The sequence below is a fragment of the Rana temporaria genome, chromosome 6, assembly GCF_905171775.1.
Source record: "Rana temporaria chromosome 6, aRanTem1.1, whole genome shotgun sequence".
Lineage (NCBI taxonomy): Eukaryota > Metazoa > Chordata > Amphibia > Anura > Ranidae > Rana > Rana temporaria.
In genome coordinates, this window is record NC_053494.1 from 139655696 (window position 1) to 139914860 (window position 259165).

The 259165-nt window shown below is 41.3% G+C and overlaps 1 protein-coding gene across 1 annotated transcript; it reads left to right on the forward strand.

The window, feature by feature from the left end:
- Positions 1-28872: 28872 nt before the first annotated feature.
- CPS1 (carbamoyl-phosphate synthase 1) lies at positions 28873-176354 on the forward strand. The gene is made up of 38 exons (XM_040357458.1): positions 28873-29088; positions 39520-39629; positions 42104-42248; positions 44928-45017; positions 47240-47299; positions 57342-57434; positions 67416-67505; positions 69715-69843; positions 69943-70049; positions 74951-75092; positions 75168-75245; positions 75404-75502; positions 77276-77371; positions 78248-78437; positions 80028-80185; positions 82692-82820; positions 84618-84762; positions 88767-88977; positions 89069-89267; positions 89384-89560; positions 89786-89904; positions 116148-116289; positions 127462-127527; positions 129163-129226; positions 133919-134100; positions 139027-139221; positions 139324-139391; positions 140797-140872; positions 145039-145116; positions 150231-150338; positions 152551-152640; positions 168278-168448; positions 168534-168608; positions 171060-171158; positions 171910-171969; positions 173745-173845; positions 174705-174834; positions 175649-176354. Exons 1-38 carry the CDS (start codon positions 28978-28980, stop codon positions 175745-175747), a joined length of 4482 nt encoding a protein of 1493 aa, XP_040213392.1. The 5' UTR covers positions 28873-28977; the 3' UTR covers positions 175748-176354.
- The last annotated feature ends 82811 nt before the right edge of the window (positions 176355-259165 follow it).

The window sequence follows — 259165 nt, forward strand, 5'->3', positions numbered from 1 at the left end:
CGTCACATGACAGTGACCCCAATCTCTGTAAAGAGCTGCGCCTGCACCCTAACCAAGTGCAATGCATGTGGTTGTGGGCGCTTGCGACGCTCCCCATTCTCTTTAATGGGTCACGTATGTCAGGCTTATTGCTTGTTGAATGTGATCGATAGCTTTTGGCAACACTATTGTCTGCAGCGTACACGTTAAAAAAAGACAACACTGCAGAGCCATGGACCGGCGTCCTGGGAGCGCCAGATGTGACCGTACACTTGATGGCTCGCTCCTGATACATTAGGAGTCTGGTTTGTTCTTCCTGTGCAATGTAAGTTCGGCCTGCTCCTCCTCCCTATATGCTGGTCCATCTCTCCCTCTGAACTCCCCTTCTCTTCCTCTCTTGTGGGTACCCACGTGACGTCTGTAGACACGTCATCATCGACGTCACCTTCCCCATCACTAACAATAGAGATCTCGGAGTAGGCAGCAACAGCAGGCACCAAACTCCTTGGGCCGATCTGAGTACTGTCGTCAGACTGCTGAGTGCCGGCTGCTGCTACCTCCTCTTCCTGATCCAATGCCAAGAATCGCTGCGCATCAGAAATGTCTTCTGATGGATCGAAAAATAATTCCTGTGACTCAAGCGGAGGGTATATGATGGTGGTGGTGTTGGTGGTGAGCCACTCAACCAAGTCTGGTGCGTCCTTTGACGTAATCGAACGAACATTGTGCCACTTGCCACTTTGGCTCCGGCCTGGTGCTCCTGCCCTACCCCTACCACCCCTGCGGAAGGGCCTGCCTCTTCCTCTGCCTGTAATTTTTTAAATGACCCTGTGACAAAAGTCTCTAGAGAAGCGCAGTATATGTGGAAGAAGGTATATAACAAAATCTGTCGTTTTGGGGGGCCACTGGTTTATCGCACCAGTTATGAAACATTTTTTTTCAGGAAATTTTGTCGATGTGTGTAGCAGAGGTAACGCAGCGAAAGAGGCAAAAATTCAGCAGTAACCAAATACACCGCCAGTCACAATGCTGCACAATACAAATCCACTATAATATGTTTTCTATATTCTAATATATTCAATATATTATAAGTGTATATTACACCTATATACTGCAGAGCAAGTAGCACATCTATACCAGTGCTTGAAAGGACTTTTGTGGACCTGTTAGGTAGCGATTTGTGTCACTACAGTCTGTCCCTGCCGGAAACATCAACCTGTCCCTACACTGACAAAAAGTATATGAATGAATGTATTACACACCTATGTACTGCAGAGCAAGTAGCACACCTATTCCAGTGCTTGAAAGGACTTTTGTGGACCTGTCAGGTAGCGATATGTGTCACTACAGTCTGTCCCTGCTGGAAACAGCAACCTGTCCCTACATTGACAAAAAGTATATGAATGTATGACACACCTATGTACTGCAGAGCAAGTAGCTATACCAGTGCTTGAAAGGACTTTTGTGGACCTTTTAGATAGCTATTTGATTGAATACAGCCTGTCCCTGCTGGAAACACCAACCTGTCCCTACACTGACAAAAAGTATATGAATTCATTAGACACCTATATACTGCACAGCAAGTAGCACACCTATACCAGTCCTTAAAATAACTTTTGTGGACCTTTTAGATAGCTATTTGATTGAATACAGCCTGTCCCTGCTCCAAACAGCACCCTCTCCCTACACTGACAAATAGCAGAATGTAAGATGGCCGCCAGATAAGGTCTATTTATAAGGTAGGGGGTATGTCCATGTGCTGAAATGTCTCAATTGGCTGTCCTGCACTCCCTGATGGATGTGTCATAGGTCAAAGTTCTTACCCATGTAACATTGCGGACCGCCGCGAACATTGTCAGATGTCCGCCGGTTTCCCCCAGTCCATTACCAGGCCCTTTGGTATGAATATTAAGGGGAACACCACACACCAAAACTTTAGAAAAAAATGGTGTGGGGGGCCCCTCAGGCCTGGCATGGATATTAAGAGGAACCCCATGCCAAAATAAAAAAAATTACATGGGCGTCCCTCCAAAATCCATTCCAGGTCTTTCAGGTCTGGTATGGATTTTTAGGGGAACCGCGTGCCAATTTTAAAAATCCATACCAGACCCTTATCTGAGCATGCAACCTGGTAGGCCGCAGGAAAAGGGGGGGGGGGGGGAGAGCACCCCCCTTCTGAACTGTACCAGTCCACATGCCCTCAACATAGGGATGGTCTTTGGTGTCCCCTCCAAAACACCTTGTTCCCAAGGGCCTCTTCCCCACAACCCTTGCTCGGTGAAAAAAAACCCGGAAAAACTCCACCACCATGGGAGGCGACCCTGCGACTGCCCTGTTTTTGCTTTGACAGCTGTTATATAGGCAAGGACGGGGCCACCCGGTGACATAACTGGGTGCCATCTGATGTCATGTAACGTGAGAGGGGGCGGAGTCACCCGTTTACATCACCTGGTGGTCCTGCCCTCAGCTATATAACAACTGTCATCGCTAAAAGGCTGCAGTCAACGGGACAGCAGTTTTTTCTTTCTTTTTTTTCTCGGGACCGTCGACGCTCTGATTGAAGATGAATGGGCATCGCGGGACACTTTTTTTTTTTAATAAAGAAATTGTTTAAAGCTGTTTCCTGTCCCTTTTCCTGCAGCCTGCCAGGATGCGTGCTTGGATAATGGTCTGGTATGGATTTTGGGGGGCCCTCACACCATTTTTTTTATTTTGATTTGTATGTATGTTGCCAGGATCCGACAATACATTACAGCCACGAGCAGTTTTAAATTATATTTTTTACTTTAGAAAAGTAATTTTGCTGCCCTCATTCATTACACCATGTACGGCTGCTACATAAGCAGCCTTACATAGTGTTGGGGTGAACTTAGCCCACGAGCCATGATTGGCCAAAGACAACGCCCCATAATGTTCCAAATTCTCTGAACGGGCGAACACCCGATGTTCGATTCGAACTTACTGGGACCAGCAGCAGTTAAAGCTTAAAACCCAACTCTGGGCAAATTTTTTTCCCTACTCATTTTATCTAGGGGTGAACACAGAGCCTATACTCACCCGATCCTTTGATCCTCAAGATCCATAGCTCCCAAATGTCCCTGATTTCGATTGACTATCCCTGATTTGGAGCAATGTCCCTCTGTCCCTCTTTCCCCTTCATTTGTCCCTCATTTTGGTCTGATCCATATAAAATGCACTTTTTATCTTTCAAAATGTATTTCCCAGTGCTAAGCCTTTCATCCAATTTCTAAAATGCTGCATTTGTACATTTTAAAAGCCAAAATAAAGGAATAGTAGTGGTAAAAAAAAGTCCTTGTGGATTTATTTAACCTTTTTTTGGTTAATTCTTTCTGGTGTTTCCACAATAATGTAAAATATCTGAAAATAGAGATATAAACAGGTGGGGAGAGATGAGGAATCATGTTTAAGGTGTCCCAGAGAAAAACTGTGGTGAGCCATTAATCTCCCTAATGTCCTACCAAGCCTACAATATATGTTTTGGGTGGATTGATGCTATAATATCAAGTAAGCAGATTACCATTGAAAAAGTGTATTAATAAATAATGATTTTACAAAATTATTTAAATAAAAGTATTGAGTTAAATTCATTTTATATACACAGTGTTGCAATACATTGAATGCAAGCCTATCAGATAAAAAATCTCTGAGACCTCAGAAAATGGACTATGACTTGGAAAACAGCAAGCGTCCAATAGGAACAAAGCAAGTCAGCATCCAAAAGCACATCATAGGTATCAGTGCCAAGTACTGGTAATGTTCCAGACAGTAGATAACCAATTGCAGAACAGAATTTTTGTCATTTGGGTTCCACCTTCTTTTTGCTAACTTCAGCAAGTTATGTTACAAGGTTAGAACCAGACTTTTTAACTTTGGAAGTAGATCAGAGGATTTAGTGCCACTACATTATGCAGCAGTACAGGCTGCCAGACAATTTGACACGTACAGTATACGAGATTTATTATACATTTAATTAGCAGTAGTAATGACGGAAGCAGAAGAATCGCCAACTAATTTTTGACTTGCCAAATTAATATAATGCAGATCTGACTTGCAGAGAATCAAGAAATTCAGGAACCTAGGAAATTGTAATTCATGAATATTATAAACCTCAACATGACCTCCGATTACAGATGCATTGTTAGGGGGCTTACACAAAAAACATGGGCCCCTCATTCCCCACTGTCCTGCCATTTGCAGGACCAGCTAAATATTATAATATTATGGACTTTCCTGGTATTGCACCTTGGTTACAATATTATCATGCACTTCATCACTGAATTGGTATATGTAGAAGTGATGGTAATGGGATTATTATAGCGGTGCCAAGGTTAGGAAACAGAATCCATCAGAATATAACATTTACAAAATGTATTTAATACATAATTAAAACATGCTTATTTAAGAAATAGTAGATTACACATACCCGTGATATAGGTAATCCTACTAGTATATTAGGTAAATGCTCACACTGTGGTGTCTGATCACTACATGTTTGACCAATGACGGTTTCATCAGGGGATTTGAAGACCACTATTATTTAATAAACTACAACAAAGCAAAAAACATAATAGTCTATTGAATTAGCGTATGTAACGGGAGGGCCCGTGGAACCCAGAATCTCTTGGAAAGTATGATATACCCTTGCTTCAGCTCCCCATGCACCTCTTATGTCTAAATCACCCCATGTCCATTAGGGGCATAGGGTGACTGAGAAAATATATCTTGGACTACTTAAAATGGGACAGTTATATTTAGCCACAATATCTCCCAGGATATATGTAAAAGACTATTCTTGATTTGTTTTATTCTGAACTCAACAGGTTAATTTAAAGAGGCTGATGTGTTCAACTCCAGCCACATGTCTATCTGTTATGATGTAAATGAGTTCAGGCTATTTTCTAAGCATCATTTTATTGTGGCTTGTGCTAATTGACCCTGTATTGTATGAAGGAGTCCTGTGATAATGTATATTGTAGTTTAGGAGACAGCCAGGCTGTTTAAAGATATTAGTTAATTAGCTCATGTTAATTAGGTCTGGTCACAGGTGTATTTTCAGAGTAATACAGTATGAGTAGAATATGGATGCACCTCCTCAAGTATAAAACTTGTAGTCTTTTCAATAAAGATTGTGATTCCTGCTTGAACCTCATACAGAGCGTTGTCTCATATTTGGGGGAGAATTCGTTGTATGGGGTCTTATTAGCGTGGTTGGAATGTCTGGTAGCTGCCATGTGTTCAGGATTGGAATATCCTAAACAACGTTAAACCCTTTCATACACGGGGTGTCGTTACAGCGTATAATGTACAACTATTAACATATTTACATTTTAAAGGTATTCACTCTGTCAACACCATCTCTCACTTACCTGAGCAATCACCATATTTTGTAAATTTTATATTTTGATTTTATATTCACCCCAACCCCTACACATATTATATTCTAATGGATTCTGTTTCCTAACCTATAATTCCATTACCTACACTTCTACTTATTACAAGAGTATGCCCCCTATCTAGAATTTTCGATAGTGCCCACTCTCCTTCTTTAGCTGAGCCCAACTAGAGTAGGGGTGTGTAATGCGCATGGAGAGAGGAGAGAAGAAGGTGAGTACTGTGCATGGTTACAGTTTGAACAGACCAGAGCAGCTTCTATGGATTTTAGCTGAAGAAAGAAGAACACACTCTGCAGGCATGCACAATGAATGGCTTGGAGCAGCTGCTAGGGGGCACTTTATTGTAATGTTCAGCCCATCATGCAAATTGTAGGATGGAAGTGGGATGAGGGGTCAGCATTTTTTGTGGATAGACCCCCCCCCCCCAAAAGCTGCATCTGTAATGGGATGACGTGCCCCATCTAAAACAGGAGGAGCACTGGTGTACTATTCAGTGGAATTGCACTGGGGGATTTTTGGAAAATCTTGGTAATAGTGAAATTTAACATTGCTGAGAGCCTCCAGGACTACACGACTAAGTGTGCCCAAGCTCAGGGCACACATGTAGCACTCAGGGGCTCAAACTTCAACCCCCCCTGGGAGACACATTACAACAGCACAATGAACTGAGAATTGCACTTCAGCTTCCAGGCTCAGTCTGGGTGGTGGAAACAGGTGTATGGGCAAATCAACATAATAACAGTGTGCTTTTGGCTTACATTTTGTAGTGACTGAATCACTTTAATTCAATCATCAGCATGTTGCTTATATATAAACTGTGGGGTAGATCCACATACATCGGCGCAAATATAGACCGGCGTAGCACATCTCATTTACGTTACGCCGGCTCAACTTAGAGAGGCAAGTGCCGTATCCTCAGAGTATTTGCGCCCGACGATGCGCTGGCGCAACGTAAATTACGAGGCGTAAGCCGGCGTAATTGAAAGTAGGAAGGAAGTGGGCGTGTTCCATTGAAATGAGCCGTGACCCCATGCAAATGAAGGGCCGACCGGACGGCGCATGTGCAGTGACGCTGACTATGTTCAGCGCCTCTCTGCGCATGCTCAGAACTCGGCCCGGCGTAATCAGTGAGATAGGAACTAGGCCCGGCGTAATTAGTGAGATACGCCCAGGGCATAAATGTGACCAGACATGCGCCCGTCCAGTGCAAAAGTACATCCTCTTGTTTCCCCCCCTGAAGCAAGGTGCTTTTGTTCTGTTGTTTGTCAGTGTTTGTCGGTGTGTGTTTTGGAGCCATGTCAGCAGCTCGGAAGAAGAGGAAGCTGAATTACTCCCCACAGGAGAAGGCCATCATTGTCAGGGCCATGGCCCTGAATGATCGTTATCTCCATGGGCCAGAGAGTGTCAACACCACCCAGGCCAGGAGGAAGGAGATCCTGCAACAGATTGCAGATGATGTGAATGCATTGGGGAGTGAGACCAGGATCCCCAATGACATATTAAAGAAGATTAATGACCTGCGGCGCGTGGTTCGAGGTAAGCTGGCTAAGATGACCACTCATGCCAGGGGCACTGGAGGGGGACCAGCAACTACCCTAACGCTCAGTGCTGAGGAGCGTGTGGTTACCCAGTGCCTCCACAGGCATCAAGTGGAGGGAGTTCCAGGCTTTGACTCCATTGTGAAGGTCTTGAGGACATGTAAGTGTGTTTTTTTTCTATCTGGTGTGTAGCATGTGTGGGGGTGGAAGGGAACATGTTACAAGTGTGTGGATCCTCCAACCTGTGAATGTTTTGTGTCATCCACAGATGTGCAGGAGGGTGCTGGGCCATCTGGCCAGTCCACAGCCTCCCCCGGACATCAGGCTGAGTCAGACCACCTGAGCCACGAGTCATCTGTGGAAGGGAGTGGCCACAGCTCTCCTCAGGAGGAGGTTGAGGAGGTGATGAGTGGCAATGAGGTCCTTCTCCATTTGGAGGAGTCTTCCCCTATGACTGGCACCAGTCAGACCTCCATAAGGGGTAGCCCCTCCCACTCCTCCCCCAACAGGGCTTCCCCCCAAGGGGCTCCCCTTCTCCTAGGCCCCAAGCCACATCAGGACCCAGGAAGGCGACCAAGAAGACAAGGGGGGTGGCAGACGTTCTGCCTGAAAACCTACGAAGGGACCAGGCCCGCCAGACCCGCCATCTGGGTCAGGTTGTGAGGAGCATGGAGCACATGGCAGACAGCATGGCCTCCATAAAGGAGTCTGTGCAGGATGTGTCATGCTACTCCTTAGCTGTGATCACCTGCATGTATGATATGCAGACCACCACAGCAGGCATGGGTCAGGAGGTGCGCGCCCTGACAGAGGCTGTCAGAGCCAACACGGCAGCCATCCAGGCTGGGGTGAGGCTGCAGGAGGACACCAATAAGGTCCTCACCCGCATCGCCCTGGCGTTGGAGGGCAGGCCGCCAGGTGTGCATAGACCAGGGGATGCTCCTCCTTCTCCTGGTTCCCCCCCCCCATGAGTCTCCCCTGAGGAGCCGAGGGCCGCCGCAGGCGTGGGGCACGGCAGCGCCGGTAGTTTTTTTTTGTTGTTTTCTTTTTCTTTTTTCTTTTCCTCAGGTTATGAGTTTTTATATTATTTTGTAGACCAAGCACACGGTTAGTAGTGCAGGCTACAGTGTGAATGATGTTTGAATGTGGGGGTGACATTCCTGCCGGAAAAGGGGTGTCACCCTTGGTTGTGGTGGGGAAGTGATCCCCAGGACCAGGGAGAAGTGATCCCCAGGTCCGTGTGAATGGTGTATGAATGTCCAGCAGCATAATTGGAGCCTTGTCGTGGCGTTGCTGCTCACAAGTCCTGAATGGTGGACTTGGGCTAATCCAATTTGATGAGGATGTGGGGTGTGTGTGCTAGGGACCACAGTGGTGTGCATGCGTGCATTGTGCTTGTGCCATGATTAATGTGTGTGTTTAACGTACAAAGATGCCTACTGTGAGGCATCTCCTGACTGCAGTTCCCTCAGAAGACAGGGTAGCCTCGGTTATGGGGGGATTGTCTGGTTCGGGGGTCAGGTCATCACGTATGTCAATCTCCAGGCCCTTTCTCACAGCAAAGTTGTGCAGCATGCAACATGCACCGATGATCTGGCACACGAAGTTTGGGGAATACAACAGGGTACCCCCAGACTTATCCAGGCATCGGAAACGGGACTTCAGGAGGCCAAAGGTGCGTTCCACCACTCCACGGGTACGTGCGTGTGCATCATTGTATCTTTGCTCTCCTGTGGTTTGGGGATTCCGGTATGGAGTCATGAGATGGGGTCCAAGTGCATATGCAGAGTCACCTGGAAGGGAAAAGACAGGAGGATGTTAGTCGTGCATGTGCCCCTCGTGATGTCTGCATCATGGAGGCGGACAGTCATGCCTGACACCCATGTCACTCACCAACCAGCCAGCTGTCCCCATACACGTTCTGTTTGAATTCTGTTGGGATGGGGCTTTGACGGTATATGTAGCTGTCGTGGCTGGACCCTGGGTGTTTGGCACGGACGTGCCATATGAGGCATTGGGCATCGGCTATCACCTGTACGTTGATGGAATGCCAGTGCTTCCGATTGCGGTATATGTGCTCTGTGTCATGGGGGGGCCATAGTGCCACATGTGTGCAATCAATGGCTCCCACGGTGCGTGGGAATCCTGCAATTCTGTAGAAATCACGCATTGCCTTCACCCGCAGGTGCTCCTGGGTGGGTCTGATGATTTGGTTGGCCATGCATCTGAGGATTGCGGGGACAACCTGGTGCACACATCTGCTAATGGAGGATTGTGCCATCCCAGACACAACTCCACTTGTACGCTGGAACGAGCCACTGGCAAGGAAATGGAGTGTTGCCAGTACCTTGACCAGTGGCTCCACTGCATGTGAGTGGCGTGTCTGGCTGGTGATGTCATCTTTCAGGGTTGTGGTTAATTCCAGGATGGCAGTAGGGCTGAATCTGAAGATGCGATGTAAAAGCTGTAAAGAATCCTTTCACTATGACAGCATTTCATTTCTGTCATTTGATATTAGGGTCACGGCTGAGAATTTCTGATCCAAATGAGTGGCGTCTATGTCATTTCCAATAGCACTATCATGATGTGAATGAAGTAGGATCTCCCTAAAAATCAATACTGTTTAGTCACATTGGTTAGTGATAAAGTCACAAAAGTCACATTCAGGCTTTTTTTTTTACAGGTAAGCATAAAATGATTGCTACATGGGTTGGCTCTACAGGACCTAAATTGCTCCACAATCCTGTTTTTCTGATGGCTTTATATCTTATGGATTCTTATCCTCTCTCTATTTTACTCTCATTCCACACTTCTTTTCATTTTATTCTATATGTTCAGTAGTCCATGTTGTATTTATGGTGCTAGCTGAAACCCAGTTCAGAAGACAGCTTTAACTAAATGCTTCTTAGCTTGCATAGTTATACTGTATACACTGTATTACCAAAAATATTGGGGCGCCTGTCTTTACAAGCACACTTAATCCCAGTCTTAGTCTTAGTACTAGTCCGTAGGTTTCAATATTGAGTTGGCCCACCCTTTGCAGCTATAACAGCTGTAACTCTTCTGGGAAGGCTGCCCACAAGGTTTAGGAGTGTGTCTATAAGAATGTTTGGCCATTCTTCCAAAAGCGCATTTGTGAGGTCAGGCACTGATGTGGATAAGAAGTCCTGGCTCGCAGTCTCTGCTCTAATTTATCCCAAAGGTGTTCTATCGGGTTGAGGTCAGGACTCCGTGCAAGCCAGTCAAGTTCCTCCACCCCAAACTCGCTCATACATGTCTTTAAGGACCTTGCCTCAGCCTAATAGAACACCTTTGGAATGAATTAGAGCAGGGACTGCGAGCCAGGACTTCTCATCCAAAATCAGTACCTGACCTCACAACTGCGCTTCTGCAAGAGTGGCCAAACATTCCCATAGACACACTCCTAAACCTTGTGGGCAGCCTTCCCAGAATAGTTGAAGCTGTTATAACTGCAAAGGGTGGGTCAACCCAATATTGAACCCTACGCACTAAGACTGGGATGCCATTAAAGTTCATGTGTGTGTAAAGGCCGAAATCCCAATACTTTTTTTTAATATAGTGTATTTCAGGGGTAGGCAAGCTCAAAAAGGAGGAGCTCTATCTGAACAATGTTAGGGAAGTTAAAGATCACGGGGCACAGTGTCGCCTCCTCGCACCTGATTTAAATCTTTACTTGCCGTACTACTGTGTCGCAATCGTGTGCATTGCGCAGCAATCATGGGTTTAAATCAGGTGGTGAGGAGGCAATATATCGCCTCCTCACCACCTGTCAAACACACCCGGATCGCTTTTCAGAGGAGCAGATGTGCCTGCTGCACTTGTGTATGAGCCCTTAGATGCATTCGGCATCGGCACCCTTAGTGCTCATTCACATGTAAAGTGGGGGGTAGGGGTGATAAAACCCTGCAGTTAAATCATGGTTTTACTTCCCCAATGCCTAACACCTTTAGCTGCAAAGGTATACACATGTCACAGCAGGAATCAAGCCCCCTGTTGCTTTTGGTTGGTGCTACCACCTGCCAATTGCGACACATTCAAGTAAACGGGGTTACTCTGCAAACTCCCTGTAACTGCATGCTTCTGCGGAGTCCAAGAAGTTAACGCAGGCGGTGAGAAATTAACACAATAGTGTCTGCTTTAACCCCTTGCTTGCTGTACTGCACAAGGTTGCAGGGCACTTGCAGAGTGGCCTCTAAACTAGAATGGGTTGTGCTTGGCATGTGCTACATGCAGCTAAAGGAGGTGCGATTGCGGCATGGGTGATAAAATTCCGTCTTAACTATGAGGCTTTACCACCCTTCAAACTGCAAATGTAAATGAACCCTTACTGTTCCGAGACCCTTATAAGGCTGCTTTTACACTGATATGCTGCATTATACACTGTTTGATGCTCTGGAATGGCGGGTCAGTGAGCCCAGACCGCGGTCTACCAGTCACTTGTCGGCGATCTACTGGTTGCTGACCCACGGTGTATTCAATAACACAAGATAATAATCAAATCTCATTGACATTGGTAACCTATTAACTAAATTGGTACTACTAGCTTAAAACATGTGTACTATACAAGGTGAAGTTTAACAGGGCACTAAAGTTAAAATAAAAAGTGACATATGCGGTATGATGTAGTCTATTATCGGCATTAAAATTTTTTTTAACCTGTTGATCCTGTTGTAATTTTTCAACTTCCCCTAACAGACCAAGCTGTCCAGTAAAAGTGGAAGTTATGGGGTTGAGACAAACCATTTAAAACTGACAGGGGTGCTTACAATGGTCAGCTGTTATTCATTTGGTAAAATCTTCATCCCAAAAGGAAAAAAAAACGTTTCCGTGACTGCTTAAAAAAGTGTTATCTTTTTGTAGCGCCTGGTTACTTTCAAGGTAAGCGGTGCTATCGAATATTACAGTATAATCAGAGTGTAGTTGACTCTGATTTAAATTTAAATTTTAAGTAGGGTCTCTGTTTCAGCTTGGCTGTGCTGTGGGCTCATTCTGTCGTGCTGGGGTGTCTTCCCACCCCGGTGCGGTAGGTGGCAGCAGTGGAGTTGAGGTTTGGGTGTTCCCTCCCAGCGGCCAATAAGGAGGTTTGGGCCTCGCTGGGCATGCTGGGAGAGGGTACTTATGAGACAGACGCCATTTTGTGTGGTTGTTTTTTTTTCCGGTGTGGCACCCACCTTCAGGGTGGCCACATCACGGCACACCAGCCTTATGTCCTACCTGGCCGGAGTGTGCGTGATACGCAGTGTTCCTGGTTTCGGGCCTAAGTTGGTCCGGAGCATTTGAGCAGGACGGGGACCCAGTGGTTGACTGGGTTCCCACTTTGAAAATCCCAAGCGAGTTTAGCTATTCGGTGGAGAGTCCACCTGAGGAGCGCCAATGAGAGGCTGGCGGTCCAATAGGATTCTGATGAACCACCGGGGATCGAGGTGACCAGACACTGAAGGATTAACTCCTCTTTCAGTCGGTACCTGGGCGACGTTAAAGAAAGGAGGATCCAGGCGTAACTTTACCTAGGAGGGTTATCTCCGTATCTGCAATCAGAGAGGGCCTGTGGCAGAGGTTCCTCTCTGAACATTCATTTAAGAGGGTCTGTGGCAGAGACTTTGTTCTAAAGAGATTTGAGCGGTGTTCCGGCTGCTAGGTCAGTAAGAGAGGCCTATCCGGGCACGCTAAGCCCACTCAAGCAGGAGTGGTGTAAGAGTGCTGCGCATGGGAACAGGACTGTTCCAGATACTACGCCTGAATCTTCTGTTCTCCTTTCCATCTCAATCCCTGTTATTACCTGTTCACTGTTTTTACCCGGCTGGGTAATAAAGAGCACATAAAAAGACATTCCTTCGTGGAAATTCCTTTGCTGCTGCTGTGTGCACCATTCATCCCTAGACATTCGGAGAGAGCCATGAGGTAAATCTGCCATCCCATTCATTATCAGCGACTCCTGTTATTTGGAGTTGGGCTTTAATTTGTTAGTCACCTATTTAACCACTTAAGACCCGGACCAAAATGCAGCTAAAGGACCTTGCCCCTTTTTGCGATTCGGCACTGCTTCGCTTTAACTGACAATTGCGCGGTCGTGCGACGTGGCTCCCAAAAAAAATTGACGTCCTTTTTCCCCACAAATAGAGCTTTCTTTTGGTGGTATTTAATCAGCCCTGCAATTTTGAAAAAAATTCAATATTTTTTACTTTTTTTCTATAATAAATATCCCCCAAAAATATTTCAAAAACATTGTTTTCCTCAGTTTAGGCCGATACGTATTACTGAGGCATCGGGGAAAAGGAGCGACACGCCCACTCCCGCGGGGAACAAGACCCGGAAGTGAGGCTAAATCCATCTGATTCAAGGTAATCGTAGACACCTTGAAAAAAAAAAAAACAGTGGCTTATACATTTATTAAGGCTGCAGGTCTGATTAATACAATGTTCAGTTTGAGGGTGAACCTCCGCTTTAAGGACGCCACGGCCAGCTTCTAGGCCTGCTCCTTAGCAACCAGCTATTGGGGGGGGGACCCCACGCTGTTTCTGACTAATACTGCATGTGATACCACCAGCAAAACCCTGATGATAAATATCTTTGCATGTTTTTTTTACTCTCTGTTTCATTTGTGAATAGGACTTATCACATGCATAATTTTCATGTGATATTTACTGGCATATTTTTAATTTTAAGGTAAATACCTCATAGTCGTTTTTGTGTGAATTTGACTTTACTGCATGCGATAATTTATGCAAATGACTCACATGTCTAAGTTATCGCATGCGGTAAACTTTAGAGAAATGACCCCGATGTTTGTTACTGGCCACATCACTGAGTAAAAATAAAATTCAAACATGAAAAACAGTTTCTTCATGCTGATACTGACTAGAAAAACAAGCAGGTTTCATATTCATCCAGTTCACTTGGCAGTTGTTAGGGAACCATGTCAATCGCATTCCAGTCGCTGTCATGTGATATGAGGGTCATGGCTGAGCATTACTATCCAAATAGGTGGCTTCTATGTACAGTACCTCCATTATTTTCCAATGCTTGTATGATGTATCAATAGTATTTAGTCAGATTTATTTGTGAAACTTTCAGAATAGTCAGATTTAGGCTTTAAAAAAAAAGTTATTGCTACATGACTTGGCCCTGCAGCTCCTAAAATGCTCCACAAACATCTGATTTAAATGAATTTCTTAGGCATCCCTATTTTTTTCTTTATTTGCTTTTATTCAACAGGGGTAAATTGTGTTCCATAGTTTTAGTAGCAGACTTCAGTTCATAGCTGACACTCAATTCACAGAGCACCTCAAACATAATGAATTCTGCTTGTATACTTACCATATATTCTCGAGTATATGCCAACCCGAATATAAGCCGAGGTACCTAATTTTACCACACAAATCTGGGAAAAGTATTGACTCGAGTATAAGCCTAGGGTGGGAAATGCAGTAGCTACTGTGAGTGGAAAAGTGGGTCAACAATGCAGCCTCGCTGTGCACTTTTGTAGCCTCACTGTGCCCATTTGCAGCTTCACTGTGCCCATTTTCAGCCTCACTGTGCCTCACTTGGATTTGATCCTATATGCCATTTACCCCAGTAGGAGTGATGCGAGCTGGTGAGTGGGGACCCATGTGGAGAGCACAAAAGTCGCCTCAACATTTCTACCGTAACTGAGCACCAAATCACCTTAACTTTTTTGCTGGAATAGAGCACTAAACATCTGAGGAACTGTATAAAGTCACTGTTTTATTTTCTGGAAATTGGTCAGATTTGGATAGTGATTGGAAGCTATCACTTTGGACATTATTGAATATTATTATTTACGTATACGCGTATTTAGTAATAATAATTTTTGGTGCTGTATTTTTTTATTTTTAAATATACATTTTTTTGCACTGTTTTTCTTCTTTTTTTGCACAGACTTTTTTGATTGGTTATTTAATACACTTTTATGTGCACGGAGCACATAATACTCATGTTATATATAGTAGTAGGATTTTTATCACTTACCATTTAGTATTATTTTAATCATATTGATATATTGTTCACTTATCTGGGGACCCATAGTGGCCTATTACAGTTTTAACTTTATCGGCCTGTTACAGCCTTATTTATAGCTCACATAGGATCCTGTAGGTCACTTTTCAGGCACAGGCATCGCCATCACCCCCACATCACCTTTTATATATTTCAGAGCTACCCTTGGGGAGCTTCTTTAGGGGGGGCTGCAGCCTTTTTTCCTTTTCCTAATTTCTATATTTCACTGAACACTGATCCCAGCATTGTATCAGTGATCAGTGTTCCGTCTATCACGGACAAAGAGGAGGCGGGGCTTTGTTACAATGGACAGCCGCCGACTGCAGCATGACACAGCGGGATACTCGATCACAGATGAGGAGGAGGCGGGGCTTTGTTAAAATGGACGGCTGCCAACTGCGGCATGACACAGCGGGATACTCAAATATAAGCCAAGGGGGGCTTTTTCAGCATCAAAAAATGTGCTGAAAAAGTTGGCTTATACTCGAGTATATACGGTATACTGGTAATAACAATACCCCAAGGACTTGTATAATATATCAACCAAATCCTTACTATAAACTTTTCAAATATATGCAAGTTGTATAGTTTACATAGCACCTGTTAGCTCATGCTTATACAGTTTAGTTCAGAAATCAAGCTGTATAGTCCATTATCTGCTAAATAAAACAATAAAAAACTTTTTAAGGAATAAAAATCCATCTATTTCTCCAATTAGCGTCACTGCGTAACTCCTCCGTACGCGTTTCGTCATTGACCGTTTCAGAAGACGTTCTATGATGAAATGCGTAAGGCGGAGTTACGCAGTGACGGTAATTCTGGGGTCTAAGCTAGGTGGACCGCAAGCCGCGATTCCACACACTAGCGTATACAGCACCCGGGCGCGTGTGTGTGTTTTTATTAGTTGCTTCAGCAGCTTTCATTTTTATTATACATTTTTATTCTTGTGGCCAATGCTGTATGTTTAAGCTGGTATATCCAGCATTGTTGGGCCAATAAAGAACCAATTTTCTACTACACTATGGAAGGTGTTTTTTCTTTCCTCTGAGGATTACCACACCACCTTGAAGACACCTTATCTGGAAGGCAGAGGGAACTAATCGGGAGATAGTAGCCTCTGGAAGCCTGTATTAAATGCGATACACCCCTGCAGGGGTAACAGTAGCTGGTGAGTGGGGACACTTGAGGGGGAGCACCGGGATCACTTGCGCTTTCACCACCTGTGGAATAGAAGCACCTTCCCCACTTTGTGAGCCTGCACTCCCAAATCCCTGCTTGGATTCATGCAACATGAATATTGCTTAACAAGTTATCATCTTGTGATATACTTCCTGCATATGTTTAATGATATATAGAGTTCCTCCTATATTTTTCCATTAATCTGGTGCACACCTTTTTCTTGCACATTTTTGCACAATTTTTTTGCATATTTATATTGGATCCCACCGCACATCTCCACACTTATGAGATGCGTATGTGGGTGGTTGTTTAATCTTTATCACTGGTCATTCATGACCTCGTGTGTGAATATATCTATATATTTTGTGTATTTATTTACTATATTAACAGGGGTAAATTGTGTTCCATAGTTTTAGTAGCAGACTTCAGTTATATACTCTATGCAAGGGTTGTGATCTTAGCACTGTGTTTGCTAGATAGGACAACACACACGTTTTAGGGATTGTATTTAATCTTTTTCTATATCACATTTTCTAGTTACGCACTGGGAAGTTATCCTCCCATACACACTTGGTACACTGGTAGTGACCTTTACAATAAGGTTGACCTTTTCACTTATCGTGACTTACAAGGGCAGGTAGCGCCATCACCCCTTCTTTATTTATATATTTTTTCACTTTACATACCTCTTGTGAGGGATTGTATCTTAGGGGGGCAGCAACCTCACAGTATCATTTAGTCCTAAGCGCAGGTTATACTTTTATATCTACACCTAAAAACTGATTGATTACTATGCACAGCTGCACCAGATCCTGAGTGCACCACCAGATTTAATTTCCCGATGGGAAAACTGGTCTTGTGTACGAGGCATAAGACTTGGTTCCCACTACTGCGATGCGATGTACTGCAAATTCGATCCGTTTTGTTGTCCTGTGTGAGGTGTGAATTTGCCTAGCATTTTGAGGTGGACAGGTGCGAATTCACCTCGATTTTATATATAGAAATAGGATTTCACCATGTCAGAAGAGTGTGTTGTTGCCACATCCCTAATATATAGGAAAAAAGAGGACCCCCTTGTTTGGGACTTTATAGGCAACAACCACACAAAGGTAGAGTAGAAAATATATTTATTATTATGCAGAAAATGTGATCATTCAAACGTAATGATTGTATAAAAACATGTCATATCAAAAGACAAAAAAGAGAGACAAAAAACATGACAGATTACATAGCAAGCATGGATTAGTATTGTGAATATTCTCCGGTTATTGAATAATATCTCCGGCACCTGACTTGTTTCTGGGTCAAGCCCTTCGTCAGGGGTATTGGATAGGAGAATGTATAGTCATAAATTTGTCATGCGGTATGTTCTACTATGCAACTAGAAAGAAATTTATGGAGCACTGGAGAAAGTGGCGTCAATGAGAGCCAACACTGCCCCACGTGATAAATAGACTCTCAAAGTAGGAAAACCTTTGTAGAACACAGTGAATTTGTAGAACACAGTTTTTCAGGGGTGTGGAGTAATGCTAGCCAAAGCCTCTTATCATCCATATGTAGCGCACTGAAGTTAAAAGCTAATTGGTTACTATGCACAGCTGCACTGGTTTGAACTAGTAAATCACCCCCACTGTATCGCAATCAACAAAATGTTTAACAGCATTATAAGCCATATGCGACCTAAGGAAGAACTTCACTTCTCTGGTAATTTTTTAATTACTTATTTTCAAACTGAAAGCAAAGATAAAGAATAACTTGACCCACGCATAGTTCTTAAAGATAATTCCAAAGAAGTATTGGTTTCAAGTTTCATAATTTGTTGGTTTTGGTGTATATATATACAGTAGATATATGATTGTTATTCCATTAAGCGGTTTCCCCGTGAATTAAGGTGAAAAAACATTTGACGATTACCGGCCCCCCAGCCCCCCTTTTTACTTACCTGAGCCCTGGAAAGTCCTGCGTTGTGAACGCGCTCTTCCTTTGCCCAGACTTCTCGGCTCTTCATTGGATAGATTGATAGCAGCGCAGTCATTGGCTTGTGCTGCTGTCAATTGAATCCAATGATACGGGCACCGGGGACAGGGCCGAGCCCTGCACTCTGCGGCTATGGACGCTGAATGCAGGACACAGGAGCGCGCCTGCAAGGTAACCCGCTTGGGGGAGCGCTTCCCAGAGGGGGTTATCTGAGGCGGGGAGGAGCCGAGAGAGCCACCGGGGGACCCCAGAAAATGCAGTTCGGGGCCACTCTGTGCAAAACGAGAAAAATGCGAGTTTACAATCACTTTAACGTGTTAAAGCTTATATGAGATATTAGAAATTAGGTTTACAAGTATTTATTTTAACATTTATACTGTATGTGAATAACTTCTTCCTCAATTTACTGTATGTATCAATAGTTATATAATGGTAATTGTTTCATTTTTCATTTAAATAAAAAGTTAACAAAAATGTTTGTTTCAATACTTGCTTTAAACAAGAATCTTCTTACTCTACAGGGGAAATCACTTAATGTATTAACAGCCATATATCTATATCTATATCTATATCTATATCTATATCTATATCTATATATATATATATATATATATATATATATATATATATATATATATAATATATATATACACTGAAACCAACAAATTATGAAACTTGAAACCAATACTTCTTTGGAATTATCTTTAAGAACTATGTGTGGGTCACGTTATTTTTTATCTTTGCTTTCAGTTTGAGATAAGGAAAATTCTAATAAAGTAAAATAAACATTTATTTTATTCATTAAAATTATGGCACTTGAAACCAATACTTCTTTGGAATTATTTTTAAGAACTATGGGCCAGATCCACGTACAGCGGGCGCAACTTAAATATTCGAATTTAAGTTACACCGCCGCAAAATCTCTACCTAAGTGCCCGATCCACAAAGCACTTACCTAGAAATTTGCAGCGGTGTAACTTAAATCCGTCCGGCGCAAGGCGTGCCCAATCTAATGGGCGAGTCCCATTTAAATTAGGTGCGGTCCCGCGCCGGACGTACTGCGCATGCTCCCGACGCGATTTTCCCGACGTGCTTTGCGCGAAGTTACGTTGCGCCGAGTTTTGAGAATCGCGACAGGCGTAAAAGAAAAAAAAAGAGTTGCGGCGGGAAAAAAAAATTTTAACAAAAAATTTGACAGCGACGCGGGAAAGAAGGGTCTACTTTTACATGGTGTACTAAGTTTACACTTTGTAAAAGTAGCCCTAATTTTGCGACGGCAAACTAACACTTACGGAAAAAAAACGAAGGGAAAAAGCTTTGTGGATCTCCGTAAGTGCTAATTTGCATACCCGCCGCGGAATTTCGACGAGAAATGCCCCCAGCGGCGGCCCAGGTACTGCATCCTAAGATCCGACAGTGTAAAAGTATTACACCTGCCGGATCTTAGGAATATCTATGCGTAACTGATTCTGTGAATCAGCCGCATAGATAGAAACAGGGATACGACGGCGTATCAGTAGATATGCCTGCGTATCCCTTTTGTGGATCTGGCCCTATATGTGGGTCACGTTATTCTTTATCTTTGCTTTCAGTTTGAGATAAGGAAAATTCTAATAAAGTAAAATAAACATTTATTTTATTCATTAAAATTAGTTTTAGTGTAAATATGGCTGTTATTCAATTCCAAGTCCCTCACATACTACAGAACGTTCAAGCAAATTCTCCTACTTTTGCATTTCGTGGAGGTGAGGACTTCAACTTTGAAGGATCTTGCTGGTTCTACCTGAACCTGTTGAGCAATATCTAACTGATAGTAAAAAGGGGAACTTCAAGAAATGCTTTGTCAACATTTAACCACTTGGGACCTGGGCCATTGTCGAATGAGGGCCACAAGGTGTCTCTCAGGGCCGGGAGGCCGTCATATGATGTCCTCGGGCCTACAGCAGCTGGGGGGCACGTGCGTCACTCAGGTGCCGATGCGCGTGCCTGGCGGCCGGGACGTCCACCAGATACCCGCGATCGACAGTCACAGAGCCAGGGAAGTGGATCTCTGTGTGTAAACATAGAGATCCACGTCCTGTCAGGGAGAGGAGACCGATGGTGTGTCCCTTGTACATAGGGATACCCATCAGTCACCTCCCCAGTCGTACCCTTCCCCCCACACTAAGAATCACCTAGCAGGGCACACATTTAACCCCTTGATCGCCCCCTAGTGTTAACCCCTTCCCTGCCAGTTACATTTATACAGTAAGCAGTGCAGTTTTTTAGCACTGTTCACTGTATAAATGTAAATGGTCCCAAAAATGGGTCAAAAGCGTCCCATGTGTCCGCCGTAATATCGCAGTAATAATCGCCATTACTAGTAAAAAAAAAAAATCTAAAAAAAAATGTCATAATTCTATCCCCTATTTTCTAGGCGCTATAACTTTTGCGCAAACCAATCGCTATACACTTATAGCAATTTTTTTTTACCAAAAATATGTAGAAGAATATGTAATATGCCTAAACTGAGGGAAAAAATTGGGATATTTATTATAGCAAAAAGTAAAAAATATTGTGTTTTTTTCAAAATTGTCACTCTTTTTATGTTTATAGCGCAAAAAAAATGATGATCAAATACCACCAAAAGAAAGCTCTATTTGTCGGAAAAAAGGATGTAAATTTTGTTTGGGAGCCACATCGCACGACCGCGCAATAGTCATTTAAATCGTGACAGTGCTGAAAGCTGAAATTTCGCCTGGGCAGGAAGGGGGTATATGTGCCCAGTAAGCAAGTGGTTAAAATAGGCTTTGACTCAAGACAACAGATTCTGAAGTAGCTATTGGTAGCAGAAAATATTTAGTTTTGTTCTTAAGCAGGACCAAAGACGGGTTCTTATGTGCTCCTCAAGGTAGTCACCTTCATCATAATGCACATGACGAAGCCTGTAAAAAAAATCTACCAGTATGTCACATTATTCAAATGGTATCCTAATGATGTATCTGCAAGAGAACTCTATTTCTGCAATTTGTTTTTCAGGTTAAAATTTTCCATAGCTGTCATGTGAGGTGATAAGCCTTGTGACCAGCAACCCTTAAACTAGATTGCAAAATGTGCTTGTTTCCAAATTCCTCCCCCCTCTTTTAATCCCTTTTATGAAGCTTTACTATGGATGGCTTCCAAATCAACACCCTTCCCACCTACCCCATTCTCTACACACCCACCATCCCTGCCAGTAGAAAGCCAGAATTATAGAAGTTACAACATGTACTTGTCAGGGTTCTTTATGCATATTATAGGGGGAGAAAAACAGACATGTATACAAAGCATGCTGTTCAAATATATTTATTTTATGTTGATCAGTTAGACATCTCTGTCTCAATGTACACACCAAATAAAGGTTTATCCCTAGGTCACCCTTAACATTGCATAAAACATTGATTTGAAAGTGACTACAAAACAGTCTGTACTTTTGAAATCATCTGTATATTTTGTGTTTTGAATCAGAGCAGGGCATTCCTTGTTAGCAACAGAAAATCCTTAACACTAATAATAAATTACTGTAGAGTTTCAGTAATTATTTTATGGCAGAGATCATTGTCAGCAGGGCCGGCCTTAGGTGTTCAGGCGCCCTGTGCGAGCTAATCCTGTGGCGCCCCCCATCTTCACCCTTGCCCCCTGATCACCTAAACTGACTTACCTTTTGGTGGATGGTGTGGCTTTGCATTTAAAAATGGCGCCGCCCGGCGCTTAGACGCCACTGCGCATGCGCCGTCTGCCCGAGGAATAGCCAAGCGTTTTCTGGCTTTCCCGTGCAGCAGTGCATGCGCAGTGTGCCTGTCGGGGCCGGCAGCAGTAATTTTTTTCAGGTGCCGCAACCGATGCGTTGCTCTTCACCCAGTCCCAGGGCAGGGGGACCTGGCAACGCACTGGGAGACCTGGCAGCGCCTGCTGCTGTGACTCATAGGAGTCGGACTCCTGTGATGATCATGTGAGTAACTGACTGCGACTCACATTCTGCAAGCTGTGATGGCCGCACGGCGCCCCTGTTGCCCAATGCGCCCTGTGCAGCCACACAGCTCGCACACCCCAAAGGCCGGCCCTGATTGTCAGATTAAGAAGTGCAATTTAATTTGTGCTATCCACTGCACCAGGACTATATTTTGGAATAGCTAAACAATATCTGGCAATTTCACTCTTTACTCAGCCCTGGACATTCTGTAATGTTAACTATTTAAAAACACCAGCCAGGGAAGCTTTGTGGGGGGCCCGATGCCAGCCACCCCTGCACTGCTCATCTCCAGGGTGAGGTCTGAATTGGTCATCTGGAAAATTAGACAGATGCCAAAAAGACTTGCCTGCCCAAGTGGATCTCTGAGACTTTGAGATCTGTACTGGACATCTTTTGCCTTGTACACACAACCATTTTTCCCGACGGGAAAACTGCCATGTTTTTGTCGGGAAAACCGGCCGTGTGTATGCTCCATAGCAGTTTTCCAGACGAGAAAACTGCTTGCAAAAAAAATTAGAACCAGTTCTCTTTTTTCCCGTCGCATGCTCAGAATCAAGTATGAGACGGGAGCGCTCGTTCTGGTAAAAGTAGCGTTTGTAATGGAGATAGCACATTCATCACGCTGTAACGGACTGAAAAGCACAAAGACTGAAAAGCGCAAATCGTCTCTCCAAACTTTTACTAACACGAGGATCAGCAAAAGCAGCCCAAAGGGTGGCACCATTTAAATGGAACTTCCCCTTTATAGTCCCGTCTTACGTGTTGTATGTCACCGCGCTTTGATCGGGCGGAATTTGGCATGATCGTCTGTATGCAAGGTAGGCTGGAGAGGAATCAAGTTTGGAAAAACATTGTTTTTTTTCCTGACAGAAAAACCGGTCGTGTGTACGAGGCATTAGCTATAATAAGTCCTCTTTAAAAAAATAAAAAAAATTCTTGGCATTGTACAGGTATTTTAGCAATATATTTCAGACTCAGATATGGCATCAGATTTTTTAATACTGGCCCTAAATTGTTTGTGCACAAATGTAGGCTGGAGGCTTCTATATTTCAGCGCTTAGTTTTCTGTCTAGTTTTCACCAACAAAAACCTGTAGTAGAACAAAGACCAATTCAGGCTGTAATTAAAATGATGTAGTATGGCATAACAACAGCTGGCAATGTCACAAGTTGTGGAGGTAACTAGTGCCAGTGGCGTCCAAGTTGTGATGAAGCCAGCACCAGAAACATCAGACCACGTGTACCTGAAATGAATGGGTTAGACAGTGCTAGGACATGACAGGAACTGGATGCAAGGTGGCAAAGAGCACAGCTTTTAAGTGCATTCAAGGTCCCCAGGTGTTTGGGTGCCCTATAAAGTGTATCTTTCTCTAAGAACAAAAGTGTAATATATTACAGTTTTATCTTTTACCTGTAAATTCTGCCAGTAACACACTTCCCATCCTAGAGTGATATTGCACTGTGTAGGGAGTAGCAGTGCTGTCACCAGCTGTGTTAGGACTACAAAACATCCTGCTCTCCTCATCTCTATGACACGGTGGGATGTATTGGGCAATGCTAATAAAAATGCTCAAAATGACACAACCGAGTGCACACAGAAAGTAAGGAGCTCACTAGATTTCATGGAGGATCATTTATCAAGCAGATACAGTATAACAAAATGCATTTAATGGTATATTTAACAGACCCAAAGGGGATAATAAGAAAAATTAATTGTTAGTGTTTACATATTGAACCAAGCTGACAGCATCCTGCTAGTATAGCAAGTGACAGATATTAAGGTATAACCAAGGGCAAAAGTCATAGATTAGAACCACTTTATTAATGATGTCTGTGTCCCTATTAGAGAGATCTACTGTCACTAATTATCCTGATCACCAACATCATTAGAAATTTAAAGTAAGTAAATCCAAATTATAGTAATTCAAGTATTTAGGTTTCTACTACAGTAGAATAGGAATACAGGGGGCATTTTACAACAGGGTCAATTCTTCCCATGATAACTGTCTAAATGTTTCCCTGTCTAAACTGTCTAGATGTTTCCCTAACATTTGAAAGAAAGGCTTAAATCTTCTTCAAAGATGAAAGTCGACCATCAACACAAAAACAAAAAAAAAATTAAATCACAAAAGAAAGATGTATTGAACATTAACATTGTGCAGTATCCCCTGCTTCAAGGTTCTGCTCAATATAAGGGAGCAAATTGCCCCCAGGGAAGTGCAAGGGTAGGACACCAGGAAAAGTGTAGAGTGAACAAAACATAGAGATAGCTAAAGAAGGTAAAAGGAAATAGGGAGAGTAGTCATAAGTAAAAAAGAAGGAGAGGGAAAAAGGGGGAGGAGGGGAAGAAACGGGGGGGGGGGGGGGCAGCATATGGATGGGAAGGCCAAAGGAAGTATGAGTAGATGGGCAGTGGAAGTGATATGCAGCACATTAAGTGGGTACCTGGGTTCCCCACCAATATAGGGGGTAATCCAATTGTGTTCAGCTCTTTAGAAGAGGGAAATATTCTGAGGAAAAGGAGAAGTCTAGCCAGTAGAACTACACTTTGCTATATTGTTTCTCTTTGTATTTCAAACCAAAGTCCTAAAGACAGAAGTGTGGTTTGTTTCCAACAGAGGGAAACACAGACCCTGCATGCATTGGAAAGGGATCGCTTTATGGAGAATGGTGTCAGGTGACAAAATAAATCCTCTAGGTTGTCTCCCAGGTCAGTGTTGGAAAACAGAAAATAACCAGTTTGTCCGATTTCCAGAAATCGTGGATATGTGGACGTGTTGCCCATGCCTTTAGGAGAGAGGAGAGCATCATGAGAATATCTAGTTAGGTTTGCAGGCACCAGATACCACCTAGAGCAGTGGTTCTCAACATGAGGGTCAGGACCCCCTCGGGGGTCAAATGATGATTTGACAGGGGTCACAGAATCCTGGGCTGTTCCTGAAGCCCGCAGCACTTACAGCCTTTTCGCGGCCGCCCTGCAGGGCAGTCCCTGGAGCCTGTGGCATGGCTGTGGGGCAGGCAGAGACTAGAGGTCTGCTGACTAATGAGAAATGTGAAGTGTGAAGGGCTGGAGGAGACCCTATCTCCTGATTTCGGCATAGGTGTCACTGCTGCGAGACACCACAGAGCTGGAGACACATTGAGTAACACTTCCTGTGATTAGATTTGCCATTTAATATCCCCACTACCCAGCACTGCCACTCACCCCCCCTCTCCTCCCAAGGAGTAAGAGAAGGAAAAAATATAAAAAATAGAGAATATATGGAAGGGAGAGGTAAAGAGGGAGAGAAAGAATAAGAGAAAGAACAGGAAAGATGGCTAGAGAGAGGGATATGGGAAAAAAAGAAAAGGAAATTAAGATAGAAAGATAAAAAGGAAAGAAAGGAGAACATAGAGAGAGTGGTACATCCTAAAAGGTACAAGAAGGGGTTTTAATACTATACGAGTGGAAGGGACTCAGGGAGCACTAAATGTCCGTGGGTTAAGGACGCAAATTACTTGTCTTGCCTTGGGTGCTGACAACCCACAGTATGACAATTCTACTGTTAGGGGCCCCCATAACTTGGGAAATTTTATCAAGGGGTCACGGCACTAGAAAGGTTGAGAACCACTGACCTAAAGAGAAATTTAAACCCTGATTTGTGCTGCACATTGAAGGCTTTGTTGGCAAAAAATGCAATGCTGTCTCTATGTGCAGGGGTAAACTCTCTGCCTATTTCTCTAATTCCTTTCCTGCCCTACCAAAAATATCAAATACAGTGCCTTGAAAAAGTATTCACACCCCTTGAAATTTTACACATTTTGTCATGTTACAACCAAAAACAACCAAAAACGTAAATGTATTTTATTGGGATTTTATGTGATAGACCAACACAAAGTGGCACATAATTGTAAAGTGGAAGCAAAATGATAAATGGTTTTCAATATTTTTTACAAATAAATATGTGAAAAGTGTGGCGTGCATTTGTATTCAGCCCCCTTTACTCTGATACCCCTAACTAAAATCTAGTGGAACCAATTGCCTTCAGAAGTCACCTATTAGTAAATAGAGTCCACCTGTGTGTAATTTATTCTCAGTATAAATACAGCTGTACTGTGAAGCCCTCCTAGGATTTTTTAGGAGAACCTTAGTGAACAAACCGCATCATGATGGCCAAGGAACATGCCAGACTGGTCAGGGATAACGTTGTGGAGAAGTTTGATGCAGAGATAGGTTATAAAAAAATATCCCAAGCTTTGAACATCTCACAAAGCACTGTTCAATCCATCATCCGAAAATGGAAAGAGTATGGCACAACTGCAAACCTACAAAGATATGGCCGTCTACTTAAACTGACAGGCCGGGCAAGAAGAGCATTAATCAGAGAAGCCGCCAATAGGTACCGTATTTATCGCGGTATAACGCGCTCCCGCGTATACCGCGCACCCCTAAAGTTGCCCGAATCCTGTGGAAAAAAAGTTTTTTTTGTACTTACAGTTTTGGTGTCTTGCGCTGCGTCCATCGGCGGCCTCGTCGGGTCCGGCATCCGTCTGCGGCTTCGGGTGTCCTCTTCGTCGGGCCCAGCGTCCTTCTGCGGCTTCGGGTGTCCTCTTCGTCGGGTCCGGCGTCCTTCGAGCGCGGAAGGAGCCGAGACTGGCCGACTATACCCGAGTGTACTGCGCTCGGTATATGTCGGCGCAGTATTCAAACTCGGTGCGGGAAAGCGGGTATCGGCGTATACCGCGCACCCACAATTTTGCCCTGATTTTCAGGGTAAAAAAGTGCGCTTATACGCCGATAAATACAGTAACTCTGGAGGATCTACAGAGATCAATAGCTCATTTGGAAGAATCTGTCCACAGGAAAACTATTAGTCATGCACTTCACAAATCTGTCCTTTATGGAAGAGCGGCAAGAAGAAAGCCATTGTTGAAAAAAAGCCATAAGAAGTCCTGTTTGGAGTTTGTGAGAAGCCATGTGGGGGACACAGCAAACATGTGGAAGAAGGTGCTCTGGTCAGATGAGACCAAAATTTTACTTTTTTACCTTAAAGAAAATGCTGTGGGGCAGAAAACTGACACTGGTTCGCTAATTAGTAAATGTGATACATACTTGATAATATAAATAAACAAATATATATAAAACACCTATAATTACTGAAGTAAAAAGAGTCCTGTAATTACTGAGCTAAGTTACAGTGATGGGTAGCTCAGGTTACTGTGCAAAAACAGATTCAAAACTGTGATAGTAAAACCAAGTCTTATTAGTGTTTTACATGCATAAATCGGGCATTTAATGATCATCGCAAGCATTACTGCCAGGACGATACTAACTTTACAGGTGACCCTGTTACAAGCCGTAATGTTCCCTTTTTTGATATCAAAGTAAGGGACATTACCATCTGGTAAGAAGCCATCTAATTTATTCACTTTTGGTGACAGTTTAAAGGTGAAGGTGGAAACATCACTCCATTTGAACATACAGCACGCAGCACTTTATTTGATTTAACATCATGCAAAATTTTTCTATCACTTGAGGATTCGTTTGGCAATAGACTTTTTTCTTGAGTGTTCTTTTACACTAATAAGACTTGGTTTTACTATCACAGTTTTGAATCTGTTTTTGCACAGTAACCTGAGCTACCCATCACTGTAACTTAGCTCAGTAATTACAGGACTCTTTTTACTTCAGTAATTATAGGTGTTTTATATATATTTGTTTATTTATATTATCAAGTATGTATCACATTTACTAATTAGCGCACCCATTTCAACATATTTTCTCACTGCATAATCTTCTGATTATTACTGGGTAGCAGCTTAACACTATATATAAATTAAATTAATTTAATTTATTGGCGCGAGATACCATACATACAATTACCAGAAAACTGACACTGCACATTACCCTGAACACACCATCCCCACCGTGAAACATGGTGGTGGCAGCACCATGTTGTGGGAATGCTTTTCTTCAGAAGGGACAGGGAAGCTGGTCAGAGTGGATGGATGGAGCCAAACACAGGGTAATCTTAGAAGAAAACCTGTTAGAGTCTGCAAAAGACTTGAGGCGGGGCGGAGGTTCACCATCCTGCAGGACAATGACCCTAAACATACAGCTAGATCTACAATGGAATGGTTTCGATCAAAGCATATTCATGTGTTAGAATGGCCCAATCAAAGTCCAGACCTAAATCACATATAACTCTATAGAAAGGTTTACTAAACCTGGTACACGCAGAATGTGTTGCAGCTGTGCATAGTAGCCAATCAGTTTCTAGTTTTGAACAAGCTGAAATTAAAAACTGATTGGTTACTATGCACAGTTGCACCTGATTCTGTGTGCACCAGTTTTAGTAAATACCCCTTTATGTTACTTGGTTTATTTAATTATGTTCATTGCAAAATTTATTTATCATAACTTTTTTCTGTGTTCCATGTGTGCATAGTGTCAAAACTAAAGAACTCTTTAGTTTGTTGTACTTTTATGTTAAAAGGGCTGTTTCAGGACAGTGCAATCGTTTATTTTGGCCTATTCTATTGATTGACTACCATAGGCTAGTATGGATTGGCTTTACTGATAAAAAAGCAGAGGTCTTATTGAGTTGTCTGTTTGAACATCACTTCAAAAGATAATGTTTAATCTATGTTGCAACCAAGTTACACAGACACGTATAATATCAAGGATTGACTTCAGTGTAAAAGAGGGTGGGGATACAGGCAAGGCGGAGTTTGGCTTCAATTTATTAAATGCCCACATAGGTGCAAATATTAGCAAATGCGACTTGGGCACAAGTCTCTTTCTCGCCAGCGGCTCTGGGGAAGAAGCATCTCATACCACCTCTTGATCAGAAAGAGCTGAACAGCACCTCAGGGCCCCAAACATGACTCGGATTTTGTCTGTGTTTAAGACAGCAAAGGCAGGGGTTCTCAATGCAGCAGCCCATCGTTACCGGGGCTTTTCCAAAGCCGGCGTTCGGCTTATGAGCGTCAAGGTATTAATCTATGTTCTACTTGATCCAACAATTTTTAAATACTTTTAGCTTATATTATACAGTATGTGTGTTTTTTTTTCTATTTGCTTTGATTAAATGTATTGATTGTCCATGCCAAGCAAAAAAGGTGGAAAATATACTATATACTATATCATATATGGGTATCTTAACCTGAAACCAAGGCAGAGTAAACCTTATGCACTTTCCTACCACCAACCCATGTTTAATCCATTTAACATTTCATACATTTTTTTTGCAATAATCGAGAATGGATAACACCTCATTTTATTATCAAAAATATTCTGCAGTATAGGATTTTTTTTTGATATTGCTGTGCCTATAGGAGTATGAGGTCTTTAGTTCTGAAAAGTATTAGACTAGTAAGTACCTTACCAAGAGTGAGTTGGCTCTGGGACCAATTTTGATTTTCTTCTTTGTGATTTGGCCTATGGCTGAATGTGAAGAGAAAAAGCTGCCGCATGCCGGATAAATCACTTTTTTTTATTGTAAAAAACATTAACAAGCGTGGCAATGATGGAATTTGCCCTAGGGTCACCCCAACTAATGCATTTCACCCAACTTGGCTTAGTTGAAGAGTCAGGCTTAGTCGTTTGGTTGATGGTAATTCACAAGCAGCATAGGTGTGCGCAGCCTATTGCATTAGGGTGTGCACCTCAAAGCTCCAACACATATGGGTGTGTGTCATATTTATTTCCTCTTCCCCGCTCTCCATCCTAAAGTAATGGGGGACCCGGGCAGCAGAAAGAGGCACAGGAGGGGTGGCGGGGTGGCATATATTTTCTTCCTCTTGCAGCTGAATGTCACCGAGATGGAGAGGAGGAGAAGCCTACTTTCAGCTGCTGCAGGAGGAAAATGCAGATGGGTTCCACTAAATTCCACCCCGTCACGTCTCCTGTCCAGGCTATGGGGGTTGCGAAGGAATGATAGTGGTTTACCTATCACCTGCCCTCGATCGTCAGGTAGCTCACAATTGCCAGGTTGCCTACCCCAGGATAAGGGTGTGCCCAGGCACACCTGGCACACCCCTTGCACACACCTATGACAAGCAGTGAACTTTTTTTAATTGTATATTAATGGGTTGAGCTGTCACAAACAGATTTTATATAATCCCTCTTACAATGATTTAAATCTCTCGCTAATGACCCAATTGAACATGTCCATTTTCTTGCAATAAAATACATATGTTTTGCTTCATGGAAATGCAATTTGAACAGAATTTCCTTTTTCTTTTGTAGCTAGTTTACAGAAAAGTACGGCAGGTTTGTGCAGTTTAGAAAAAAGGGTTATTTAGCATTTTTTTTGTGTAGTCATAAACAATAACTAAACCGATTTCAATAGGTTATAAATGCACAAAAACATATATATCGTGCAGTTTTGTGCATTTTAACGACAGGTGCACAAAGGAAAATGATTATTCTGAATGTTTCTCCAATACGCTTGCTTAAAACATGAGTGTATGCATATTTTACGCATTATGCAAAGTAAGAGAAATATTCAAAATAGGGATTTTCCATGGTTCCATGCATTTAAAATCCACATAAAACATGTTTCTGCTTTACATATAGGTGGAAGAGCAGTAAAATACCTCTACATGACCCAAATTAAACTGACAGCATTACTTTATTGGGTTAAGTGTGGCCAGGCGTAAATTGTACACAAAATGTAAACTTGCTTGTTCAGTGAAACAGTACAAAGAATAATGTTGCTGTACCAGGTGCATCCATTCAGATTTAGGTTGTAGGTGACAGGCTACTATGGGTTAAATGCACCGTAATGTTCTTTGCATTAACATTCAGAAAATCCATAAATTAAGCACAAAGCTAGGATGACACTTGTAAGGTATGATTTTTTTTTCCAATAAATCAACTAAAATGTTGTAAACTTATCAGGAAAGAGGGTATAACATAGACAAACAAGAGCAAGGTTGTTTTGTAGCATTCAGTATGTGTCAGTGTTAAATCCCCTTTTTAGCTCCAATGTTTTAAAGAAAGATAGCTCATGCATTTTTGTGCATACATTTAGGTGACAGGTGAGCCATTGTATATGTCCTGTCTAGGTAGAAAGTGCAGACATGGCAAAAGATGGCTTCATGATAAGTTATCTTTCACGCTTAACCACTTGCCACCCAGGCCAATTCTGACATTTTTCTCCTACATGTAAAAATCATAATTGTTTTTGATAGAAAATTACAAAGAACCCCCAAACATTATATATACAAGGGTGTCAAACTCAATTTCATCGTGGGCCGTATCAGCATTATGATTGCCCTCAAAAGGGCCGGTTGTATTGGTAAGATTAGATGTCCAGCGCATTCCCCTCCCCTTACATTAGATGTCAGGAGCCACCCCACCATCAGAAGTTGAGTCTCCCACTCTCGCTTACATCACAGTGCACCCCCTTACCTTATGCTGCTGCTGGGAAGAAGCTGGATGCATTGCTTGAAAGCAGAAAATAGGGGTCTTGAAAAGGACTAGAGGAGGGCTGGAGCTCTCCAGCAGCTGCTGAAGAGGTGCAAGGGCCACATGAAATGGCCTGGAGGGCCGGATTCAGCCCGCGGGCCTTGTGTTTGACACCTGTGCTCTAGAAAATACAATGGCGGTCATTGCAACTTTTTATTTTGCACGCTATTTGCTCAGCAATTTTTCAAACGTGTTTTTTTATGCTTTTAAAAAAAAACTGTTACGTTAGCCCATTTTTTTTACATAATGTGAAATATGAATTTACGCTGAGTAAATAGATACCTAACATGTCACGCTTTAAAATTGCACACACTTGTGGAATGGTGCCAAACTTCGGTACTTAGAAATCCCCATAGGTGACGCTTGATTTTTTTTTTACTGGTTACATGTTTTGAGTTACAGAGGAGGGCTAGGGCTATAATTGTTGGTCTTGCTCTTCTTTTTTTAGTTTGACACTTAAAATCAAAATGATCACCTTTATTCCTTTTATTCCTTAACATCCCTTGTAATAGGAATATGGCATGACCGGTCCTCTTTACAGTGAGATATGGGGTCAATAAGACCCCACATCTCACCTCTAGGCTGGAAAGCCTGAAATAAAAACAATAAAAAAACGTTCTCGGCTTCCCAGCCGAGGCGGCACCATTTGTTTGAATGCAGAGGCCGGGTGTGACATAACATCACGCCCAGCCTCCGAATGATCATCTGGTCCGCCGAAAATCTCTATGGTAAACATCCAGGGCTGGCGGATCCTGTCTTTGGCTCACCGATGGCAGCACCGGATGGTGGGGGAGTGTCCCCTCTCGCTGCCCGTAAGAAAGATCAAGCAGCGGAATAGCTGCTATGATCGTTCTTACGGTGTAGGGAATCGCCCACTGAAAAAGCCTGTAACTGCAGGCATTATTCAGATATATCTGCACAAATTCGAAGACGTCATAGGACGGACGGCGGGCAAGTGTGGTTAGTGCCCATGCACACTGCTTATGTCTTTCACACATGGCATTGTAGTTATTACAAAAAAATTGGTGAAAAGTAACCATCAAATATTTAACCATTGTATTTAACATCAACAGACTACCAGCATTCCATTCTGCCATGGAATCTCTTAAAAAAAAATTGTATGGTCGATTTTACTCGCTCATATGTCATATTAATTTTTAAACAAATTCTTTGAATTATATTAAACAAAATATTTATTTGAATCATTGAAAATAATCTTGCAAATCATTTAGGCATTAAGAGGTTTGAAAAAGATATGTTCTACTGTGAGGCATCTGGTCAGAGTTCACTGTCATTCATCACCCAATGACTCCTGTTGAGGTCACAGTGAGATTTTATCTCAGATTTACTTGACACAGCACTCTGGGAAGAGGTCAAGGACAGAACATAGCAAATATGCAAAAATGCAGAATCAGGCAGACAAAATGTAGATGATATAGGTGAAACATCTCTTGATTTATACACAAAGAAGCAACATCGATGCAAATGACTTTAAACACTTTTTTTTTAAAGATCTGAATTGTCCTCCCAGTTTGTCTGTTGGATTAAAGTGGTACTAAGCCCCAAAGCAAAACTTTTATATATTGCAGATTGCCAATTATTAGATGTGGTGGCTGCCTTAATTTTCTTTTTTTTTAGGCTTTTTCCCTTTATTTTTAGTTGTTGATCCAGCCACTAACTATGTTATTTTTTTAAGTTTATGTAAAACCTTGACCCCAAAAGCAAAAAAAACTGTTGTTGTTTCTGCTTAAAAAGTATAAACTGGAGTTTGGATTTAATTTATTAGTCAAGTCCATCTAAATCTGCTAGTGCATCTAAAGCCTTGTACACCCGGTCGGACTTCAAACAAACTTTTCCGTGGATTTTTGTCCAAAGGGAGTTGGCCGGGCACACCCATAGCATACACACGGCAAGACTTTTCTGCAAACTTTCCCAAAACTTTCCCAACATCACATGTTTTTTCTGCTATTTTCTGCTCTTTACTGCCACCCTTTGGTCAACTTTCTGCTATTCAACTTCTGCTATGCACCGTAGGACTTTTGTTGCCGAAAAGTTTGTGTATGGGGCTTAAAGCCTCATACACACGGTCGGACTTTTTGACAACAAACTTCAAATGAGTAGGTTTTCAAAAAAATCTGACCGTGTGTACGCTCCATCGGACAAACTTTTTCGGTTTTCATCAGACAAAAGTTCGCTCTGCAAACGGACAAACTTTTCGGCAACAAAATTCCTACGGTGCAAAGTTCTATCGTGTGTACAGAAGTCCATCGGACTTTAGTCCAAAGTACAAACACGTATGCTCAGAACCAATGTTAAAATCAACCAACAATAGTAGAAGTTGACCAAAGGTTGGCGGTAAAGAGCAGAAAAGAGCTGAAAAACCATGTGATGTTGGGAAAGTTTGCTGAAAAAGTCCTGCATACCAAGTTCACGGCCAACGCCCTTCAAACAAAAATCCACTGAAAAGTTTGTTTGAAGTCCGACCGTGTATATGAGGCTTAACACTACACTCTCTGCAGATTGACAATGCTGCTGTCCATAGGAGTCTTTGTCCCTGACCATTTTCGAATAATGCAGCGACTGAAAAAAGCATAGATGTAAAGTGTCCCATTGGAAACCAAATGGACTGTAGTGTGTTTCTGAAAAAAGGAAAAAGCAATAAAAAATGCATTGGTGTGAACTAAGCCTAATGCCGCGTACACACGGTCGTTTTTTGTCTTGTAAAAAAAACGTCGTTTTTTTCTCATGAAAAAAAACAACGTTTTTCAAACTTCATTTTAAAAAACGACGTTGCCTACACACCATCGTTTTTTCAAAATGCTCTATGAAAGCGTAGTTACGTTCAGCACGTACAACGGCACTCTGTTCACTTCAAGCTTGCGTCATAACTTGCTTCTGAGCATGCGCGGGTTAAAAAAAAGTCGTTTTAAACGTTGTTTTACCCACACACTATCATTTAAAATGACACAAAAAACGACGTTTTGAAAAACGACATAAAAAATTGAAGCATGTTCGAATTTTTTTTTTTGTCTTTTTTCAGAAGACATAAAACGACGTTTTCCCCACACACGGTCATTTTAAATGACGTTTTTAAAAATGTCGTTTTATTTCATCACAAAAAACGACCGTGTGTACGCGGCATTAGACAGGAAGTGTGTTACTGGCAGAATCACCAGGTGAAAAAAGCCTAAAAATAAATAAAATAATAATAATTATACAAAATTGAGTGGTGGATGGGTCTTTCATTTAAGATAAAGTAGAAAAAGTGGGTGGAACTCCGCTTTAAAATTCTGGTTTTGAGTTTAATAACGCTTTAAGGGGACTCAGAATTGGAGTGAACTTGAATTTTCCAATGCTATTTAATCTATCTATGTGATCTATAGTCTTTTGGGATTTATGTTGGGTTTAAAATAAATATCTCATTGGCAACTAAACATTATTGATTCAGAGGAAACATTCCTGGCAATAAGAATGAGGAGAATTATTCCCCAAGTTAGTACTCTTTTTGTCATGCAAGTCACATGTAATCAGAATGATAAATAAAACGATTCTCTCAATTTTCATATTTTTTTCCTGAATGACCTTTAGTTTTCCAGTGTTATGTGTCAAAGGAGAATCATATTCCCGTAAAAAAATAAAAAAATGCACATATGAAAAATGCAACATTGCATCTCTCCCAAAAGCATAAAAATGTTCCAGTACAGATACTGATATCAATTATAGCACTTTTCTGGCTCCACATATTGGGCTGTTTACTTTGCAAGAGAAGTTGCAGTTTACAAGGGAATTTTCCCCAGTGTTTAGTGAATGTGATGAAAATTCACTTTGCAAAGAATACCCAATCACATGCAAGGAAAATAAAGTATTTTTGCTTGCACAAAGATTGATGATAGAAGTCAGCAGAGCTTCAACCCGTTTACAAAGCTCTGGGGAAAATTCCCTTGCAATGTGCAACTTCTCTTGCAAAGTGAACATTCTATTTGTCTTTTGTAAATCAACCACGTTATCTCAAGCATTTTCTCCATATCTGTATGTAATCCACCACCACTTTAGGGCCAACACTCACTCTCAGGCCTCGTACACACGGCCGAGTTTCTCGGCAAAAACCAGCAAGATACTTGTGTATTGCCCTAAAGAAGTGATGGAGGAAATGTTTAGACACAGCTTTAATCATATGGACTGTTTTGATACACAGAGTTGTGCTATTGACATCAGAATTTGTAGTGGGATATTTTTTTTTAAGAGATGTGGTGTTTGTGAGGCCCTAGAACCATTATATATACAGTGCCTTGAAAAAGTATTCACACCCCTTGAAATTTTCCACATTTTGTTTTTGTTACAACCAAAAATGTAAATGTATTTTATTGGGATTTTATGTGATAGACCAACACAAAGTGGCACATAGTTGTAAAGTGGAAGGAAAATGATAAATGTTTTTCAGAATCTTTTACAAATAAATATGTGAAAAGTGTGGCGTGCATTTGTATTCAGCCCCCCTGAGTCAATACTTTGTAGAACCTCCTTTCGCTGCAATTACAGATGCAAGTTTTTTTGAGTATGTCTCTACCAGCTTTGCACGTCTAGAGAGTTGCCGCATTTATTGCGTATAACACGTACCGTAACTTTAAGAGGGAAGTTTCAGGAAAAAAACTTTCCACAAACCCCTGCGTATAACACACAGGCACAGTTTACCCTCTATTTTCAGGGTAAAAAAGTGAGTGTTATACGCCAATAAATACAGTATTTTTTTTTGCAAAATAGCTCTGTTAGATTGGATGGCGAGCGTCTGGGAACAACAGTTTTCAAGTCTTGCCACAGATTCTCAATTGGATTTAGGACTGGACTTTGACTTTGGCCTTTCTAACACATTATTATGCTTTGATCTAAATGATTCCATTATAGCTCTGGCTGTATGTTCGTTGTCCTGCTGGAAGGTGAACCTCCGCCCCAGTCTCAAGTTTTTTGCAGACTCTCTAACAGGTTTTCTTCTAAGATTGCACTATATTTGGCTCCATCTATCTTTCCATTAACTCTGACCAGCTTCCCTGTGCCTGCTGAAGAAAAACATCCCCACAAGATGATGCTGCAACCATCATGTTTCACGGTGGGCGTGGTGTGTTTAGGGTGATGTGCAGTGTTCGTTTTCCGCCACACATAGTATTTTGCTTTTAGGCCAAACAGTTGAACTTTGGTCTCATCTGACCAGAGCACCTTCTTCCACATGTTTGCTGTGTCCCCCACATGGCTTCTCACAACCTGCAAATGGGACTTATTATGGCTTTCTTTTAACAATGGCTTTCTTCTTGCCACTCTTCCATAAAGGCCAGATTTGTGGAATCTACGATTAATAGTTATCCTGTGGACAGATTCTGCCACCTGAGCTGTTGATATCTGCAGGTCCTCCAGAGTTACCATGGGCCTCTTGGCTGTCTTGGTAGGTTTGCAGTTGTGCCATACTCTTTCCATTTTTGGATGATGGATTGAACAGTGCTTTAAACTTTTCCACAACTTTATCCCTGACCTGTCTGGTGTATTTCTTGGCCTTCACGATGCTGTTTGTTCACTAAGGTTCTCTAACAAACCTCTGAGATCTTTACAAAACAGCTGTGTTTATACTGAGATAAAATTACATGCAGGTGGACTCTATTTACTAATTAGGTGACTTCTGAAGGCAATTGGTTCCACTAGATTTTAGTTAGGGGTATCAGAGTAAAGGGGGCTGAATAGAAATGCACGCCACACTTTTCAGATATTTATTTGTAAAAAAAATTGTGATGTTCTATTTGTCAGCTATCAGGGCTAAAAGGAGATGTACAGCCAAAGTTAATTTGGCTGTACTTCTCCTGTGGATAACAGGAGTGCAATAGAAACTGCACTCCTGTGACCCGTTTTAAACAGACAGCACGCTGAAGTCTGCTGTCTGCTGACATCACAGAACCAGTCCAGGCTCAGGGCAAGATCGTGACACTGGGATCGGGATCCGCCCACATGCTTGTACCGGCACCCGGCTCAGCCTCTCAGCAAACTGCTGAGAGGCTGAGTCGGATGCTCCCACCCCTCCACACCCCAGAGAGGTGACTAAAGGTCACCAGCTCTCTACTCAGGGAGTTGTGAGAACCAAGCGATCAGCAGTGTTAGATCGCTCGGGTCTCAGTGTTAGGACCAGCAGGGGACAGATGCAGCATTAGACTGATGCCGAATCCACGTAGGTAAGTCTAAATCTGCAAAAAACCCCATACTCTTTTAAAGCTGGACAATTGTATGTTGTGCACTTGTGAAAATCTATTTGCACCCTATTAGTTGTATGTTGATTGTTCTGCTTTTTATTTGCTACTTTTGGTGTGTTGGCTATGAACAAGAGGTATGCTGGTGCCCTGTGAGAATGTTTTAACCTCCCTGGCAGTATTCCCGAGGTGTGTGCGAGCTGTCATCTTGCTCGATTCACACAGAGCCCGAGTGCCGCCGAGCTCCGTTCCCTGTGACGTTGCGAGGGGCGGAGATCGGCACCAATTTCAAAAAAGTAAAAACACAGTACACATACAGTACACTGTAATCTTACAGATTACAGTTCTGTATAAAATAATTACACATCCCCTTTGTTCCTAGTGGTCTGTCCAGTGCCCTGCGTGCATTTTTATATTATAAATACAGTTTTTTCTGCCTGGAAACTGAAGATTGTCCATAGCAACTAAAAAGTGTCCCTTTATGTAAAAAATGGTTTTAGACAAGCTAAAAAACAGTGATAATAAATTAGAATCACTTGCAAAATTGAGCGATGGCAATTTGGCAACTGAGCAAATTTCTGTGTTTTTGATTTGATTACATTATCGAATAATTTTTATTATTATATTAGTATTTGTTATAAATATTTATAGTTATTTATTATATTATAATTTATGATTTTGTGTTTCAAACTTTATAATACCCGGATGTCTACTAGACTCTTGTTTGGACAGATTTAAGTGAGTTATTCCTAAGAATTGCAGGCCTACAATATAAAACGCCAAATTTCCATGCAAAATAATGGCACCGCTTTCAGCACCAAAAATCTAACATAATCCTACCACCAGGGAGTTTAATTACGATGTCGGAAAAAATTGTTCAAATAAGATCACTTTTGTGGCTAGTAGTACTTGCTAGGGAGATTTGTATTGTATATGTCTATGTAAAGTTGAAGCATTTTTTAAACATAGCGAAGAGGAAATAAATTTGAGTATAAAACATTCGTGATTTTTGCTAGCAGAAATTTAAAGTTAACCTAAAAATAATGGACAATAATATACCACTGAATAAAGTGGTCTCCATTTATGAATGGTATCATAGACAGCAGTATTTTTGACACATATATCTAAAGCATATATTATGCTTTAGATATATGAAGATGTCATAGCTGAGTCATAAATATTTATCACGGAAAAAAAATTACACACAATTACCAGTTTTTGCCCACACACGATCATTTTTTACGACACAAAAAATGTCATTTTAAAAAATGACATAAAAAATTGAAGCATGTTCGAATTTTTTTTTGGTCGTTTTTCAGAAGACAAAAAATGATGTTTAGGCCACACACGATCATTTTAAATGACGTTTTTAAAAATGACATTTTTTTTCATCACAAAAAGTGATCATGTGTACGGGGCATGAGAGGATTCGCCATAGGACTATATGGAAGAATCACTTAATCTGGTAACCAAGTTATCGTAATAAAGACCTAAATATGAATTAAATTCCTGTGCACACTAATGAAAAGTCTGACACCAATGCTATTTATATAGTAATGTTTTCATATATTGTTTTCATCCTAAATGTTTTACTCTAACTAAACTTTAAAAAATGTAATGAATGTATTTTTCTTATTATTTACTAAGGGCCTATTAAATCAAATACACTATAAACTTCATACTATTGATTGTGTGTTCCATTTAATGATTACACTTGTTCTCTTTAGGCACAAACTGCTAATTTAGTGTTGGAAGATGGCACAAAAATCAAAGGATATTCGTTTGGGCACCCTGCATCGGTTGCCGGTGAGGTTATATTTAACACTGGATTGGGCGGGTGAGTAAAACCTAAAATTCTTAATTTTATTTAAAAAAAATGTTTTAAATACTGTATATTGGAACTGACCATACAGAAGCCTACATTTCCACTTAATTTAAGAGATTACTTTTTTTTCCCAGCAACACTGTAAATCGTTTTCTTTATCATTGTAAAACAAGTAAATATATTTTAAAGGGACATAACAAGTATAAAACAGTCTATCATAGGAAAGATCTGACCAGCCTTCCCTTATGATGTTATTTCCTCCTTCAAGTGGAGGCACTGATCATTATTAAGTGGATGTGGATAGATGTTCTTGTTGGACCTATGGAGATAAGAAGTGCATGAGCAGTGCTGCAGTGGGTAGTTAGCATGGTAACAGTAAGGCGAGATTAACACTGACCTGTGTTTTTTTTTTGTGCTTTTGCAGTCACTGAATGCAGACAATTTACGTTTAAAAGTTTATATTATAGTTTTACACGATTAGAGAATTAAAGAATATAACACATGGACAGTCTTAAGCAATGGCAATTACAATACCAATTGCAAACAGAGGCCAAAGAACAATTCCTCACTATAATCGGAAGCCTCATTTTAATATATAAAACAATTCCAAGGAAGGCTGACAATAGCAGACTTGCAACCATAGATCCATATAGAAGAGGCAGAAACCCCCATAAGGTTGAGATAATTGAGAGAGAAGGATAAGAACGCGCCACAGAAGGAGGTTAAAGGAGAGGGAAAAGAAGCAGAGAAAGTAAAGGGTAAACCAAGAGACCCAGAGATCACAGTCCGAACTATCGACTAGTAATTACAATTGGACCCATTCATGAACCATAATCCAGGAAACCTTATGTTTCAAACGGCAGATGGAAACAGAGGATGAGTGAGTGAGTGAGTGAAAAACTTGTATAGCGCTACACATGGGAACTGAATCGCCTCAAGGCGCTTGGTATCCATTTCCTTCTATTTTTTTTGCCTTCAGAATAGGTGGGTTTTGTCCTTGGACTGCAAGGATGACTTTCAAGATCCCATAATAGTGGATGTAAACCCTAACTGAACCCCATTTACTTTGCCAAAGCAACCTTTATTATAAGCATCAGGAAAGGGGGTTTTAAGACTATTCTGTGATGATGGCCAACATCCCTAAATCACAATTCTAAGCAAAGATTGAATTCCCGCATTGAGTGAGACTGAAAACAATAATATCATAAAATGTATACATTTTATTACAATTCATTAAAAAAGAAGGTCATACATTTGACATAAAAAGTAGAAGAGTAAGCACAAAGTCATACAATACAGTGGTCTGTTATACAGTTGTTGGAATCAATATATGCAGAAGAAATATCCAACATGTTTCAGAGTCAAAATAACTCCTTCTTCAGGGAAAAAAATCTTCAAATATTGTAGTATGATCTGTGATAAACAAATCACATATTTTTTTTGTAAATTGTAATAAAATGTATACATTTTATGATATTATAATTTTGAGCCTTTAAAGTCACACCTAATGGGGGAATTTAATCTTTACTTAGAATTATAAGCATTAGAAGCCATTTTTTTTATATAAAATGCTGTTTTCACAATAATTCATTCTTTGTTGCATGTCAGGGCTGCTAATCTCAAGCAGTCTCATGGCAAGTATTTCTTGTCTACATACCGTGGGTCGGTGTCTTAATCTGTGGTGAGGGGCATGCTGGGATCTTCCGTCGCTGCTCCTGCCTCACTGGCAGGAGTGACTGTGTATTCACTGCATATCTACCGTTTCCCTGACTCCGTTTATCAAACTCTGCCTTATCTCTGCTATTTACTGCAGCTAATAATCACTTTCTCCTCTAGGAAGCTATACTCCCGCCCCTAATTGCTCTCCTTCCCGGGACACTTTACCTTCTTCCCTGTTACTATTGTCTGGCTCATCTCTGCTCCACCCAGTCTACACCTCTCTCTATGTTTCCTGCACGATCATCACAGTAAGGGCTAATTTACACTTGCTTAAACATGGCTTTGGACATGCTTTGTTAAAGCTCTCGGTGACTTTCTGTGATACTGCACGCTTTCTACACTCGTAGAACTTCACCTAGGGGCTGAAGTTCTTAAAGAGGTTAAGGCAAAGAGCAGAGGGCCCATCCCAACCAGCAACTCCTGTGGGGGTAGTGTTACATAAACACACACTTTAAGCATGGTCTATGCAGCTAAATTTAAAACTGGAGACAAAATCCTCATTATAATGCATTATATTATTTAGGAGATATGAAAGCTGCAGATTAAAAAAATATTGAAAATTACATTTGAAATTGCTTTAATGTGCTTAAGTTCATTGGGGAATTAGTACTTGGGTTTATATATACTCCTTGCACTAAGATGCAAACAGATCCCTCCAGAACAAGGTATAACAAAATTGTAATGCAGTTCCCATGTTCAGATGAATGTGCTTTATTTTCTAGACAGAGATGTCAGGTCTATTCACTCTTCCAACCTTGTGTTTCTAGATATGTAGAAGCTGTGACAGATCCAAACTATCATGGTCAGATTCTCACTCTTACCAACCCAATAATTGGAAATGGCGGTGCACCCGACACCAAGGCCCGAGATGCCTATGGCCTCATGAAATACATAGAGTCTGAGAATATCCAGGTAAAAGGCCTTGCCATGCTTTCATTTTTTCCCCCATTTCTATGTACTGTATGAACTTTCTCTTTAAATATTTGTATTGGCCTGTTGCCAAGATAAAAATCAATAATTGACACACTGTAAAAACGTACAGTCTGGCTGATTTTCCACTGTGATCATGCAAACTCTGTATGTCTACTGTGTACAGGAATTAACATGAGAACTTTGTACTAGATATGGTCAGTTGCAAGGTCAGTTATATGGGTAAACCAAAGAAACAAATGGCTCATCAGTATTCACTAGAATGTCCATCTACAATGCAAGGGCTTTATTTAGACATCATGTATACCTAATGCCCTTTTGCACAAGCTTCACTCCCTGTATTTTAGGTGAAAATATACTGGCTGTCTTAGTGCCAGTTCACACAGGGGCGACTTGTCAGGCGACTTAGCCGACTGACAAGTCACACTCCATTCTGTATAATGGAAACATTCTAATAGGAGCGACTCAATCACTCCGATTTAGAAAAAGGTTCCTGTACGACTTTGGGTCAACTTCTGGGCGACTTGCATTGACTTCAATACAAAAGTAATTTTGCAAGTCGCCTCTGAAGTTGTGTGCAGATGGCCTTGCCGAGTCGTGCTGCCCCAGTGTGAACCGGCACTTACATTCACATCTAATTTCTAATTGTACAGACCAACAAACAAAAGAAGATATTTTATGTTTCTTGAATTATAGTGAGTATTCTGACTTTTCTTAAGTTATCCTGCACACATGTCCCCCTCTAGTTTGCTTAATTTGGTCAAAAAGAAAAGAAAAGAAATTATTACAGTTTGTAAATTTTAAAGCTTGTTACCTACCTATAGGCTTGCTGCCTATGTTTCAACAAACCTGAGTATGGCCTCTGAGTAGGGATGGGCCGAACACCCCCCCCTTCCCGGTTTCGGTTCGCTCCAGAACATGCGAACAGGCAAAAAAAGTGTGCGAACATGCAAACCCTATTGAAGTCTATGGCCTCGTACACACGACCGAGGAACTCGTTGTAAATGAAACATCGTTTTCTTCGACGAGTTCCTTGTTGGGCTTGACAAGCTTTCTTTGCGTACACACTGTCAAGACAAAATCTCGTCGTTCTCAAACGAGGTGACGTACAACACGTACGACGGCACTATAAAGGGGAAGTTTGATTCCACTGGCGCCACCCTTGGGGCTGCTTTTGCTAATCTCATGTTACTGCGTGTTAAGTAAAAGTTTGGTGAGAGACGATTCGCACTTTTCAGTCTGTTACAGCGTGACAAATGTGCTATCTCCATTACAAACCCTACTTTTACCGAAGGCGCGCTCCCATATCATATTTTATTCTGAGCATGCGTGGGTTTCTAAGCATACACACAAACGTGTTTCTCGTCGTAAACCAGCCCGACGAGAAACACGACGAGGAAATTGAGACTCCCGACGAGGAAAAAAAGAACTTGTTCGTTCTCAACGAAAAATATACACACGACCGTTTATCTCGGCAAAAAAGCTCTGCCACCAAGTTTCTTGATGGATTCTGACGAGGAAAACGGTCGTGTACGAGGCCTCAGGGACACGAATATGAAAAAGCGCTCATTTTAAAGGCTTATATGCAAGTTAATGTCTTAAAAAGTGTATGGGGACTCAGGGGACATGTATCAATGCAAAAAAAGTTTTTAAAACTACAGTTTTTTTAGGAGCAGTGTTTCTAAGAATGATTAAAGTGAAACAATAAAAATGAAATATTCCCTTAGATATCGTGCCTGGGGGTCCCCTTAGTCTGCCTGTAAAGTGGCACATCTGTCTGTGTTTTATAGTCCTGCAGCAAAATGAGATTTCTAAAAGAAAAAATGTAATTCAAACTTGCTTGTGGCTGTAATATATTGCCGGCTCCCAGCAATATAGATACAAATAAAGGAAAAAATGGCATAGATTCCTCCCCCAGGCCATTTGGGTCTGGTATGGATATTAAGGGGAACCCCATGCCAATTTGTTTTTTTAAAACAGTGGGGGGAGGGGGGTGCCCCAAAAATCCATAACAACCCCTTTGGGTCTGGTAGAGATTTTAAGGGGAACTCCACTCCAAAATGTAAAAAAGAAATTGGTGTAGGCCCCCCGCAAAATCCATATCAGACCCTGAGTTGTGCCTGTGTGGTATCCTTGGTTGTGGACTGCTGCTTGTCTTAATCTTCTTACCCCGACCCAACAATGCAAAATGCTTTCTGAATTTAGTCCATTGGAGAGCTTGTACCCTGAACACAGTCCGGAGTACAAACTATCTATAGGATTGACTGAAGTTATGCCATGACTTCTCATCCAAAGTAATACATTTACAGATCTTGCGGTGAGTGGCACTGCAAAGGCAGAGCAATTATTTCCTAAGTTCCTCCCCTATACCTGTACTACCACTCTGCAATCCCATAAATACACATGTTGTTTATTGCATTCTAGACACCTTCATAAGATTTAATGTGGCGTGCAGGCCCAAGTTGCTAAAGAGCATTGTGGCAACCACACTGCAATAAATCTGTAAACACACAACACTGCAAAATGCTGCAAAATACCCATTATGAGTTAATCTATGCATCGCTATCACTTTAAATATCCTAATAATGCCAGATTAAAAGTAACAATACCTTATATATGTGTTACTGGTAATTACTGATAAGTTTTCTTTTTTTTTCTTAGGCATCTGGTCTGCTGGTGCTCGATTACAGTCATGAGTACAATCACTGGGGGGCAGTCAAGTCACTATCTGAATGGCTGCATGAAGAAAAGGTTTGTATCAGATCCTCGCTGGTTCTCAGGGGGAGAAATAAATTACATATAGTTAGTATATGTACTGCACCACTTATACATACGTGATCTGCAAAGTCCTTAAAAAACATTCATGTTGATCCTGCCAGCAAAATCTACATAATGCAGCTTTCTTTGATAGTGGGGCAATGATGCAACACTAACCCTGAAATTAACGCAGAGTTGCCTCTCTAATATAGGCTTTGACTGCCTGCATTACAGTGGAAGGAAAAAATGTTGCAGGGGTGAGAATATAAGTAGTGTCACTACTGATTCACAAGCTTGTAGCTTGTCAGTCGGCACCTGACCACACCTAGTCCGGCACACTACTTTCTGGATTTAGAGCGATGTCTCTGTAACTGAAACCCTCCCACTGTGAGCTGCAGGGCCTGGGAGGGGGAATGCGTGAGATGAAAATAAAAGAGGATTTTTGTTTACTTTATTAGCCTTGTGCTTCATATAGTCACTGGATTTGGTCCTTATACAGGAGCCTTTATTTGTACTGCATATATAAATATTTCTATTCTATTTTATGTACAGCACATTAAAGCGGAGGCCCGGGAAAAATAAAAATAAATTAAAAGCCAGCAGCTACACATACTGCAGCTGCTGGCTTTTAATAATAGAACACTTACCTGTCCTGCAGTCCCTCGATGTCAGCACCTGCAGCTGATGTTTCCATCAGCTGTCGAGTGCTGCCGCCGCCATTGTGGGTGAGGAAACCCGGCAATGTAGCCTTTCGGCTTCATGCTGGGAACCCTACTGCGCATGTGCAAGGCCCTGCTCCTCTCTCCTATTAGCCCGGCGGCCAAGGGAGGAGGAGGGAGCCCCGCGGTGACATCACTGCCACGTCACAGCCGCGGCCGGACTCCCGGGAGTGGGAAAGAATACCTGTCAAAGACAGGTATCCTGTCCTCCCTCCCCACGAAAGGTGCCAATTGTGGCACCGGAGGGGGGGAGGAATCAGATGTGCAGAAGTTCCACTTTAGGGTGGAGCTCCGCTTTAAAGACATGACACATCAGAAAAAAAATTGTATTTGCATTTAAGCCCTGGTTCACACCAGTGCAGCTCTGAAGCCAACTATCAGTGCAATTTCACATGTGGCTTGCTGACATCTGTGCGACTTTATTTAACAGATGTCAATGCAAGTCACACTGAAATCGCACAGAAACTGTGCAGGATCCTTTTTCAAATATTTAAATGGGGTGCGACTTTTCATGCAACTTTGAACTGCAAAGTCGCACGACAAGTTGCACTGCTGGGGACCAGGACTTATTGTAAAGGATAGTGGGTGGAGACAAGGCAGTCAATCTTTTTTCTGTCCCAGTAACCAACTATATACCCTTAACAATTGTTTTTTAGCATGAAAAGAAATGACAGCCTTATATTACAAAGACATTTTTTTCAAAATTGTATTGTGCAGTTTTTACACTTGTTAGCCAATGTCAGTGCAATATCTATCTTTGTATGAAGTGAAGTTTGAGAAGCAAAAAGAAGGCATAACTAGTCAAGATCAATAGAAATAAAAGGTTGGCCACTGAGTCACTGGGCATCACAGCCTTCTTAAAACAGAAGGTATTTTAATGCAAAGTACATATCTACAATATATAAATAAATAATTCTGTGGCTACTCTTTGTAGGTGTGTTACGGTTAAATATCCATATCCAACAATATAGCAATTGATTTTATATTTGCAACAGGCAACTTGTACAACATTGCCATCTTGTGGATATTCAGTTTTAATGCAACATGTCAGAACTGCACTAGGAATAGAGCATACATTTTTTAAGGGCTTAATTGTAACACAAATATTAATAAGGTATTTTAATTATTCTCAGTGTTGTTGCACCAATCTTTCTCCCATTATCAGTATAAACAAAGTCCAATAAGCCTTTCAGTTTGCACATTGTTGCAATATACTAAACAACGGTAGGACAAGTAACAGCAGAAAGTCTGACAGACTTTTTCCATCGGACATTCCGACCGTGTGTATGCCCCATCAGAGTAATTCCATTGGAAATTGCGATGAATTTCATCAGAGTTTAGATAGAGAACATGTTCTCTTTTACTCCAATGGAATTCCGTCGGAATTCCGATGTGATTTGGTGCGGGCAAAAGCCTGATCGTGTGTACGCAGCATATGTTTTCATAAAACCTAATACTAAGTCTCCATTCATTTTAACACATTTTTCTCCCTATTAGGTTCCTGCACTTTGTGGGATTGATACCAGAATGCTTGCAAAAAAGATCAGAGACAACAAGGTACTTTTACTTTTGCTTATTGTGTCTAGCACTAACGAATGCCAATAGCACATATTTAGAAATTTGCAGTTCTCAGACACAGATTGATATTTTGAAACATTTCAGCTCCTTATAAACCCACTAATTCTGCCAAGAGGAAGTGCAAAATGTACAATGTGTCAACCTAAAAATGCAAAATAACATTTTCTAACTGTAATAAGAAAAACAATAAAACATGTACAATGCTCTGTGTTATTGGTATTCAAAAAAATAGTTTCAACGTAAGGCCGCTGGAACGTTTTTTTCAATGGAATCTGGAGATATAGTGAAGTGGGGATGCAGGCATATTTATTTTAATGCATATAGCAGGAACAATCTGTTCTACTGCCTAGGACCAGACAGGGCTGGACTGGGACAAAAATTTGGCCCTGGACTTCATCCAGACCGGCCCACTTTAATTCAATAAAATGCTGCCCCCCACCCCCCCCGAAAAATCACGCCCACCAAAAGGTCCCTACATCCATTATTGTGCATCATGAGAGGGTGAGAGAGAAGGGAATGAGAGAGAGAGGGAGGGTTGAGGGAAAGGGGGTGAGAGGGGGTGGATGAGAGAGGGGGGGTGAGTGTAAGAAAAAGAGAGCGAGTGTAAAAGAGAGGAGGTGAGTGTAGGACTGAGGCGTTTTTCAGGCACTTTTGGGCTGAAAATAGCACCTGTAAAGTGCCTGAAAAACGCCTCTGCTGCAGTCCCAGTGTGAAAGCCTGAGTGCTTTCACACTGAGGTGCTGCCAGGGCGTTAAAAAAAGTCCTCCAAGCAGCATCTTTGGGGCTCCTGCCCATTGAAATGAATGGCCACTGCTGCTGAAGCGCCTGCAAAGCACTTCAGCAGCAGTGATACACGGGCGCATTTAACCTTGAAATTGGCTGCTAGCGGGGGTTAAAAGCGCCTGCTAGATGCCGAATAGTGCAGCTAAAACGACAGTAAAGTGCTGCTAAAACTAGCAGTGTTTTACCGTCTATGCCCACCCAAGTGTGAAAGCAGCCTAAGAGTTAGGGAGTGAATGAGACAGAGGGGGGAGCTTAGAGACAGAGAGGGGGTCAAAGAGACAGAGGGGGGGTCAGAGAGACAGAGGGGGTGTCAGAGAGACAGAGGGGGGGGGGTCTGAGAGACAGAGGGGGGTCTGAGAGACAGAGGGGGGTCTGAGAGATAGAGGAGGGGTCTGAGAGATAGAGGGGGGGTCTGAGAGATAGAGGGGGGCTAAAAGAGGGGGGGACTGAGAGACAGAGGGAGGGACTGAGAGATAGAGGGAGGGACTGAGAGACAGAGGGGGGGACAGAGACAGAGGGGGCCTGAGAGAGTCTCCGTTTAAAAAAAAAATATGTATTTTTTTTAAAACGGCCCACTGAGCCATCGGCCCACCGGGAAACTCCCTGTAGTCCCTATGGCCAGTCCATCCCTGGGACCAGAACATGTCAAGAGAGCTTATCAGGGCTTTCAGATGGGGTCTTGTCTTACAGCACTGATTGCAGGCCACTGTTAACAGCCCAGGCTCTAGTCAGGTTAGTAAAAAAAAAAAAAACCTGTAAGACACTGTAAGCATTTTATTCTAAAAGTTTTCACTAACATTAGCCACTTGCTTCTATCATTTAGTTTAACTTTGTTACTAGGAGTCCTGACTTCTTGCTGACTCTACTACTGTCCTAGCTAAAACCTAGAATATGGGTGCTTTTCCCTAGATAATATATATATATATATATATATATATATATATATATATATATACATATATATATATATATATATATATATATATATATATATATATATATATACAGGGCTTTTTTTCAGCAGGAACGCGGGGGGGGGGGGGGGGCGCAGTTCCTGCACCTCCAGCGCTAGTGGTCTATTGTTGCTGAAGAGGTCTACTGTTTCTGGTGCGGAATCTATTGTTGCTTGGGGTGGGTCTTATATTGCCGGGGGTCAGTTGTTGCTGGGAGAGATCTACTGTTGAGGGAGGGGTCTATTGATGCTGGCTGTGAGAGATCTGTTGTTGATGACAGGAGTCTCCTGGGGTTCTATTGTTACTGGCTGCAGGGGATCTATTTTAGTGCTTTTCTTGTTATCATTACCGAATTCCATAATAATACTTGGTTCTGTATTATCTAAAAAAGGCAGTACTGGGAGGTGGGTAGGGGGTGAAACCAGGGCCGATCCGCCCTATAGGCTCACTATGCAAGCCGCTTAGGGCCCCGCTTCTCAAATTTAATGTGACATGTCATTTTGCTTAGGGCCCCAGGGATGTCAGGATCGGCACTCAGTGAAACCAAGGAATTGTGCTCGTAGGTGGGTAGAGGCGGAGAAAAAAGGTGACTCAGAAAGGGGGAGTTCCTGCAGCTATTCTCTAAGAAAAAAAGCCCTGTATATATACTGTATATATATATATTACATTAATAGTATTAGGGTTGCCCCGATACCGATACTAGTATCGGTATCGGGCCTCATACAGAGTATTTGCGCGAGTACTTGTACTCGCGCAAATGCTCCCGATGCCTAATCCAGATATTTTTTTTTTTTTGGAGTGGGGGCGGAGAGCGGGCGGAGAGGGGGCGGAGAGCGGGCGGGAACCGATCAGAGAGGAGACTGAGGGGGCAGCGAGGAAGGCGGAGTGGAGGCGGAGAAGAAGTCGGAGAGAGGGCGGAGAGCCCCAGGTATGTATAACATCACACTGGAGGAGAGCTGCTGCCGCTGCCGCCATCTAGCTGTTCGGCGCTCAGGCCAGGGAACATAACAGCTTTCATTTGAATAGCTGCTGTTCCCTGCCGCGCGTCGTCATGGCCCCTCCCCCTTGTCGGGCACTTTTCCCAGGATTGGACAGGTGATCTGTCTATCAAAGTGCCCGGACAAGGGGGAGGGGCCATGACGACGCACGGCGGGGAACAGCAGCTATTCAAATGAAAGCTGTTATGTTCCCTGGCTTGAGCGCCGATCAGCTAGACGGCGGGGGAGACATGGCTGCATATGGGGGGGAGACGTGGCTGCATATGGGGGGGAGACGTGGCTGCATATGGGGGGGGGAGACGTGGCTGCATATGGGGGGGGAGACATGGCTGCATATGGGGGGAGACATGGCTGCATATGGGGGGGAGTCATGGCTGCATATGGGGGGGAGACATGGCTGCATATGGGGGGAGTCATGGCTGCATATGGGGGGGAGACATGGCTGCATATGGGGGGAGTCATGGCTGCATATGGGGGGGAGTCATGGCTGCATATGGGGGGGAGTCAGGGCTGCATATGGGGGGGAGTCATGGCTGCATATGGGGGGGAGTCATGGCTGCATATGGGGGGGAGTCATGGCTGCATATGGGGGGGGGAGACATGGCTGCATATGGGGGGGGAGAGACATGGCTGCATATGGGGGGGGAGACATGGCTGCATATGGGGGGGGAGTCGTGGCTGCATATGGGGGGAGACGTGGCTGCATATGGGGGGGGAGACGTGGCTTCTTTTGGGGGGGGAGACATGGCTGCATATGGGGGGGGAGACATGGCTGCATATGGGGGGGACACAAGGCTGCATTTGGGGACACATGGCTGCATTTTAAAAAAAGTATCGGTATTCGGTATCGGCGAGTACATGAAAAAAAGTAACTTGTACTCGGTCCTAAAAAAGTGGTATCGGGACAACCCTAAATAGTATGAATAAATTAATAATAATAATACCTATAATAACATACACAAGCTCAAAGAAGCAAAGATCTTATTAATTTACAATGAGAGTACATAAGAATAAAAACAGAGATGATATGTAAGTAAATTATGTATGTCAGTCTGACCACACTTTCTGTATTGTGTCTGGGCTCCCAAAAAGAAACAGTCAAATCTTCCATTGGAAATTCTGCTGATAACTGTCTAATAGAGGATCATTTACTGTTGTGTGACAAGGAAACACACAGACAGAAAACAATGTTTTTTTTTTTCTTCAATAACCTGCTCTAAGCAAGTAAAAAGAACTCAGGAGTTATGTAGGGGCTAAAAGAGGAAGTAAACTTCCATCTTTAAATTTTACCTATAGGTAAGCCTATAATAAGGCTTACCTATAAGTAGTGTAAATATCTTCTAAACGTGCACCGCTTAGGGGATATTTACTGTACATGCAGCCAGTGACATAACTGGCGCATGAGCTCTGAAGGAACGGCCACCCATGCCGTTCCCTCAGAGCCATGTGCCATGGCGGGTGGCTCTCACGCACAGAGCTGGAGTCTGCAAACCCAGAAGCAATATGGGTGAAGATGGAAGCTGTCTCCAGCCATGACATTGCATCACTGGAAGGCTTCGTTTTTAGGTAAGTGTAACATAATGTGCTAGTACATGATGTATACTAGCACAATATGCCTTTGCCTTGAAGATAATAAAAAAAAAAAAACATGCAGCAGTGTACAACCGCTTTAAGACTAAGTGAAGTAGAGAACACAAGCATTCAACTAGAATGCTAAAGGGTCCGTTGAAGGCTGCAGTGCTTGACCAGAGAGAAGGTAGAAGTCATGGGCTGCTGAAGAGGTATGTATGCTATCTCTTCTTTCTTGCAGAAAACTGCTTTGAGCAGTTTTTGGAGTGACAAATTTGCTTTCAGTCAAATACAAAGCCACCATCTATTTAATGCATTCAAACTGAACACTGCTCCTGGATTGCTTTCCCTAGAGAAGGGCACTTCCATTAAGCAGCACCACTAGATCTAAATCTCAAACAGAACACACTTTTTTTTTAAAGTGAAGTAAGTGAAACTATCAAAAAGTATTTTCCCCATAGCAAAATGCCAAACTTTCAACCTTTTATACTTTACAAATTGAGCTCTTGATATATATCTAAACATTTCTTTAAAAAAAGTTTATTACAATGTTTTATAATTCATGTCCCAAGGTGATAATAAGATGATTTGCAAACATTGCTTTTCATTTTTATGCTAAGAAAATAATTAAACTCGTCAGCTTATCTGCAGTTCCACGTGTTAACTGTTTTCCAGAGAGCTGCAATATTAAATAAAAAAAAAATAACACTAACCTTGGACTCCTGCTGTTCTATTGTATGCTAATACCTTTCCAAGCAGAATTGCGAACTGACAGCTGCTATAACCTATTTCTCAAATTAAAGAATCAATTGTTTCTAAAATATTCGAATAAATGACCCCTTTACAACATGTAAAGAAACCACATTTTCTGTAAAAGAAGCTTGCATTTATTATGATCTGGCAGTCTTGCTTTCATGTGAGAATACCAGGGGGCACACACATCTCTAACAATAGGATGCCATTAAAGAAAACATGAAGTGGGTTTTTACATATTTCTTTCCTAAACTAAAAACTGTTCTATATATTTTTTTTTTTTTTAGTCAGGTAAATACACAATGTTTTATATTAATATTTTTAGATTCTCATTTTGGATGAGCAGGTAGAGCTTTAGGCCCCCTTTGACTTGTTTTCTTGGGCCTTCTTTTCTTTTTTTGTTGCAAAAACATGTTTACTGAGCTCACTGGTGAAACAGATCCACATAGAGAACCTGAAGGCATTAACGCTTTTTTGGTTGTTCTAAAGAAATCATATTACCTACTTAAATTTTTTAGGTAAAAAAATTATAAGATAAAGCATTTTAAATGCTCACTTTTCCTTATCATAAATGATATTGCTTTCACTTTCAATTTAATATGACATTGAGTCCCCGGGACCCTTAGATCAGCTTCTGTTGTGAATTATCACAGCAGAAGCGGCACGCAGGCGGTGTGCTCATGCCCCCTAAAGGTGGAAGTGCAGAATCACATATATATATATATATATATATATATATATATATATATATATATATATATATATATATATATATATATATATATACGTGATCCTATAGCAGTAAATTTGCTATGGGGCAGTCAGGAAGTGGTTAACTAAATTTAACTTCTTCAGGGAGAGTTAATTCCACAGCACAATCCTCTCTCTTTCTTTGCAGGTCATAGCTCTCTCCTTTTCTGGGAGTGTTTAACTACTGTCTGTGCTGGCCAAGCTCCTCTGCTCCTCACATCTCTACATAACCTTTTATGTAGCTGCCAAGAGAATACAGTAAAACCTTGGATCGAGAGCATAATTTGTTCCAGAAACATGCTTGAAATCCAAAGCACTTGTATATCAAAGCATTTTTTTTACAGAGTATAAAAGAGAAGAGAGACGCCTCTAAGTGTAGCAATAAGTTGCTAAATGTTGTACCTTTATTAAATGTAACCATATTGCTACACTTAGAGGCTCCTCTCTTCTCTTTTATACTCAGTTGTGACATGACGCTACTCTTATATCAAGACATTGCTTGTATATCAAGTTAAAATTTATTAAAAAAAATAGCTTGTCTTGCAAAACGCTCTCAAACCAAGTTACTCTCAAACCAAGGCTTTACCGTACTAGAAAGTGTCACTTGAGTGACAGTTCCGAGTCTCCTGGGGCTGTTGACATCACATCCAGTCTTAGGGCTTATGGATATCTAAACAAGGAAGGCTTTTATAGGTAAATAACCTAAATACATTAAATACTCTTATGAGAAGGTGGTTGTTAAAACTGGTCAGGCAACAGGGTCTCTTTAAGTAAGGTGAGATTGCGTGTGCAGCTGGAATTCACTTTGCTAATGTAGCAGTGTTATGGTGTACTATGAGGATAGCAGTCTCCCAGTATAGGAACTGCAGCAAGTTTTTTGTTTATAATGTACTAGTTGAAAGAATAATGAACAGCAATTAAAATGTTTAAATCAGAGAAGTCGCCCCATGCACACGAGAAGCAAATGCAAACTCATCTAAACACAAGTTTTCAAACGCAAAAAACGGCGTTTAAAACGCCCTTTTTGCCGCGAATTTTGCGGCGTTTTACCGCGTTTTACCGCGTTTGCGTTTATAAGCATTTGGTTAAGAAACATCATAAGACCCTCCATAAGCTCAAAAAACAGTATTATTTAACCATTTCAGCTATTTTGTGAGACCAGAGCAGCTGAGAGAGCAGCAGTGTACGTGTATTTAGCGTGTCACTTGCCACGTCACCTGCCAAGTTGTGAATTGTCCACTTGCCACGTCATCTGCCACGTCACCTGGCCACGCCACCTGCCACAAGTTGTGGATTGTCCACTGGCCACGTCACCTGGCCACGTCACCTGCTATGTCACCTGGCCACGTCACCTGCCACAAGTTGTGGATTGTCCACTTGCCATGTCACCTGGCTATGTCACCTGCCACGTCACCTGGCCACGTCACCTGCCACAAGTTGTGGATTTTCCACTGGCCACGCCACCTGCCACGTCACCTGCCATGTCACCTGGCCACGTCACCTGCCACAAGTTGTGGATTGTCCACTTGCCATGTCACCTGGCTATGTCACCTGCCACGTCACCTGGCCACGTCACCTGCCACAAGTTGTGGATTGTCCACTGGCCACGCCACCTGCCATGTCAACTGGCCACGTTACCTGCCACAAGTTGTGGATTGTCCACTTGCCATGTCACCTGGCTATGTCACCTGTCACGTCACCTGCCACATCACCTGGCCACGTCACCTGCCTCAAGTTGTGTATTGTCCACTTGCCACGTCATCTGCCATGTCACCTGGCCACCCCACCTGCCACAAGTGGTGGATTGTCCACTGGCCACGTCACCTGGCCACGTCACCTGCCGCAAGTTGTGGATTGTCCACTTGCCATGTCACCTGGCCATGTCACCTGCCACATCACCTGGCCACATCACCTGCCACAAGTTGTGGATTGTCCACTGGCCACGTCACCTGCCACGTCAACTGGCCACGTCACCTGCCACAAGTTGTGGATTGTCCACTGGCCACGTCACCAAGCCACGTCACCTGCCATGTCACCTGGCCACGTTACCTGCCACAAGTTGTGGATTGTACACTTGCCACGTCACCTGGCCATGTTACCTGCCACAAGTTGTGGATTGTCCACTGGCCACGTGACCTGGCCACGTCACCTGCCACATCACCTGGCCACGTCACCTACCACAAGTTGTGGGTTGTCCACTTGCCACGTCACCTGGCCATGTCACCTGCCACAAGTTGTGGATTGTCCACTGACCACGTCACCTGCCACAAGTTGTGGATTGTCCACAATGCAATGCAAGCAATTACATTTTTTATGTTTTTTTTATGGTCTTTCATCATTTGCCATCATTTTTGAGATTTCTAATGTAAAAAAATAGGTCACCTTTAAAAACGCCTATAAACGAAATCGCGGCAAAACGCCGGTACCGCGTTTTACCGCGATTTGCCGCGATTTGCGTCTAAAACGCGAAAGCTGAAAGCGTCTGAACCCAAAATTTTGGGTTTGGAAAAACGGCCCTAAACCCAACTGCTTTGAAATGCCAAAAAACTTGATTGTGTGCATGGACACATAGGATAACTTTAAATGTGTTCAGGGGCAGTTGAAAAAAATGCCCAAATGCCTCTGAACTCGAGTTTAGCAGCGTCTCGTGTGCATGGGGCCTAAAAACTTCCATTGTCCACCATGAGCCCCTCTGTCTTTAGTCAGTAAGATGTGCTCATCATACCATATGCACTTACAGACAGACCAGTATTTCTGTTTCTACTTGGTGTTATAACCTTAAAGAAGCAATGTACCATTTGCTATCCAAAGAGAAAAGGTTAAATAGAAAATTATTAAAATCACTATTGTTAAGGAAGGCCTGAACTGACCTAAACTGTGGAAGAATGACTAGTCATTGGTATGCCCAGTAAACTCCTTAGTTCTTTTTTTGCCATTACTGCCTCACCATTTACTACAGACAAATAGCCTGTTCACTTTCCAAGGAAAGTTGTCCCAGAACTTAGTGAATGTGGAAAGTTTCATTTTGCAAAGAATACCCAAGCACATGCAATGAAATGTTTCCTTGCACTTGATTGGATGATGGAATCAGCAGAGCTTCAACTCATTCACTAAGCTTTAGAGGAAATCTGCTTGCAAAGTGCAACTTCCCTTGCAAAATGAACAGCCCACTTGCCTTAAGTAAATAAACCCCTGTGTCTCCGTGTGAAGGCAGCCACCTTGGTAGAGACAGGGCTTTGCTTCCTCATGTTTGAGCTGCCACCTTATGACTGCTGTTTTAATCACTTGTTGAAGAGTAATAAAGAAGCAGCAGGAGAGATTCAGAAAGCACAGATCCACTGACTGAATAAAGCAGAAGTATGAGGATTATTGTAGTGCAGGTTCCAGCAAGGAAAACAATGAGAAGCACAGTAGCAACATCACCAAATTTCACCAAAGAACCCTGGAAGACAAAGTTCATTTTTTAGTTCAGTCCAGCGAGTTGAATGAATAAAAACTGATAGCTCTGGCCAGAGCCACTACTACAATACTTCGGACGCCGAAGTATTGCATCTGCGATCCTAAAGCATACGAAGCCGTACGCCTGTCGGATCGAACCCAGATGCCGTCGTATCTTGGTTTGAGGATTCAAACTAAAGATATGACGCAGGAAATTTGAAAGTACGCCGGCGTATCAGTAGATACGCCGGCGTACTTGCTCTGTGAATCTGCCCCAAGGTGCGCAGTTTTTATGAGTCAGAAAGACTCTTCTAGAGAGAAGCACGCTCTTCCTCATTACAAGACTCTAATTATATATAATTGTTATAATTTGAAGATGTTATTAAACTGAACTTGGGTAAACAAGGAACACATAAGGAAATATGTTATAGGTAGAAATGTTTATAATCATCAGACATCACAAAGCTAGTCAATTTATCCTTAGCAAACAATGAAAAATGCATAGTGAGGTTTCCTCTATTGAAAACTATATTTCAGACAATTAATAGATCCAGAAGTACAGCTGCAGTTATATGTAGTTCTCTACTTTTTCTAATATTATTCAGGTTTGCCCTTGCTTATCTTACCTCCTGAGTTCCCTAACGTTAACTGATGTCACCCATCAAATTAAAGAAACACATGGGATGTCAGGAGGAGGTGGAAGTAAACTTAAATTTTACAATATCATCTTAACATTTATTTTCATTAAACATATATTTCAACTCTTTCTTTATGTAGGGAGCTGTACTTGGTAAAATTGAATTTGAAGGCCAACCTGTGGAATTTATTGACCCAAACAAAAGAAACCTTATTGCAGAAGTGTCCACAAAGGTAAGAAACATTTGCAGTTTCATACATCATTATCTTTCTGATGCTTGATATTATTGAAATGATCTTGGTTTCTATTTTAACCTATCACAATTATGGAGGTATGCTACCATGTATTTGGAAAATGTAATATTGTAAAGAAAGTTGGTTAAATAATTACCTGAATCAAATAATAGTTATTAATGATACAAATGTCTTCAGTGTGAGGTATCATTTATAGTAAAATAGTGAAAGGAGGACCACAGAAGCAATTGTGTTCATGAACACAGTCTGCTGTCTGGTAAGTCTGGGGAGAGACTACAGTGGCAGGGTTTGTACTGTACAGTAGAAAAGCACAGTATACAAGGTGGAGCAATATGGGATATATATCTACAGCATAGTTTACTGAGTGACACTGTAAAGTTCAGTGGACCCCATATTGTCCCCGTGTCTCCATTCCAGTCCTAATCCATACCTTTTGCGTGCTTTGCCCCCAGCTGTCCTGATATGTAGTGCTACTGTGCCAAGTGTAGACCTCGACTACTCTAAAGCTGTAGAAGCAAGAACCTATATTCTCTTCTGCCTTTGGGTTTTGTACATCAATGCAGGGACAAGGTCATCCATTGTCTTAAAGCAGTGTGCACCCGATAATCTTCTGCAGCTGGGATCCCATTCCCAGTTGTCAGGGTACTTGTTACTGTCTCAATGGGCAGCTAAGGGTCCACAAATTGGGATTTATCGTGGACCCGGATTTGCGGAGGGTCATCTCCTCCCCCATTCTATGACCATTGCATGTGAGACAAAAACATTCAACCCACACCTTCAGCTGATACACCTGATAAAGATTGCACAGCCAATGGAGACAATGTAAACCCAAAGCCAAAAATGTCCAGCACGCCAAGAAAAGTAGATCTCAGATTTTTTCAGAACTTAGTAGCAAAACATAGCACATGCAATAAAAAACACTGATGTTTCTGAGACTCACAGGTTCCCTTTCCCAAGGCAGCCTCTGTCCTGATGGCTTATGCTGTGTACACACGATCGGTTTTACCGATGAAAAAGTCTGATGGACTTTTTTCATTGGACAAACCGATCGTGTGTGGGCCCCATCTGTCTTTTTTTCATCGATGTTAAAAAATAGAACGTTTAAAATTTTTCCGATGGAAAAAAAAACCATAGTAAAAAACAATCGTCTGTGTGGAAATCGGAGAAAGATCCACACATGCTCAGAATCAAGTCGACGCATGCTCGGAAGCATTGAACTTAATTTTTCTCAGCTCGTTGTAGTGTTTTACGTTGCCGTGTTTTGGACGGTCGGAATTTAGTCTGACAGTGTGTATGCAAGACTGATGGAAGTCAACTTCATCCGAATTCCAACGGAAAATTCCATCGGATTTTATTCCACCGGAAATTCAGATCGTGTCTATGTGGCATTAGTCTGCAGGGTTCAGGAAGTAGAAACATTACTGAAATAAGAGGGGTGAGGAGGGCGATAAGAGAGGAATATACGCCAGTCACACAATGTTTGTGTTGCCCTGCCTTCCAACCACTACAGTAATGCTATCATTAAAGTCAAAACATACAGTTGTTGTTTAGGTGAATTGCAAGGTTTTCAGAACATTTCTGCCTCACACACATTCCTATTGGCTTACTGAGCCAAGAGCAATGTTGAGGGGGGCCAGGAGAGAGGTCACATTCCAGCATTACCCAGAAGTAGTGTACTACTGTTCTGGACTGACTAACATAGCATTGAAGGACATTTTAAAAGCAGTGTTGGCCTTTAAAGCAAAACTCCAGGGTTAGGGCAGTAAAGCAAAATATGCAGACAGCGTCTGAAGACAACTTGAGTTATATACAAGATTCAACCGGAATTCATTTATTTATTATTATTCCCAGCAGGGGAACTTCATGTCTTCTGTCCCACTGCAATGTTCCTTAATTTCATGACCTCAATTGACATCATGCTTTAGCTGAGATTGTGTTTCTTGATTTACCTTGAACTCAGTTCCAAATGTGGAAGACTATCTACCCAATAAGAAGGGGTATTGATTGTGCAATCTGTTATGCCTCTGACCATTTTTCTCAGCAGGAAAAAAAACAAAGTTTTTCCCGACATGATTCCTCTCCAGCCTGACCTTCATACACACGTTCATGCAAAAAAACATCCGACCAAAGTGCGGTGACGTACAGCACGTACGACGGGACTATAAAGGGGAAGTTTCTTTCAAATGGCACCACCCTTTGGGCCACCCTTTGGGCTGCATGCTTGATTCTGAGCATGCATGTTTTTTCCCCCTCTGAAAAGCATACACACAACCATTTTTTCGTGACGAGAAAAAGACTGACGGGAAACACGACCAGGAAAAAGAGAGCTTGTCTAAATTTTTTTGCAGGCAGTTTTTTTGTCGAGAAAACTGCTAAGGAGCATACACACGACCGGTTTTCATGACCAATACAAAAAATGGCAGTTTTCTCGTCGTGAAAACCGGTCGTGTGTACAAGGCACCACAGTTTACTGCTAGAAGCTGCAAACTGTACAGCTTTTTAGGTATCATACAAACAGAATAATATCCTTTCAGAAGTAAACAGTAATAATAGTAACGAGAGGGTGAGGATGAAACAGCTACACATATACAGGATAAATTATAACTGCCCTGGGGAAGATGACTATTGCAAACATACTAAAGCCCAACCCCAGGCCGAAAAAAATACCTTCACCTAGCTTATATGTGTTAACAAAACCTTTTCTGGTAGCAGTAAATAATCTTAAGCTGCTCTCCGTCCTTTTCACTTGTCCGGCTGACCGGTCCTGTGTCTGTCTCTCACATGTCCTCATTTCTAAATACTGAAGGATCCTATAATAAGCCCTTCTGACAGCCGATGGGCAGTGCCCATGTCACCAGGAAGCAATATGGGTACTGCAGACCAGACCCTCCACCCTCCGAAACAGAAAAAGGAGACTTAGGACTTGACTTGTCACTGAACCAGATTTTTAGACATGTAATTGGGTTTTTCTTTTAGATCTAGACTTGGAATGTTTTTATTTTTTTTTCCTTCCTGGAAATGATCTCTGATGCCCTGTACACACGATCGGTCGATCCGATGAAAACGGTCTGATGGACCGTTTTCATTGGTTAACCGATGAAGCTGACTGATGGTCAGTCGTGCCTACACACCATCAGTTAAAAAAACGATTGTGTCAGAACGCGGTGTTGTAAAACACAACGACGTGCTGAAAAAAATGAAGTTCAATGCTTCCAAGCATGCGTCGACTTGATTCTGAGCAATGGTGGATTTTTAACAAGATTATTTTTTTTTTAACCTATGGATAAATAACCGATGGGGCCTACACACGATCGGTTTGGTCCGATGAAAACGGTCCATCAGACCGTTCTCATCGGTTTGACCGATCGTGTGTACGCGGCATAAGTGTTTTGTACTTTAGAGCCTTAAAAGGTATAAGGCTTTCAAAAAGGAATTTATTAAATTATTATGTTTGAATATATTCCACTTTTACTGGCAATTTTCACTGCCAAATCAAATATCATGCAATTTCAGAACATCATGTAATTACCCTAAAATCTTCTTGAGCTTAGCATCTTGAAAAATAACACAATCATATTGTTAGTATGCATTGTCCTGCCTTGGGCTATATTGAAGACAACCCATTCAATCATCCCCGTTTTACAGTCACCTTAATAAAGGACCTGGTTTTGTAATTTCATGGTTTATTAGGGAGGTTGGCTGTCTGAATGCATTAGGAGGCTGACACATTTTCACTTGATACCAGGCGCAACAGGAAGTATGTTCATAACTTAAGCTTGAAGGCTCCTAAAGCCATCTAGTAAAATAAACTTGACAATAATGAAATTTACCAGTGGCAATAATTAGTGAACGGAATAATCTGTCTGCATCAGTGATAAACAGCCGCTTAATATAAATCAGCATGAGGTACATTTGTTTTCAGCAAGAGCCAAAAATTGATTTCTTAACATCTGCTTCTGCCTCTTTCATTAAAGTGCTGTTCACACCAATAAAGTGGACTCGAAATATTTTAGCAGATGAAGTTTGGATATAGAGATTATAAAATGTTTCCAGTTGATGTTCAAGGTGTCACACTTAATCAGAGGTTTCCTACAAGGCCTAAAGGCTTGTTTAAAAAGGAATCGCAGTAAAATGTAAATGGGCTCATTTAATAAGACAAGGAATGATTCATAAAGCACTGTAACCCCTAGCAACAGATTGGAATCTACATTTTGCTGGTCAAATTGGCCATAATAGTACTTGCATATTCTGGCAGACTTTACCCCTAGTTTGTCCACATTCTGTGATGCAAGGATTGCATCCCCCCTCTGTTGTCAATGTGGCCATCTTCTCCTGGACTTCTCCCAACCCAGCGTACTAGGTTTTGTTCATAAAGAATCAATAAATGGTTTAACTATAGTTTTTGCCCAAGAAACACAGTTATTCAATAAGCAAAAAAATAGTGGTCAATGTTTAACCATAAACCATAGCAGTTGTTTGGATTTATTCTTTCAACGATCTAACTTAACCAAAATCAGATTGGTTACCAAGGATTGATGCATTTGCATTTTAACTTATTTATTCGATATGCATGACTTATGAATATCAGGCAGTGGCCACCATGATTGGCTACCTCTAGATCAGCGGTCCCCAACCTTTTTGGCACCGGGGACCGGCTGTGTGGACAAAAATTGTGTCAAGGCCCGGGTTGGGTTGGGTAAGCGATTTTTCACGGGCAATTTATCGGAGCAACAGCTGGTGTTGACACTTCTAGGTTTTGTGAGGCCTTAGGCAAAAAATATAGACATGAGGCCCTACTCACATGTCACATCCTTTGCAGGGGTTAAGGAAGAACCTGGGGGTGTAGCATCTTATTGCTACTGCTGCTGCTTGTGTGGGTGGGATGTGTATTGCGCCAATCACATGGGATGAATAGGAAAGGAGGGTCAGCAAGGATTGGCACAGTACACATCACACCCACACAAGCAGCAGCAGTAGTAAGATGCTCTGCCTCAGGGTCCTTCCTTAGCCCCTGAACAAATGGGGGTGGGGATGGGACTGGGAACAATGGGTTAGGAGAGAAGAAGAAGGGGGTAAAAAGGGGGAGTGAATAGGAGATGAGTGATGGGTAGAGGAGAACTGGAGTGAAACTGGGGGATCCTGGTCTGTATAGGGATAAAAAAGGAGGAGGATTTGTGCTGGCATGGGGGGGGGGGGAATAGATGGATGTCAATGGGACTGGTGCGGGATGGGGAATACTATTGGTTGGTGAGAACTAGCCATAGTATAATCCAAGCAAATAGGCTGGCAGGGAGGGGAAAAGAAAGAAAGAGTATGGCGGTGGGTGGTATGTGCAGGTGGGGGCACAGAGTGTATGGCGGTGAGTGGTATGTGCAGGAGAGGGGCACAGATTGTATGGCAGTGGGCGGTACGTGCAAGAGGGGGGCACGGAGTGAATGGGGGTGGGTGGTATGTGCAGAAGGGGGGTACGGAGTGAATGGGGGTGGGTGGTACGTGCAGGAGGGGGGCACAGAGTGAATGGGGGTGGGTGGTATGTGTAGAAAGGGGGCACAGAGTGAATGGGGGTGGGTGGTACATGCAGGAGAGGGGCACGGAGTGAATGGGGGTGGGTGGTATGTGCAGAAGGGGGGCACAGAGTGAATGGGGGTGGGTGGTATGTGTAGAAAGGGGGCACAGAGTGAATGGGGGTGGGTGGTACGTGCAGGAGAGGGGCACGGAGTGAATGGGGTCGGTGGTATGTGCAGAAGGGGGGCACGAAGTGAATGGGGGTGGGTGGTATGTGCAGGAAAGGGGTGCAAATGGGTTGAAAGTATATAGTGTGAACAAGCCCTAATGCATTGCTCCAGCACTGCAGAGACCACTACTATGCACTGAGAAAGTGAAGCTAGCTTCACACACACACAGCACCAGAACTGGCCTTGCACCTCCCTGTAGACATTTCTCTCACCCCCGGGATCTCAACACTCTTCCTCAAGTTGCTGCACACTAATAGCTCCCGGAAACTTGCAAAACCCTGCCAACTTACCACAATGCACATACCCTGCAGAATGGACTTGCACTGCTTGTATCCCTCCCCGTGGGATATCCGATCTCAGCCAATGAGCTCTCAGCGTCTCATTCATTCCCAGTGCTTTGAGGGCGGAAGAGCTGTTATGCGGTGTGGAGGCAGAGAGATGATGTCATCTCTTTGCCTCCGATACCAGCGCTGTAATGGCGGAAGAGCTGTGATGTGGGGCAGGCGCAGAGAAGCGGGTGGCTTCTCTCATCCACATGCCTCTGATCCCCCGGGCTCTCTCACCTGCCCACTCTTGTGAAGCACGGAGCTCCCTCACACGCGGCCCGGCTGCAGAGACGCAAGGGCCCGGTAGTGGGCCACGGCCCGGGGGTTGGAGACCTCTGCTCTAGATTACCTACATAACTATCATCACTGAAAATTACATTAAAGAAGAACATAATTTTAATAAAAACATCTTTGCCATTCTGAAGCTTCCCTCCAACCACTTTGCATTTAATTTTATAAATACTGTGCTTCTGTACTTGCCAAATATGCTGCAGAAATCTCCCTCTACTGAGTCTGGCTGCAGCCATTTTAACTATGGGTAGCTGAAGCTGCTCCTGTTCACTTACACAGAGGCACACCTCCAGCCCTGCAGCTGTCATTGGCCCTCTTATGACTCACCCCCTTCCCTCCTAGCAAACTCCAATGAGAGTGAGAGAGGGAGTTGTGCATGATGTCATAAGCCTAGGCTTTATACCAGACAAGAAACAGGAAGTAGGCTGTATAAGGCATTTACTGTCAGAAAAAAACTTTTACTATCCAAAGTTTAAACAACAAGGGCAGAAGATTTAATAGACGGAATGACGAAAAAATTACTGAAGGCCCGCTTTAAGAAAATCTGCCTCGGAACTAAAATGCCTTTGGCAGCTCATTAGCCCTGTTCACACCAATGCGGCTTTGATATCTCGCTACTTCGGCGCAATTTCATGTGCAACTTGCTGCCATCTGTGCAACTTCATTTTATCAGATGTCATTGCAAGTCGCACATTAAACCGCACAGAAATAAAGCTAGTGCCTTTTCCAAAGTCGCTGCGACATGAGTTGAGGCGATTTAAATGATTCCATTACTGGCAATGGGGTTCAACTTGTCATGCGATTTTGTACTGTCAAATCACATAACATATCGCTCTGGTGTGAACCAGGGCTTAGTTGCAAAAAGTGTTCTGCAACACTGCTGGCTTCTCATATGCAGCTGATGGCTATTTGGCATCCCTTCTGTGCCATCTTAATAAATGTTCTGCCTCTATGTTCTATGTATATTTTATCCTTTCTGTCCACCCCTTCTGTTTAGTGTTAGTTAGTTCAGTCCTAGCTAGATCATCACTGTTTCTTCCATGTTCCCTCAGTCAGAGTCAGGGTTTAGGGAAGTTATTGTCTTCAAATGACTGGAAAAAAAGCATCCTCTGTACCACAATTACTTGAAGTAAAATAGTTTTGGATTCATATTCTGTGTCTTATTAATGAATTAAGATGCCTGGGGATGGTACCAAGTTAGTAGGTGACCATACTGTTTGGACTGACTGGGTCTATGGAGGTATGTCAATGCATAAGGTGGCATTTTAAACAGATCAATAATCACACAGGGTGTACCCACATGATTAGAAGGGGTCCTTTTTTTTCTGTGCTACAGTTTTGTAAGTTGATTCCACTGGCGCTACACTTGGGGCTGCTTTTGCTAATCTGTTTTTGTTACTGCGTGTTAAGTAAAAGTTTGGTGAGAGATGATTTGCGCTTTTCAGTCTGTTACAGCGTGACGAATGTGCTATCTCCATTACAAACCCTACTTTTACCGAAGGCACGCTCCCATCTCATACTTTATTCTGAGTATGCACGGGTTTCTTAGCATACACACGATCGTGTTTCTCATCGAAAACCAGCCCGACGAGGAACACGACAAGGAAATTGAGACTCCCTTCGAGGAAAAAGAGAACTTGTTCTCTTTTTTTCTCGTCAAGTTCCTCGACAGTTTCCTCGATGAAAAACATACACACGACCGTTTTCCTCGGCAAAAAAGCTCTGCCACCAAGTTTCTTGATTAATTCTGTCGAGGAAAACGGTCGTGTGTACGAGGCCTCAGAGTAACAAAAAGGAAGGTGGTGTTTGGCTAATCATTTCAGACAGATGTCATATGTGTCTCCTGCTGCCCTCTGTGGCCTGAAAGTCTAAAGGGTCTGTAGCTAATAATGCAGGGACCTGCTTGTAACTGGAACTGTGAGGCCTCGTACACACGACCGAGAAACTCGACGGGCGAAACACATAGTTTTGCTCGTCGAGTTCCTTGGGAAGCCGTCAAGAAACTCGACAAGCCAATTTTCTCCATTCCCGTCAAGGAAATAGAGAACATGTTCTCTTTTTGGCTCGTCGAGTTTCTCGACAGTTTCCTCGACGGAAATGTACACACGACCAGTTTCCTCGGCAAAAAAATATCTCCCAGCAAGTTTCTTGCTGGTTTTTGCCGAGAAACTCGGTCGTGTGTACGAGGCCTAAGCTTTCCTGAGGCAGGATAGCAAAATATCCTACTTCCAAGAAGTATTTTTGCTTAAAAAAACTTTGCTATGAAGGACCATCGCTTTTTTTTAGATGTAAGAACCATGGATATCTCAAAGGTGCCCCATAGAGCCCTTTTGGTCTATTTTGTAATCCTTAGGTTTAAAACAAGAATTGGGAGTCAGGAACTATATTTGAAAAATAATGGTGTAGATAAAACCCATACAAGTAGCGCACCACCCTCACATGACAGTTTATTTTCTGAAATAATAAGCGGTAATCCTTCATAACGAAGGTCCTTCTATCAAAAATCCAAATGTGAGAGAAGAAGGAGGTGTTTGGATGGATATTCTCCAATAAAAGAATGCTACTGATGACAGATGGTGTGCACATGGATCCAGTGGCTCTAAAATGGGATGAACACAAACACAGCGCAACCACACTAGTACATTGTTAAGAGGCCACGCTTTTTTTTTAACCAGAAAATTCCAAGTTTATTGAGATGTAAAAAAGGATATACATACAGACATAGCAATGGACCAACATCGTCCAAGTTTATAAAGGTAACATCTAAACATAGTAATCTAGTCTGCCTGTACGGCACTTACAAGTCCATGCATGCGTGGGCACATCAAAACCTGAATGTCTATAGAGACCTGCTTGTTGCTAGGACTGTCATCCACAGGGACCTGCTTGTAGCTGGGACTGTTGTCCACAGAGACCTGCTTGTAGCTGGGACTGTCGTCCACATCCTGCTTGTAGCTGGGAGTGTTGTCCACAGAGACCTGCTTGTAGCTGGGACTGTCATCCACAGGGACCTGCTTGTAGCTGGGACTGTCGTCCACAGAGACCTGCTTGTAGCTGGGACTGTTGTCCACAGAGACCTGCTTGTAGCTGGAACTGTCGTCCACAGAGACCTGCTTGTAGCTGGGACTGTTGTCCACAGAGACCTGCTTGTAGCTGGGACTGTCATCCACATAGACCTGCTTGTAGCTGGGACTGTCAGCTTCCCTGAAGAAGGATAGCAAGATATCAAGTTCTAGGAAGTATTATTGATAAAAAAAAAAATTGTTATGAAAGACCATTGCTTAATTTAATAGAATAGAGACTGTCATTTGAGGGTTCTATATTCTTTAGCTTTGTGGTGTTCTTCGCTTTCACTATTTCAGTAGCAGCAAGATCTTAGTTTGTAAGGTATCTTTTTATTCAATTTTATTTTGTCTAATTTTTGTAGTTTTATAGTGCATCTATATTGATGTTTCATATTGTGTGCTATTAGTTTTTTTTTTTTGTTCTTTGAATATAACAATGTATTTGGGCTTATGTTGAATTAATTAAATTGACTTCAACCAAGAACAAGAGCATTGAAGGAGAGCGGAGATTTTTCAGACTGTGACTTTTTCATGTTATTTTAGGAAGTCAAAGTATTTGGCAAAGGGAATCCTGTCAGAATCGTGGCAGTAGACTGTGGAGTAAAGCATAACATCATCCGTCAGTTGGTAAAGGTGAGCGTACTATATCCTATGTTGAGTTAGATGTTCCATTGGCTTAACTTTCCATTTTCCCCAATGGAACTGGATTTTGTTGTCAATGGTCATAAATGTACATATTCCACAACAACACATTAGTAATCAAATACTATGGAGAGCTCTGAAACAAGAGCTCATATTCTGGTGCAAGCTGAGCCTGAAGGATTTTGACCATATGCCGGGCTATCTAGGCTGTCATATCTTGCTGGATTATGGACAGTTGAGTATAAAACTTGATGGGTGGGGGTGGGGGTAGAGCGGTAGACAATACAGTAAGTTAAATTATATCACTTTTTGCATCACTATTCATTATACTGTTTTCAAAATGCATAAAATAACATGTGTGGTATAATAACAATGTCTACAATGCCGGTATTCAAATTAGTTTTCGGCATTATCAAGTTTTACTGAAAATCTGATCAAAGTTAAGGGTTAGAATTTTTTTTAATGACACGTTTTTTACTGTAACAAAGTTTGGAGAGATGTATACTATAGAGCAGGCCACAGGAATGTTAATAACGTGTTTGTAACACTACAGAAGCTCTGAATCACTGGTCTGACACTTGTGATGTGATTGCATAGTCTGAAGTAGTGTGATTTCCACTAATACCTATTCTTTTACTACCATCTGTTGACAAGTAAACCTAGTTATCATTTAGAAAAAAGGTTTATAACAGGGTTTGTGTATTGCAAGTAACAGGACTTATTTTCAAAAGCTAAGAAAATAGACTTGTAAACAGGATCTTGTCACATATGAGTTTATTTACTAAAGCTGGAGAGTGCAAAATCAGTCTCACTTCTGCAGAGAAAACAATCAGCTTTTAACCTCAGCTTGTTTAATTAAGCTTTGGCATTAAAACCTGGAAGATGATTGGTTTCTATTTAGAAATGAGACTGATTTTGCACGCTCCAGCTTTAGTAAATAAACCCCATATTATGTAACATGCAGATTAAAACATAAAAAACAACTCTTAACTTACAGGGTTAGGCAATAGTACTATTTTTGTCACACTTTTTTAAAATAAATCGTTGTATAGCTAGTAAAGGATTAATTAAATTTAACTGAATTTTTTCTCTGATGTTAAATATGTTTCGTAGCTTATCCACTTTTTCAGTTCTAGTGAGTGTCAGGAATTTACATCAACATTTAAATCTACACACATAGCATCGACACCATGATCCAATCACCAGGGAATGTGTTAAGACTAATTTTGATTGTCCAAGAACAGGATTGGAAGTGTGAAAGTTACGTTCTAGTTAAATAATCCCATTTTTGGTATCAGGAAGTCTACTTAGATGGTAATTATTCAAATCACATGGTTGAATCTGTGATTTGTAAAAAATTGCATTCTATGTGGCAGATAAATGGTGTAAAAGGCTGCTACCCTCTTCTGGTTGTTCTAGTTTGACGTAGATGGCCTGTTTTACATTTCTTGCAAATTAGTTCTGCGCGCCCCACTGTCCTTGAAAGAATGGCTATTTTCTCTATGGCATAGAAAAATTGACCTCCTAGGTTGAGTCATTCACTTGTTGGTAGGTTTTTTGTCTCCCCAATGTATAGCTGTTTGTATTCCTCACTACACTGCATACCAAGTCACTTCACTTGTGTTTGAATGTTTGGTCATTTGGATGTACAAGCGTGTGTCTCTCTGTGTTGCTGGACTTAAAAAGAAATAGGGATGGGATGTTTGTTAAAGACTCTTCAGAGTTTTTTAGGCACTCCGGTTACATACAGGATGAAAATATTTTACCATATGTCAGGTTTCTGTCTGATTTCTATTGTTGTTTATGTCTCAGTTTTGAGACTCTACCATTTTCTGTCCTGATGACCATTGAACAGAGGAAATATATAATTTTACAGCTGTCACTGGAACACGAGGTGAGGGTAAATCCCCCACCAAGGACTTCTCTTCCAGATAGCATTTTTCTTTATTTTGCAGAGATTTTTACTTGCCTATGTTTGTGTTTCTGGGACAGAGAGCAAAGGGAATTTTGCATATTGGAAATACAGATAGCAATAAGAGCAGGACAAAAATTCCCTTTTTTCTTCCTGCAGAGAGGAGCAGAGATAAAGCTAGTCCTTTGGAATCATGACAATCATTTGACCTTGATCGGTTCAAAGTACTTGATAAAGAAAAACATCCACTTCAGCTCCCTATTAATATGTTTCCTTTTCTACCTGTAGAGAGGTGCAGAGGTACATCTTGTCCCTTGGAATCATGACTTCTCTCAGATGGAATATGATGGTCTCCTAATTACAAGTGGCCCTGGAAACCCAGAGTTAGCAAAGCCTCTAATACAAAACCTCAAGAAGGTGAGTGAGCACCGTACACAATTTACATTATGTATTTCAACCAATTTATCATATTTTGTATGTGTGGAAAGCTGACTTTTATTTCTAATTAATTTCTAGGTCTTCCAGAGCGACCGTCCTGAGCCTATTTTTGGCATCTCTAAAGGGAATGAAATTGCAGCTTTGGCAGCTGGTGGCAAGACGTATAGGTTGCCCATGGCTAACAGGTAGGATGTTGCAATGATGCAAGTAAAATAAATATATCTTCAAGAAATAAATATTACAAAAATAAAACATTAAAGCGGAGGTCCGCCTAAAAAAAAATATTAAAATCCAGCAGCTACAAATACTGCAGCTGCTGACTTTTAATAAGAGGACACTTACCTGTCCAGGGTGCCCGCAATGTCGGTAGCTATCCTCAGTGAGGGAATCAGGAAGTGAAGCGTTGCGGCTTCACTTCCCACTTCCCTACTGCACAAGCGTGAGTCACACTGGGTGTCCTCACTGGTCCCTGCTGTCTTCTGGGACCTGTGTGTTTCCCAGAAGACTGCAGGGGAGGACAGTGTATGTGCCGGTCATGATGTAGGTCACCGCGGTGATCTATGCGAGGAAGTGGGAGCAAATACATGTATTACACAGGTATATGCTCCCCCCTGAAAGGTGCAAAATGTGACACCGAAGGGGGGGGGGAAGAATCCACGAAGTGGAAGTTCCATTTTTTGGTGGAACTCCACTTTAACACAAACAAATGTTATAAAATAATGCTAAGGAACAGACATGCAAAAAGGGAAAAAAATTGCTGCAGCCAATACACAGAGTTAGGAAAATATAACATTTGTGTTAACTTTGTATTGCTGTCATTGACCCTGCTATGGAAATGTGACCTCACTTTATGCCCTTGTGACATCCTGTAACAGCAGGACAAAAAATGAGAGGAGTGGTTGTCACTGGGACAGGAAGACACAGAGAACCAACAGATTTTCCATTTTACTAAGAAAAAGGGAAAATCTCTCCAATGGGATCAAAGGCCACAGGAAAAAAACATAACAGGGGTTCATTCCCTATCCCACTCTCTCCAAAACTAAGAGAAAATTTGTCTGGAAATTCAATGGCTATTATGCACAGGTCACAATATAGCTATATACATTAAAAAAAAGAATGCCTGTATAAAAGAAAATTGACTGCAACTGATATCAGTCAGTGCTAAGCTTAAAATTCCATAAGTTTATTGACATATTGCCCAAGAAAATGTGTCTGTTATGATGCATTTTAAAACTGGCTTGTCTCTAATCTCCTTCTGATCCCCTTATATTGGTTTGGACTTAGCTTGTCTTCCAACTACTGCTACTGAAATGTTGCCCCTTGTTAATTATTGGCCAGAATTTGGGTCTCGTTTCTTTGTCTGCCACCTGACCTGATCCTCCTACCCAATTGTCCAACTATGATTGTCTATGGCCTTCTAGTTTGAAGATGATTACTACACTGTCTACATATAAATTATTTTAGCTGATGCTGTCTAATCACTCTCCAGCCAGGTAATTTAGAGCAGTGGCTCTCAACCCTATCCTCAAGTACCCCAACAGGCCATATTTTAGGAATTTTTCTTAGCTATAATAGCTGTCCAAAATACCAAGCCATTGATTCTAATTTAAAGCATCTGTGCAAGATAAAGGAAAACCTGCAAACATGTCCTGTTAGGGGGGACTTGAGGACAGGGTTGAAAACCACTGATTTAGAGGATCATAGTCTGCACCACACAATTACTACACTGTCTACATATATATTATTTTACCTGATCTTGTCTGATCAGTCTCCTGCCGGGTAATTTAGAGGATCATAGCCTGAAATTTGGCCTTTAGCCACTTTTAAAACCTCAGTGTGAGCATTCTGCTACCCTGCTGGTTATAGAGAAGATCCATCTAAGTCTATGGCATTAATAGTTTACGAGCTCCATGCAAATATTTTTTCTCATTTGATTTATCGTTGGTTTTCTGTGAAAGTACTCACATACTGGAAGTTGTGATTTCAAGTTGCAAAAAATTGATATTTTTTTAAGGTTTGCATAAGAATCTGGAGTGCAATTACCGTATTTATCGGCATATAACACACACAGGCGTATAACACGCACCCTAACTTTAAGAGGGAAGTTTCAGGAAAAATACTTTCCACAGCCCCCTGCGTATAACACGCAGGCACAGTTTACCCTTTATTTTCAGGGTAAAAAAGTGAGTGTTATACGCCAGTATACGCCAGTACTTTTAAACAAATACAATAGCTGGATGATCTTTGTATATGACCGCCATTACCTCACCAAGCTGCTATGACGCACTTTGTGATATGCCTAGGTGGATGGGGATTCAATATGGGCTAGCCTAATGCCGCGTACATACAGCTGGAATTTCCGACAACAAATGTTCGATGTGAGCTTGTTGTCCAAAAATCCGACCGTGTGTATGCTCCATCGTACATTTGCTGTGGAAATTTCCGACAACTAAAATTTGAGAGCTGGTTCTCAAATTTTCCGACAACAAAAGTGTTGTCGGAAATTTTGATCGTCTGTATGCAATTCCGACGCACAAAAATCCTACGCATGCTTGGAATCATTGAACTTAATTTTTCTCGGCTCGTCGTAGTGTTTTGCGTCACCGCATTCTTGACGTTCTGAACTTTCGACAACATTTGTGTGACCGTGTGTATGCAAGACAAGTTTGAGCCAACAATCGTCAGAAAAAAATCCACAGTTTTGTTGTCGGAATATACGATTGTGTGTACGCGGCATTATACATGAATTGGCCATATTTGAGCAACTACAGTTAAAGTGCAACACCCATTTTGAACCAAAGATCTATTTTAAGGGCGGATAGTGGATATTCCAGACAAGATTGGTCCATTTATTCTAGGAGGTGCAGTTGTTGGTCATATGGTCTACCTTAAAGCGAAAGTAAACCCGCTGTCTTTTTTTTTTTACACCTGTAAGGGAAAAAGCATATTGAGTTAGTATGCACCGAATACTAGCTCATTATGAAAGCTCATTATGAAATACTTACCTTAGAACGAGGCGTTGGTGTCCCACCCAGTCCACACCAAGGCAGCTGACATTTCGCCTTGGCGTGTCTTCCGGATATCGCTGGCTCCAGCGTTGTGAGTTGCTGGAGCTGCAATGTCATCACTCTCACACAAGCGTGCGGGAGACTTCTTTCCAGCAAGGTCCGGTGGTCTGAGCAATCTATATATTCATCACAGAGCTTGACATTTATTATTTTCCTGATGAAGCGGGCTAATGACCCGCCACAGCAAGCAACCCATCACCTAAACATGCCTCGGATGATGAGGAAATATATGATATATAATATGTACATGTGATCATGTTTTGTATAACTCCAGATTTTTAATATTACCACATTGTTTTTATATTTGTATAAATACAATTTTGAGATTTTATTCTACTTGTTTGGGTACGGTTAAAGTCCTGATTTTACTAGTTAGGTTTTTTGTATGCTTTTCTTTATAGGATGTGGTTCCTAACACGAACAGTGTCTAAAATACCGAAGGTCCCCATTTGGGATTCCTTCCTCCCACCCATTTAATATTGAAACTTTTAAAAAAACACTTTGACTAAAAACTTCAGAATGCAAAAACAATTATTTGTCAGCCTAGTCTAGGAACCAGAAAGAACAATATTGAAAGCAACAGAAAAACCTGCAGACACTGCAGAAAGCCTTAATGTAACATCAGTGCTTAGTAAAGCTTTAAAAGGTGTGCTTACTGGTTCCTGGCTGGGCTGTCATGGATTGTTTTTTGCATTCTGAGGTCACTTTCACAGTCTGACTGAGATTCTAAAAAAGAGATTCATTGGGTCCTTTATCAGTTAGCAGGGGTCATATCTGAACTACTTTGGCTAAGGGATTTGTAAAAATAAATAAATTAGAGATTGCCAATAATTTGCTTCCGTACTCACTATGCGAAGCAATGTGAATAAACTGCATACCTGCACAGGTGTCAAAGGTGGAACCATATTAACCACTTGCCTACTGTGCACATACACCCCCTTCCTGCCCAGACTAAATTTTAGCTTCCGGCACTGCGTCACTTTAACTGACAATTGCGCGGTCGTGCGATGTGGCTTCCAAACAAAATTGACGTCCTTTTTTTCCCACAAATAGAGCTTTATTTTGGTGGTATTTGATCGCCTGTGCGGTTTTTAGTTTTTGCGCTATAAACAAAAAAAGAGCGACAATTTTGAAAAAAAAACACTATTTTTTACTTTTTGCTATAATAAATATCCCATTTAAAAAAAAAAAAAATAATTTTTATCTCCGTTTAGGCCAATACGTATTCTTCTACATATTTTTGTTAAAAAAAAAAAAAAAAAATCGCATTAACCGTATAATGACTGGTTTGTTATATTGCCTACAAAATAGGGGGACATAATTATGATTTTTTTTAAATTTATTTTGTACTAGGAATGGCGGCGATCTGCGATTTTTTTTCCAGGATTGCGACATTATAGCGGACACATCGGACATTTTTTGACACATTTTTGGGACCATTCACATTTATACAGTGAACAGTGCTATAAATATGCATTGATTACTGTATAAATGTGACTGGCAGGGAAGGGGTTAACCACTAGGGGGCGGGGAAGGGGTTAAATGTGTAGCCTGATTAGTGTTCTAACTGTGGGGGGAGGGGGGTGACTGGGGGAGGTGACCGATCTGTGTCCCTATGTACAAGAGACACAGATCGGTCTCCTTTCTCCCTGACAGGACCTGGAGCTCTGTGTTTACACACAGTGCTCCACGTCCCCGCTCAGTTACCGGGCAATTGCGGGTGCCCGGCGGCCATCGCGGCCGCCGGGCACGCGCACAGTGTTCCCAGTAACGCGCGCGCGCCCCCTAGCAGCTTCTAATGACAGGACGTCATATGACGTCCTGTCAGAACAACAGGGGATACCGCCCGCCGTCATTTGACGGCACGCGGTACTAAGGAGGTTAAAAACGTACACTTGTACACCATGAAGGTGTAAATTAGTAATATGAAAAGCATGAAATATATTTACTCTCTATATAATCTGCCTAGTACCAGCATGACTAGTCCCTGTAACATATTACCCTTTTTTTCTTTATAGAGGGCAGAACCAACCTGTTATGAACACCTTGAATGGCCAAGCTTTCATTACTGCTCAGAACCATGCCTATGCAGTGGATAACAATTCTCTACCTGCAGGCTGGAAACCACTTTTTGTGAACATCAATGACCAGAGCAATGAGGTGATTTCAGTTCCTAGGGATGTACTGTTTCAATAAGAACAACATATATTTCTTCATCTATCTTTCTTTCAACAGGGGATTATGCATGAGACCAAACCAATCTTCACTTCGCAATTTCACCCTGAGGCCAACCCTGGGCCTGTTGACACAGAGGTACAGTATACCAATGTATACGGAAGCATTAGAAATAGCCATAATAAGATTACTATGACCTTGTTGGGAAAGGTCACCTTGCTGGGAAAGGTCTGCAAGCTTACTAAATCAATGCTGTTGCTAGATCATATACTGAACTTCTTTGATTTTCATTTTAGTTCCTATTTGATGTCTACATGTCACTGATACAGAAGGGTAAAGGTACCACCCTGACATCTGTAATGCCCAAACCAGCTCTGCAGTCTAAACGAATTGATGTAAGTAACCCTATTTAACGGGGGTGCATTTGCTGGATGGGTAATATATTAGACTAAACAAAAATTAATGAATGCCTAGCTGGAAATTATACTTACCAACCAGAAACAGTCAGTAATTAAATCTGTCTTTGGGCTAAGGAATGATTGTGTTCTCTCTTGAAGACACTGTGGCTTTATAAAACAAGCTCTAAGATTCTCTCAATTCTCTCTTCAGCTGGCAAAATAGAAACATCATTTTTGCATGAGAGGTAGAAAAACAGTACTGCAACAATAGTGTTCTTTCTTAATAAATGTATTGTATTCACAAACATGTAAAGATCAAAGAACATATATTTGTTAGGACAAATTATGACTGATCTTCACACTGTCATTTAAAGTGAAGCTTTATTGCTTTTTGATTACTTTTATTTTACAAAGTTTTAAAGTTTATATGAATTTAAACTATTTTATATCATTTTTTTTCTACATATCTACAATCCTTGTTTTAAAATAAACCTTTTATAAAAAGGGAAACTCATGAAAACTGGCATTATAGCTTTTCTAAAGAGAGAGTACACAAACGCTGTTTTCTTTAAGACACTATCTGGGGAATTCAATAAAGCACCACTTCTCTGGCTGTAATGCCTATTTCAGTAGCTTGGCCAAAATGTGAGGCAGAATCAGGTCATTCTTAATAGTGCAACAAATTCTAAAATAATTACCTCCAGTTCATAGATAATGAAACTAGAGATAATTAAGACCAACAGTAATTTGATGTAAAGGAACAGAAAGAGTGCCTGCCTCTGTATGCTGTGTAGCTGGCAGCAAGTTTTCCCCCACCTCACCTGTTTCCTGTTGAAGCCCTCTGTCGGCTGATGTCACAGAGCCGATCCAGACTATGGCAAAATTACAACCATATGGTTGGGATCTGCCCACATGCCTGGACTGGCACCTGGTGGGGTAGATGCTCAGTTCAAGAAGGAAGGTTAGCCTGTATGGACACAGTGGCCTCATTACGCCTCATTACGCCTCCTCTCATGGTGCTTGCCACAAGTTTATGTACCTGTTTCCAACAGATACATGAATCTGTCACCTGCACTCATGTGTGGAGACACGGTGGATTCTAAAGAGTGTCAAAGACACTATTTATAAATTCCCTTTTCTGCCTCTGTAATGTTAGTATAGGGTAGAGAAGTATAGGGCAGAAAATGGAAAGTAAAATAATAATAAATTGCAGCTTGTGCAGTATATAAGGAAAGCCTAAAAACATGTAAAAAAGGAACTCAAGCTCCACATGCTGCTTACATATGGAAATCTGAATACGTATTTGAAAATACGTTTGTTTATAGTAGTGTAACGAATGGCTGTGCTTTTCAGTATTGACTATAATCCGTGCTGTTTGTTCCAACAAGTTTTGAAATCTCCTGCTATTAATGATTTTGTTGTTATTTTTCTAAAAGGTTTGGGGTCATCCAGTATGATACTATATAAAATGAAGTAAAATTAGGTTTTTGTTTAATCTGCATTTGAAGTATTACTATAAGCTACATATTACTAGGAGCTACAATCATAAACTTAGCCTTGTTAAGCCTTGTATCTGTATCAACAGAAGGATGGCAGGGCACACCAGGGAGGTGCTGGGAAAGCAGTATAGAGGCAAGGCCATCGTAATGTAGGAGGATCTTCCCTGTTAAGAACTGTGTTTCTTGTTATGTTAGCCTCAATTCTTTAAGTATTTCCAATGTATTTGTCTATTTTTTCTGTTTCAAAATATTTGTTTTTAATACTTTGTAGGTAGCTAAAGTCCTTATCCTGGGCTCTGGAGGTCTCTCTATTGGGCAAGCAGGAGAGTTTGATTATTCTGGGTCACAAGCAGTTAAAGCTATGAAAGTAAGTGCATTTTTATTTTATATGATTAGACACAGTGATTATAGTAAATTCAGACTTTGTATATGCATAGTAAATGTGTACAGGTCATGGTCACACGAGGGAGCAGGAGGGTGGATGGTTGCTTACCTACACACGTTTATTTCGAGCTTGAGTAGGAATAGAGTTACTTGAGATTAGCCTTAACAAAGGAAATCTAAGTCTTTGTATTTCTACCAATAAAGGTTTCCATTAGGATTATGATACAGTCATACCTACAGAAATGTTTTACAGACCCATGTCAGAAGCAAAACACAAATTTCTGTGTACACTAATTCTTATGTATCATTCAAACTGCCCTGGGCCCATAGTATAACAAAATCACAATTACCCCATGGGCCTGCACGTTACATTTTTCCGTTTCTCCTTTACCATGAAAGTACTAAATTAAGTAGGATGTGTTGTCACATGATTTGAAGGATGCAGAAAAAAAACATTCAGTAAAGATCATTGTGTTAAATTATTTTTTTATTATTTTAGAAACCAAAGACAACATTTTATTTGACAATGAGCAAACTGGGCAGCCATATGAGGGCAAAGTAGGGAAGTCAATACAAAAGAGAAATACAGTAGCAAAAAAAAAAAAGTAAACAACTTTACTGAAAGATTTATATTGCATTAAAGTAAACTTGGAACTATCTGTAACTACAGCTCTAACAGTGCATTATAAGATATGGATCTGATCTAATAGGATCTGTTGGGTGCCAGAGAATATAAATATGATTAAACATGACATGATTAATAACAAACTATTCTACATGTGTATGTTACTAAAAGACAAAATTTGATTGTACAGTATTGTTTTGTTGTTGCATAACTCATAAAATATTTGTCTCATAGGAAGAAAATGTGAAAACAGTTCTTATGAACCCCAACATTGCCTCTGTCCAGACTAATGAGGTGGGCCTCAAGCAAGCTGACACCGTCTACTTCCTACCCATCACACCACAGTTTGTCACCGAAGTCATTAAGGCAGAAAGACCTGACGGAATTATCTTGGGAATGGGTGGACAGACAGCTCTGAACTGCGGTGAGTACAGCCCAAATCTGGTCATACAAGGTTAGAATTGTTTTACAAAATGTTCATTTTTAAAACGTCTTATTTTCTAATGGTTAAAGGGGATACGTTAACAATCATTTTCAACTGTAGGGATGAGAAAAATTTAAGGCAATGAATAAACATTTTTTCTTGTTTCTTATCTGAAGAATTATCTAACTTTTAAAGCCCATGTGCTATGAAAAGTTTAAAGTTGAAGTGTAGTCAAATACTGTCTAAGCTTTAACCTGTTTCCACCCCCATTCTAAGCCCTATTCTAACTACCCTGTAAAGGAAAGATACCTATACTTACCTATTTTCGAGGCGCTCTGGTCCGGCCACATGATCGGCTCCCAATACTCTCAATGCAGTCTGAGAAAGCATGGATAAACAAAGAACACACCAGTTCCAGAAAGGCTACACAAGGAAGACATCCCCTGTCTGAGTTTAGCTATGCCCAGCTCATTCCCTGTACCATGTGATTCCAGTTACCCAGCTGTGAGTTGCCCTCATTGATATAACTACCCTCTCCATACTAAATACAGGAGAGAGGTGGAAGATGCTGAAATTAAACAGAGGGATATTTGGACGACTAGCTGGGAGAAGTACCTGTAGCGCCTCCTTACTTTCAGTATGGGCACTACGCTAAAGTTAGTGGGGAATGGGAGAGTTACTTTGCTGCCATTCAAAATTTGCTAAAATTGGGACTTCTGTCACTCCAGAAACATCCACTGGGTCAGTCTGTGCTCCAGGGATGCAATACCATCCCTGGCCAGCAGTTGGCACCAGAGGGGTTCTGGCAGAGCAACTTTCCCCAGCAGCCAATCAGAGAAGTTTCTCCCTCGCAAGGCATGCTGGGGAGGGGTATATCTGTGACAGGTGTCATGTGCTAACTGAGTTTTCGCTGAGTCCCAGTTCCAGGTGCGGCATCCACCTTCAGGGTGCGCGCATCCATGGACCCCGCCAGCGAGGCCCACCAGGCCAGAATTGCAGTCTACATTAACCCTCACCCTGAGGTAAAAAGGGACTCCAGTGACTTACTGGGTTCCCGGTTCTATTGAAAGGATCCCAGGCTGGGTGCCGTTAAGTTGGGGAGTCGGCTTGAGGGGAACCCGGAGGCAGGTTGTCCAACAGGGCTTGAACGAACCAATCGGGGATCTGGTGACCGGAATGTTGACAGGTACGTGTTGCTGTCATCCGGTGACCTATGCTACAAACCTACTGGGAGGATTCGCTCAATTTATCCATCTAGCTCACCTAAATTAATTGGCCTGTGAAAAACCCTTTATTCACTGTCTGGACTTTCGCTTTGTTCTCCAACTGCACCCATACGCCAAATTAAGGTAACTCAATATGCCGATCCCAAAAACAAATCAGCGGCTCCTTCGGTGGTAGCGCTACATACCGTATGTAAAAAACCATAAAAAGATTACTTAAATTTGGTTAAATTCTGCTATATATGATGCCTTAGGACCGGTTACAAAAAAGAACACATGAAAAACAACAAAAATGTTATTCTACAATCTGTGGATTTAAAATAGACAAACTCTTCTTTGTAGTTCATTCTCCTTTTATCTATGGCAGGTGTGGAACTTTTCAAACGAGGGGTACTCAAGGAATACGGAGTGCGGGTTTTGGGCACCTCAGTGGAGTCCATCATGTTTACAGAAGACAGACAGCTCTTCTCTGACAAACTAAATGAAATTAAGGAACCTATTGCCCCCAGTTTTGCTGTGGAATCGGTAAGGCTGATTTTCACATGTGGCATTGAAAAGAATGATGTGAATTTTATAATGCCTCACAATAATGTTGCTTTTTAATTGAGCCATAAAATGGAACTAAAGTCAAAAATACCTATGGTCAATAGTCTGGAGTCTGCGAGGTTCCTTGCCGGCATCTTCTCCTTGTCTTCTTCCGGATACTGGTCTTTGGCTGTTTTGATTGACTGGTGCCTATAAATATTAAAGACTTAGGGGTCGATTTACTAAAGGCAAATAGACAAGTGCATTTGCACCAGAGCTTAGTAAATGAGGGAACCATCCAATCATGTGCAAGCATAAATTCAGTTTTTTTTCCTTGAATGTCATTGGGTATTTCTTGTTAACTGAAGCTTTTCTATGTAAACTGAAGCTTTACTTAATTTACTAAGCTCTGAAGCAACTGCACTTGCAACATGCACATGCTATTTGCTTTTAGTAAATCTACCCCTTAGTTTATTTTGAAAGCCTAATATTAGGAATGTTTATTTTTAATTTATTCATTACATTAATTCGAAAATGCAGTTTAGAAGGGGTTGCTTTTTTTTCGTGTGTCAATGACTTTTTTTGAAAAACTTGAATTTTAGGTTTGCCTCAGGTTATATTAAAAAACAATGGCCCAGATCCACGAAGCAGTTACGTTGGCGTATCTATTGATACGCCGCGTAACTTCTAGGATGCTCCGGCGTATCTTTGTTTTGTATCCATAAAACAAGATACGCCTGAAGCTGGGCTAGATCGGACTGACGTACGTCTTAGTACGCCGTTGGATCTAAGGTGCATATTTACGCTGGCCGCTAGGTGGCGCTTCTGTTGATTTCCGCGTCGAGTATGCAAATGAGTTAGGTACGCCAATCCACAAACGTACGTCCGCCCGGCACATTTTTTTACGTAAGGCTTTTTTCGGCGTAACGTTACCCCTGCTCTATGAGGCGTAGGCAATGTTAAGTATGGACGTCGGGCCAGCGTAGAATTTTCCGTCGTGTACGTCATTTGCGTAAAACGTTCGTGAATAGGGCTTTGCGTAAATTACGTTCACGTCGTCTAGGCATTGAGCGGGCGTAATTTAATTTGAAAATTCGACATGATACTGAGCATGCGCACGCATGCGCAGTATGAAAAAAGCGTCATTTACGTAGGGTCAAGCTTATTTTACATAAAACACGTCCCCCTGTTCATCATTTGAATTCCGCGCCCTTACGCCGGGAGATTTACGCTACGCCGCCGTAATTTTAGAGGCAAGTGCTTTGTGAATACAGCACTTGCCTCTCAAAGTAGCGGCGGCGTAGCGTAACTACGATACGCTACGCCTGCCTAAAATTACTCTACGCTACGTGGATCTGGCCCAATGTATTTACTTGTGGTCAGGCAAGTGTTAAAGTGTAAACAAAACGACTAGCCCTTCCTAAAATCAAAGCGCTTGTGGAAGAAAGGAGAGAAACTCAATGAAAATACACAGAGGGACTATAATCACCTCCCTCCCAATATAAAAAAACAGTGATGGTAAAAAGCTGCCACTTTATCCCATCTACTGATAAGCAAATTTTTAGCAATACAACATACAATGCATTAACAACACATTACATATCAAGGCGGCGCTACCTAAAAACATATATATATGGGGTGTATTTAGACCCCGAATTATCTTCATGAGTGGTGGTTCTGGTGGAAGAAGATGAGCATTTCAAGCCGTTGAGATCTCTTTTGCTTTTTTTTTTAACACAGACTCTTGTCTCTACTGTTTCTTACAGTTCACTTTTTCAGATATAGTGTTTATTTATTAGAAAAAAAAAAAAAATATATATATATATATATATATATGTGTGTGTTTTTAGGTAGCGCCGCCTTGATATGTAATGTGTTGTGAATGCATTGTATGTTGTATTGCTATAAGTGTTAAAGTGTATCTGTAGCCAAAATGTATTTTAAGTTGTGTATAAAGTTGGGCAGGATTATAATCCCTGTCCTAGGGACAACCTTTTCAACTCACCAATGGCAACACTGTTTCATTTTTTATTGCTGTCTGTTTCCCTGTTTCAAATTTTCTCCTGTTCCCTGTCTGGTAAAGGTTGTCCCCAGAACTGAAAGTATGGGAAAAAGTCTGTAACAGAGCCCCAGATAGCAGTAAAACTGGACAGTAATTCTGTTACTTCCCTACTCTATCCAAAGCTACAAAAAAAGGTTTTGGCTATAGGTACTGGTATGGCTCGTCTGCATTAAAAATCCTGCTTGCTCAGCCATTTTTATTTTTTACATGAAGTTCACTTTAAGGTAAGACACCTTAAGCCTTAAGAACCACTTTAACAACAGTCAGTGAAAAAAGTCAGAAAGTGACATTTATTCTAAACTTTGCTGCAAATAAGTTAAATAAAAAAAATGTATTTTGGATATATGGCTGTTAGGTAACAGTTATTTGAACATTTTCCTCATTATTTTTACTGCCTTATCTGTCTGACCTTACATGTTAGGTAATAAAACTCTTTTCTCGTAGGTGAAAGATGCTTTGGAAGCAGCTGATAAAATTGCCTATCCTGTCATGATTCGATCTGCTTATGCCTTAGGTGGTCTGGGGTCAGGACTTTGTCCCGATAAGGAAACACTCATAGACCTGGCAACAAAGGTAAACATGACTAGGCTTTTCAAAGCACGGGAAATTAATCAGCAAGTTGTCCATTCACGTATACTAGGTTACATTATATCTGCAGCACTTGTACTGACTTAATGGACCAATGTAATGGTTCTGAATGCAAAAGCCCAAGCTAAAAATAAAACATTTAATAAAAAATGCATTAGGATGAAGTATGTTGAATGGATAATCACTACTAAAATCTACTACTAAAATCTTCAAATGAAGTTAAAGCCAAGACTTTTTTTTTCCTAGTTTTAAATAAAGTTGTAAAGGGTTAAAACTCCATTGCAGTTTATTTTTTTTACCATCTGTATCCCACTGAGGAGGTTTCCCTTCACTTTCTGTCCTAAAAACACAACAGAAAATAAATTAAATCTTACCAAAGTGAGGGAAATACCAATTGTCACCAAATTGTCCTGCTAGCATTCCATCAGTCCATGCAGCCAATGGCTGCTGCTCTGATCTGTGTATTCTGACAGGAGGGGAGTTCCTCCTGTCAGGATACAATAGTGCAGTAGTGCAGCATCCACTCTGCTTGTGTTGACGCAGGGACCTGTCAGTTTTTTTTTGTTCAACCCACCGGTTGAAGAAAAATAAACTGCCCGTGTATACCTTGCTTAAGAACTGGTTTTGTTTTTGGGTTCAGATAAGCTTTCCATTACCTGCTGATCGCCAACAGTACATTTACTGCTGGAGGGTGGCTCCCACTGACTCAGCGATGTACCCATAGCGAGGTTGTGCTAAACGTCTAGGTTTACAGGTGCCCCCTGCCTCTCGTGCTGTGATTGGACACAGCATGAGTTCGTCAGCAGGCTCACAACTAAAGATTTTGTCTGTGAACCTGATGATTGATGTGGGCAATCACAGGTTAGTAAACACACAAGCCAGATCTGGCTGGTTCTTCTCGCTGGTTTCACTTACCATTCAGAGTGAACATCAGGGAGGAAAGCCAGCCAGATCTGTGAGTAAAAGCAGCACACATAAACTTGTTAGGCACAGAGTTAACCCCTTGATTGCCCTCCTGATCACCCCTGTCACTCAGCCACTGTCATCACTACAGTGACAGTGCATAGCATTATCACTAATTACTGTATTATTGTCACTAGAGACGTCAGATAGTGCCAGTTAGTCAGTTAAGCTGGCCACACATGGTTTGAATCTCAGCTGGCTCAACAGGAAACGGCTGAGATTCAAACCGTTAATGGGCAGGCTGAATGTGCCAAGTTGATCAATTGATCAACTTGGGTACAACCAGCCTGCCAGATTCTCTTGTGATTATCACAAGTGGCTGCATTAGCTGCTAGCGATAATCACTGTCTTCTCCCGATGGGAAAGGCTTCCCCTCCCCACTCCCGTCGCTCCTGCCAGGAGAATACAATGGCCCGGCAGAAGGTATCCCCCTGTCAACACTGTCTGTGTTGATGGGTAAATCGTGTGAATTTCAGCCTGACTTGGTGCCCATCCCAGCCAGTGCATGTATTTATTGTGTTTGTGTAAGAATAACTATAAAGGTTGCCAACTATAGTCAACTATAGTAGTCTAGGTATTAGCAAAAAAATGTATAAAAAATGTAATACAGATCACAGTTGGTAGCATACACTATCCTTGCATTGACATTTATTTTAGGATTATAATAAAATTTGATGTAGAACCAATCAAAAAAACTTTAATGTTACATTTCATTTTAATCTCCTTCCTGCAATTCATGTTTTATAATAATTTTAGCGCATACAAAATTTACATGGTATAATGGCTTTCAATTCTGACAATCTCTATTTTATTTTAAAGGCTCTGGCAATGACCAACCAGATCTTGGTGGAACGTTCAGTTGTAGGCTGGAAAGAGATTGAATATGAGGTAGTTAGAGATGCAGCAGATAACTGTGTTACCGTCTGCAACATGGAAAATGTTGATGCTATGGGGGTCCATACAGGTAAACATTTGGATTTCCGTATGTGAAATTGTATATGTGTGGTACTGACAAATATACTTTATTTCAAACACCATCAGTAAGATTTATTGAAAGATGAAGATGAGAATCTTATAAACCATGTAAAATCTAAAAAAATGTATATAAATGGAACCTCACAAAATAAGTGTAGCGCAAAAATTTGTGATAAACAGAAATAAATATATGTCCAAAAAACAGGTAACATCAGTCTTCAGTTGCTGTGATATAACAAACACACCGCTGTGTGAAAAGTGATTCAAAATCTTCACTCTTCCTTATGTGCCATATGTGCCTCCACCATGTAAGTGAAAAATCTGCTCACCTCCTTATAACACCTCATACATAGGTCAGCAATAAAGCTTTCAACGGGGTAGCATCTGCAGAAGCTGAGGAGCATCAATTGGGGGCATCTAATAGATGATCCTAGAGTTTATGCTTGGGTTCCTCTCCCTTAGTCCCCCTACAGTCCATTGGATATATTTCCATATTTTGGAATGTATTTAAGTCTTTAGAAAGATCCCTGGCTCCATTTTGCTCCTCCTAATACCTGCAGGGTCAGTTTCCTCGGTGCATGAACACAAGTGGTTTCCAGTAAATGCAGTTTACTTATTTCTTGGATATCAATGTTGTGACATTAGATAATGTTTTGTGGCTCCTGAAGAAGCTGATTGGCAAAACATGTTGAGCAAAAAGCATTTGTCAACAACATATGAATTTGTATTTGGATATTCTCTGTTGGTTTTAAGAATTCAACAGTATGTATTGTATACTTTTTTTAATGTGTAAAGTACAATAAATAAATATTTTTTCATGACATATGTGTTATGGCACCTTTAAAGTCCCTCCTGATTCCAATATATGTACCTTTGGGATGTTGATGCCCTTGATTTCCAGGTTCAGTGGAATATTTAAATGCAGTTAGATTTATTTCTGTTTATCACAGATTTTGCGCTACACTCATTTTGTGTGGTATTTTTATCTGAAGAGGGTGTTGTGGAATCACCTGTTTGAGCAGCAACAAAAATAATACTATTTATTATATATTATATTTTAGTTTTATTATTATAGTTCACTAATTGAGATGTTGCACTAATTGCAGAGTCAGAGGTCACATGATATCTGATAGTGGCTGGCTAATTATGTGCCTGACTTCACACACATTGCTTGATTTACAGAGGGAGTAGAACATTTCCATTTACAAAGTGAACATAGCTTCACTTTATTCACTAAGCTAAATGAACATTCTTTTTGTAGTGAATACAATCCACTTGTTTAGTAAATTATTCTCCATGTTGCCCTTCTATTGAGTGTACAGTGTGTGAGGTCAGAGATTTAATAGGCGGCAGTGGCGTAGTGTGGGTTGCCAGCGCCCGGGGCAAGGTAAGTAATTTGTGCCCCCTAACCCATGGATTTTCAGTACTACCTAAGGGCCCTTTCACATGGGGCAGATCAGTAATGATCCGCCCCGTGAACCTCCGCTTGCTCAGCGGGGATCGCTCCGTTGATCCCCGCTGAGCCGGTCTTTTCTCCGCTCTCCTCTATGGGGGGATCGCATGAACACGGACGTCTGTCCGTGTTCACCCGATCCGCAGACGGATGGAAAAATAGGGTTTTGCAGAATCGGAGGAATGCGGAACCAGGCAAGATCGGGTGTCAGCAGATGTTCATGCGCTGACACCCGCAATCTCATAGGGTCCAATGTATGTCCCTTTTTCATCTGTACACAGATGGATGAAAAAGCGGACATACGGTCCACCCGTGTGAAAGGGTCCTTTGTCTTTTCCACTAGAACAGTATTAAACTCCTTACCAAATACTGATGTGCATTAGTTTTCGTCCGAATGCATATTCATCCAAATTTCTGGGATTTTCGCGTTCGTTTTAACAAACCATACCGAACGCGCAGAATCAAAAATCAGAAAGATCCGACATAAAAAATGCTTTATTTTCGTTTTATTGCGACAACAGTTCGATATAGATAGAAGATTTGACATGACGGTGACAATAGCGATCTGTGTCTATCCTAACTCTATTAGTCCAAGATTATTCGATATACAGAGAAAAGATTCAACATTATAGAGACATAAAGATTTGATGAAGCAGCTAAAAACATACGATCGCCACAAATGGAAATTTATGGTCAAATGCTCCGCCCATAGGCTATAGAAGAATTCAAATGTTGGTTGGCTATTAATAATAATTAATAAATATAATTATTACTAGTCATACAACATTAGAATTCTACTATAGCTTGTGGGCGGAGCATTCAACCGGAAATATACGATTGCGGCATCGTACAGTTTAGCTGCTTCGTCGAATCTTCTTAGAACATTAGACGGACACCATAAGCCTTCAATGACAGATTCGACCTTAATTCAGATTTTCGGACGAATGCATTTTTTAACGAAACAAAATAAATACATTTTTTCGACGGAAACGAAATTCCAAAAAAAAAAATAAAAAATAAAAAATTCTGTGTGCACATGTCTAGTAATTAAAGTAATACCAGTATACTCAAATTCAGTTTTATTTTTTATTTAACTTTTTTGAGAGTAGTGCACATATTACCTACCTACAATGTCAGCTCTGAGGGATGGTTTGTCCCCCAGGAGGTGCAGGAAGATGGTGGCAGTGAGAGACACCGAGTGGAAGTCCCCTGTGCCTTGCATATATCACCTCAAATTCTGCACCTTCCCACCACAGATCAGTCCAAATTTCTTCACCATAGCAGCTCAGGTCAGCCTAACTCCTGCATCTATACTCCTCAAATCAGCCCAATTCCTGTGCAACAGACCCCAGAACGCCCCAATTCCCACACCTTTACAACTCAGATCAGCCCCAATTCCTGAACCTTCACACCTCAGATCATCCCAATTCCTGCACCTTCACAGCTGAGAACACCCCAATTCATGCACCTTCACACCCCAGATCACCCCAATTCCTGCACCTTCACACCTCAGATCAGTCCCAATTCTTGTACCTTCATACCTCAGATCACCCCAATTCTTCACCTTCACACCTCAGAACACCCAAATTTCTACACGTTCACACCTCAGATCACCCCAGTTCCTGAACCTTCACACCTCAGATCACCCCATTTCCTGCATCTTCACATCTCAGATCACCCTAATTCCTGTACCTTTAAATCTCAGTTCACCCCAATTCCTGCACCTTCACACCTCAGATCACCCCAGTCCCTGCACCTTCACAATCTAGTTCCTGCAACTTTATACCTCATATCAGCCACAACTCCTGAACCTTCACACCTCAGATCACCCCAGTTCCTGCACCTTCGCACCTCAGATCACCCCAATTCCTGTATCTTTACACCTCAGATCACTGCAGAATGCTGAAAATCCTGTGAGTTGTAGTTTGAGATGGCAGCCATATAATGGGGTCAACTGACTCTACATATCCCCAATTGCACTGTGCAATTAAAGTGAGAGATGATCATGCAGATTAGGGGCCGGGCACATAGAGATTGGGGGAGGGGGGCGGCGCCCCTGCGCCCCGTAAGAGCGACTGACACTGTATACAGTAGCCCTAGCATCTTAACATTACAATTCTGAGAAATACCCTGATTGTTAAGCAAATGTATTATTTTAGCAATAATTGTTTATATTAAAGTACATTGTTTGTTCAAATCTAAGCTGAAGTAAGAGAAGGAGCTATTAACTAACATTTTTCTACAAAATGTACAATCACTAAAATAATTTATGCATATAATTTAAGTTCTTCTTTTATCCTGCTGTATATTCTGGTTAATCAATCAAACCTATAAATTAAATGCCTCATTTTCAAAGCATCTGAAATTGGAACTGTCTTTGTTACTCCTCAACAACCCTTCTCTTTCCAACTATTATTTTGGTTGACTTTAATATTAGTAAGGTATGCAATGCCTCACCTGTTTTTTTTGGGGGGAGCCCATACAAGCTTCTCTATTTTTAAGATGATATTTATCTAATGTAATTTTTTTTTGATGAACAGGGGACTCCATAGTTGTGGCTCCTTGCCAGACTTTGTCCAATGAGGAGTGCCAGATGCTGAGAGCAGTCTCCATCAAAGTTGTACGCCACTTGGGTATTGTTGGAGAATGCAATATACAGTTTGCTCTTCATCCAACCTCACTGGAGTATGTTATCATTGAAGTCAATGCTCGACTCTCTCGTAGTTCTGCTTTGGCATCCAAAGCCACTGGGTAAGTTAACACTATTTAGAGATTAAGATATTGATAATTCGAAGATCTGGAATGCAGCACATATACTATATAATATTATTTACCTTTTTAGCTACCCTCTGGCCTTCATTGCTGCCAAAATTGCCTTGGGAATTCCTTTGCCAGAAATTAAAAATGTTGTGTCAGGGAAGACCACTGCCTGTTTTGAGCCCAGTCTAGACTACATGGTGACCAAGATACCTCGTTGGGATTTGGACCGTTTCCATGGTGCTTCAGGATTAATTGGCAGCTCAATGAAAAGTGTAGGAGAGGTAAGCAGCAATAACTGTGTACTCTAGCCCTTACAGGCAGACCATCATACTCTCTTTTCTCCTTTTTTATTTTCTATGCAATTTCATTACTACATTTTAATGACTACCCTTTATAGGTCATGGCCATTGGTCGAACCTTTGAGGAAAGCTTTCAGAAAGCCCTGAGGATGTGCCACCCATCAGTAGATGGCTTTACAGCAAATCTTCCAATGAACAAAGCGTGGTCATCAGATGTCAACCTACGGAAAGAGATGGCTGAACCCACAAGTACCCGTATGTACAGCATGGCCAAGGTAAAGATAAATGTTTAGTAGAGGGAAATGAATATGACAGAAAATTGAAGATAAAGAATATAAAACTGTATGGAAGTGAAACAGACACATATTATATATTAATATCAAGATCAACTGATTATTTCATATGTTACCAATGCAAGTAGCTAGAATTAAAATGTATAATAATAATTATATGAAAATATTGCATGTTTCCTAAAAGTGATATCCTATGTTTTATATAAGGCTATAGAAAGTGGAATTTCCTTAGATGAAATCAACAAATTGACAGCTATTGATAAGTGGTTCCTGTACAAGATGCAAGGAATCCTTAACATGGAGAAGACCTTGAAAGGAAGCAAAAGGTAAAGAGCGTAATGCAGTATCAGAATATACTATTTGGACCTTGTTTTTTTTATATTTTCATTCTGGCATAAAAAGACTGTCAGTCCAAGAATGATTACTCTTTTTGGATCACGATTTATGAGGATCATACCACATTCTTCTATACAGCCTGTATTAGTGATAAAATGATTGCAAGCTTAAAATGATGTGCTCACACCACTGTGTTGCCTGTTTTGCCAATGCACTGCTGCATGTTTTAATACATATGGAAGCTTCTAGAAGTCGCATCATAGCGGACTTACCAAGGACCCTTGGCAAGGACAGAAACAATGGCATGGTCATAGTGGGAGTAATAGCTTGGGCCACTTAATAGGAACCTATTAGTCACATAACCACATATTTCCCAAATTATCACTCATCTATGTGCGTGAAAGAGATAGAAACGTAATATTAGTAATCTTTTATTCCTGATTCGAAAGAGACACAATAAAAAAAGGAAGATCATAAGGCACAAGCTTAAAATAGAAAGAGCAGAAAGGAATCAAAGACACCTACAATTATACAGTTTATTCTAAAACCATTACATCCTGGGGCAGATCTGCTTTTATTATAATTCGCTAGATGCTTCTATTTTGAAGGTACTGATTAAGAGTCATAGATAGCAATATTTTAGAAGATTTAAAGAGGAATTTAAGTCTATTTAAAAAACAGGGATTTGTTGTTGAAGTCGTTAACAATATCCATATCCAGTACTAAAACTCTCCTGAGCAGTGTGTCTGACTTTGGAATTGTGTACATGCATAATATGCTACAGTGCCTTGCAAAAGTATTCACCCCCCCCCCCCTGGCATTTTTCCTGTTTTGTTGCCTCACAACCTGGAATTAAAATGGATTGTTTGAGGATTTGCATCATTTAATTTACAGAACATACCCACAACTTTGAAGATGGTTTTTGTTTTTTTTATTGTGAAGCAAACAACAAAATAGGACAAAATAACAGAAAAAGTCAATGGGCCAGATTCTCAAAAGAGTTACGCCGGTGTATCTACTGATACACCGGCGTAATTCGAAATTCCCGCCGGCGTATCATTGTTTTGTATTTGCAAAACAAGATACGCCGGAATTAGGCTAGGATCCGACTGGTGTAAGTCACTTACACCGTCGGTTCCTAAATGCAATACAACGCTGACCGCTAGGTGGCGTTTACGTTCAGGTCTCATTTGACTATGCAAATGAGCCTGATACGCCGATTCCCAAACGAATTTGCGTCGCGTACTCGTCGTTTACATCGTTTCCGTAAGTGTAAGGTTACCCCTGCTATATGAGGGGTAACCTTACGCCAGTCCGCCGTATGCCATGTTAAGTATGGCGTCGGGTCCGCGTCGTCTTTTTCGGTCGGTTACACCGTTTTCCTAAGCCGTTCTTGAATACGACTTTACGTCAATGACGCTCACGTCGGCGTCATTGACGTTTTCCGTCGTGAACTGGAGCATGCACACTGGGCTATTTTTCAGCCCGGCGCATGCGCAGTTCAATCAGCGCGGGGGCGCGCTTAATTTGAATACAAGCCGCCCCCTTTGAATTACGCGGTCATACGCCGGGCCATTTACACTACGCCACCGCAAATTACGGAGCAAGTGCTTGGAGAATACGGCACTTGCTCCAGTAAGTTGCGGTGGCGTAGTGTAAATGGCTTACACTACGCCAACGCCGATTCTACAAGAATCTGGCCCAATGTGTATAACTATTTACCCCCCTAAAGTCAATACTTTGTAGAGCCACCTTTTGCGGCTATTACAGCTCCAAGTGACTTTGGATAAGTCTCTATGAGCTTGCCACATCTTACCACTGGGATTTGTGGCCATTCCTTCTTGCAAAACTGCTCCAGCTCCTTCAAGTTGGATGATTTGCGCTTGTGAACAGCAATCTTTAAGTCTGACAACATATTTTCTTTTGGATTGAGGTCTGGGCTTTGACTAGGCCATTCCAACACATTTGCATGTTTCCCTTTAAACCACTGAAGTGTTGCTTTAGCAGTGTGTTTGGGGTCATTGTCCTGCTGGAAGGTGAACCTCTGTCCTAGCCTCAAATCACACACAGAGTGGTAGAGGTTTTTCTCAAGAATATCCCTGTATTTTGCACCATCCATCTTTCCCTCAACTCTGACCAGTTTCCCAGTCCCGACTGCTGAAAAACATCTCCACAGCATGATGCTGCCACCACCATGTTTCAATGGGTGATGTGATGTGTTGGGTTTGCGCCAGACATAGCGTTTTCTTTGATGGCCAAAATGTTCAATTTTAGGTCTCATCAGACCAGAGCACCTTCCTACATACATTTTGGGAGTCTCCCACGTGCCTTTTCGCAAACTCAAAATGTGACTTTTTTTTGCTGAAAGTAATGGCTTTCTTTTGGCCACTCTGACATAAAGCCCAGCTCTATGGAGCATACGGCTTATTGTTGTCCTATGTACAGATACTCTATTAGTGAATGACGTGGACATCATTTCACTAATTATGTGACTTCTGAAGGTAATTGGTTGCACCAGAGCTTTTTATGGGCTTCATAACAAAGGGGTTGAATACATATGCACATGCCAATCATTTTTTTTATTTCTGAAAAATAGTTTTATGTATATATTTTTCAAATTTTACTTCACTAACTTAGGCTATTGTGTTCTGATCCATCACATATAATTCAGATAAAAAAACAACAACATTGAACTAAAGGCTGTAATGTAACAAAGTAGGTGAAAAACCAAGAGGGGTGAATACTTTTGCAAGGCACTGTATAGATCTTTTGTTGTTAATACCCAGTATTGTGAATTGGCCATTGCATTGATTAAGCTGACTAGCTTTGGTGAAGCTGCTCACATGTCCTACAGCACCTCTAACAAAAGAGGGGTCCAGAGAGAAGTCCAAATAAGTAAAAATCAGTAAGGGTTACCCACAAATGGTATAGAATCTAGAAAGGTTTTTAATACAGTGATTAATGAAAAAGAAAAAAAGAACAGCCAACATGTTTCTGGGGCTCACTTACCCCTTCATCTGGGCTTATGTTTTATGTGACCTAAAAATGACTGAACTGGACTCACAAGAGACTACCTTACCAGTCTAATAAAGGTGTTGCCTGCCGGCATAACTGCTAACAAGAGACACTGATAAGTCCAGTCATTTTGAGGTCACAAAATATATAAGTCCTCTTGAAGAGGGAGTGTCTGAACCCTTGAAATGATTGGCTTTGTTTTGTGTTCAGCTCGGCTATTTAATTCAAAACCATTAAGGACTCTAAAACCACTGGTCTGGTGCTCTTGCTGATTCTGACAAAATGTTACATTGCAATCATATCAGATACAAATAGATTGATTCAACAAAGGAGTAGAAGCTATTCACTTATGCAAATCAATATTCATTTTGAAAAGTACAAATAGTTAATAAGGTGAACCTGCCACGTGTGAAGGAAATAAAGAAAAAAAATGGATGTTTGCTGGACCATAATTGGTTTATTAAAGTGAACAAATCTGTCATCCTATTTACTAAGCTCAGTTAACATTCACTTTTGGAAGGTGATCTGTCTCTGTTCCTTTAAACTGGCCAAACACATTTAAAAAAGAAATTTGTTCAGCGTGCCGCCTACAGAGCATGAATGGACAAGGTGCTGTTTGGCCGACAATCTGTCCAGTTCCTTTGATTTTTCAATGGATGTCAGTGGGCGGTTTAATCACTGAATGAACTTCGGCTGGTTCATCTGAAACTGGCCAAAATTTGCTCTTTGTAAGGCCAGCTTATGCCAGTCAACCTCAAATAGTAAAATTCTTCTTTAAGAAAAAGTCTTATTCAGTCCAAAACAATCTAATGATTAAATTATACCATCAGCACACGATAAATGAGCAAATTCATTAAAAGCAATACTACTGAAAGAAATACGTAAGGCATACCTACAAGAGCCTAATGCTGTTGAAAGAGCTTTTCCTGCATTTGGTAGTTGTGATCTTCAGTTCCTATGCAAACAGATGTACGAACAGGTGGCAGAGATGGTAGAGTTGTGGGTAGTGGACAACACCGCCTCCTCTGATTTACTGCAATAGCACAAATAATTCACTTAACCTCATCAGTACTTGGCAAGCTGGAAGATTAATATTCGCCAGACAGATAAACATAAGATAAGCAGGCACTGCAGCCATCCACTTGCCTGAGTTGTTGTATGCCCAGTAATGTGCATAGCATTTTGATACATTTCATTACATCAACATGAAAAGCACTCATAAGTATCATAGGGCAGACAAATGCAGCATCTGCTTTCCAGAGCTACAGTATGAGCAGCATGTTAAATATCCTGCACTCTTGTCCAATAAAATTACGTATTTAAAGAGCGTGTTTACAATTTTGCTGCAAGCTTCAGAATAGTTATTGCTAATGTTTATGCATAACACTTCAGCTTATTCTGCTGTATGTTAGAATATATCAATTTTGGCAGAAGGGCAGCAGAAATGAGCGGAGCACACAAATTATGTAACTGAGCTTCCCATTTTATAAGCACCTATAATTTAGGATTAGAAGAGATGAAATTGCAAAGGAAAACCATGTTTAATTTTTTCCTTTTTTTTGCTTTATTTTATTACAAGCAGAGTCCACACATATTTTATCCTTCAATTGATCACAGGATGACTTGCAGTGTATTGCTACACATTTATTTGCTGCCCTCTGGGGATAAGAAAAAGCATACATTAAATACAACTACTTGCATGTTGACAGTTGACAGAAGCTCTTAACTCTCTCTTTCTTATCAATAATTATTAGCCATCATACACATACAGTAGATGGCAAATTCTGGTATATGCTCTTTAATGCCAGCAGAATAGTATCATAACCAACCAACAAATGTGTACTTATTTATGACCTGGTCTATTTAGGATGATTGATTTTGGGGCATTTGAGTGGTTCATAACACACTGATATGTGTTAGGCCCTGTATACACGATCAGTCCATCCGATGAGAACGGTCCGAAGGCTGATAGTCTGATAGCCTGCACACCATCGGTTCAAAAACCGATCGAGTCCAACGTGGTGACGTAAAACACTACGACGTTCAATGCTTCCAAGCATGCCCGGGTTTGGAACCGATGCTTTTGCGTACTAACCATCAGTTTTGACCTATCGGTTACCAGTCCATCAGTTCAATTTTAAAGCAAGTTCTAAATTTCTGGACTGAAGGATAACAGACTAATGGGGCCCACACACGGTCGGTTTGGACTGATGAAACGGTCCTTCAGTCCGTTTTCATCAGATTGGACTGATCGTGTGTACAGGGCCTTACTGTCCTGTCAGATAATATTTTAGATGGACATTATTATTATGTTGAATGTGCCATTTCACTTGAACTTATCACGGGGAAGAGAGTGGAAGCTGTCTGTGGAGCTGACTGTATGGAAAGTAGGGGGGACTGAGAGTTGCTGGGGGGCAGTTTAAATGGAGATCATCCCAGTCATGTGTGTTAAAATGGGGGTGGGGGCTGAGTGGCAGATGATTGTGGAAGCTGGAAGCTAATGTTGAAGCTGTTATTGTTAGAGATAGGCAGTTCAAAAGCTGTTTTTTTTGAAGGTCCCAAATGGGGTCGATGGGGGAAGAGCTTGAATTGATTGTGATGGGAGGGCAGAGCAAGAGGGGTAAAGAGAATGTGTTGGGTCTAGAACAGGGGTGTCCAAACTTTCTAAACAAAGGGCAGATTACTGCCCTTCAGACTTTAGGGGCCAGACTGTGGCAAGTGGGAGTAGAAAATTCCCTGGCATCAATATGAGTAAGCAATACTCTATCATTGGCTTTAGTGGGAGGACTAGTCCCCCATCATTGGTGTCATCAGTAGAATTGGTGCCCCATCATTGTTGTCAGTAGGTACAATAGCGCCCCACGGGCAGGATAAAGGCAAGGAAAAGGCTGCATCTGGCCCCAAGGTTACAGTTTGGAGAACACTGCTCTAGAACAGTGTTTCCCAACTCCAGTCCTCAAGGCACACCAACAGGTCATTTGTTCAGGCTTTCCATTATTTTCCACAGGTGATTTGATCAGTTTCACTGCCTTAGTAATTACCACAGCCGTTTCATCTGAGGGAAATCCTGAAAACATGACCTGTTGGTGTGCCTTGAGGACTGGAGTTGGGAAACACTGCTCTAGAACATGAGTGCAAAAAATGTGTTAATGTAGAACAGGGGCGTGGAGAAGATGTTGGCTATAGAACAGGGGTGTGGAGAATGTATAGGCTCTAGGACAGGAGTGCAGAAAATGTGTTTGCTCTAAAACAGGAATGTAGAGAATGTGTTGTAGAACAGGGGTACAGAGAATGGGTTGTGATGTGGATAGTGGTGATAGAATAATCTGCGGATGAAAATGTGCACATTGTAGGATAAAGGCCTGATAGAAAAATTCATGTGCTTAGGAACTGTCACATTTTTTAGTGCAAAACTCTGGAAGGTGTTGGGTTGGAAAGGTGGCATATATACAACCCTGCTACATTTAGTTCTAGTGGCAGAACCTTTATGCAGTAAAATCTGAAGCTGTAGCCTCTATTTCTTATGAAAGAAGAAAGGACAGAGAATTGCTTGTACTGTTAGCAAATGCTTACGGTTGACTCTCACATGTTTCTTGAGCAGATGGGCAGGGATTATTACTGAGATCTGGTCTATGTGTTTTGCACTGGGCACCCAAAAGAAAAAACTTCAAATAATGTCAGAATGCTATAGTGAAATAGGTAGTTGCACCCTCTCTTTATACTATAGTGGATGGTCCTCGTACATCTAGGGTCTGATTTCCAAAGAAAATAGACCATGTGGATATGATGACAAACCTGGTTTTGCGGAAAGAAATTTGACTGGTTGTGACAGATAATTACTTTAGGATTGCTCTAGTTTATTTTCTTAATTTCTTTTATAAATCAACCCCATTTATATTAGGTACATTCTTAATATTAATCGTTCGTACCTTTATGATCACCTGAAATACACTGCTTTAAGGTGTATGGATAGCATTTTTCAGCTTTGGAAGAAATAGAAAGACTAGAATATCTGTCAGGTTTTTATGGTTGCCTGTGTGTGGGTAAGTAGGTGAACCCCTTCCATTTGAGTCCAAAATGTTACAGTTGTCACAGAACAATAGGTGAGGGCAAGGACTCTTATTTTAAGGACAACTATAAAATATGTTTTATATTTTTGGGACAGGTAGTGGGGGGAAATCTCCCTAAGGAGACAGAGGTTTAACCCTTCCCTACTGCATCCTAAAATATATATATTTTGTTTAGCCATCTATACCGTAGTTCAGTATTATTACCTCAACTACTAGAGGAACTGCCATGACTTGTTGGTTTTAGTTGACACCTACAGTTTAGATCTTCTTTATTGGCTGTCTTAAAGCAGAGTTCCGGCCACAATTTCACTTTTTAAATATAAATACCCCTGTAATACACAAGCTTAATGTATTCTAGTAAAGTTAGTCTGTAAACTAAGGTCCGTTTTGTTAGGTTGTTAAAGCATTTAGACACTTTATAAAATAGAAATTGACTGGGGCCATCTTAAGTGTGGGCATCATGAAGCCAGACTGTATGACTTTCTGGATTTCAGCCTTGCAGATCTCGCACATGCTCAGTGCTGCACAAGCAGTGTAATAGGTTTCAGATCAGGTTTCAGCACCTGTACTGTCCAAGTCACATGATTCTTCGAGACTGGGGAGTGCACAGACTCCTGGAAAGTTACACCACTACATTCCCAGGAGTCTGTGCGGTGTAATTAAGCACCTAGGTGCAGGAAGAGGGAAGATTAACTATTCTGCCTAGCAACAACACTTTGAAGGCATCTAAAAAAAAAAAAAAAAATTCTTAAAGGACTAATGACATTTTTTTTAAAACTACTCATGTAATGTTATATTTATGGGTGGAACTCCACTTTAAGTTATACTCAATATAGGACCCTTGGACCATAATGATTTTTCATTTGTCCAAGATGCTTCTGATGATTTTTCTATTTATTATTAAGAATACAAGAAGGAAAGTCTGATACCATTACTTTGCTTAAAGGCTTAGCTATGTCCACTCCATTATGAACGGTAGTTTTACCAGAACGAGCGCTCCCGTCTCATAACTTGCTTCTGAGCATGTGCGGGTTTTTTACGTAGTTTTAGCCCACACACGATCATTTTTTACAACCCGCAAAACAACATCGTTTAAAACGACGTTAAAAAATGCAGCACGTTTGAATTATTTTTTTTGTCGTTTTTCAGAACCTGAAAAATGATGTGAAGCCCACACACGATCATTTTAAATTATGTTTTTGAAAAACAACTTTTTTTTCATGCCGAAAAATGATCGTGTGTACGCGGCATAAGGCAGACTGGGATTATTTCCCTCGGCATTTGACTTTCAAAAAGTAAACCTTTATTGGCTACTAAGGCTCTGAGCATCTGTATATCAGAGCACATAGGAGGCATAGTTATGCCATACAGGTGATGGTGTTGTGTTGATGTTGAGTACAAGCTATAAGGAAAAGTCATTGGCTTTTTTGCAATGAACTATTTACTGGCTTCTTAAAACCTTTTTCCTGGTCGTCCTACGGCGGCACACAATGGGTTAAGCTTTCCATCTAACCCCTGGAGGAAGAAAACTTAAACAAGCAGTGAGACAAGTTTAAATTGATTAATTGAACACAGCAAGACTACCTGTCCTGCCCCTATAAATTCCCCCCAAGAACACACACAGACGTATTTTATTTTTCTTCTACCTACAGGTTCTTTCCCACCTCAGAAGTTCATGCTCAACAAACCCTCCAATCCAGTAGTTCTAGAGTTAGTAGAAGACTTCATAAGAAAGCACGCTCTAGAAAGAGTTCCAGATCAAGAGAAATTCCAAGGTCTCTACTCCCCGATATTTCCGGTACCCAAAGCCTCGGGAGGATGGAGGCTAGTAAAAGACTTGTCTTATCTAAATCAGTTTTTTGTCAAACACAAATTCAGAATGGAGTCAATTCGGTCTGCCATCGCGAACGTGGAAAGAGGAGACTTCCTAGCGTCAGTCGACCTTCAGGATGCATACTTGCATATCCCTATCCTCAGAGCACACAGGAAATATCTTCGGATCGCTCTCCTCCTCGATCACCAGATTCTCCATTTTCAATTCACATGCCTTCCATTTGGCATCACCTCGGCGCCTCGAGTTTTTACGAAAGTGGTGGTGGTCCTGACTGCGGCTCTGCGGTTACAGGGGATATGTGTTACTCCCTATCTAGACGACTGGCTAGTCAGGGCCCCCTCAGAAGCCGTCTTGAAGCAACATCTTCACAAGACTCTTCAAATGCTAGATACCCACGGGTTCTAAGTGAACCTGAAAAAGTCTTCTCTGGACCCTACTCCAGTCATTTCCTACCTCGGGTTCACGATAGACACCTTTCTAATGAAGTTGTCCCTCTCAGATCAGAGGACTACCAATCTCCAACGGGCGGTGCAAGGTCTCCTGCAAACCGATCACTGCTCAGTGAGGAAAGCGATGAGAATACTAGGAATGATGACATCATCCTTAGAAGCTGTTCCATGGGCCAGGGCTCATTTCAGGATGCTACAAAACAGCATTTTGACCCAGTGGGACAAGAGCCGAGACTCTTTGGAGAGGAATATCAACATTTCTCTTCCAGTGAAGAAAGATCTCCTGTGGTGGTTGCACCCTCAACGCTTCCTACAGGGCAGATCTCTCAAAACTCAGATTCAGACGGTCCTCACCTCGGATGCCTCAGGCTCAGCCTGGGGTGCCCATGTAGAGGATCATTGGGTACAAGAAGCCTGGTCACAGAAGGAGCTTCAAATGTCATCGAATTTGAAAGAGCTCACGGCGATCAGGAAAGCGCTCATCCATTTCAAGTCCAAGGTTCTCCACAAGGCTGTTCAGGTACAATCAGACAACTTAGCTGCAGGGTTCTACCTGAACAAACAGGGGGGCACACGAAGCCCCTCCATGCAGAAGGAATGTGCCCTCATCATGCGCTGGGCGGAGGAGAACCTCCTTTCCCTATCGGCCATCCACATCAGAGGAGTGGACAATGTGAGAGCGGATTGGCTCAGCAGGAATTCGATCTGCCCGGGAGAGTGGGAGCTGAACCCTCTGGTCTTCAGGAAGATCACGTCCATGTGGGGTCTGCCAGATTTGGATGCTATGGCCAACTCTCGGAACAAGAAGCTTCTCCAGTTCTGCTCCCTATCCAGAGTGGGGAACCCGCTAGCGATAGACGCTCTGTCAATAAACTGGAAGAAGTTTTTCGTCTATATCTTTCCACCGATTCCGATGATCCCGAAAGTGCTGCAGGAAATTCGGGACGAGAAGGTGAGGGCAATAGCAATCCTGCCATTTTGGCCCAGGAGGGCATGGTTCCCGCTAGCCTTGAATATGGCAAAGAATCAGGTCTGGAAATTACCCATCCAGAAGGACCTTCTTCTTCAATCAGAGATGCTCCATCCAGACCTCGGGAAACTCCAGCTTGCGGCATGGAATTTGAACTCAGAGCCTTGACGGCTCAAGGCCTATCTCAGGAGGTTATAGCTACCCTTCTAGCCTCTAGGAAGCCTGCTACCCTGAAGGTCTACAATAGAGTGTGGACCCTCTACTCGGCCTGGTGCGCCAGGAATTCATCTTCTCCTGAGCAAGTGGCGTCTCTCTTGCAGTTCTTACAAGAGGGCTTCCAAAAGGGTCTGAAGCCGAACACTCTGAGGGTACAGCTGACCGCCATTAACTCCTGCCTGAACGGAATATTTTCAAAAACACCTCTCGTCAGCAGGTTTTTCAGAGCAATTATTAAATTACGACCATCCTTCCATAAGCCATTACCAGCTTGGAGCTTACCTTTAGTGCTAAAAAGGCTAACATCACCTCCCTTCGAGCCTCTGGAGAGTTCATCCTTAAGGTTCCTCACTTTCAAATGTATCTTTCTGGTAGCAATTACATCCGCCAGAAGAATAAGTGAGCTTCAGGCCCTGTCATCCAAAGAACCCTATCTCAGGTTGCTTTCGGATGCAGTTGTTCTAAGAACTATGCCGGGTTTCCTTCCCAAGGTCTCCACGTCCACGAATGTCAATCAGGAAATTGTTTTGCCTGTGTTTGAAGATGATTCTGAGGATGACCTACACCTTTTGGATGTAAAGAGAACCATATCTACTTACTTACAGAGAACCTCGGAGTTCAGACAGTCTGAGGCCCTGTTCCTACAGTTCCAAGGGCCAAACAAGGGGAAAAAAGCGAGTAAATCTTCGCTAGCAAGATGGATAAGAGACACCATCAAACATTGTTATTTTCTGGAAGACAAAGAATCCCCTCTTCTTTTGAAAGCTCACTCTACAAGGTCTACAGCTGCGTCTTGGGCTGAGAGGTATCATGTTCCAATGGACCAGATCTGTAAGGCGGCTACGTGGGCTTCACCGAACACGTTCATAAAACACTACAGAATCGATGTAGTATCGTCCGAGGGATCGGCCTTTGGCTCGAGAGTGCTTCAGGGTGCCTTAAAACATTGATGTCCCTCCCTTTCTTTCTTGCACTGCTTTGCAAATCCCATTGTGTGCCGCCGTAGGACGACCAGGAATAGGAAAATGTATTCTTACCTGAAATTTTCTTTTCCTGTAGTCCGTAGGCTGCACAGGTTTTCCCTCCCATTAAAATTACTATATTGCTGCATAAGATACGTCTGTGTGTGTTCTTGGGGGGAATTTATAGGGGCAGGACAGGTAGTCTTGCTGTGTTCAATTAATCAATTTAAACTTGTCTCACTGCTTGTTTAAGTTTTCTTCCTCCAGGGGTTAGATGGAAAGCTTAACCCATTGTGTGCCGCCTACGGACTACAGGAAAAGAAAATTTCAGGTAAGAATAAATTTTCCTAATTAACTAGTCATTCAGCCATTTGAGACAAATGAAAATATATAGTGTTGGAGGGCTGAAGCACCTAAAGATCAAAGCCCAAGAATACTTAAGAGCCCATAGATAATTCATTTTTGTGTAGACTGACCCTTAAAAGATTATACATCATATTTACAATTCCCTAATAGTTAATAAAATATAAGTTTACATTTAAAGTGAAACTTTGACACACAAATCACCTACAGTGTCTGCTAGAGTCACTCGATCAGATAATTAAATCATAAAAAACATTGCATGCAAAACATTTTTTTTTAACTGTAAAGTACATGCAAACCCAGCCACTAAAATGCATGCAAGCTTTACGTGTTAATATAATTTTGAAAGTAATTTTCAACATTTCTAAAATGTGGCTGCTATCTGCAACATTAGTCAAGCTTCTAATTAATTTACACACTGGTGTAAATTAATGCAACAACTGATAACCTGCTATCCCAAAATGTCAAATATATAAATGCAGAAAAGAAAAGAGGATAGTGCACTGGGCACACCACACCACACAAAAAGATAGTTATGCTTTACTGTAGAGATATATACAGTATGCATATATATATATATATATATATATATATATATATATATATATATATATATATATATATATATATATATATATATATATATATATATATATATATTCAAAAATCAGGGTAACAGCTTGCACAGTGTTCTCTCTTTACGTCTCTCAAGCTCCGCATTTTCTTCACCTATCTCCATTTAAGATGATGATAATTCCTTCATAAATCTGAGGGTGTATTTTAGTGTCTATATAAAAAGCAGAGAAATAGATAGCAGTAAATCCATGTTCTTGGCTGTATATTACCCTCAGCAGCTTGCTGACTCCCTTTGACCTTTCATGGTTTATGAGGTTCGCTCATCCTCCCCTGTTGCATTCTACTGTGATCTAAAATATGACTGATGTTGGGAGTGTTTAATAGCCACAAGAGGGCATTACATACCCAGGTAATAAGACTATTGTAAATTAATGTCAAGAAGAAGAAAAAAAAAAAAAAAAGCCCTGGATTTGTATTTTGTATCTGTCATTATGTAGTTGGGAAACATAAATATTTTAAATATGAAAAATCTGTTCCAGTTACGGTGCTTTTTGGCAATTGAAATGGATCACTATCCACCCATCCATTCATCCAGTTTTCCTGAACAGTAATATATATATATATATATATATATATATATATATATATATATATATATATATATATATATATATATATATATATACTTATATATTTGTACTTATGACAGATCATCAGATGTTCCAGAATAAATGGTTAATTTTAATGCAGTAGTAAAGGCTAATACTAACTATTCCCAAAAATGTACCTATCCAGCATACTCTGTAAAAAAACATCTGTGTACTTACCGGAGCTGCAGTATCATGTGACTGGACCAGTGCAGATTAAAAATAGGTAAGTACACCGCAGTGACGGCCAGTGGAGTTTTTTTTTGGGGGGGGGGGGCTGCTTTCCCTGATCAGCAGCGGTGTCCCTCCCATTCTCCTGCTCTCCACGGGTCAACGCAGCGGCGGAGGCTTCCGTTTCCTCACTCCTCCTCGGCGGTCATCCAAGTCTTCTCTTTTCAGCCAATTGGAAAATGGGTCTCACACCCGCTTTTGATTGACGAGATTGAGGATCAGTGTTTCAACAGCGAATATTGGGTGGGATTGGAGCGCATTCTCTGCGACCTGAGCCCACCCTATTTTAAAACCTAGTAGAGCCTCTGGCTCTAATCAGGTGCTTAAAAAAAACCTGTCCGCTGTAATTTATGCACCCAGTGCCCTGAAAGGGGCTGAAAACATGAATGGGGGCGGCTGTGGATAGATTCATACACCAAGTTCCTTAAGCGCTAAAGCTGTTAGTCAAATTTGTAGATGTGGGACCCGGGGAGGTGTAGGAGGGACAAGCTATGCATTCATTTATCCATTGCATATAGGGGGGTGGCGTGGAACGAGGGGGCAGAGCCCGGCGCCATTATTGGACGGGTACTGGCACACAGATCTTTTTTATGCAAGGTATCCAGGATATGTAGGAGGAATGTAGGAGGAATGGGGGGGGGGAGTTAGGAAATTATAGCAATAGCCTTATCTTCCATTTTAAAGCAAAAGATTGATAGTTATGTAATCAGTAACAACAAAAGAACACTGTTCTAGGCAGACATCTCATAATGCATCCCACCTGCTGGTGGAAACAGGTGTTGGCTCTGCATGTAGGAAGGAATCGATGAAAAGACTGGATGGTCGCACTCTGTTAACACCTTTGTTGAAGATGGTTTAAAAATTCTTCTGATACAAAGACATCAGAGGCACAGGATCAATGAAAACCTGACATGTTTGACACCACTATGGGGTGCTTAATCATAGCTATTGGAAGATTGAATGACCATTCATATATATGGGGATTACAAAAAGGTTGTACATCAGTCCAAATTCCTGGTCACATACGTCAGTCCAAATTCCTGGAAACATGAGCTTAAACACGACATCCCAAAAATAATCTGCTAGACATACCTGATGTATTGTGCACTAGTTTGTACCAGATTTTTTTTTAAACCGCCTTCAATAAAAGTGTCAACAGAGTGCGGCTGTCCAGTCTTTTCTTCGATTCATATGTAATTATTAAGGTGGTTTACATTTTATAGGTGCAAAGTGCGGTGCTTTTCAGTCTGAAAACACTATTAACCACTTGCCGACTGCCGCACACAGATGTACGTCGACACAATGGCATGGGCAGGCAAATGGGCGAATCTGTATGTCCCTTTAAATTTGCCGCCCAGCTGGCATGCGCGCGCCTCCGGGGGAGTGCGCACGCGCCTGCCGCGTGCCTCATGAGTGTACTTCCGGGTCTCGGGAACTCGATTTTCCCGGGTGGCCCGCAATTGCGGTCGGCAAAGGCAGAACAGGGGCATGCCTTCGTAAACAAGGCATTCCCCTAATCTGCCTAGTGACACTGTCACTGATGGCTGTTCCTCGTGATCGGGAAAGGTCATCAGTGACATGTCACGTGTAGCCATGCCCCCTAACAGAAAAAATCACTCCCTAGTACTGACTTAACCCCTGCAGCGCCACCTAGTGGTTAACCCCTTCACTGCCAGTTAGGGTTGTCCCGATACCGATACTAGTATCGGTATCGGGACCGATACCGAGTATTTGCGGGAGTACTTGTACTTGCGCAAATGCTCCTGATGCCTGGCCGAATACTTTTTTTGTATTTATCAACATGTTCTATGAAAATTCTTTGAGTTTTTTACTACTGCGTGACAAGCAAATACATTTTTTTTATTAATTTTTACTCATTTTTATTATTTTATAATGTCTTGAGTTACAGTTTTTCATAATTCTAAAGAAAATATCCTTAGTCTGTATTGTGGTTTGAAAACTGTCACATGACATTTAAAAAAAGTATCGGTATTCAGTATCGGCGAGTACATAAAAAAATGTATCGGTACTTGTACTCGGTCCTAAAAAAGTGGTATCGGGACAACCCTACTGCCAGTGTAATTTTTACAGTAACTTTACCTTTTTAGCACTGATCGCTGTAAAAATGACAATGGTCCCAAAAATTTGTCAAAAGTGTCCGATGTGTCCGCCTTAAAGTCGCAGTCACAATAAAAATCGGTGATCGGCGCCATTACTAGTAAAATAAAAAAAAATAATAAAAATGCCATAAAACTATCCCCTATTTTGTAGATGCTATAACTTTTGCGCAAACCAATCAAAAATCACTTATTGCAATTTTTTTTACCAAAAATATGTAGAAGAATACGTATCAGCCTAAACTGTGTAAATTTTTTTTTTTATATATTTTTTAGGAATAATTATTATAGCAAAAATTAAAAAATATAGATTTTTTTTCAAAATTGTCGCTGTATTTTTGTTTATAGCGCAAAAAATAAAAACCGCAGAGGTGATCAAAAACCACTATTTGTGGGAAAAAAAGGACGTCAATTTTGTTTGGGAGCCACGTCGCACCACCGCGCAATTGTCAGTTAAAGCGACTTAGTGCCCAATTGCAAAAAGTGGCTTGGTATTTGACTAGCAAAATGGTCTGGGGCTGAAGCGGTTAACAGACCTGAATCAGAGTGCTGACCCAAAGTAAGATGAATGGAGGTCAGACACATGTGTGGTAGTCAGGCAGTTATCTCACATTAGCGTTCTGCTTGCCTGTGTAGATTCCTTCTTAAAGGTGTGTCAGTGACTGCTGAATTGAACTGAGATAATAATAGGAGATGTGTTGTAATACAGGATCTTATAAATTAAACATATCAGTACTGGAGTTACATACAACAAGATTCATACTTGCACTGAAAATCTTATTTTAATTGGTGGAAAAGAAAAAAACAGGGAGCTGCGGTGGCTCAACGCGATTGGCACTGCGCTGACAAGCCATTCACCTATGCAGCTAGGGGTTCGGATCCCGGTCTCGGCTACATGTGAATTGAGTTTGGTGGTCTCAGCCTGGCTCCCGGTGGGTCCGCTATGCGAGGTAAAAGCCTGCGCTTAGTACGCCCACCCCCCTCCCACAAAAAAACACCACACTTACACGCACTCAAAATTGGGTTAACATGCACGCACTTTGACCACGCTGTCTCTAAAAAGAGAGGTGAAGGACTAACGGGGCTGGTTGAGCGGGCTAGATCCTCTCACTCCGTTATAGGGAGTCCCTCTGCCCCGTTGGGCTTCAAAGCGGAGCAGGCTATGTGGGAGGACCCCCTCACGCACCCGCCATTGCCACCCGGGGCATGGAGAAAGGTGGCAGAATGCATATATCAGTTTTATGGTGTCAGATGACTATCCAGACATAGTGATACATGATATGTACAGGTATAGTGAAAGATGAACTTGAAAGACGAACATGCTCCCAGGGGCGGACTGACCACTCGGGCACTGCCCGAGGGCCCCATGCCACTAGGGGGCCCCATCAGGGTTGCCAGCCTCAGTAAAACCAGGGACAGTATGTAAAAATCTGTGTGTTTTTTAAAAGTGTGTGTATGTGTATTCTGTGTGTATGTATACTGTGTGTGTATATTGTGTGTCTATGTGTGTGTATACTGTGTATGTATACTGTATGTGTGTATACTGTGTGTCCCCATAATCTCCTATTGCCCGGGGGCCCCATAATCTCCTATTGCCCTGGGGCCCCATAATCTCCTATTGCATGGGGGCCCCATGAGTTGTCAGTCCTCCCCTGCATGCTCCCACATAATCACAAGTTCGAGCTAACACATTTACATTACTTACATTTTTAATTACTTCCTATCCACAAGCACATATTTCATCACATAGCTATATATTTTTTTTCTACACTACTGCTGTTGAAAGAACACGTTTGCTAATATTTTAAAGCCCACATTTGGCCCACATGTGTGTTGTGCCTTAGAAGAAAGGGTGGAAGGCCTGTTCTGGACAAGCAACCCTGGATGTGCATCTTCCAGTCTAATGCTGACAGGAGTCAGGACAATGCATTGCAGTGATGAAGTGGAGATTATTTAGTTTAGAGCACTTCATGGCACTTCGCTTCATGAATGTGATGATTGTGCTTGTACACATTTCTCATGCTTCTCCTAATGTTGTTATAGGTCTTTTATTGGAGTTTTAATTAACAAAAGCACTATATCCAGTCCCTGGAATTAATATGCGTAAAGGCCTGAGAGGTTACCATGGATATTATGGTATTTGATGGGTTCATCTTTGGAATTTTCTTTAGTAAATAAAACACAAATATAGAGGCAAAATGATTTCCTTCACACAATCAATGTATTGGCAAAGTACAATATATACTCGAGTATAAGCCGACCCGAATATAAGCAGAGGTACCTAATTTTACCACAAAAAACTGGGAAAACTTATTGAATCGAGTATAAGCCTAGGGTGTCCATCTGCATGCCTCACTGTGCCTCACTTTGCCTCACTGTGTCCATGTGCATGCCTCACTGTGTCCATGCCTCACTGTGCCCATGCCTCACTGTGCCCATGCCTCACTGTGCCCATGCCTCACTTTGCCCATGCCTCACCTCACTGTGTCCATGACTAGACTGACGTTTAACATCGGAGTCTATGTAAGGGGTGCCCGGCTTTGAAAAATCGGTGCTCCGCGGTCGTAGGTCCCCTGGACAACAAATGTTGTACACTTGTAGAGGAGCTACATATGTGGAAAGTTTGGGGTTCATGGGACCTACAGCCGTCCGGTACCGGGTCCCCAAGTCTGGGAGATCAGGCGAAAAAGGTGACTCTAGTATAAGCCGAGGGAGGCATTTTGAGCACAAAAAAAGTGTGGAAAAACTTGGCTTATACTTGAGTATATACGCTATCTCAAATCAGTAAATTCTAGAATTGGCGTTATTTGTTTTCTGAAATGTCTGGCTCCAGATAAGGTAAGCATACTGCAGAAATGCCACATCAGGATGTAGATCAATGATGATGATTAACTATTATTAAGGTCAGATGAATTGTTTAGGTATAACTAAAGTCTAAAATTTCTTTAAAGTTTTGGATAGCGGAGAAAGATTAGAACACCTCTCAGGTTATTGTTGCTGTTTATGTCCCCATTAGGAATATTCACCCTCTCTATTTGTCCTGGTAACCATTATTGTTGAAAGTGAAAGTGAAATAAAATTTTAGGTTGTCACCAGGACAGGAATATTGGAGAAAACGTCCAATGAGGACACTAGTTCTGATGACCTTGGTGATAATGAGGGATTTCCTCTTGTAAAGGGAAATCACCCCACTGGGGCACAGAGGGCATATGATACCTGACAGGGATTGTAACTCTCCGGTATTCTATCCAAATGAAAAAGAAAAGTTTTGCCTTTAGTTCTATCTGTGTACAGAGGTTAAAATAGCATTGTGAAGGTGGTTAAAATTAAGGGCTTGTTGATGTGTCCAGGTAGGGGTTAGGGATAGCTTCCAGTTAGGGCCACTTAGGGATCATTCTCATTTATATATTTTACTACTGAAAGACTCACATAGAAAACTATTATGCTGAAAAATATACCAGTAATCTAAGCTTTGATTAGAGTGTTGGGGTTATTATGCAAAAGGAAAGATAACACATCAAGAGCTATACTGGCTTAAGAGCTGTCATATGATTTTAAAGAAGTCATATCAGGCTCAACTCAAGTTGTAACAATCATTGTTTGCCAAAACAGCCATTATTTCTCAAAAATTAATAGTCCCATGGCTAAAAAAATACTATGCATTATAGTTTTTGTGAATTTAGCCTTGTTTCCTAATGTTGCACCACTCTAAAAACATTTCAAAAAGGACCTGTAATTAGCTTGAAAACTCACTTGTATCATCAAAACATCATTTAGGAACCTTTGCTTCATTGCTGTAATATCCGTCATCATATGCTGCCTTGATTTTTGCGTTAGAGCGAGAGAAACAATTTTAGCATTGGACCTCCTCTGTAACTTTAAACTAGTAACCTGTAAAAAAAAAATGAAAGCGTCGCCTATAGGATCTTTAAGTTTGGCGCCATTCCACAAGTGTGCGTAATTTTAAAGCGTGACATGTCAGGTATCTATTTACTTGGCGTAACATCATATTTCACTCTATACAAAAATATTTGGCTAACTCTACTGTTTTGTTATTTTTAATTAACCACTTAAGGACCGGACCAATATGCTGCTAAATGACCCAAGGGGTTTTTACAATTCGGCACTGCGTCGCTTTAACAGACAATTGCGCGGTCGTGCGACGTGGCTCCCAAACAAAATTGGCGTCCTTTTTTCCCCACAAATAGAGCTTTCTGTTGGTGGTATTTGATCACCTCTGCGGTTTTTATTTTTTGCGCTATAAACAAAAATAGAGTGACATTTTTGAAAAAAATGCAATATTTTTTACTTTTTGCTATAATAAATATCCCTCAAAAACATATATAACATTTTTTTTCCTCAGTTTAGGTCGATACGTATTCTTCTACCTATTTTTGGTAAAAAAAATCGCAATAATCGTTTATCGGTTGGTTTGCGCAAAATTTATAGCGTTTACAAAATAAGGGATAGTTTTATTGCATTTTTATTTTTTTTCATTTTTTTTTACTACTAATGGCGGCGATCAGCGTTTTTTTTGTGACTGCGACATTATGGCGGACACTTCGGACAATTTTGACACATTTTTGGGACAATTGTCATTTTCACAGCAAAAAATGCATTTAAATTGCATTGTTTATTGTGAAAATGACAGTTGCAGTTTGGGAGTTAACCACATGGGGCGCTGTAGGAGTTAGGAGTGTAGGAGTGTGTGTTTACAACTGTAGGGGGGTGTGGCTGTAGGACTGACATCATCGATCGAGTCTCCCTATAAAAGGGATCACTCGATCGATGCAGCCGCCACAGTGAAGCACGGGGAAGCCATGTTTACACACAGCTCTCCCCGTTCTTCAGCTCCAGGGAGCAATCGCGACGGAGCGGCTATAAACGAATAGCCACACCGTCGTCCTGTATCGCTCCCCGTGGGAATCCGACCGCCGCATGTAGCGGGGGGGGGGGTCCCGATCGGACCCGCGGAAAGGCAGGGACGTACAGGTACGCCAATGTGCCTGTACGTGCTATTCTGCCGACGTATATCTACATGCAGCGGTCGGGAAGCGGTTAATGAAAACTCTTTTTTTTATTTAAACGAGTTTGAAAAATTGTTGCCATTTTATTCCCTAGGATCTCTGCTAAAAAAAATATATAATGTTTGGGGGTTCTGGGTCATTTTCTAGCAAAAAAATTATGATTTTTACATGCAGGAGAGTAGTGCCAGAATAGACGTGATTAAACCAGCTCAGCATCAACATTTTCTGATTTTAGCAGCTAATGCAACTTTCGGTCAGAATACCTTGTGACCCTGAGTTCAAGTAATGCACTTTACTGGCTAATTTAAAGAGTTTCCATCACTAACCTAAAAAATCCAGGTAAAAACACAAAAAAACAAGTATTTTACATGCATACATGCAGTGTTTTTTTATTCACTTGCAATGGGCCTTAGAACTTCCTACAAAATGTAACTAGTCAGTTCCCTAGCAAAGCCCTCTCCCCCTTGTTTGTCATAGCTATCTCCTGTTCTTTGAGGCCCTGTACACACGTCCGAGAAACTCGACGGGCAAAACACATCGACACTATTTGGCTCGACGAGTTTCTCGTCGGTTTCCTCGGCCAAAAGTGTACACATGACCGGGTTTCTCGGCAGAATACGGCTCCGATCGAGTTTCTGGCTGAATTCTGCCGAGAAACTCGGTCGTGTGTACGGGGCCTGAGTGTCTGGGTTTGGCCAGCTTCTCTGCCTCTCCCTTCACCTCACTACAAAACTTTTTATGTAGCTGCTAGGAGAAGAGCAAAGGTAAATCCCATAGAGTGTCCCCTAAGAGACAGCTCTGAGTCTGCTGAGGGTGCTGACATCATATCTAGAATGGCAGTGCCCAGCAGCAGTCTCAGAAGTTTTGCAGGAAAATAAAATGCATTAAATCTGTTAAATGCATATATAACTTTATGGTAATATTTGATTGAAGTTAATGGTTTGTCGACAGAGGCCTGTTATGTTATTAAAGATGCAAGCTTTCTAGGCCCCATAGGTCCTGTCTTCAAGCTTCATACAATTCACTCAGGAGAGAGATGCAAAATACCGGCATTCAAGGAGATATGCCAGGAAAGTCAAAAGGGATGTCTAAAGGAAGCAAGCAAAGTACCCCTACTTTGTGCGGGTAAAACTAGGCTACTAGTATTATATGCTGACTGTTATGTGGCCATAACAGAATCTAGATGGAAAGTAGTAATTTCTCGGATTGATATTAAGCCTTTCTGGGAATGATTTGGCTAGTCTAGGACTGGTGACTATTAGCTAGATTCACAAAGAGTTAAGCCGGCGTATCAGTAGATACACTGTCGTAACTCTGAATCTAAGCCGTCGTACATTTAAGTGTATTCTCAAATTGAGATACACTTAAATGTAGCTAAGATACGACTGCCTGCGCCGTCGTATCTTAGCTGTCTAGTTCCACCTGCCGCTAGGGGCGTGAACGCTGATTTACACCTAGAATGCGTAAATCAGCGAGATACACCTATTCACGAACGTACGCTTGCCCGTCGCAGTAAAGATACGCGGTTTACGTAAGGCGTTTTCAGGCGTATAGTTAGTCCAACAAATAGCTTGCCTAGCCAATGTTAAGTATGGACGTCGTTCCCACTTTGAATTTTGAAAATTTTACGTCGTTTGCGTAAGTCGTCCGTGAATGGGGCTGGACGTAATTTACGTTCACGTCGAAACCAATAAGTCCTTGCGGTGTACTTTGGAGCAATGCACACTGGGATATGTCCAGGGGCGGCGCATGCGCCGTTTGTTAAAAACGTCAATCACGTCGGGTCATGGTTTATTTACATAAAACACGCCCACCTCTTCACAATTTGAATTATTATTATTATTATTATTATTATTATTATACAGGATTTATATAGCGCCAACAGTTTACGCAGCACTTTACAATATAAAGGGAGACAAAACAGTTACAATACAATAAAATACAAGAGGATTAAGAGGGCCCTGCTCAGAAGAGCTTACAATCTAATAGGGTGGGGCAGGTGGTACAAAAGGTTGTAACTTTGGGGAATGAGCTGATGGAAGTGGTAAAAGATTAGGTGAAGACGTGATAGGCTTCCCTGAAGAGGTGGGTTTTCAGGGATCGCCTGAAGGTAGCAAGAGTAGGGGATAGCCGGACAGGTTGAGGTAGTGAGTTCCAGAGGATGGGAGAGGCTCTGGAGAAATCCTGGAGACGAGCATGGGAGGAAGAGACAAGAGAGCTTGACAGTCGGAGGTCTTGAGAAGAGCGGAGAGGACGGTTTGGGATATGTTTAGAGACAAGATTGGTGATGTAGCTTGGGGCAGAGTTGTGGATGGCTTTGTAGGTTGTGGTTAGTATTTTGAATTTAATTCGCTGGGTGATAGGAAGCCAGTGTAGGGATTGGAGGAGAGGTTTGGCAGATACTGAGCGGTTTGTAAGGTGGATAAGTCTGGCAGCAGCATTCATAATAGACTGAAGTGGGGATAGCCTAAACAGAGGCATGCCAATAAGAAGGGAGTTACAATAGTCAAGGCGAGAGATAACAAGGGAGTGAATGAGGAGTTTGGTGGTTTCATTTCTTAGAAAGGGGCGAATTTTACACCTGCCCATTTACGCTACGCCACCGTAACTTAGGAGGCAAGTGCTTTGTGAATACAGCACTTGCCTCTCTGACTTACGGCGGCGTAGCGTAAATACGATACGCTACGCCGGCTCAAAAATACGTAATTTAAGATATCACAATTGATGAACAATATGCTACTTTGAAGATTGGTTTGCCAATTCATCTGGCTCTTAAACATATTTTTTCAAAATTAACTGGCACTAATGTCAATTTTGTGCTGATATTTCATCTGAAAGTTTCTGCAAATACGATGTCCATCACTATGAAGGAAGGCAAATACATTATGTGTTCAAAGAAGATTGCTAATAGATCTGTAATGTCTAGCACAACATTAAGTGCAAGTAGACACAGAACAAGAAGCCACATTTATCCATGCTATTTAGGAAACCATTAATCTCTTAGTATATGTTTTTTTTTACATTGTGCTCTTAAAGTGGTTGTAAAGCTGGAAGGTTTTTTACCTTAAAACATTCTATGCATTACGGTAAAAAAACCTTCTGCGTTCTGCGCTCTACCAGCCCCCTCCCTTATATTTACCTCTAAGCCTGATTTTGATCCAGCTTTGTGCATGGGAGCATTGTCTCTCTCCGCTCTCTCTCTCCTCAGGCTTAGAGATGGCAGTGGGAGCCATTGGCTCCTGGTGCTGTCAATCATGGCCAGTGAGGGGATAGTGTGGGGCGGGCCCAGTCAACACTCTGTGCTGCAAAGCATATGAGACTTGGGAGAGAGCCCACGTTAGTGCCCCTATAGCAGGTAACTTGCTATGGGGGCACTCAGCAGGGGTGGAAGAACCAGGAGCGCCATGACGGGATCTGAAAAGAGGGTCGGAGCTGCTCTGTGCAAAACCATTACACAAAGCTATCAATTATGATATGTTTGTTATTAAATAAAATGTAAATTAAATAAATAAAAAATAAGAATTGCAGGTTTACAAGCACTTTATTGCGGCACAAATACTTTTAGGATGATTCTTTAAAACATCATTACCTTTTCTTTCAATGTGTTAAAAAAAATGGTGTCAAACTAACAAGCTAAACTAAAGGCCAACAGATGGGAAAGGACTGCCCCTTCCTTCCTTGAAAACCACAATAAAATTATAAAAAAAAAAGAGAGAGAGAGAGAGAAATACACAGTGGGGTAGATCCACGTACCTGGGTGCATTAATACGCATTTTTTTTCGAATCCAAAAAGAATTTGCGCCGTAACTTACGGCGGCGTAGTGTATCTCTGGCGGTGTAAGGGCGCAGAATTCAAATGGATGTAATGGGGGCGTGTTTTATGTTAATACGTTGTGACCCGATGTGAACAACATTTTTTTTAACTGTGCATGCGCCATCCGTGGGGGTATCCCAGTGCGCATGCTCGAAATTAACCCGGAAAAAGCCAATGCTTCCGACGGTGACGTCATACTACGCAAATCCCTATTCGCGAACGACTTACGCAAACGACGTAAAAATTTCCAAATTGTACGCGGGAACAACGGCCATACTTAACATTGAGTACGCCTCATAACAGCACCTTTAACTATACGCCGGAAAAAGCCGAACAAAAACGACGTTAAAAAATGCGCCGGCCGGACGTACGTTCGTGGATCGCCGTAAATAGCTAATTTGCATACTCGACGCGGATTTCGATGGAAACGCCACCTAGCGGCCGCCGAAAAATTGCATCTAAGATCCGACGGCGTACTAAGACGTACGCCTGTCGGATCGATCCCAGATGCCGTTGTATCTTGTTTTGTGGATACAAAACAAAGATACGATGCAGGAAATTTAAAATTACGCCGGCGTATCAATGGATACGCCGGCGTAATCCTTTTGTGGATCTGCTCCAGTGCATTTAAATGCCACCTTTTCTTCAGTTATTAGTGTTGGCAAAAATTGGGGGGTGCATTGCTGGTTACTGAATAGCAGCTTCCGGCAACTGAAAATATGCTGAGTGATCAATCCTCAGAAAAGGCTGTGCCTGCCGGTCTTGGGTTTGCTATTTCACAGCAGAAAGCAAAGTTTGAAGAGAAAAGTAGAATTAAAGTGTGGCTCTGGTTCCTCCTTTCTCCACTTCTCCTCCTGATGCAAAAGAGGCTATGATGGAAAACATGCCCCTGTTTAGGTCCTAAAAATGATATAGGTTGTCCACCCTGCCCAAAAACCAGATCCCAACGAAGATGAGTGTCAAAATAGACCTTTCTGATTTTGATGATCAAGGTATACATGAAATTAGCTAAAAACCTGGAATTTGTATATTCTGTCAATGCACATTTATTGCTCAAACACTTTTAAAGTAAAGCCAATGACCTTTGAACTTGAGTGTTACCACTGATGGAAATTTTACATGCTGTAATTGAGTTATAATTGAGTAGTCTAAACTCAACCCACTCGTGCATGGAAGTCCTGTATTCTGTAAGCTCGCTGTAGGGAAATGTTTATGCATTAGATGTATAATTGATACGTTTCTGAGTATTTAAGGCTAAGCATGAAAATGTCCTCAGTGATATTTGTTTAAAGCTGAAAAAGTCTCAGTTCAGTGCTGAAAGACATGCTTTATACTATGGCCTCTTGGATGATCAACCCTGTCACTAATACAAGCGATAAGAAGGACAAGGTGGCATGAGGGACATAAGCCGCTGCCTGGGTGATTGGAATGCATCCTGCACACGTCCAGTGCCTGCCACGATTCCCCAGGCTCCCCTTCTGACAGGTGAAAATGTACTCATTAAGTGAAATTTTATTCATCCTTCTTTTATCATGTATTATTGAACACGGCATGTAAGGAGTGCAGGAATTTTCAAAGTGGGTGAAATCTTAGGCAAACATCAAGCAGGCTTGGTATATGTGGCACCGGACTGAAAAGCAGACATGCTTTAGAAACCAGAAACAAGACATGTTCAGGCTTATTAAAAGTACAGAGCAAGAGAGAAAAAGCAAGAGGAAGTTTCTATAGTAACCAATCAAAATTGTTTTGGTTTTATTCTTGCTTCAATAAAATGAGTTCTGATTGGTTGCTATGGGTTACTATGTGTGCTTTTTGTTCTTGTGCTCTTATTAAATGGTATATACCATTTTATTTACTATTCATTGATATCATTACCTCTATGATTAAAGGACAGGAATGTATATTGTAAGGTTTTCTAAACAGATCTTTGACTATATTCTAGTGAATCTGTACCAGAGGAAACACTACGGAGGGCCAAGCAGATTGGGTTTTCTGATCGTTATATTGGGAAGTGCCTGGGGCTCTCTGAAGCTCAAACCAGAGAGTTTAGATTGAACAAGAATGTCAAGCCTTGGGTTAAACAGGTAAGCAAATTTTCCCTAATAATACATACTTGCAAGCTTAACAGGCTAGAGCAGTTAATAGAGATACATTATTTGTTAAGTATATGCAACACGTAAGAAACAATAGCTCGTATTAAGTGTTAGGAATTTTTTTAAAGGGTTCTTTTCAAGTTCTGCTGTATCTAGTGCCGTCGCTACGGAGTCCGCCAGCTCCCGCCTGCTCATCGGGAGATCTCTCCGCTGATCTCCGCTGAGCTGGCGGATGACAAGTCCCTCTCTGCTCACTGAGTGGGGAGGGGCTTGTGCAGCTCCGCTGTCTCCTATGGAGAGATCTGATTAAAATGGACAGCATGTCCGTTTTCATCAGATTTCACCCGATCCGATCCGCCATGGACAGATGGGGACGTATCGCCAGCCGCCTGGCGGATCGGATCGGGTCGGATGTCAGCGGACATGTCTCCGCTGACATCCGACGCTCCAAGGGATTGCATGGAGCGGTCGTTAAGGTCCGCCGTCAAAACTGACAGGCGGACCTGAACGGTCCGATCGTGTGAAAGGGGCCTAAAGTGCCCAAAGACACTGATACACAATCAAAAACAAATGATAAATAGACACCATCTGTTATAGCGTGTTGAGTGCTCCAAAAAAGTGCATATGGCATTAATATGAAACAAATATTAATAAGACACAGTCTTTGGATAAAGTGCTAAGTGCTCCAAACAAAGTACATAACGTGCTCCAAAATATTGTTGGTCTCATGTGCCACACTCCCCTCTTGTGACCCCACTCAACAAAAAGCATGAACCCTCAGCTTTGCAGTCTGGGGTCAAAAATGCTGTGATCTATAAGATCTGGTATGCAATGATTTCTCAGACTTTTCTTTCAAAGGTACCGGTAGCTGTTTGGGGACATTCCAAATTAAACGACCAAGCTCAGAGAAAAAACGAGGGACAGAGAAGTAACCAGTAGTGAAATACTGTTTGGGGAATGTAGAATGTGCAATGAACGCCACTTACAAAATATCAGGTATAACAGGCATCAGTGCAGCGTTCTAGATACCCAGCTGATCTGCGTGTGTTCCACGGAGGGCATTTCGCCTCTCCTCCGGGGTGTCATCATGTCCTTGCGTTGAAGCACTCCCGGTTTGTGTAACCATTGACGCTACTTTCGCACTCCGTGAAACGCGCGGCGATTAGTTGTGTGTCCGGATCTTTGCACTGATGCCTGTTGTACCTGATTTTTTATTGTGCATTTTATATTACCCAAACAGTATTTCACTATCCGTTCCTTCTCTGTCATATTTTCTCCAAACATGGTCGTTTTGTTTAGAATGTCCCCAAAAAGCTACTTTTAAATGAAAAGTCTGACAATTTGTTGCATACCAGATCTTATAGATCACAGCGTTTTTGACCCCAGACTACAAAGCTGAGGGTCTGCAGATACTGGTTCCTCTCCCCTGCAGCTGCTGTAGTTGCATCATTGATTCACAGAGATCTGTGATTGAATAAACTACAAGTCCAATCTTCCACTGCAGCAGATGAACTTTTAGTTCTCAATGGACTACCAGTGGGCTAAACCGTGCACTCGTAGTCCAATGACACTTCCTGCAACTCAGTAACTGAAATCTCATATTGTGTGTGTGTGTGTGTTCGGGGGGGGGGGGGGGGGGGTATAGTGTTACAGTAAGTGCAATGTGTAAAAGTGTTTATCTTGCACCAAAAGGAACATAAATCTACAAATACACTATAAAACGCCTTCAATGTTGACACATGCTTACATGTTTTTACAGAAGTCTAAACTATATAGAGATTACATTTATGTTGTAAAGTTGTAATGCTTGGCACCTAGCTAAATCAAAATAGTGCTAGACATTGAGTCGGTAATAAATGTGTAGTGTCCTGTTACAGCTCTACTATGGGTGGTATGGTGTATTTCCTGAATGTCCCTTTAGATGTCCCCCTAGGTCTTTGGAGTTTTAGTTTAGTGCTCTGCTTGCTTCACTACTGCTGCATGACAGGTCCAGGGGCGATGGAACCAGAAGCGTACTGGGGTCACCATGTTTTTTTTTTCTCATCGGGTAGATGGGCGCTGGGCATCATGATTATAATGGATCTGTACTGCTGGACAACGTGATTAACGTTGGATGTACAGTATCTCACAAAAGTGAGTACACCCCTCACATTTTTGTAAATATTTTATTATATCTTTTCATGTGACAACACTGAATGAAGAAATTACACTTTGCTACAATGTAAAGTAGTGAGTGTACAGCTTGTATAACAGTGTAAATTTGCTGTTCCCTCAAAATAACACACATTCATTAATGTCTAAACTGCTGGCAACAAAAGTGAGTACACCCCTAAGTGAAAATGTCCAAATTGGGCCCAAAGTGTCAATATTTTGTATGGCTACCATTTTTTTCCAGCACTGCCTTAACCATCTTGGGCATGGAGTTCACCAGAGCTTCACAGGTTGTCACTGGAGTCATCTTCCACTCCTCCATGATGACATCATGGAGATGGTGGATGTTAGAGACCTTGCGATTTGAGGATGCCCTGCAGATGCTCAATAGGGATTAGGTTTGAAGACATGCTTGGCCAGTCCACCACCTTTATTCTCAGCTTCTTTAGAAATGCAGTGGTCGTCTTGGAGGTGTGTTTGGACTCACTCTCATGTTGGAATATTGCCCTGCATCCCAGCCTCTGAAGGGAGGGGATCATGCTCTGCTTCAGTATGTCACAGTACATTTTGGCATCCATGGTTCCCTCAATGAACTGTAGCTCCCCAGTGCTGGCAGCACTCATGCATCCCCAGGCCATAACACTCCCACCACCATGCTTGACTGTAGACAAGATACACGTGTCTTTGTACTAGTCACCTGGTTGCTGCCGCACACGCTTGACACTCTCTGAACCCAATACGTTTATCTTGGTCTCATCAGACCAAAGGACATTCCTGTTCCAGTAATCCATGTCCTTGTCTTCAGCAAATTGTTTGCAGGCTTTCTTCAGATGATGCTTCGTTCTGGGATGACAGCCATGCAGACCAATTTGATGCAGTGTGCGGCTTATGGTGCTGCAGCTCAGTGTCAGGGTATTGGCAATCTTCTTATAACCTAGGCCATCTTTATGTAGAGCATCAATTCTTTTTTTTCAGATCCTTTAGCGAGTTCTTCAGGTGCCATTTTGAACTTCCAGTGACCAGTATGAGAGAGTGAGAGCAAAAACACCAATGTTTAACACACCTGCTCGCCATTCACACCTGAGACTTTGTAACACTAACTAGTCACATAACACCGGGGAGGGAAAATTGCTAATTGGGCCCAATTTGGACATTTTTACTTAGGGGTGTACTCACTTTTTTTGCCAGCGGTTTAGACATTAATGGCCATGTGTAGAGATATTTTGAGAGGACAGCAAATTTACACTGTTATACAAGCTATATACTCACTACTTTACATTGTAGCAAAGTGTAATTTCTTCAGTGTTGTCATATGAAAAGATATAATAAAATATTTACAAATATGTGAGGGGTGTACTTTTGTGAGATACTGTATATTGTGGGAATTTTTTGGAAGTTTTGTAAAAAAAAAACAGTGTGTTTATTTATACTTTTTGGTTAGGGGTACTTTGTACCCCTTATTATTCAAATAGGGGGCAACCAGTATCTGGGTGTCCCCTTATTGTTATAGAGGGCTTTAAGATATTGACTTACTCGCCGCAAGAAGATCCTCACAACCAGTAGGCCAGAATTTTCGGGAAGAGGACCCTGTCTTCATCAACATGGGGACAAGGTGCTTTGCCATAGGGTCTCCGATAGCAAGGTACCATCACACATTTAGGGCATGTGACTTGGTATGGTTCAGGAGAGGGGTCTGCATGCTTGTTCTAGGCCTTTCATGGCCATTTGTTTGACAATCCTTTGCCTATTATACTATAAAATGGCCATTATTGTTTTTAACATTTGTCTTCTATTGACTTCAGTGGGTTTTAGACTTGGTACCAGAAATTTAGTAAAGTTTGCTTCTGGGGAACAAGAAATAAATGTAAAGACTGCCTTGGTTAAGGGTCTGGTGGTGCTTGGGTGAAGGAGGGGGACCACCTGCAGGTTGTAACAGTTCCTTTGTCTGGACCATGTGCCTGGAGACCCCATACTGATGTATAAAACCCATAACAACCTGTAGATGTTTACTTACATGATCAAAAAATTGGTTGCTAAGGACAACATAGTTCACATTTCAGACACCGTGACAGATAAAGCTATTCATAATAAATGTAAAGGCATGTTAATTTTGAAAGAAAAAAAAATGCATGGTTGGTTTTTTAGCAGGAAGAAAGGTTGTTTGCTATGGAGGACATTTGGGACATTACTAAAAAGCAATAACAAATGGTTTACCTTTACAACCCTGTGAAGACAGATTACATTAACACAATATTTACACACTAGAATTGAATAGGAAAAATTGGACATGGCTCAGAATTGTAATGATCTCAGAAGCAAAATTAAAATGCAAAAGAAGAACATTTCAGCATAACACAAGAGCCATGACACCATGGTCATACTTTGAAGTTCTGATTGTCAGACTTGGAAACACTCAAAGTGATTGTCAGACTTGAAAATATATAAATATATCTTAAGCATATTTTAAATCTTCCTGAACTTGTCAATAGAGCCGTATCACATCTAAAACATCTCCCTGTCAATTCATTTTGAAAAAAACCTTCTTTAGGTTTCAGGAGTATAAAAGAGTGAAACTACACAGCTTTACATGGCTCTGAAACTGCTGTATTACATGTACACCAGGGACGTGCAGGGAGGTCAGTGGCTGGTGAGGCACTGGCTAGTATCAGAGCCAGATGCACACAGGTTACATACACCGTGATCGTTAGAGAGAGAGAGCAATAATTCTAGCACTAGACCTCCTCTGTAACTCTAAACATGGCTAAACTGACAAATTACTGAAGTTTGAAGTTATAACCTCCAACCTGTAATTTCACAGTAAATAGATAAATAATAAATGATTATGTTACAACATATAGCACATACATATATGATTTAGCTTGAATATAACCTAATACCTTTTATAGTACCTTTTCAGCAGGCAGCAGATTCTTATTCTCAATCTTAACGGTGTGAGGAAAACATGGGATTGTGGGTAAATCTTATACACATAAACACAGGTTTTTTCCTTGTAGTTATAAGGGCTGGGCTGAAAGGGAGCATTTGTCTTTTATACACATGCCCCTTCACACATGCCCCTTCTATGACACTGCAGTGAGAGGCGTGCCTCCACTGCAGCATTTTTATTGGACAGCTGGGACCAATGGTACTTTACCATTGGTCCAAGACTACCAGCTGTTTATTGAGCTCAGTGCCTCTGACAAGAAGTGAGGAGAGGCACTTGTGAGCTCATCCTCTCAGTCTGCTGCAAACAGAGTGTGCCAGCTTGTATTTAAAATGGCCGCTCTGTATTTAGTTTCTGACAGGCTGCACAAGGAGCCCCATATCTCTGGAACCATAGGTTTAAGCAGTAGTGGGGTAGCACCTAGGCTACATACCCCCCAAATGTGGGGTCTCTATGACCCCAGGTCGCCGAGCTATGACCCTTGAAGCCCAATTTTTTTAAAATGTTCATGGCACCTGCCTCCCATGACTGCATGTCCCTGATGTATACACCTCACTATTTACTATATTATAGATGGTCTAGTGCACTTGTAATCTGAGAGCAGTATACAGTATATGTAGTATAGGATTGTGAACACTTGACCACCTGACCATCACACCTACAGTATGGGGCCCAACGTATGTAGACACCCTACAGTTATAGAAAATAGTGCACTTCAACCATGTGGCAGCATATTGGGAAAGAGCCTTTTCTGTTCCAACATAGCTGTGCCCTTGTGCACAAAGACTTGGCTTGACAAGTTTGGTGTTGAGGAACTCAAGTTGGATGAATATATTGGAAATTAGAGCATCAATTGCAAACCAGGGTTTGTTCAATAACAGTACCTGACCTCACAAATACTCTTTTGGCTGAATGGGGACAAATCCGCACAGACCCACTCCAAAATCTTAAAGAAAGCCTTCCCCAAAGGAGTGAAGGCTGCTATAGACACAAGGGAGAGCCATGCATCTCTATATTTATACTCGTGAATTTGAAATGGGATGATAAAAGAATTCATATAGCTGTAATGATCAGGTGTCCTCCAAATATTGGCCATATAGTGGAGGCAATATAGGCAAACCCCTGTATATTTTTTAAGTAATGTTTGTATATTTTGGAAGAATAATAATAATTTTTGACAAATCAGAGCAATACTCGATGTGATGAAAAACGCATGAGCATAGGTTAGCTGCCACGAAAGCTGCATATCAAAATGGATCAGTAGATCCACAGATATGGGCAGCAAGGCTTTAGCAGGCTTTAAGGAAACTTCAGCACAACCAGAAACTTTTTGATTACCTGTTGAAGCCTCCTAGCAGCTTGTTTATAATGCCAGCCAGCGCTCCCATTATGATCTGTGTTTACCATTCCTGAACCAGAGCTGAACAGTGCTTTAAAAGCCTCAGCAAAGCTACTTGAATGTTAACAAAATGCTTTGTAAAACCGTATTGTACACAGTGCTCTTGTACCAACTGAAGCCTGAGTTTACGTGATTTAAAGTGTCCCTGTCAGCTTAATAAAATATCTATACTAACTTTCCTTGCATGAGCTATCACAGGTAGTTTTTTTTTCAAGCAAACAAGGAGAGAGGCGCCTTTGGGTGCAGTACTTAAAACAGTTTAAAAAATGAATTTAAAATTAAAATTAAAAAAAAAACACAAGTAAAAAAGAAGCCACTCACATTTTGGTGGTCAATCGAAAACGTGTGGAGTCAATTTTCCAGGAGGGTAGGTAGGTATCATCAAACAAACTTTCCCTTGGATTTTTGTCTGAAGGGAGTTGTCCGGTCACACCCATAGCATACACACGCTCTGACTTTTTCGGCAACAAACACGAACGTAGTGACGTTTCAACGTACTGACGAGAGTTTAAAAGAGGAAGTTCAATTCTCCGGCGTCACCCTTTGGGCTCCTTCTGCTAATCGAGAGTTAGTAGAGGTTTCGTCTGTGTGCATTCGCGATTTTCAGTTTCGTGCAATTTTTTTCATTTCTGAACGTCCGTTCGTCAAGCAGACATGTTGCGCAATGGGGTTGTGCTAACTTGACCCACAAAAAAATATAGAAATATGTTTGATTCATATAACCAAAATACACTAATCCACAGTAAAGACATTTGTTTTTACTCCGTCAGTATCACCAGCAAAGCAGCTTTTAGTATTATCACATTATAAAGAAGAGAATGTGGGCTGCTTTTCTTGATTTCAGAACTTGCCGCGTCACGAATGTGCGCTTTCAAATACGAACGCTAGTTTTACCAGACAGAACGCTTCTGGCTGGTCTTTGCTTTTGAGAATGCGCGTTTGTACTTTGGTCGGACTATTTTGAAAACTTGCTTATTTTGAAGTTTGTTGGCAAAAAGTCAGACCGTGTGTATAGGCCTTATGAGGCTATAGGCATGTGCATTTTGATGAACTGCAACAGAGGTGCATTGGCAAGTAAGTTGGACTGCCATTAGGATAGAATTGCACCAAACTGCACCAATACGCAAAACATACAAAAAAATTACTTACCGTACCACATCAAAATATTATGATAGGGCCCCAAAATAAAACCTGGAATATTTTTTTAGCCTACATTGTAACATTTTTGCTGTACAGCAGACACCATAAGGTTTCACCTCCCACCTGAAAGGTACATCCATCTCCCCATTGTGCTACTGAATCCTACTGAATGTCCAATGCAAATACACATTTTCTTAATGCTTAGCTAAGAAAGAACATGCCAGGCTTCCAAATTCCTGTTTGGCTTTACAGCTACATTGTAAAATGAAGCATGCATCAGATAGATTCTTGTAATGCAGTGTCATTTTAACTGGTTACCTTCTTCTATATTTGTTTTGCATTGAATAGCATTGGATATGTGAACGACCTGTCATATGTGCTATGTAAACAACTGGAAATTACTACTGTGATCTTTTCAGATGGAGCATGCATTGTGTTCAGGGATACTGTGGCAGGAGATCAACATATTCTGTAATCTAAATTGTCAGACGCATTGTCAAAATTGCTTGTCTGACTCTTATCCTTAATTTTATATTGCCAAGAGATGCATTTAGATAACATACCATGAAAGAAAAAATAAACACATTTTAAGTTGGGCATAAACACATTTTTGTCAGTACTGAAAAATACAATATTTTCTATTCTTCAGAAATTCCATTGACCATGGTCTATTGTGACTTCCCTATTCTGTTTGTAACCAACTGCACTTTTTTCTAATGTCTGACATTTGAAGCCATGCTGGAAGTCTTTGTGCATTAAATCTTAACCTATGCACTGCTTTAAACTATATCTAAAGCCAAAAAATGTTTTCTTGTTTTGCATAGTAGGTAAGGATTAAAACAAACCTTTTTTTGTTTCTCATTCAGAAAATTTCCTATCACTTCTTATTCTGTAGACACAACATGAAGTGAAAGGAAATCTCTCCAACAGAGAAACCCCATCTTAAACAGTTCTCACATAAATATGTATCCCCATTAATAGATCCCCTCCTCTATTCCTTTTCTGGTGCCATATCAATGTTTTTTGGCAAAGGGCCGGCGGTGTTTCCAACTGCATGATAACAGCTAATAAAATTTAAAACAAATACAATTGAATATGTTGATCCAGTGAGTTATCCAATTGCTATTAAAGGTTATGAAAAAATGCTCCCTTGTTTATTAAACTGGGCCTTCTTTATTTAGAGGTGTTTACCTTCTTCCAGACAACCTTGAATGGACCAGTGGTGGCCCGTCCATAAGGGGTGCAGGGGCACCGCACCCTAATCCATGTGCCCGGCCCTTAATCTACATTCAGTGTGCTGGACGCATGGATTCCAATGTTTTTTTTTTTTTTTAGAAACACATGGTTAGACCCAGAGGCTCAAATTGGCTTAAAAAAAAGGGTGGGCGCGGGGGTAAAAACACTACGCCCTAAGCCGACCCAGTTATGGAACAATAGTGAATTAATATTCACTATTGTCTTCCTGATTCTCCTCCTGGCCAATCAGGGGGCGGGTAATGAGACCCAACTGGCTGAGAGGAGAAGCAATCATATTGGCCGCTGAGGGGGAGGAGGAGAAGACGCAAGGGAAGCCGCCGTGAAGCAGATTAGGAGGAGACGCAGGCTGAAGCCGATGAGGAGGAAGCTCTGCCTGCGACCTGGATGGGGTAACTGTGGGGCTGGTGGGCTGACGATTGAGCGATGGGGGGAGTTGCGACCGACTGACCGGGGGGGGGAAGATGTGGTGCAAGGTTTTTGCCTCCCCTCCCCAAAACTCAAAAAATGGAGCACCAGTCACCACTGATGGATATGTGTCTTTTATCAACCTAATTAACTATGCTATTATTTATGTAGTTATATAATTGGTCTGTCTACCTGTTGATAAAATATCAGCCACACAGGGGGCGCACTGTTTTAAAGAGTCAAGGGCTTGGAGGGGTTGATTTACTAAAGACAAATAGACCACTCAGTTTGCAAGAGAATGTGTTTCAGAGCTTTGTGAATTTAATGAGCAGGTTTGGATGCCCTCTTATACATACACTGTATAACTGCAGACTGTACAGATTTTTAGGACATGAACATGAACACATTTATTTACATTAAGATTTTATGTGTCTTAAAACGTCAAAAAGACTATATTCAATTTAACCACTTTTGAACCTGTCACATTACTTGCAAAAATTGCATATATTCATTGCCAGCATATGGACAGCATATGGCTGACATAAGCCACTTGTCTTGGTCTCTTGCATAACAAAATCATGCAATCCTAAACCACAAGACTTCTCTTACTACTAGATTGACAACTGTGTGAGCCAATGAAATTGCTGGTCAAATGTATATACTGAACACTCTGATTGGCTGTAATGATATTAAATAACCATAAAGGGATTGCATTTTCATTTATATCATCCTACAGATTAACCTGCACATTGTCAAGCAATTTCATTTTCCATTTTCATCATTCCTTATTTCACCCACAAAGCAATTTTCGGCGATGCTCTTTGAGAGCTCCCATTGAAACAGTGGCGTTCTGCTGAAGTGGCAATTAAACAGTATATAAAAACCTGTAATCATGAAACATCAGGAGCTGACCTGGTTTAAACATGCAGCATCTGGCTCTAGAAAACTAGCCTCGCAGCCATCTCCCGAGGTGCTAACATTGTTTTATGGGCTAATACTTTATTTTAAGTGCCCCATCATTACCAAAGTAATTTTGCATTCATGGCAAGCTCCTCTATTTTAATGAAGTTACTTGGTATGCGCAGTTGTAATGCAGAAGCATTTGTACTCTTGATCCTGTCATCTACCATGAGGTAATACAATCCTGAGGTGAGCTAATTAATATGGCACCCTTTCATTTCTGAAACGCATAATGCCCTGTCCAAGTCCAAGTGGAATCTAACTAGTAAGTAAGAATTGGATGAGATCTTGTTGATGCCAGCTTCAACTTGAAATAAACGACTTAACAACAATGTAGGAGGTTACATTTTTAGCTTACGATATTTTTAGTTGCACAAATAAATAATTGATATTTATTTATTACAGAATGGGGCATGTATGATATTATATAATCAGTTTGTGTCTATGTGCGTATAACTTTTTTAGAGAACTTATCTAGTTTCTTTAAATGACCCTTTGACTTCTTGGTAGTGGTAGAATTTGCTACCTCTTTTCAGTTCACACAAATTCCTATTGACCAACAAGGCAGCCCAACATAGTGAAGCTTCAAAGCCTTTTTTTTTTTTTTAAATGGACTGATCGTTGGTGAAGGTGCTGCTATTTATATTCCTAGAACTGGATAGATAGATATCTTAAGCAATACCTCCGCCCTAAAAATAAGTTCACTTCAGCATGACAAAGGTCAATGAACTAAAGGATGTAAACTGCATGACTATATGGGAGAACGTTAACGTTTTACTGGAGAAACTTTTTTCAATTGGATCTGTTTCTTGTCATTGTTCTGGACTAAGGTCATCCATTATATATACTGCTGATTCTTGAATGTCATTGAGTTGTCTGACTAAATTGTACTTCTGTTTCTCCTCAGATTGATACTTTGGCTGCTGAGTATCCAGCAATTACAAACTACCTCTACCTCACCTACAATGGACAGGTACTGGGATATATTTTGGAATACATTTTGGCGCAGTGATTCTAGTTTAAGGCTAAATGCATAAAATAATAAAATAACCGATTAAGTTCAATTATAGCTGGAATCTGTTGGGCTTCTCAAGCAATCAGATGTATCTATACTTTTCCTGGCTTAGGCCCTGTACACACGATCAGTCCATCCGATGAGAACGGTCCGAAGAACGGTTAACCGATGAAGCTGACTGATGGTCTGATTCCCCTACACACCATCGGTTAAAAAAAAGATCGTGTCAGAACGCGGTGACATAAAACACAACGACGTGCTGAAAAAATGAAGTTCAATGCTTCCAAGCATGCGTCAACTTGATTCTGAGCATGCGCGGGTTTTTAACCGAGGCTTTTGCATACTAACCATCGGTTTTGACCTATCGGTTAGGCGTCCATCGGTTAAATTTTAAAGCAAGTTCTAAAATTTTTGACCGAAGGATAACTGACTGATGGGGCCCACACACGATCGGTTTTGACCGATGAAAAGGTCCTTCAGTCCGTTTTCATCGGTTTTGACCGACCGTGTGTACGCAGCCTTAGTTGTTGCCCCATTGGGGTTTTCTCTCGCCTCCTGTTTTAATAATAAAGAAAATACTATTTTAAAAATGTTATAATTTTGTACAAATACAATTTTGTAATGGCAGTGTCAGTTCAGGAGGGGTGGGGATGGGTGCATTAGAGGAGCCTTCTTTAAAGGTACATGACAAAATATTGACATTTTAAATGGATGGATAACATTTTGTTCAGTCCTGTATTTTTTTTTACTTACTCTACGTGAAAGTACAGCAATCATTTAAAGATTGAATTTGCTGTGGACAATATTGAACGTTCGGAGACTGTTCTGTTAATATTCTTTGAACCCCATCACTCTTACATTTAAACTAATTTCGAGTTTAGAACCCAAATTTGTTAAAATATACTCCAATCCCCATCTCACAGCAAAGTTTATTGAGGCATGTGGTATTGGTCATGCTTTAAATCTAATTTTATTCTCATATTTTCACCCCTAAGTTTGAATAGGAAAGGTCATGGTGTGCTCTTTTCTACAGTATTTTGGTGGCTCGATTTTAAATGCAGCAGAAAATTGGTTCTTTGCTTGCTTTCTTGTTCTAGATATTATCCAAAATTTCACAGTCATTGTGTAAAACAAGCAATTTATTACAGCAACATGAATTTGTTGAGTATTTGTTCACTCCAATTAATCCGTGCATGGGCATAGAAATATAAATATGAACCTATCCTGCACATTACTAGGAGTTTAAAGCAAACCCAAATTCACGTCACTTTGATAAATCACCCAAAAACCTCCTGGTTGAGTGGGATGCATTTGGTGGAATATGCATGGGAAGGTCTGGATGTCTTTCTATTCTAGGAGATTGCCTTTAATCCTCAAAACACTTTCAGTACCAGAACCCATTCCTCATGTTCTTCTCAAGGGAAAATGTCACACTGAAGGGTAGCCATTATACTTTTGGGCTGAAGATTTACAAACCTAATGGAATCATAGGTTTTGATGACACTCAGAAATATACTGAGCACCATCCCGTAATGATTTTTATGATCCATTTCTCTTCACAATGGTTAATACATCTTCTCATTTCTCTTCCAGGAGCATGATATAAAGTTTGATGACCACGGAATGATGGTTCTAGGTTGTGGCCCGTATCATATAGGTATTGTCTGAGTCCAGCTATCTTCCCATTTTATATACAACAGAAAAAGTTTATATAGCAAAACTGCAATAAGAGGTGTTTACTGTAATCTGAAGTAGAAGAGAAGTTTCGAAAAGTATAGAAAAGCTGCATTCAGGTCTCTCGCTTTACCCTTCAATGAAAGTCTCCAAACTTATTTTTAAACAGTGTTCTTTTGTATTCCTTGTAATCCCTGTGCATCTTAATTCACCCATTATCCCCTGACTTCCGAAGAAATCAGAGCAAAAATAATTACTACAATTGAAATCTGCAATATCTCAGGATATATTATTCAATACAGTCTTATTTTTCAGTCACTAGATAGGATGAAGAATGAAGCCCTGTACACACGACTGATTTTCCTGCCAGGAAAACTGCCAAAAGAGCTTTTGGCCAGGAAAACCGGACGTGTGTATGCTTCCTCGCAGTTTTCCCATCAGGAAAACAGCTGGGAATCCCGTTGGGAAAATAGAGAACCCACTTTCCTATGGGAAACATTGCGAGGCAGTGCCGATGGAGCATACACACAGCCGGGATTCCCGGCCAATGCTCCATGGGAGTTTTCCTGCCGGGTTCTCGGCTTTCCCCTCGGTTTTCTCGGAAGGCTTTTTACCGCCGAGAAGACCGAGCGTGTGTACAGGGCTTTACTGCCTACTAGATAGAGTTTAGGCATGTGTTTTCGTACTACCTGTTATTTTCCAGTACTTTTATACTATCTGTTATTTTCCTGTGCTACCAACACATAGGGGTTGATTTACTAAAGGCAAATAAACTGTGCACTTTGCAAAGTGCAGTTGAACTCTGCAAGAGCAGTTGACTCAGAGCTTAGTAAATAAGCAGATGCTCTGCTAATTTCCATCATCCAATCATGTGCAAGCAAAAATGCATTTTTTTTATTTTCCTTGCATGTAATTGGGTATTTTTTGCAAAGTGAAGCTTTACCTCATTTACTAAGCTCTAGAGCAGTCTGTTTGCCTTTAGTAAATCAACCCCATAGTGTGTAGTTGATTTTCCACAAGGTAAAGGTGTAGTGGCTCTATTCGTTTTTTCAGCTTTTTCCCCTTTATTTTCTCCGGATGATCCTGCTAGTAACACACTTACTGTCCTAGGATAACAAAAGTTACTGAACGGTATCTATGGAGGTGCAACGTTTAGCACCCCTAGGGCAGGAAGTATGTTAAGAATACAGAGCACACATTGTCCTCTACTAATCTTCATAACATAGTGGAAAGGTGTATAACAGTCCCCAGAGGGAGCTGGGACTGATGCTAACTGGTAGGAAGAAACAAGAAACACTGCTCAGTTGGGTGAATCCAGATAAATAGGTGAGTAAAGTGAATTAAAGGACTCCGCTCAAGGGTGCTAGCCAGGCTCACCCGCCGTACAAACTGCAAGAAGCATAAAACGGCTGCACTCCAAGATGATGAATATGAGTCCTTTATTGATCTATCCAAGTGACACACCACAGGAAAAAACGACAATCAAGGCATTAAGGCAGTCATGTTTCACATTGCATCAAGGATTAAGTACATGATACTGTGTGAAACATGACTGCCTTGATTGTCATTTTCCCTTTTGTGTGTCACTCGGAAGGATCAATAAAGGACTCATATCCATCATCTTGGAGTGCAGTCGTTTCTTCCTTTTTGATGCTAACTGGTAACAAACAGTACATCCGTTAGAAAGATCACAGGAAGTTATCTGCTCACTAGATATCTGGCAGGACCAACAGTTATTGTTTTGCCCTTATAAAACAGATAAAACCATTTCAATTATATATTTCACAGAAGAGGGAGGAAAAAGGAAAAGTTAATTGTTCAGGTTTTCATTCATTTGAAATCAATTTTTCTGGCTAACAAATGCCCCACTGATTTAAAATGGTGGCCCCCACATTTTTTGTTGACCTTAATTTTTTTATGTTTTGAATGATCCTAATTTAGTTATTTTTTGAAGATAAACTGCTCTTATATCTGTGTATTCTAACACAAAAAGCTTACAAGATATCCTAAGCCATGATTAACATATAAAATGCCTCCCATACTGTAATAAGGCTGATCTATAAACAGTTTCTTCAGATGTTATCACTTCCAAAGATAATTGTCTCAGTTCCTAGAACCTCTAATGAGACACATTTTCAACACTGGTGAGAAACAGAAAAGACATCTGGCCAAACACACCATCTCTTTCTCATTCAGCAAAGAACGGACAGTTGGTGCAGCCATTTGTTCAGATTAACACTTTCAGTTGAAATTACTTAAACGTTGCTATTTTATGGGAAACAAATGTTTGATCCAAAGTGACAGTTAGACATAATTCAGCCTCACTTGCTTTTTTAACTGTTTATATTATTCAATGTTATCTAATCTATTATGATTATATTAGTTCCAGCCAAATCTTTTCTTCCCTTTTGCATAAAGAAGGGTTCAAAATTCTGTCAGGTTTTATTGCTTCTCATGTCTCCATTTGGGGTTGTCCTGTTCATTTTCTGTGCCCGTGACATTGTCATCAGGACATAAAGTGTTGGAAATCTCTTCAATTAGAAAACAGGCAATAAAATTATTTTTTAAGTAGAAGATAAAAGGGATAGAACATATGGCATTGTTTTAATAATGCCCGGTTGTTGCTGCCCTAAAGACAACTTCCCCCCGTTCTTTGACTTTTGGGGCGCAAAGACAACAACAAAACTGGCTATTAAGGGACCTTTAGTAACCCCAATATAATGTCAATATGACATCTCCTGACATTTCCGTCGGAATAAACTGATGGGTTTTTCCGACGGAATTACGTTCAAGCTGTCTTGCATACACACGGGCACACCAAATTCGAACCATCAAAAACGCAGTGACGTACAACACTAAGACAAGCCTAGAAAAATTAAGTTCAATGCTTCTGAGCATGCGTCAATTGTTTTTAGAGCATGCATGTTTTTTTCTCCATCTAAGTTCCATACAGATGAACTGAATTTCCATTGGAAAAAAAGAGAAATGTTCTCTTTCTAACTCTGTCCGAATTTCCGACGGAAAAAGTCCGATGGGGCATACACACGGTCGGAATATCCGATGAAAAAATTTCGTCTGACTTTTTGCATCGAAATTTAGATCGCGTGTACATTACTTTTGAGAAAACACATTCTAACTATTTTGAATGTTCTCCATGAGTGATGTAGACCCCTTCGAAAGCGGGAATTGTTAGAAAACAAAAAAAGGCTTGTTGCATATTAATAGAAGTTCCCTAATGTTTGAGAATATTTGCTTTTCAGTAGAAGATGAAAGAGATAGAACATATGGCATTGTTTTATTAATGTCCGGTTGTTGCTGCCCTAAAGACAACTTTCCCCCAGTTCTTTGTCTTTTGGGGCAACAAAAAACGTAAACTCTTGCTTGTGGTAACCAAAATTAAAAAAGATTTCCGCTGGAATTTGGTTTAACCCCCCTGGCGGTATTCCCGAGTCTGGCTCGGGGTAAGATTTTTATACCAAGAGCGGTATCCCCGAGCCAGACTCAGGCTCGCCTCGCTGCAGCCACAGACAAAGTTACTTACCTTGTCCCTGGATCCAGCGATGCCGCCGCGCTGTGTGAGCGAACAGGTCCTCGCTCGATTCACACAGTGTCCCTGTGTGCCGCCAATCTCCGTTCCCTGCGACGTTACGACGCATGGGGGCGGAGAGCGGTGCCAGATTAAAAAAAGTAAACAAACACCTTACATACAGTATACTGTAATCTTATAGATTACAGTACTGTATGTAAAAAATACACACCCCCTTTGTCCCTAGTGGTCTGCCCAGTGTCCTACATGCACTTTTGTATAATAAAAACTGTTCTTTCTGCCTGCAAACTGTAGATTGTCCATAGCAAGCAAAAGTGTCCCTTTATGTCAAAAGCGGTTTTAGAGCAGCTAGAAAACAGCGATAATAAATTATAATCACTTGCAGAATTGTACGATAGCGATTTGTAGGGAAATTCATCATAAAAAAATAAAAGTGATGACAGCGACAATTCTGCAACTGAGTAAATTTTTGTGATTTTGAGTTGATTACATTATTGAATCATTTTTATTATAATTATATTATTATTTGTTATAATTATTTATTATATTATAATTTATAATTTTGTTTTTCAAACTTTTTCATACCCGGGATGCCTACTAGACTCTTGTTTGGTCAGATTTAAGCGAGTTATTCCTAAGAATTACAGGCTTACAGTATAAAACTTACTTGCAAAATACTGGTACCGCTTTCAGCACCTAAAATCTGAAATAATCATACCGCTAGGGAGATCTTTGCACCTGAGCTTCCGACTATGCATTCATTGCAAGAGGGTCTCATAGGCACTTATAATATTCTCCATTTCCTTTAGGCCTCTCATAAACAACCTGCTATTTGAAAGCCATGGGGTCAATATAATATTTTTTTATGTATTCATTATTATATGTGTGGCAAACCCTACATGGCAACAGTACTTCAGCCAAGGCAGGGAGCAAGTTTTGAGGTGAGCTTGGTTGTTTTATAATTATGTGTCCTCATACAAACAGCATTACATTTCACAGCATGCGGCAGAATGAGTGAGACTCTCCTGCTGTTAGGGGAAGTGAGTAAATTGAAGTTACAGTGCTTGTATCAAACAAATCTTCATCTTTTTCCTTTATAATTTATTTTTGTCTTTCTTTATGATTCAGGCAGCAGTGTTGAGTTTGATTGGTGTGCCGTTTCCAGCATCCGCACATTGCGTCAGCTCGGCAAGAAAACCGTGGTGGTGAACTGCAACCCTGAGACTGTCAGCACAGACTTTGATGAGTGTGACAAACTTTACTTCGAAGAATTGTCACAGGAAAGAATCATGGATGTGTTCCAACTGGAGGTGAGTGACACATATCCTAAAGTTTGGATATTTTTGATGAACTTAGGATAAAAGTAGATCCAGCCTAGCTAGTATATACTACACACTGTACTAATTTGATAAAAGACTTTTTTTTTGTGAGCTACAAAACAAGACATTTTCTCACAGAATTTAGCACAATTATGAAACAAAGTACAGCAATACTCATAATATTATCAGCATACATAAAGGGAATTTTTGCCATAGGCACCTGTTCAGTTATTTAAGCCTTTATACTGTATAGTGCGGCATCCTTTCAAGATGTTTTAGAATATACACTGAGCTGTGCATGTGCAGTTAGCCTTGCAAGCGGGTGGCTTTTCCAACACAATCTCTAAGGAAAAAACATGCATTCACAATACCAGCCAGCCAATTGGACTCAGAAGAAGACTTGAGCACTGCCTGGTGTAGGCCACAGCTCATGGGCCAGATAGCCTGCATTTCTAAGGTAAGTTAAGGCAGACCTTCAGTAATTTTTTTAACTTTCCATCTATTAAATGTTCTGCCCTTGTCGTTTTAACGTAAAGTAAAACATTTGTTTTTTTGCCAGTAAATTCCTTATACAGCCCACTTCCTGTTTCTTGTCTTGTATGACATCATGCACCTCTCTCTCTCTCTCTCTCTCTCTCTCTCTCTCTCTCTCTCTCTCTCTCTCTCTCTCAATCTCATGAGGGTTTTCCAGGAGGGGAGAGGGGGTAATTCATAAGAGGGCCAATGAAAGCTGCATGGCTGCAGAGCTGGAGGTGTGCCTCTGAATGTCTGGGTAAATCCAGGAAGTGAATAGGCAGCAGCTTCAGCTGCCCACAGTTAAAATGGCTGCAGCTAGACTTAGTGAAGGGTGATTTCTGCAGCATATTTGGCAAGAACAGAATCACAGTATATATAAAATAATATGCAAAGTGGTTAGAGGGAAGCTTCAGAATGGCAAAGATGTTTTTATTACAAATTATGTGAGCAGACTGCATTTCCTCTTTAAAGAGGGGTATAGGTAGCAGGTAAGGGGGTGATGGCTAGTCATCAATACGCATACCCTGGAACCTTTAAATCATGCAGAGGGTGAAAGAAACTGTAGTGGTAAGTGCAGTTATCATTAAAAAATAAATTAAAAATAATACACCATCTTGGCAGCATTATATAATCATTGGTGATCATATACAGTGAGAGCTGTTTTGGCATACAGATGACGATTATTAGCAGATTAAATATAATACAATTTAATTTCCTGACACACTTGGCACCTTCAATCTCGAAATGATAAAAACCTAATTAAGCAAATGTCTGTGTATTCAAATTTCCCTTACCAAAAATAGACTTGAATTCTAAGCTATTTAGTTCCAGCTGCACATATAGAACAACATACTGTGGCTGTTTTTTTTTTTTTTTTTTCATTTGGTATTGTTTAATGTTATCAAATTAAAAAGGGAAATAAAGAGAAAAATAGATTTTTATGTAGAAGATTGATAAGAAAATTACCAAAAAGGGAAGGTGCACCAGCCAAGTGCATTGTTACTTTATTAATATAAGGTATAAAAATATAGTCATAAAAGCTACATAGCTAGATACACAAGCATGTAGTAAATGCCATAGCACATCTAGAACCTGGATAACCAATATGGCTAACACATTTCAAGGGATGTACCTTCTTCTTCAGAACTACAGAGCTGAGCTCTTGTCTGGTCTTTTCGCAAACAATTATGAACAGTATATTAATAATGGGAAACTTCCCTAAACAGCTAAATACAATATATACCGTATTTATCGGGGTATTGCGCGCTCCGGCGTATAGCGCGCACCCCTAAAGTGGACCCGCAATTCCTGTAAAAAAAAGATTTTAGTACTTACAGTTTTGGTGTCTTGCGCGGCGTCCATCGGCGGCCTCGTCTGGTCAGGCGTCCGTCTGCGGCTTCGGTGGTGTCCTCCTCGTCGGGTCCGGCGTCGTTCTGCGGTGTCCTCCCCGCTCGATACCCGCTTCCCGCGCTGGGTTTGAACTACTGCGCCGGCATATACCGAGCACAATACACTCGTGTATAGTCGGGCAGGCTCGGCTCCTCTAGCGGTAACGTCCTGTACGTCCAGGATGTGACTGCGAGAGAAGCCGAGCCTGCCCGACTATACACGAGTGTACTGCGCTCGGTATATGCCGGCGCAGTAATTCAAACTCGGCGCGGGAAGCGGGTATCGGCGTATATCGCGCACCCACGATTTTGCCCTGAATTTCAGGGCAAAAAAGTGTGCGGTATACGCCGATAAATATGGTACATATACTGTATATATACTCTCTCTCTCCCTATATATATATATATATATATATATATATATATATATATATACACACACACACACACACACACACACACACACACACACACACACACACACACACTATATTACCAGTATTGGGGCGCCTGCATTTGCACGCACATGAACTTTAATATCATCCCAGTCTTGGTCCGTAGGGTTCAATATTGAGTTGGCCCACACTTTGCAGCTGTAACAGCTTCAACTTTTCTAGGAAGGCTGTCCACAAGGTTTAGGAGTGTGTCTATGGGAATGTTTAACCATTCTTTAGGCACTGATATTGGATGAGAAGGCCTGGCTCGCAGTTTCCGCTCTAATTCATTCCAAAGCTGTTCTATCAAGTTGAGGTTAGGACTCAACAGGCAAGCCAGTCAAGTTCCTCCACCCCAAACTCGCTCATCCATGTCTTTATGGACATTGACCCTGTGCACTGGTCCAAATCATTTGGTGGAGGGGGGATTATGGTGTGGGGTTGTTTTTCAGGGGTTGGGCTTGGCCCCTTAGTTCCAGTGAAGGGAACGCTTAAGGCGTCAGCATACCAAGACATTTTGGACAATTTCATGCTCCCAACTTTGTGGGAACAGTTTGGGAATGGCCCCTTCCTTTTCCAACATGACTGCGCACCAATGCACAAAGCAAGGTCCATAAAGACATGGATGAGCAAGTTTTATCAACCTGATAAAACACGTTTGGGATGAATTTGAGTGGAGACTGCAAGCCAGGCCTTCTCGTCCACATCAGTGCCTGACCTCACAAATGTTCTTCTGGAGTGGTTAAACATTCCCATAGACACACCCCTAATCCTTGTGGACAACCTTCCCAGAAGAGTTGAAGCTGTTATAGCTGCAAAGGTTTGGGATGCCATTAAAATGTATATGCGTTTAAAGGCAGGTGTCCCAATACTTTTGGTAATAATATTAATATATATATATTAATCACCTGCAAAAGGATTAGTAATTTTGGCCAGCCATTCCTTTACATCAGTTAATAATAGCTAAGACTAATGAGAATGATTTATGAAAGGCTTGTGTAATAATTTCTGTAAAAATATGTGCATTTATTAACCACTTCCTTACTGGGCACTTAAACCCCCTTCCTGCCCAGAGGACTTTTTGCGATTCGGCACTGCGTCGCTTTAACTGACAATTGCGCGGTCGTGCGACATGGCTCCCAAACAAAATTGACGTCCTTTTTTCCCCACAAATATAGCTTTCTTTTGGTGGTATTTGATCACCTCTGCGGTTTTTATTTTTTGTGCTATAAACAAAAATAGAGCGACAATTTTGAAAAAAAAAACCTTACTTGTTGCTATAATAAATAGCTCATTTTTTTATTTTATTTTTATCCTCAGTCTAGGCCGATACATATTCTACATATTTTTAGTAAAAAAAAAAAAAAAAAAAAAAATAAGCGACTGGTTTGCGCAAAAGTTATAGCACCTACAAAATAAGGGACAGAATTTTTATTTTTTATTTTTTTACTAGTAATGGCGGCGATCTGCGATTTTTATTGCGACTGCGACATTATGGCGGACACATCTGACACTTTTGACACCATTCACATTTATACTGCAATCAGTGCTATAAATATGCACTAATTACTGTATAAATGTGACTGGCAGGGAAGGGGTTAACACTAGAGGGTGAGGAAGGGGTTAAATGTGTACCCTAATATTAGTGTTCTAACTGTGGGGGAAGGGGGGTGACTGGGGGGGGTGACCGATCTGTGTCTCTATGTACAAGAGACACAGATCCGTCTCCTCTCTCCCTGACAGCACCGCTGTCTGCGAGAGCCGGTGTAGTGTCACAGTTTGCTGCCTATCCTAGAATGCTGCGGAAGTCACGTGGCGGCCAACTGTGCATGTGCGATGCGTTCCAATGGATTTTCGACAGTACACACCAGCGAACACGGCATTCAGGGCGACGTGGATTTAGAGGAAAGTGGCCAGTCGGCCTCACGTCCTCGCTTCGCTCGGACGGCTTGCTCCCCTCGCTCGGCCTCCTGGCTCTTTTTTTAACATCCTCCAATCCACGGGGATGTTAAGGAAAGAGCCTGGATGCCGACCGAGGTTTCACTGGTGTGCACTGTCGTGAATGCATTGGAACGCATCGCATTTGCGTTTGGAACGCATCGCGCATGCGTAGTTGGCCGCCACGTGACTTCCGGAGCATTCTAGGATAGGCAGCAAACTGTGACAATACACCGGCAATGAGAAATGATCTCATATGTAAACATATGAGATCATCTCTCATTGGCCGCACAGATCACCTAGGAAACGGCCACTCCGATTGGCCTTTCATGGCGATCTGTGATTGGCTGTGTCCAAGGGACATGGCCAGCACAGCAGTTCCCCGCTGCACGCTCGGGAGCGCGCGCGGGGAACGAGCAAAGGGGCGGACGTCAATTGACGGCGCCCCGGAGAAGTAGAACCACCCTGCGGCCGTCAATAGTCGTACGGCCGTCGGGAAGTGGTTAAAGGTCTTTATAATTTTATATACATAAGGTGGTATTAATATCATGCACTGTCATTTGATTTAAGCCTCTGTAGGTCCATGTGCCTTGTGATCATCATACATTAGTTTGACAAGTGTTTATCCTATCTTTTACCAGCAATGTGATGGCTGCATCATCTCTGTTGGGGGGCAGATCCCCAACAACTTGGCTGTGCCATTGTACAAGAGCGGGGTGAAGATTATGGGTACCAGCCCACTGCAGATTGATCGGGCAGAAGATCGCTCCACATTCTCAGCTGTTCTGGATGAGCTTAAGATTGCACAGGCTCCATGGAAAGCTGTTAATTCTCTGGTAAGATTTATATCTCGAATGGGTTCACTTGGGTTCTTTTTTCTAATGCTTTATGTTTATAGTACTCATTAACTTTAAAAATGTGTTTTCTTCCCTCTATAGGATGATGCTTTGCAGTTTACAAAGACCGTTGGGTATCCATGCTTGCTGCGTCCCTCCTATGTGCTCAGGTAATCCAGAAATACTAAGTATCTTCTATAAGGTTCCAGACTGCCACCCTGCCTGCAAATGCAATCCTGATGGGTATTCTACTGTCCTGGCACTTTGTGGGATAGTAACATCTGGGTCTATATATCCAGGAACCCACTTTTTAAACCCACCGTGCCTTATGTGGCTACTAACTGATTGTGATAATGCAATACTAAAGCTGGTCATAAATGGATCAAAAATAGTCTGCTTCAGCAAGAACCAACCAAATTTCGAACCATCTATGGCAAATGGAAATTCCCTTTTGATTAGCACATGCAGCCAATCGGCTACAGCGCTGATCAGTGTATTCTGACAAAATTCTCCTGTCAAAATACAATAGCACAGCCGGAAGGAATACATTCTTTTCTTTTTTTTTTTTCTACCCAATGGCTGACTTACAAACAATTATCCATTTATGGCCAACTTTAGATTCAGACAGCTAAACGGGCTAGAAAATGGCAGTACAAGACAGATGGCTCGCTGGTGCAGCAAGTATAAATTTGGCCCTGGCAACTTTTTTCCATTGTCAGGTGTACATATAGAGTTACATAATATATATGATTCTTTACCACTCCTGAATTTAGTAAAATTCCATGCTCATTTAATCCATGTGCATAGTCCTAAAACGTTCTATCAACTGAGTATTACAACAAAAAATCTTTCTGCTCTCATAAAAATACAAGAGATGCTCTTGGAAAACGTAAAAATCAAATATATGCAAGAAAGCTCACACTAATGCCGCGTAGACACGATCGGACATTCCAACAACAAAACCGTGGATTTTTTTCTGACGGATTGTTCGCTCAAACTTGTATTGCATACACACGGTCACACAAATGTAGTCGGAAATTCCGAATGTCAAGAACGCGGTCACGTACAACACTACGACGAGCCGAGAAAAATTAAGTTGATTCCGAGAATGCGTAGGATTTTTGTGCGTCGCAATTGCATACAGAAATACTTTTGTTGTCGGAAAAATTGAGAACCAACTCTCTAACATTTGTTGATGGAAATTCCGACAGCAAATGTCCGATGAAGCCTACACACAGTCTAAATATCCGACCAAAAGCTCACATCAAACATTTGTTGTCGTAAATTCCGACCGTGTGTACGTGGCATAATCCTTTGATAATTCACAAGCAACTTTAAAAAATAAAACCCTGTATAAAAAAGCACTCATAAAGAATCAGTAGAATTTGGGCAGCCACACTGTGTATGAGCCTATTTTATACCTACTCTCTGTAAGTGCATGTTATACATTTTTATACATTTATGTTGCTTATAATAATGTGCAAGATGAGTGAACTCTTGACTTTAGCATACCTGGTAAAAACTTGTAGCTTTGTTAATCCTTTATAAACCTGTGTTTCCTCTGTTTTATCACAGTGGCTCAGCAATGAATGTAGTATATGGAGAGGAAGAACTGAAGACTTTCCTAGCTGAAGCGACACGTGTTTCACAGGTAAAAAAAATCATTATGACTTTGTCTGAGAAGAAGACTTTGTCAGTATATAAGCTCTGGCACCTAATCTACGAAACTAGGCAATATTATATGTTCTATTCTTGAAAACAAGAAGATCCTGGCAAATTATCATTGTTTTTAGGGATCCTTTATTGAATAGGTCTGATTGCAGAAGAATTGTGAATAGGTTGTCTTGTAGAGCCAGTTGCTGTGGGTGTTCGGGTTAGCTGTGGCACTAATGCTGTCCTTAAATATGACTTCCCTTTGACTCCCTTCACACTGGGGCATTTTTCAGGTGCTTTGGCATTAAAAAAGCGCCTGTAAAGAGCCTGAAAGAAGCCTCATCTGCAATCCCAATGTGAAAGCCTGAGTGCTTTCAGAGCCCTTTCACACTGCCAGAGCCCGAAAAATGTTGGTAAAGCTTCGCTAAGACCCCTTTCACACTGGGACATTTTTCAGGCGCTTTGGCCTTAAAAAAAGTGGCTCAATGGGAAGGGGCGATTTAGGAGCGGTGTATTCACCGCTCCTAAAGCGCTGCAAAGAAGCTGCTTGCAGGGCTTTTTTTGAAGTCCTGCCAGCGCAGCGCCTCAGTGTGAAGGCATTTGGGCCTTCACATTGGCATTGCAGTTGAGGCTTCTTTCAGGCGATTTTTTTAACGCTAAGACCCTTTTCACACTGGGGCCTTTTTCAGGCCCTTTAGTGTTAAAGCACTCGGGATTTCACATTGGATGCCGCCTTCTTTCAGGCACTTTACAGGCACTTTTTTTAATGCTAGCGCCTAAAAAATGCCCCAGTGTGAAAGGGGTCTTTGTCCTAGTCTAGATAATGAAATGTCTGGATTGCATTTGTTTGTATTGTGCGCATTTCTTTTCTTGCACAATTACACAACTATTTTGCTATAAAACATCCCGTATATATTAACATCTAATGTTGGCTACCTCTGCAAATAATGTACCTCCAAAAACTGAGCCTAGAGCTTTGGTCTGCTGTTGCTCTGAGCCAACTCTGAGTTCAAATTGGGGACTCTCTGTCTCTGCTCTGTAGGCAAAGCCAACAGGTTCTCACTACCCTTCACTCCACTGCCACTTTGTTCATCCAGGGGAGCAAACAGAAATCTTGTGTAAGCTTCAGATTGCGCTGGTCAGAGCTTATATAGACTCTTTACCCATCCACATGTGACAGTGTTTGGGCAGGGGATTGGCCACTTATGCACTTTACGCACTACATCATGGGAAGAAAGGAAGCAAGCCATATGCTCCCATTTTTTTAAAATCAGCACCAGGGATGGTACTTAGAAAAATTACGATTGTCCCATGTGCTGGTAGCTGCTCTGTTCCTCGAAATCTCCATTCCACCGCTGCAGAGGTTAAAATAAGTGGCTTCACCTGTCAAAGACACTTGTCAAAAGTGTTGACTATGCTCTCTTTTTTTGCCCCTGTGCTCTTTTCATAGAAGCTGTACTATCAGTTCTATGAATTGAGGAGACAGACTTTTCATTCATCCATCTATCCTAATTTCTAAAGCCTTATACATACTAGTAGTTTTTTTCTCCTTCAACCCAGCGGGGCTGAACAAAAAAAAAACTGACAGCTGAGGTCAGAGCAACTGTACTAACCATCCAATGTTAGTACCGCAATCTCCCCTGCTGTGCTATTGTGTTCTGACAGGGGGAAGGCCCCCTTGCTAGAACACTCTGGTCAGCGCGCTCAGCCATTGTCTGGCCAATGCCACCCAACATTTGGCCTGTGTGTACTAGGCTTAATAGTGCTTTCTATTTCTCATTCATTAAAAAACAAAACAAAAAACCCCACCAAACTTCAGCTTTAACTACAACGAGCCATGTAACTACAGCTAACGAACAAGTATAAAAAAATGCAAAGATAAAATGGAAACAATCATCTAAAACATTAACAGCGCTAATGAAATAACTGGGAGTATTTAGTGCAATGCATGACATTTATAGGACAAGCAAATCACACACAAAAAAGTAAATACCTATGCAACAGAGTCCATAAAAGTCTTTACGATAGATATGGTACTCCGTAACCCCTCAAAATCTTAGGGAAACCTCAGGCTTTGCGTTTTCTGTATGATTCTGAGGGTTTGCGGAGCACCACATCTATCTTAAAGACTTTTATGGACTCTGTTGCATATGGATTGACTTTTTTGTGTGTGATTTGCTTGTCCTATAAATTTCATGCATTGCGCTAAATACTCCTAGTTATTTCATTAGTGCTGTTAATGTTGGGATGATTTTTTCCATCTTTATCTTTTCATTTTTTTCACTAGATTTATTAATATAATAGCAGCTACAGTGCATTAACTCTATCTATCCGTTTGAGCGCTGGGATCAGTGATACTTAGTGCCACTGATATTCTTGATTATTAAAACAAGTATGTATCGAATTATGTCAAATTCATCACCTACATGCTGTGTTGCTTATAGGATCTAATAGAACCTTAAGGCACGGTTTACACTGCTGCGCTGTGAATTTGTTCAGTTTTTTGTCCTGTGCAAGGTGCGAATTTACCGCGATGTTACCGCAAATTTCAGGAGATGGACATAGCTGCAATTGATCTTCCAGCCAATGGAATCATAATGTAAAAAAAAAGTGTTAAAGGGGTTGTAAAGGTACAATTTTTTTCCCTAAATAGCTTCCTTTACCTTAGTGCACTCCTTCACTTACCTCATCCTTCCATTTTGCTTTTAAATGTCCTTATTTCTTCTGAGAAATCCTCACTTCCCGTTCTTCTGTCTGTAACTACACAGACCAATGTGAAGCTTTCTCCCTGGTGTAGAGTGTCGTGCTCGCCCCCCTACAGGAGTGTTAGGACGCCCACAAACACACAGCTCCTTTCTCTATCTGCAACGTAGAGAGTGTCCTGACTCTCCTGTATTCCAAGGGAGGGGTCGAGCACGACACTCCACACCAGGGAGAAAGCCTTGCATTACTGTGTGGAGTTACAGACAGAAGAACAGGAAGTGAGGATTTCTCAGAAGAAATAAGGACATTTAAAAGCAAAATCTAAGGATGAGGTAAGTGAAGGAGGACTGCAATAAGGTAAAGGAAGCTATTTAGGGAAAAAAACTCTACCTTTACAACCCTTTTAACTTCCTGTGTACTTCCTGGTTTTTGTGGAGAGTAGTGTGGTGGAATTCGCACATATGTGAACCATCAATGCGATTCCAGACCGTCATTGAAAACAATGACTTTATGGATGACATGCGAATTAAGAATGTTTTTGATGCATCACATTCGTTATGAACTCGCATCAGTGTAAACCGGGCCTCAATGTAAAATTCCTAATATTCAATAAAACAAAAGAAAGTAACAATAGACTGCAAAGACAATTGTGCTTCCAGGAACAAAATTACACATGGCCCAACTTCATTAAATGTACCAACAAATAAAACAACTGTCTCACAAATGATACAGTAGCAAGGTAAACCGGCAGATCTTTATCTCTATAACAAATTGGCAAATAAATACACCAGAGGTCAAATATAATTTAACATCTGTTATTTGCACTTGCTAAGTGGAAATAATATGTTTATTATTTGTCTTGTCCCTGCGGCTTTATTGCTACATAATCTCCACCTTGAACCACTACTGATAAATACCAGCAATGTGTTTTCTATGTAAATGTTATGTATTGACATATCTAGCTAAAAGTGGTATCATACATAATTCATGATCAACTGGCAGCAAAATGTGCGCACTGTGCCAACTCTCAGGGTAATGTTCCTTGTTTTCATATTAGTGTCTCTTTTAGACCTGGGTGGGGGATTTATGTATATCCTGCAGGGCTTTTCTTCGCAAGATGAAAGCTTTTTCTTTTGCATTTAACATTGCACTTTCAAGGTGGTAAAAAGATGAGCAGCATTTACAAGGAAGATAGGTTAAATTTGTGATGGAGTGATGCTAAGTGATACATTCTTAGAGCTACAGAAATTTCATGTCAAGTTCAACTGTCCTAGGAACTATAACAGAAAACTTAGTTTTTCCATATGGTTGCACCCGCTTCAAGCGCCTTGCCACTTATTTACAGCCATATGGGTTTTTATAAATAGAGTTTGTAATAGAAGTGTTAGATGTTGTAATCAAGCTGTGTCTATTTTGTCATTCAAGCTGTGGATTGATTTGGTTTGCTTATTATTTTGACAGGAGCACCCTGTTGTGATCACCAAGTTTATCGAAGGTGCCCGAGAGGTGGAGATGGATGCAGTTGCCAAGGAAGGGCGTGTAAGTATTATCCTTACAGTTTCTAAAATACAGAACTGACATGTGACAGGATTCTTTCCACTGGGCACACATTGATTAAAGAAGCCCATTCCCCCTCAGTTTATGCTCAAAAGAGAAGTATGGGAATGTTTTTTTTTCTAGAATCCTTACCTAGCTGGATGTGGGCAGCACGGTGGTGTAGTGGTTAGAACTTTCACCCAGCAGCTAGAAGAGTCAATGGTTCAAATCCCAACCATGACACCATTAGCCCGGAGTTTGAATGTTCTCCCTGTGCCTTTGTGGGTTTCCTATTGGCTTCCTCCCACACGCTAAGGCCTCGTACACACGATAGGATAGCCAGAGGACAACGGTCTGAAGGACTGTTTTCATCGGTCAAAACCGATCGTGTGTGGGCCCCATAGGTCATTTAACCTTCGGTTAAAAAAATAGGAACTTGCTTTAAAATTTAACCGATGGACGCCTAACCAATAGGTCAAAACCGATCGTTAGTATGCAAAAGCATCAGTTAAAAACCCGCGCATGCTCTGAATCAAGTCGACGCATGCTTGGAAGCATTGAACTTCATTTTTTTTCAGCACGTCGTTGTGTTTTACGTCACCGCGTTCTGACACGATTGGTTATTTAACCGATGGTGTGTAGGTGCGACGGACCATCAGTCAGCTTCATCGGTTAACCTAAGACAATGGTCCTTCAGACCGTTGTCCTCTGGCTATCCAATCGTGTGTACGAGGCCTAAAGACATGCTGGTAGGTTAATCAGATCCTGTCTAAATGTTCCCTAGTATGTGTGTTAGGGACCTTAGGTTGTAAGATCCTTGAGGGCAGGGGCTGATGTGAATGTATAATGTATATGTAAAGCGCTATACAAGTACCTGAAATAAATAATCCTCCATCTGTCCCCCCGGTGGCTCTAACACTGAGAACCAAACAATCTAACACCGATGATCGCTCGGTTCTCAAAGCTCCCTGAGCAGAGAGCTTGTGACTGTCAGTCTCTGTCTTTCTGCTCTGCCCTCCCATGCTCACTGAAGTGTTGGGCTGTGGGGAGGATGAGAGTGGGTAGCTCACTAAGAGGCTGGGTCACGATTTTCCCGAGCCTGGACCGGCTCTGTGACATTAGTTGACAGCGGACTTCAGCCCGCTGTCAGTACAAAACAAACTGCATTGGCTGTACTTCTCCTTTATGCCTAAATGTACCTATTTTTTCATAATTGTTTGTGTATTGTTTAAATCCAATTTCAAAGCCTGGTCACTAATCACTTGGATACTAAATGGATGGGATGGAGAGTGGACACTATAGCTATATAATAACTAAACATGCAAACTAAGGCCTATACTCACCTTTGTTTTTCATTATTGTGCATGTATTGTTAAATCCAAATTCCAAGCCTAATCACTAATCACTTGGATACTAAATTAATGGGATGAAGAATATAGCCATTGAAAAACTAAACTTATATGCGGTATAATTTCATTCTACCAAGTACAGCATACACGTTTGGCTTGCAAGCTGAATGTCTGGATTCTTGAGCTTGGACATATGTGTGAATGGGTGTGTGAATTCTACACAAGTTGGATCATGCAGCTCAGTCTTAGCAGGCATAATCAATTTAAACCTGATATAATAGAAATACAAGATCTGAAACTGCTGACTTCCCTCTAAAATGCTAGTTACTTTATGTTGGTTATGACTCGACTGAAGTCAGTATCCCCATAGGCCAGGGGCAATGTTTTTATTTTAACTTTTCCAAGTAATGCTAAAAAAAGAAAGGAAAAAACAAACAAACAAACAAGTCGCATGAATAAACTGTCAGATCGAATGATATTATCTCATTCGGCCTTACTCAAAATATGGGACGATGCCCTCGAGGCCGCAGACGAAGGAGAATCTTGTCTCCTGGTTCTGCTGGACCTAAGCGCAGCCTTTGACACGGTAGACCACAAACTGTTACTGATGCGACTAGCCAAGGTAGCAGAAGTCGCAGAAGGTGATTTACCATGGTTTTCTTCCTTTCTTGAAAACCTATCACAAACAGTTAAATTGGGTTGTTTCACGTCGGAAAAGCGCACGGTGTCATGTGGAGTCCCCCAAGGATCCCCCCTGTCACCGGTGCTTTTCAACATCTATCTTCGCCCTCTCTTTGATATTATCAGTAGCCAAGAACTACTCTATCACTCTTATGCAGACGATACGCAACTGTATTTTCGCATCTGCAACAAAAAGGATCATCATCTCAGTTTAGAGAAATGTCTCTCTTTGATAGAAAACTGGATGACTAAGAGTTATCTTAAACTCAACAGTTCAAAAACAGAACTCCTTATGTTTCACGCCAGCCGAAAGAGTCAACTGGCAACAACCTGGACACCCCCGCCCATTCTGGGCCAAATCATCACCCCTAGCTCCAAAGTCAAAAGTCTCGGGGTCATCTTCGACACCTTCATGACAATGGACGCACAAATAGGGTCAGTAGTCAGCGGAGCGCACCATCTGTTGCGCCTACTACGCAGACTTATTCCATTTATCCCCAAAGAAGACGTAGCAGTCGTGGTGGGAACAATCGTGAATTCCAGACTGGACTATGCAAATGCCCTTTACCTCGGACTCCCAAAGTACCAAATCTCTCGTCTGCAAGTCGTACAGAATACGGCCGCCAGACTTGTGACTGGGAAAAAAAAATGGGAATCAATCTCACCTTCGTTGAGAACCCTTCACTGGCTGCCAGTAAAAGACAGAATTGCATTTAAAGCACTCTGCCTGACACATAAGTGCATCCATGGGAAGGCTCCGCAATATCTTTGCGACAAGATAGAACCTCACAATTCGAATCGCGTTCTGCGATCCACCGACCAAAATCTGGTCAGGGTACCAAAAACCAAATACAAGTCCAAAGGAGAAAGAAGGTTTGCTTTTCAGGGTCCTAGACTATGGAACGCTTTACCAACCAGCATTCGGTTGGAGGAAAACCACCTGACTTTCAGAAGACGAATCAAAACTCTGCTCTTTTGATGACATGAGACACGAACAACTAGCGCCCAGAAGCGATTCAGTTCGCATGCGCCGCGCTTTATAAGTTTTTCATTCATTCATTCATTCATGTCTATTAAAGTAGAAATCTTCGTAAACTAACAGAATTTTTGGTGGGCACTACCATCACATACAGGCTTCTTACAAAATTTGGGAAGTCTTCCCATGAGCTATAATCAGTTCTACCTAGAAAAGACAATAATGCCGCGTAATGCCGTGTTTTTTCCCCCGTCGTTAAAGCGTACACACGACCGCTTTTCACGATGAGTAAAACGATGATGTGAAAAACAACGAGAAAAAATAGAGCAGGTTCTAAATTTTTAATGCCCATTTTTCTCATCGAGAAAAATGCTCTGGAGCCTACACATGACCGTTTTTAATGACTAATTTAAAAAATTGCATTCTTCTCGTCATGAAAAACGGTCGTGTGTACGCAGCATAAGCTTTTTCTCTAAAGGATTCTCTATAGGAGTAAACAGACAGTCCATTGTGATCTGAAAATCCAACTTACAGCTTAGTATGTAAAGTGAAGGCACTGTCAGGGGCTCTTGATTATTATTTTCAACCTGCTTAACTAAAATCTTTATTAGTTTTGCTCTTCCTAATGCATTTTTCATGACAAGAGATTTTATTTTCTCCATGTCTGCGGTTGGAAAGAGTTTATAATCTTCCCCACTCTATTCATTATTAAATCTGAGCCCCAGGCAGATATAACAGACACAAATTAGTGTTGCTGATATATCAACAAATGTATTTGTTAAATGCAAGAAGTGTAAGTCCCTGAATGTAACATGGTACCAGCCTCTTGCAGTCCCAGTACAGCAGAGCAAAGACTAGTAGAGGTAGAAAGAGAGTAGCCAGTAACTTGTGCTGCAGTGCTCAGGAAAGTGACAGAGAGATGAGCTCATGTTACCTACCCTTTCACTGTCCAGTTACAAGCTGGGGGACGGACAAGACCGCTAATGTGTTATTAGCTGTAGCAGAGAAAAATTAGGTCTCATGCCCTGAAAAATAGGGCTGTGCCATGTATCTGGATAAATAAAAACAAACCGTTGGCAGGTAAACCATTTCCCATTTGTGTTTCTTTGTGTATCGAATTGTTTGCATGGAGTTCAGTTTTAATAATGAATGGCTAGCATCACACTTTAAAAAGTTATTGCTGTTTCTGGGAGATATTGTCCCGGATTCAGAAAGGAGTTACATCGGCGTATCTCCAAATACTCCGTCGTAACTCTGAGTGTGAGGCGTCGCATCTCTGTGGCTGATTCATAGAATCAGATACGCCTCACTGTTGCCTAGATACGAGCGGCGTAAGTCTCCTACGCCGTTGTATCTTGGAGTGCATATTTACGCTGGCCACTAGGGGCGCTTCCGTAGATTTACGAGTAGAATATGCAAATGAGCTAGATACGCCGGTTTTAGAAACGTACGTGCGCCCGGCGCATTGATTTACGTCGTTTACGTAAGGCTTTTTCCGGCGTAAAGTTACCCCTGCTATATGAGGCGTAGCCAATGTTAAGTATGGACGTCGGGGACAGCGTAGAATTTTGCGTTGTTTATGTCGTTTGCGTAAGTCGTACGCGAATAGGGCTGTGCGTAAGTTACGTTCACGTCTAAAGCATTGACTATTTGCGGCGTAATTTGGAGCATGCGCACTGGGATACTTTCACGGACGGCGCATGCGCCGTTTGTTAGGAGCGTCAATTACGTGGGGTCACGATTAGTTAGCATACAACACGCCCCCACCAGCCTATTTTGAATTAGGCAGGCTTACGCCGGCCCATATACGCTACGCTGCCGTAATTTCGGACGCATGTTCTTTCTGAATACGGGACTTGCCTCTCAAAGTTACGGCGGTGTAGCGTATATGAGATACGATACGCCCACCTAAAGATAGGCAATTCTACGTGAATCTGGCCCATTATTTTTAGGAGTCTACAGATAACAATAAAAGCCTGACAGCGTATTGGGCTGGAATTCCACATTAAACACATGTCATGAAACTCTCAGGTCATTCGATACAAATCAAGAATTATTTTCATAACCCTATTATAAGAACAAGGATTTCTGTATGTTCATTTTCTTCACAGGTCGTCTCCCATGCTATTTCTGAGCATGTTGAGGATGCTGGAGTTCATTCTGGAGACGCCACCCTCATGATCCCCACGCAGTCAATCAGCCAGGGAGCACTAGAGAAAGTAAGGCTTTGTTTCAAGTTCTGTAAAACAATTACAACAAAATGTGAAAAGAAAAATAAACAGGAACAAAAAAAAATCTGTATATTAGAGACCATATTCTAATGATTGTGTTTCATTGTTTAACCTTCTAGCATTTTTCTTTTAATGAAATTTAATAACAAACATGCCAAAGTAAATTTCAATTGTTTGAAAAAAACTAAGTATGCATGTACTGTACCGTTTAAGCTCCCTATACCCTGTAAGTGGGCTGGTATCTGCAGAGGCATGAACACACAGATATGTGTTATGCAGATATCTTTACAGTATAAACTGTGTGTATATATATATATATATATATATATATATATATATATATATATATATACCGGTGTGTGTGTGTATATATATATATATATATATACCGGTGTGTGTATATATATAAGTTCACAATAGAGGTCTGGGACTAATGCTGTTGATGCCCTGTAACAAATTTTTAAAAATAAAAGCCACAAATTATTATTATTATTATTATTATTATACAGGATTTATATAGCGCCAACAGTTTGCGCAGCGCTTTACATCAGGGAAGACAGTACAGTCACAATACAATCAATACAGGAGGGATCAGAGGGCCCTGCTCGTTAGAGCTTACAAATGATCTGTCCTTTACCAGGTTTCCTCTCAGTATACATTGGATTTGATTTACTAAAATGTGGTGAAAATTCACCCTGAAAAGAATACCCAAACACTTGCAAGGAAAACAAAAAATATATATATAAATTGTGCTTACACATGATAATAGAAGTTAGCAGAGCTTCATTTTATCCCCTTTTAAAGTAGAATTCCCTTGCAAAACCTTCCCTTGTACCCTTTTAGAAAATCAACCCCATTATCTTTATCTTTATTCCGCACCTATTTCTCAGGTTTAGTTAAAGTGGAGCTCCACCCAAAAGGGGAAGCTCTACTTGTTCACACCCTCGCCCTCTCCACTGCCACATTTGGCACTTTTTGGGGGGAAGTGGGGAGTGGGTACCTGGTTTTGACAGGTACGTGCTCCCATTTCCGGGTAAGATCGCCTATCGGCATTTCCGACCCCTCCTCCATGATAATGGAAGTTAGCAGAGCTTCATTTTATTCCCTTTTAAAGTAGAATACCCTTGCAAAAATTAGCAGCCTGTACCCCTTTAGAAAATCAACCCCATTGTCTTTATTCTGCACCTATTTCTCAGGTTTAGTTAAAGTGGAGCTCCACCCAAAAGGGGAAGCTCTGCTTGTTCACACCCTCGCCCTCTCCACTGCCACATTTGGCACTTTTTGGAGGGAAGTGGGGAGTGGGTACCTGGTTTTGACAGGTACCCGCTCCCACTTCCAGGTAAGATCGCCTATCGTCATTTCCGGCCCCTCCTTCTTCCCCCTGCAGCCTTCCTGGATACACACATGTTCCAGAAGACAGAGTGCCATTCAGAAAGTGCAGTAGGAAAACGGATGAGAGGCCTGAAGGCAACTCTGAAGGCAACTCTAACATATTGGCTGTAGATACATTTTACAGACTTCCCCTTCAGCTTGGTTGCCCTTTAAGGTTGTCTCTTGAAAGAGGGTCGGGGTAGGCCCTAGGTGCTCTTCCTTAATGACTGGTTATTTCTAATAAACATGGGATAAAAATTCACATATAAATATATAAGCAGGGTAGTTAAACATTTAAACATTTTCTTTTTCTTTTTTTATAGCAGTGTTTTTACAAGAACATTTCACAATCTCACTTTGGTTCTTTTACCAAGAAAATGTAATCTGCAAAAATAGCTGTAAAAAATAAGGAATCTCCACTTAAAATTTCATTTGAAATTATAAAAAAAAAAAACATAAAATTGTTATCTATTTTGAAACTTTTACAAACAGCAAACGAGTAACTAAAAGGAAAATAAAAACATTAACAAAATAAATACCTCCTATTTGCCAAGATAATATTGCTGGTGCATTATTGAGTCTATTCCAATTGAGAATATGATGTTTTTTCCCCCAATGACAGCGTAGATCATTTTGAAATCTGGGAAAGGTGTGTTAATCTGCTTTCTAAGGTCACCAGTCTGTTTATCAATCAGTAAAAGCATTTAAGAATATAATGTAGAACAAAGAAGATTATAGATGGAACTGTGTGTTTGTCTTTACTAAATTGTCTGTCCAGAAAGTACTGAAAGTGGTTTTCCAGCACTAACCTCATTCTTGTAATTTGCAGGTGAAAATTGCTACCAAGAAAATTGCAACCGCTTTTGCTATTTCTGGACCCTTCAATGTGCAGTTCCTTGTTAGAGGAAATGATGTTCTGGTAAGTGAACATGTGGCATTTAGGCAACTAACTCACTTCATTGCTGGGGTGATGATCAAAAGACATTAGCAAAACCTTGCTGGTGCTTCTGTCTAAACCATGAATTTGTGGGAGAATTTTGTGAAAAAATATTGTGTAACTTTTTAAAATAAGGCAAGGATTTATACATATCCTACGAATGACCTATCAGGGGGTGTGGGTGGGGCTGCCTTAAAACATTTGTCTGCCAAGGGCAAACCTTAAAGGGTCACTAAAGGAAAAAAAAATGTTTGCTGAAATTACAGGGTATAGAGACATAAAAGTTAACTGATTCCTTTTAAAAATAAGAATTTAATCTATCATATAATGTGCCTCTAGTTTCACGTTCGGTTTTAAAGGTACATACATGAAGTTCCAGGTGAGAGGTGAGTCGGGAAGACTCACAGAACAAAAACAACAAATCCAGGGCAGTGTTTTGTTTTTAAAATGAATCTGATTGGTTCTGAGGAGTTTTAGACACACAGTAATGACAGCTTAGACCACCGTGAAAATCTCCCAGTACGATGGTTATAAGGAAACAGGCAACCAGGAAGTGTGGAGATCACAGCAGAATTACAGCTACTTCAAAGCAAAAACGAACAATGAGGACATGAAACCAGTACTGCAGTAAGGTAAAGGAAGCTATTTAGCTAAAAAAAAAATTCCTTTAGTGACCCTTTAAGACTCGGTTCACACTAGCCAACTTCAAAGTTGTGCGATTTTCAGTTCAACTGTGAAGTCCAACTTTGGTACGATTTTGAAGTGACTTTGATACGACTTTTACAATCTCTGGCACTGAAGCATCATCTAACTTGGATCAGAGTAGTACAGGATCTTTTTCTGAAGTTGCGGCAACTTCAATAGTATCAATTGGAATGAATCCCATAGAGATACATGGCATTTGACATGTCCTGCGACTTTGGATCTCACAAGTCATATCCTAATTTGCAGGAGTGTGAACCTAGTCCTAATGGTTGCTCTTCTCTTCATACTTTTTCACCAGGTGGGAACCATCATTTTTTCAGAATGAAGCTCTAGGTCCCAATGCACACTGATGCGGTGTGGGTATCAAAGCGATTCCTATGCGTTTCCCGCATTGTATTACAATTGCACTCTGTTGATAAGAACCACTGTGGGTGTCAAAGTTAAGTTAATGACACCCCAAAAATGGTTTGCAAAACACAGTGCAATTGGCTGAATCGGATCGCACAGGGTGTGAACAACCATGCAATCCAATTCCAGTAGGGCAAAAAAAGGCACCTTTGAGATTTGAGCCATACAAAATGTATGTAACGTAAGAGTGTAAATGTCCAACTGTTGCCGTTACCGAGATATCCCTCTTCAAAAATAGGACGTATAAAGTCGTGCGCGGGTCCTTAACCTGCCTGGCGGTATTCCCGAGTCTGACTCGGGGTTAGATTTTCCTGCTGCGAGCGGTAACCCCGAGTCAGACTCGGGCTTGCCTCGCTAGATCCACAGGCATGGTTTACTTACCTTGTCCCTGGATCCAGCGATGCCACCGCGCTGTGTGAGCGAGCGGGACCTCGCTCGATTCACACAGTGCCTCTGTGTGACGCCGATCTCCGTTCCCTGCGACGTTACGACGCACGGGAGCGGAGAACGGCGCCAAATTCAAAAAAGTAAACAAACATTTTACATACAGTATACTGTAATCTTATAGATTACAGTACTGTATGTAAAAAAAACACACCCCCCTTGTCCCTAGTGGTCTGCCCAGTGTCATGCATGTCATTTTATATAATAAAAACGTTTCTTTCTCCCTGCAAACTGTAGATTGTCCATAGCAACCAAAAGTGTCCCTTTATGTCAAAAATAGTTTTAGATCAGCTAAAAAACAGCGATAATAAATTATAATCACTTGCAGAATTGTGCGATAGCGATTTGTGGGGAAATTCGTCATAAAAAAAAAAAATAATGACAGCGACAATTCTGCAACTGAGCAAATTTCTGTGATTTTGATTTGATTACATTATTGAATAATTTTTATTATAATTATATTATTATTTGTTATAATTATTTATAATTATTTATTATATTATAATTTATAATTTTGTTTTTTAAAAAATGTCATACCCAGGATGCCTATTAGAATCTTGTTTGGTCAGATTTAAGTGAGTTATTCCTAAAAATTACAGACCTACAATATAAAACGCCAAATTTCCTTGCAAATAATGGTACCGCTTTCAGCATGTTTTTTCTGAAAGAATCATACCGCCAGGGAGGTTAAGTGGTTAATGGTGATAAAATGACTTGAAAATCACCCACAGGAACTGCTTGGAACCTGAACTTTAGGCTTGTCATCAACTGATATTTTTCACAGCAGTGGAGCAGATTGAGGTGTTTGTGGTTACTGTGGTCTGAGTAGTGTTTATTTCTTCATTGTAGGCGTCCTGCTAGGAGAGAAGGTCTACGTAGCTACTGAGCACAGTTGTTGAAAAGAGACAAACAATACTGTTCACTAACATATCACTCCTGACCAGGGTTTTTTTTCAGGGGGAACATGGGGGAACTCAGTTCCACCACCTTTGGCTCAGACCCTTTGGTGCCTGCTCACCACAATCACTTGTAAACACAGAAGTCTGGTTTATGTGTTTACAAGTGACAGCTTTGTAACCCCCTGAACTCTGCACTCTGTATGTAATGCAATTCTGGTATTTAATGCCCCTTTAAGACCCTTCTACTGTTTGTGAAATCTGAATGGGTCGTGGTTGAGTTCCTGCACCTATTTTCTGAGAATAAAAGCTCTGCTCCTGACCAAAAACTATGCAATTTTTTAATTGCAATGCAGCCAAAAAAGTTAAACAAAGCCTCTGCCTCATGTAGTATCCTAATAAAGTTATCACGGTCATTTAACAAAATCACATATCAACAATCAGGCAGGCCTGAGAAAGGGGCCACTGACCCCCCACCCCCCTGTTGACAGCTGTTCTTTCTTTATACAAATCCATAGTGCAGTACTGCCTTGGGATCCTTTGGCACAGCATTTTGCCTTTAAAGTTCACAACATGTTCTGGTGCAGGAAAAACAATGCCACAAACAGCATGGGGACACTTCCAATGTCTACCACTTCTTTTCCAATGGATTTAGGTGAACTGGGGGTCCCCAAGGAATTCCCTTAAATTGCAGGAATTTTCCCTCACTTCCTGTTTGGCTATGGGACAGGAAGTGAAGGGAAGCCTCTGCAATGGGACACAGATAGCAAAAATAAATAAAAAATCTGACAGGAATTATAACACTCCCTTAAGCCTCGTACACAAGGTCTGATTGTTGGACGACCAAGATTACTATTTTTGTAAAAAGGGCGTGTGCCAGAATCTTGTCTTGCATACTAACATTACGCAAATGGTCGTTCGACAACACAAATGTAGTGAGTGACATACTATGAGAAAATAAAGAGGAAATTTATTTCTCAAGCCCCCTTCTGCTAATTTCGTTTTAGTAGAAGTTTGGTGAGCATTGATTCGCGATTTTCAGATCGTACAAAACAAATGCCTTTTAAAATACGTTTGGCATCACTACATGCAAAGCAGCTTCATTATTATCCCATTAAAGAAGATGAGAATTTCGAAATGTCATCAACTGCCGCGTCACAAATGTTAATTCTAGATTACGAATGGTAGTTTACAAGATTAAACTCTTCCCAGTCGTTCCTTGGTTCCACGCCTGCGTATTTGTAATTTGTATTTTCTTGTGATGGATTTGTGCACTGACCATCCGAAAATCCGTCCGAGCCATCGTTCGCCAAAAATTTTCTAGCCTATCATCCAACATTTATTGTCCGAAAATTGGAAAACAATTGTGGAAAGGATCGTACTAACGGTAAGCATTTCGGACAACAGCCTGTCAAACGACAATGCCCTTAGGCCCCGTACACACGACCAGTTTCCTCGGCAGAATTCAGCTTCCGACCGAGTTTCTGGCTGAATTCTGCCGAGAAACCCGGCCGTGTGTACACTTTCGGGCCGAGGAAGCCGACGAGGACCTCGGCGAGGAAATAGAGAACATGTTCTCTATTTCCTCGTTGTTCTATGGGAGCTCTCGGCCCGCCGAGGTCCTCGGCGGCTTCAGGGCTGAACTAGCCGAGGAACTCGATGTGTTTGGCACGTCGAGTTCCTCGGCCGTGTGTACGGGGCTTTATAGTTCTACTTTAAATGTGATTGGTTGCTTTGCAGCATTTAGGGACAAAATAGAAAATGCTTTTTAATGGGTAGTTCTACACAGCAGATACTACATTTTGTTGAAGTGAAGGTACCCTGTTAAAGAATCAGATAGTTGCCCTCTGTGTGATCCACTTTTCTCAGTAGCCTCCAATATATTTCTTCAGCCTCCTGTGTCCCTCTCCTGAGATTTGTATTGCTATGATTGTCGTTGCCTGCAGCCATGCTATCAGGATTTGAGTCTGGCAGATGTAGAATAACACATAAACAATCTAAGAAGAGTGGAACACACGCATCTTACCATAATATTAATACTTGAGAATGTATTACATTTTGCTTATACAGCGCTGTTAAAAAACTGCTTAGAGCACTATCCACACCATCTATGTGAAACAAGCCCATGGCAGTTACTTTACAGGGAGCCAGATAGGCACTATCACAGGAGGGCAATGATTGTCTATAACTAACAATAGATATATGTCATTTAGATTCAGTAGTGAGACTGAGTCATTCATACACTGACAGATTTTAGGTATTGTACTTCAGGCTGAAGAGAAGAGATTACACATTCCTGCAGCACTGTATGTAATAGCCGGGAAAAGCTCAGCAGATGATATAAGACAGAGGGGTGACTTGACTGCCAGTAAATCATGAATATTTTGAACTGTGGAAAATACCATACTATTAATGATATTAGGAATTTGGACAACATTGCAACATTGCACTGCATCATTGCCACGTACTGTACATGTTAACGTGATATATTTCACAGCCAATTGAATTAGTTGCCAATGCACCACAATAGATGAAAAAACATACCTGCATTGTTTGTTTGCTTTTGGTGGAGAATGCGGGCATCGATCCCGCTACCTCTCGCAAGCCAAGCAATAGCTCTACCTGCATTGGTTTTTAACATTGTGTGTTGTGGTGTGCTGCAGAGTGTGTATATTAACTGTGATTGTACTTATTTCAAATGAATGGCATTCTTATGAGTCATTATCTGTGATTGCTTTCTTTGCATATATACTGATGGAAATCACTGATAGTAACAAAACTGTCTTCAATACATAGACTTATGCCGCGTACACACGATGATTTTTCGGCATGAAAAAAAAACGATGTTTTTCGGCATGTAGAAAAAAACAAAGTTTTTCCAACTTCATCATTTAAACGACGTTGCCCACACACCATAATTTAAAAAAAAATGCTCTAGCAAAGCGCGATGACGTACAACACGTACGACGGCACTCTAAAGGGGAAGTTCCATGCGGATGACGCCAACCTTGGGGCTGCTTTAGCTGATTCCGTGTTAGTAAAAGACGATTCGCGCTTTTCTGTCTGTTACAGCGTGATAATGTGCTTACTCCATTACGAATGGTAGTTTTACCAGAACGAGCGCTCCCGTCTCATAACTTGCTTTTGAGCATGCGCAGGGTTTTAACATCGTTTTAGCCCACACACGATCCTTTTTTACAACCCGAAAAATGACATAGTTTAAAACGTCGTTAAAAAATGCGTTTTTAGAAGCCGAAAAATGATGTGAAGCCCGCACACCATCATTTTAAATGTCATTTTTTAAAAATTACGTTTTTTTCATGCCGAAAAATTATCGTGTGTATGCGGCATGAAGACCAATGCAGAGTGCTTCATAAAATAAAATCCGAACTGACAAGTTGTATATTAGGGGTGCCCAACCAGTGGCCCGGGGGCCACATGTGGCCCACGGAGCTCTCTGATGAAGCCTGCGACCTCCTTCTCTCTGATGGAATAGAATACTGTTATTAAAGTTCAGTTTATTACTAAAATCACTGTGTGTATATATGGGCATATCTGTTCTGCAGTGGTTACTGGGCTGCTTTCAAACTGATCTGCAGATGTAGAGCAGCGCACCTGCAGGTTACCTGCACTGAGCCATAAACTTCTGTTATTACCTGTGAGTTTGGTGAGCTTTCTGAAAGTGCACCAAACCTGCAGAATATAATAGAAGTCTATTGCAAAGTACAGGAAAGCCAAAGGTACATTGCGTTGCACCCGCGGTGCCGGTAAACAGCAGTTCATCAGTGTGAAATCAGCCTTGGGCCCCTTTCACAGGGTCAGTATGACCTAAATAAGAGTCTCCATTCACCTCTAAGGAGTGGCAGATGTAAACCGACTTGTGTCCTACCTCCAATCGGCAAAAAAAAAAGTTTAGTGGGCTTTGTCGGTGTCTGCTCTGCATGTGCAGAGCGGACACAGAACTGCCAGCCGCCCGCTCCGCTCATTGTGGCCCATGACCAGTTACCGAGTCGCTTACGTGGCCCTCGTGCTTCAAAAGGTTGGGCACCCCTGTTGAATTTGAAGATGGTGGGGGGGATGCTGCTGCCAGCCTGTCAAAGGCATTCACAACCAGTCCAATGTCTAGCTGGTGGGATCCCAATCTACCCACTGACTGAAAATAGGCAGATTGTCATCTCATGTATGTGGTAACCTGTCTACATACAAAGAGATTGATTTACTAAAACTGGAGAGTGCACAATCTGGTGCCGCTCTGCATAGAAACCTTCCAGCTTCCAGGTTTTATTGTCAAAGCCTAACTGAACAAGCTAAAGTTAGAAGCTAATTGGTTACCATGCACAGCTGCACCAGATTTTGCACTCTCCAGTTTTAGTAAATCACCCCTAAAGTGTCGATAGCCCAAGTTTACATCGGGCCGTTTTGATATGCAACCGTCCGAATTGGTGTGACGCCGACTTTGTGGCACTGCACCGATTCCCAAAAGTAGTTTTTGCGCTACTTTTAGCAACTTCAGGGACGATTTGAATAGACATCTGTGCATGAACCCGCACAGATGTCTGTCAAATCGCCTCCGAAGTGGGACTGAAATGCCAGTTTGAAATTGTGCAAGTTCAGTGCGATTCAAACCGGCTCTCAGTGTGAACATGGGCTGAATGTTTCATCTATAGTTCAAGATCACACTGTTTTAGAGCAATATAGAAACTGTAAAAATGTATGCTGCTATTACTGAGTAATCAGAAGTGCATAATTGGTTGTTCTGATCTCTGGCAGAAATCTTGGGGGAGTAATGAGATGACAACAGTGCTTTGTGCCTGGACACCACATATAGTTATTCAATATGGCTGAACTTAAAATGAATTAAATATTACACTCTACTATTAATCAGGCTTTGGCAGCCTAGAGGGAAAATATATTAATATGTGTAGCTCGTGAACTGCTTCATATCCAAGGATTCTTTTGTTGGTAGCAGATACCTAATACATGGTCTCTTAAGATATAACTAAAGGCAATTTTTTTTTTTTTTTTACTTTTGGATAGAGTGGAGATGATTTAAAACACCTGTCAGTTTTTTATGCTGTCTGAGGGAGATTAACCTTCTCTATATGTCCTGTGTACCATTATCATTGAAAGTGAAAGTAGAAGAAAGTCCAACATTTTGGATTGGTCCAAGAAAAAAGGGTAAATCTTCCAATGGGGGCCCAAGTTCTGGTGTCCTGAGGGTCCCCAAGAGATTCCCATAATTTGCAAGGATTTCCTCTCACTTCCTGTTTTGGCTATGGGACAGGAAGTGAAGGGAAATCTCCCCATTGGGACAAAGGGGGCAAAAAAAAAAAAAACGCATTATAACCCTCCTATACTCTATCCAAAATATTAAAGTGTTGCCTATAGTTTTACTTTAACATTAGCCACTCCGATGAACAAAGGCAAATTTCGTTTTTCTTTTTTTTTACATTGCAGAGCTGTTTTTTCCAATGAAACTGTACGTATATATTCATTCTGTGCAAATGGAAAAAAATAGAATGTTATTAGGTTATTCTCTCTCCATAAATCAAAGTTCCTCATTAAAGCGGAGGTTCACCCAGATTAACAACTTTACCTTATCCCCTTCAGCACACTGCCGACATGTTCACTTGACAAATCTTTTTTTTTTTTCTCTGTAAATCCCGTATTACTGCTGTTTCAAGATTGACTTCCGGGACTTGACTCCCGCGTGAGTAGGCGTTGCTACTGTATTTCCCAGCGTGCAATGAATCTTGGGAGCGTGGGTGTTGCGGAACGCCGTACTAGGATTTCCATCACAACGGGGCGCGAACTTTCAATGACGCCGCCCGTTGTGATGGCAACCATAAACCCTGCACATGCGTGGAAACAAGCTGTGAGATCAGCATTCACCGCATACATGAAATCATTGCTTGTGGGCTTCAACATGCCCACAAGCAAAATGGAAACTGCCGTGCTCGCATTTTCAAAGTTCTTCTTTTGCCAGAAAACGGACATGGGATATTTCATGACATCAAACGAGTGAGTATTTATTTATAATGAGGAAACCTATTGAATACCAGAAAAAAAAAAAGATTTTCCGCAGAACCTCCACTTTAATACAGAATAGAATGAATCAGGAAAATACTAAATTATGGCCATTAGATGGAGCTGATGATCATAGAAAATACTTATTTATTATAAACACCGGCTCCATCTACTGGCCATGATGCTGTATCTTCTTCATTCACTTTGTGAACAACATTCAGCCTAGGTTCACACTAATGCGATGTAGGAACCAGCGCGATTACAGCGCCGGTTCCCGTATCGCATTTCTCTCGCAGGCAGTTCACACTGCCCTCTGCGAACCTCTGCGGGTGTCAATACATTGTTAATGACACCACCAGATCAGTTCACAGATCACAGTGCGAACCGCAAACTCTCACGGGAATCTAATAGGTGCGAACACCCATGCGATCCGATTTCAGTGCGGGGAAAAAAAATCTGTGCATCTTTTTTGTGTGAATTCAGGTGTGAGTTCAGTCAAACAACTTTATGGCTGAACTCGCATTGCACAGACATCACATACGATCGGCCCTGAAGTGCGGGCGCAAATCACATGCAATGTCTGTGTTCGCACAAATGGCAGAAAGAAAATAGCCAAAACAACAAAATTTTGCCTCTTTCACACAGAACAAAGGCACATGAACTTTCGCAGGATGAAAAGCAGGGGTCAAGTCCTGGGGGAAAAAGTGTGGGAACTCCCACCCAAGATCCACTCCCCCACCAAAAAAAAATGATACGCTCATATGTATAATTACTAAACCACATGTTTTTTTTTTCCGATCCACTGTACCTTGGTAATCCTTTATGTTACTGGCCGCTTCCTGTATATGGATTCATCGGGTAGTGTGCGGGTATTCCGTCACTTCCTCAATGCCGCAATGTCTCCTGGGAGCTTTTGTCATTGTTCCCCGGAGACATTTCGGAGGTCTGCGGCGAGTTATCGCTGGATTTAGAAATAACTTTAAGCAAGTTCTTTCTAAATCCCGCGATAACTCGCGGCAGACCTCCGCAATGTCTCCTGGGAATAATGACAAAAGCTCCCAGGAGACATTGCGGCATCGATGAAGTGACGGAATACCCGCACACTACCCGATAAATCCATATACAGGAAGCGGCCAGTAACATAAAGGATTACTAAGGTTCGCCTGCCCCTGACCGTGACTCGAGCTGGGCATCGCCGCTTAGTGAAGGATTGGCTCGGGCATCTCGACTGCTCTCGGCTGCTCTAGTCCTGCAAAGGGAACTGCGTTCCTGCTGTGAACAAAAGTGTAGGGATGCCGTTCCAACGCGTTCCCGCAGGACTTGAGCCCTGGTGAATAGCTGTGAGAATTTGTTTTTTTATAAATGCACCCCTATGCATTGCTAATTAGAAGATACAATGATTTCTCAGTTACTATATTTAATGGAGGTAGATAAACAGCTGTATTTCAGATGTTAATACAATTATACATAAGAAGCAAATGACTTCAGGGATCACGTGAGTTTACAAAATAATCACCTTTTTATAGGAGCCGCTCAGGTTGCTTTTTCCTCCTGTGTCTGGAGCTGCATGCAGACAGCTGTATGTGACTGCCTGCATAATGCCAGCATCTCCAAGTTCTGTCAGCAGACTATTGATCTGTCAGTCATTATTCTGAGAGAAACTTGACAAGGCATTGATAAGAAAAATGCCCCTATCAGACAATATAATACAGTAATACCAGGGTGCTGTCACAAAAGGAACGTGTCACCTGTCAGAATGTGCTGGTGTTAGACAGATCAGAAAAGCATAGGTGCTGGCCTATCTTGTGTAGCATATTCTCTTTAATGGTGCATTTGGTTACATGGCTTTCAGTACGTTTATGACCTGTATTTGTAGCAATGATAAATGCAGGCCGAACATTTCTCACAGTGTTCTCATATAGCAGAATTATTGGGTCCATTTAATCGCTGTAAGAAGTAATGATTTTATGTCAGTATTTTTATATATCTTTTGGATGTGTATACATATAATCAAGAATGTAGGCTTATCACGTAAAAGTGACCTAAAAGATCAGCCCTGTCTAGTAGATCTGTAGTGGGGATAAAGGAATCAGCAAGTAGCAGAGTCTGCATATAGTATGTAATGAGCTAATATAGCCACCCTAATGTACAAAAGAAATATACATAGAAAAAAAGGTTTTACAAACATTAAATCCTAACTGGAGTTTCACAGCCCTCCCATCTCCACTAAGTATAGTCCCCCGTCCCTCAGTCCTGATCCCCCCCACTAAGTATAGACCCCCTCCCTCTTTACAGACCCCCGTCCCTTCTTACAGACCTCCTCTCCACTAAGTACAGACCCCCCTGTCCCTCCTTACAGACCACCTCTCCACTAAGTACAGACCCCCTTTCCTCAGTCCAGACCCCCTCTCCACTAAGTGCAGACCTCCACTAAGTATAGACCCCCTCCCTCCTTATAGGTCCCCTTTCCACTAAGTATAGACCCCCGTCCCTCAGTCCAGATTCCCCCTCCACTAAGTATAGACCCCCTCCCTCCTTACAGACCCCCTTTCCACTAAGAATAGACCCCGTCCCTCAGTCCAGATTCCCCCTCCACTAAGTATAGACCCCCATCCCTCCTTACAGACCCCCTCTCCACAAAGTACAGACCCCCTTTCCTCAGTCCAGGCCCCCTCTCCACTAAGTACAGACCCCCATCCCTCAGTCCAGATCCCCCTCCACTAAGTATAGACCCCCTCCCTCTTTAGAGACCCCCTCTCCACTAAGTATAGACCCCCTCCCTCCTTACAGACCCCCTCTCCACTAAGTACAGACCCCTATCCCCCAGTCCAAATCCCCCCTCCACTAAGTATAGACCCCCTCCCTCCTTACAGACTCCCTCTCCACTAAGTACAGACCCCCATCCCTCCTTACAGACCCCCTCTCCATTAAGTACAGACCCCCTTTCCTCAGTCCAAACCCCCTCTCCACTAAGTACAGACCCCCATCCCTCAGTCCAGATCCCCCCTCCACTAAGTATAGACCCCCTCCCTCCTTACAGACCCCCCTCCACTAAGTACAGACCCCTTTTCCTCAGTCCAGACCCCCTCTCCACTAAGTACAGACCCCGTCCCTCAGTCCAGATCCCCTTCCACTAAATATAGACCCCCTCCCTCAGTCCAGATCTCCCCTCCACTAAGTATAGACCCCCTCCCTCCTTACAGACCCCCTCTCCACTAAGTACAGACACTCCATACACATACTTTGCTTTTAAGAGAAGAAATATGTACATTCTCCATGGTTATGGTTTGTATGGCCAGAAACAGAACAGCATACTTTAATTGTATGCAAGTGCAAATATACTCAGTATGCAGCATCTCAGCTCAATTAATGCTATACTAATATTCTAAAAGCCATTTAAGTACTGATACCAGGTTTAGCTTAATGGATGGACAGAACACTATACTTGTGATGCCACTGCAGTGCCGATCCTGACCTCCCTGGGGCCCTAAGCAAAATTCTGCTAAGGGGCCCTCTACGGTAGCGAAAAATGGGCGTGGTTACCGGGAAATAGTGGGCATGGCTTACCTAGGCGTGGCTCGGAGGGGGTGTGGTTAGAGTCTGAGATGAATGAGGGATGGAGGGTGAAAGAAAGAAAGAGGGAGAGAGAGAAAGAAAGAAAGAGGGAGAGAAAGAAAGAGGGAGAGAAAGAAAGAACGAAAAAAGAGGGAGAGAAAGAGGGAGAGAAAGAAAGAAAGAAAAAAGAGGGAGAGAAAGAAAGAAAGGAGAGAAAGACAGAAGAGAAAGAAAGAAAATAGAGGGAGAGAAAGAAAGAGGGAGAGAAAGAAAGAGGGAGAGAGAGAGAGAGAAGGAGAGAAAGAAAGAGGGATGAAGGGACAGCAGGCCCAGATCCTTCACCACAATAGAAATGTGTATTCCAGAAAGTTTAACAAATCAGCAGATGCCGCTTCAATCATCACGGCACCATGGTTGTTATGGTGTCAGGATGATTGCAGCGCATTATTTCTATTATTACATTGTAATATAGAATTAAATTATCCAACTCACAATAATGCAGAATCAGTGGAAACCCGGAGTCCCTTCTTACATCCAGTGTTGTAAGTAACGGCGTTAAAATAAACACTGTTACCTAACGCAGCCCCTTTTGAGGGTAACGAGTAATCTACCTGATTACTCTTCCCCTCACGGTAACGCCGTTCCCATTACTTGTGTGGCGTTACCGCAATTACATATACCGCGTGCGTGGGGGTAGAGGGGGTCATGTCATGTGGCCACAGGCCTGAGCTGGCCTGTGATTGGGTCACGGCATCGGCGGGTCATGTCATGTGGCCACAGAGCTGGCCTGTCTGTGATCGCAGGTGGCGCTGGCGCATGCACGTGCCTGGAGTCTCCCGCTGCCTGTCACGAGAGCTCAGCTCAGCCGACAGCCACCGACATCTCCCTCGAGGAGGCTCCGCTCTGCCGGGCCGGACTCCGGATATCAAAGTCAGATCAGTCAGCACTGGAGACACAGACAGTAAGAGCAGCGCAGGTGAAGACCGGCTGCCCAGCAATACTGTACAATATCAGATTCATCACACTGTACAATATCAGATTCATCACACTCCACCTCCACATGCCCAGCCTGGGCATGTGGAGGTGGAGTATGATGATATTGTACAGTATTGCTGGGCATGTGGAGGTGGAGTGTGATGATATTGTACAGTATTGCTGGGCATGTGGAGGTGGAGTGTGATGATGATATTGTACAGTATTGCTGGGCATGTGGAGGTGGAGTGTGATGATATTGTACAGTATTGCTGGGCTCCACCTTTACATGCCCAGCAATACTGTACAATATCATCACACTCCACCTCCACATGCCCAGATCATATATAAGTCACAGTTACTTTGAGTAACTAATTACTTTTTCAATGTAGTAACTGAGTCACTAACGCAATTACTTTTTCGGAGAAGTAATTTGTAACTGTAACTAATTACTTTTTTAAAGTAAGATGAGCAACACTGCTTACATCAGACATTCCCAGCAGAGTCCCTCCTTACATCAGGTGTCACCAGCGGAGCCCATCCTTACATCAGGTGTCCCCAGCGGAGCCCCTCCTTACATCAGGTGTCCCCAGCGGAGTCCCCCTCTCACACCAGGCATTCCCAGCGGAGTCCCCCTTACATCAGGCATTCCCAGGGGAGTCCCTCTTACACCAGGCATTCCCAGCAGAGTCCCCCTTACACCAGGCATTCCCAGCGGAGTTCCTCCTTACACCAGGCATTCCCAGCAGAGTCCCCTTTACATCAGGCATTCCCATCGGTGTCCCCCTTACACCAGGCATTCCCAGCGGAGTTCCCCTTGCACCAAGCATTCCCAGCAGAGTCCCCCTTACATCAGGCATTCCCAGCGGAGTCCCTCTTACACCAGGCATTCCCAGCAGAGTCCCCCTTACACCAGGCATTCCCAGCGGAGTTCCTCCTTACACCAGGCATTCCCAGCAGAGTCCCCCTTACACCAGGCATTCCCAGCGGAGTCCCCCCTTATACCAGGCATTCCCTGCGGAGTCCCCCCTTACACCAGGCATTCCCAGCGGAGTCTCCCTTACACCAGGCGTTCCCAGCGGAGTTCCTCCTTACACCAGGCGTTCCCAGCGGAGTCCCCCTTACACCAGGCATTCCCAGCGGAGTCCCCCTAACACCAGGTGTTGCCAGCGGAGTCCCCCCTCACACCAGGCGTTCCCAGCGGAGTCCCCCCTTACACCAGGTGTTCCCAGCGGAGTCCCCCCTTACACCAGGCGTTCCCAGCGGCATCCCCCCTTACACCAGGCATTCCCAGCAGTGTCCCCCCTTACACCAGGCATTCCCAGCAGGGCTCCCCCTTAAATCATCAGGTATGATGCCCCAGCAGCATAGACTCAGTACAGAGTGGACAGGAGGAGACGGCCGGGTGGCTGATAATAGGAATTGAGCTGGAGCACCGCCCACCCCCGCCCCTTCCCACATCATTTCACAGACAGACATCAGTGGGGCGGGAGGTGGGCGGTGCCGCAGCTCAATTCCTATTGCTTGGTCTACAAGAAAATGGCGGCCGGTGGAGACATTGTCACCGCCCAGCCGCGGACCTCTAGCGGCGGCGACGGAGTCAGCGACGAATAATTGGGGGCCCTGAGTAATTACTTGGGGCCCTACGCAGCTTGCGTAGCAAGTGTATAGGGCGGATCGGCCCTGTGCCACTGTTATCACAAAGATTTTTAAATAATCCAATTTTTTTTTTTAAAGAAACGTGTAAGATTTCGCCTACTGCTCTGATAAATTATTTCAGTCGGTACTGAACACTGTAATTTCTAGCTGAAGTAGCAGCTGTAGTTTCAATAAAGTATAAGTACAATTTTGTATGAAAGGAGGGACATTCTAAATGATTGCCGCAGAGTTTGGTGTGTATAGATCCCAAGCGACGACTTCTTTTTTCCTGTTAAATAATTTTCAGAGGCGTTAAAGACATGCACCTTATTGGCCTTGCATGCTATTCACTGGGCTTGAAGTTATCGTTTCCTGTTAAAGTGTATCACAGGGCAAAAATATAAATAATACAAATATTCAGTAATTCTCTGCAATACATGAACATTTACCCATGTTTTATTATTTTTACAAATTCTTTAACTACAGAAAAATAACTGTTGATCTGACCTCCTGTTTGAGCTAGCAGCATGGTACATTTGCTGCTATGAAATCCTAACCAGTGTTATTAGCCCTACCTAATGGACTACAGACCTCTGCCTACCCCCTGCTGCTCTCTATCTGATTCTATAGCCATTCATTGATTTCTTTCCCAGCAAAACAGTAACGGCTCCCTTGACTCTGAAGAACCTGCTCACACACTGTGTGTAGGGAAAGGGCTCCTCGAAGATGTAGATCTGGAAGCATGTCTATATTATTAGGGAAATAGCTCCCAGCCTCTGAAAGCATTTTAGAAGCTTGGTTATAATGTCAAAGGGAGTAATAAAAGCTGTTTCTTGCTGCAGGAAAAAGGGGAAAAAAAGGTATTCTGGGACCTGCTCTTCATAGGGGGTAAATCTGGGGCATATTTATACAAAGCCTATATGTTTTTTTGGATGTGAATTTTGCTTTCTTAACAAGGATGACCTGTTTCCTAGGTAATTGAATGTAACCTGAGAGCTTCTCGATCCTTCCCATTTGTGTCCAAGACTTTGGGCCTTGACTTCATTGATGTGGCCACAAAAGTAATGATTGGAGAAAAAATTGATGAATCTTCCCTACCAACATTAGAGAGACCTATTATCCCCGCTGATTATGTGGGCATCAAGGTAGGGTTCTGAATTGTTCTGACACAAAAAAAAAAAATTGAGACTGTTTTTGTATTCATTTAATTTTTGACCAATTATTTTACAGGCTCCCATGTTTTCCTGGCCCCGCCTTAGAGGAGCTGATCCAGTTCTGAAGTGTGAGATGGCTTCGACTGGTGAGGTAAATTTAGCTGCATAATAACGTTTGTATGTTAAGTTGATTAGTAACACAAATATTCTTTCATGTTCTTGATTCATATTTTCATCTATTTAACCTTTAAAAGTGAGGATGTTATTATGCAAAACTTAAACTATTTGATACATCTGTAGCCAGAAAATAAATATTAAAGCCTCCCCTTCCAAAATTTTAAAGTCAGCAGCTTTAAATACTGTAGCTGCTGACTTTTAATATTAGGACACTTACCTTTCGGAAATGTTGACACCCCAGCCGATTTTTTGATTGGCTCTCGAGTGCTGCTGCCGCCATTCCTGGTAAGGGAAACCATTAATGAAGCCTTTCGGATTCACAGTCGGTTCCCTACTGCACATGCATGAAGCGTGATTCACTTTCTAACTGGCCCAGTGGTGGAGGAAGAATTAGGGGGGGGCGAACTTCCAGGGGACCTCGCCGCATTTCACTGCAGCAAGTTCTCCCAGGAATGGGGACAGGTACCTGTCAAAAACAGGTACACAAGCGGAGCTCCCCCTTTTGGGTGGAACTCCGCTTTAAAGAATGTACATATTCCTAGATCTGAATTCTAAATATAAAGGAAACACGTGAATTCAGAGCGGTATTCATTAATACAGCAGTCTTTTTTAATGCCAGCAGTGTCAGTGCCTGAATTTGACTTACGGTCAATGTACAGCACAGTTCAAGAAGAAACAGTGCAAAGAGCCAATCAGTTCATGTGCTGACAAGAAGCATGCTAATAGAATGAGACAGATCAGTTAATCAGTGTGTTACATCTTTTTTACCATCCATCTGGGGGTGGATCAGTGACTGTACAGTGAAGACAGACTAGTCAGAGGAGATGATTTTGGTTGTCATTCAACCCAACTCAGAAAAGAGGAAATCTAGTGGCAGAAAATAAATACTAGAGGGTATATCACCAGATTAAGGCTGGGTTCACACCTATGCGAATTGGATGCAGCTTTCCCTGTATCCAATTAGAATAGCAGGAGAATGTGACCGGCTCTCTATGGAGGCGGTTCACATATATCCAGGGCGGCAGCGGAGCGTCTTTGCCTCTGTTTCATGGCTGAATTCAGGCAAAGATTCTGCCCCGATTCGTCCCTGAAATGGACAGCAGAGTTTAAAAAACCCTACTGACCTCTGTAGCTGTAGGCATTGTGGAAAAACTTGTATTCAAGGTTCACAACAGGGGCACTAAAATTGCAGCTCCTTTCCTGGCAGTATAGAAATGACAGATTTCCAGTGCCTGTAAACAAACACAGGGTACTAATGGTTGTAACTGACTAAAATCTGACTCTGTTGTAGTTGTAAAGATTGCTTTCTCCACAGTTCCTGTAGCTACAGAGGTCAGTGCGGGCTTGTTTGAAAAGCTCCTTCCCAGCTTGTTACGATCATCTGAATACTATAATGTTCACTATCTGGTCAGGTGTATTATAAGGCTAAGAATATCAAACCACTAAATCATCTGTCTATGTCCAACATACAGGGGAAGATTTACTAAAACTGGAACACAGTTGAATCTGGTGCAGCTGTGCATGGTAGCCAATAAGCATCCAACTTAAGCTTGTTCAATTAAGCTTTGACAATAAAACCTGGAAGCTGATTGGTCTCTATGCAGAGCTGCACCAGATTTTGCACCATGCAGTTTTAGTGAATAACGCCACAGTGTTTTGTGTATAAACCCAAGATGTAGTCTGTAAGCATAGCTGTGAGTTTATTTCTGGATTTCTCATGTATACCCATGTTGTCTAGCGAACCTACGACCAGCCGGTACCAGGTTCCCAAAGTCACCGGAACAATTACCGTTTGACATGGGAGTCTATGGAAGGGGTGCCCGGCTTTGAAAAATCGGTGCTCCCCGGCCAAACTGTGCACACTTGTAGAGGAAGAGTGGGGCTACATGTGTACCAAGTATGGGTACCGGGTCCCCAAAGTCCGGGAGATCAGGTGCAAAAAGGTGACTCGAGTATAAGCCGAGGGGGGGGGGGGGGCATTTTCAGCACAAAAAAATGTGCTGAAAAACTCTGCTTATACTTGAGTATATACAGTACATATAATATAATATGCAACACACAGGCAATTGAGACAACCCACCTGCAAAAAACAAGCAGGAGCAGCAAAATATTGGGAGTAAAATGCAAGGACAGAAACTGGAACCCAGTCAGTCTGTCAGTGGGTGTCGCTTCCCCACCAGCCAATTGGTGCCTGGGTCGAAAGGAATGGCAGTAGACCTGGAGACCTAACAATCTTTTTGATTAGCCTGAGTCTCCAGGTGAATGCCTGGAGAAGTCCCAAATAAGATAAGAATAATGGCAACTTTGAAATTTTTTGCTATTGGGAAAACCATATGTGGCAGATGAATGCCCACATAAAACATTCTTTGTTTGAGTACATTTCATGATTGCATTGGTAATTATACTTTCATTGTGCCTTGCAAAGGTGGCCTGCTTTGGACAAAACATCTACTCTGCATTCCTGAAGGCCATGATCTCCACTGGCTTCAAGCTGCCTCAGAAGGGAATTCTCATTGGAATCCAGGCAAGTGGTGTCACATTCTGATGTTATTGTGGTTTGATGGTATGAGGGCAAACACAAAATACAGAGAGGGCTTCTGGAAGATCTATGAAACTGATTATAGAGTACCTTAATAGGAGATGTTTCTCAAGTGGTTTCACTTAGTAAAATTATGCTAGTATGCTAATCCTGATAACTGTCATATACACATGGGAATGTTTGATTTCTCAAACAAGTCTATAAGTGTTCTGAGGATTCCAATTAGCCTGCAGAGGAGCTATCTTACCTGGAGCCGTCTTGGCATTTTTCCAAAGCCTAACAGATCCTTTAGGTTCCTCAAAAGATAGCTGATAATGAAGAATGCTCCCATAGTCATACATGCCAGAGATTTCGAAATAAATACTCCAAGACACAGGAGCTGCAAGAAAAAGCACAAGCTACAAGCTTAGGGTGCACTGTATGGCTTTGTTATTCAAAAACTGTACCAACACAGACACTGCAGTACACCTTCATTTGTGTACCCTATAACAAAGGTAAAAACATAACATGAAGTCCACCAGTTTAAAACTAGAAAGAAAGGGGCACATGGGAGGAGGAATTTCCATAAATGCATTAAAAATCCCCAGCCTTCAGTCCGGCCTAATATCAAAGGAGAACAAAACCCTGCTTCCAAAGTGAACTCAAACCAGAGGCCTCAGTCACACAGTTGCTTACATGCAGTTTACAGTATATAGTATAAACATGTATATTTGAATAAAATCTATTATTTTTCTAGAATTCCTTCCGGCCCCACTTCCTTGGAACTGCCCAAACACTCAAAGATGAAGGATTCAAGGTATGGAAATGTATATCATTAATAATCAGAGGATAGTGTTAATTTGCAAACTGTAATTTTAGAAGCAGGAGGGGGCGGGCATGGACACGGAGCTGACAGGCAGGGAAGGGAGGTGGAAGAGGACAGAGCACAGCACAAAGGACGATAGGAGACACAGAGGATGACGGAGACACGTAAACTGACCATGGTGTCAGGGCACAGCAGCCATGATAAACCGTGGTCAGTTTACAGGAGGGAGGGCATAGCCAGACAAGATCAGCCAGGTATTTCAGGTGTTACAGGGGGCCAAATTACACAGAACAAGCACTTTGCTGTTATACATGCTGTAGGGACAGGATTAATATTTTGTTTTTGGGTAAATAAACGCCTTTACCACTTCCGGACCGCCTGCCGTTGTTTTACATTGCTACTTTGAAGAGGAATACCATTGTTATAGTAGCAGCTAGCTACCATAACTCCAGTATTCGCTTCAAGAGCGGGCGGTTTGCTTCAAGATAAGAGTGGTCTCTGTGGCGGATTCACTGCAAGATCACTTTTATCAGTGATGGGAGAGGGGCCCCCCTTCCCGCCACTCTCCGGTGCCCACCGCAGCTTACCGGACCTGCCTGTAGCGGCAGAGGCGATCAGATCCTCTCCCTAGCCTGACATTACATTACATTTTTTTTTTTTGCATTTTAGTGTAAATATGAGATCTGAGGTATTTTTGACCCCAGATCTCATATTTAAGAGGTCCTGTCCTGCTTTTTTTTTATTACAAGTGATGTTTACATTCATTGTAATAAGAATAAAAGTGACCCATTTTTTTTTTTAAAGAACAGTGTAAACATTGTAAATAAAAGGTAAAATAAATAAGAATTTTTTTTTTTTAAACGCGCCCCATCCCACCAAGCTTGCGTGCAGAAGCGAACGCATACCTGAGCAGTGCCTGCATATGTAAAGTGTTCAAATCACACATGTGAGGTATCTCCGCAATCATTAGAGTGAGAGCAATAATTCTAGCCCTAGATTTCTTCTGTAACTCAAAACATGCAACCTGCGGAATTTTTTAAACGTCGCCTATGGAGATTTTTAGGGGAAAAGTTTGTTGCATTTCCACAAGCGGGCACAACTTTGAAGCGTGACATGTTGGGTATTAATTTACTAGGCGTAACATTATCTTTCACTATATAAACAAAAATTGGGCTAACTTTACTGTTGTCTTATTTTTTAATTAAAAAAGTTTTTTTTTTTTTAGAAAAGTGCGCTTGTAAGACCGCTGCCCCAATACGGTGTGACAAAAAGTATTGCAACGACCGCCATTTTATTCTCTAGGGTGTTAGAAAAAAATATATATGTTTGGGGTTTCTAAGTAATTTTCTAGCAAAAAAACTGTTTTTAACTTGTAAACACCAAATCTGAAAAAGAGTACTACTCGCAAACACCATATCATGCAAACCTCATGAAGATAGCCGAGTTCATTGGTCCACTCTGCGTGGTCCTGAGCTTGAGAGAACACCACCTAAAGCCAGGATTTGGCTCTGATGAAGTGGGAAATACCCTCAAAATGCAAAAGCCAGGTTATCCAGGTGATGTCCTTCCCAGCCCAGGAGCACGCAGAGTGGACTTTGCTTAATATGGTGTTTTTGAATACACTTACTTTTTTTTTACAATAAATGTTACATTAGGATAATGCGCTAGGCTGGTTTGCCCTCTCTCTGTTGTGTTTTTATAAACTCCCAGTGAGCATGAAGCCTGATAGGTAAAATGATACCTGGTTTTCATCTTTTGTTATACAGCTATATGCTACCGAGGGCACTGCAGACTGGCTCAATGCAAATGATGTCCCTGCCACCCCTGTTGCTTGGCCCTCCCAGGAAGGACATTCTTCAATATACAAGTAAGTCAAATATCTGAAAATGAAATAGATCAAGTCACTTAGTCTTATTAGTTATGACATACACCAAAAATTATCAAGTATCACATACCATCTGATACTAATGCCCTGTACACACGATCGGTCAATCTGATGAGAACGGTCTGATGGATTTTTCCATCGGTTAACCGATGAAGCTGACTGATGGTCAGTCGTGCCTACACACACATCAGTGAAAAAAACGATTGTGTCAGAATGCGGTGACGTAAAACACGACGACGTGCTGAAAAAAATAAAGTTCAATGCTTCCAAGCATGCGTCGACTTGATTCTGAGCATGCGTTGATTTTTAACCGATGGACGTGCCTACAAATGATTGTTTTTTTTTCTATTGGTTAGGTATCCATCGGTTAATTTTAAAACAAGTTTTTAACCGATGGATAAATAACCAATGGGGCCCACACACAATCGGTTTGGTCTGATGAAAACGGTCCATCAGACCGCTCTCCTCGGATTGACCGATCGTGTGTACGTGGCATAAGATTTGTGACATACCTCTAGCTATTTCAGACCGTAAAAGTAATTTTGACTCATACTGTATAGTATGGTTATATGGCATGTTAGGTAATTAGATTCTATTTTATAATAACACTGGAGCATTAAAAGAACATGCCAAACCATAGGGAGGTTTTCTTTTTAATATATATATATATATATATATATATATATATTATTTCAGCTGTTTTTCCCGTTAGAGCCAATACCTAGAAAACTCTTGGGTGCATCCAAGGGAAATTAAGTGGCATTGACATTGTGTTTGGAATCTAAAGTGAATCTAAAGTGTTACGATATGTGGCTAACATGTATTGGCTTCCCTTCTACAGGTTGATTAAAGAAGGCAACATCGACATGGTGATCAACCTGCCAAACAACAACACCAAATATGTACGTGATAACTTTTTGATACGGAGGACTGCTGTAGACACTGGCACTGCTTTACTCACCAACTTCCAGGTAGGTCATCATACACAACGAAACCAAAATAGTGCAACGAAACCCACATATTACACAGAGAAATATATTACAAGTATCAAATGACCAATATGTTCCCAAAAAAATGTTTTAATTAGTTGTATTGTTGTTAAAGGAAGCACATTGAAAATTCCTGCTGGCTCCAAGATTGTTTTTATTTTTTTCAGAATTTTTCATTTATTTTTTTCCAGCACTGCATGGTTTGGGGTTTTAGTAAAAGCAAACAATGTGCAAAGTACAGTGAAGTAAAAACCACTACCAAATTAAAAAAAAAAGTGATTTAGAGTTTAGAAACAAAAATCTTGTAAATGCATAATTCTTCTTTAATGGTAACCAGCCAAGCATTAGACATCCCTTAGGTTCTTCTGAGCTCTTCCAGTTGTAATACCATTATAAAATGTGAGTGAAATCACTGATTTACCTAGCCCTACTCTAGCTAATGCTATTCATTTTTCAATGCTCATTTTTTATTAGAACCTATTTTTGTGCCAATATCATATTCCACTGAGCTGTATAAAACTGTACATTTCAACCCCGTAATACTTATATTTAGATTTGCCACTCTCTTTTTGGGACACAGTTGTCAAAGTTTCATTACTTAAACTGACAAAACTGTGAGCATTTTATTTGTAAAATGTTCTTTCTTATTTTCCAGTACATTTAATCAATAAACCTTGCTATGCAGCTAACAATGCAGATGCACAGTGCACATCAACAATTCCTTCAAGACTTTATAGCTATAAATATTGCTTTTCTTTCCTGTAATTTTTCATCATGGTCTATGTATAATTTGTAGGTGGTCAAACTGTTCGCTGAAGCTATTAAATACTCTGGAGACCTGGATGCCAAGAGCCTTTTCCACTACAGACAGTTCGGTGGCGCCAAATCCTCCTAGAGATCTGAACTATTCACAAGCAGCTTTCTCAAAATAAGAGACTGGCTGACCGCCTAAGGTCTTCTGCTGGTTTTCTGTTTACTGTCACTTGTGTCTATGCTTGTATGAAGAACATAAATGTCTATTTGATTATGTCTTTGCAGTTATGAACTTGTGGATGCTAGAATGTTTTGGTACATAAATAATTATACTTTTAAAGATGCATCCAAAACAGTATTTGTTTTTTGGCCTGCCCCTCCTCTTTGGAGACTGAGATATCTACTGAAATCAGAAGTAGTTGAACAGTGTAAAAATAGAGCAAGAACAATAAGTGATCATTTGAATAGGATACCATTTGTATTATACTCCATTCACATAAAAATGGTACCCTTTTAACCCAACAAGAGCTCAATGTAGCAATAGATACATTGAACTAAAATACCTTTTTCTTATATTATTAGAAGAGCAGGACACGTACCAATTCATGTGTGTTTGGTAAATATTGCCTATAAATACAACCAACACTGGCTACTAAGTAGTTAGGAGAAGGAGGGAGACCTCTGCTAAATCGCCTCCAACAATCTAAGTAGAAATAATGCACAAAAATGCTAATTCACAGAAAAGGCATCTAAGAAGATACTAACCTTCTATTTTTAAACTTTTAACACCCCCATTTAAAATTTAAAGGTTTACAAATCACCTTAAGCTCTGCTATCTAAATTTTATCTAGACTGCCCCTTGTAAATTCAGAGTAAAGATCTAAGGAAAACGTGTGTGTACCGGTCTTGTAAACATAGCACATATTGATACTCAAATATTTTAAAGATTTTTAGGCAACAAAAAGCAAGCAAACCACCAGATTTAATTTTTTTAAGAAAAAACATGCTAGTGCCATCATTGTCTTGTAAGAATTGTTACTGTCAGGTCTTCCATAACTTGCAAACCTGTGTATACAAATTACAATGTAAGAAAACAAACTGTAATTGACAAATAAAACTTTTTTTCAACAAATATATTGGATGTCTTATTGTGTATGACGCATGCTGAAAATTGCATTTTTATTCTATTCTTAAAGTAGATATAAACACCTTTACAAAATCCCCATTGTTTTATCCCCATCTCCATTAAAAATGTATGTTGACCGCTAGGGAGCTATTACTGTGCAGGGAGTATGGCACACAAAAGTATAGGACTGCAGTAGTAGAAACTCTTTATTACAAAGTGAAACCAGGATCAGGGAAACACACAGAGAAGTGATAAAAGCAAGGATCTTGTGATGCTTGCCATTAAAATGGGTGTTATTGTTAAATGTTCTATTTTCATAGTACTGAGCAACAGAGCCATCTGCCAATTACCTAATTCAACACCAATAAGTGCTTATATCTCCAAGTACTATGCCCACCATAGTTCATACCTTAGGATGCATGCAAGCTGCTCTTATATTGACATTTTGATTTGAAATTCTGTGTCTAGTTCACACATGTAAGGCTATCTGCTTTATATTCTGTTTTATATGTATGATTTTTTTTTTGTACCCTTAATACATTCTAGTTCATGAACTTTATTTCAGAAAAAATAGCATACAATTTTCCAGCATAAGAGAAGAGTACAGTTGATTTTTGGTCATAATTAATTAAATATATACAATGTAATTACTAAGTGGGAAAAACTCTGCGCTAACCAAGTGGTTCAGAAAAATGGTGCTGCTGCTTGAAAAAAAGCCTAAAAACTAAAGCCAAAAAACCTATGAAAAAAAAAGAAAAAACATGGATAAATACGATATTTACAAAGGAAGGTAAATTATCTTGAGAGGTCTTAAACATAAAGAATCATATCTCCTAAATATATTATCAAAAATTAGAGCACATAAGAAATAACAGATATATAAAATATATATATATATATATATATATATATATATATATATATATATATATAATACATAAATTAATTCTAATACAAAGCACCTGATATAAAGGACATGAGATAAAAAACATAAATAAAAAAATTAAGTAAAAAAGGTGGAAAAAGTAAAAAAAATATAAAATATATAAATTCACTTATTATCAATAAAACAGTTAATGTCCCATTCTACATTGATGCCCAGAGGATTATAACACTGGAGGTCATATATCCATCTGGTTTCGCAACGGGAGATATGTCTTATCACATTATCACCTCTCCAATGTGGTGTATAGCTTTTTTCTATAGCTAATACTTTTAGTAGGGAGGTATTCCTATTGTGATGCATGCGAAAATGCTTTGACACACTGTCTCCAACGAATCCTCTACTTATGTTACCTAGATGTTCCCCTACTCTGACACTTAAGGTTCTTGTCGTCCTACTGACATATTGTAACCCGCAAGGGCAAATTAAAAGATAGATAACCCCTACAGTTCCGCAAGTAATGAAGTCTTTGATTTTATATGACTTGGGTGTAACCTGGGAAGTAAAGGATGAAGTTCTAATGGTCTGGGAGGTTTTACAAACCTTACATTTCATGCAGGGTAAAAAAACTTTTAAATTCCCAAACATACTAGTCTTAGGGGGTTTATCTATCGCACTTGGTGCTAATTTGTGATAGGTTTAAGTGATAGGTTTTTCCTGTATACGATATTAGGTTTATTAGGCAGGAGTGGACCCAAAATCCCATCTCCTTTAAGAATGGATAATACATTCCATATGGACTATTTATATATTTAACCACTTAACCCCCGGACCATATTGCTGGTCAAAGACCAGAGTACTTTTTGCGATTCGGCACTGCGTCGCTTTAACTGACAATTGCGCGGTCGTGCAACGTGGCTCCCAAACAAAATTGGCGTCCTTTTTTTCCCACAAATAGAGCTTTCTTTTGGTGGTATTTGATCACCTCTGCGGTTTTTAGTTTTTGCGCTATAAACAAAAATAGAGCGACAATTTTGAAAAAAAATGAATATTTTTTACTGTAATAAATATCCCCCAAAAATATATAAAAAAACTATTTTTTTCCTCAGTTTAGGCCGATACGTATTCTTCTACATATTTTTCGTAAAAAAAATTGCAATAAGCGTTTATTGATTGGTTTGCGCAAAAGTTATAGCGTTTACAAAATAGGGGGTATTTTTATGGCATTTTAATTATTTTTTTTTTGTACTAGTAATGGCGGCGATCAGCGATTTTTTTCGGTACTGCGACATTATGGCAGACACTTCAGACACTTTTGACATCAGTGCTATAGCGATCAGTGCTATAAAAATGCATTGGATTACTATAAAAATGCCACTGGCAGTGAAGGGGTTAACACTAGGGGGCGGGGAAGGTTTTAAGTATGTCCCTGGGTGTGTTCTTACTGTGGGGGGGTGGCCAGGGAAGGTCAGAAACACTGACCTTCTGTTCATACATTGTATGAACAGAGGATTAGCATTTCCCCCCCTGACAGGACCGGGAGCTGTGTGTTTACACACACAGCTTCCTGTCCCCACTCTGTAACGAGCGATCGCGTGTGCCCGGCGGCGATCGCGCCTGCCAGGCACGCGCACGGGGGTCGGGAGCGAGCGGGGGGCGTGCGCCCCTAGTTGCCTGCGAGAGAGCCGACGTAGAGCTACGGGCTCTCGCCCAGGAGAGCCAACCTGCCGCCGTAGAATGACGGCGGCAGGTCGGCAAGCAGTTAAAACACACACATGGACTTTTGTCCGTGCATAGCACAGTTCATTTATTGGTGCTTGTTTTTTTTTGTTTAACACAGAGCTAATTACTTTTACATAGTGATTATTGTGATACACACAATTATTTTCATATTTATTTTTTATTTATTTTCATGTTAATTTCACACTTTGATATTTTATGAATCACTAATGGTTGCGTGCTTGTTTTTTCTTTTCATGATGTAATTACTGGCAGATACAAGTTTTTAAAGTCTAATAGGAGGAGTGGATGCCGTGTGACCAGTAGCGAAGGACAGCATACAGTGATTTATGAGAGAAAGAGTCGTTTTGTGCTATTGAACTGTGCTAGTGTGCTATCATAGGGCTGTATTCAGTGTCGTATACTGCCACTGGTATATTACATTGAATTGCAGTTTGTGGGGATAATGAGAGTGGAGTGTTAGAACAGACCCAACAGTCTATTTTTCTATTTTTTTTTTTTTATATTTTGTGTGTGTCAGCGACAAGTTCTGTTGCTGTATTGCTGCCGTTCCCCATTTATTTAGGGCTATCCAGTTACACATGCACTGTAGTTTGTTTGCCTTTAAATAATTTTGTCCCTTCCTCACTCCGTAGCTTGGAGATACACTTTATAGCTAGTCCCATCCTCTCTTCAGCGTGTCTTCAGTTTAGCACATGTAATTGCTGAAGCTAGACACACTATGATTTTTTGACCTATATGATGTTCATCTGTGAAGATCTGCACAAGTTTTCGATTAAAAGTTTCTCTGATCAGCATGGTGTGATTTGGATCAAGTCACTGTTTGCCAATGCTGCTGAGATTGTAAATTATAGCTATCTCACCACCATCAACTGGATTGGTTATAGATATTGCACTTGCAATACTTAGATTGGGGAAGCAGAACGGAGGTGTTTTGTCACTTTTATTTTTTCATTTGTGTATGTATTCACGTTTATAAAAAAAAAAAATGATGTTTATAAAAAAAATAAAAAAATAACAGAGCTTTTTTCCCTATGGTTTTTTGTAGGTTTGGTTTTGAGAGTTTAGTATTTTTTTTCATGAGGTATATTTGATTTATATATACTGTACATTTGTTAGGGTGTTTTACTTTTTCTGGAGTCAGCAGCAGCAGCAGTGTGAAGGTATTGGTGATAATGGAAAAGCTGCACTTTGTTAGCAGCACAGCACCACATACTATTATGGTGCCATTTAAACCAAAAACAACACACCACATTGTCATATGCAGCAAAGCACCACAACCACCATCCAATTCTCTCCATAACTTTTAATAAAACAAATGCCCTGTACACACGATCGGAATTCCCAATGGGATAAAATCCGATGGAATTTTCCGTCGGAATTCCGTTCAAGCTGTCTTGCATACACACTGTCAGACCAAATTCCGACCGTCCAAAACGCGGTGACATACAACACTACGATGAGCCAAATTAAGTTTAATGCTTCCGAGCATGAGTCGACTTGATTCTGAGCATGCGTGTTTTTCTTCCATAGGAGTTCCACACAGACGATCGGAAAAAAATAAAACATGTTCTATTTCTAAACTCCAACTGAAAAAAGTCAGATGGGGTCCACACATTGTTGGAATATCCAATGAAAAAATTTCGTCTGACTTTTTTCATCGGAAATTCCGATCGTGTGTACAAGGCATAAGGAATCATCTATTACCATCATGTCTTGGAGATGTAAAGAGAAAGACAGAGATTGTTCTGTGCAGCTACTGGTGGCAGAGCAGGTTCTGTATTCACAGATCAAAGCAGTGGTTGAGTGGCACTTTCAAGATAGTAGAATGGTCAACCAAACTTTCATAATACTAGCAATGAGGAGGGTGGGGGTGATGATGAGGACTCAAGTAAACAAGGAAAGTGAGAAGGAGACACAACCTCAGCAAAGCAGGATGTCATCGAGGGGTAGCTCCCAGAGTGGTAGAGTGAGAAGCTGCCCTATTCCATCGGATGAGACTGCTTCTCAGTTGCTGTTGGTTTCTTGGTCTGCTCCCCATAGCACAGCAGTGTTAGCCCTTTTCCACATATATGCTGCAGATAGCACCATAGTTGATTAGATTTCTGCCAGCAGCATATCAATTGTAATAAATGCATCGGTCATTAGTGTACCACATGTATGGAGAGACACATGACTGCTCACACAGGATTTGATGGTAGCAAAACATGAATGCTACCGGTTGGCTGCAAAAGATAACACTTCTCCTACTATTTTCTACTACATTGTACTTTAACTCCTCCCCCATTATAGAAGATTCCCTATCTGCAAACAAAACAAATAAACAAAAAATAAACAAAAAGATTTAAACAAATTTCTTTGCTCGCTTACTTTAAAACGTTTTACAAGTTCTAGAAGAACTATGGGCAGAGGGTAATATAGAAAGCCAGACACAGGGTCCCTTTCAAGACCCTGAGGTCATACACACTGGTTTTAAACCTCCATCCGTTTTTAATCCGACAAATTTAAAGGGTCTGCACATTGAGACATTTTACCAAGCCGTTTATAAAGATTATATGCCCCAAAGAGTAAAAAATCTTGTAATCTAAGCTCAGCTGAACTGCAAGCCCTTCAGGATTTAACTACAAATAGTGATATTATAGTCAAACAGGCTGATAAAGGAGGAATTCTGGTCGTTCAAGACAGATCAGACTACCTCCGAGAAGCCAATCGGCATTTATCCGATACGGACACCTATTTTATCTGATACGGACAGTCTGCTTACTCTCTCTCTCTTTCAATTATTGCAGCCTGTCCAATAAAAGCTTAAAAGGTATGCTGCAAATCTGGACTTTTTTTCTGTTTTCAATTGAAAATAAGAAGGACACTATTTTTTATATCCAGATACAATGCACATGCTCTGTTCTGTGGCCTATCAAATAAAGGCTTAAAACGTATGCCACACATTTTTGCAATTTTTTGGTTTTAAATTAAAATAAAAAATATTGGGGTTTATTTACTTAACCTGGAGAGTACAAAATCTGGTGCAGCTCTCATGATCTCACGATCATTTTTCGGGTTGTAAAAAACAAAGTTTTTTTAGGCTCTAGAAAAAACAAAGCTTTTTTCAACTTCATCATTAAAACGACCTTGCCTACACAAGATCATGAAAAAAAATGCTCTAGCAAAGCACGGTGACGTACAACACGTACGACAGCACTATAAAGGGGAAGTTCAATGCGGATGGCGCCACCCTTGGGGCTGCTTTAGCTGATTTTGTGTAAGTAAAAGACGATTCGTGCTTTTCTGTCTGTTACAGCGTGATGAATGTGCTATCTCCATTACGAATGCTAGTTTTACCAGAACGAGCGCTCCCGTCTCATAACTTGCTTCTGGGCATGTGCAGGTTTTTCACGTCGTTTTAGCCCACACACGACCATTTTTTACAACCCGAAAAATGACAACGTTTAAAACGTTGTGAAAAAAATAGAGCATGTTCGAAAAAAAAATTGTCCGTTTTTCAGAACCTGAAAAATGCTCTGAAGCCCACACACGATAGTTTTAAATGACATTTTTAAAAAACTTCGTTTTTTTACAACCCGAAAAATTATCGTGTGTACACGGCATTATACCCCTTTCACACTAAGGTGCTTTTCAGGCGTTTTTGCACTAAAAATAGCGCATGAAAAGCATGAAAAGCACCTTTAACTCCTTCCCATTTCATTTCAATGGATGCTTTCACACTGGGGCCGTGTGCTGGCGGGATGGTGCAAAAAGTCCTGCAAGCAGCATGTTTGGGACATGTTTGGATCTTCAAAAATGCTGCAAAAGGGGTTTGAGCTTCCAGTTTTTTTAGAAGCTGCTGATTGGCTACCATACACAGCTGCACCAGATTTTGCCCTCTCCAGTTTTAGTAAATTAACCCCATTGATTTTTCCAAATGCAATGTCTGCTCTATCCTCAGAAATGGTGGCCTTAAGCTGTGGTACAAAATGTGTGAAATTTTTCCTTCTCAGATAAAGAAAATCTATTTTTTGTTTCTTATCTACCCACTCACTTACTCCCTCCCGCCTTATTTGGTCTCAGAAAAAAAAAACACTGTAATATATATATTTACTATAGATTAAATATGTCTGCTCTTTCTCTCTAACATGACATCTTATCAAACAAGGATATCATACTATCCAACAATTCAGTTTTATTTTTTCGACTTTTTGCTCCTAGTATCTCCCTCTTCTATTGTTACATAGTTAGTTACATAGTTAGTCAGATTGAAAAAAGACACAAGTCCATCCAGTTCAACCACAAAAAAATAAACAAACAAAATAAAAAACACAGTAAAATTCCATACACCCAACTCCATACCCACAGTTGATCCAGAGGAAGGCAAAAAACCCCAGCAGAGCATGATCCAATTTGCTACAGCAGTGGAAAAACATCCTTCCTGATCTCCCGAGAGGCAATCAGATTTACCCTGGATCAACTTTACCTACAAATCTTAGTACTCAGTTATATTATGTACATTTAGGAAAGAATCCAGGTCTTTCTTAAAGCAGTGTTTCCCAACTCCAGTCCTCAAGGCACACCAACAGGTCATGTTTTCAGGCTTTCCATTATTTTGCACAGGTGATTTGATCAGTTTCACTGCCTTAGTAATTACCACAGCCGTTTCATCTGAGGGAAATCCTGAAAACATGACCTGTTGGTGTGCCTTGAGGACTGGAGTTGGGAAACACTGTCTTAAAGCAATCTATTGAGCTGACCAGAACCACGTCTGGAGGGAGTCTGTTCCACATTTTCACAGCTCTTACTGTGAAGAAACCTTTTTTTATTTGGAGATGAAATCTCCTTTCCTCTAGACGTAAAGAGTGCCCCCTTGTCCTCAGTGTTGACCGTAAAGTGAATAACTCAACACCAAGTTCACTATATGGACCCCTTATATATTTATACATGTTGATCATATCCCCCCCTTATTCTCCTCTTCTCAAGAGTGAATACATTTAGTTCTTCTAATATTTCCTCATAGCTGAGCTCCACCATGCTTATTATCAGTTTGGTTGCCCTTCTCTGCACTTTCTCCAGTTCTCCGATATCCTTTTTGAGAACTGGTGCCCAAAACTGAACTGCATATTCCAGATGAGGTCTTACTAATGATTTGTACAGGGGCAAAATTATATCTCTGTCTCTGGAGTCCATACCTCTCTTAATACAAGAAAGGACTATTGTGCACTAGTCAGAATGCTTACATGTTGGTCAGCGTGTGCATGCAATATTTCTGGCTGTTTACTGTGACATAAAAGTCTCAGGCTGGGTTCAGACTTGTGCGTTGCGTTTTTGTACTCCGGTTTCCTTGCCAAAATAACAATCAGTTGTTCAGTGGTTCCTCTGCGTTTTAGCTGCGGATCAGCTGCAAATTCCAAAGTAACATGTCAGGAGTATACTTTTTGTGCAGGCCAATCATTGTTAGCTGGGTTTGTGATGCTGCTAATAAAAGGGAGTGACCTTTATGGACACTTCCTGGTTGTCCAGCTGTCTGTATTGTGTGGATTTGGACTTTTTGAAAAATGTGTGCTGCTCTGCCCATGATCATGCCAACAGTTGTTGCTGCAACAGAAGCAATCTTGCTGGAAGTAGAGAGGAGGAGAAGGAGGAGGAGGAGGAGGAGAAGAATATATTGGGTTCATCCCATACTCACAAATAGGGAGGAGAGAGGGCAGTTCATGATACTGTATGAAGACCTCCGTGGGCATGATGAGAAATTTTTCAACTACACGCGCATGTCAATAACTAGGTATTTTTTTTACCTGCCAAGCAATACATATTTTTTCCTCCATTGTTATATAGTTACATAGTAGGTGTGGTTTAAAAAATACCTAAGTCCATCAAGTCCAACCTATGTGTGTGTTTATATGACAGTATAAAATCATATAAAAAACGGTGTGGGGTGCCCCACCCAAATCCAGCCCCTTATACAGGGGCAGACTTACAACTTACAGGGCCCCCGGGCAATAAGAGATTATGGGGCCCCCGGGCAATAGATTATGGGGCCACACAGTATACACACACACACACATACACAGTATGCACACACAGACACACAATATACACACACACAGAATACACATACACACACTGAAAAGATACTGGAGAGGCGGGGCAGCTATAATCTTGGGATTTTTAAAAAACACACGGATTTTGACATACTCTCCCTGGTTTTACCGAGGCTAGCAACCCTGATGGGCCCCCTAGTGGCATGGGGCCCTCAGGCAGTGCCCGAAAGCCCGAATGGTCAGTCCGCCCCTGCCCTTATATGAGCATGCAGCCTGGCTGTCCTGGAAAAGGGGGGGGCGAGCCCCACTTCCTGGACCATACCAGATATGCCCTTAACATGGGAAGGTTGCTTTGGGGGGACTCCCTCGCTATTTTGGGGTCAAGTTTTGGCCCGGACAATTGTTATTGTTAAATTCAGCTGCCTGTGAGTAAATCCATGTCCAAATGATGACACAACTGGAAATTCCGTTGCATTTTTTTTGGAGGCCACTCCTTTACCGACCATTTTTTGTTGCGTAGGGATGCAGGCAAACGCCTTCTCTTGTAACAAAATACTAATCTTCTGAACCAATGCCCTTCCTAATTATTTTACTGTATGTCAAAATGGCTTTCCGACATGTATCTACTAAAATACTGTTTTTTGATTCAGTTTTGACAAATTGCTTGGACTAATCTACCCTCGCTTGGAGCATCAGAACACATGCTACAGACCAAGTATCCAGCCTGCTGAAAGATTACTAATCACATTAAGGTACTTTTCACTGCTTATGTCCTTTGACATTGGTAATTATGAGCATGCAATATTAATGGTGATAAACTGTTCAAATGTGTAATTGTACATTTCGAAACAGACAAAAATTGTCAACATAATGATTTATTCAAGTGTCAACAAAGCATACATTTAAAAAAGATTTTCTTATTTAGCCAACATAAAATAAAAATTTTCATATGAAAACAATACACATGGCTCTCAAGTAGACCTCTTGAACAAATGAAACAGAAAAAGGAGCCGCATATGTTGGACAGACCTCAAAAATCACAGATTGTGATATGTTCTTTGTAAAGGTGCCTCATTGGAGTAGTGACTGGCGGAAGCTGGTTCATCACTGGCAATGCTGGGAGCACGCCTGGGCTCACCATGTTGATTTGGCCCAAACATGCCTGGATTTTTGGGGAGAGGCCTGATTGAAGGAATTGGGGATGGTATGGGATAGGGAATGCGGCTGTGTGGTGCATCATATATGGAAGCTGCCTGTTCAAAGCTAGAGGGATAGGATGGGGGTATAGGGGTAAGGTTGGCGTGGTGGTTCAGGGTAGTGGATGGACTTGGGGTAGTGAAGGTGAGGTCTTGCTGGTGGCACATATGGCCCTTGAAATGAAGCTTCCTCACGTGGCTGTGAGAAGGATTGCAGCACTTGTTTCGACTGTGATTCGCATTTCAAAGTATCGCTTTGGTTTTACATTTTTGATAAGAGGGACAAAACTGAGCGCCAGTATAGTATCCGGACATAAAAAAAGCATCCACCTTTTCAGTAGGCGCTCACTTGTGTCAGGTTACGATACAGGTGCTCGCCTCCGCAGCACTTTGGCTGGCCAAACAATGTTTGCAGGAGCAGATGAGGGCCCAGGAATAGCCTCTGCCACTACAGATTTATCTTCTGTGTTTGATGGCCACATATTTGGATTTGTGCTATATCATCAGTGCACTCCTGTAAACCAATCTGTTCTTGGGCCTCCAATTGTGCCTCAGAATGTCCCTCCGGTTGGTCCTCTAAAACATCTTGTTCCTCCCAACTAGCTTGTGTCCTGTTTCCCAAAAAATTGTGTAAGTTAACAAGGCCTAAACAAAGTTAAGAGTTTAACCGATACATTGATGATATAGCTGAAAACGTACTCCCTCATCTCTATAATGGGCTTTAGAAATTCAAAGTCCCCGGTAAACATATAGGGTACCGTAGCTGTTGCCCCTGAGCAACTCCTCACTTCTTTGAGGTGGCAATGATATTTTCTGTATAGGCTTCCTGTATGCTGCGCCACCTTGTCTTTAAGTAGTGCACTGAAAACCAGACAAATGAACACTAGTGTTATTTCTTTTTTCTTTAAGGTACCTAGGTACAGGAAATTCATTTGGAAGTCTGCACTATGAATACAAGGTTGGGAAATCAACTATAAGTTCCATTATTCATGAAATGTGCATAGTCATATGGGAAGGACTGAAGAATTTGGTGATGAAGAAGCCAAACAAACAAGATTGGTTGAAGATAGCCGAGCTATTCTGGGAGCGTTGCAACTTTGTGTAGTATGGTTAATCTGTGCTATTCCCAAAGAAAGGGGGTGTGCAATAGTGCAACAACGTGCAAAAAAAATGCCACCATGTGAAAAAAATATATGTGGATAATACTTGTCCCCACTGGGACAAAATTCCAAATATGACAAAAAGAAGGTGCTGCAATTCTATGTGTTTCTCCGTACAAGAAGCCTCCTTTCCCAGTGGACGCCTTGTATGGAGAAACGCAGCGTCGGGTGGAGCTAAGGACTCTGACGTCATCACACTCCAACTGGTTCGGTGTGATCTGGATGCCAGTAACCCGGTATTTTAATAAAGGTGTCTTTTATATACTTTTGATATACTGCACCATGAAGTTTTCCTCTCTTTTTAATTTTTAATATGCCCACACCTGCTCTTTGAACGCCTTTACCTACCACTATCCCTGGAGGAGATAGTGTATATGTCCTGGGAGAAAGATCCAGCTTATCCTAAGGTTGTTTGGTATCCCATGGAGAGGTGAAAAAAGATCGCTAAGGGGAAGGATTTCTGTTGTGGATCAACTTCCATGTCCGGTGCCTGGTGAACTAACCCCTATGTGCTGAGCCCATTTGATCTCCGTAGCAGAGATCCACCTGATTTAGTAAGTGGCCAATTTATCTACCTTTACCTTGTACCCCTGCTCCTGTGTTTAATCGAATCTTTGCAGTTTTTTTGCTCTTTTCTTGGACTTCAAAGTTGCTTTTTTATTGCTTTTTTTGTTGCTTTTTTTTGGACTTTAAATTGATCATTTAAGATTATATTGCTGAAAGTGTGTGGCAATTCTTATTTATATTGTTGTTTCTTTCATCACTTGTATGTGAGCGGCAATTTGTTTGTGTTCACACTAGTCCATTTTTTCATATGGTTCATATATATATATATATATATATATATATATATATATATATATATATATATATATATATATATATATATATATATATATATACACTTTTATACTCACCTGTTAATGCGATTTTTTAGGTTGCGCATTATTTTCACTCTATTAGCGTTGCAACTTTCCCAACTGTTTGGGAGCCATCGATGGGAAGCACATCCACATCCTCAAGCCATTTGCTAGTGGGAGCCAGTTTTTTAACTATGAAAAATATTTCTCTATGGTCTTAATGGCAGTGGCAGAAGCAAATTATAAATTTATTTATATAGATGTAGGTTCTTATGGCAGCAGGTCATATTCAAGTGTGTTTTCTCATTCCTCATTTGGACTTTGCTGAGGGAGAATACACTTGACTTTCCCAAGGATTCTACCATGCGTGGAACAACTGAGCCTTCCCTCCCACATGTTTTTGTAGGCGATGAAGCATTTGCCCTTGGAGAACACATTCTCAGACCTTTTTCAAGTCGATCGCTGACAATTGAAAAAAGAGTTTTCAATTATAGGCTCACTAGGGCTTGCCGAGAAGTGGAATGTCCATTTGGAATTCTCTGCAATAAGTGGCGAATTCATGCATACTGCCATAAACCTGACCTTATATCATGCTGTCTCTGCTGTTAAAACAGCTTGTGCACTGCACAACTATGTGTATGAACGTGACGGCTATGTCTTTGAGTATTCCCTGAGCCATAACATGGAAACGGCACAGTGGAATATTACTAGGGGCATTACCAGTGGTACACTTATTACTGTGAGCAATTCCAAACATTCTTTATGTCACCAGCTGGTGAGGTACCTTGGCAGATGGATTCAATTGAATCTGGCTTATTTTTCCGAAAATATATTATCCAGGGCTTTACAAAGTGGAAACTGGTCTGTTCCAAATAATGTTTTTTTTTTTGATTTTTTTAAAATTAAAAAAAAAAAAAAATGGTGTATATTATTTGGCACACCTAAGCTAATATTAGATACATAATTGTGTTTAATTCATGTCCTCCCCCGTCGCTGTCTGACCCCGTTATGTGTGTTCTGTTGTGGGTCATTTAAAAAAACAGAAAGGGCATGGGCAACTTTCTAGGTCACTTGTCAAGGCCGCCTCCTTGTGACGTCTTTGTTCGGGCATCATGGGTCATTTACTCAAAATCATCAGTAAAAAGGACCTACTCTACCATTCCTATGCTGACGACACTCAACTTTACTTTTGCATCAGCAACAAAATAGACCAATATCACGGACTGGAACAATGCCTCACATTGATAGACAATTGGATGACAGAGAGCCACCTTAAACTTAATGGATCCAAAACAGAACTGCTTCTACTTCACGCAAACCGAAAGACAAAGTCTAGGACGACATGGACGCCACCCCCCATTCTGGGACAAACCATCATCCCAAGCACCAAAGTCAAAAGTCTAGGAGTCACCTTTGACTCTGACATGACTATGGACGCACAAATAGGATCAGTAGTCAGCGGATCTCACCATCTTCTCCGCCTGCTATGAAAACTCATCCCCTTCATCCCGGAAGAGGATACAGCAGTAGTAGCTCGACAATGCAAACTCCCTCTACCTCGGACCCCCCAAATATCAGATTTCTCGGCTACAAGTTGTCCAGAACATGGCAGCCAGACTGATAATGGGGAAAGAACCCTGGGAATCAATCACCCCGTCACTAAAGACCCTTCATTGGCTAGCCGTAAAGGATCGGGTCACATTCAAGGCCCTCTGCCTCACTCACAAATGTACACAAGGAATCGCCCCCCAATATTTATGCGAGAAAATAAAATACCACAACCCCAATCGCGTTCTTCAATCAACCAACCAAAATCTACTTCATATCCCCAAGTCCCGCTATAAGTCTAAAGGAGAACGAAGATTCGCAGTCCAAGGACCCTGACTGTGGAACACGCTACCAACTAACATCCGAATGGAAGAAAATCATCGGGCCTTCAGGAAAAAACGTAAGACCCACCTTTTCTGAAGGATAAGGATGGAAATGGATAACAAGCGCCTTGAGGCGATTCAGTTTGCATTTGTAGCGCTATACAAGTTATTCACTCACTCCCTAGTATCTGGGAACCACCTTGTTAAAGTTCCAGGCACGCAGACACCCACAACCAATGGCCAAGGATGTGGGGATGAGGCCTTTGTCCACATCAAAATGGGGACAAAGTGCTTTGGGGGTGAATCCAAAGCATCCTGCCTATGTTGAGGGCATGTGGCCTTGTATAGTTCAGGGGGGCTCGCTACCCCCCTTTTCCCGGCCTGCCAGGCTGCATGCTTGGATAAGAGCCCGGTTTGGATTTGGGGTGAACGGCACGCTGTTTATTTTTGTATTATTTATTAAAAAAAAGATAACAACATAAATAAAAACTGGGACAGCGCCTACAGGTAGTGAAAGAGAAAAATAAACTTACATTTGTCAGCCTGAACTTGGGATGAGCACATTCTCCACTCAATATGGCAATATGATTTGGGTAATTTTAGGCCATGGTCGTATTTTCAACACATTGTCCTTATCTTTAGGATGCCGGATGTCATAGATCATAGGTTTGTCCCTGACAAGTCTGATCAGCTCCTTACAATCCACAGATTCCTTGACCTTTTTTTTATCCGTCTTTTGGACATGTCTGCTCATGTCATCAGCAGCAAACAGACAGAGGAGGAACTGGGAGAAGGGGGAGGTGGAGTAGGAGGGGAGAGAACGTCTGTTCACACAGCAACACATCCAAGAATCACATGCGTGCCCATAGAACATAATGGACCTTAATTCGCACCTGAACCGGAACGCAACACTGAGAAAATGTACACGATTTTGTGCAATGCACATTGTGAATTCCCTGCATATATGTGAACCAGCCTCATTCAAATGAATGTATTTTAAAAAGTCATGCGATTCGGATGCGGTGTAAGCAGCATCCAATTCGCATAGGTGTGAACCCAGCCTGAAACTGTTTCACAAAATAATGGGATCCCTCTTCCTTTATTATAGTGATCCAGCACAAATACTGTACTTACATGTGCAACCATTCTATTCAATATTTCTCGCTGCTGGCTTTAAAAGAACACACTACAATTGTTATTTGATAAAATGACGAATCTCACCCTCTCACATTGCTGCTTAGTGCCCAGTCAAGCTGCTTACATACTCTCCGGCCACTGTACTACAATTTTGGCCGTGTCTCTGCAACATGGCACTGTAATTTTTAAACAACATTTTAATACATACAATTTATGTGATGCCAGAAAATAGTGTCACTAATGCTGAAAGCCCACCCCAAACCCGTTAGGTAAGATAAAGTATGCACACCTTGATTACGATGGCCCCTTCGGTACCGGGAGAATGAATTTAGCCCTTGCAGTAACAAGACTGACACGGTTATAGGTTAAAAATCATTCTGCTCTTTATGACGTGGGGTTTCCCTTTTATAGGGCATTCACAACAAAAGGAAATACATATACATGTCTCATTACAATTGGTCAGTATACTGTTACTGGGCGGGCCCCCCCACGGGCCCCCCCTTTCGGGCGTTGCTGCTAGAATATCATTGGTTAAAAGTTACCGTTACTTGTTGTTTTATCTTAAAACTCGTCTCATGATTAAGACTGGTATATGTGTCAACCGCCACAAACTGGTTATAGAAACCACAAGACTTAGGTCACAAGACATTCAAACTGACTACTACTATATATGGACATCACAAGACTTACTCATGTCATTCTGATAAACAGACACCATTTATGCAATCTATGGACAACTTATGTTAACCCTTAACATCCCCACAGATGCTATCCCAGAGAATTGTTTTGTAAAATTGTGTGCAGTTTTAAGGCATTCCCCAAGCATGTTATTTGCCTTATAGCCTGGCAAATTTTTAGAAATTATTTTGAAGGTTTAGCGAATATCCTCCAAACTGCACCTGGGTTTTCCCTATTGACCACCGCTATATGGAGCCCTGCTCCACTGAACTTTGATGGACACCATGTAAGAGGGCATTTCTTCACTGACTGCTAATACCAGGGGACACTACAGTTTTCACTGTCAATGTTTTTTTTCTTTGGTTACTATTTGATTAATGTCATGGTTATTGTTGAGAATGAGATTGTTGTATACAGCAGGGGTGTTAAAAACTGTTCTTTCAGAGTGTCATACGTATTTATGCTTAATATGCCACAATTTTTCATGTATTATTTTATTTGCAATTTACTGGTCATGCTGATGTATAATGAGCTGTTCAATATAACAATTTTAATAGGTGTTCCCTGGCACCTGAAAATTATTTTACGGGTTTTCTGTGGTAAAAAGGTAGAGAAAAGCTTCACTAGGCACATAATTCTAAGTACTAAGCATTGTTATAAATTTAAAATCCAAATTAAATTTATAGAAACTAAAGCCTTTTCTAGTAAATACTTTTTGCAGTTTCTGTGCCTTCAATAAATGTCCCCAAAATATTTTTTAAATGTATTTCTGTTTTTGGGTATTTGGAGCTAAAAATCCAGGCTCGCAGCCCAGAAAATTCTGGCCTAGACACTCTCAAACCTGCTCTGTGTCATGTAAATATGGCAGGGAGAAGGATTGTGTAATATCTATGAGTATCTCTAGCCTCATATATATCAGATTAACATTTATTTCAGCCAAACAGATTTTGTTCAATATCTTGTTGCCACCCGAGGAATTAGATTAGCCATTTTTGTCCTTTTCCCATTTTTCTTTTGTTGATTTAATTTTGGAATTCCACCATCCACTGTTTTTCTGTATACAAGAAGATGCTGCACAAATTATAAGCTCACATGATGCTATAGAATTGGTTATTTCTATAGGTGTATTTATAGAAATATTAGCATCACAAAAGAGATGGAAAACAATGTTATTGAAAGCAATGATGCTCACAAAAGAAGTCTTCCATAACATCTATGACTGTCTCCGAAAACCTGCTAAATTAGAGAAGATGCGCTCCTTATTCTCAGCTACAAGCAGCTGCTGCAGGCCCTTGAACTGCATGGTAGTCCTCTCTGATAATGGATGCTGATATTATACCAAGGACAATCCAAGCTCTGAATAAAGCTAATGTTCTCTAATTACACCCCAAAGTGCTATTGCTCGGCGGGCTGTGCCAGATACCCACAGCTGCAGGTGCCAGTCTCTAACACAATCAGCCAGATAAAGCTTCCTAATTACACCCGACATTACGTCGCAGCTAATGGGATGCCATTGACTCAGATCACTTGTTCTGTGTTCCCCTGCTTTGTTTTGCTGCTGCACACTACATGCCTGTGAGCTTCGCCAGCTCATATCCTGCACTCTTACACAAAGTGACTTTGTTCTGCAAGCCTAGCAAGGCATAAAATGCTTCTGCAGGTTCCTGCCACCTGGAACGAGTTCACTTATGGAACGACACTCCTGCTTTTTAACCTGTGATAAGGAGCAACAAATGCTGTACAACAATATAGATGTTTTTTACTGCAAATACACACTGAAGGCACAGAGTTGGACACAAATATCATCAATCGCAGGACAAAAAATAGGATGTAAAATAAAAGTCATGGGGCTTACTAAATAGGGTCCTATAGTGTATGGGATTGTGTTTTGTGCAATTTTAAAGCGGAGGTTCACCCTAAAAACTATTTTCTAACATTACATTGTGCTCACTCTCGACATTGACAGTTCGCTGATGTTTTTATTTTTTTTATCGTTGTATCGCTATTTTCCCCACTGGCTTCCGGGTAGTGAATCCCACGGGAGTGGGCGTTCCTATGCACAGGCTAAGTGATTGACGTAATGTCAAAAGCTTCCCCCAGCCCATAAGGCGCGTCACGAGTTGCCGAAAGAAGCCAAACGTTGGTGCGCAGGCGCCTTATAGTGCCGACTCGCAGTTCGGCTTCTTTTGGCAACTCGTGACGCGCTTTATGCGCCGGGGGGAAGCTTTTGTCATCACGTCAATCACTTAGCCTGTGCATAGGAACGCCCACTCCCGTGGGATTCACTACCCGGAAGCCGGCGGGGAAAATAGCGATACAACGGTATGTACGGCAAAAAAAAAAAACATCATCGTACTGTCAATGTCGAGAGTGAGCACAATGTAATGTTAGAAAATAGTTTTTAGGGTAAACCTCCGCTTTAGGCATTTTAGAGTGCATTGGCAGCTCATCAATTTTGAATAGTAATTAAATTGAATGCATTTAGTATGTTAATATAATGCATGGTAATGTGTTACATAATGCACATTAATGGACCTAAAAAGTATAAATGGAACAGGAAGCATATTTGGACCCAAAATTTTTAAAATGTTGTAGCTTACCAGTCTTTAGGGGAGGTACCTGCATTTTTTTTTTCAGGCTTTTCCCCTTTATTTCATTTTTTATGTTGTAAGCTTTCACAAGCATCCTCCAAATCCCTTTGTCTGGATTTGCATTGTAACTATATTGTCTTTGGTTCTATATAAATCCTGTATAATAATAAATAATACAAATAATAATATCAACAACCTTTTAATCTTGTAAGAGAAACAGAATGTTACCCCAGTTCCACTGCCAATATACGGTAGAAGTCCACAAACTGTGATCCGGTGCTCTAGCCAGGACGTTCAGGCCCCATAAACGCAATACTTGAATCAAAAAAGGCTGGCAACTCGGATGCTCTTCAATAAAGGTCCTTTATTGGTTACATGGGTACAAGGGGAAAAGGCTATATGCTGACATGTTTCAGTTTAGCCTTCATCAAAGCATTTTAATCCTGTAAAGAACACATTCCTGCCCCTGAGTAGCTATTTTCATTCTTCCATTGCATTTTTGGAGGGAGCCATGTTATTACCCAGGATGGACTGCAAATGTGTCTGCCTTTATTCACATCAATTACATAGGGGATGGAAGGATTACACAAGAGAGATAACATTGTTTTTGCTTGAAGTTCATTTCACAGGAAGTGATGGCTGCAGAAATGCATCACACTACATCTCCTACCAGAAATCCAGTGTGACACATTTCTGCAACCATCACATCCAAAGTCTGGTAAGCTGCAATATATTACATTTGTGATTTTGGCTTTGTTATAATTTAAAAGTGGCAAGTACAATAGATTATGTATCATGTTTGAGGAACTTGCTGATATGGTAAATTCTGTGCCCATCTGTTTATGTTCTAGAAGGGTAAATATGAATAAATTAAAAGGAAAGCTTAAAACCCCATTTATAAAAAGGCTCAATAACAGCTTCATTATTTTTGTGGATAGAGCAGGCAATGGTTAGCTTTACATGTGGTTTGTGTATCATTATTCATTTCTAATAACTTCCTGTTCTTTTCGACATATTCCCAGTGGAAACACATACAGATTCTAAACCCTTAAAACTTTGTTAAAAATATCTTGTTATTGCTGTCGTTACAGAATATCTTTATCATTATATTTGCGGATTCAAGCAGAATGTGGTCAATATGGACTACCATGACATTTCCTTCTCTAGAGTCAGAATTTAGATTGTTAAGCTGTTATTCCAGTGGTGTATTTGAATTAAGTTGTAATGTGAAAGAGAATTGACAGTTACCGTAGAAGAAAGTGTTGGCTAAGCATGTCTTTCTAAAAAAAATTACAGCCAAAAAAATATTTTTTCAGCTTTCCATAGTTCAAAATGTTCTTGATAAGAGATCATTTTGTTTGATTTTTAAACAATACAATGTAATAATGTGAGAAATCATCCTTATAACCTCAATTAAATGTCAAAACTTTGCAGGATACTGCACAGTAGAAACCTGAACCGTTACCAGATGCCATTGCTTGTCTTTTATAGAAAACCTTCTAGGTATCATAGGGAGCAATTTGCACTTCTGTCAATGCAGCCTGTCAATGAGAAAACAAAACCGCTCCAAAAAACTACAAGATTATTTACAAATCATATGCCAAATCTGGATTTCAGTTTTAGCAGCACAAACAGAATGCTCTTGATTATAGGAACTAAATACAGTAAATAGCTTGCAGCCTTGGTAAATCTGAAATAAATATCACTACACACCTGTCACTACACAGAGTTAACCCACTACATATTGTACTGAATTTTCTGAATTGTCTTCAAAGAGAACCAGTCAGGAAGGGGAATGTGTGATGCCGCGTACACACGATAATTTTTCGGGTTGTAAAAAATTAGATTTTTCTTTTAATGTTATTTAAAAACGATTGTGTGTGGGCTTCAGAGCATTTTTCGGGTTCTGAAAAACGGGCCAATTTTTTTCCGAACATGCTCTATTTTTTAATGTCGTTTTTCGGGTTGTAAAAAATGGTCGTGTGTGGGCTTTAACGACGTGAAAAATCCGCGCATGCTCAGAAGCAAGTTATGAGATGGGAGCGCTTGTTCTGGTAAAACTACCGTTCGTAATTGAGTAAGCACATTCATCACGCTGTAACAGACAGAAAATCGCAAATCGTCTTTTACTAACACAAAATCAGCTAAAGCAGCCCAAAGGGTGGCGTCATCTGAATGGAACTTCCCCTTTATAGTGCCGTCGTACGTGTTGTATGTCACCGCGCTTTGCTAGAGCATTTATTTTTCACGATCGTGTGTAGGCAAGGGCATTTTAATGATCGGGTTGTTTTTTCTAGACCCTTAAAAACATTGTTTTTTTCAACCCGAAAAATGATTGTGTGTACGCGGCATAAGGATCTGAGTCTCTACTCTTATGCCTTGTACACACAATCGGTTTTCCCGACGGTAAAAAGTCCGCTGGGAAAAATGAGAACCTGCTCGGTAGCTCTTTCCCCCTACACACGGCCAGGTTTCCCGACAGGAAAACTGCCAAGAGAGCTTTGTTTGGGAAACCCGGCCATGTGTATGTTCCACCGCAGGTTTTCCCCATAGGGATAACAACAAGACCTGGGGAATGCCCAGGGAAAAACCAAGCCTACTTAGGGAAACTGGCACCTAAAAAAACGCCTGGAATCCCAGCGGGAAAAAAGAGAACATGTTTTCTTTTTTCCTGCCGGGATTCCCGGCATTTTCCTGCCGGGAAAACTGCGGTGGAGCATACACACTGTGGTGGAAATTTCGAGATGTATTTATTATGTATTGTCATAGTGTCACCCATGGTTGGTTCTCCCTCAGCCCGCTCTAGAAAGCTGACTGGGGCAGACAGACTGGTGGAGATACACTTCCTGATTTGGAGAAGGGTGTTTGTGGAGGGGGGGTGTCTGTGATGCACAGATATTCGCCCTTCCCGGCGCGTCCGCTCTGCAAGAGCATTGTCAATTTAGCTGGTGTGCGCTCCTGTCATTTCTCAGTACCTGATCAACACTGTTTTGTGATGTGAGCCTACACCTGCAGATAAGCTCCTCTGATCAGGAACTGTATCCTATTGTTGTTATTATATTGCTGTATTGTTATTGATTATTACTGTATTGTATCGTGTTGTTATATTGCTGTATTGTGGTGGTGTTTTATTATATTGTTATTGAATATTACTGTATTGAATCCCTGTTGGAAGGGGTTATCTGTACTGCCAAATCAATATATGGGCATTTGGTTTATCGAGCTCACATGCTGTGACATGACTTCCCATGGAGGAGGTCACATGCTGTGTCATCACTTCCTATGGTCACATGTTGTGATCTCCTCCAATCAGATGTGGTATGTGAAGCCTATTGTGTTAATAAAACTGCCTGTGAGGGCGTTGGCAAACGAGTGATGACTGGGAGCTAAGATGGAATGAGAACAATTGCTAAGGTCTCTTGACTTGTATAAATGGCAGAGAATGATGGTGAGTGAACTTATTTAGCTTAAATATGGATTATTTCATTAAAATGAATTACAGAAAAGATATCTGTCTGCCTGCTCTGCAAACAGCCAGAAATTCTACAGCAACACGGCCGGGATTCCCACCTAAAGATCTCATGGCAGTTTTTCTGTCAGGAAAACCGGTCGTGTGTACGAGGCATAACATTGTTTTATGTTGTTATATATTATATACTGCCTTACCTTTCAAAGATAAGTGTGTGAGTGTGCTGTTATTTACTTGTACTTTCTCCCTGTCAGAATATGAATGTAAGTTTAATGTCAGGCTGTAAGGCCCCTATAGAGGTTGACTTGCCCTCTGCTCAGGGCTGATAGCTGCCACTGTGGTGTTAATTTACTAGAGACTGTTTCTAGCAAAAATTCAGTTTTTCAGATCTCTCTCACACATTATTGGATATTCAAAGTTAACCTTTGCAAGGTTAACATACACTTTGAAAAATCTAAATTAACTTTGCTAAGTGAACTCTGTTTCATATGTTTTCCATAATACAAAAATCTCCTGCGCATTGTTTTTTTCGCTAAAGGATAGTGTAGTCCAATCCTAGGGCAAGGTCTAGAGTCTTGCAGCCCTCCTCAGAACAATGCACGTTCATGTAGCTACAAAAAAAGAAAGAAAAAAGGGAGGGCGCTCTGACCGAGTTCATTACCACATAAAAAGGTTTTATTAAATAAAATAAAAGCAATAGTCTTACTCACAAAAGGAGCTTGAATAAGTGCTTATCTAGCAATCAGACTGGTCTCTTGGCTCCTGCCAGCAGGACCTGATGAAGCCGAGGATCGGATGGTGCCCCAACGGCTGAATGGCTGACGCGTTTCTGGGGCGCACCCCTTTCCTCAGAGCCTAAATGGTCATATGTTTTCCAGTCTTACTATGTTTTTTCTCTTGATCCATGTACTAATCAATAAATGTGAACAATCAGCACAATCACTATCCAAAAAACAGTTCTGTAATTATATATAGTACTATTCAAAATGTTACTTGCAATAGCACCTTCACAGTGATTTCACCTCACATTAATAAACTAATACCTAAAACAATAGTGCATAGAAACATTTAAGATACAAGTGTACATACAAAAGTCCTTTAAATTGCGTTTACCAGAAGAAGGCCAAGAGGTCCAGGAGGTTGGTGGAACCTATAGTCCCTATAGCCACAATTATAAAAGAAAAGAGACTATGCCCATGGGACTTTTGAGAGCTACACCAAGAGAGTTAAAGAGGAACTGCAGTCTGCTCACATCATTTGTAATAAAAACATCTTTGCCATTCTGAAGCTTCCCTCCAACCACTTTTCATATTATTTTATATATACTGTGATTCTGTACTTAGAAAATATGCTGCAGAAATCTCCCTCCCCTATGTCTGGCTGTATCCATTTTTAACTGAGGAAAGCTGAAGCTGCTGCCTGTTCACTTCCTGGATTTACACAAACACACAGAGGCATACCTCTAGCTCTGCAGCTCTCATTGGCCCTCTTATGACTTATCCCCCCTATCTTACTGGCAAACTCTCACGAGAGAGAGAGAGAGAGAGAGAGAGAGAGAGAGAGAGAGAGAGAGAGAGAGAGAGAGAGATATGTGCATGATGTCATAAGCCTAGGCTTTTTACCAGACCAGAAACAGGAAGTTGGCTGTATAAGATATTTACTGGCAGAAAAAATATGTTTTACTATTCAACGTTAAAACAACAAGGGCAGAAGATTTAATAGATGGAAAGTTGGAAAAAAAACTGAAGGTCCACTTTAATAGCACTTTACATAAAAAAAATATAAAGTTTATTCCATAATCAGGTTAAAAATAGACACAGTAAACCCATATTTATTGGTGTATAACATGAACCTTTTCACCCTGAAAATCAGGTGCAAATAGTGTGTGCCTGTTATCTGTCAATACTAAAATTTGGGCTGCCTCGAAGAGGGGCGGGACGAGTGTTGTCAGATTACATACAGTGAGAATCTCCTGTATACTCTGTGGCCTCTGTAATAGGAAGTCCCATCTCCTGGGCCGGCATTGGACCAGTGTTCTTTCCATCATAGAAGCCAGTCCAGGAGGCGGGACTTTGTATTATAGAGGCTACCCAGTAAACAGGAAATTCTCAGTGTATGTAATTTCACCCCGCTCCCTGTCCCCTCAGAGGCAGCAGTAATCTGAGGTGAGGCTGCAGATGGGTACTAATCACGCTGCATTGATGGCACCTGTGAGGCAGCAGTCGGCATTGATCAAGCTGCATTGATGCCAATGGTGAGGCTGCAGATGGGCATTGATCAAGCTCCATTGATGGGCAATTGTGAGGTTGCAGATGGGCATTGATCAGGCTGCATTGATGGGTAATTGTGAGGTTGCAGATGGGCATTGATCAGGCTGCATTGATGGCAATGGTGAGGCTGCAGATGGGCATTGATCAAGCTGCATTGATGGCAATTGTGAGGTTGCAGATGGGCATTGATCAGGCTGCATTGATGGGCACTGACCATTATTTTGCTTCAAAGTTCTTTATTTAAAATTACATTTTTTTTCCTGAAACTTCCCTCTTAAAATTAAGTTGCATCACGTGTTATACACCTGTGTGTGTTATACGGCGATAAATATGGTAATTAATTTGTCATAATATAAAATAATACATACATAGGTTGATCAGGATCTGCATTCCTTTTTTCTGGGTTGCTGACATTCTCTTCTTGCTGTTAACACGACAGGTGAAGGCCCTCTGATTTCTCTATTTATTTACTCTGATTAGAGATTCTATCTGTATTTTTTTTTCTTTGCTTACCGATTATGTATACACACTGACTCTTTTATTTTTCACTCTATAGCCACTCAAACACAGTCAATCTTGTCTTTGTGATTGGTTTACACTCCCAAAAAGAGAGAGAGAGAGCTGTGTAAAATGTCATAAGCCTAGGCTTATTACCAGACAAGAAACAGGAAGTGGGCTGTATAAGGTATTTAATGGCAGAAAAATATGTTTTACAGTGGAGTAATGCAATTAACGAGCTTTCGCAATACGAGCACTGTATTTTTTTAAATCCTAACTCGGTTTGCCAGTGTTGTCTCCCAACACAAGCAGGATTCAAGCCAAAGCAGTGTGCAGTACCACATTTGGCCTGAGGTGGGGGGCACAGGGGCCGAGCAGAGCTGAACGGCGCCGAATGGAGGCGATCGGCGCCGTTCGGTGCAGTTCAGAAATGATCCGAAAGACCCTGAAGCACGCCATTCCCGAGCCTTTCCGATGTTTACAGAGGTCAGCTGAGCTGTCCTCGGGCTTTCCGCGTGTTCCCGAGGCTCTCCGGTGCCCCCCCACCTCTGACCACATGCGGTATTGCATGCCATTGAAGTCATGGCGGAACAAATTATTTTAGTTTCCATTGACTTCAGGGAGGAAACTTGCTTTGATATGTGAGTACTTTGGATTACGAGCATTCTCCTGCAACGGATTATGCTCGTAATCTGAGGTTCCACTGTACTATCCAAAGTTACTGAAGGTCCTCTAAAATTTGGCTTATGACATCAACCAGACTTCCAACAGAAGAGAGGTAGGTAAAATTAAAAGAAAGGAAAACAACATGCTGTGTAGAAGGATAGGGAGAGATTTAGACTTTTCAGTCTGTTACAGCTTGATGAATGTGCTATCTTCATTCCGAACGCTAGTTTTACCAGAACGAGGGCTCCCGTCTCATACTTGATTCTGAGCATGCACAGTTTTTTTCGCCTCGGGAAAGCATACACATGACCGGTTTTCCTGACGGGAAAAAGTCCACCGGGAACATGTTCTGTTTTTTTTCCCTGTAGTTTTCTCATCTGGGAAACTGTGATGGAGCATACACACGGACGGTTTTCCCGGCCAAAAACTGTCATGGCAGTTTTCCCTATGGGAAAACCGGTCGTGTGTACGAGGCATTAAAGGTGGAAGAATGAAAGTGTGAACATAAGAAAGAAAGAAACATTTTTTTACCTGGTGAAAACAATATTGTGTTCATGATACATTCAATGCTGGATTTGAGTCCAGTACAATTTATCTAATTAATTATGTATGTGATGATATGTTACTTTTTTTTTACATAAGATAAAATCTTGATATTTTAATAAAATAGGCAGAAATAGCCATACGAATCATGACCTAAATGACCTGTTCGTAAGTCTGTCTGCTTTATTATTGTATATTCATTCAATGTTACAATTAGACATAAACCAAGGAGCAGCTTCTGTTTAAACCACAGTTTTCCTGGCTTGTTGCCTTTTAGATGCTTGATGTGAATAGCACAATAAAGGCAATAGCTTAGTGATTTGTTTTCGTGTTTTAATTTTTCAGCAGACAACAAAACATTCAATCCTGTTGTTTCTGAAACTAAAGAACTAAATTGTAGGGTTTGCTGAGCTTAGATATACTATGGGCATTTTGAATGCCTTCCAGCTATAGAGTAACACCAGAATATTGCGTTGTGTAGGGACAATAATGATACTTACTGATTTACATCATAGCATACATTAATAGTGGGTGCGAATCATGTGTGGGAGAGAGATAGAACAGGAGAGAGAGATAGGGCAGAGAAGAGATATAAGCTTGGGTTAGTACTCTGCATTTAACTTATAATATTTAACACTTTCTCTCTTTTCATATGCTTAGCAAGGGGTTTACTTACCAAAAACCATACCTACCCTTAATCTCTCTTTCACACACACATGACCCTATCCATTGGATGAGACAGCTAAAATAGCATCTCACCTTAATTCTTCTTGTGCCCTTGAGGACATGTCACAGCATCTGCTTGTCAGACACTGTACAGAAACCCATGAACATAGTGCTGGTGCAAGGATTTTTGACACCCTAAGTGAAACCTCATTTTGCCGCCCCCTTGGCTCCACCTTTGACTTCACCCTCTTTGCCCTGCTCATGTATACCCCACCTTTTTAATGAAACACCCTTCAAATGCAGCCCCCCAGCGCCCATCAAATGCAGCCTCACCAGCGCCCATCAATGCAGCATCACAAGCGCCAATCAATGCAGCCTCACAAGCGCCCATCAATGCAGCCTACCAGCGCTCATCAATGCAGTCTACCAGCGCCCATCAATGCAGTCTACCAGCACCCATTAAATGCAGCCTACCAGCGCCCATTACATTCAGCCTCACCAGCGCCCATTATATGCAGCCTCACCAGCGGCCATCAAATGCAACCTCACCAGCGGCCATCAAATGCAGCCTCACCAGCGGCCATCAAATGCAGACTCACCAGCGGCCATCAAATGCAGCCTACCAGTGCCCATCAATAAATGTTTGCTTGCTTCCATTCATTCAGGAGTCGGGACACAAACACAGTTCTCTGCCACCACTATGCCTCTGACACTATGTGTGAATGGAGCGGCAGCTGCCTGCTGATGCTGAGACTTAGTGGCTTGCTGCAGAGAAGAAAGTAGGAACACCAGTGGCTGGGTGCCCTAGGCAGCAGCCCCCTAGTTTGCCTAGTGGTAGCACCGGCCCTTCATGCACACACAACTCAGTTAGTATGTTAGGATAAGGAAAACAGCAGCATATCTCACATACACATACAGACAATAGACACAATTTCTTAATAGTTAATTAAATACTCCATCTTGTTTGGGTTCTTTTAAATATGCATTTTGGCATCACATCATTATACTCTCCTCAGCCCCTATAAGCACAAACAAACACATAAAAAGGAAAGAGCACATAGTGGGACTTTAAGGGAAGCACACAGCAGCAAAAGAGACGTCAAGTGACCAAAATATGATGTTTATTTATGTTGTATAATTTCAAATAAAAAATATTTATGGGCATATTACCTCCAAAATATTGCGGGCACATAGCCTCTAAAAAAAGCTTTGAACGTTTTCAACAAGTTACATAATAATCAACAGTTAAATGGATATATAAGGTAAATAAAACAAATCATAATCACAATCATATTATAACCGAAAGGACATTGGCCTAGTCTGTCTAAATTGATCTCAAGGTGCATTTACCATATAAGTTATTCATTCCCTTTTTATTTCTCATTTTATTTCATTTTATATTTATTTTATTTTATTTTTATTTTTGTATCCCAGTCACTATAACATCATATTAATATATTCATTATAATTCAACCCTTTCTTTTTTTTCCCTCATATTTGTTTCATTTTTCATCCCATCTAGGTTTCCTTTGGCCACTGTGTTCTTGGTCTCCATCGGCGCAGTGTTTTCGCTGTCATCGGTTGTTCCAGTCTGCCCGCATTTGTCTCTGACCCTGATGCCGTGATGTGCAGTATGCCCCTCCCCCTCTCTGCTGCCTCCCTGAATTGCATGATGGGAGGACGTGCGTGCTGACGTCACACCGCACGTCTGGACGCCGTGGGCTTGTTTGGCATGCTGTGGCCAGTGGAGTCCCTTGCATCGACTGACTCAAGGGAGAGCGGGTGTGGCGCTAATCGCCGGACGTCTGAGCCGCCCAGGTGAAAGCATTCCCCCTCCTCCTGGGTGTCCGCCCGTGTGATGAGGCGGGTGTGGCTGTGGTGATGTATCTTTATAGGCACCTCCCTGACCATTTGTCACACACATCACTCTCCTTACTACATGGATTACTCCCACGTTCTTGGATTATTCCTCTTTTTCACTACCAGGTATTCATTTACCTCTTTGTTTTCTTTTTCTGGATATTTTCCCTTTTCCCCTCTTTGGTTTTTCTTGTCTTTTGGCCCCCATTGGTCAGTCATCCTTGCACTCTTATCCACACTTCCCCCTTTCTTCTTCCTTAATCAGTCCTACTGTTTTCACCACACTCCCACACCTCATTTCACCATCCTTCCCTCACTTGCCCACTACTTTTACGGTTAATCTCACCCCTACACATCCACAATCACCCCTTTAACATCATTTGTTTTTCACATAGGTCCCCCTCCCGGGGGTCATCATCCTCACTTCCCATCAGGGTTACTTACTTACACTCACGATCCGGGACCTGCCTGTATCTGCCTTCATCGCCCCTGCATGTCACCATGGCTTCCTGTAATTACTATTATTATTATACAGGATTAATATAGCGCCAACAGTTTACTCTGTATTGATATTTTGTGGTTTACTGGTGACTCCCGCTGCTGTGCTGATGCTGCGCTGATGTAGAGGTAAGTTGAACACAACCATATGTCCAAATTAGCCGTTTATAATTATATTTAATTTATTTTATACAATATTTTATTTCATTCCAATTTATTTTAATTTTATTTTTATTTTCTATAAGTTTTTCATTTTTTGTTTCGTTCTGTATTTTTTGTATTGAATTAAATTTTTTCAATTTTACCTCTGAGACTATCTGGAACTTATACTTTTTGTTCAGATAATTTCTATTGTTTATTGCTCCTGATGAGCAGTTATGAAACTGCGAAACGCGTCGAGCTATGTACTGTAATTTTTTCAGCTGTCAACTCTAATTCACCATGGATCAAAAACACTAACCTTCAAATGGTCTAAATTATGTCCTTACACATTTTTCAATATCCTATTTTCCTGGTTCTCTCCCTCTCTCCTGCATCTTGAGATCAATTTAGAGAGATTACCTAGGCCATTCTGGCCACTGTCCTTTCGGTTATAATATGATTGTAATTATGATTTGTTTTATTTACCTTGTATATCCATTGAACTGTTGACTATTATGTAACTGTTGTTGAAAACGTTCAAAGCTTTTTTAGAGGCTATGGGCCAGATTCAGGTAGAATTGCGGCGGCGTAACGTATCGTAGATACGTTACACTGCCGCAAGTTTTCATCGCAAGTGCCTGATTCACCAAGCAAACTTACGCTGGCAGCCTCCGGCGTAAGCCCGCGTAATTCAAAGGGGCGTGTGCCATTTAAATTAGGTGCGCTCCCGCGCCAGACCTACTGCGCATGCTCCGTTTCGAAATTCCCGCCGTGCTTTGCGCGAAGTGACGTAATTTTTTCGAACGGCGACGACGTGCGACGTGCGTAGCGTACTCTCGTATTCCCGGACGTTTTACGCAAGAAGAAAACATTTTTACATTTCGACGCGGGAACAACAGCCATACTTTAAACAGCACATACGTGTGCTGTCTAAAGTTAGGGCACCTAAAACGACGACTAACGTTGCGACGGGAAACTAGACTAGCAGCGACCTAGCGAACGCGAAAAACCGTCGTGGATCGCCGTAACTACTAATTTGCATACCCGACGCTGGTTTACGACGCAAACTCCCCCCAGCGGCGGCCGCGGTATTGCATCCTAAGATCCGACAGTGTAAAACAATTACACCTGTCGGATCAAAGGGATATCTATGCGTAACTGATTCTATGAATCAGTCGCATAGATACTCTGAGAGATACTCCATCGTATCTCGGCTGTGAATCTGGCCCTATGTGCCTGCAATATTTTGGAGGTTATATGCCCATAAATATTTTTTATATGAAATTATACAACATAAATAAACATCATATCTTGGTCACTTGACGTCTCTTTTGCTGCTGTGTGCTTCACTTAAAGTCCCACTATGTGCTCCTTCCTTTTTAATTGATTATAGGGATGGAGACGGTTATCCCTTTGATTCCTGCCTCATTTAAAGTCCCACGAATGCTCTTTTCCCTTATATAACAAAGAAACACATATTTATGTGAGTAAAATGTACTCACCTGGGCCAATGTTTGTCTGCTTTAATGGGTTAAGAAGATTACAATAATAATAGCTAAAGCCTATCCGTGTCACGGCACCATATAATGTATAAAGATTTTTATCTTAAGTTACTTATATTTCAGGAAACCTGTGAAATTACCATTAGACGAGATAAAGTTCTACATCATGTTTATTTATTACATAATTACATTACATAATTACAGAGAGAAAACACACATATGGCCACCCAGTGTATGCTCTAAACACAGATACTGTATCAGTGCATTCTCTTATGAAGGTTTTTTTTATCATACAACACTCATAGCAAGGCAAATTGCCTCACGATTGGTCTTGATAAATGGTCTGGTAAACACATTGGTAAAAGACCAGGCATGTCCCCTTGAGTTGTTTATTTCAATAAGTTGTTTATCACACAAAGCTCAAGCTGACATTTTAGCTCCATTTAGACAAAATCAAGAATACAATGATATATTAACTATTATCATAATTAATATATACTAACTTATAAATAAATATATATATGTGTACTAATAATAACTAATTTTAACCACTATTAAAGTAGTTGTAAACCCATTAAACCTGCAAGACAAAGACACCGCATACTAGCTCGTTATGAAATACATACCTTTGATCGAAGCTGTTCAGCAGTCCCCATACACCGCTGTGACCGGCGACAAGCCTCCCAGAGTTATTTCTGGGTTTGCGGGCTCTGGCGCTGTGACATCAAGTGCGTGCATGTGCCTGGATGCTCCCGGTCACGGTACAAGCCCTTTAAAAACGGAATGATCGAGCCGTTTCTTCAGTGCGCATGCGCCAATGACGTAGGCGCAAGCGTATATGCTAAGAATCTCCTAAATCGTGTAGGTTTAGGAGATATTTACAGTACCTACAGGTAAGCCCTATTATTAGCTTACCTGTAGGTACAAGTGGTGTAACAGGGTTTACAACCACTTTAATGTATACTATGATGTGAATCAGTAAGGGTCATTATTGTCCCTTTACAGGGTTCTGAGCAGTTTAATGCTGGTGGGATTAAAGTGAATTAAAGTGCACCCTTAAAATGTAACTACACCTTTGATGCAGTTACACCAAGTTCTGGTTCACAGTACAGCGACTTGGGATCCGACTTGTCAGACCTCAAGTTGCCCCAAGTCGCTGGACATAAGATATTCCATTGAAGTGAATGAGAGCTGTCTTAATGTACACTACTGTAGTTGCTCAGACTTCAGAAAAGGTTCCTGTACTACTTCAAGGCAACTTCTAGGCAACTTGTACCCATAGATTTCAATGGAAGTTGCCTCCAAGTCTGATCTCCATCTATATTGAAGTGATTTTACAGGAAAAAGAAAATAGTTTTCCCAGGCAAACCCTTCCCTCCCACAGAGCTGATTATTCTGTGATTGTCCACAGCCAAAGTCGCCTGTCCCGGAGGCAACTTCAAGTCGCGTTATAAGTTGCTCAAAGTCACGTTGAAGTCACCTTCAAATCACCTTGCAAAGTTGCGCTGTAAGTCGGGATTGCCCCTGTGTGAACCGGCACTTATTCTTTAGTCCACCCCGTGCTCAGTTCAGCAAGTTTGAGGCTGTGTGATCTTATCAGAATGCTTCAGCTGGGCTCACAATGAATGACACCAAAACATCCAAAACATCAATATGAATATTATAAGCCAAACAGTGCCTTGGTGCTCCTCTCCAATTTAGGTGCATGTCGGTATAGCCGCCTAACCTTCCCCATCTTCATTACTAAGCCCTGTGGCATAATTTCCTGATCCAATGCAGGGTTGCCAACCTTTTACATAATTTATTGTGTACTGAAAAAATATAGATAATTTCACAGAAGCTCTCATTGAAAAGGTTAAAAAGTGCAGAAGTCAGCTCTATATAATGCGTTGCACAGTATATTACATAGTTACATACATAGTTAATCTGATTGAAAAAAGGCACTAGTCCACCCTGTTCAACCAACATGAAAAAAATCCTTCCTGATCCCCCAAGAGGCAATTGTATATTTTCTGGATCAACCTTACCTATAAATATTGGTAACCAGTTATGTGCATTTAAAAAATAATTCAGGCTTTTTAAAAACAATCTACTGAGCTAGCCAAGACCCCGCTCTACATTTTCATAGCTCTTATTGTGAAGAAGCCTTTCCGTATTTGGAGATTAAATCCCATTTCCTCAAGACGTAAAGAGTGCCCCCTTGTCCTTTGTGATGACCTTAAGGTGAATAACTCTACACCGAGTTCACTATATGGACCATTTATGTATTTGTACATGTTGATCATATCTCCCCTTAATCTCCTCTTCTCAAGAGAGAATAAATTTAGTTTCTCTAAGCTTCCCTCATAGCTGAGCTCCTCTATGCCTCCTATCAGTTTGGTTGCTCTTCTCTGCAATTTCTCCAGTTCCCAAATATCCTTTTTGTGAACTGGTGCCTAAAACTGAACTGCATATTCCAGATGAGGTCTTTCTAATGATTTGTATGAGCGCAAAATTATATCACTCTCTCTGGAGTCCATACCTCTTTTAATACATAAAGAAAATATTTTGCTTGATTTGGAAACAGCAGCTTGGCATTGCATGCTATTATTAAGCTTATGATCTACAAGAACACCCAGATCCTTCTCCACCATTGATTCCCCCAGTTGTAATCCCCCTAGTATGTATGATGTATACATATTCTTAGCCCAAAAGTGCATAAATTTACATTTATCACCATTAAACCTCAATTGGCACATAGTTGCATTGCACAGTGCATTGAGGTTGGCTTGAAAGTTGGAGACATCCTTTAAGGACGTTATTCCACTGCAAAGCTTGGTGTTATCTGCAAAGACTAAAATGGTACTTTTAATCCCAGACCCTATATCATTTATAAATATGTTAAAAAGTAAGGGTCCCAACACTGAACCTTGGTTTCCTCTCACAACCTGAAGACATTCTTGTAGGGTATTGTCCAAATTAGCTGTACAGAGTGTCTAGGTATAAGTTTAAAGGACTATAAAAAGGGACATTAGATCGTAAGCAGGCAATTTTTTTTTCATTTTTTTTTCTTCCCAAGTTTTGCTTTGCATTGAATGTAGGGATTTGTAACTTAACCACTGGAGGGAGCTTTACATTTGACTCATATTCAACCTCCCATCTCAACAACTATTGATATAAGATATCAGCCACACAAGAAGTTGATTGTTTTCAATAAGTTAGCTGACTCATAGACCGGCAATATAAGAAAGAACTGTAAAGCACAGCCACTACATAGCGCTACAAAGTAGTAATAGGCCAACACAGCTGCCTTCATGTATAAAAAAACAAACTACTGAGGGTTTTGTTTTTTACTTCAAGACAGACTTATAACAAGGTATTTAAAAAAAAAATATATATATATATATATATATATATATATATATATATATATATATATATATATATATAATTAATTGGATCTGTTTTAAACATATACATTGTAATTGTAAATAAATTCATTTTTAGTATGCAAGTACAATTTTAGTAGGTAACACAGCAATACAAAATAAATAACAAAACAATCATTTTTGTTTTAATAGTATACCGTATGAATTACATTTTAATGAAAAATGTAGAACATTTTTAAAAAAAAGTTCTGTAAAACAGATCATTTGTTTCACTTTTAAAACCATATGTAGTTGAACACTGGTCTCTGTTAATACATTAGTAAATTCTCCCATGCTTCATCTGTTGAATCCGAGCCGCAAGTAATTAACATCTTATTGGATGGAGGGAGACGCTAGGCAGAGAGATAGAGAAAAGCATGGAGCTGCCTCTGTTCCTTCTTATCTGTACGTAGAAGGCTGGAAGTGTGCTGTGCTATCTGCCATCATGAGAGAAAAAAAATCCTATTAACATTAATTGGAGGATTTTAACTCCTCAAAGAAGCGGTAATTGAATTGCATTGTCTTCTAAGTGATTAGGATTAATTGCTTCCGCCGTATCACTTTTCTGTTCATTATCTTCTGTAAGTGGGACAATTTTCTTGTTTCACAGAGTTCATCCATCTAATACAAACCCTCCTGCTGGCCGTGTGCTGTCTGCCAAGGCAACAGTAACTGCATCTGCCCAGGGACCAGGGAGGGGAGCTTCGCAAGTATTGCTGCCTTATGTACTAGGGAAAAGGCCTTGTCATTAGAATGGCTTTATCGTCTTCAGAGACAATTTTATACAGCTGAGGGTAGAAGAGTATGCAGACTGCTTGTCACCCTCTCCTTCACCTTATGGAAAGGTTAACAACAGAGGCAAGGAAGGAAAGACATATCTGATTTGGGCATCTGTACATTTAAGTGCATTGTGTGAACAGTACAGGTACTGTACACAGCTGCTCGTAGAAAATTAGGAATGGAAATCAATATTTACATATATCTTTAAATACAACATGTAGTGGTCTTTATTATGGTCTAGAATAAAAATATATATTTTTTTAATTTTAAGAAGGTAAAATGTCAAATATTTTATATTAAGCCTCATACACACAGGACGTCGATAAAAGACCCTCTGAACACCAAAACTCCTGGCAGGAAAATGTGGCTTAAAAAAACATGCCAAAGGGTGTGTATTGCACACATGTTTAGACACATCTAATGTTTGAGCATTAAAGGGTCACTAAAGGAATTTTTTTTTTTTTGCTGAAATGACTGTTTATTGGGTATAGAGACATAAAAGTTAACTGATTCCTTTTAAAAATGATTAAAAATTGAATTTAATCTATCATATAATGTGCCTCTAGTTTCACTTTCGATTTTAAAGGTACATACATGAAGTTCCGGGTGAGAGGTAAGTCGGGAAGACTCACAGAACAAAAACAAACAAATCCAGGGCAGTGTTTTGTTTTTAAAATGAATCTGATTGGTTCTGAGGAGTTTTAGACACACAGTAATGACAGCTTAGACCACCGTGAAAATCTCCCAGTATGATGGTTATAAGGAAACAGGCAACCAGGAAGTGTGGAGATCACAGCAGAATTACAGCTACTTCAAAGCAAAAACGAACAATGAGGACATGAAACCAGTACTGCAGTAAGGTAAAGGAAGCTATTTAGCTTAAAAATGTTTTCCTTTAGTGACCCTTTAATGCTTTCTATTGGCTAGAATAATAATTTATTGTGGCCATTGAAATGCATTAAGGCTTGAATGTTGGACTTATCTAGCATTTATGTGTTTTTAGGCGTGTCCCATGTTTTGTCTTATTTTTCATCTCCTCTCCTGAATGCGCCTTTGGTGGTCTTGTTTTTCAGCCTGAGGCCTCATGTACACACAATGGGCCAGATCCTCAGAGCGAGTACGCCGGCGTATCTACTGATACGCCGGCGTACTTTCAAATTACCCGCAACGGCATCTGGGTTAGATCCGCCAGGCGTACGGCTTCGTTCGCCTTCGGATCCAAGATGCTATACTTCGGCGTCCGCTGGGTGGCGTTCACGTCGTTTTCCGCGTCGGGTATGCAAATTAGCTATTTCCGACGATCCACGAACGTATGAGCGGCCGGCGCATTCCTTTACGTCGTCTCTAGTCGGCTTTTTCCGGCGTATAGTTAAAGCTGGTATTGTGCAGCGTATAGTTAGACTTGCCATGTTAAGTATGGCCGTCGTTCCCGCGTCGAAATTTGAATTTTTTTTTTTGCGGAAGTCGTCTGTGAATCGGAATGTACGTAAGTTCCGTCTAAGTTAAAAAAAAATTACGTCCTAGCGACGTCATTTAGCGCAATGCATGCCGGGAAATTTTGGGACGGCGCATGCGCAGTTCATTCGGTGCGGGGACGCGCTTCATTTAAATGAAACCCGCCCCCTAATCGCCGATTTGAATTCCGCCGCCAGAGATACACTATGCCCCCGTGAATTACACTTATGGCGTGAATTCTTTGAGGATTCAAAGCATCCAAAAGTAAGTTACAGCGGCGTAGCGTATCTCACATACGCTGCGCCGATCTATTTCTATGTGGATCTGGCCCAATGTTTTTACAGCTGCTTCTAGGGGCGTCTATTGTTTTTGCTTTCTGTCGGTAAATGCCCCTCCATGTTAGCCTGTGGGCCAGATCCACAGACGAAGTACGCCGGCGTATCTACTGATACGCCGGCGTACTTTCAAATTTCCCACGTCGTATCATTGTTTTGAATCCTCAAAACAAGATACGACGGCTTCTGGGTTAGATCCGACAGGTGTACGTCTTTGTGCGCCTTCGGATCTAAGATGCAATACTTCGGCGTCCGCTGGGTGGCGTTTTCTGTAGTCTGCTTTTTCCGGTGTATAGTTAACACTACCCTCCCACTGACTAACTGCTGTCTTCTGTGTCTCCTGTGGTCATATATTCATTCAAAGTTGTGTCTCACTAATACTAAAGGTATGTTACTGGCCAGATCACCAGGTGAAAACAGAGGGAAAAAAAGCCAAAGGAAATAAAACTGATGCAACTGCCACATCTAATAATTGGTAAGCTGCAATATAATTTTAATACCGCCTTAATGTCAATGTTAAGTTGGAAAATAGGGCAGAAATTATGACTGAGTGGTCTTTTTCCAGCTTAAATAGCATTGCATTGCAGCAATGCAAACGTGACAGGGGGCAGATCCACAAAGAAGTTACGCTGGCGTATCTATTGATACGCCGCGTAACTTCTAGTTTGCTCCGGCGTATCTTTGTTTTGTATCCACAAAACAAGATATGCCTGAGGCTGTGCTAGATCCGACTGGCGTACGTCTTAGTAAGCTGTCGGATCTAAGGTGCATATTTACGCTGGCCGCTAGGTGGCGTTTCCGTCGATTTCTGCGTTGAGTATGCAAATTAGCTAGATACGGCGATCCACGAACGTATGTCCGGCCGGTGCATTTTTTTATGTTGTTTCCGTAAGGCTTTTTTCGGCGTATAGTTACCCCTGCTATATGAGGCGTATCCTATGTTAAGTATGGCCATCATTCCCGCGTCGAATTTTGATTTTTTTACGTCGTTTGCGTAAGTCGTTCGCGAATAGGGCTTTGCGTAGAATGACGTTCACGTCGTAAGCATTGGCTTGTTGCGGGTTAATTTCGAGCATGCGCACTGGGACACTCCCACGGACGGCGCATGCGCCATTAAAAAAAAACGTCATTTACGTTGGGTCAAGACGTATTTACATAAAACACGCCCCCATCACAATCCGCCACGCTACGTGGATCTGGCCCAAAGGGTCTAAACCTCTCCCACTCAACCCGACATTAATATAAAAAGGTTTAGTCTAGAAATACAGACGGAATTTTTTCATCGGATTTTCCAACCGTGTGTATGCCCCATCGGACTTTAGAAAGAGAACATGTTCGGAAATTTCGTTTGTCTGTATGGAACTCCTACGGAGAAAAAAACATGCATGCTCGGAAACAATTCGACGCATGCCCTGAAGCATTGAACTTAATTTTTCTAGGCTCATCATGGTGTTGTACGTCACTGCGTTTTTGACGTTCAGAATTTGGTGTGTCCGTGTGTATGCAAGACAGCTTGAACGGAATTCCGTCGGAAAAACCCTTTGGAGTTTATACCGACGGAAACTCCGATCGTGTGTACAGGGCGTAAGCTTGCAAAAAAAAAAAATGGATGACAAATGTTTTTATCACAATTACAATGGTATTTACAGGTATTGTTTAAATTTTTTTTTTTAAAAATGGTTAAAAGACAAAGATCACTGATGGTGTGTAAAGCACTGTGGGCCAGATTCACAGAGGAGATACGACGGCGTATCTCCTGTCGTATCTATGCGGCTGATTCATAGAATCAGTTCCGCATAGATAGCTCTAAGATCCGACAGGTGTAATTGACTTACACCATTGGATCTTAGGATGCAATACTTCGGCCGCCGCTGGGGGGAGTTTGCGTCGGGTATGCAAATTAGCAGTTACGGCGATCCACAAAGGTTTTTCCCATCGTTACGTCGGCGCAAGTCTTTTTTTCCCGTCGCAAAGTTAGGTGTGCTTTAACATGGTGTAAAATTACTCCACCATGTTAGAGTATGGCCGTCGTTCCCGCGTCGGTTTTGAATTTTTTTTTCCGGCGTAAGTACGTTATAAAACGTTGCGATTAACAAATACGTCGGACCGCCGTAAGTTCGCGCAAAGCACGTCGGGAAAATTGCGAACGGAGCATGCGCAGAACGTCCGGCGCGGGAGCGCGCCTAATTTAAATGGTACGCGCCCTATTTGAATTGGGCGGGCTTGCGCCGGACGACTTTACGCTACACCACCGCAAGTTTCCAGGTAAGTGCTTTGAGGATCAGGCACTTACACTGAAAACTTGCGGCGGTGTAACGTAAACGGGTTACGTTACACAGCCGCAAATTTTCGTGAATCTGGCCCTCTAATCCATAGCAGACAACCTACAACATTTTGGTCAATGAAATATATTTGATGAGTGGTTACTATAGGTTACTTTGGGCCAGATTCACAGCAGTAATACGCCGGCGTTCATCGCATTCTCTTACGTCGTTGCTAGTCGGTTTTTCCCGTCGCAAACATAAGCCTGCTTTTTCATGGCTTACATTTAGACCAGCCATGTTAAAGTATGGCCGTTGTTCCCGCGTCTAATTTCAATTTTTTTTTTGCGTAAGACGTCCGGGAATACGAAACGACATAACGCACGTCGCCGTTCAAAAAATACGTAGGGGCGCCGTAATTTCGCGCAAAGCACGGCGGGAAATTTTCACACGGAGCATGCGCAGAACGTTCGGCGTGGGAGCGCGCCTAATTTAAATGACACACGCCCCATTTGAATTAGGCGGGCTTGCGCCGGACAGATTTACGTTACGCCGCCGCAAGTTTACAGGCAAGTGCTTTGTGAATCAAGCACTTGCGCTGAAAAGTTGCGGCGGTGTAACGTAAATGAGTTACGTTATGCCGCAGCGCAGGTACATGAATCTGGCCCTTTGTATCTGTGTTAGCACAAGGTTGATTATTCCATACTTCCAATTATTTCAGAAGAATAAATCAAGGTGTCAGGAGAAAATGGTAAGTCATTATAATACTTTACACAATTTCAGTGTTACAAGTATTTATATAAGTTTGTACAGACATTAAGGTGAGTTAACATTTTACTTTTCACAGCAGGTAGCATAATTATGCTAAAAAATATGAACCAATACCCCAGTGGCTGTGATACTCTCCCCTCCAGAAATGCCTGCAGTATTCTAAATTTAGGGGATAGAGAGGATCTCAGGAGATACACAAACATCCATTCTAAATAGAGAAATTAATCTGAGATTAACATTGAAAAGTGGTTATGCAGATAATATTATTATTATTGCTATACTTATTAGGTACTTAAAGGGGTTGTAAAGGTTCGTTTTTTTTTTCTAAATATGTTCTAGTGCATTGTTGGTTCACTTACCTTTTCCTTCGATTTCCCTTCTAAATGTTTTTTTTTGTTTTCTTTGTCTAAATTTTCTCACTTACTGTTCCTCCTCAGTAAGCTATTCTGGCTGACTAACCACCGCTCGGATGATGGTGGCAAGCTTGGTGGCAAGGAGAAACAGGAAGTGAGAAATTCAGACAAAGAAAAAAAACATTTAGAAGGGAAATCAAAGGAAAAGGTAAGTGAACCAACAATGCACTAGCTTAACCACTTAACGCCCGCCGCACGACTATTTACATCCGCAAAATGGCACGGACAGGCAGATGGGCGTATATATACGTCCTTGCCTTTCCGCGGGTCGGGGGGTCCGATCGGGACCCCCTCCACTGCGTGCGGCGGGCGGCTTACCTCAGGGAGCGATCCGGGATGACGGCGTGGCTATTCGTTTATAGCCGCTCCGTCGCGATCGCTCCCCGGAGCTGAAGAACGGGGAGAGCCATATGTAAACACGGCTTCCCCGTGCTTCACTGTGGCGGCGCTTCGATCGTGTCATCCCCTTTATAGGGGAGACACAATCGATGACATCAGACCTACAGCCACACCCCCCTACTGTTGTAAACACACACTAGGTGAAGCCTAACATGTTCAGCGCCCCCTGTGGTTAACTCCCAAACTGCAACTGTCATTTTCACAATAAAGAATGCAATTTAAATGCATTTTTGCTGTGAAAATGACAATGGTCCCAAAAATGTGTCAAAATTGTCCGAAGTGTCCGCCATAATGTCGCAGTCACGAAAAAAATTGCTGATCGCCGCCATTAGTAGTAAAAAAAAAAAAATGCAATAAAAATGCAATAAAAATATCCCCTATTTTGTAAACGCTATAAATTTTGCGCAAACCAATCGATAAACGCTTATTGCGATTTTTTTATCAAAAATAAGTAGAAGAATACGTATCGGCCTAAACTGAGGAAAAAAAATGTTATACAGTGTATATGTTTTTGGGGGATATTTATTACAGCAAAAAGTAAAAAATATTGCATTTTTTTCAAAATTGTCGCTCTATTTTTGTTTATAGCGCAAAAAAATAAAAAAAGGAGAGGTGATCAAATACCACCAAAAGAAAGCTCTATTTGTGGGGAAAAAAGGACGCCAATTTTGTTTGGGAGCCACGTCGCACGACCGCGCAATTGTCTGTTAAAGCGACGCAGTGCCGAATCGCAAAACCTGGCCTGGGCATTAAGCTGCCTAAAGGTCCGGGGCTTAAGTGGTTAAAGGAACCTATTTAGAAAATAAAAAATGAAACTTTACAACACCTTTAAGAAATGTTTCAGTAATTTGCAAAATATTCTTTGTTTGAGCTGTCTGGTTTAGAAATGTACAATAGAAGTATTGAACATATCATCAAGAATGATAAGGGGGCATTTATGTGGTTTGTCACCCTTTAGTAGCATTTTATTCAGCTTATGGTAATATTGCTTAAGGTGAGGGTCTGGTATGAAATATTAGGGGGGACCCCACAAAAAAAAATGCCTCTAGAAATACATACCCAACCTTTACCCTTGATGAGTTTAAGTAAACTCTCCCTCAAAAAATACCAAAAAAATCATGCTGTCCTCACAAAATCCTTTTGGGTGTAGTATGGATTTAAATGGGGTACCTCATGCAAAAACAAGTAAGAAGAAAAAATTGTGGTTCCCCTATAAAACCATACCCAACTCTTATCTAGGCACGCAACCCCCCAGCAACGTACCTTGTCTCCATGCTGATAAGGACAAGGAACTCTTCCCCACATTCCTGGCCCAGTGGGTTTGGAGTCTGGATCAGGATTTAAAAAAAGGAGCCCTGTGATATCCACCCACATGAATAAGTATGTGGCACATGTTACCCCTGGTTGTTAATTTACATAAATATATAAAAAAAGAAGTAGTAAATAATTACAGTACACATCACATCATCCAGCGATGTAGATACACAATGAAGGACACCCGCCAAAACAGAACATGCTGACACGATCTGCTCCTGATGGTCTCCTCCCCACAAATGACATTTCCTGGCATGGCAGCTAAATGTACACAAACATTGTTTACATTCAGCAGGTGGGCCAAGATATGGCATTTGCGGCAAGGAGTCTATCAAGTGTTGACAGGTCAGGGTGTTTTGTTTCTCTAGTCATTGATTGACTTGGGTCTACATTGATGGCCAACATGATAATGATGGGAAAAAAAGGGAGGTACGGGTGGCAGTAATGAAATTGGGAACGAAAATGCGTTAGACCGCACGCTTAGCTATTATGAGCGGGTCTGTCTGGAATTATGGAGGACGGTGAGCTTCACAAATATGGCCGGCGGTCTGTGTACATGGCATTGCTGGGCAACTACATTGTATAAAAGCCAGAGGGTGATGCAAGATGGTGCAGCTCCTGATGAAGTCACTCTGGCGAAATGAGTAGGGTGGGGCTTGAGTGCCATTGCGTTACTTCCAATTTTCAGAGCTTTGGTCTGTGGAATGCAGGGCGTTCCAGATGCAGCTGTCCCTATATGCACATTTTACTTCCTACTGTTGTGAGTCTTTGCCTGTATTTCCAATACATTTATTTTATACAGAGATACACTATGGGATATCTATTTGTCCACCCATTACCCATATGAGCATACCCACCGACAGGGCCGCCATCAGGGGGATGCAGGCAGTACACCTGTAAGGGGCCCCGGAGGTCCCCAGGGGCCCAGATGGCAACCCCCTTTTTTTATATATATTTTTTTTGTAAGGGGTCTGAAGGTCCCCAGGGGCCCGAAGGTCCCCAGGGCCCCGGATGGCAACCTCCCTTTTTTTTTTTATTAAAAAAAAATATATATATATATTTTTTTATTAAAGTGCCCAGGATGACAACCCCCCTCCCCCCTTTTTTTAATAAAAAAAAAAAAAAAAATATATATATATATATATATATATATATATATATATAAATATATATATATATATATATATATATATATATATATATATATATATATATATATATATATATATATATATATATATTGTTTTTATTAAAGGGCCCAGAGGTCCACAGGGGCCCGGAGGTCCACAGGGCCCCGGATGGCAACCCCCCTTTTTTTTATAAAAAAAATACATGTTTTGTATATATTTTTTTGATTCTTTTTTCTTTTTATTTCTTTTTTTCAAATATATTTTTTTATTAAAGGGCCCAGAGGTCCCCAGTGGCCCGGAGGTCCCCATGGGCCCCATGTGGCAACACCCTTTTTTCAAGAGAAAGAATTCTGTTAAATATGTGGTGTGTTCATTTAATATATATATATATATATATATATATATATATATATATATATATATATATATATATATATATATATATTTGTGTGAATAAGTAACCAGTGGTTCTATGTACCACTTACTCATTCTTGTAAGGAGATACAGATATTTAAAGGCACCCTTGGTTTAAAGGGGGCTTCCATAGCTTTGGGGGGATCTATGTCATTTTTTTTAGGTCCGATGATGAGGGTATTGATGAGGGTATACATACCCTCATCAAGGTTATGGGTTTGCTATATATTTCTGGGAGGAATTCCACATCTTTTTTATTTGCACAAAATTATTGGTTATTATAGTTAAAACAATATCATTGTTTCCTAGGGCACAGATGGCACTAAATACTGCCACTAAATGAATGACTTCCTGCTTCCCCCATTCCATCTTGAGGTTTGTGTGGGCAAATAGGCCAAATCAGATCTGTGTGACCACTGCATGGCTGAAAATGTAAACCTATCTCTATTTAACCACTTGGTATCCTGGCCATATTCAAAAGACGGCCACAAGGTGTCTTTCAATTGCCGGGAGAACGTCTATAGATGTCCTCGGCTCCTCTGGCCACTGGGGGGCGCGCGCGCGCCGCATCACTGCGGTGCCGCTGCGCGTGCCTGGCGGCCGTGATGTCCGCCATGTACCCGTAATCGGCCGTTACACAGACAAGGACGTGGATCTGTGTGTGTAAACACACAGATCCACGTCCTGTCAGGGAAAGGAGACCGATGCTGTGTCCCTTGTACATAGGGACACAGATTGGTGACCTCCCCCAGTCAGTCCCCTTCCCCCACAGTTAGAAACACTATGCAGGGCACAAATTTAACCCCTTCCTCGCCCCCTAGTGTTAACCCCTTCCCTGACAGTCACATTTATTCAGTAATCAGTGCATATTTATAGCACTGATCGCTGTATAAATGTGAATGGTCCCAAAAATGTGTCAAAAGTGTCCGATGTGTCCGCCATAATGTCACAGTCCCAATAAAAATCGCAGATCGCCGCCATTACTAGTAAAAAAATAATAATAATTGTGTCCCCTATTTTGCAGGCGCTATAACTTTTGCGCAAACCAGTCGCTTATTGAGATTTTATTTTTTTACCAAAAATATGTAGAAGAATACCTATCGGCCTAAACTGAGAAAAAAAATAGTTTTTTTTTTTAAATGGATATTTATTATAGCAAAAAATAAAAAAATATTGTGTGTTTTTCAAAAAATTATTTATAGCGCAGAGGTGATCAAATACCACCAAAAGAAAGCTCTATTTGTGGAGAAGAAAGGATGTCAATTTTGTTTGGGAGCCACGTCGCAATTGTCAGTTAAAGCGACGCAGCGCCGGAAGCTGAAATTTCGCCTGGGCAGGAAGGGAGTATATGTGCCCAGTAAGCAAGTGGTTTTTAAGATAGGGTGACCAGACATCACCAGTTTCAGGGGACAGTCCCCAGATTGAGGACACTGTGCCCAGACCAAGTGTGTCCCTGGTAGCCATGGGCCCGGAGAGTGAGACTTGACAGGCTGTGAGGTGGGCAAAGGTAGTGACGGGCAGAGAGTCGCTGATTGCCGCCATTACTAGTAAAAAAAAGAAACATGCCCCCGGATTTCGTTTTAAAAATCTGGTCACCTTATTTTAAGATAGACGTTTATGGGCTTCATGGTAAACAACACACAAATTTTCAACTACAGCTAACGCTTTTTAAGCAATTACTGCAACAATTGTTTTCTCTTTTGGAAAATAGGATTTAAATCACATGAATAGATGTGGCAGTTGTAAGCACCCCAGTCAGAGGAATAGATTTTCCCAACTGACTTATGCTGGACAGCTTGCTCTGAATATAATCATGAAAAAGAAAATAAATAAAGGCCTGGGAAAAATAAAAAAGGAAATCATATATTGAATACTATCATTACAGTTGCAAACAATTAACAGAATACCATCTTCTTCCCTATAGTGGGCCTTTTAACATGCCTGTGTTTACATACCCCATGCCATTTTGTTTATTGTCTCCACAATGCTCCCCATGAATCATTGTGTGCATCCAGATTTCCCATTTACCTGATATACAGTTCCTAGTTTTCACTTCACCTTGTACAGGCTGTTGCATGTGTTAGACCAGATGTTAGATAATCGGAGCTAATTATCTTTACATGTGGTTTTGTTGAAGATTGATTTTTTAGCAACTCTGCTTTGTTCTCTTTACTTTGCTCATTCTTTCTCTCTATTTTTATACCTGGAACTTGTATTGTGTTATATTGGAACTGTGTTTGGTCTGAGTGTAGGTTTAACCACTTCAGCCCCAGAAGGATTTACCTCCTTAACCACTTAAGACCCGGACCATTATGCAGGTTAAGGACCTTGCCCCTTTTTGCGATTTGGCACTGCGTCGCTTTAACTGACAATTGCGCGGTCCTGCGACGTGGCTCCCAAACAAAATTGGTGTCCTTTTTTCCTCACAAATAGAGCTTTCTTTTGGTGGTATTTGATCACCTCTGCATTTATTTTTTTGCGCTATAAACAAAAATAGAGCGACAATTTTGAAAAAAATGCAATATTTTTAACTTTTTGCTGTAATAAATATCCCCCAAAAATATATAAAAAAACGTTTTTTTTTTATTCGGGTTAGGCCGATACGCATTCTTCTACCTATTTTTGGAAAAAAAAATTGCAATAAACGTTTATCGATTTGCGCAAAATTTATAGCGTTTACAAAATAGGGGATATTTTATTGCATTTTTATTAATATATTTTTTTTACTACTGATGGCGGTGATCAGCGATTTTTTTCATGACTACGACATTAAGGCGGACACATCGGACAATTTTGACACATTTTTGGCAAAAAGTGCTATAAAAATGCATTGTTTACTGTGAAAATGGCAATTGCAGTTTAGGTGTTAACCACTAGGGGGCGCTGTTGGGGTTAAGTGTGACCTAATATGTGTTTCTAACTGTAGGGGGGCGGGGCTGGACATGTGACGTCATTGATCGTCTTTCCCTATATCAGGGAACAGACGATCAATGACACTGCCACAACGAAGAACAGGGAAGGTGTGTTTACACACACCTCTCCCCGTTCTTCAGCTCTGGTGACCGATCGCGGGACACCGGCAGCGATCGGGTCCAGAGCTTCTGACCGGGAAACGAGCGCGCCGCCGGCTGCGCGTTCGCGACCCCACGGCTAGGCTTAAAGAGACACATACAGGTACGTGATTGTACCCAGCCGTGCCATTCTGCCAACGTATATAGGCGTGAAGGGGTCAATAACTAGACATGTGCACACTGAAATATTTTATTTCTGAATTTCATTTTCATCCGAAACATAAAATGATTTAGTTACTTCTGAAATTCATTTTTATTTATTTTGTTTCATTAAAAAATCCATTCGTCCGAAAATCCGAATTAATTAAGGTTAAATCTGTCATTGAAGGCTTATGGTATTTGTCGAATGTTCTAAGAAGATTTTACTAAGCAGCTAAACTGTACGACGCCGCGATCGTACATTTCCAGTTGAATGCTCCGCCCACAAGCTTTTGTAGAATTCTAATGTTGTATGACTAGTAATAATTATGTTTATTAATTATTATTATTAGTCAACCAACATTGGAATTCTTCCATAGCCTATGGGTGGAGCATTTGACCTTAAATGTCCGTTTGTGGCGATCGTATGTTTTTAGCTGTTTTTTTAAATCTTCATGTCTCGATAATGTCGAATTATGTTGAATAATCTTGGACTAATAGATTTAGGTTGGGCACATTCAACCGCAGGTTTGATAGACACAGAACGCTATTGTCTCCATCATGTCGAATCTTCTATCTATCTATATTGAACTGTTGTCGCAACAAAATGAAAATAAAGCATTTTTTATGTTGGATCTTTCGGAATTTAAGGTTCTGCGCATTCGTTATCGTTTGTTAAAACGAACGCGAAAATCCCAGAAATTTGGACGAAAATGCATTCAGACGAAAACGAATGCACATGTCTATTAGTAAACCAGATCACTTTTTACAATTTGGCACTGCGCTGTTTTAATTGGTAATTACGCTGTCATATACCCAAATGAAAATTGTGTCCTTTTTCCTCACATATAGAGCTTTCTTTTGGTGGTATTTGATCACCTCTGGGACTTTTATTTTTTGCGATATAAATTAAAAAATACACTGAAAATGTTGAAAGAATATTATATTTTCTACTTTTTGTTAAAACTTTTTTCCAATAAACTCAATTTTAGTCATACATTTAGGTCAAAATGTATTCAGCCACATGTCTTGGGTAAAAAAAAAAATTCAATAAGCGTATATTTATTGATTTTTTCAAAAGTTATAGCATCTACAAACTAGGGTACATTTACTGGAATTTACACAGTTTTTAGTTTATGACTGCCTATCTCATTTCTTGAGGTGCTAAAATGGTAGGGCAGTACACCCCCCCCCCAAATGACCCCAAGGAATTTGCTGGGAGTCATTTTGAACCCATTGAATATTTTTTTTTTTTTTTGTCACAAGTTGTTGAAAATTATTATTATTTTTTTTACACAAAGTTGTCACTGAAATTATATATTACTTACACATGCATTGGGCATATGTGGAATTACACCCTAAAATACATTCTGCTGCTTCTCCTGTGTACAGGGATACCACATGTGTGAAACTTTTTGGGAGCCTAGCCGCGTACAGGACCTCAAAAACCAATCACTCCTTTACTCCTCACTACCTATCACAGTTTAGGAGGCAAAAAAAAAAGATAGCACAACCCCCCCACCCCCAAATAACCCCATTTTGGAAAGTATACACCCCAAGCTATTTGCTGAGAGGCATGTTGAGTATTTTGCAGATCTTGCTTTTTGTCACAAGGTTTTGAAAATTAAAAAAAAATACTCTTTCCTTTTCTTTCTTAAAGTGGTACTAAAGGTTCAGTTTTTTTTTTATTAACAAGCATATCATACTTAACTCCACTGTTCAGTTCGTTTTGCACAGAGTGGCTCCGATCCTCCTGTTCTGGGGTCCTCGGTGGCTCTCGCGGCTCCTCCCCGCAATAGATAACACCCTTTGGGAAACTCTCTCCTGAGGGGGTTACCTTGCGGGCGCGCTGCCGTGTCATACACTCGGCGTCCAAAGCCACCGAGTGTATGACTCGGCCCCGCCCCCAAGCGGCCACGTCATTGCATTTTATTGACAGCAGCCTGAGCCAATGGGATGCATTAAGGTGAAAAAAAAACAAGGGTTTACAACCCCTTTAATTTAAAAAAAAAAAATGAGAGCTGCAAAATATTCACTATGCCTCTTAGCAAATACCTTACCCTACTTTCCAAAATGGGGTCATTTGGGGGTTTTGTGCTATCTTGAAATTTCAGGGCCCCCGAAACTGTGATAAGGAAGGAAGGAAGGAAGGAAGGAAGGAAGGAAGGAAGGAAGGAAGGAAGGAAGGAAGGAAGTGAAATCACCATTACGTCCTTAGAAAGCCTGAATGCAGTAGTGACTGGTTTTTGGGGTTCTGTATGTGGCTAGACTCCTAAAAAGTCTCACACATGTGGAATTCTTGTACCCAGGAGAAGCAGCAGAATGTATTTTGGGGTGTAATCTCACATATACCCAAGCCATGTGTGAGCATAAAATAATTTAATGACAACTTTGTATAAACAAATAAAACTTTTTTTTCTATTTTTCCGAAACTTGTGGCAAAATATAAAATATTCCATGGACTCAACATGCCTCTAAGAAAATTGCTTGGGGTGTCTACTTTCCAAAAAGGGATCATTTGGTGGGTTTTGAACTGTCCTGGCATTTTATTCCCAACATTACCCACTTGAACCAGTGTTGAAAGTCCTTTCTGACACTTTTATATATATATATTTTTTTCTTTATATTTTTTTTTTGCTAGAAAATTACTTTGAACCCTCAAACATTACAGATTAAAATGGAGGGTGTTGCTATTTTTTTTCACAAAGTATTTGCGCAGTAATTTTTCAAATGCAATTTTGGGGAAATTTTTTATTTTTATTTTAATGCACAAAAACACCCTATATTGCCCAAATGTTTGGTGAAATATAAAAGATGATCTAATACAAGTACATAGATATCAAACAAGACATGCTTTAAAATTACAGACACCTGTGCAGCAGTGACAAACTATATACTATTTTAAAAGCCTTTACAGGTTACCACTTTAAATTTACAGAGGAGGTCTACTGCTAGAATAACTGCCCTCGATCTGACGTTTGCGTAGATACCTCACAAGCTTGCGTTCACCATGGTGTGCTTTAATTTTTTTTCATTATTATTATTATTAATTTCTCTTTTTATTTTGCTTTTTATTTTATTTTACACTGTCCCTTTCATATTTTTTTTCTTTTTTTAATAATTTTTATTGTTATCACAGGGAATGTAAATATCCCCTATAATAGCAATATATAGTGACAGGTACTCTTTTTTGAAAAATTTGGGGTCTATTTGACTCTAGATCTCCCCTTAAAGCATCTAACCACACCAAGATCAGTGTGATAAGATGCTTTCCCAATTTTCCAATGGCGCTGTTTATATCCAGCGAAACCAAAGTCATGAAATAATTGTAGCTTCTGGTTTCTAAGGCCATAGAGATGATTGAAGCCATTCTAGTCTCAGATTAGCTCAGCTGGTGGAACCACTGGCTGCATTATCGGGTTCCCCGGTGGGACAGGAGAGCCCGAGAAAACCATGGAAGATGGTGGGGGGACGACCTTTCCTCCCACTGCTTGTAAAAGCAGTCTAGTGGCTGATTAGCTGCTAGGAATGCTTTTACATGAAAGCTGACTGCCGGCAGAAAAAAACGATGCCAAGATGATACCTAAACCTCTGGAGGCATCATTCTGGTATAACCATTCAAAGTCCAGCAACATACCAATACATTTCTTGTCCTTGTTGGACATATATTATAATGTTCTTTTTTTTCTTGCAGCCTGTGGGTTAAATGAAAAAAGAGAACCTAACAGATTTCTCCATTCACATCGATCAATCGGTGGTATGCCCACAATTAGAATACCACCCTGCATCCACCCACTTCTAAAGATGGGCATGCATTTACTGTTCTTTTTTTTTGTTCAGCCCATGGGGACAATTTCTCCATTCACATCGATTGATGTGAATGAAGAAATCTCTGCCAACAACTGCCATACATACACCAACCATTCTTGGAGGGGGTTGGAGAACACATCCCAACATTAGGCACCAATACTATTCATAATGTTGAGTTGTGGTGGGCCTCTCATAGTCCCTACAGTCCCTATATAGGAATTTAAACTCTGGCACATGTTGGATAGGTAAATGCCTGATGAGGTCACATATGCAAGTGATTATATCTATATTTATTAACAACACAAATTTCATACTGAGCATACAGAAGACAGGGACATCCAGGGACTGTCCAAGCAAGTTTGTCCTGCACTTTTTTCCAGCAAGACAGGTAACAAAAAAAGGTTTAATGCATGAGGGCTTCATACAGCAAGTGTCAGGGCTGGGCTCAGCTCTTCCTTCTCTGAGCTGGCTGCTCAGCTGTTGGCTAATTGCCAGCTCATATCTGTCCACAGTGACTCACCTGTTGATGATCCTGCTTGTCAGTCCTGTCTACTTAAGCCTTCCAGATCAGTTGCTCTCTGCCTTCGCCTTGGTCAACATCACAGAGACAGGATCTCCTGCGTTCCTGTTGAAGACTTGCTTGGCTGACATCCCTTCTGGCTCCCGATCCTGCTTGTAGTTCCACACGTTATTATCTGGCTCTCTGATATTTGGCTTGGCTGACTATGCGATCCAGTTCCTGAACTCTGGTTATGTTTAGACTACGCTTACTCTGTTTATCTTTTTATTATTATTATTAAACAAGTGTGATTTAACTGTACTTCTGTCTCAGTCTGATTCATGGTTTCTGACAAGAAGTTCATAGCATACAAGAAACAAAACAGCTGTTCTTCCTAACATGGTACACCCTAATGGGTTCCCCAAAACAGGCAGCACATATACCATTTTAATGTTCTGTCAGCACTCAGTCTTTTCCCCCAATAGCAGGTTCCAACAGCAAAGACAGCAAGAAAAAGAAATCTAAGCATCAGTCAGCTCACAAAATTAAAGGCCTGTGGACAACTGAGACCAAGAACAAGGTCTGGCTACAAGGTAAGATGTGAACCTAAAAAAAGGGGGATTAATCCACTCTACAAAGCCTCCAGGCTCTAGGGCCAAGAATGTAACTGTAATCCTGCCAGCCAGTGCCACTTTGAGCAAAGTGACAGTTATAGTGTGTTTATAAAGGATAAACCCCTTCCCCTGTCTTCCCAGTTAGAATCACATTACCAGAGATTCTGTGACAAACTTTCTTTAGTTCTGTTAAATTAAAATAGTGTTATAATGATGACATTTTTGGTTTAAACAATATTGTTGGTACATCTGTAACACTAATCATGATATTTTAATGTGTATTTTAAAATTCAATGGGCAAAATTACAATATGTAAAGCGTGGGCAATCTGCGCTTCCTCCCAGACAGTGATCAGTGCAGCAAATGCTACAGTGGGCTAGATTCAGTATTGATTTACGCCGGCGTATCTATAAATACGCCGCGTAAATTCAAAGCTGCGCCGGCGTATCTTTTTTCTGTATTCAGAAAGCAAGATACGCCGACATTAGCCTAAGATCCGACTGGGGTAAGTCTCTCACACCGTCATATCTTAGGGTGCATATTTACGCTGGCCACTAGGTGGCTGTAACGAGACCCTTGCTCGCTCGCTTCCGCTCTTCCGACACTCCTCTGATACTATTGAGTCAGCTTGCAGATCGCAACGTCTGATGGTTCGGTCATACAAGGCTCCAGGATCCGAACTACAGCTGCATGTGCTGTTCGGGATCCATTAGAACAAACACCAGGCAGGCTGTATGTAAGTTCAAACAGGAAGACCTTTATTGGAAGCACACAACCCACTTTTAAACAAAATTTGGAACAGCCCGCCCCCAACAATCGCTTTTCTATTGGTCAATTGTAAAGTACATGTAGTCCTCCTTCAGGTCCTCCTTAGCCATGCAAATGAGGACTTGAAAATGAGTCAGCAGGGATTGGTCCGATAGCTTGAATGGAGGGACTGTTATGTGTAATGAGACAGAAGCCCCAAGGGGCAATCAATGTACACAATAGCCAGACACAGAACAATGGAGCCGTCTGGAGCTTTAAGACAGTTAAGAAACCCCCCCACTGTGTAACAGATTTCAAAGAGATACACTTCAGCATTCCAAGGTCCATGACAGTGGCGCTTCCGTCGTTTTCGTCGTAGACTATGCAAATGACCTAGATACGCCAATTCACAAATTTACGGACACGCCCGGCGCCATTTTTTTTACGCCACTTACGTTCGGCTTTTTCGGCGTAAGGTTGCTCCTGCTATTATGAGGCGTACGCAATGTTAAGTATGGACGTTGTTCCCGCGTAGAATTTTGATTTTTTTACGTCGTTTGCGTAAGTCGTTCGCAAATAGGGCTGGACATAATTTACGTTCACATCGAAACCAATGACGTCCTTGCGGCGTACTTTGGAGCAATGCACACTGGGAGATTCCACGGACGGCGCATGCGCTGTTCGGGAAAAACGTCAATCATGTCGGGTCACCACCCATTTACATAAAACACGCCCCCTCATACTCATTTGAATTAGGCGCGCTTACGCCGGCCCCATTTACGCTACGCCACCGCAACTTACAGAGCAAGTGCTTTGTGAATATTGCACTTGCCCGTGTAAGTTGCGGCGGCGTAGCGTAAATAACATACGCTACGCCCCCGCACAAACTTACGGCGGGCTACTTGAATCTAGCCCAAAGTGTTTCCAGTGAGGTCTAATGAATTAACAAAAGAAGACAAGAACTGTGTGCCCTTCCTCACATTTAATGTGCTACAAGGCGTTTCCAACCTGGCAGAAGGAAAAAGGTGTGATTTCAATAAAAATGTATAGGTGCTGCAATACTACAAAAAGCTGGAATACACAGCTAAACAAATATGTCAGAAATAGGTATAAAGATGTGCAACCCAAAAAAATAATATACATACAAATAGAACGAAACAAACAAAGTGTCCTGTGTTAAGAAAGGGTTATATATATATAAATAACCATAGGATGTAACAATATAGTGTAACACCCAGGTAAAAAAAAAAAAAGGTGCTAGTGAAAATAATACAAAGAAAATAGTCCACTGCAGATGATATGGATTAGATGTAATCATGAAATAAATTCATCAAACACAGATATCCATAAGATTTTCAGCCGTTGGTGTATATTCAGACAGAGAGGCCGCTTACCAGATTTGATGGACCTCTATTACAGAGGTCATGTAGGCTCATCAGAAACCAGGGGTCACTCAAGGGGATCCTCTATGGCTGCACTCCGGTGTGTGATCGTATCTGTCTTACTTCAAACTTCCAAGGGCTGTGCTGGATCCTGTACCAAGCACTCTCAACTTCCAAGATCAGGTTCCAATGTCAGGTTCCAATGGGATGGCGTGGTAATCAAATATATTATATAGAGGAAAAGCAAAAAAAGCTTCATGGTGCAGTATTACTTTGGGTATGCCAAAAAAACCTTTATTGAAAAGGTAGGTTCAACCAACATCAATTAAAAGCTTGTTTAAGCAGAACAGATAAAAGACTTCCAGCTATGGCTTCAGCCGATCAGCTGGGGCGTGGTGACTTCAGATGATAGTTGCTCCGCCCGACGCTGCGTTTTTTCCTCAACAGGCATCAACAGGGATAGGAGGCAATCCTACCCCTGTTGATACAATATGTTTAATACGTTATGTTTCATTTATGGGTACTTGGGAATCTCTATTTGGTGTGCTTTGTTGGAACAATCAATATATTGTTGGTTCTAAGAATAATATAAAAAAATATACTGTATATTTCCTCTTATAATGTCAAATGAAAAGACTGTTATAATGTTTTGAACTGATACTTTTTGATCAACATATGGTATTGTAGAGAAAAACAGTTTTGTAGTTGTGTCATTTGCTTGTATTTGTCAATAAATTACTTTTTGAATCATACTTTGCATTATTGTCTGAAAATTAAGGTGTAAGCGCACTTTTAACAGTCATCTCATCCCTAAAACCCAGGCCCTCCTTATCACATAAAACTATTTCTGCTCTGCATGTCCAAAGCTGGACAGTACTTTTTTGATGCAACTTCTGATTTTTTTTCTACCATACTCCAGGTCCTATAATCCAAACTGCTCCCCTGCACACCAATAAAGCACTATCAAGCTCTCTAGTGTGTGGAAAACAATATTACCTTTAATAATGGTCAGGATGGCCGAGAGGGATGGAGGATAAGATTACTGATGAAACCCAGAAGTAAAGTCCTTAGTGTACTTTCAATGAAAAGAAGCCACGATAAAATATATTATTATATTTCTATAGCAGCCTCATTGATCTGGAGTGATACTTTATTTATCCACTCAAACAATATATATAAAAATAGTATATCAGTCGGCAAAGGACTGCTGGAGGCAGCCACTTCTAGTGCACTTTTTATCTAGCAGATGAAGGATTGACAATCAGAAGCCAGTAGAAAGGATATATAAAGGGCCACAGAGTGCCTCCACAATTTCTTAACAAAGAAAGATATGAAAACATTGAAAAGGCATCAGACATGATGTTAGGCAAGCTTTGAGATGTCACAGACAGAGCGGCTTCAGAACTATTTGCGGTGTGCAGTATCACAAGTCTATCAATGAGCAACTGGTCAGGACACTGACAGCAACAATGCTTCTTCTTCTTCCCTTGGGCTTTACTATTTACATGACTAAAATTCAGGAGTGGATACAGGAAACCCCACAGGAATTGGCGATGCTGTGTGTTGCAAGTGTGGGCTGAATCAATAACACTGACAGTCCCTGAGCTAATCAGTGGCTTCATCTATGTGAGTAATTTCATGTGTAAACCTAGCTCTGTAACTGTAACAATTCCCGCTTTGGAGTACAGGTGTTGATGTGCTTGCTTGATGTCATAGTCATTAAGAACTAGCTGAAATTATTTTTAATACAAATCGAATGACCTTATCAAGTACCTGTCGAAGACTGGGTGGATGAGGGAGTTCCTCTTGTACCTCCTGCCCAGCACCAGAGTTTGCAGGCCGAGATGGATCTTTGTTGCAGCCAGATGTGTAGAAGTGGGAGCTGAAGATCACCAAACTGGAACCATGCACAGGAGCAAAATGGTGCCAGATCAAGAGCCAAGTAGAGTTCAGGAAACAATGCGAAGACATTAAAAACAGCTGGGCAGTGTTGTACCAAATTGAAAGGCAAAGACAGAGTACAGGGAACAAGCCAAGGTCAGTAACAACTGAAGCAGTCAGGATATAAGGCAGAATAAGGTAGCAGAGTCCAGAAGGCATGCAGGGTGGTCATACACCATTAGGCAGAATCGGTAGGTCAGGTTTTAGATACACAAGGATAAGTTGAAGACCACTCAGCAACTTCTTTCTGCAGTGCTCCAATTAACATCGGCCACTGGGCACCAATACTAGTTTCGAGCAGTCAGGCTGGCAAAATTAATGTGCGACATTTGTATTGGTGTGCACAATCGCTAACGTGAATGCTCCCACTCACTAATGCACATCCAGCATTTACCTTATGCGCTGAGGCATGGGCAGCGTAATGCACATATGCAATCAGCGGCACTGATTTCCTTCTACTGACAAGAATTCAACCTTCCCAACAAACCCCCAGCATCTACACTCAATACAATGTGCGATGTCACCAAGGCACCCTTCATTCTCACTGTATCATTCAATGGGCACTCTTTACATCAGTGTAGACCACATGGCCCGGAGAAGAGGTGAAGATGAAAGGGACGTGTCATGCAATAGATCTGAAGTCTTTGGAAAATATATAAAAAGAAAAATAATATATATATATATATATATATATATATATATATATAGCCAGTAGGGAAACCACAAGAGGAGGGAAAGTCAGAGTTGGCCTTTAAGGTAAAGTTAAGAAAGAATATTTTTAAAAAAAATCCCCAATTATTTGTCTAAAGGGAGGTCAAAAAGTTGCATGGACAGTGCAATGTTTATCTCATCTTGGGAAACCTCCTCCATTGCTGTATCTACTGTGCTGCGAGGATATTTAGACTCCAGCTCTTCTCTAAATGGCTCAATAAGTATTTTTTTCTACTTTCTACTAATTTGTCATCAGTCTTTCAATCTAAAGTACCTGTTTTCAATCAGGACAGAAAAGACAACCTTACAGAGTTCAAAGGGGAGCCTATAAAGGCAGTAAATACATTATAAAGAAAGAATGAAGTGAACTTTGTCATGCAGAGGAAAGGTAATCTAAAGTATATATAAAATTAAACTTTTTTTTTTACATTGTAGACAGAGTAAGGAATGGTTAAATTGACCCTCAGATCCAACAGATGGAGAACCTTACTATGGCCATGAAGGATAAATACGGGCAAATCTGGTCTACCTGGCTTTCCTCCAAAGATCAATCACCTTTGGCATTAGAGGAGATAGTCTTTCATACTCACCAGGAAACTGAACAGCTCTTAGTGGAAGCAGAGTGGGGAAGGGGTGCCCCCATCCTCTACACTCTTTCATGGACACCCTTCCTCCTACCCCTTTTTCTCTTTTCTTTTCCTCTCCCCCTTTCCCCCTCCAATATGCATAGTGTAGCTCTATCAGAGCCTACCTACTCTTATTACTATACACTTTAGTAGTTCTGCCCCGTACATTTTACCCAAAAGATTTTCCAAGGAAAAACAGGTGCAGATTCCTGACTCAACCACTAGACATGGCAACAACATCAATGGTATAAACTGTCAAAGCTTTTGTACTGTAATTTTCTTTAAATAATTTGTATAAGAATTTTTTGATAAGAAAATCCTCAATTTTTTAGCCGTCTGTCCCCTAGGGCAGATTTCTTTTGACCTCCTGTGCTATAGGCAAAACAGAAAGTGAAGGAGATCTCTCCAAAGTTACAGAAATACCATTTTAAGCAGTTATCACTAGAATAGGTGTTCCTGTTGGAAGATTTTCCCCTCTACTCCTGTTTTAGTGAGTACTCTGAATTTTGGATTTTTTTCCTGACTTTCAGTCCTGGTGACAGCGGGGACAAGACAGCAATAAAAACCTTACAGTTCTAACTCTTCTTCACTCTATAAAAAAATGCCTTTTGACACTCTAGACCTCATGCACACTAGAAAGCTAAAAACTGCTGTAATGACCAACAAAAAATGCTTTTGTTTGCCTGCGTTTAGCAGTGTTAGCCTAGTTTGTAGGCTATGTTTAGTAGCTGCAGTGTTAAGGAGCAAGGCCACCTGCATCATTAAATCAACCAGTGAATAGGAGCATCCCTCCCATGTTAAGTGCTTGTTGTCTGGTATGCTTCAGGAGGGGGGGGGGTGCTCGCTAGGCCGTGGGAGTTCTCCTCAAAATCCCTGTAAATCCATACGCTGTTTTTTTCCCACATTTTTTATCGTTTTCTTTTTACATTCAGCTGTCAGCGGGGAATCCCACTGACAGCTGATGACTTATCCACTGTTAAGGATGCAGCAGCTGACTTCCTGGCCTGCTCCTTAACAAGCAGCTTATCATTGGTTAAGGATGCCGACCGGATCTGCTTACAAAAAAAAACTCTGCTAAGTGCTAGACACTGGTGTTTAACAGAGTTTGGGAGAGTTTAGTAGAGTTTAGGAGCTGTCAGAGCGCTGCTGCTCCAGAACATGCTGTCCCTTAGCTTAGAAGCCAGCACGTTCTTAGAGCAGCAGTGCTCTGCCACTGAAAGCTCCTGAAAGCCTATGTCTGCATGGACACATAGAATAACCTGAGGAGGTGTTTTGAAGCTGTAAAAAAAATGTCTGATGCAGCGTACACAGGCCGTTTTTCATGACGAGAAAAATGCAATTTTTTTAATTGGTCTTGAAAAACGGTTGTGTGTATGCTCTAGAGCATTTTTCTTGACGAAAAAAATGGCCGAATTTATTTTAGAACCTGCTCTATTTTTTCTAGTCATTTTTTATGTCGTTCTTTTTCACATCGTAAAAATGGTCGTGCGTACACTTTAACAAGGGGGAAAAAAACGCGCATTGCTCAGAAGCAAGTTATGAGACTGGGAAATTAGCAAAAGCAGCCCAAAGGTTGGAACTTCCCCTTTATAGTGCCGTCGTACATGTTGTCATGAGTGTTGTACATCACCGCGCTTTGCTCAAGCATTTTTTTTCACGAACGTGTGTATGCAAGGCAGGCTTGAGAGGAATCACGACAAATCACGTCGAGAAAAGCGTTGTTTTTTTGCATTACGTGAATAACGGTTGTGTGTACGCGGCATTACGCTGCTAAGAGCGGCAGTAAAAATGCCCTGTGTGCATGATGACTTCACTATAGACGGCATAGCTACCTTCATCAAGGAAGATGATGTTTGACCCTTTATTGCCATTCCTTATTCTGAAGCAAGAGCGTAGAAGAGCAGAAGCTGAGTGGAAAAGGTGCTCTTCAGATAAAAACCACACCATTTACAAGATAATAACAAAGAAATATCACAAAGAAATCTTCACGGCCAAAAAAAATCATTTCTCCAACATCATCGCAAATGCCCTTAACCGCCCCCGAGAACTCTTCAAGCTGGTCACTCAGACTATGAATCCAGCTTGTTTAGAGGCCCCCAATTCTGATTCACAAGAATTTTGCAACGAATTATCGGATTATTTCATTAATAAAATAGAAAAAATCCGTGAAAGTATTCAGTAAAATGGAACCGTCACCAACTCCCCCCCAAATCACAAACCTAATACCCACATAAATCCGTCGCAACCACCAAAATTCACTCTAAAACCCATTTCCATCGATGCCACTAAAAACATCATCGGGACTCTGCGTAATAGCACAGCACCCAATGATATCATTCCCACTAAACTGCTGAAAGAAAGTGCCGATATACTGGCACCAGCTATCACGCAGCTCATTAACCAATCATTCAAGGAGGGCATGGTGCCCACCTTGCTAAAACAAGGTACAATAAAACCAATTCTAAAAAAAACTACCCTCGACCCCAAAGACCCAAACAACCGGAGGCCCATAACAGCTCTAAATGTCTTCTCCAAGGTAATGGAGAAAGTAGTTGTACAACAGCTGCAACTGCATTTAGACACCCATAAATTACTCGATCCGTTTCAATCAGGCTTCCGTCCGGGTCACGGAACTGAAACGGCGCTGCTTAAAATATGGGATGACGCTCTAGAGGCCGCAGACGAAGGAGAATCTTGTCTCCTGATACCGCTGGACCTAAGCGCGGCTTTTGACAATGTAGACCACGGACTACTACTGGCTAGGCTAGCTGAAGTAGCCGGAGTCGCTGAATGTGTTTTACCCTGGTTCTCCTCCTTCTTGGAAAACCGATCACAAATAGTGAAACTGGGGTCTTTCACTTCTGAAAAACGTATGGTGTCATGCGGAGTCCCTCAGGGATCTCCCTTATCGCCCGTATTGTTTAATATCTATCTTCGCCCTCTCTTTGAAATCATCGGTAACCAGAAGTTACTTTACCACTCCTATGCAGACGACACACAACTGTATTTCCGCATCTGCAACAAAAAGGATCATTCTCTTGGACTAGAGAAATGCCTCACTCTAATAGATAACTGGATGACAAACAGTTATCTTAAACTCAATGGTTCAAAAACAGAACTTCTCCTGTTTCACGCTAACCCGGAAAAATCACCCCACGTCAACATGGACTCCCCCACCCATTCTGGGTAAAACTATCACCCCTAGCACCAAAGTCAAAAGTCTCGGAGTCATTTTCGATATCTACATGACAATGGATGCACAAATAGGGTCAGTAGTCAGCGGATCCCACCATCTGCTGCGCCTACTACGCAGACTCACACCCTTTATCCCGAAAGAGGACATTGCAGTCGTGGTGGGAACAATCATCAATTCCAGACTCGACTACGCAAATGCCCTCTATCTAGGACTCCCCAAATACCAAATCACTCGTCTGCAAGTCGTTCAAAATACGGCCGCTCGACTAGTGACTGGGAAAAAACCATGGGAATCAATCTCACCTTCACTGAGATCCCTTCATTGGTTGCCAGTAAAAGACAGAATCACTTTCAAGGCACTCTGCCTAATACATAAGTGTATTCAAGGCAACGCCCCCCAATATCTATGCGAAAAAATAAAAGCCCATAACCCCAATCGCATTCTGCGATCCACCAATCAAAACCTGCTCCAGATACCCAAGGCCAGATACAAGTCCAAAGGAGATCGAAGATTTGCAGTCCAGGGACCTCGCCTGTGGAATGTACTACCAACCACCATCCGACTGGAGTCGGACCACTTGGCCTTCAGGAGAAAGATTAAAACCCATCTCTTCTGAGGTCAAGGGGTTCCTTACCCATGAAATGGATTCAGCGCCCAGAGGCGATTCAGTTCGCATGTCTTGCACTTTACTAGTCTCTCTCTCTCTCTCTCTCTGAAGCGGGGAACCTCATTGGAGTAGGGGAGAAACACTATTCAAATAATTGACAGCTGTATTAGTATCCTGAAAATAAATTGATTATATTAAAATTAGTTCTTTCATTTGTCATCAGTTCACCATACAGTCCAGTCCATAATCACCCATCTACTGGTCAATGCAACTGCTTTGATTGGAAGGAATATATACAGTTACTCGTGATAACAGAATGACTCACCTTCCCTTACTGACTGTTTTACCAAGAGTCAAAAACTGACAGGCATAAATCACAGTTGCACCATTATTTACTGCATTGGAAAAAAGCATATTTTTATTGTTGTAATAGTACATCAATGGAAGATGTAAGGCTGGTTGAAAAGCATGTACTTACTGTATTGTTAAAATTATTAATAATGCATTTAATATACATTTAAATGAACAAAACATGCTTGCAGAACTTTTAATTACGTAAATGTAAATCACGATATTTGTCAGCTATCTTCAGCAACTGACACTCTCTGTAGGATTTTCTGCTGACAATCCTATTCTAGCAGTGTGATGATAGAATATGGATAAGGAAGTCTGCATCTATGGAATGCTATCGTAGAGACCAGCACAGATGGAGGGAGTTTATTTGAAACAATCCATGCATGATGGCCTAGAGCGTATGTGCCTCTCAGCACTGTATTGGCCCTTATTTTATACAGTAGAATATTTACTAACTAAAGAATATGTGAGCAGCTTATTTCAGTATGTTCACTGTGCCAAGTTACTGAGAATTTTCCCCAGTGCTTAGCTGCCAGTCAGCAAAACTCTGCTTTAAAATCTGTTTCAAAACTAACAACAACAGCAAAAAAGCTGGAAAAAAACTGTATATACCGTACAGCTGTGAGCAATTCACTTTGCTGAATGTCTTGGGTCAAACAGAGTACAAATACTGTGCTGTCTTTTATAATTATTACAGTGACCACAAACCAAAATTTCATTGGTACCCTTTGGTGTAGCAAAATTTGAAGTCTATGGTGCTAGCTGTCCTATTTGTGGCTGCTGCTCCCAGCACTACCTCTTCAGGCCCTGCCAGTCCTCCTGGCTGCAGCTGCCCTATTCTCCTGCCCGTACCACCACAGTCTTCCTGAGTGGCTCCTCATTCATCCCAGACTGCTCCATCCCTGTCCTCTCAGGCAAGCCTCCTACTGTGTGTCACTCACTAGCCCTCTTGGCTGTTCCTTTCCTCTTTGGGGTCATTGTCCTGCTGGAAGGTGAACCTTCGTCCTAGCCTCAAATCACACACAGAGTGGTACAGGTATTGCTCAAGAATATCCTTATATTTAGCACCATCCATCTTTCCCTCAACTAGTTTCCCAGTCCTGACTGCTGTAAAATTGTGTTCTTTGTGTGATGTGTTGTGTTGTGTACAAACCAGACATAGAGTTTTCTTTGATGGCCAAAAAGTAAAATTTTAGTGTCATTAGACCACAGCACCTTCCTCCATACATTTTGGGAGTCTCCCACATGCCTTTTCGCAAACTCAAAACGTACCATTTAGTTTTATTGCTGAAAGTATTGGGTTTCTTCTGGCCACTCCTATGTACAGATACTCCAGTCTCTGCTGTGGAACTCTGCAGATCCTCCAGGGTTACCTTAGGTCTCTGTGCTGCCTCTCTGATTAATGCCCTCCTTGCCCGGCCTGTGAGTTTTGGTAGGTTTGCTTTTGTGCCAAGTTGTTTCTATTTGGTTATAATATATTTGATGGTGCTTATAGGGATCATCAAAGATTTGGATATTTTTTTATAATCTAACCCTGACTTGTACTTCTCAACAGCATTGTCCCTTAGTTGTTTGGAGAGTTCCTTGGTCTTCATGGCAGTGTTTGGTTGGTGATGCCTCTTGCTTAGGTATTGCAGCCTCTGGGGCCTTTCAACAAGGTTTGTATATGTAATGACAAATCATGTGACACTTAGATTGCATACAAGTGGACATCATTTCACTAATTATGTGACTTCTGAAGGTAATTGGTTGCACCAGAGCTTTTTATGGGCTTCATATCAAAGGGGGTGAATACACACGCACATTTTTATTTCTGAAAAATAGTTTTATGTATATATTTTTCTAATTTTACTTCACCAACTTAGACTATTGTGTTCTGATCCATCACATGTAATTCATTTTATTATTACTTTTCTGTGCTCTTCTGTGCTCTTCACACGCAGGCTTTTCATAAAGTTAAACTCCTCGTAGATATAAAATAAACATAAAATAATATGTTACAAATAATAAGTTACATATAGCCATGCCCCCGTAGGGGTTGCTGAATGTAGCAGCGGTTCACCTGTCACCCTGCCCAGCCAGACAAAAATTGAGTGAGGGTCTGGACTCCTTAACCCATCAGTGCCATTACCCATTAAAGATCAATGACAGACAGATATAGACTATTATCTCAGGTATACATACCTACACACATATAAACATGTGTCAATATTATATTATATTACATTGAAATAAAAACTCTATTATTTTTTTTATTAAAAAGGCAAAATTAAGAGAAGAAAAATACATGCATAGTGGGTATATATATATGTAAAAAGACAATTTCTGATAGGATTGATCCAACGTCAGTTGACATTATGTTTTTCTAGATCCTCATTTAGCCCACTGGGTGACAAGGAGCTCAACTGATAAATCAGAACACTTCTCTCCTACATAGGGGAGAGAACCTTTCATTGTCAATGAGGGGACCCTTAGGAATAGCTTCAATTGTCATCACCTCCAGGCATCTAAAGTTTTTATTGTGTGCCTGGAGGAAATGGCATGGAACACTGTGTTTATCACAGCCCTTGTGTATGAATCTACAGTGCTCAACTATGCGCTTCCACAAGGTGCGCATAGTATGTCCTACATAAAGTAAGCCGCAAGGGCACCACAGAACATATATAACAAACTCGGTGGAGCATGTGATAAATTGTTTGATAAGACATTAATGTGGCGAAATTCGCCCCCATGGCTGTGGCTCTAATTTGCATGAGGAATTGGTCCAAGAATGAAAAATAATTGTGTCTTGGATATCTGTGCTGTCAACTAAAAAAATGGCCTGTTCAGAGTTTAGATCACCTGCTTGCACTAAAAAATGTTGTAGTGCAGCCCATCCCACAGCATTAGGAATTGATGTGTAGAGGGAGGAGACGTCCAATGATGCCCACATATAGCCATCCAGCCATGAATATTGTTTGAGAACTTGCAGTATATGACTGGATTCTCTTACACTGAGCAAAATTATAAACACAACACTTTTGTGTTTGCCACTATTTATCATGAGCTGAACTCAAAGTTCTACGACTTTTTCTTTGTACACAAAAGGCCTATTTCTCGCAAATATTTTTCACTAATCTGTCTAAATCTGTGTTAGTGAGCACTTCTTCACCTCCAACATCATCTGAGACCAGCCACCCAGACAGCTGCTGCAACAATTGGTTTGCATAACCAAAGAATTTCTGCACAAACTGTCAGAAACTGTTTAGGGAAGCTCATCTGCAGGGCTCATCGTCCTCATCAGGGTCTTGACCTGACTGCAGTTCGTTATCGTAACCGACTTGAGTGGGCAAATGCTCACATTCAATGGCATCTGGCACTTTGGAGAGGTGATCTCATTAAAGACGAATCACGTTTTTTACTAAATCTGTGTTAGTGAGCACTTCTCCTTTGCCAAGATAATTCATCCACCTCACAGGTGTGGCATATCAAGATGCTGATTAGACTGCATGATTATTGCACATTAGGCTGGGCACAATAAAAGGTCACTCTAAAATGTGCAGTTTTACTGTATTGGGGGTCGGGGGTGGAGGTCTGAAAACCAGTCAGTATCTGATGTGACCACCATGTGCCTCACACAGTGCAGCACATCTCCTTCGCATAGAGTTTATCAGGTTGTTGATTGTGGCCTTTGGAATGTTGATCTATTCCTCTTCAATGGCTGTGCAAAGTTGCTGGATGTTGGGAGGAACTAAAAACACGCTAAAGTAAACGCCGATTCAGAGCATCCCAAACATGCTCAATGGGTTTAACCACTTGCCCACCAGGTGAATTCTGGCACTTCTCTCCTTCATGTGAAAATCACAATTTTTTTGCTAGAAAATTAATCAGAACCCCCAAACATTATATATTTTTTTTTAGCAGACATCCTAGGGAATAAAATGGCAGTCATTGCAATACTTTTTGTCACACCGTATTTGCGCAGCGGTCTTACAAGCGCACTTTTTTTGGATAAAAATCACTTTTTTGAATTAAAAAATAAGACAACAATACATTTTGCCCAATTTTTTTTATATATTGTGAAAGATAATGTTACGCCGAGTAAAATGATACCCAACATGTCATGCTTAAAATGCATGGCGTCAAACTTTTACCCTTAAAAATCTCGATAGGCGACGTTTAAAAAATTCTACAGGTTGCATTTTTTGAGTTGCAGAGTAGGTCTAGGGCTAGAATTATTGCTCTCACTCTAACGATCGCGGCGATACCTCACTTGTGTGGTTTGAATACCGTTTTCATATGCGGGCGCTACTCGCGTATGCGTTTGCTTCTGCGCGCGAGCTCGTCGGGACGGGGCGCTTTAAAAAAATTTTTTTTGGTTTTCTTATTTATTTTTATTTAGTTTTATAATTTTTTACACTGAAAAAAAAAAAAAAAATTGATCACTTTTATTCCTATTACAAGGAATGTAAACATCCCTTGTAATAGAAAAAAGCATGACAGGTCCTCTTAAATATGAGATCTGGGGTCAAAAAGACCTCAGATCTCATAATTAGACTTAAATGCAAAAAAATAAATAAAAAAAAAAATTTCATTTTTTCAAATGACAAAAAAAAATGTTTCTTTAAGAGGCTGGGCGGGACTGACGTTTTGACGTCACTTCCGCCCAGCAGAGCTATGAGGACGGGTGAAGGAGATTTCTCCTTCAGTCCCGTCCCCGCTCAGCTGCCGGACACATCCGATCCCCTCCGCCGCTACCGACGGCTCCGGTAAGCGGCGGAGGGCGCGGGAGAGCGGCGGGAGGGGGGGGGGCCCTCTCCCGCCACCGATAACGGCGATCTCGCGGCGAATCCGCCGCGGAGACCGCCGTTATCGTGTACACCACCGCCCCCTGAAAAGATGAATATCTCGGTTGTGGCAGCAGCTGCTGCCGTTATCGAGATATTCAACTTTAAAAAGAGGACGTCTTTTTGACATGGGGCGGTGGTCAAGAGGTTAATTGTCCAGTGAGTATGCTGGCCATTCAAGAACTGAAATTTTTCCACCTTAAGGAATTGTGTACAGATCCTTGTAACATGGGGCCATGCATTATCATGCTGCAACATGAGGTGATGGTCTTGAATGAATGGCACAACAATGGGCCTCAGGATGTCATCACGGTATCTCTGTGCATTCAAAATAACATCAATAAAATGCACCTGTGTTTATTGTCCATAGCATATGCCTGCCCATACCATAACCCCACCGTCACTTGGGATACTCGATCCACAACGTTGACATCAGAAAACCACATACCCACACACGCTGTCTGCCATCTGCTCTGTACAGTAAAAACCGGGATTCATCCCTGAAGAGTACACCTCTCCAAAGTGCAAGATGCCATCGAATGTGATCATTTGCCCACTCAAGTCGGTTACGACGACAAACTGCAGTCAGGTTGAGACCCTGATGAGCACAACGAGCAGGCAGATGAACTTCCCTGAGACGGTTTTTGACAGTTTGTGCAGAAATTCTTTGGTTATGCAAAACAATTGTTGCAGCAGCTGTCCATGTGGCTGGTCTCAGACGATCTTGGAGGTGAAGAAGAAGCGCTCACTACCACAGATTTAGACAGATGAATAATATTTTAGAGAACAAGGCCTTTTGTGTACATAGAAAAAATTGTAGATCTTTAATTTCAGCTCATAATTATTAGGGGCAAACACAATAGTGTTGTGTTTATAATTTTGCTCAGTGTATATATGATGGAAGCTGACATACAATGGGTTGAAGAAAATAATTAATGTATATTGACAGGCCGCTAGTAAATCTATTGGCGCTGGTGACTATGGTCTGCCTGGGGGATTGGTTAAGGACTTATGCACCTTGGGGTGGGGTGATAAATGTATGGTGTTCTACATACTGGAGGGAGTAAGAGCTTCTTCTCATTATCATCCAGCAAACTTCCCCGCCAGGCACCTTTAACCAGACATTTGAGATCTACCAGGAAACCTGGTAATGGATCTGAGGCAAATTTCATATAGGTGCTAGTATCAGCTAAAAGACGACAAGCTTCCTGAAGGTAGTCAACCCTGTTTTGTATTATCAGACTGCCCCCCCCCCCCCTTGTCAGCCTGCTTGATAATAATATGCTTATTGATGGTTAGCTCATTGAGAGCTTGTCGTTCAGACTGAGTCAGATTAAAATGTGTATTCTTTCTGGAGGGCTCACAAAGTTGTAAAAAATCCTTATATACGGCTTGGTAATATGTTTCGATGTATGGTCATTTGGATTGTACTGGGTTAAATGTGGATTTGGGTCTAAGGCTGTCTAATTTCAGCATTCATAAATGCGACCATGTGTAAACTATCTGCATTCTCTAGTCATAGGTCCTCCAAGAAATCTAAAATTGGGTCATACTGTGAAAGGGACTTGTGGGCTGGTGTAGCCTAAATGGAAGAGGGGGACTGAGAAGGAGCAATCCTATTGAGACTACTCCTATTGAAACTGTTGGTATTGGTGTTGTGTCTCTTAACAGAGAGCAAACATATCAAATTATTTAAGTCCTTAAAGAGACCAGAGCTGTTTGGTCCTGTGGAGGGAGAGAACCCTAAGCTTGTTTTCAATAATAAAGATTCAAGGGTAATGCTGCGTACAGACGGTCATTTTTTGTGATGAAATAAAACGACGTTTTAAATCATGAAATAAAACGACGTTTTAAATCATGAAATAAAACAACGTTTTTGAAACTTCATTTTCAAAAACGACGTTACCTACACACCATCGTTTTTTCAAAATGCTCTAGCAAAGCGTGGTTACGTTCAGCACTCTTTTCCATTGAAGCTAGCTTCATAACTTGCTTCTGAGCATGCGTGGGTTTAAAAACGTAGTTTTTTAACGTTGTTTTGCCCACACACTATCATTTTAATTGACACAAAAAACGATGTTTTGAAAAACGACACAAAAAATTCAAGCATGTTCGAATTTTTTTTTGTCTTTTTTCAGAAGACATAAAACGACGTTTTCCCCACACACGGTCATTTTAAATGACGTTTTTAAAAACAACGTTTTTTTTCATCACAAAAAACGGCATAAGAGTGTGAGAAGATACATTATAAATTTTTAATGTATCATTGGATCAATAATGTGTAACTGCATTGATGGGTTAATGAGACCAGACCCTCACTCAATTTCTACCTAATTCTACCCTCACGTAGAGCTTATATGCTGCTGAACCGGCCGACATTCGAATTGTGTATGGCAAATCCTAAGCATGTTGTAGTGTGTTGTTCTTTTTTTCCAGCTGTTCAGACTTAATTTATTCCAGTAGTGTTCTATGTTCATAGAGTTTACAATAGGGAAACACTATACTGTACATATTCTTGGAATGGATACTAAATTATTTTATTGGGTACATGATGGCCAGCTGTCCTTTTGCTGGATTTCCTGTTGACCACTGTAGCGCTACCCCCTCAGGAGCCGCTGGTTAGATTGGGATCTACTCTCATTAATTGATTCACCCCCTTTAATTGGCTCGAACCCTCCCTTGGCACACCAGATAAAATGCAATAGTATTGTGACCCCTACTTGGCTGGGGCCACAATAGCATACATAAAACATGCAATGGTAATACAGTAATATTGTTACATTTTCCAGTTGACGGCTCCCAAGAGTGAACACACCTCGCACAATGAATATATTCAAACCAAAAGAATAACTTTACTTTGAGTATGGTAAAGAGAATAAAGGGGGTTTGAATAACAAATTAATTATACATAGGTATTAACATAAAAATGACTCTGCAAGAGCCCTTGCAAGAGTCAGCAAGTAAAGGGCAAGAGAAATCTAAACTACAAGGGTAATATTACTAAGTATGAACTAGTCTAGGCAGACCCTGCTCGCGAGCTCCCTCTAGCGGGCAGTCCAGCAGAACAGCTAATGTAAAACATTTTGCCAGGCCTGGCTCAAACAGCTCCCAAATGTCTCCTAAAAACAAAGTTTATGTTGCAGCCGTTGGTGCACTTTTAAATTGTAATCCAAAAAGGGTAAAGGAGGGTGTTAAACTCAGTCAAACAAGGTATGACGAACACCAATGCTGATGAACTGATCTCCAGTCAGCGTCAGTCAGCTCTGCGGGTATAACTCTCAACTTGTTAAGCCTCTCTGCTTCAGTCAGAGACCAACCATGTGGCTCCGGCTTATGGAGTGACACTAAGTTATCAGCTGAAGTGGGGTTTTAAGTTCGGGCATGTACCCTCTCACCCGAACAGGCCGATCCGCCAGGGTTCTTCACAAAGACGCGCCGATCAGCCACCGCCCCGCAACACACGGTCTCCGGCATCAGGCTCCCCACTGTTACAGTTGTCAGCTGGCAAGTTTCTCCGGTCTCCTGGAACACGAGCTGGGCACCCCTGGTCCTTCTTCCCTCCGGATGGACGGTCTTCCGGTGGATCCAGGCCCAGGCCTCAGGCCTAACAGCTCGGCTGTGCTGCTCCCCACAGCTCTGCAGAGGAGAAGATGCAGGTCCCGAGAGAGCAAAATCAGCTCCTCCTATCCTTTAAGTAACCTCCCCCATAAGTCTGTGCGGAGGTGTCATGTGCTCCAAGAAGGCAGGGCATTGTGGGAAATGTAGTCTATTTCTACTAATTGTCAATAGAGTCCATATCTCCCAGTACTTCCGATTCCACAATGCATGGCTTCGAAAAAGATATCAACTTGTATATACAAATATAACTATAGCTCCAGTGGGGATTCAGGCTATCAGTAGTTCATGATAGTGTGATCCCGCTACACCACCATTGACAATAAATTGTGGCATGTTGCTGTTGTGCTCATGTTGCTTTAAATACCCCTTGTCCAGTTCCTCCTTACACAAAAAAGCTATGTGTAGATGCGCACAAAGTGAGGCCAGCATCCAACCATATTACTTTGTTTTGATGCCAAGACCTATTAGACAGATATCATGAGCCAAGAATCTTATAGGTTCTGACACAATGTAATATAACAATGAAGTGGGCATGTAAAAGGGTATTTTGCAAAAACAGCAGCCTACAACCCTAATCAGAAATCACCTAAAAAGCTGAACACCACACAGATATAAAAGACACATTACTGCTTTTCTGTATTTATTATTTTGTCCATTACATTTACCTTTTTTTTTTTTTTTTCTGCAAACAGAATAAGTTCCTGAATATGACCTAGTGTTAGCTTCTTGCCATTCCTGTACAGAAGAGCTCAGAGAAAGATAAAAATGAGCAGGACAGGAAACCTTTATTTTTTTTGTGTGGAAGAAAATCTTGCAGAGAAATGCAGAGTGAGAGAGAGATGAACTTATCTCTGTGCAGGGCTCGAGTCCTTCAGGAACGCGTGGGAACGGCATCCCTGCACTTTTTTCACAGCATGAATCCCGTTTCCTTTGCAGGACTAGAGCAGCCGCTGCCTCGGGCAGCCTCTGTCAGGATCTGCGGACCGGAATCAATGACAGAGTGAGAGCTGCGCTCTGTGTTCCTCCCGCCCCCACTTCTGCCTGGAAGACCTGTTGACATAGGGGGTACAGAGATGGACACGGGAGTACAGAAGTGAACACAGGTAGATGGGGGGAACAGAGGTGGAAGGGGGTACAGAGGTGGACATGGGGGGTACAGCGGTGAACTCAGAGGTGGACGGGGTACAGAGGTTGACATGGGGGGTACAGAGGTGGACATGATGGGGTACAGAGATGAACCCAGAGGTGGACATGGGGGGGTACAGAGGTGCATATGGAGGGGTACAAAGGTGGAGGGGTACAGAGGTGGACATAGGGGTACAGAGGTGGATGTGGAGGGGGTACAGAGGTGGACATGGAGGGTACAGAGGTGGATGTGCAGGGGGTACAGAGATGGACATGGGGGTACAGAGGTGGAGGGGGTACAGAGGTGGACACAGGTGGACGGGGGGGGGAACAGAGGTGGAGGGGGTACAGAGGTGAACACAGAGGTGGACATGGGGGGTACAGAGGTGAACATAGAGATGGACCGAGGTACAGAGGTTGACATGGGGGGTACAGAGGTGGACATGAGGGGGTACAGAGGTGGACATGGGGGGGGGTACAGAGGTGGATGTGGAGGGGGTACAGAGATGGACATAGGGGGTATAGAGATGGAGGGGATATAGAGGTGGACATGGGGGGTACAGAGGTAAACACAGGTGGACGGGGGGAACAGAGGTGGAGGGGGTACAGAGGTGAACACAGAGGTGGACATGGGGGGGTACAGAGGTGAACACAGAGGTGGATGGGGGACCGAGAACCCAGAGGCCAGCCAGCCAGCACCCTGAGACCAGCCAGGCCAGCACCGAGACCAGTCAGGCCAGTACCGAGACCAGCCAGGCCAGCACCCTGAGACCAGCCAGGCCAGTACCAAATTCCCCCGAGGTGTGTGTGATTATTCTGTTAGTTTGACAAGTTAACTTATTTTGTTTTTGTAAATTGGCACTTTACAATAGATGTTGCACTGTATTTTCTGTGAAATATATATGTATTTGAGTGTATAATTTTTTTTGGTGGGGAGTGAATCTTGGGTGGGAGTTCCCACACTTTTTTTCCCAGGACTTGACCCCTGTCTCTGTGCTGTTTCTCCTTCACTGACCAGTCTCTTGCTCTCCATGACTGCCTTAGCTCAATGGAATCGAGTTAAATGACACTGCCCGTACAACCCCAGATTGCAGGTGGGTATTTCAGCATTTTTTTTATCTTATTTTAAATTTTTAATAGACAATTATTTTTGTTTTAAAAAATAGTTTTACTTAATGGTCATCTGACAACAGCTAACTAAAATCCATTTGGTTTCTGGGATACTACCTCATTGACTAAAGCAGTCATGTTTAATATTTCCTTTCTAAAGCTTGCCAAACATGGATCGAAATTCAGCCAGTTCAACAGGGACTGGTCAACTTTCAATCCATGTATGGGCAGTGTGGTTTTATAGAAGTTAATCTACTGATCGACTTCTGTACAACTTCCTTGTTGGATTTTTGCAACTCAAATGGTGATTACTTAGATTAGTGATCGCTGATTAGTGTATTCTGACTGCAGGGAAATCTTCCTGCTGTTAGAATACAAAGGCACAGATTTGAGTAAAAAAAAATGAATCATCTATGGGCTGCTTTAGGGTTAAAAGTACCTAGTAACCCACCCTTACCAAGCTTTCAATTGATTGAACTCTTCCTAAAAATTGAAAAGGTGATATTATAACTACCTACAGATGGGAAAATGGTCCGTCAGTATATTAATGTAGACTAAAGGCAATTGCCTAATCACTTCTGTCAGAATCTATTCATTTGAGCCGTTAGTAATCTATTAGGAGCCAACAGGGCTCAGCAGGCCTTCACAATGGAAAGTAATTACTTTGACTTCACAAAGAACAGATTCTTTGTGGCACTTTGTATTTACATCTACTTTACAATCCTAGTCGTCATAAGGTGTGTTTTTATGTCAAGCTTGAGGGTTTACTTCTTATATGCTTTGCACAGAGTATCAGATTTCACAGACAAATTTTAGGTTTAGTATATGAAATAAGCTTGGATAATTTTATAAAACAAGTATCTTTTATTAAAACATATGTAAAAGATTGTACAGAATAGTAGAAATACCACGCTATAAAAGAGTTTACCTTTGAAGTATCAAAATCCTAATTAAAAATAAATCTTAACAGGACAATCATGTTGGTTGATGCTAATTAGCAGCTAGAAAATAAATTAGTCACTCAGCACATTGATATGTAAAATTCCACACAATATGAGGCAATTAACAGATATCCAAAAAACACAAATCAAATGAATGTTTGCATACCAACCAGTAGGGCAGCACCACTGGTTGCTAGGATGCAGGTGGCCAGACCACAGCGTCATAGGTTGCTGTGCCAGCATTCTAGCAACCAAAGTGGAGAGCTAGCATCCTAGCCACCAATGGAAAAAGCTAGCATCCTCATAGGTGGTGCGCACAGGGTGTGCCAGGTGTGCCTGGTCACACCCTAATCACTCTGTGTGCCAAAGATTCCCCCTGTTTTTACCCCTGATTAGGGATGAGATTTATGTTCGAGTCAAACATGAGTTTGAGTCGAACATTTGCTGTTCGCCGGTTCGGCGAACAGTGAACAATTTGGGGTGTTCGTGGCACATTCGAAAAGCCGCGGAACACCCATTAAAAGTCTATAGGAGAAATCAAAAGTGCTAATTTTAAAGGTTAATATGCAAGTTATTGTCATAAAAAGTGTTTGGGGACCTGGGTCCTGCCCCAGGGGACATGTATCAATGCAAAAAAAAAAAGAAGTTGCACGTCATTGGGTAACCCCCGATTGCCGGAGAAAGCTGGGGATTGCCCAATGATTTTGGCGGTTGACCCCGCCCCCTCTTACGCTTCATGGGGGTTTTGTGTGGAGTGGAGACCACAGCATCGCTGGACATCGGATCACCGCGGGACATAGAGAATGGATTAACCAATGTAAAAATAATAATAATAGCTTCTATGAGCAGTGAGTCAATAGTAAGTGATAAAGCATGAATATGTGCATAAATATCTGTGCAATAGGAACCCCGTAATGGTATAAACAGAAAATAATTGCAAAAACCAGCCAGAAGAAAAAACGTGAAAAAATTGTGTAAAAATCGTCCAACAGATAATATGTGTATAAAAATGAATGTTCAGCAAAATTGATATATAACAACAGAAAAAACAAGAAAAATACTTGATTAATTGAATGAGTAGAAAAAAATCCTCATAACAAGTTAATTTTCCGTGCAGTAATCCAAAGTGACTTGGTGTAGTATAAAGCAGGTAATCAGGTGACTTGCGTGTTCCCCCTCCTGGGTCCCCACTCACCAGATGCCACCACCCCTGCAGGGGTAAATGGCGTGTAGTATCTGGAGCTGCTGGCTTCTCCTCATTAGCTCACCTCCAGTCTTCTCGCTAGATGATATCCTGCATTCCAGAGTCCTGAGTGAAGCTGATATGATGGCAGCAATTCCTCAACAGTGAATCCTCATAGGAAAAGACACATTTTACAATATATGTTTTCTGTCACTTTAGTGGGATTCCCTACTGTTAGGTACCCAAGGTAGCGCCACTACCCCACCTGTGTTTTATATTATTTACCAGACTCCTTTGTGGAGCTTATTTAGGGGGGCAGCAACCTTTCTTCTTCTTTTTTAATCCAGTTCTAAGCGCGATACTTTTCCTGTTTTGTAGAGAATGGATTACAACACTGGACAGACTGGATTTCATTGCTGGAATGTTTTTTTTATTTTTATTTTTTTATTTGTAAAATGTTTTTTAACATTTATGACACTTTCTTTTGTGAAATGGTAGGGGTACAATGTACCCCGTTACCAATTCACATGGGTGTGGTGGAATCTGTTGGCTTCCAGATTCCGATAAGCCCGCCACCCGCAGACCCCCACAACCACCGGGCAAGGGTTGTGGGGATGAGGCCCCTTAATATCCATACCAGATCTGAAAGGTCTGATATGGAATTTGTTTTTGGTTCGGGGTTCCCCTTAATATTAGGAACCCTTGCCGTTTTCTTTTCAAAGACCTTGATCTGTATTCATGAATACCTGCGAGTTTTAAATTAGTTTTTTTCCTTTAGAAATTACATTTTGTGCAGGGAAAGTTCTAAACACGGGAAACATGCGCTACTTTACAGGCATACTATACACACCCCATAGGTACGAAATGTAAAGGAATATTTCACTTTTATTGTTTTACTTTAAGCATTATTAAAATCACTGCTCCCAAAAAAAGGCAGTTTTAAAGCTTTTTTTGCATTGATACATGTCCCCTGGGGCAGGACCCAGGTCCCCAAACACTTTTTATGACTGTAGCGCCCTGCTCCCAATGAGTGGGCGCCATGTGTTAAAATTGTAGTTATCTGAGCAGTAGTTGGCTCAGAGGGATTGTGTCTAAATTGTGACTCTGTCTCAGTTCAGCTGGCTGCATGATTTTCCTTCTGACGATGGGTGCCGCTGGTCAGGGTTGGAAAGGCAACAGGCTGGATGCATTGGGTACCTCTTTTCCCAGAAACAGCCCAGAGGGCGTGGTGAACCCGCTGTGCATTCTGGGAGAGGGTAGTTAAGGGACAGACACCATTTTGTGGGGTTTGTCTTCCGATCCTCACCTGAGGGCCCTCCTGGCCTCAGGAATGTGTTGGCAGTTTCCGCCTCGGAGCCACATTGGCCTGAGGCCTCACAATTGAAATGTAGGCCCGGGAGTTACTAGGGCCTCCTGATCCAGGAATGATCCTGTGTCGCCTTGCCTGATGAAAGGGACTGAGCAATTGAGGACTCAATTGGAGGATGTATCCGGATCAAAGTTTACCTCACAGTGCTCCCGAAACGGCTCAGAGATCCTGGCACTGAGAGCTGTGTTCTTTTTCTTCAGAAGCTAACCCAGTGAGGGGTTGCACAAGTCTGTGGCAGAGACTATTGAGCGAATCCTAAGTTCGCCAAGTCTGTGGCAGAGACTAATGAACAAATTCTACTACCAAGTCTGTGGCAGAGACTTTCTTTTGATCAAGCTTCACCCTGGCTGCTAGGACTGTGAGAGTGGGCCTATCCGGTGGTTGCTGAGTCCAGCGTGGAGACAGTTATTCCTCTGGACCTAGGAGATTATCCGTGATCTGCAAGTAAGATACCTGCGTCCTTCCCATCCCTCTATCCCTCTGTTGGAAAGTTTGTTCAATAAAACCCTTGAAAGAGACTTTGTGTTGGTGCAGACATTTCTTCCGGATAACTCTTCAAGGAGAACCCCTTTGACAAACGTAAGGAACAGTAAGGTAACGGCAGGGCCAAATCTAAACCAGCAGCTCCTACGGGGGCAGTGCTACACGACAATATCTTGCATATTAACCTTTAAAATGAGCGTTTGATTTTTAATGTTTGTGTCCCATAGACTTCTCGTTTAAAATTTTTTGCCTGATCGCATGTTCTGGTGCGTACCGAACCAAGGGGTATTCGGCTCATCCCTACCCCTGATATTTTACCAAAGCCCTAGTGCTCCTAAAAAAAGAATAATTGGAAATTGGATTAAAAAAATTAAAGAGTAAAAAAATAATATAAATAAAAGCTACTGTTACCATCCACTGCCTTACTGACACCGTTAGTATAACTACACATGCACAAACATATGTGTTTGAGCTTTGAGGTGCACACCCTAATGCAATAGGGTGTGTACACCCATGAGCATCCTAGTAACCAAAGGGGTGAAAAACCTTCCACCTCATTTTGCAACAAACCTAGTTAGGTTCTGCCAAAACATGCTATTAGAGGGAGCGCACTGCCTGCTTTAAATTTTTCAGCTACTTAACCATGCAGACCAACAAACAATAGAAAAGAGAGATGACTTTATGATTTCTAAACTATAGGCAGGAGACAGATTCTTCTTCCTTCTCTCATCATCTCTTTGTACACAACCCCTTGTGGCAGGCGCAACACTATAAAGTGCGTCATGCGCTGTGACATTAGGAGAATTGCATTATCTCTGACTTTTCAGTCCAACAAGACTGTCTATTCCTCTATTGCCGTTCTATGGAAGCAGTAAGGTTTAAAGAGCACACCAAATGCTTAAAATAACTTCTTTATTAACTTCACTTTTCTTCATAGATAACACTGCTGCTTTGCAGCAGACAGTCCATGTACAAACACGTGTTGAATAAGTATAACAGAAAATGGTGGTTCAAATATTCAATCTTGTCATTCAACATAAAATGGTGGATATATTTCTTTCTTCAGTATTTATACTCTCTCTCTCTCTCTGTAAGTTATCAAAGCATTCTCGGATTTCTCTGAAAGGTATAACTGTGGTTTGCAACTTGGTTTGCAGTGTTGCTTTAGTTCAGTAATGAGTTTGGTGCAGTTAGCTTGTTAGAGTGGATGGATGGATGTGACTTAGTTCGAATGACTGAATGTGGTTTAGTTTCGGTGGAACTACAAGTGAACACACAACTAGATCAGTATACAGTTCTGATCACACTATTTACAATAAGAAAATATATATAACTTGTGTAACGTACCTATTTAGGCCCTTGCTTTCATAAAACTGAACTCTGTATGTCTGCTCTGCTCTCTGTCTTCATGTGGAATGAATTTGCAGCACATGTACAGTATTAGGAACCTCCCAGACAGAATGGATGCAAAGGTAGCTGTGATAGGTCAAGACTCTGCTCAATGTGAGATTAGCTGTGATTGGCCAAGGCTACTGATGAGTCACAAAAGCTTAACTGCTTTCTGATATGAATTCTACTGTGTAATTTGAGCTTACCTTCACTGTCATATAAATAAACGATACTTAAAGGCATATTTTTTCTTTTGCTTCTGTGAACACAACATACAACTTTTATATGATATTCAAGCATAAAATCACAGTGAATAACTTTGCTTTTGTCTCTCACATATAAACATTTGCATTACATTTAGGTTCTTAGCAGGTTTAGCTGTATATACATGTAGGTTATATTAGCTACCTAGGATGGGTTCTAGCTGGCCAGCTACACCCCTTAAGGACCACCCCATAGCAGATATACTGCTACAGGGCGGCACTCCTGTGCAGAATCACATATATATATATATATATATATATATATATATATATATATAAAAATATATACAGTGTATATATATATATATATATATGTGTGTGTGTGTGATTCTGCACTTCCGCCTAGGGGGCACGTGTGCGCCGCCAGCGGCCCGCTTTTGCTGTGATTACTACCAGCAGAAGCAGATCAGCAGATGTCAGGCACTAGATGTCTGCCGCCACCTGCAGATCATCAGGCAGAGATACAGAACAGAGCTCTGCCTATTAAAGGCAGATCTCTGTTTTGATTTGTGGATTTTGTGTCCCTGCAAAGGACTAATGGAATAAAATCCATCACTTTCCTGAGTAAAAGAAGTACACATAGTACAGTAAAACACTGGTTGGGCACACAGTTAACCCTTTGATCACCCTTTGATCACTGTATTATGGTCACTGGTTCCCACAAAGTGTCAAAAGTGTCAGTTAGTGTATGCGCGTATTGGAATTGTTTTGCCAAAAATATGTGGCAGAATACATATTGGCCTGAATTTATTTTATTTATTTATTATTTTATTTATTTTTTTATTGGATATGTCTTATAGCAGAAAGTAAAACATATTGTAGTGATCAAAAACCACCAAAAGAAAGCTCTACTTGTGGAAATAAAATTATATTAATTTTATTTGGGTACATCGTTGCATGATCAAGTGATTGTCAAAAAATGGCCTGGTCATGAAGGGGGTAAATCTTCAGGAGGTCAAGTGGTTACATTTCTTAAATTTATCCACAAATATCCAAACCTGGCCAGTAGAGAGAAACAAATAGAAAAACATTTTTCCAGTTTGTACATTTGTAGGCTTGCTGCCCCTTCTCTTATAGAAGGATAGCGCCCAACAAGTGTCATGATGGTAAATACAGCCTTATACAAGCAGAGGAGAGGGTGCTATACTGTGTAGAAGTATTCTCTGTCACCCTTGTTGGATTTTTTGGTGGATAAGCATTACTTGATATATAATGGATCCAAAGTGACTTTTGCTTGTAATTGTTTGGTTTTATTGTTAGGGATTGCTTTCCAGGAGACCCTATCAGTTTTTTTTCCCCGCCATCTGTGTTCCATTGAAGAGATAACCTTTCACTTCTTGTCCCATATCCAAAACAGGAAATTAAAGGAAATCACTTCAATGTTAAGAAATCCCTGTTGTCACCAGGGACACCAGAATTAGTGTTCTCATTGGAAGAATTCTACTCTCTTACTATTCTTGTGTCAACCCAAAATTCGTGATTTTCTTTTCCACTTTCACTTTCAGTGATAATAGTAAACAGGTCAGTTAACGAGGGTGCGTCCCGCTAAGGGTCACTGAAATTGTCACTGGGCACACTGGCTCTGGTTTGGTAGCATTCCTTAAAACAGTGACTCCCCTCAGGAACAGGCAAAGGATACAGAATTGAGAACCCACATACATACATTCCGGTAAGAGCACCAAACAAACATTCAATTGTTCAAGGTTTTAATTTATTCAGTTTTATCATTAAAACTTTGGACTCTTGGATGTTTGTTTGGCGCTCTCTTGGGATAAAAACCTAGGTAAGTATGAATCTACAAAAAACTAAAAATCTCTTTTAAAATGTCTTTCACACAACGCCCTGTACTGCTGAAATTAGAGAAGGATTAAAACATGAAGTTATCCATGTTTTACTGCTATATACCACTGTCAATTTAACATGCTTTCAGGTTGTGATTGTGAATCTAATATGCTTTCAGGCACTAAGATCCAACTAGGAAAGTTGCCTTGACATAACACACATTTTAGGCATGACAATGCACAAAACTGTGTGGTGTGTTACAATTTTTTTAAATGGCACCCCAACGCACTTAGCCAAAGTAAAACAACCAATCCATAAAGGAAAGCAGTGAGGAGATTAGGTGTGACCTGGTGCTGATTGTCAAGCTAAATCTTGTGAATCAGCAGTACCAATGATGATAGCCACACCCCCTACAATTTCTTCATCTCACTGTAGTGCAAGCTAGCACAGCCTACATCAGAGTGGCAACTCCACTCTGAAACCAGGAACAGTACAGTATTGTTGCCACAGCACCATAGGAAGCTGCATTAGGTGGACTTCATTGTCAGGCTCAACAGGTATTTGTGGAACTTTGTAAAGTGACTAAGGCGCCTTTTACACAGGCGGCTCTTTTGCCGCAGATAAAAGCATGAATATTTTATGTGAAATTCAAGACTCCTGGCACAGCGATCAGCTGCATTTGCACACCGCGATTACATGCGTTTTTGTGTGTTTATGTGCGGTTGCGTTTAACAGCGGTTAGGGAAGTTAGTCACTCCCACAGCAAACCTTTGTTTTTGTCTCATGTCCCTTGATCTACCCATGATGCATTTCGGTTCTCTGCATGCAAACCTGTGTCTTTGTTCTCTGCCTCAGTGTGCGTTGGAGTTTTTCAATCTCTTCATTACTCTGTCTGTGTATCCTGGACATTCGGAGCCTCATAGCTCTGGTCGGTCATGGACAAGGGCTATTATGGCCTCATGTGAGAGATCTCTTGCCTCCATCGCCATGCTGCCTTCTCCTCTCTCCTCTATCCCTCTAATCAACTTCCTGTGTCATTCCCAGGTATACCTAGTGATTATGATGTGTTTCTTGTTTTTTTTCCCCCACCTTCACACTGCTATCTGCAGCTGACAAAAATCACTGCGATTACCTTCAGTAATTCGTGGATAGCTGCGCAAAGCCCTTCCTGGACGTAGTGAAATCTATTTTTTCTATCTGCACCAAACCGCATGTAACAAAACTGCAGCTAAATGCAGTGTGTGAATGGGGCCATTGGAAAGCATTGTGTGCTTTCAGCTGCGTTCGAAAATGAGAAAATCTGCAGCTAAAAGCACCACTCTATCCGTTCGTGTGAAAGGGGCCTAAAGAAAACATTATGTGCAGATGCACTTATACTTAAAACAGAAGTATGAGCTTAATTTTGTTTTCAATAATCATACTTATCTTGGTGGATGCAGAATAGGTCCGATGCTGCATCTGTTCCCCTACGCCTCTAACACTGAGTACCAAGCGATCTAACACTGCAGATCACTCGGTTCCCACAGGTTTTCGAGGAAAGACCTGATGACTGTCAGTCAATGGTAAACTGCTCTTCCTCGACCACCCACCCACCCTCCATGCTCACTGGAGCACTGGGCTATGGAGTGGGAAGTGGCCGGCTGAGCCTCTCAGCAGCTCAATGAGAGGCTGAGTCAGGTGCCAAACTTTGGCTGTACTTCTCTCTTAAGTGCTGCAGCAAATCATTTTTTTTCTAACAGAGACCATAGTTCTACTTTAATGTATGTGTAGTAATGCACAGCGACAGTCTGCATACAGCCTAAGAACTAGAGAGGGATCTGTTTGGGCAGCATACAGAAAGGGAATAGCACAGGCATGAAACCACCTATGTAATGATTCTATTTCAAGGTCCAAGAAGACTAGGACTAGGTGACACAGCAACTGCAGACAATTTTAAAATTGTTAACTATATATTGAAGCAGAAGTGCGTGAATCACTAGGGTTGGTTGTGATTTTTTCTCATACTAACATATGGGCACATAAGGGAGAGTAATTTCCAATGCAAAGAAACCTTGCCTTCTGACTACTCATTGTGATATGTCAAGCAAGATACAAAAGGCATTAGGGTCATCCATTTCAGGCAGTGGTCAGTCAAGAATTGATATAAAAGTCACAGCTGTTTAGACTTGACAGTGCTTGAACCAAATGTAATGTCCAAGGGTGTGTGATGATCATCATGAGTGGCTCAGTGTATGACCAAAGTAAATAAATAAGAAGTTACCAGTATAATCTATTGATAATGTAGCGCTTACCCCCAAAGGAACCCCTTGATGCGTTGGGTGTCCCTTTCTCTGCCCAGGGCGCTGCGAAAAGAACCATACACACTTACACACCTGGCTAAGCAGGGAATGTTGACTGCAGATATCTGTTTGTACACCCTGATGACTTAAGGTGCACCTGGAATGATAGAGCAAATTGTTAAGTAATAGAAATAAGTATATTGCAATAAGGAAAACAATAGAAATCATATACTTTAATGAATAAACAGTAGAAGAAATATACTGCAACAATTGTGCAATAGAGTAATATTCTGCAGAAAAATCAATAATTGTTATAAAACACACCCCCTCCCTAACCCTAGAATGGAAAACACTAATTAGGGAGTGCTACACCACAACAACAGTCTAGCAGTCTGTAATATAGTTCTTCTTTTTCTCTGCTGGCCAGATCTTTGGGGCCCAAACTTTTACAATAAAGCACTCAGGTTAGTGTCCCTTTATAAACTGATACAGGCACTGGATGTGTTACTTGAGGATAATTCTGCCTCCTTTTAGTCAAAGTGTAGTGTGATTTTGGACAGCAGTCTTTCATCTGGTTCAGCAGATGATCTTCCTCTGTATTCTGAGTGAAGAGCAGCTGCTCAGCATTCACAGTGTCCTTCCCGTTGTCAGGCAGCAGACTCCACCTACATCAGTGGATCTCTTCTATGTTTCAAGCTGTCTGTCGCTGTGCCTCTATGATTGTCAGCTTTGAGCAGTCTGTTGGTAGCTGACTGTGCATTAAGTCCTCTTCAAATGGTTTACGCACTTCTTCTGCTCTACCCAGGAAAAACAGCAGAGCACCACCCGGGATATGTATTTCTGTATTTCCTTTTGCGCTGTCTATAAATCATCTCAGTCTGTGTGAGATTACACCTCGCAAAATCCTCCACATGTCTCTCCAGAGTCTCTAGCAGTCCACATCCTCAGTGCATCCCCTACTGGAGGGAGGGCAGCTTCACACTGGGTACTCTATGTCAGTGGTTCTCAACCCTGTCCTCAAGTACCCCCAACAGGCCATATTTGCAGGTTTTCCCTTATCTTGCACATGTGCTTTAAATCTGAATAAATGGCTTGGTGCTTTGGACAGCTATTTTAGAAAGAGAAATTCCCAAAACAGCCTTTTGGGAGTACTTGAGGACAGGGTTGAGAACCACTGCTCTCTGTAAAGCCACATAACTCTCCTCCCATGTCTGTACCTGTGCAAATGTCTTCTTTGCTGCCAGACAAAATGCTTTTCCTGACAGTGCTGCAGACTGGGCTACACAAACATCTCGTATTTTTCCTATAGTTTCAGGGCCTCACAGGATCTCCTTCCTCAGGTCCTGCAAAATGACAAGACTTTGGCAGACTGACTAATGAGATACAATATATTGACAATAAATCATGGAGTGCTGGTGACTTCATACTTTTCC

Excerpts from the sequence above, each read along its gene's own strand:
- CPS1 (XM_040357458.1), top strand. The coding sequence starts at position 28,978 with ATGACTCGGATTTTGTCTGTGTTTAAGACAGCAAAGGCAGGGGTTCTC. Across the intron at positions 77,372-78,247 it reads AAGCAGTTAAAGCTATGAAA|GAAGAAAATGTGAAAACAGT; the intron begins GTAAGTGCATTT and ends TTTGTCTCATAG. Across the intron at positions 78,438-80,027 it reads ACAGACAGCTCTGAACTGCG|GTGTGGAACTTTTCAAACGA; the intron begins GTGAGTACAGCC and ends TATCTATGGCAG.